Raw genomic sequence first — 273,367 nt, forward strand, 5'->3', positions numbered from 1 at the left:
GTTGCAGAGTGGAGATAAAGTGGCTGAAAATAATTAGTATGGCTTAATTTAGGGAAAAAAATAACCTCAAAAGAATTTTGCAGAAAATTTAAGGCGGCACATTTTACTTTGTTTTGGCAGGAAATATTATGGAGCTGGAAATGGGACTTTTATGTTTTCCCTGTGCTATATTTCACCAGGGCAGCAAACCTGCAGGGCGGAGGAGGAGAATTTCATGCCTGGTTATTAGCAGAGCTATCCCACACCTCCAGATTCATCACCTGGGCACCTGGAAATGAGTCTCCTGGGAGCCAGGGGAATGCTGCAGGGATGGGACCCGTCCCCAGGGACCCCTTCCCAAAGCTGCACCCATTTCATGGAACCCAAGACATGAGTGGCAGCTGTCTCAGGCTCTGCTCCCTCTGGAATGCCACTCCCCAGGGAGATGTTTGCATCATCCCCACATCTTTGAGGGCTGAATTATTTTGTTAATCCTTTCCCTTCTAAATGTGAGTCGTTTTTTTCCCCCCTCTGCTCTCACCCACACCCCACATCCTCAGTCCCCCCCACCCTGAGCTCCCTAAAGCCCCCGGGTTTGCTGAGTGCTGCGTGATCCGGTGGCATTTGTCACCTGGGGGATTGCAGGGCCCTGGCACCTCATTCCAGTGAGGATGCAAAGCTGGGCAGCTTCTCCTGGCTGGGGATTAACTCCCCGCTCAGCAGGGGCCAGCAGCACAGGGAGGCTCCTGTGAGACCCTGCACATCTGGGGGTCCCAGCCCTGCACCCCCCGGGACATGGGGCCAGTCTGCAGCCACATCCTCAGGGCAGGGACAGCTCCACCCCGGGGGTTACAGGGTGGCTCTGATGGGAGGTGCCTGCCATTGATGGAGCTCCTCGGGGGGGATTTCTCGGCTTCTTGCCACCACCCAAAATTTTCCTCAAGCTGCTTGCTCTTCAAGCCCGGCCTCAAATCCAGCCAGCCTTTCTTTTCTCAGCCCCACATCCAAGTTTCTGAGCCAGAGGTGCTTTAAGCCTCTCCATAAAGCCTGGGGGATAACGGGATCCACCATGGTTGTCACACTGCAAGCAGGGGCTGAAGATTTAGAAATTTCTTTTTCTTGCTTCTGAGTCAAATCTGGCCGTTCCTTGCACAGCAAGAATTTAAACCCAGCTCCCACCTTCCTCCTCAGGGTGTGTGACAGGGTCCACACGTAGCAGCGGGATCCTGCAGCCCTGGTGCTGAATCCATGCAGGAAAACCTGGAGCCCTGGGGGCTGTGAACAGGAGCACAGGAGCCATGCAGCCCCCAGGGATGCCATCCTGCCAGCAGCGATGCTTCTGAAGGCCAGGAATTGGTTGGATTGCTCCTTTTGGGAGTTAGAACATCACTCCTACAGAAGATCAATAAGAGAGAGGGGGAAATAAGCACTGAGACATGCCAGCCTTGGATTTGGGATGTGGGGGCTGCTCATCCACACATTCCCACCTGGTTTCAGGAGCGTCCAGCATCATTTGTGCCAGGGAAAATTGAGGTTGGATATTGGGAAGGTTGGTCCAGGCCTGGCTCAGCTGTTCAAGGCAGTGGTGGGGCCCCCATCCCTGGAGGGATTTAAAAGCCACATGGATGTGGCACTTGGGGACATGGTTCAGTGGTGGCCTTGGCAGTGCTGCGGCCCGGTGATCTTGGAGGTTTTTCAAACCTAAATAATTCCACAGGTGGGATTTGATTTAATCCCAAACCCTTCCACGCTGCCACAGCAGCTCCCGGGAGCCCAGAATTCCACAGCAGCATCTCTGCACAGGACGTGCCCAAGTCAGAGAGGAACATGCCCAAACCGTGCCCAAACCGTGCCCAGGCTTTGCTCCTGCCATGTCCAAGCCACATCCCACCCGTGTCACACCCGTGCCCAGCCTCGGAGGAGCCCGGGCTGTTGGCAGCCACCCGAGGTTGAGCCACAGGCTGGTGACAAGTGGCACCCAGGGCCAGGTTCTCCTGCCAGCAGGTGGCAGGGCCCTTCTGCAGGTGGGGCACCGTGATGCCAGTCCTCCCTCTTGGGACCAAAAAAACCCCTAAAATAGGATATTTTGAACTGGAGAAAAGCTTGTTTTGGAGCCTGGGCAAACCGTGCCAGCAGCCAGTGCCATCAGCTGGCACTGGGGGCTCGGCACAGCCCCCCAAAATGCCCTCGCAGCCATCCCTGAGCCCTGAAATCCGGCAGAGGCAGCGCCTCGGCTCTTCCCATTGACATTCCTGCGCCGCCGCCTCCTCTCGCCGCGTCTCTAATAATATCAGGCCAGATTAATTGGCACTAATACAAATGTACACAGCTCCATAAAAAGATGTCACCTCGCTCGCAATGGGGGGAACGGCTGCTCCCGCATTATCTCTGCTCTGCAGGCGTGTAATTCACTCCTCGGGAAAACACGCTATTTATTCGGCTCCCCTATAACAATCTCCCTGCAAACACCACGGCACCGGGAAGGGAGCAGGGGGACACCCAGCCCTGCCGCTGGCACCGCCACCGTGACACTTTTCCCCGTGCGGAGGCCACCCATGGGTCCCCCTCCAGGGAATGGGGCAGCGGGATGTGGGATTTGGGGACGTCCCGCGTGGGGATCCAACCTTGGGTGCTGGTTGAGACCGAGAATTGTCAGCCCTGGGGGGGTCTAAGTGGCTCAGGTTTGGTGCCAAAAAGGGAATTAAAGGGACATTGGCACGGAACGTGCCAGGGGAAGGGCAGCAAGATGCTTCCTTCGCTCCCCAGGCCAGGGCGGCAGCACCCACCGGCTCCAGCGAGGCTTTGGGGACAATTTTTTTTTGGGGTGGGCATGCAGCCCCCCGTGGGTGCGGCAATGTCCCCTCGGCCCCTGGAGATGCTCCCGCTGCTTCTTCCAGCACAAAGAGCCGGGGACGGCTTCTTGCAGACCACGCTGCCTGCCGAGGAGAGGAAATTTGGGCGCCTCGCTCACCGCCAGCCCCTCGAAGCCGCGCAATTAACGATGCTGTGTTTAATTAAACGCTTGTCTAATTATCTCGGCGCGAGCAAACACGCCAGGTGAAGAGCACGGGAGCTGCGGGGACATCCGTGGATGGAAGCGGCCCCAAAATCCCCGCAGGGGGAGGTGGGAGAGCCCCGAAATCCCCATCGGAGCCCCTGGAGGAGGCAGAGCCGCCAGGACCGGCACAGAGGGCCCGGCAAACCCGGCTGGGCAGGAGGGAAAGGCTCTGGGAAAGCGGAGCTGCTCCCCCGGCGATTCGAGGCCACTCGAGGTGAAAGGAGACGCCAGCATCATTTTGGGGGGTGGTCAGCCAAGGGGGGGCCGGCAGAGCCTTGTCCTCAGCAGCATCTCCTTCCTTCCATAGGGTTTTTTTATTATTTATTTATTTTTTTTCTCCCCTGGATTTCTTCTTAATTCCTAACTTAATTTCTTTTGACATCCTCATTGCCGGTTTGACCTCTTTACTGGAATCATGCGCTGCTTAAAACTCATTATCCCACTATTGAAACAGGAAGTTAATTAAAAAACCCTTTAAAAAAAAGAAAAGGAATAAGAAAAGGGGGAAAAAAAAAGCACATCCCGTGTCCGGGGAGAGATGGAGAAGGGATATGACCAAGCTGTGCCATGTCCCCGCAGCCCACCAGCCCCCTCCACTGACCCAAAAACTCCATTGATATTTGGGGACCACCAGCTGTCCCCACTAGCAAATCCCCCTGATCCAAGGTCAGCCACGGGCAAGGTCCAGTTTGGGAGAAATTATTATTTTTCACAGGACAATATTCCCATTATGGGTTCAAAGTCGAAGTGGCTCCTGTTTAACGCACATTTCACCCCAAAATTTCTTCAGGCTCACAGGTCACCTGGCTGGGATGATGCCAAGGGGGGACCCCAGGACGCCTACGCCACCCCAGGGTGTCCCGGGGTGTGCCCCACCCTGAGCCAGGGTCACGGTGGGCGTGGAAGTGCCAAGGGGGAGGTTTTGGAGATTCGTCTGGAAATGAGAGGGGTTCTAAGGGATCCCAAAGAGTCTCTGGGGAAGGTTTGGGGGGCCCCATAAGAAGCTTTGAGCATCTGAGACAGATGGAGTGGAACCCAGCGCGGGCACTGAGCTTCCAGCGGGGGCATCGCTGTGCGCGTGGGAGCTCCCAGAGACATCACAAGGAACCCCAAAGGTGAATTTGGGTACCCCCAAAGCAGAATTGCAGACCCCAAAGTGGAAATCCGGGATGCTGCAGCCGGGTTGTGAAACCCAAAAGGGGGGCTCCGACCTAGCGGGGTGGGGCCAGAGACCCAAAGGGGCGGGCGGAGCCTCCCGGGGCTCTCAGAGCGGGGCTGGGGACACCTTTGGGATCATTTTTGGGGAGCGTGGGGGGGTGCAGCGGAGCCCCGAGGCCACGCCCCCCGCGCCGTTAGCCCCGCCCCCGCCGCGCGCGCGCGCGCCATCCGGTGGGCGTGGCCCGGGGGGCGGGGGCCTATGGGCGGCCGCGGCGGCGGCGCTGGCCCCGCCCCCCGGAGCGCTCCGCGGGTTTGATCCGGCGCGGCGCCCATTGAGAAAATCCCGCGGCGGCGGCGGCGGCGGCTTCGCTCCGCCGAGCACGGCCCGGCCCGGCCCGGCCCGGCCCCGGCCACGCGGGCGGGCGGGCGGGCATGCGAGCAGCCGGCGGCCCGCCCGCCGCCACCCACCTGCCGCCCGCCCAGCCGCCAGCCGGGGCGCCGGGCTCGCCCCTCGCCGAGCGATGTCCAGGAGGAAACAGAGCAACCCCCGGCAGATCAAACGTGAGTCGCCGCTACCGCCGCTGCGCCACCCCCCCGCCCCTTACCACCACCCCCCCCCCCCGTGCCTCTTTTATTTTTTTGCACCCCTCCCCCGGTCCGCCCGCGACACACCCGGGACACACCCGGGACACACCGGGACGGCCGCCGTGGGTGCCGGTTCCCGCTACCGGCCCATCGCCGGTCCCCGCCGCTCCCCCCCTCCCGCGCCGCCTCCCCCCCGCCCCAGCGCGGTGGCTCCGGTACCGGCTCCCGATGGGGGCCCCGATAAGGCTTTAAAATATTCCGTTCTGCAAGTCCCGTCCTGATAACATCGCTCTGTCGGGACGGCCTGAAATTGTGATCTTATCTCCCCCGCCTGCCTCCCATCCTGCGCCGGCAGCCAGGGCCGGGGGCTCCCCAAACCCCCCCCCGGGGCTCCCGATCGCCGCCGGGCCACCCCCGCCCTGCCAAGGGCTCCTCCGGGCGGCTCACCCTGCCAGGGGCTCCCCACCCACCCCGGGGCACCCCAGCCCTGCCAGCGGCTGCTCCCAGCGCCCTGACCCCGCCAGGGCTCCCCTTCCCGCACGGGGACCCCCGTTAGCCTGGGCGCTGCTGGACCCGCCGTGCCATCGTCCCCGTGTGCCACCCTCCCCGCCGGCCACGCTGTCCTTGTCACCCCCACCGTGCCCGGTGTCCCCCCGGGTCGCGCTTTGCATCCCAGCCCAGGTGGGACGTGGCCGGGAGGAGCAGCCGCGGGGTCCCCCGGGATTTGGGGCGCATCCCCGGGCTCCCTGCGGAGCGGGCTTCGCAGAGGGTCGCGCTGCCCAGCACGCTCCAGCCCACCGAGCTCTTCTTTTGCTCCAGCGAGGATGTACCAGCAAGGCAGAGAAATCCTGCGAAGTGCTGGAAGTTTTTTGGTGCCGGGCTCAGCTTGGTTTTTCTCCTTCCTCTCCGGTGTGTGTGTGTGTGTTTTTTTTCTTTCCCCCTCGAGTCGATGGGAGCTGGTGATAAGAGGGAGATGGGAGGATAGGAAAGGCTGGCCACCATGTGATAATCTACCTTTATCTTTCTCCTGAAATAATTGCAAGGCTGAGTTGCACCTACCTGTTTCCCTGCCTGGGGTGATTGCTGTGGTGATAACGCTCAGCTAGACTTTTACCCGGGGAGAGTTAAAAATAGTCCCAGCTGCCTCCTTTTTTTTTTTTTTTTTTCGGGATACTTTTCTCTTTTGGCTTGGCTTTCTCCAACTTCCGCGGCTTTATTTCGCCAAAAAGCCCTGCGAGCCCTGCCTGGGTAACTGCGGCTCCTTCAGCCGGGAGCCTCGGGAGCGGAGCGGGCGGCAGCGCTGGGATGCCGCCGCTCCCTGCGGGATCCTGGCCGCTCTTTTGGGATTTGGGATGCCCGACCCCAGCACCCTTCACTGGGCAAACTGAGGCAGGACGGCGGCTCCTCGGTATCTCCTTCCTCTGCTGCTTTTCTGCAGAGATGTGAAGAAATGATAAAGTGGGAGGCTGATCTCAGGCCGCCGGCGATGGCCAAAACTGATTAAAAGCTGAGAGCTTGGAAGCCTTCCTGTATGTGTCAACATGAAAACAGTCATTAGAGGCGGCGAGCGCGGCGAGAGCGCCCTGCCGCTGCTCGGCCGGGGAAGGTATGCATGAATCAGGGCTCCGGTAACCAGACTCCTCTCATGTACAGACCGGACCTGTTTCCACAAAGTCTATCCTTCCTTATCATCTCGGCTGGAGCATTAAAAACCTCCTCCAGATTGCTATCTGCTGATTTTATTTTCCTGGGTGACGCGATGCTCTCGCTCTGGCTTCGCCTTCTCTCGTGGGGTTGGGGTTTTGGTGTGTTTTTTGGGGTTTTTTTTTTGGTGTTTTTTTTTTTTTTTAAGCCCGATGCGAGGCGCAGATTAAGGCTCGCGGGGAGATCGCCGGGAGAGCGGGCGATCGCCAGCAGAGATAAGACAAAGATCAGACACCGGACTATATTTAACCAGCTGCTTTAACCTTCCTCCTCTCGCTGCCTTTCCGGGCTGGAGCCGTGCGGGGATGGAGGGGCCGGGGGTGCCGCTCCCTCCCAGCCCCCCGGCAGCGGTGGGGAGCCTTTGAAAGCCGATTGCATCGCGATGGTGGCTTTTGATAGCAGAGAAAACACCCCGAGCATCTCTGCCTTTCATTTTTGGGGGTTCCTGCCCGCAGAGGACAGTTTCTTTCCATCCCCGCCTGTACCACCAACCTCCCTGCAGCTGCTTCTGCCTTATGGGGTGGTTTATTTATTTTTTTTTCTTTCTCTTTTTTTTTTTTTTTTTTTTTTTTTTGTGTGTGTGTCTGTCTTTTGTTCTGCTGGTAGATAGATGTGAGGGGCTGATAGGGAGCAGGAGCTGATCTCCAACCCAGATAGCCTGTTATATTTATTAACTTCAAACATGGGAGCGCGGGCGCCCAGCTGATGAGCGAGGCTCTGGCAGCTGCCGGTGCTTTCACAGCGCCGGGTCCTGCGATGGGGGAGCCTGATAAGCGAGAGATTGATCTCATCGCGCTGATGTGCCTCCCCCTCCCTTCTTCTTTTAATACAGATTTTTTTTTTTTTTGCTCCTAAGCGAGCTGGAAGCGAATGTTTTGTCAGAGTTGCAGGGGCCTGTTTGTGGTTATTATTTTTTTTCTTTGTGGCGGTTTTATTTTGTTTTTCCTTTTCCCTTTTTATTCCGCGCTCGGCTACAGTAGATCTGAGCTCCTGATAAGCGCCAAGCCCCGATCTCCATCCTGATAGAGATTGCCAGGGTTGATAAGCGCCACTTATCTCTCCCCACCAGACCGGAGCAGGATTCGCTACAACAACAAACCCAGCAAAGAGGGGCAAAAGGGCTCCAACAATTTGTTCCACTGCAAATGTGATTAACGCGAGGCACTTTAATTATCTGATGGGGGGCAGCTGCGTGTGTGTTTTTATTTCTCAAGGTGGTGGGGTGGTTTTCCCCCTCTCCACGTGCTCCGTGAAGCGAGCTGGGTTGAGAAGCCGAGCTCCCCCAGCTCCTGTTATCGGCTGCAGATGTTGCATTAGTTTGATGAGAGCTTTGACTTTTTTTTGATGATTATCTCCCATTCTGGGGCGGGAGGGGGGAGAGGTGAAAACACCGTCGTATTTTTGCGTGTGGATTTTCTCTAATTGCTATTAGATGGTGTCAGATAAGGAGCGCGATCTGCTGCGCTGTTAAAGCCGCCGTCTCTTGATGATGGGGTGTGTTGGCTCGGGCGGTTTTATTTTTTCCCTTTCCTCCCGCACGCTCGGCTGCTCCCCGGTCCCGCGTGGGAAGGGGACGGTGGAGCCGGGCAGGGGGTGGCCGTGGGAGAGCCGTCCTTCCCCCTTCCCGGGAGCCTGGAAAATTGCGTTTCTTGTGCAGATGACAGTGGCCAAGCCAGCGTCTATTTTTAGCGGCGGCGTGGTGAGCCGGTGGCGTGGGATGCTCCCGGCACGCCTCCTGCCCGCTGCTCCTTCCCTCTGCCTTCCCTCCCTGAGTCCTTCCCTTTCAGGTGACTCTGTTTCAACCTCCTCTGCTTGTTGTGTTTTTGGGGTTTTTTTTGCCTGTTTTTCCCTCTGCGCTCTTTTCCATCCTCGCCACCGCTGTGCCTCAGTTTCCCCATCCCCGCCTCCAGGGTGGGGGTGTTTGGGGAGGTGCTCCGTGGGGTGGGGAGGGTTTGCTCCCGGGATCAGCCGGGTCCCAGCAGAACCTCCCAGCTCCGCTCCCAAAACCGGAATTTTCTGCACATCCCGGGGCTCCCTCAGCCCTCCCAGCCCCACTCGTGGCATCCCCAGGGTGGCATCCCCGTGTCCCACGTGCGTGCTACACCCACGGGTGCTGCCTGCCTGCCAACCCCTCCCCTCTTGTGCAAACGCCCCGAGGCTTTTGCCAGCCCTGGCGCGGTGGCATCGGAGCTGCCAGGGGCGCGGGTGGCAAAGCCCCGTGGCACAGCTGCCCCCGCAGTGGCTCTGCCCGTCCCGGCTGCCACCGGCCTCTTGGGACATGCCGTGGGTGACATCAGGGACTCCCAGGGCTGGGGGAGCATTGTGGTCCCCATGGGTGGGGTGGGATGTGGGGTGACCCATGGGATGAGCCCAGCGTGGGGAGCTCTCCCAGCCCAGCCCCAGGTGGTTCCCACGGGTCACATTCCTGCCCCGTGGAGGGGCTGCCGCAGCCTCAGGGGATGCTGGAAGAAGTTTCCCTCCTCTCCCACAGCCGGTGCTGCAGGTGTGAGCATCCCTGCAGGCCCCAGCTCCAGGAGAACAGCTGGTGGCCAAGGGGACAGCTCAGAGCAGGAAACCCGTTCACCATGGATAAGGTGGATGGATTCACCATGTCCATTCACCATGGATAAGGTGGATGGATTCACCGTGGATTCACCATGTCCATTCACCATGGATAAGGTGGATGGATTCACCATATCCATTCACTATGGATAAGGTAGATGGATTCACCGTGGATTCACCATATCCATTCACCATGGATTCACCATATCCATTCACCATGGATAAGGTGGATGGATTCACCATATCCATTCACCATGGATAAGGTGGATGGATTCACCATATCCATTCACCATGGATTCACCATATCCATTCACCATGGATTCACCATGTCCATTCACCATGGATAAGGTGGATGGATTCACCATGGATTCACCGTATCCATTCACCATGGATAAGGTGGGTGGGTTCACCATGTCCATTCACCATGGAAAAGGTGGATGGGTTCACCATGGATAAGGTGGATGGATTCACCATGGATTCACCGTATCCATTCACCATGGATAAGGCAGAGATGGCACTGCTGCCCAGTGCCACCACCCGGGCCCTGCCAGCCGTGGGACGCTGCATCCCTCGATGCCAGGGAACCCTACGAGCCCTTTTGGGGCCATGCTGGGGGCATATCCCAGGATGGCTCTTCCTGGCCATCCCCATCTCTGCAGCGGGCAGGAGAGGGGAATGAGGAGGATGCTGGGGGAGCTGGGCTGGCCATGGCCAAACCAGCTCTGCCGTGGGGCAGGAGGGCAGCACTGCAGCTGCCAGCAGCTCCTTCCAGGGCTCGTGGGTGCTGGGGTTGGGTTGGTGTTGTGTCTGCAGCTGCTCTTCCTCCTCGTGAGCCCCCGGGGGATGCCCCCACACCGTCCCCAGCGTGGGCACGGAGCCACGTTGATGGACTGTCCCCAGCACCCCGGGGAAGGCACCTCCAGCCGGGATTCACACCTCGGCATCTGGAGTTGGGCAAGGTCTTATTTTCCACGGTGAATCACGAGGCCACCGAGCAAGCTGCAGCTTCCCCTTTGGCCAGGTTGTGATGGGGCCAGCTGGGCGAGCAGGCCTTGGGAGGAGAGCAATCCTTTCCCCACGGCTGCTGCGGGAATTGGGCGAGGAGGCAGTGCCACGGCACAGGTGATCCGAGGTTCCTGCGATGGCAGCGGGGTCGCCTGGCATCACCCCACATCCATCCCTGCGCAGGAATCGCCGTGCTGTGGGACATTCCCAGCCCTGGGAGAGGAAAGGACAGCGCTGCCCGAGGTGGGGGCAGCAGGGCTGGGGATGGAGCTGCTGGGCCCTGCGTGCTGCTGGTGGATTTGGGGCCAAATGCAGCTCTGCTGGCCGAAGGAAGAGGATGTTTTGAGGATGTTTTCCATGCGTCCTGCTGCAAAAAAAAAGCCATGATCTGCCTTGGGAAGCGTTGCCGTGGAGGGAAAAGCAGCTCAGAGTTTCCACAGAGGCACAGGCAGAGCTGAGAGCTGCCCAGAGCAACGGGGGCACGGCAGGAGCGAGGAACCCGGAGCTTCTCAGCATCCAACACTGGAGAAGCTGGAAAAGGCCTCTGTACCAGCCCTGCACAACATTCCACTTCTGCTCCATGCTGAGGACATGGATTTTCTTCCTGTGGAGCCAAGGAATCGGCTCCCCCACTTTGGAGAAGAGCAGGAATGGGAGCAGGAGGCCAATATCTCCCTTTTTTCTGCGCCACGTCCCATGACTGCCTTTGCTGCCTGACTCAGGGCTTTTGGCCGCTCCAGCTTGGCCGGGCTGTGTCCTGCTGCTCCTTTTATCAGGAAAGTTCAAGTGTTTCGGGGTAATACAGTTCCCTCTTCCGATGGCTGCCCGGTAAAGGCTCCGCATTGTTCCTGCAGCAACATGTTTTTTTGGAAGGGCTGAAATGCTGAAAGGAATGCAACTGCTGACCTTGGGCTGCAGTGGGGTTAAGGAGTGTGTGCCTATGAGTCACTCCAGATAAGAGCCTTCCACGGCTTTTTTCCTCCAAAATAATTCTTTATCTCCTCTTTCTCACATCAACATATTTTCTTGACATCTCCCATTCGATAGTGCGTGGAGGAAATGTGCTCCTCTGATTTGTTCATCTGATGAAATGTGGATCCATTGTTTTCCCCCGGCCTTGGCCGGCCGGGAGCTGACCCCGGGATTTGGGGATGCGCCTCCGGGTCAGTGCCAGGGCTTGGGGATGCTCGGGTCCTGGAGTTTTGGGAGTGCTCAGTAAGGTCATGGCTTGGAGATTTTGGGGTCAGTGCCTGGGGTTTTGGCCTGGAGATTTTGGGGGTCAGTGCCTGGGGTTTTGGGATCTTCGATGGGGTCAGGGCCTGCAGCCTTGGCAGTATTTAGGATTGGTGTCTGCGTTTTTGGGGATGCTTGGTGGGGTCAGTGCCTGGAGATTTTTGGGGTGTTTAGTGGAGTCAATGCCTGGAGCTTTGGGAATATTTAGGAATGGTGCCTGCAGTTTTGGGAATGCAAGCCCAGGGTTTGGGGATGCTTGATGGGGTTGGTACCCCTTGCTTTAAGGGTGGGCTTTGGGGTGGGTGCCCAGGATTTTGGGAATGTTTGGCACCCTGGACTTTAGGGATTCCCTACAGATTCCTGGGGCTTTAAGGATGTGCCTTGTGGTCAGTGCCCAGGAGGTCAGTCCCTGCAGCTTCGGGAATGTGCCTTGGCATGGTACCCAGGCTTTTGGGATGCTTGAGCAGGTTGGTACCCAGGCTTTTGGGATGCTTGATCAGGTTGGTACCCAGGGTTTTGGGATATTGATGAGATTGGTGCCTGGCGTTTTGGGATCCTTGATGGGATTGGTGCCTGGTGTTTTGGGATGCTTGATCAGGTTGGTACCCAGGCTTTTGGGATGCTTGATGGGATTGGTGCCTGGCGTTTTGGGGTGCTTGATGGGATTGGTGCCTGGCGTTTTGGGATCCTTGATGGGATTGGTGCCTGGCGTTTTGGGGTGCTTGATGGGATTGGTGCCTGGCGTTTTGGGATCCTTGATGGGATTGGTGCCTGGCGTTTTGGGATCCTTGATGAGACTGGTGCCTGGCGTTTTGGGGTGCTTGATGGGATTGGTGCCTGGCGTTTTGGGATATTGATGAGATTGGTGCCTGGTGTTTTGGGATATTGATGGGGTTGGTGCCTGGCATTTTGGGATATTGATGAGATTGGTGCCTGGCGTTTTGGGGTGCTTGATGGGATTGGTGCCTGGCATTTTGGGATATTGATGAGATTGGTGCCTGGCGTTTTGGGGTGCTTGATGGGATTGGTGCCTGGCGTTTTGGGATATTGATGAGATTGGTGCCTGGTGTTTTGGGATATTGATGAGATTGGTGCCTGGCGTTTTGGGGCTACTTCCCTGACTCTGGGAACGTGCCTTAGGGTTGACACCCGGAGCTTTTGCGATGCTCGATAGGATCAGTCCCAGGAGTGGTGGGGGTGCAGCTTTGAAGCTTCTCCCCCACAACATCACCCAGGAGCTTTTGCAACGTGACACTTGCGAGCAGCAAGCAGAGCATCCCCACTTCAGGGAGGCAAATCCTCTTTTCCCTCCACTCCGCCGGGAAGTTTGGCCGCTCTCTCTCTCTTCTCCGTCTCCCAGGCGAGGCCTCTCATGCTACTCGCAGCTCCTATGATAATGCGGAAAGTTGAACTGGCCCCATTACTGCGCTGCGATGGTTGCCGCGATAAGGCGGCGATAATGGCAGCGATAGCGGCAGCTCGGTAGCCAATGGCTCCGCCGCTCCTGCCATTAACATTCCCCACCACGGCCGGGCTCGGAGCTGCCTATCTGCTCTCCATTTCCACTCCTCCGCCAGATAAGAATGGAAATACTGACTTCATAGCTCACTGATTAAAGTGTCTGGATTTCTTGATAATACACAGATAAATTATGTTTTTCAAAAAGAAGGTAGGGAAGGGAGTGCGAGGGGAGGGGAAAAACCTCCAGTCCATTTTTTTTTTATATTTTTTTTTTTTTTCCTTCCCTGTTTCTGGCAGCGCGCTGGGAGTTGGGTTTTTGCTGCTCCAAAACGCCCTTCCCACCTCAGCCTCAGGAATGGGGGGGACAGAGGATTTTTGGGCGCAGGGCACGGCCCTGGGATGGAGATGCTGTCCCTGCAGCCAGGGCTTTGCCACCTGTGCCACCTGGTGATCCTGCTGGTGGCTGGGATCTGTCCCCAAGCTGGCAGCACCCAGGGATGCTCGGGAAGCATCTCCATTTCTGTAGCCACCTCCAGCCTGAGCTGCTCCTGCTGCAGGATGCTGCCCTGGATGCAGCCTCATCCCTCTGCCCTACCCATCCTCAACTCCTTGGCTTTCCTCACTCATCCCCACTGGAGCAAACAGAGCTTCCAGACTTCTCCGTTTGGAAAAGGTATCGACCACGAGCCTCTGAGTCTGTTTCATCTAAATATAAAACTAAAGAGCAAACAGTATAAAGTTCATTTTTTAATGTGCTGCCCCATTCCAGTTGGGCTGCTCTCTTTATTTTTTTTAGGGGAACTGTGATAAAAAGCAGAGATAAAGCCAGGACTGTTTTGTGTAGGAGTCGGTATCTGCGTTATCTATCTCCCTTTTTCACTCTCCGGGCAGCTCTGTTGTTTTTCGCTCTTATCTCGCTCCACCAAAATGCCAAGAACAGGAAAAAAAAAAAAAATTAGAGAAAAGAAAGAGAGAGAGGCAGCACAGGCACGTTTGCACGGAGGGAACTCTGTGTCCACGGAGCCGGGTGGGAGAAGGGCCTGGAGCTGGAGGAAGAGGAGGGTTGGGGTGCTGGGAAGGCCGGGAAGGATTTGGGGAGCAGCACTGTCCCAGGGATCTCCACGTGCCAGGCTCGGTGCCAGCTGCTCTCACGTGGGCTACCCAACTTGGTTGTGCCTTCCCTGCCCCTGGAGCCCCCAGAGTTCCTGCTCGTTGCCCTGGAGTGCTCCAGGATGGCTCTGGGAGATGGGATCGGGCATCCTGCGGGACTGGGAGCATCTTTGCTGATGCCCCCTTGTCCCCATCCCTCTGTGACAGGCTGAAAGGCTTGGGGTGGGCACTGAAACCCATCCCTGTTCCCCTTCCATCGCTTTTGGGTGGGCCTGGCAGGACCTGGAGCTGCTTCCCACAGGAAGGGGGATGGCTCCAGCTCGGCATCTCCCGGGTAATTTGTCGCTGGATTAGCCCAGAGCTTGACCTCTGTCCTCGCTGTCACCCAGTATTGATGTGCTGCCCGAGCATCCCCACCCCCAGCCCTTCCCGCCTGGAATGTCTTTATTCCAGGTGGGAGAAGAAGTGTCAGAACTGAGGGGTTTTCCCCCAGTTCCACCCTTTGCCAGGGAGCAGAGAGCCTGATCTTCCCAGGTGGAATTGCTTTCCCATCTTGTTGCGTACCCAGCTGCTCCCGACCTGCCCACATCCCGGATCACCACGGGCATGAACTCTTCAAGTTGCTCTTGGATGGGGTTTGGATGGAGACGCCTCGGAAGGACTGGTCCTTCTCTGCCAGTCTCGCCAGCTGCCTCAGTTTCCCTGCGGTGCTCCGAGCAGCCTCCGGTGGCTCTCCAGCCCACGTTCAGCGCATCCCTTCTCCCGGAGCATCCCCATCCATCTGCTGCGCCGGGCACGGCTGCGTTCTCCTCTCTCCGAATCTATCAGGCCCTTATCGAGCCCATCTGAAGCCTAAAGTCACTCCGTTGTCATTGTCCCCGCGTTTCTCCCCCGGCTCCTTGCCCTGCCTGGCCGTTCCCGTTGGGAATGGCGGCCCCCGGAGCGCCCCAATCTGCCGGGATCTCTCGGGGCTTTATCGGCCCATCGGAGCCGGGGCTGGCGGGGCCGTGGCTGGCGCCGCTCGCCGCTGATAAAGTTACAGAGTTCAGGCAGTGATGAATGTTCAGTAACTGCACCCGCCGCCATCCCGCCCGGGCTTGGCAGCCCCGGCTGAAACCAATCCCTCTCCTATCAGCAGCGCTGCTCTTTCTCAGGCTCGGCCTCTCCCCGCTTCTGCTCCTCCCCGAGGGGCACCCGGGGGTGCTCCGGGGGCTCCGTCCCAGGGCTGCGGTCTGGATTTCGCCCTGGAACCCTTTGGGTTGGGGAGGAACCTGGAGCTCATCTGGTTCTAGAGCAGGGACCTTCCACCAGGCCAGGCTGCGGTGGTTGGGACAGAGCAGCTCCCCAGCAGTGGCTGGAGCATCCCAACCCATCCCAATCCATCCCATCCCATCCCGAGAAATCCCAGCCTTCCCAACACCTCCATTCCTGCTCTGTCCTTCGTTCCCCTCCTGGAAAAATTAGACCTATATACGCTATAAATGCAATCATTATTATAAATGCAATCATTATTATAAATGCAATATATAAATATATCTGTAATTATAAATATAATAATTATTATACATGTAATAATTATTATACATGTAACCATTATTATAAATTTAACCATTATTATAAATTTAACAATTACTGTAAACACCATCCCATGAGAAACAGCAGCATCACCCACCCCCGCTCCATGCCCCCACCACCTCTATTCCCCCACCACCCTTTATTCCCCTTCCTGGTATAAATTAGGCCTAATAGATTATAATTGTAATAATATTCATCATTATAAAGCCCCTCGTGAGCAGTTGGAGCATCTCCACATCACGAATTGCAGCATCACCTCTGTCCCCTGTTCCCCTCATGGATTAATTAGGCCTAAATACAAAAATGCAGTAAGTCTATCACATTAATTTGTAAATTATTATAATGATTAAAATATCATATGATATATGATATAAATATGATATATGATATAAATATGATATAAATATCCCCCATCAACAATCCCTACCACCTCCTGGATAAACCAGCAATAATTTAATACCAAATCATGATCAATACCTTCTAAATCCCCCCCCTGCACTTTCCAATTCTCCAGCCATATTTTTTTTTCCTTTGCCCTTTTCCCCCAGGGCACCACGGGCAGGGTCAGGGTGAGTTTTATCTGGAGGTGATGGAGAAGGGCCCCAAATTGGAGATAAAGCCCCCTGGGGCCGGCCCCGGCCGCTATCGGCTCCGTGCACGGGGCTGATCCTTCACGGGGAGATATCCATGGGAAGAGCCCGGCCTGGGATGCTGCAGCCAGGCTGATAGGGGGGAGGCTGATTTGTGCTCCAAAAGCTCCTTTTCCTCCCAGACAGACCCCAGAATATGGGAATTTGGTGCAGCATCACCGAGGGGAGATGTCCCGTGGGATCGGTGTCCACCCAAAGCTCCTTTGTCCCGGCTTGGCATTCCCGGTCCCGGCTTGGCATCCCCGGTCCCATGGGCAGGGAAAGGCTGGGAGCAGCCGAGGTCGCTGGTAAAACAAACACGGGGAGGGCCCAGGGAGGAATTTGGGTGAGAAGAGCGGGCGGCTGGCCCATCAGATACCGGGATTTGTGGGATTTGCAGCCCGCTCTTCTCCGGGCGTTTCTGGCAGCGCGGCGGCACCGCCGCCGGACCCTGGGGAATCCCGGGATGCTCCAGATGCCACCAAACCACCAGGGCTGAAGGAGCAGCTGGGATGGCCTCCAGGAGCATCTTCCCCTGAGGAATACCAGCCTCTTCCTGCAGCTCTTGGCTCTGGAATTTGGGGCGGAAAAGGTGATTTAGGGCAGCGAGGAAGCGATGCCTGAGTGGAATTTTCACATTTCCAGTGTCAGGTGATGGATGAGTAGCCTGGTGATGCTTTGTGCATCCCAAAAGCTGGTTTTTGGAGCCTTGCCCATCTGCTTTTGGGTTGGTTTTCATTATTATTTTTTATTATTGTTGTTGTTATTATTATTGTGGTTTTTTAGAAGAGGATGAGGAGGAGCTGGAAGGATGGAGAAGGGATCCTCCATTATGCTGCCTGCCTGGTGGAGCTGGAATATCCCTCAGGATGCCCTGGCACAGCTGAGATGTCCCTTCTGTCCCCCTCCAGTGACACCCAGAGCCAAAGCTGAGCTTTGAGGTGCCTGGAGAGGAGGTTTGGGATGTGAGGTCACCAGACTCCAGGATCTGTCCCTCATTCCCTGACTCCCAGAGCCCTCCTTGGACTCATCCCCTGCCCAAAGGGACTTGGAGGAATTTTTATTTTTAGGAATGAGGCTCGTGGATTCCCAGAACGGTTTGGGTTGGAAGGACCTTAAAGCTCATCTCCTTCCTCCCCCTCCACGGGCGGGGACACATTCCATTTCACCCAGGTTGCTCCCAGCCCCATCCACCCTGGCCTTGAACGCTTCCAGAGATGGGAATTGGAAGGAGTCGGATGGAGAATTTGATTTAAATTCGTATTTGAAAATAAACACTTGGACCCGACAGCAGCCGGTGAAGGCAGGTTGCCACCAGCCTGCACGTGTTCCCGATCCAGGACCTGCTTCCCACCACGGGAACTCCTCCTCCTCTTCCTCCTCCTTCTCCTCCTCCTCCTCCTCCTCCTCCCTGCTCCAGAGCTGGTGGGAAAGTCTGTGGCTGTTGCTATTTTCTATCTGTTATCAAGGCCTCTTATCACTTTGCTCTTGTCTCCGTGCCGGCTCTCCGAGCGCCCAGGGTCTCGCTCTTGGCAGCCTGGAAAAAAATCCCCCCTCTCCTCCTCCTCCTCCTCCTCGATTCCCTATATTCTTTTGCCTTTTATTTAATTTACCAGCTAAGCACAAAGAATGGAGAAAAGCTTTGTTGTTCCCGCGCTGGGAGAGCCTTAATTGGAGTGCAGTGATCAAATCATTACCTGGATAACGCCGGGTTTCCCTGGGAATGCCGACCCTCGGCCCAGCCCTGCTGCCACGGGCACAGCTTTGAGTCACTGTCTTTTTATTATTATTATTATTGAGGGGAAAAAATGAAGAAAAATAAGGAAAAAAAAAAGAAATCCTTGCTCGTTATCAATAAAAAAAAAAGGAGGGAGAAGAGTTAATCGTCGAAGCGGAGTATCTTGGAAGGGAGCGTTTTTTGGCTCTTCCCCTCTCTGTAAAACCAGCCTCAGTAATTCAGTTTTAAAGCATGAAAAAAGGGAGTTGATGAAATTCCACTATCAGCACTGAACCAATATGCAAAATATCTCGCCGAGAATCAAATAGCTATTATGTTTTCATTTCCATTTCAGCGTATTTGCTTAATGAAGAATAGACAGATCAGGCCAGCCGAGGGAGGCTGTGTGCGGTGATAACTGTGCAGGGCTCCCAGCAATCCCGGGCAGTGACGCTCCCTCCACTCCTGCTCCACGCTCCCTCTCCCTCACTGCCTTTTTTTTTCCCCCCTTTTTTCCCCTTTTTTTGATTTTTTTTCCCCCAGTGGTTGGTTTAACCCGTGCAGCTGGGAGCGCTGGCGGTGCGTCCCCGTGTTGGGGGCGAGTGGGGTGCTGCAGTGGGGCTGGGATGCACCCAAGGACACGGTTTTGGGGTGCTGTTGGCCACCCAGCCTCCCCATGCCGCCGTGGTCCCCAAACCCTTGGTTTTACAGGGTTGGATTTATCTTATTTTTATTATATTTTTATTTATGTTTATCTATTGTATTCATCCCCACCTCCCTTTGTGCTCGGGAGCGCTTTGGGGTGGGATGTGGGGTGCACTCAGGGAGTTGTGAGATGATTCCAGGGTGCTGTTGGCCACCAGTCGTCCCCAGGTTTGGAAAGGTTGAATTTGTACAGAGCATCCTCATCTTCCTCGTGGCTGGGCCTGGGTGCTTTGGCGTGGAATGTGGGTGGTCCCAGGATGCACCCAGGGGTCACAGGGACAAGATTCTGGGATTGTTGATTCCCCTGTAGGCACTGGGTGACACCACAGTGCCCAAATCCCAGCTGGAGGAGGGATGTGGGGTCACCCCAGGAGGCATCCAGGGATCCAGTGACGTGGTACTGGGATGCTGTTGGCCACCCATCATCCCTGTAGGAACGTGGTGACACCACAGGACTCAAAGCTGGATTTGTATGGGGCATCCAGTTGGATTTATATGGAGCATCCAGTTGGATTTATATGGAGCATCCAGTTGGATTTGTATAGGGCATCCAGTTGGATTTATATGGAGCATCCAGTTGGATTTGTATGGGGCATCCAGTTGGATTTGTATGGGGCATCCAGTTGGATTTGTATGGGGCATCCAGTTGGATTTGTATGGAGCATCCAGTTGGATTTGTATGGAGCATCCATTTAGATTTATATGGGGCATCCATTTAGATTTATATGGGGCATCCCCATTTCCCTCCTGGCTGGGGATGGATATTTCGGGGTGGGATTTGGGATGCAGCCAGGGATCACGGATGGGATGCTGTTGCCCATCATCCTGTAGGATGCTGTGGTACCCAACGCCCTCCCCATCCTGCTCCTGCTTCCCACTGTTCCCTGCTGGGATGTGGGTGGTCTCGGCACCCTTGGGGGGTGCCAGGTGCCCTCCTGGTCCCACCCATCCCATCCCTGCCCCATCCACCCCTCCCTGGGCAGGCTGGAGGTGCCAAACCCCGGCGCAGGCGAGCGTCGGGTTAACTTTATCAGAAGCCCAAGAGCCGTGAAGGCGTGAAGGAAGAAATTAGCCTAACAATGTTTCATTTACAGCGGGAGAAACGATTTGTTAGCTGGCGATTGTTTCTGAATATTATCACAGCCTTTTTAATTGTGCTGGAACTGAAATTAGCAGAATTAGAATAAATTGCCTTCCCTTCTCCGGCAGCCTCTTTATTCACGCTCATTGTTGTGTGCTTTGTATAGATTATGGGCTCTTTGTTCTGCTGCTGTAAATATACATGCCTGGAGTCACGGCGAGCAGCTGAGGTCTGCAGACGGGCCGGCCCTGCTCGGATCCCCCCCGTGATCCCCCCGTGATCCCCCCGTGATCCCCCCGTGATCCCCCCGTGATCCCCGGATTGTGCCTGGCTGGGGCCCGGCACCGCGGCGTCGTGTGGCTCCATCCACGTGTGCCACCATGCTGGGCTGGTTGGGGACACAGCTGCCATGGAGACGGCCCAGAGGGATGGCAGGGCTGAGGGGTGTCCCCCCGTGTCCCCCCTGCAGTGGGTCTGTGTCACCGCTCAGATAAAGCCGGGTGGGGATCATTTCTGGGGTCACTTTCGGGGACAGGTGACGCCACATCTGTGTGCACCAGGCTGATTCCCCACCGTGCCCCAGGCAGGGGACACCTGGAGCAAGGACATGGCCACCTCTGCAGGGGACCCCAGGGAGATGCTGCACCGCAGGGGTGGCTGGGCAGGGCTTTCCCTTCCTTCCCTGTGGGGCATTTCCTCCCAGCATCCCGATTTCCCAAGGGGGAAAAATAAAAAAAAACCCCTGGCATCTTTTCCCTCTGGCTGTGCCCTCCTCAGTGCCCTGTCCGTGTTCCCACAGGTTCCCTGGCAGCGATGGAGGAAGGCGAGGACGCCCCGGTGGGGGACCAGAGCCCCTCGGAGAGGGACGGGGCCACCTCGGACTGCGAGGGCTCGGCCGAGCGCGACGCCTCCAGCCCCCCCGGCAGTGAAGGTGAGCCCTGGGCTGTCCCTGCTGTCCCCTCCCCACCGGGATGGGCGTTAGGAAGCAGCCTGGCCACCCCTCGGGGCTGGTGGGCCAGTGACAGCCCCGTGTCGCCGGGGGTTCCATCCGTCCGGGCACCCTGGGGACAGCCCAGGCTGCAAAGCCGTGTCACTTGGGGCGTAAGTCAGGGTTTAAAGTCACCTTTCACAGGGATGTAAAGTGACCTTTGGGATATACAGTGACCCTTAGGTGCAGAATGAGCCTTCCCCCGCCTTGGGGTGCAAAGTCACATCCCCGTAGGGTGCAAAGCGTCCCGTCCCAGGGATGCAGAGTGACCTCTCGGGTACAAAGTCACATCCTTTGCAGTACAAAGTTCCTCTCCCCGCCCGCGATGAAAGCCACGTCCCTTGGGGTGCAAAGTTCCCCCACCCGGGGGGACAAAGTCACGTCCCTTGGGGGGTGCCAAGTGATTCCCCCGGGGCACCAAGCAGCCCCAGAGGCCACGGGTGGTGGCCCTGGCCGTGCCACGGGTGGGCTGGGGGCACGGGGCCGTCGGTGGCACCGCGCTGCCCACGCAGCCGCCAGGCTGCCGCCGTGCCCGAGCCGTGCCACACCCCAGAGGTGGCTGCGAGCTCAGGGCCGGGCTGAAACAGTCCCAGATATCCTTTAAGTTCCTTCCTGTGGAGGTGGGGGCAAATCCCAATCAGTTAATGTTTGCAGTGCCCTTCGAGATAACCGCGCCGGGGCATGGCTGCGCCGGCTCAGCGAGCCCAGCCGCGGCTCCCGGCGAGCCCCACCGCCTCGGGGGCAGAGGTGTCCCCAAAACAGGGCACCAGGGAGCCACACCTGGGGCTTGCCACCCTTGGGGCAGGGCAGGACACCCCTAGCTGGGACAGGGAAGGATCCTGGTAGTCGAGTAGGGAAGGGACAGGAAGAGCTGGCACAGTCGTGGACCCCAACATTTTGGGGAGGGAAGGGACCCTGATAGCCCCAACGGGAGCAGGAAGGGAGAGGTCACAAGGCAGGGATGGGACCCCAATAATGAGGGGCAAAGAATGGACCTCAGTAGCTGGGACGTGGAGGGGACCCCACTATTTGGGGCAGGCCAGGGGCCCTAAAGCTGGGGCAGGGAGTGGACCCTAGTTGGAACAAGGAGGGACCCCAATTTCAGCAAAAAGACCCCAACAGCCAGGGCAGGGAAGAGATCCTCCAGCAAAGCAGGGCAGGGAGCCTGATAATTGGAACAGGGAGGGGACCTGATAAGTGGAGCAGGGAAGGGACCCCAGTATCTGAGTCAGGGAGGTCTCCCAGGCAAACTTTGCTCGGTGGTGGAGGGAATGGAGGCCTCTTATCTGATGGGGGAGCCGGGCTGGGGGCGAGGAGCCAGAGCCGGGGCGCGGAGCTGCACCTGGCACTGGCCTGCCTCGATAAAGAGGTGATAGCAGAGATAAGGCCGAGCAGCAATAACGGCCACTAAAGCTTTCAGCGCGATGGATAAAAATCGATATGCCAGGCACTTTGATTTATAGCCAAAAATAATAGGACTTTTATACCCGGCGATTGATTTATTTGATGTTAATCATTGCGCTTATCACCTGTATTAATAATCTCCAATGGCGGTGACGTCACCGCGGGGCGGCCGCGGCGGCGCCGATCGATTGGGCTCCGCGCTGCTCGATCCGCCCGGGCCGCCAAGGCAAACATGTACTTTGGGCACTAATCTGCCACACTGTCATATGCAGATTGGCTTTATCAGCCCATCTCCAGCAGCAGTTAATGGAGAAAATAATTGTTATCGAGTTGCTATGAATACGCCGCAAGTGGAGCCGTGAGGGGAGCGGGGCCGAGCTGGCGCGGCGTGCCAAGGGTGTGCCGGGGCTTTGGGGTGGAGGGGCATTCCCGGGGGGATGTGAATGCCCTCCTGGTGCCCATCCCAGCCCTGGGTGTCGCTGGTGGCTGTCCCTGTGGAATGCTGCCTCTGGAATTCCCTGCTCCTGACCTGCTGCCTTCCCCCTCCTGCTGCAGAGTCCAGAGACGCTCCGGAGAGTCCGAAGGAGCTGGAGAAGCCGGATCCTGGAGAGAACCCCCAGGAGCCAGACCCCTGGAATGGGCCAGGTGAGTCTCTGGTGTGGGATCGCTCATCCCACTCCAGCTGCTGGAGCAGCCCTCCGGCCTTCGCCTCCTCTTGCAAACACCAGTATGAGGAGGACTGGGAGCACTGGGAGCTGGGCAGGCTGCAAACCCCAGAACCTCCTGCAGGAGAAAGGTGTGAGGTGGTGGTTGTCATCCCTGACGTCTCCAGGGTGATTTTTGGGATGGTAAAACCATGGATTTGGGAGCAGCAGCTGGCATCACGCTCCCTGGCACTGGCAGGGGTTGGGCCCGTCCTGTGTCACACCAGGGCACTTCACCAACATCCTGGCAACCACAAGGGCGACGCTGGGGTGGTTTGGTGATGGTTATCAAAACCCCAAGGAGCGATTTCAGCCTCTATCTCCCCCTGGTATCTCCATGCCAGGGCTGCGGGCACCAGGGCAGCGGCGAGGCCGGGCTGGCCCTGTGGGCACCCCCAGTCCTATCACCCACTGTCTGCAAAGCCACGGGGCTACAGACGTGTGCCACACGGATTCACAGAATCACGGGATGGCTGGGCTTGGGAGGGAGCTCTGGAGATCACCCAGCCCAAGGCAGGGACACCTGGAGCAGGTGACACAGGGACACATCCAGGTGGGTTTGGGATGGCTCCAGAGAGGGAGGCTCCAAAACCTCCCTGGGCAGCTGTGCCAGCGCTCTGCCACCCTCCGAGGGGAGCTCCCTCATGTTGAGGTGGAACTTCCCGTGGTTTGGTTCGTGGCCGTCGCTCCTCGATCGGGGCTGTGGGTTGTTCCGCTGGGCACGGCTGCTGGCAGGGGGATGGGGATGGCACCGGGGGGACCTGACACCACCCAGGGTGATGCCCGTGCCACATCTCAGGCCCTGTTGGTGCTGCCCACACCCTGCTCCTCCCAGGGGAGCTCCCAGCTTTGCCTGGGCGTGACCCCGCCGCAGGACAGCGGTGGCCCCTTGGGGATGGACACCCCGGGCAGGTGCCACCGTGTCCCCAAGGCCACGGGGCTGGGGGTGCTGCGGGAGCCCTGGGAAGGAGCACACGCGCTCCTGCAGCTGCCCGAATCCCCACGGCCCCGCAGGAACCCCGCTCCCCTTCCCGCCGGGAAGCTCCCGCTGATATCCCGGCCCTTCCTGCGTGCCGGGCAGGAAGGAGCTGCGAGGCCACCCCCGGCTCCTCCTTATCTGCTCCCAGCCCTTTGCCCCCAGACGCTGCCAGGGCAGGGTGGGAGCACCGGGGGGGTGCAACTCCAACCCCACAGATCCCCCCCCTCATTCCCCGTGGGGTCACCACACCTCGCTCATCCCGAGCCGGGCATCCCGGCTGACTCCATACCTCCCCTTCCCCCTCCCGTTTTGGGGAGCGGGTTATTTGCATTCTTTAGGTAAAAGAGATTTTATTATCGGGCCCGGCAGCCCCATCTCTGGCGGCAATCGGAGCGCCGTGGATTTCGGCGCGCGGTGCCGCGCCAACCGCCGCCAGCGCCCGGCTATCAGGAGCTCTGCAGGCCCGGCGCTTATCAGGGATGGAGCTGGCCAAAAGGGAAGCTCGGGGCAGCCGGAATTTTCCGCTTTATCTGGCAGGATCCGCCGGGCGCCGGCCGCGAGGATGCGCCGCGCCCGCGGGGGCTTCGCTCGCGCCCCGCGCGGCCTCCCCGTCCCCTCCTGGGAGTTTTGGGGGGGGTCCCCGCGCTGGGTTGGTGGTCCCAAAGGTCATCCCGCTGTCCTGAGGGGATGTGGCCTGCCAGGACCTCGTCCTGGGCCTGCCTGGCAGCCCGTGGCAGGAAGATTTTGGTTTGTTCCCTGCAGGGGTGAGGTCTCGGGAGCTGGAGGATGAAATCCCAAATTTGGGAGTCTTTCTGGATGTGCCAGGCCTTCATCCAGGCTGCTGGGACACCCTGGCTGTGTTCTGCTTGCCAGTGGGATCAGGGGATGGAGCATGGCCGTGCTTTGTGCTCCCTCCATCCTGGAGACAGGATGCCCATCCTTCCCAAATTCCCCCAAACCTCTCCCCACAGCCCCTCCATCCGTGCCTTTCCCACTCCTTTTGCTTTGCCCTGGAGATGGGTGGGTAGCAGAGAATTTTGGGAGCACCCCACAGCCTCCAACTCCCATCCCTGCCCGGCCAACCTCAGCAATTCCAGCCAGTTTTCCCAGAAGGATAAGAGGAAAAACTCTGGGAAATTCCACCTGGGGCAGGAATGCAGCAGAGGAGAGCCCTGCTCAGGGACAGGCTGCTCAACCTCATGGTGAGCCACCAGAGAATTCCCACGGGGAGCTGCTGGGAGGCTGGAAAAATCCTGGATTCTTCCCTTTCCTCCAGGTGGGATGGAGCTTTTTGCTTTTGCCCTTGTGGGAACGCCACTGGCATTGGAGGAGCTGTGACCAAACCCAGGGTGGCTTTTGCATTATCCCACCCAGCCCTGTCCCACCTGGGAATTCCCAGGGAATTCTTCACCCCCTTCCCTACATCAGCATCACTGTTTGCTGAGCCCCAAGCCCTGCTGCTGTCTTGCCTGTTTGGGCCTTTTTCAATAATTAATTACTAATTATTAGATATTCATTTAATACTAATTTCCTCTGGGTTGATTACAGGGCTCAGGCTCCTCTCCTGATCCCCCAAACCCCTCACCCCCCATCCTCCATATCAGGATGGCACAGAGCAATTCCTCTTTTTTTTGGTGCATCTAATTAAAACTCCCAAGTTTTTTTGGGTTTCTTTTTCCCCCCTTTTTCCTCCCAGCTCCCCCTTCCCTTCGGTTGTGTTTATCTCCTGCTTCAATAATCTCTGGCTGCCCAGGGCTTGTCTGGAAACCTCAAGGTTCATTATCGGGGCGAGCAGGGCACAATGGGGGGGACGGCTCGTCCGGGGAGGGGACACGGCCCTCCCCCTCCACCCTGCCGTGTGTGGGTGGGAAGAATTATCCCAGCTCTTCCCTTTTATCGCTGGGAGCGGGGCAGCAGAGAGTTGTGTCTGTGGGAGATTGCTGGGGGATGGGGGGACGTGGCATTCGGGGAGTTGGCACCCCCAGAGTCCCAAATCAGGGGGTGCCCAGCACCCCGAAATCCTCCCCCTGCCCCAGGTGTGCCCAGCAGATCCTCCTGCCAGAGGGGTGGGGATGGTCCCAGCAGGGATGGTGGCACCTGTCCCGGATTTGTCCCTGCTGGGGGTGTCCTGCTGGGCCTGGGGGCACTGCGGGGTGGAGGGGACACTTCGGGGACACTGGTACAGTGAAGGGATGCTCCGACTGCTCTGGGGACGTTGCTGAGAGGAAGGATGGCCAGAGCGGTGTGGGGACAGTGGCAGGGTGGAGGGACGCTCAGGGATTTTGGGGACAGTGGCAGGGTGGAGGGATGCTCAGAATCTTGGGGACATTGGGGAGGGATGCTCAGGGATTTTGGGGACAGTGGCAGGGTGGAGGGTTGCTCAGAGATTTTGGAAACAGTGTGGAGGGATACTCAGGGATTTTGGAAACAGTGTGGAGGGATGCTCAGGGATTTTGGAAACAGTGTGGAGGGATGCTCAGGGATTTTGGAAACAGTGTGGAGGGATGCTCAGGGATTTTGGAAACAGTGTGGAAGGATGCTCAGGGATTTTGGGGACAGTGACAGGGTAGAGGGATGCTCAGAGATTTTGGGGACAATGGGGAGGGATGCTCAGGGTGTTTGGAAACAGTGTGAAGGGATACTCAGGGTGTTGGGGGCAGTGACAATGTGGAGAAATGCTCAGGATCTTTGGGGACAGTGTGGAGGGATGCTCAGGGTGTTTGGGGACATTTTGGAGGGATGCTCAGGGATTTTGGGAACTGACAGTGTGGAGGGGTGCTCAGAAATTTTGGGAACTGACAGTGTGAAGGGATACTCAGGATGCTGGGGACAGTGACAGTGTGAAGGGTTGCTCAGAGATTTTGGAAACAGTGTGAAGGGATACTCAGGGTGTTGGGGGCAGTGACAATGTGGAGAAATGCTCAGGATCTTTGGGGACACTGTGGAGGGATGCTCAGGGTGTTTGGGGACATTGGGGAGAGATGCTCAGAATCTTGGGGACAATGTGGAGGGATGCTCAGGGATTTTGGGGACAGTGACAGTGTGAAGGTATGCTCGGAATCTTGGGGACATTGTGGAGGAATGCTCAGGGATTTTGGGGACACTGGCAGTGTGGAGGTATGCTCAGGGATTTTGGAAACAGTGTGAAGGGATCCTCAGGGATTTTGGGGACAGTGACAGGGTGGAGGGATGCTCAGGGATTTTGGGGACATTGGGGAGGGATGCTCAGAATCTTGGGGACAATGTGGAGGGATGCTCAGGGATTTTGGGGACAGTGGCAGTGTGGAGGGAGGGTTGCCCAGGCATCTGTTCCCATTTTCCCTGGCATTTCCCACTGTGCACTCTCGTGCCAGCCCTGAGGGCGATGCCTCCAGGCTGCTGCTGATTGACAGCTGTCCATCACTCCCCTTGCTGCTCTGCCTGGCTGGATCTGAGGACCAGTGAGGATTTGGGGCTTGGATCCCCCCTCCTCCATCTGGGTACCTCCTCCCAGGGGTTCTCCCACCCCCCCACGGGCACTTGGGGCTGTGGCAGGGACCCCCCTCCCCTTTTCCGGGTGGGATATCTTCCCTCTGCATCGCCCCGGGGCCCCTGCATTCCCCTTCCTGCCCCCCTGTGCCCTCTTCCCGCTGCCCGGGCACAGCCAGGGGTCCCAGCAGCCCTGGCAGAGGGGGCAGGGTGTGCCTGGCACGGGGTCCCACCACCCTGGCAGGAAGTTTTCCTCCTTCCCGTCCTTCCCGAGCGCTTTCTGGTGTTTTTTTCCCCAGTGTTTGTTCCTGTCCCCTGCCCTGTGCTCACAGGTCCCCTGTGTTCCCTGGATGTCCCTCGTGGGGAGGAGCCCCGGGAGCAGGAGCTGCCTTGGGATGGGGATGGCAGCCCCCTGGGATGGGCTCCATGAGTGGGCACAGGGCAGGGACAGGGCACCCCTGGCACAGAGGGCCTGGCAGCCCCAGGGAAGCCAGGAAGTTTTCCTGCTTCCCATCCTCCCTGAGCCTTTCCTGGTCTTATTCCCAACGTTTCCATCCACATCCCTGCAGGATCCCAGCTCTTCCCTAGGCTGGGAACCCCTTGTCAGGCGGGATGGGCACCCCTTGGGATGGGCACCCTCAGGAGACAGGGACCCTTCCAGCCCCATCCCAGCAAGGCACAGCAACACCCCGAAGGTGGAAATCCCTTATCAGCCCATCCCGCAGGGGCAGGGCACCCCAGCTTCCCTGGGCTGATCCCGGGGAGCACAGGGCACGGCCGGTGCCACCCCGCCGCCGGCGCCTGCCAGCTGTGCCCCACAGCTGGCGAGCAGGAGCCTTTTGGGGTGCAGCCCCCCTTGTCCAGCCCCGCCAGGGGCCGGGTGGTGCCCACGGGGCAGGGCCTGGCTGCTCCATTATCCGGGGGCAGGGTTCAGCCCGATAAGGAGTCGCTTTTGGACTCGGGCAGCAAACAATCAATAAGTGGCAAGCGATGGGCAGCTGAGATAAAGGCAGAAATCCCCCCCTGGCTCCTGCCCCACCAGGGCGTCCCCAGAGCACCCCAAACCTGCCACGGCCATCCCCTCTGCACCCGCAGAGCAAGGCCAGGCTGAGCCCAAGCAAGGCTGGATTGAAACCCTCCTCCCTCCTTTGTCGCCCCCAAGGCTGCCCTGATTACTCGAGCACCCGGGACGGCAAAGCCGGGATAATCTCCTTAGCCCCTTTGGAGAGATTTCCCTTTGTGAGCCGAGGTGAAGAGTGGAGATGCTGCGTGTTCACAGCTTAAGACTCTTCCCAATCGGCTCCCTCCATCTTATCAGAGCGGTGCCATCACATCATTGCAGTAGTTGAGTTGTCAGGATTTCTTCCTTCCGCCGCGCTCTCGCCGCTGCTAAAAACAGCAGCTGGGGCTGGGACGGGGGGAACTGGGGGGAACTGGGGGGAACTGGGGCTTCTCCAGCTCGGATTTCCCCAGGCAGGAGCAGGGGAGCCGTGGGAGGTTGGGTACCCATTGATGGATCCATCCATCCCTCCATCCATCCCACTGCCAGGCCAGCTCCTGCAGCCCCCCCGCGTGTGCTGCTGGGTGTTCCAGGGGTGCAGCCACATCCAGGCACCCCCATTTGCTCTCCTTGCAGGAGGGAAGGGCAGAGGGGCACCCTGGACAAGCCCACCCATCCCATTCCAAGCTGCTCCCGCATCCCTTGGCCTCAAAACTGCATCCACAGGTTGGGAATGGCATCCAAACAAATTGCTCAGCTCCTTAGCAAGAATCTGGAGGTCCATGCACCCATCCATCCCCATTTCCCAGTGTCTCCATCAGCAGGGCTGGGTCTGGCGTGCCCCCCAGGCTGGCACGGGGCGCTGGATTTAATCGGAGCAGGGCGGCTGATCCCGGGATACGATCCCATGACACGCTGGTGGCAGTGTTTGTCCTGACTGTATCCAGGCAGCTGCAAACACTGCAGGGACCTCCCAGCCCGGCTGCCCCCTGAGGGGCAGAGCAGCTGGTTTGGATGTGGTTTGATCCGAGGGATGCAGGAACAGCTTGGAGTGGGAGTGGGAGTGGGATGAGGGATGAGTGGGTTTGTCTGGGGAGCCTCTGCCCTTCCCTCCTGCTCACTCCCACAGGGACAGCCAATGGAGGTGCCTGCATGTGGCTGCATCTCCAGAGCTTCCAGTGCTGCTCCTGGCAGTGCCATTCCTCTCCCTGGCCCTGGGAATGCTGTGGTCACCGTGCCCGTTCATCTCCATCACTGGAGGAAGGCTCGGGGATGCCTCCCTGGAATTGTGCATCCCTTCCTCCCTCCCCTGTGCCCGCCCTGGCCCCTCGGGATGGGCGGGAATGTGGTGCCAGCCCTGCCTGCTTGGCCATGGGGTGGTGACAGGATCAATCTTTGCTCCTGGCACAGCTCAGCCAATTCCCTTGGAATCTCTGGGTGGGAAGATAAGCTGGGAGCAGCCCCGTGTTCCTGTGTCACACCAGGCAGGTGCAGCTGCCTCTTGGGGGGGCTTTTCCTTCCTTCCTCCCTTCCTCCTTCCCTTCCTCCTTCCTTTCCTCCCTCCCTGCTGCTTTTCTCCGTGCCCCAGAGCAAACAGGCCGGTCCCTGCCCAATTTGGTTAACGAGCTGGGAGATAAGCCCTGCTCCCTGATAACGAGGGACCGATGGCCAGGTAAGATACCTGGGGGGTGTTCACCTGCCAGGGGATCCCACAGGGAGCTGCAGCTCAGGGACTTTGCTCCAGGACACCCCAGGGGCTGCCAGCAGCTGGTCCCAAGCTGGGATGTGCCTGGATCCGTGCTGGGATCGCTCCCCACGGGGGCACACAGCTTGCTGCCTCTGGGCTTTGTTCCCAGTGTGGAGCACGCAGCATCTCCCAGGCCTCCCCATCGTTTTTTTCCCTGCTCCCACTCAGCAGTGCTGTGTGTTTAGCTGGGAAAAAAATCTCCTTTTCCCTCCTGTTTTTCCCTCGCTGCGTTAGCGTGGCTGAGGCACAGGGGCTCTGGCCAGCCAGGGATGCTCATCCCGCTGGAGGAGCTCTCAGCACCACAGAGCAGGGGTTCAGCCCTGTCTGTGGGGCTCCAGCACCCCACTTTTGGGTGGTTGGAGGCCACGGGGCACTGGCAGGAACTCTGGCAGCACTATTTTTGTCCCCCTGTCTGGAACGGTTTTCTCTTTATCAGCGCCTGCGTGTTTTCTCTGCTGGGGATTGATACACACAAGATGAAGTGCTCTGACATGGGAAGTGTCAGGCGAGTGCTCTTATCTCAGAGACATGGTCTCCTGACCCAAACGCTGCTGATTACCAGTGAGACGGGCAGGGGGGGCTCCGCCGGGGGGGCACCCGCAGGGGGACGTGGCCGTTGGGCTCCGCTCCCCAAAACCAGCCGGGATGGTCGGCGTGGCAGAGCAGAGGGCAGCCAGCACTGCTGGGGCTCTGCTGGGGCTTTGGGGGTGATGCTGAGGCTGGTGGAGTGGGGGAAAGTCCAGCAGGCCAGCAGCACTTTGGGAATCAGATGGGAGGTGCTGGAAATGTGGGATAATGTGAGGGTCCGACTGCCCCGCTCAGCCCCGAGGTCACTCTGGTGGTCACTCTGCTCCCCGGCTGTCCCCCGTGCTTCACAGACCCTTCCTCAGGCTCCGTTTGTGCCAGGGGATAAATCCCAAATGCTCCTCACCCTCCTCCTCCTCCCCGTGCTGAGGTGGGGCTGGTGAGGGCATGGGCAGGGGGATGCGGGGCAGGAGCTGCCAGGAATGTGGGAGATGTGGGGTGGGAGGATGCCAGGGATGCAGGGCAGGCACAGCCCGTGCCGTGCTCATTCCCAAAATCCCTTTGCAGGGATGAGATCCCAGCTGGAAACGGAGCCGGGGTGGCTTTGGGAGCACTCCGGTAGGGAGGGCAGGACAGGGAAACTGAGGCAGAGCCCGTCACCAGCACTGCTGGGGGCTGTGGCACAGGGCTGGAGGGTGGCAGGGACCAGCCTGGTGACCCCAAACCCCTCGGGGAGCCTGGGCAGCTCCCGGTGGGCAGCGAGTTCTGGCGAGGTGGCACCGACAGCTCCTTGGGGATGTGCCCCGAGCATCACCCGGCGGGCTGGGGTGGGCACAGGGGACCCGCGGGTGCCAGTGGCACCTGGGCCACGGCAGTGGCACCTCCCAGTGGCTCACCTCAGCTCACCCCGGCGCCGGGAGGATCCAGATGTCAGCCCTGCTAATAAACACATCAGATTTCCATCTCCGCAGCCATGGGATCGCTGCATCCTCCCCGCGCTCCCGGCTCCGGAGGCAATTCTGCCTTCAGCCAGCGCAGCCTCCCCCTGCCCGCGGTCCCGGGGGGCTCCAGGGGGTTCCAGGGGGTTCCTTGGCCCGCAGAGCCGGGCTGGGGATCACCCCACACCCAGCCCGGCTCGGGCTCGCTGTCCCCGCGGAGCAGCTCGGTTTTTTGGGGGGCGGCAGCGAGGGGCAAGGCAGCGCATCCATCTGGGTATTGGTTACCTGCCACCTTATCTGCGCTCCCAAAGACAAAGGCACAGTTAAAACATTTTTTCGAGCAGCCTTCATAGCGTATTCACGTGTTATCTAACCCATTAAAGCAGAGCCTTATCAGATCATCGAAGCCATTAAGCCCTGAAGCTGCTGCGGGGATGGGAAGCGCTCCTTCCGCTCCGGGACCCCCGGGAAGGGGCTGGATCCCCCTCGGGACCCCCGGGAAGGGGCTGGATCCCCCCTCGGGACCCCCGGGAAGGGGCTGGATCCCCCCTCAGGACCCCCGGGAAGGGGCTGGATCCCCTCGGGAAAGGGCTGGATCCCTCTCAGGACCCCCAGGAAGGGGCTGGGTTCCCCTCAGGACCCCCGGGAAGGGGCTGGATCCCTCTCAGGACCTCCGGGAAGGGGCTGGATCCCCCTCGGGACCCCCAGGAAGGGGCTGGATCCCTCTCAGGACCCCCAAGAAGGGGCTGGATCCCTCTCAGGACCCCCAAGAAGGGTCTGGATCCCCTCGGGACAGGGCTGGATCCCCCTCGGGACCCCCGGGAAGGGGCTGGATCCCCTCGGGACCCCCAAGAAGGGGCTGGATCCCCTCAGGACCCCCGGGAAGGGGCTGGGTCCCCCTGGGAAGGGTCTGGATCCCCTCGGGAAAGGGCTGGATCCCTCTCAGGACCCCCGGGAAGGGGCTGGATCCCCCTCGGGACCCCCGGGAAGGGGCTGGGTCCCCCCGGGAAGGGTCTGGATCCCCTCGGGTCCCCCAGCAGCAGCTCCCGGCTCCAGCCAGGTGTTGGTGCCCCCCGGGATTTGGGGTGCGGCCGGCCGGGGGGGTTTGGGGGCACACCCCGCTGATGCTGTGCGTGTCTCCCCGCAGATGAGCTGGCTCTGGAGGTGCAGGATGGGCAGAGAAGGGTCCGGACCCGGCGGAGCCTCCCCGAGGGCTTCTCCTGGGGCCCCTTCCCAGGCAGCATCCACAGCGAGCCGGCATCGCCGGGGCACGGCCACACGGTAAGGAGGAAACAAATCCTTTGGGAAGAGGGAATCTCCTGGTGTCGGTGCCCAGGAGGATTCCCTGCCAGCCCAGAGCGTTCCCACAGGCAGGACAGGACAGGACAGGCCAGGAGGTTGCTGTCCCCTCTGCACTGGCTGCTTGGTGGCACCTGTCTCCTCCCGGAGGAGATGGGATCTGGCTTTCCCAGCCCACATTTGCTCCCTGGGGACTCTGGTGGTGCCTGGAAAGCACATCAGCCATGGGGAAGGGGCAGGAGAGGAGCCCTGAGGGGACAGCGGGGGCTGCTGGCTGTCGGTGGCCATTGGTGGCATCACGGGGGAGCAGCAGAGGGAGGTGTCCATCAGTGAGACTCGGGGTGATTTTAGGCTCTGGATCCTCCATCCCAGCCACGTCCTTCCCTCCACACCCCCCCAGAGCCACACACAGGCAGCTCCAGCCCAGGATCCTCAAGCCCTGGCTCCATCCCCACCTCTTCCTCCTCCTCCTCCTCCTCTCTCCTTTGCTCATTTTTTTTTCTTTTTTTTTTTTTTTTTAAGCTCAGGCCCGTTTATCTTTGCTGAATTAAATCCTTGATTAACCCTTATCTGCCCAGTTTGGCTCCCCTATCTCCCGCTTGGCGCCGTGTGTCCAGACACCCGGTACAGGATGATTGATTTCCCCAAGATACGCGCAGCTTTTTTTTTCCTGATACTTCATTTATTGTCTAAATATTTTTGCTCCCATTTCAGCAGCTCCCTTATCGAGCCTGGCTGATGATTCCCAGCCCTGCTCTCCTCTGCCACTCTCCTCCCTCCCTATCTCTGCTCGGGGAAGGGAGGAAGGAATTGCAGCCCCATCCCTGATAGGGGCTGTCACCCTCAGGTCCTTTCCTCTTTGCTGTTGGCAGTGCTGGGAGGGGTGCAGGGGATCTCCCCCAAATCCTGCCCGGCTCTGCTCTTCATCTCCACGTGGGAGATGATCCCAATTTGGGGTTTTGATGGGAGCTGGAGCGCTGGGTGGGTTTGATATTCCGTGGTGGGGAGCACCATGAAGTGCTGAGGGAGAAGGAGAAGGAACAGGAGGGAAAAGAGAAGGAGGAGGAGGAGGAGAAAAGAAGGAACAGGGGGGAAAAGAGGAGGAGGAGGAGGAGAAAAGAAGGAACAGGAGGGAAAAGAGGAGGAGGAGGAGGAGAAAAGAAGGAACAGGAGGGAAAAGAGAAGGAGGAGGAGGAAGAGAAAAGAAGGAACAGGGGGGAAAAGAGGAGGAGGAGGAGGAGAAAAGAAGGAACAGGAGGGAAAAGAGGAGGAGGAGGAAGATGCCTACACAATCCCACAGTGTTCCCCAAAAAGATCCTTGCTGGGGAGGGGGTGGAAAGGCTCTGGCAGGCAGCTGAGAGTGCCAGGGGAGGTGAAGCCCCCGTGGGAGCGTGCCCGAGCCCAGGGGTGCCCGTGTCCCCCGGTGGGTGCGGGGCAGGTCGGGTTTTGGTGGCTCCCGATGGTCATCGAGGCACAGCCGCCGCTTTGTTCCGCAGAACAAGGGAGGCTTCGTGCCAGGCTGGGCACCCCGGGGTGCTGCGGGCACCTTGGGGTCGTGGGGAGCCGGGCTGGGCACCCTGGGGTGCCGCAGGGTCCTGCAGCACAGGCAGCCCCCCCATTCCTCGGGATTCCCAAGGGATGCTCCTGTGCCCGGCTGGCAGCAGCAGGGCCCGGCCCTGGGGGTGCCAAAGCCCCCCGTGCCCAGGGAGGGGGTCCTGCCACCACCGTGAGAGGGGCACACGGCTGTGCCGGCGTGTCACTGACACACACGTGTGTCAGTGTGTCACGCTGTGCGTCACTGTCACACTGTGTGTCACACCCGTGTGCCAGTGTGTCACACTGTGTGTCACTGTCACACGTGTGCCAGTGTGTCACGCCCGTGTGCCAGTGTCACACCTGTGTGCCAGTGTCACACACGTGTACCAGGCTCACACCTGTGTGCCAGTGTCACACACATGTGCCAGTGTGTCACACCTGAGTGTCAGACCTGTGCCAGTGTGTGACACCCACGTGCCAGTGTCACACCTGTGTGTCAGACCTGTGCCAGTGTGTGACACCGATGTGCCAGTGTCACACACATGTGCTAGTATGTCAAACATAGATGCCAGTGTCACACACATGTGCCAGTGTGTCACACCTGTGCCGTGTCCCATCCCTGAGCCGTGTCACACCCCTGTGCCAGTGTCCCACCCCTGTGCCATGTACCACCCCTGTGCCGTGTCCCACCCTGTGCCGTGTCCCACCCTGTGCCATGTCCCACCCTGTGCCAGGGCATTTTCCCGCTGCCCGCTCTCTGCTCCTGGCCGTGCCGAGGCCCCGGCTGGCTGTGCCTGCCAGGCTGCCCTGCAGGGCTGGAACCTTGGGCTGGATAATTAGATTTCATTTCGTTACTGCAGCAGCCATCGCAGCAGCAGGGAGATTAATTTCCCCCCCCCCCCGTGCTCATTAATATTCATTAGAATGCGGGAGGCTGAGCTGGGCAGGAGCTGAGCAGGGAGGGCTGGGACCCCCCGGCAGCCCCTCGGTGTGACCCCAGCCCGTTTTGGGGAGCACTGACCCCTCTATCAGCCCTTCGGTGTGACCCCAGCCCCTTTTGGGGAGCACTGACCCCCCTGGCAGCCCCTCGGTGTGACCCCAGCCCATTTTGGGGAGCACTGACCCCCCTGGCAGCCCCTCGGTGTGACCCCAGCCCCTTTTGGGGAGCACTGACCCCCCTGGCAGCTCCTCAGTGTGACCCCAGCCCATTTTGGGGAGCACTGACCCCCCTGGCAGCCCCTCGGTGTGACCCCAGCCCATTTTGGGGAGCCTGTGATCCCCCTGGCAGCTCCTCAGTGTGACCCCGGTGCTGACCCCTGTCCCTGCCCCACAGACCCCCCCCCTGACGCTGGTGCTGGGGGACGAGAGCTGCTGGCTGTCCCTGGTGCCCCTGGTGCCCGCAGAGCCCGATGCCAACGCCGTCATCTACAGCAAGGGTTGGTGCTGGGGGCAGCGGGGCGGGGAGGGTCCCCAGCCGGGTCCCCTGTCCCACTGCTGCCCCTCCCTGGGCTTGTCCCTGTCCCCGCTTCCCTGGGGAGGAGCCCGGCAGGGATGGGAGCAGGGATGGTGTAAGGGTGGTGTAAGGATGGGCACAGGGATGGGAGCAGGGATGGTGTAAGGGTGGTGTAGGGGTGGTGTAAGGGTGGGCACAGGGATGGGAGCAGGGATGGTGTAAGGGTGGTGTAAGGATGGGAGCAGGGATGGTGTAAGGGTGGTGTAAGGATGGGCACAAAGGTTCAGGGATGGGCTCAAGGATTGGCAGAGGGGTGAGTGCAGAGATGGGTGTAAGGAGGGATGGATGCAGGGATGGGCACAGGAATGTCCCAGGATGGGTGCAGAGATCCAGCAGGGATGGGCACTGGGATATCGCAGGGATGGATGCAGGAATGGGCACAGGGATGGATGCAGGGATGGGCACAGTGATATTGCAGGGATGGGCAAAGGGATGTCCCGGGATGTCCCAGGGATCCCGCAGGGATGGGCACAGGGATGTCCCGGGATGTCCCAGGGATCCCGCAGGGATGGGCACTGGGATAAGTGCACAGACGGGCACGGGCCCAGCGCGGGCACACAGCGCCATCTCCAGGCCACGGCAGGAGGCGGCGGCCGGGACCGCGGGGCCGGGCCGGGCACGGCGGAACCCAGCGGGGCAGGACGGGACCCAGGACGGGACCCAGCGGGGCAGGATGGGATCCAGCAGGGGCAGGACAGGACCCAGGACAGCATCCAGAGGGGCAGGACGGGACCCAGGATGGGACCCAGAGGGGCAGGACGGGACCCAGGATGGGATCCAGAGGGGCAGGACGGGACCCAGGACGGGATCCAGCGGGGTAGGACGGGATCCAGTGGGGCAGAACGGGACCCAGGATGGGACCCAGAGGGGCAGGACGGGATCCAGTGGGGCAGAACGGGACCCAGGATGGGACCCAGAGGGGCAGGACAGGATCCAGAGGAGCAGGACAGGACCCAGGACGGGATCCAGAGGGGCAGGACGGGACCCAGGATGGGATCCAGCGGGGTAGGACAGGATCCAGCAGGGGCAGGACGGGATATAGCGGGGATAGGACAGGACCCAGCGGGGCAGGACGGGACCCAATACGGGATCTAGCAGGGGCAGGACAGGATCCAGAAGGGGCAGGACGGGATCCAGAGGGGCAGGACAGGATCCAGAGGGGCAGGACGGCACCCAGGACAGGATCCAGAGGGGCAGGACAGGACCCAGGACAGGATCCAGAGGGGCAGGACGGGACCCAGCAGTCCCTGCTCACCGCCGTCCCTTCCCAGAGGAAGGCCTGTGGTGCCGCACGGCGCGCGCGCTGCGGGAGGACGAGCCCCTGAGCGCCTTGGTGGTGGCAGAGCCAGCAGCTGTCCCCAAGCCCGGGGTGAAGGCAGAGCCCGGCGAGTCCCCGTACCCGGCAGCACTGCACTCGGACATCCAGCTGCTGCCACAGCAGGCTGGCATGGCCGCCATCCTGGCCACTGCCGTGGTCAACAGTGAGTCTGGGGACACGGGGAGGGACACACGGAGGGACACATAGGGAGGGACATGCAGGGAGGGACACGGGGAAGGACACGGGGAGGGACACAGGGAGGGACATGCATGGAGGGACACACGGGAAGGGACATGGAGGGAGGGACACGGATGAGGGACATGCATGGAGGGATGGACACACAGGGAGGAACATGTATGGAGGGACACAGATGAGGGACATGCATGGAGGGACACGTGGGAAGAGACACAGAAAGGGACACACAGGAAGGGACATGGAGGGAGGGACACATGGGGAGGGACACACGGATGAGGGACATGCAGGGAGGGACACATGGGAATGGACACAGAGAAAGGGACACACGGGAAGAGACATGTATGGAGGGACACACAGGGAGGGACACATGGGGAGGGACACACAGGAAGGGACATGGAGGGAGGAACACACTGAGAGGAACATGTATGGAGGGACACACAGATGAGGGACATGCAGGGAGGGACATGTGGGGAGGGACACATGGGGAAAGACACGCATGGAGGGACACAGGAGGGACACGCAGGGAAGAGACATGCATGGAAGGACATATAGATGAGGGACACGCAGGGAGGGACATGCATGGAAGGACATATAGATGAGGGACACACAGGGAGGGACATGTGGGGAGGGACATGTGGGGAAGGACATATAGATGAGGGACACGCAGGGAGGGACACACAGGGAGGGACACACAGCACCACAGCCCTGCCAGGCCCCCGCAGGCTGTCCCACAGCGGTGTCCCCGTGCCTGCCTCTCCACAGAGGACGTGTTCCCCTGCAAGGACTGCGGGATCTGGTACCGCAGCGAGCGCAACCTCCAGGCCCACCTGATGTACTACTGCGCCAGCCGGCAGAGCGCCGGCGCCGGCTCCCCGGCCCTGGACGAGAAGCCCAAGGAGACGTATCCCAACGAGAGGGTCTGCCCCTTCCCACAGTGCAAGAAGAGCTGTCCCAGTGCCAGCTCCCTGGAGATCCACATGCGGAGCCACAGCGGTATGGCACGGCACGGCACGGCATGGCAGCCCTAGTCTGGAGGCTTTGGGGAGGTGTCGGAATCTGTGGTGTGGATGATTCTGAGATTGTAGAAAGTCTCTGTCTGTCAGCCCCCTGCCAAAGCAGAAGCCAGAATTGGTCTGTGCTGGTTTCCAGGTTGTTTATTCTGTTTATCTCTCACATGTTCTGCTGCCCTGCCCAGCTCTGTCCTGCAGGGCAGCGTGTGGGGCTCTGCCCTCAGTGGGATGTGACAAACATTAAATACCAGAAACTCCCTGGGCTGGATTTACAAGAACGTGCCAATATCTGTCACCTACGTTGGACAGTGTGTCCCCAGCCTGAACCAACAGAAAAATGCCAACATCACAGTGAGACATGGAGGGCATGAAGAAGGAGAAAAAGGACAAGGCACACCCAATTTCCTCCATCTTGTCCCCTTTGGACCCCTCATCTAGAATCCTAAAATTTTACTTTTGCACCCATGCCACACTTAATTATTACTGATATCAAACCCTCAGAGCTGGTAATTGATCCTGTAAGATTGCTAACTCTTTTCCATGGCCAGAGATCACAGCCAGTGTCTCTGGGGCTCTGTCCAGGGGGGTTCTGACCCCCTGGCAGCTCTGGGGAGCCCTGCATTCCCCCAGGGGGGCAGCGTGGTGAGCGGCCAGAGGAGGCTGAGCCCGGCTGAGCTGCTGCAGGGGCAGGGAGGCTGCAGGGCTGGAGCGCTCCGAGCACTGGGATGAGCCTCTCCCCAGCTGGGTCACTGCTTTGGCACGGCTCACTTGTGGGTCTTCCCCTGCGGGAACTCAAAATGTCCCTCAGACATTTTTGGAAGTTCCAAGTCCAAAGCGTTTAAAACCCTAGCAGGCAGCTGAAAGCAGCTATAATTTTGAGTTTAAACCATAGAATGATTTATCAACCTTACAAGAAGAACGAAAAGTCACAAAAGTTTAAATATTATAATAGAAATAGTCACAAAATTAAAAAAAAAAAAAAATAGTGCTATACAGGGGGGTTTTAATGCTTATCCAGCAGGGTTTTAGTTTTATACATGGGGGTCAAAAGTTTCAAAATAGAAAGATTTTAGCCAGTCCTGTCCTTCCTCTTTCTTCTTCCTTACCTCCATGTTTTTAGTAATGTTAACATTCACAAATTAATTTAAAATTTAAAAAAACACCATTTAATATAAATAATAAATATTAAAGAAAAACTATAGACATATAACACGTAATATACCATATAAAAAAATAACAGCAACCAAAAGCAGAAACAAAAAAAAAGAAAAAAACAGCACACAAAAAAGATGTCAAAGGCGTGTGTACCTGAACCACAGCAGCCCAAAAAAAACAATCTTTTAGGTAACTTGCAATAAACAACCGTAAAACCAAGCAACAAGAAACTGCCAAGCCTTTCTTTAGAAGCATAAGCTAGAAGTTTTTCACAACCATAAAACCAAACAACAAGAAACTGCCAAGCCTTTCTTTAGAAGCATAAGCTAGAAGTTTTTCCTAAAGTAGTCTTCAACATTCCCCCATCTCAGAGCCGTAGAGACAGAGGGAGCTGGCGCTGTGGGCGTCCCCACAGTCCCTGTCCCCCTCCCCTGAGCGCTGAGTGTCCGTCTGTCCGGCAGGAGAGCGGCCGTTCGTCTGCCTGATCTGCCTGTCCGCCTTCACCACCAAGGCCAACTGCGAGCGGCACCTCAAGGTGCACACGGACACCCTGAACGGTGAGTGTGGCCCGGGGACAGCCCTGTCCCCTCCCAGGGATGGGCGCTGTCCTTCCTGCTCAGCCCGCTGCTCTGTCCCCCCCCAGGTGTCTGCCACAGCTGCGGCTTCATCTCCACCACGAGGGACATCCTGTACAGCCACCTGGTCACCAACCACATGATCTGCCAGCCGGGCTCCAAGGGTGAGGTGTTCTCGCCTGGATCGGCCCTTCCCGCTGCCAAACCCCTCGCTCCTGGTGAGTGCTGGCGCTGCGGCCGCGGGGGACACACGCGGGATGGCATTGTCACCGAGGGATTGTCCCCAGCTGGGTCTGGTGGTGGCAAGGGAGGTGGGGATGGGTCAGTGGCCCTGTGCCAGGGGTGTTGGGAAGAGGACACGGCAAGGATCTCTCTGCCAGGACGTGTGGGACAGGGAACGGGGTGAGGATCCTGCCCTGGGGGTGTCAGTAACGGGGGGGACAGGGCAGCATCCCTGTGCCAGTGTTCCCGGTGATGATCATCCCTGTGCCAGTGATGTCGGTGCTGGTCATCTCTGTGCCAATGTTCCCGGTGATGCCGGTGCTGATCATCCCTGTCCAGTGTTCCCGGTGATGCCGGTGCTGATCATCCCTGTCCAGTGTTCCCGGTGATGCCGGTGCTGATCAGCCCCGTGCCGGTGTTCCCGGTGATGCCGGTGCTGATCGCCCCCGTGCCGGTGTTCCTGGTGATGCCGGTGCTGATCATCCCTGTGCCGGTGATGCCGGTGTTGATCAGCCCCGTGCTGGTGTTCCCGGTGATGCCGGTGCTGATCGCCCCCGTGCCGGGGCTGCCGGTGACGCTGTCACCTCTGTCCCCCCGCAGGGCTGAGCCAGCCAAACAACGCGTCCCTGCGGAAGTGCAGCCTGAGCGCGTTCCTGCCCGAGGCGCTGCCAGCCCTGCCGCAGCACATGGTGCTGCCCGGCCCCGACACCGCACCGGCACCGGCACCGCCCGCCTCGCCCCCCGACCCCAGGGCTGGCAAACTCTCACCCCCAGCCCAGCCACAGAACGGGGAAGGGCCTTCATCAGCATCCTCCTCCTCCTCCACGTCCGGCGAGCCCGTGCGCGTCAAGGAGGAGCCGGCCGGCAGCCCGGCCAGCGAGGCGGAGGCGCCGAGGAGCGGGGAGGGGGCCGGCAGCCCCGAGGCCGGCTCCCGGACCTCGTCCCCCCGCAGCCTGTCCTCGGCCAAGGTCAAGTCGGAGCTCGCCAGCCCCACGCCGGGCTCCAGCCCCGTGCCCAGCGAGCCGGGCACGGGCACGGCCGGCGGCACCGTCTTCCTCCCGCAGTACGTGTTCGGCCACGAGGCCACGGTGGTGCCGCAGGCCTCGGAGATCCTGGCGAAGATGTCGGAGCTGGTGCACAGCCGGCTGAAGCAGGGCCACGGCGGCGCGGTGCCGCCCGCCATCTACGCGGGCACGCCAGTGCCCAAGGGGGCCACCTGCTTCGAGTGTGAGATCACCTTCAACAACATCAACAACTACTACGTGCACAAGCGCCTGTACTGCTCCAGCCGGCACCTGGCCGAGGACAGCCCCCCCGGGACACGCAAGCTCAAAGCCACCCCCGGGGCACCCAAGGGTCCCCTCGCCCCGGGCACGCTGCTCTCCCCTCCGGCGGGCAACGGGCAGGGCCCGGCGGCGGGGGACGGGGACGCCGGCCGCGATGCCACCCCGCCGGGCACCGCGCCGGAGGGCAAGGCGGAAGAGGGGGGCACCAAAGCGGGGTCCCCCGAGGCGGAGGGGGGCTCGGGGCGGTGCAGCGAGGACAGCCAGAGCCCGGTCAGCTCGGCGGGGGACGAGGGGGACGAGGACCCCAGCAAGACGCTGTGCGAGGCGTGCAACATCCGCTTCAGCCGCCACGAGACCTACGTGGTGCACAAGCGCTTCTACTGCGCCTCCCGGCACGACCCTCCGCTGCGCCGCCCCGCCGGCCCCAAGGCGCCCTTCGTGCCGCAGCCGCTGCGCACCCGCAAGCGCCGCAGGCTCTACGAGATCCACGGCGCCGCACGCCGCCCCGCCGAGCCCCCGCCGCCCACCGAGCCCCCGCCCGCCGAGCCGCCCGTCCCCGAGCCCCGCGCCAGCCCCGACGCCGAGGGTCCCATCGACCTGAGCAAGAAGCCGCGGTGGCAGAGCGAGCCGCCACCGGCACCGCCACCGGCACCGCTGCTGCCCCTGGCCGACTACCACGAGTGCACGGCGTGCCGCATCAGCTTCAACAGCCTGGACGCGTACCTGGCGCACAAGAAGTACCAGTGCCCGGCCACACCGCTGCAGCCCCGCACGCTGGAGCACCTGCAGAAGATGAAGGGCGCCGTGGCCACCCCGCTCAAGGGCCGGCGCAGCCCCGGCAGCCCCGGCGAGGGGGACCCCGAAAGCGGCGTGCGGCTCAGGGCGACCCCGGCGGGGAGCCCCGGCGTGCCCTACCCCGGGGCGGACTCGCTGCAGCGTCACCCCAAGGGTTCCCTGCCACCGCCGGGGGCCAAGGGTCCCCTCTCCGCCTGTCCCTACTGTCCCCTCAACGGGGCCATCAAGGGCGACCTCCTGGAGCACTTCCGAAACGCCCACGGGCTCTTCGTGGCCAAGCCGCCGGTGGTGCCGGGGCTGCCGGACGCGCCGGCCCCCGGTGCCAGCAGGACGCCCGAGCCCCCGCTGCCCGCGGCGTCCCCTCCGCGCCCGCCCGGCCCCCGCCTCCGCCGGGACAGCCTGACCGCCAAGGAGGGCCGGGACAGCCCCCGGCCCCCCGGCTCGCCCGGCTCGCCCGCAGCCCCCGAGGCGCTGCGGGAAGCCGCCCGCAAGCCCCCCACGCCCCCCGCCTACACGGACAGGGGGGTGCAGACCTCGCCGGGCAAGGCTGCGCCCGCCGCGGTGCCCAACGGCAACCACAGGTACTGTCGCCTCTGCAACATCAAGTTCAGCAGCCTGTCCACCTTCATCGCCCACAAGAAGTATTACTGCTCCTCCCACGCCGCCGAGCACGTCAAGTAACCCCCAATCCCCCCCCGCCCAGAGCCCCCCACCGCCGCTCGGGGGGCTGCAGGGGATGGGGATGGAACCGGTGCCTGGCACCCGCCCTGTGCAGGGGTCGGGGTGACGGAGGAGCCCCCCACACACACACGGGAGGCTCCACCGGGGCAGCTGTGGCACCTGGAGCCCCAAAGTTCACCCAGGTTGGGGGGGTGAGGACACTGGAGGTGGGGGTTGCCCCCCACCTGTGCCCTAGGGGGAAACTGAGGCAGGAGGACTGTGCATGACCCTGCCCTGGGGGCTGTTTCCCGTAGACACTACGGGGCTGGGGTGGGGGTGTGGGGGGCACGGGCTTGGCCCCGGCACCCCAGGGAATCTGGGGGTGTCCCCACCGCAGAGCGGACCCTGCAGGGAGGCAGGATGGAGCTGCCCCGAGAACTGTGTGTATAAGTGTGTACAGAAATAAATATGTCTGCTAAACACCTGTGTGGGGTGGGGGACACTGCGGGGGCTGGCACGGCCACCAACAGCACCCCGAGGGGCCGGGCCATGGGGACATGGCGGGGTGACAGCAGGGGCGGGGCATGACATCCCCACGCTGTCCCCCACACACCTCTGTGCTCAGATGGGGCTCAGCTGGTGCTGATGGCTCATTAATTACCCAGCTAATTAAATGCCGGGTGGGGCTCAGGTCTCTGCCCCAGGAGCAGCCCCTGGGGTGCAGCTCCAGACTCTGCTGTGATGCCCAGGTGAGTGTGGCTCGGGTCAGGTGTCCCCCACAGTGTGACACTTAAGGGAGGATGGCCCTAAGGACCCCCCGAGCATGGCTTGTCACCTCTCCACAGCCCATCCCAGTATTCCCAGTCCAGCACAGGCGGGCAGTTCCCCTCTCTGGCAGGGCTGGAGCTTCAGGATCTTTCTGGGGACACTCAGGGACAGTCCCCAAGGGCCAGGTCACTGGAGCCCAGTGTCCCCAGCTCTGTTTCCCAGCTGGTATCCCTGGAGCTGCCAGGCCCTTGGGATGCCCCTGGACCTGGCCAGGCCAGCAGCAGCACCGGGGGTTGTGCAAGGCTGGGGTGGGCACAGTGCCCCTGCCCAGGGCTGCCAACGGGGCTGGGAACCCCAGGGACCAGAACACCCCCCCATGTCCCTCTGTGCCAGCCCTGCACAAGGAACAGGGAGATCTTTCATCCCTCTAAAGGGAGCAAGGACAGGCGTGGTGCCCACTGCCACAGGCCAGGGGCTTTGGGGTTTGCCCCATCACTGTACTGTGGGTGTCTGCAGTGCCAGGGGAGTCTCAGCTCTGTGCCAGGGGGTGGGAGCCAGGCTCTGGTGCCAGGGAGGAGGAGGAGGATGAAGGCAGCAGCGCCCCTGGGGAAGCACTTGCAACAGGCTCCTTCCTTGTACATCTTGCACCACCAGCTCAGGGTGCCAAGCAGTGCAAGGGCTGAATGCCCTGCATGTCCCCCCCCGCACCAAAGATGACACAAAACACAGCTGAATTACAGAGAACTTTACTTAAATAAATATATTTACAGAGCAGCAGCTATTCCAGAGCAGCTTTGGCCACACTCAGCCAGCAGAGTGCAGGAGAGGCTGTGCCAGGCACCGCGGCAGCCTCTGCCCAGGCATTGACCTAGCGGGGTGCTGGGACCCCCCGAGGGTCGGGGGGGACAGCAGAGGGGACAGGCCAGGCCAGCCAGCCTCACTGCGACATCTTCTTGTAGGGCAGGGCGGGGAGGCTGCGGGGCAGGAGGCTCTGGAGGGGCAGCGGGCTCTTCTCCTCCTCCTTCTGCTCCTCCTCGGTGGCATCCAGCAGCTGCTGCATGTAGCACGAGGTGCCCAGCAGGACGTGGCCCGTGGCCTGCATGCTGAGCAGCGCCCAGCGCAGGGCTTCCCTGGGCAGGGAGAGAGGGGTCAGCGTGCCACGGGGGGGGTGGCAGCGTCCCCAGAGCGTCCCCAGAGCGTCCCCAGCTCCCCCGGCACTCACTTGACCAGGCGCCGGGCGCCGTGGCAGCGCAGGTCGTAGGACATGGTGTAGGTGCCATAGAGGGTGGCTTTGACGTTGAGGCAGCCCAGGTCCTTGGGGTGGGTCTTGTACAGGTCAAAAGTGACGCAGGCGACGTCGATCCTGCGCGGGGGCTTGCGGGACAGGCTGGCCTGGTAGCCACGCATCTGCAGGAGCGGCACCGGCGTCGCCCACCAGCCTCCCCGGCCCAGCGCGGGCCACGGGGGACAAAGCAGCCTCTCGGGGGGCAGCCGGGGGGTGGACTTGGGGTTTGTCACCCGTGGGGGCAGTCCTGAGGTGAGTTTGGGGTGTGTAACCCATGGGGTCAGTCCTGGGGTGAGTTTGGGGTGTGTAACCCATGGGGTCAGTCCTGGGGTGAGTTTGGGGTGTGTAACCCATGGGGTCAGTCCTGGGGTGGGTCTGGGGTGTGTAACCCATGAGGTCAGTCGTGGGGTAGGTTTGGGGTCCATCACCTACAGGGTCAGTCGTGGGGCAGGTTTGGGGTTTGTCACCCATGGGGTTAGTCCTGGGATGGGTTTGGGGTTTGTCACTTGTGAGTCAGTTGAGGTAGGTTGGGATTTGTCACCTACAGGGTCAGTCGTGGGGCAGGTTTGGGGTTTGTCACCCATGGGGTTAGTCCTGGGATGGGTTTGGGGTTTGTCACTTGTGAGTCAGTTGAGGTAGGTTGGGATTTGTCACCTACAGGGTCAGTCGTGGGGCAGGTTTGGGGTTTCTCACCCACGGGGTCAGTCATGGGGTGGGTTCATCACCAGCAGGGTCAGTCCTGGGGCAAATTTGGAGCCCATCACCTGAACCCCCCAGGGGTCCCCTCACCTTGGGCGCAGTCCAGCTCTGCCCCTTGCTCAGGGCCATCAGGGCCGTGCCCTCCTCCAGCGTGCGGAAGAAGGACTCGGTCTCCACCGCCGTGCCATCCTCATCCAGCACCAGCGCGATGGGCACGGGCAGCGCCAGGGCGCTCTGAGCCTGCAGCGAGGGGGGCTGGGGGTCAGCGGGGCTGGGGGTCAGCGGGGCTGGGGGTCAGCGGGGCTGGGGCAGGCCTCGGACAGACAGCCAGCCAGAGCCCGGACAGACAGCCGGGGGCAGGCAGACCTGGCGCAGCAGCTCGGCGAGGCTCGGGGCCGTGACGCCCTTGCGCAGGCTGCGGTCCCAGCTGCAGACTCGGAAGGGTCGGGGCCGTGGGGCCGGGCCGGCCAGCAGCTGCTGGGTCACGGAGGCACTGGCCGAGACACATCTGGGGAGGGGACACGGGGATTGCAGGGATCGGGGGGTTCTGCCAGCCAGCAGAACCCCCCGGCAGTGCCAGCAGCTCAGCGGGGATGTCCCCCGCGCTGGGGACACGGCACTTACTTGGACACGGGGGCAGCCAGGCGCTGGCTCAGGGATTTGGCGTATTCCATGGTCCAGGAGCAGCCTGCGGGAGGAAGGAAGGACAGTGGCTCTGTCAGCTCTGGAGATGTTGCCACCAGCACGTCCAAGTCCGCTCCTGGGGATTTCCAAGCTCCTGTGCGCTCCAGGAGATGTCCCCGCTGGCAATCCCGGTGACAAAACTGAGCCTGAGCTCTGTCCCACTGCCTTTACAGGGGCTGCTCCTGCCCTTTGGCCAGGGCCAGAGTCCCCTGCCAGCAGGGCTCTTGCGTAAAGAGCCTGAGTCAGCGCTGGGGCAAAGGCGAGACAGCAGCGCTGGGCTCCGGCCGGGCTTGGGGACACCCACGGGACACCCACAGGAGCACCCACAGGGCATCTCCAGCCAGGAGCTCGTGGGGATCCCGTGGAGCTTCCCCGTCCCTCACCTGCAGGGAGCGGCAGCTCTGCTGCGGAGGGTCCAGCCCGCCCGCCTCACCTGCCCTGATGTACCTGCGGCACAGGCTCCACCCCGGCCGCGCCCCCTGCCCGCCCACCCCGCCGGGAAACAGAGATGTTCCCGAGTGGCAGTTCCCACTGGTGTCCATCCGTGCACAGAGATATTCCCGAGTGGCAGTTCCCACTGGTGTCCATCCATCACAGAGATGTTCCCGAGTGGCAGTTCCCACTGGTGTCCATCCCTGCAGAGATGTTTCCCTGTGGCAGTTCCCACTGGTGTCCATCCATCACAGAGATGTTCCCGAGTGGCAGTTCCCACTGGTGTCCATCCGTGCACAGAGATATTCCCGAGTGGCAGTTCCCACTGGTGTCCATCCCTGCAGAGATGTTCCCTGTGTCAGTTCCCACTGGTGTCCATCCATCACAGAGATGTTCCCTGTGTCAGTTCCCACTGGTGTCCGTCCATCACAGAGATGTTCCCTGTGTCAGTTCCCACTGGTGTCCATCCCTGCAGAGATGTTCCCTGTGTCAGTTCCCACTGGTGTCCATCCATCACAGAGATGTTCCCGAGTGTCAGTTCCCACTGGTGTCCATCCATCACAGAGATGTTCCCTGTGTCAGTTCCCACTGGTGTCCATCCATCACAGAGATGTTCCCGTGTGTCAGTTCCCACTGGTGTCCATCCATCACAGAGATGTTCCCACTGGTGTCCAGCCATGCACAGAGATGTTCCCTGTGTCAGTTCCCACTGGTGTCCGTCCATCACAGAGATGTTCCCGAGTGTCAGTTCCCACTGGTGTCCATCCCTGTACAGAGATGTTCCCTGTGTCAGTTCCCACTGGTGTCCGTGGAGGGGGCACAGCTGGCACAGCTGCCCAGCGATGTGGGCTCTCCTCTCTGGAGACATCCCAAACCCACCTGGACACGTTCCCTTGCCAGAGCTGCCTTCCAACCCTGAGCATTCCCCGGTCCCGCGGCACGCGCGTGGCCGCCACCTGGGGCACACCTGGGGACACCTGGGGCACACCTGGGGCACACCTGGGCACGCGGGGGACCTCGCACCTGTGCGCGCGCTCACACACCTGCGCTCCGCCCTTGCCGTGCGCGGCCCCTTTAAGACGGGGGGGGGGGGGGGAGGAGAGGCGCGCGCGCGCCCCCCCCCTCGCCTCGCGCCGGCGGGGCGCGTCGCGCGCGGATGACGTCACGCCATGGCCGCCCTGCGCCGCCGCGAGTAGAGGCCGCTCCGCCGCCCCGTCCCGCGCTGCCGCCGCCGCCCCGCCGGCCCCGGCCCGCCCCCGCCGCTCCCGGCCCGCCCCCGCCGCGCCCCGCACCGCGCCGGGCCCCCGCAGCCACCCCCACACCGGTGAGGCGCCTCCCGCGCCGCCGCGGCCTAGCGCCGGGAAAGCGGGGGGGGGGCGGGCGCGGGCCCGGCGGGGAGAGCGGCGGCACCGGGGAGCGGGGAACGGCGGCGGCAGCGGGGAGAGGAGGGGAGGGCCCGCGGGGTTCTGAAGGGGTCGGCGGTGCGCGGGAAGCCGGAGAAGCTCCGGGCCGGGGCAGCGCGGAAATGAATGAATTGCCCCGGTTGGTCGCGGTGAGGAGCGGGAGGGGCCGGCCCCGGCGCCGCGGGAGGCCTGGGGGGGCCGGGGGCAGAGCTGGGACCGGCACTCCTCGGAGGGGAGTGGGGACGGGAGAGCGCCCGGGGGCACGGCACAGAGGGCCCGGCTGGCACCGAGCAGAGTGAGGGGCACAGAGAGCCCGGCTGGCACCGAGCAGAGTGAGGGGCACCGAGCAGAGTGAGGGGGCACAAACTATGGGGTACAGCAGCCTTGCCTGCACATGGGGACAGCCCGGGCTGGCCTTGGGCTTTGTCACCTGTGGGGACAGTTTTGAGGTGAGTTTGGGCTTTGTTACTTGTGGGGACAGTCCAGGCTGGCCTTGGGCTTTGTCACCGTCAGGGTCAGCTCTAGGTTGGGTTTGGGGTTTGTCACTCATGGGGTCAGTGCTGAGGTGAGTTTGGGGTCTGTCACCTACAGGGTCAGTTCTGAATGGGTTTGGGGTCTGTCACCTGTGGGGTCAGTTGTGGGGTGTGTTTGTCACCTTCAGGGTCAGCTCTGAGGTGAGTTTGGGGTCCATCACTTGCAGAGTCAGCTCTGAATGGGATTGAGCTTTGTCACTCATGGGGTCAGTCCTGAGGTGAGTCTGGGGTCTGTCACTTCCAGGGTCAGCTCTGGGGTGGGTTTGGGGTCCATCACTTGTGGGGTCAGTTGTGGGATGGGTTTGTCACCTGCAGGGTCAGTCCTGAGTTGGTTTTGGGGTCTGTCACCTGCAGGGTCAGCTCTGGGGTGGGTTTGGAGTTTGTCAGCTCTCAGGTGTGTTTGGGGTCTGTCAGCTCTCAGGTGGGTTTGGGGTCCATCACTTGCAGGGTCAGCTCTCAGGGGAGTCTCCTCAGAGCTGCAGCAAGGACAGCACCTCCAGGGTGTGAATTCTTTCCTCCTGAGCTTTGCCTGGATTCAGAAAAAGGCTCCCAGTTTATCAGGACAGCTCCTTGCCAAACTGCTGATCCAACATCAGTCTTTTGAGTGGGATTATCCCAAATCCTGCTGGATCCAGGTGTGACTCTGCTGCTTGTCTCTCCCTGAGGCCCTGAGAACTCACACCCAGCGTTTGCTGGGGGAGAGCTGCAGGGAGATCAGCTGTGCTGGGAAAACATTCTGCAGCTGCTTTTCCCTGCAGGACCCCACCACAAATCCATGGGGAACATTCCTGCTTCAACCCCAGCTCCTGGAAATGCCTCTCAGCACCAAACTGATCCACAGGGCACCTGAGTTTGGGGCATCAAAGGGTGCCCTGAGAGCTGCTGAGTTCCCTGGGCATCCTGCACCTCAGAGCTGCCCAAGGATGGTAGAGAAATGAGGATTTGGGTTAATTAACCCTGTTAGCAGCTGGAATTGCAGTCAGGGCAGGGCTGCACACAGGTTCATCCTCTCAGTGTTCTGTGTTTCCCCTCTCCTGGCTCCTGAGGAATTGATTTTCTGCTGCCACTGCTCTTCCATGTTCTTCCCTGTGTTGTTTCCTGCCCTTGGTTTCTGCTTTGCCTCTGCTCTTGCAGTTTTTTGTTCCCTGAATCTTTGTGTGCTCTCCTCACCTGTCCTGTCAGCACTCTTCCCTCTCCTCAGCTCCCTCAGAGTTCCTGCTCCAGAATTTGCTGCTCTGCTTTCACCCCTGGATCTCATGGAGCTGATTCACAGCAGCTCTTTGGCTTTTAGGAAGTGGATTTTATCCTTTTATCCCAAAGATTTCAGCCGGAAGGAAAAAGCCTCCTCTCTTTTTTTTCCTTCCCATGTGTGCTGTGACCTCCCCCAGGGCTGCCAGGGGACAGAAATGGGGAATGCACTTGGTTCATCATATCCATGAAAATTGGTAGGATTTTAAGCCTGCAGTTGATGGCTCTGCCCAGCTCCAGGTTTTTGTAGGAACTCAGTTCCTGCCTGGAATTTCTACCTTTTTAATTTTGCACCTTTTGGTGCTGTTCATTTAACAGCAGAGAAGAAATTGGGCCTGATTTTGCAAAAGGAGCTGCTGGGTTAAAATTCCTGCTCTGACTCCTCTGGCCTTGTGAAAATCAACTGACAAAGGTGTGAGATTCAGGATATTTTTTTAAATGTATCCTGGCGAGGTGGAAATGGACTTTTAAAAGCAACTTAAGTAGCAAAGAGCTTTTCTCTCCCTGCCCTTAGTGCTGTGCCAAGGCTACTTAATCCCAGTGCTTTAAGTTAAAAAATCTTGGATGTCATTAAGCTTTGATAAAAATATCTTACACAGGAAGTGAGGAAGGTGAATTTAAATTTCTGTAGAAATCTCTACAAATTTCTCCTCTCATTTTTAGGGGGGAAATACATAATTTTAAATGTTTCTAAGGAGGGTTTAGTAGGAACAAATTGGCTCCTTCCTGGTGCATCCAGGCACGGTGAGGGTGGCCAGGTAGGAGGAGCACCTCTGTCCCACCTTGTGCAAGCCGTGGGACTCTGATAAATTCAGGAGCAGTTCATCCTTCATTCCCTAATTTGAGATATTCCAGAGCCCAGGCTGTGAAACTTCCAGGTCACTGATGTGTTGTGGGACTAAAATCTCCTCATTCCTGGGAAGTTCTGCTGCCACATCCTCAATTTCTTCCCTCAGAAGCTGTGACCTGCTTTGAAGAGGCTTTTACCTCACTGAAGCTTGCCAAAAAATTCTAAAACCAGGGAAAGACCCTTATTTTTTTTTTTTTGGCCCCTGTGCTGCCCCAGGCTGTCTCAGACACTCAGGAAAGGAATATTTGACACACTTTGAGCAAAAGAAGCAGGTTTTGGAACAGAAATAGTTGTGCAGCTGGGACCAAAGGCAGCTTTGCCTGAATTTTTAAGATTTTTAAAGATAAAAGGCTGCTTGGTGAGAGGCATTAATACATCCCTGCCTCTTGCCTGAGCTGCAAGTCAAACAAGCTTATCTGGGGCTTAGGAGAGTTAATTTTTTGCTTTTATGACTGGTTTTGAACTAGGAAGGAACTGGCTTAGTTTTAAGGCACAAAAAAAAGCCAAGTTTATGGTGAGGGAGGGATGAAACCTGGGGGCTTCTGCTCTGCCAATTCTGTCACTGCTGCTTGATTTAAAGTACCTCCATGGAGTCCATTTCTCTCTGTTTTTTGTGATTTTTGTCTTTATATTTCCCTAAAGGACAGCAGAAAGCAATTTTAAAAACTCCAAATGTAAAAAAAAAACCCAAACAACCCCTAAAAAACCCCTCAAAAATCCTCAAAATCCTTTCAATATTTCAGAGATTTGGGATAAATCATGATTTTCAGATTTAAAAGACCTCTCCAGAAAAACCTCTCACAATTCCAGAGATTTGGCATAAATTGTGATTTGAAGTTTAAAAAAAAACAAAAAAAAAACAAAAAAACCCTCATAGAATTCCAAAGATTTGGAATTAATTGATTTGCAGATTATTTTAAGACAACACTTAAAACTGGAATTAAACTTGCTGTTCTGTTCCATCATCAGGCAGTTTTCCTTTTAATTTCCAGCTCCCAATTTTTTTTTCCTGCTGCTGATTTTACCTTTGGACATCTGGGCTTTGTTTTGGGACATTTCCATTCAGGGTAAGATTGCTGCCAAAATCTGCTTTGTTGGTTTTGGGAACTCTTGGAGCAACAGCCCAATCCCTCAATCCAAGGAAATACACCCCAAAAAACTCTCCCTGCCTGGATTTTGTGAGCCCTTCTCACTTGGGTCATCATTTATTGTGTTTCTTATCATTTCGGCTGATGGAAATTAATAGGAAATTATTACAACTGCTGGATGCTCTGGATTTTATAAAAGCTGCTGTGCAGGTCAGAGTTCTGTATTTCAATATTTTGTATTCCTCACCATCAGACCATACTTGTTTCCTCCCATCCCTCCAAAGGTCTCCATGTCAAACACAAAAAGCCATTTGCTTCACTTAAATACCTTTTTTTTCAATTATTTTTTGGTGCTGCTTATTTGCAAGAGAACAGAAAACAAATTTCCTGATCCATGTGCCCCTGGCAGATTTGATATTTCTGGTGGCCTCCCCAGGCTGACCTTTGTGTTCACACAAAGTCACTTCTCAGGCACTTGGGCAATTAAAATCCCCACTCTGAACTGGCTCTTGGAGCCAATAATAATTTGTGCAGGAATTTATGAGCTCAGCATCAGGCTTGATGTGCTCCATGAGGAGATAATTTCCTTCAGCTCCATCCTGGGGCACTGCTCAGAGCTGTTGTCACCAGGACACAACTTCTGCCTTTTTGTTTGGGTTTGACCTTGGCAGGGAAAATCAGAACCTTGCTGCTGAGCCAGAACCAACTTCAGTGTGCAGGGGAAGAAGAGGAGCTGGGAGGAAGCTCCAAATGTGGATTTTTCTGCTGCTCTGGGCCCTGCTGGTGTTGAGATCATCTCGTGTTAATCAATTAACTGATAGCAGCAGGGCTCTGAGGGCTTGGGGAGAGCACAGCAGTCCTAAAATACAGCTTAAGGTCCTTCTGGGAGTGGTTTGAGTTTATTTTCTGGTTTTAACTCCTCTGCAGACTCCCACAGTATAAGGAGCAGCATTTTCTGGAGAGGGACTTTGATCTTGGGAGTTTGCAGCAAATTCTCTTCATTACTAAAAGATTTTGGGGGTTCCATTTGCTTTACTTGGGGCAGTGTTTGGTGAGTCTGTGTGGCTTTTTGATGGGAAATCCCCTTTTCTGTGCAAAACCAGTTGGACAAACAGGGAAAAGTGTCAGGAAAAGGTGAAATAGCAGCTTAATAAAAGATTAGTAAACTCTGATTTTCATGATGGATTGCTGGGTGTGTTTCAAGGAGCAACCAGAGTCTGACATTTCTGCTCCAAGGGTTTTAAAAATGCCAGGTGAAACTCTGCTCACTTATGCCATGGTTTTGTGGCAGCACTAAATGAACTTGCAGAGAGCAGCTGGAATGAGACATGGGACAGATTAAAATGAAGATGATTTGTAATTCTATGGCTTTTTTTAAGGGTATTTAGAGCTTTTGTGTGGATGTCTCCCAGTCAGCTCAGCCAGTTCTGGTCAGGCATTTCTATAATTCATGGGATTTTTGTTTCTGGGGTAAAAGAAATGAATGTATGGCCCATTTTTTCCCCTGCTTTGCATCCTGCCTTTTTCTGTTGTATTTATTGGCTTTATTCTCAGCAGACATGGGATTTTGAACTTCCACCAAGCACATGTTTAGACATCTTCTAGGAAAGTCTCATGCAGACAGCTAGATCTGCTGGTTTGAAGGAATTTTGGGCTCTTTATTGAGAGCTCTGCCCTCTCAGGTGAGACCCCACCTGGCCCAGCCCAGGGAGGAGCTGGAGCTGCTGCAGAGAGCCCAGAGGAGGCTCCAGGAGGAGCAGAGGATGGAGCAGCTCTGCTGGGAGGAAAGGCTGGCACAGCTGGGAGTGTTCACCTGCACAGGAGAAGCTTTGGGGTGACCTCAGTGTGGCCTTCCAGGACCTGAAAGAGCTGCAGGAAAGATGGAGAAGGGCTTTGGACACGGGATGGAGGGACAGGACACAGGGAATGGCCTCAGGCTGAAGGAGTGCAGGGATAAGTGGGATATTGGGAAGGAATTGTTCTCTGGGAGGGTGGGCAGGCCCTGGCACAGGTGCCAGAGCAGCTGTGGCTGCCCCTGGATCCCTGGCAGTGCCCAAGGCCAGGCTGGACAGGGCTTGGAGCAGCCTGGGATGGTGGAAGGTGTCCCTGCCATGGCAGGGGTGGGATGGGATGGGATCTTTATGATCCCTTCCAGCCCAGACCAGTGTGGGGCTCTATGGAATTCCGACCTCAAGCTCTGTCATGGCAGCACACTCTAGTCTAGGACAATATTGGAATCAGTTCTTTGTGCAGTTTAAAGTCTGAATTTCCCCCTTGAAGGATCTGTGAGAAACCATATTCCTGAATTGATGGCATCCCAGAATGGTTTGGCTTGGAGGGGACCCTAAAGCTCCTCTCCCTCCAAACCCCAGCCACGGGCAGGGATGCCCCTCCCTGGACTGGGTTCCCCAGGGCCCCATCCAGCCTGGCTTTCCAGGAGCTCCCAGAACCTTTCCTTAGGAAGCAAAGCTCAGGAGAATGAGTTCCCTCAGGTGAGGTTTCCCTGCTTGCCCAGTTTGCTGCCCCTAACCAGAGCTGTTCTGTGCCCTGCAGACCCTCGGGGACTGATGGACGTTTCCGACAGCCCGGAGCCAAACCCCTGCTCTCCCGAGGAAGAGGACCAGCAGCTTTCTGATGAGGAGGTCCTGAAGGAGAGCGGCTCAGAGCGAGAACTCGATGGGGAGGGTGGCCAGGGGAGCCTCCTGGGCGAGGAGGAGGAGGCAGGCAGGGCCCTGAGCCGCGGGGAGGAGGAGAACCACTCGGACGAGGAGGATCGGCTGAGCGAGGCCAGGTCGCAGGAATCCGACACCAACGAGCAGAGCGGGGGGCTGAAGAGCCCCCGGCCCCGCAAGGGGGAGGAGGAAGACAGGACGAACGACCTGGAAGTGTCCTCTGTCACCAGGGAGCTGGATGAGCACGAGCTGGACTACGATGAGGAGGTTCCCGAGGAGCCCAGTGCTGCTGCTGCAGAGGAGGACGGTGAGAAAGCTGCTGGGGAGGATGATGAGGAAGAGGAGAAAGGAGATGATGCCCCTGAAGATGAGAAGAAATCCAGCAGCAAAAGCGATGATGAGAAGGACGGGCAGGATCCCCTCAAGGAGAAGAAGAAAGAAGAGGATGATGGGGAAATTGATGATGGAGAAATCGATGTAAGTAGGAGGTGGGCAGAGCCCTGGGGTGGTTCAGAGCTGGTTGCTTCTCCCACTGCAATTCCTTCCTCCTCCTGGTGGGAATATCCACATCCCTGGTGTGCAGGGAGCCCTTTCCCCTGGAGGTAAGGCCAGGGCATGGAGCAAGCCCTGATCTCAGGGGTTGCTCTGTGCTGAACCAAAACTTTGTGCCAGAGCCATCAAAATGAGCTTTGTTCCCTCTCAGTGTGGGGAGACTCCAGTGCTGTAGGAAACTGCCCTGCCTCAGCTCCAGGGACACTTGGGAATGATGCTGACAGCAAATCCCATGGACTGGGTGTCCAGGAGCTGTTCAGATAGAGGGGCTGGTGCTGGGGGGTGGTTGTGCTGCTCAAACCCTGATCCTGAGCTCTTCCTGGGGCTCCAGCAGCCTCTGGATGCATTGAAAGGGATTGGAAGGTGATGGGATTTCTGGAAAATACCCAAGGCATGGTTTGGGGATGGGATCAGGGATGTGCAGTGTTTCACAGCTCTGAACCAACCAAGATATTAAAAAAAAAAAGTGGGGTTTAGCTGCAAGTGGGGATTAGGGAAAATCTCACCTTTAGCCATGGTTGTGTTCAGCAGGGAGCTCTGCAGAGCAGCAGCTGCTTTGTGCAGCTTAACAGCAATTTCCTCCTTTTCCATGAAGAAAACAGGGCAGAGTAATTCCAGTAAAACCCCTCCCGTGGGCTCCTGGTCTGGAATTGCATCCCAGTGGTGGGAGTGTGAAGAGAAATTGCTGCTGCAGAGCACCTGGGCTGGCTCCCCGTTCCAGAATTGCAGCTGCACAGCTGGGCTGGGAGTGGGAGTGTCCCCAGGGAAGCACTGCAGCGGGGTGGGGTCACTGCTGGGGCTCCTCAGCTGAGCAGGGGAGCTGCTGTGTCCTTCCAGGCCCCATTCCTGTGGGTCTGACCTGGCCACAGGACCCTGGGAAGCTCCTGGAGCCTTGCTGTGCTCCTCCTTTTTCTCTATAAAGAATCATATTTTGTATGGTTTTTACTCTTCATAATTCATTGGCAAGTTTAATTGCTTTCAAAAATGACAGTTTTTCTCCTTCATGCCCATCCTGGCAGGTGAGCTTGTTCAACACGTGTTTTCCAAAGGTTTTGTACATTCCTGAATCAGTTAGAAGGAATTCCAGTACGTTATGGGCAGAAAAAAAAATTCCTGGAGTCCTCACTCCATGCCTTCACCTTGATTAAAATATGAATGCTCTCCTTTGGAGCCTGAGGCATTCTTGGGAGCTCTCCTCACAAAGCAGGAGATGAATCTCTAGCCTGGTTTTCATACATTAACTCATAACAGCATTCTCAGCTGCCTGATTCCAAGGAGACCTCCCAGAAATAAATACTTCCCCTTTTGTCCCAGACTTCACACAGCTCCTTTGAAAGCAGCAGAGTGGAGCTGGTTCTCCCATTCATGCAGCACTGAAAGCCAGCCCCAGCTTTGGGGAAAACTTCAAGCTCTGCATTTCCTTCTGCTTTCAGCCTCCTGGCGTGGAGGGAGGGGAATATTAATGCAAATTTTAATTGGAATATGAGTGCAGGCTTTTAGATCCCTTGCTGTTGAGGAGAGCTGTGTGTCCCTGGCTGCTCAGGAATGCAGCAGGAGAGGCTCTTCCCCCTCCTCCCTGTGCTCCTGTGCTTGTCTGCAGCCCAGGGATGGCTTTTTCCTTCTTCCCAGCTGCTCAGTGGATCAAAGGAAACTTTTCCTCAGTTTCCCACCCAGAGAGCAGCTGTTGCCAGGCAGAGGGAAGGCCCCTCCAGATGCTCCCTCTTCACCATATTTCACGTGCTGAAAACGGGGAAATGGAGGCAGAGAGGGAAAACCAGGATGTCCTTTAGGATAAAATCCTGATTTCCTGCCCAGATACCTGTGACACCTCTCTGGTCATTGCACCTTTGCCTCCTGCATCCCCAGCTCCTTTTGGCTTTCCAAGTGCAGCCTAACAAAGCTGATACTTGAAAGTTCCAAAAACTTTTCTTCTTTTGGAGGTGTTTCATGGCTGGTATTTCTTAATCTTGGAGCAACCTCCAGCTACCAGAATTTATTCCTAGGGATGAGGCAGAGTTTTGTCTGAGCTGGTTCCCAACTCCAGCGTGGAGCTGAGGAGTAGAAGGGAAGGTGGAGATGACTGGAAGAAATCTCTTGGATTTAACCTGAAAAGTTCATTTGTGAGATTGTCCCTGGAGAGGGACTTTGGACAAGGGTGTGGGGTGATAGAACGAGGTGGAACTGACAGGGTTTGGTTGGATATGGGGAAGAAACTCCTTCCTGTGAGGGTGCTGTTCCCTGGCACAGGTGCCCAGAGCAGCTGGGGCTGCCCCTGGATCCCTGGCAGTGCCCAGGGCCAGGCTGGATGGGGTTTGGAGCAGCCTGGGATGGTGGAAGATGCTTTTACACCTGGAATCTTCTGCCTTCACCTTGTGCAGGTGCTCTGGGGCATTCCTTTAACCCGACCTTGCTTTTCTGCCGTGGTTTTGCCCCGGGGTGGCTCTCAGTGCCTGATGTTTGAGCAGCCTGGGCACTGCCAGGCCCTACAGGGCACACCCCACGTGAAATGTCAGCTTTGTGTGTCTGTTCCAGGACGATGACTTGGAAGAAGGGGAAGTTAAAGACCCCAACGACAGGAAGGTGAGGCCACGGCCCACCTGCCGCTTCTTCATGAAAGGTAACCACGCTCTGGGGTGTGAGAGGAGCCAAAGCTGCTGCAGTTGGTCATGTCTGGGGGTTTTTGTTCTCCATTAAGCTGCTGTTACATGATAAATTGTGCCCCAGGTGTCCTCAGCACCACCTTGCTGTTTGTTGGTGGCCAAAGCTGAATTTTCATGGAGCCACTACACAAAAAGGGCTTTGCCCTCAGCGTGGTGGGCCTGGAGGAGGTAAATAAAGGGAGAGTTGCAGGAATTTTTGGGATAAAACACAGAGGTTGTGGCTGCCTCATCCCTGGGAGGCTCCAAGGCCTGGTAGGAGAGGAATTGGAGCAATCTGGGATAGTGGAAAGGTGTTGGGATTGGAACTGGATGAACTTTAAGGCCCTTCCAGCCCAAAGCATTCCATGATTCTGCTCCCTGCCTCACCTCTGTTTGTTTGGGATGCACTGTGGTGCTTGCTTTGCCCTCAGGTTTCCTGTGAAAGGCAAAGCTCCTAATTGGAAATGTTTGTCATTAACAGATGAGGATCTCATAGGCTTATTCCTACATTTAGTTAACAGTGTGTGTCCAGTTTTCCCTCCCTCCCTTCTCCTCACTGGAATATGCTTCTTGTACATTGATCCATCTGTGTCTGGATGTGTTTGTCCCCTCTGGCAGGTGGAGAGTGCCAAATCTCTCTCCACGTTTGTGAAAACAAGTAAATGCCACCAGAGCTGGAGAGGAGAACAGTCAAACACCTCCAACAGCGTTACTCCTTAAAGGGTTTTCAATTCCTGGTGGGGTTTTTGGTGGCTGGAGGCTGAAGTGCTGCTGGCAGCAGGGATCTAACAGCTGTGTGTTCCCACAGGACACTGCACCTGGGGCATGAACTGTCGCTTTATCCACCCCGGAGTGAACGACAAGGGAAATTACTCCTTGATCTCCAAACCTGAGCCCTTCTCCCCCAACGGTGCCCCTCCCATGGGGCCTCACCCGCTGATGCCAGCCAACCCCTGGGTATGGAACCTCTCCTGGCTGTTTATGGCTTCTGCAGCACCCTCCCCATCCCTGCAAGTGTTCCAAGTGGGGCTTTGGAGAGCCTGGCATGGTGGAAAGTGTCCCTTCCACTGGAACCAGATGAGCTTCAGGGTCCCTTCCAACCCAAACCATTCCACGAGCCTGGGATTTTCCTCCTCTTTATGTGACCTAATACCTCAGCAGCTGAAGATGTGATTTTTAAATTGAGTTCTTGGGGTTGCCAGTAGAGGGAAGTAATTTTCCATGGTTTCCCAGCTTAGTCCAGCTGAGGCACGTCTGGAGTAACTCTGAGGAAGCTTTACAAAGCACAGCTTTGCCGTTTAAAACTAACTCAAGTGTCTTCTCCTGCTCTCCTCACCTTTGCTACAGGGAGGCCCAGTGGTTGATGAAATCTTACCTCCACCTCCTCCAGACCCTCCAACAGAAAGTGCCTGGGAGAGGGGACTCCGGCATGCTAAAGAGGTAAATTCCTGCCTCCAAAATCCACTGGAAAAGCTCCTTTTGGAGCACGAGTTTCTTGCTCTTTCTCCATTCCTTTTGACTTTTAATCTATTAAGTATGTTTTTTTGTACATCACAATTGTTAGACAGCCAAGAGGAGCTCAAATCCAGGTTGAGGAGGGTTATATTAAGAAATAGTGAGAATTTCTGTTCAAGTCCAGCCCTCCACAAAGCAAAGCTTTAAGCCGATCTAGTTTCCCTCCCTTCAGTACCTGTTTCTCCAGTTTGTGATCACTGCAGGGGGGAAACTTCTGTTTCCTGCTGTTCTGAGCTGGTGGAGCAGGGAATTAATCAGGAAAAGTCCAGCATCCTGCACATTCTGATGGAAGAAGGTGCTCTGGCTGCAGGAAATCACCTGAGGGCAGGATTTTTAATATTCCAATTTCTTCCTGCCCAGGAACCTTGTCACGCTGTTTTTGTGATCTTTAAAAAGGTATTAAAAAAAAAAAAAGTGTATATATATTAAAAAAAGGTATTAAAACTTTTTGTTCTCTTTAAAAAGGTACTAAAAAAAGCAACCATGAGGAAAGAGCAGGAGCCTGACTTTGAGGAGAAGAGGTTCACAGTGACCATCGGGGAGGACGAGCGGGAGTTCGACAAGGAGAACGAGTTTTTCCGGGACTGGAATTACCGCATCACCAGAGACGTCCGGGACCCCGCGTAAGGAGCACCCTGGGGTGCTGCAGGGAGCACAGCTGGGTGGGAGTGCAGTGCAGGGGGGCTCGGTGTCCCTCCAGACTGGGGGAATGGCACCTCCAAACAGGGAGCAGCTCCCATGGATGGAGCGGGAGGTTAAACCCTTGAGCCGCCTCCGCTCGCTCCGCTTCAACCCCACCTCCCTTCCCAGTCTCCCTGAACCTCCTTGGAATTCTGCTCCCTCCTGGGCTCTCTCCAGCTCTGCATTGCCTCCCTCACACCAGTGTGCTCTTCCAGCTTTTTTTTCCCCCCCCTCTTTTTTTTGCTTATCCCAAACATGAGAATTGAAAAGCATTCCAGGTGAGGCTGCGAAGTTGGAGCGTGTTCAGTGGGCAGGAGCTGATGGCCCCAGCTGGGGCTTCTTTGCACTGGTGCAAACTGGTTTAAAAACACCTGGACTGGTCCCAGTTAAACTGGGCACTGGGAGAAACAAAGCTGGTACCTGGCCACAACAAGCACCTAAATTTAAGTGTTCAGGTAATTGGGGTTTTAAGGTAAAATTGAAAGAGTTGGAGACCTCAAACCCAGCTCTGGGAAATTGTTTGGTACTTCTCAAGCCAGGAAAAGGAATGGGAAGAGATTTTTTGGGAAAGAGGCTTGGATTCTGCAGGAATACAGGTGGATTTGTCTCTCCTTGTTCATGCATCCTCCGTTCTTCCTACATGGACAGATTATGGAAATATTTTCACTCCCAGAGGGTTTGCAAGGCTTAGTTCTGTTTATTTTAGAGTGGATGAATGACAAAAAAAACTCTGAAAAGGAGTAGATTAAGCTTTTGTTCAATATTCTTTGATTTGCTCTGGAGTGCAATTCCTTTCCCTAATTAAAAAAAAAAAAAGTAAAACAAAAAGACCTCTGTCCTCTGTTCTGAAGGAAAAGAAACTTCTAAAGTATTAATATTTTCCTGAGTTTAATTAGCTCTGGATCTCGGTCTTGTGTTCCTCTCAGAGGAACCAGTGCTCTGGGGGCTGTTCATCCATTATCTTCATTTTATGACTGCCCTATAAAGTGCACCAGCATTTTGGGCCTCTCTGATGTAGGAACTGTTAAGAGCAGGCCTGGTTTTCCCATAGTCCAGAAAAAAAATATATTGCACATAACCAGTGTTAAACAAAACTCATCCAACAGCTGGAATTCCTGAAAATGGAAGGCTGTGTGAGCAGGCTGTAGCATAAAAATATCTTTATTGTGTGTGAAGGGAAAAGTTATGAATCTGCTGCTGTAAGCTCTAGAAAATGCAGATTTTTCTCCTCCCCACACACAAGTTGTTGCCCAGTTGGGCACCTTGCAGCCAACGGAGCACTGGAAGTGCAGCTGGGGTGTAGAAAATGCTTTCAGCACTGTCTTGTGACATGTGGAGTTGTCTCAGTAGTTCATGAATCCCTTTTTCTTTTTTGAATAACTATAGGGAGGTGGACATCAAAGAAAACATTAACTATGGGTAAGCAGGTCTTTGATTCCAGTACTGTTACAACTGTAAGAAAATTTTCCTTTGCCTTTTTTTCCATTGCACTTCCTCCAACTTCCGAGGCCACAGACTGACCACTGTCCCCTCAGCAGTTGACTCAGTGGTTATATTGGAATATTTTTGGGGTGGTACCAGTTGTTTTCTAGTGATACAAGCACTGAATTACCCAAACACACAGCAGTGATCCTTTTTGAAATAAAAAAAAACCCTCCACCAATATTACAGAAAGGGGAAATTTGGGCTTGAGGCTGTGTGAAAAAGCAGAGTTTCCTTTCTGGCATGGCTTGAGATATTTTCCTGTCTCTGAACACCTGATGTCACTGAATCCAGGCTGGTTTGGGGTTGGCATCAGGAGTTTGTTGCATCTCAAATCCTAGTTCTCCTTCCCTTGGGTTATTGCTTCAGTCGAAAAGAGAAATCCTAAATTATATAAAAGCACTGAAAGAAATACAGGTACCACTCACAGGGCAGCACCTTCATCTTAACCTGGCTCTTTGGCACTTCTAAAATTCAAAAAGTGTCTCCTTTATTAGTTTTTTGATAAATCAGAGCCTCATTATGGATAATCTGGAATTTGGGAGCACTTGCTGTATAATCTTAGCTCTGCCACCAACTCCTCTGTGGCCCTGGAAGTTTCTTCTTCCCTGTACCCTCCTCATCCTCACAGTGGATCTGATATTTGCACTCCAGGTGGTTTGATGTTGTTGAGTTGGGGAATTAAAACCATCAAGCAATGTTAACAGAAATCAGGACATGGAGGAAGCAGCTTTAAGGAGGGTGGGGTTTCAATCCTTCCCCTCCCCAAAACTCCCTCGTTCTGCAGTTCTGTGTGTGCCACGTGCTCACCAGTCCCTGGCTGGGCCAGCAGCTGATTCCCACTGGGGAATGTCAGCTGGAGAACTGGTGCCTTCATCCCAGGGGGTAATTCCAGGTGCAGGGTGTTGCTGACCTGCCCCAAAAGCTCCACTGCTCCCTGTGGAAAGCTCAGCACCTGTCCTGTGCTGGTGGCACTGGTGGCAGCCATCACTCCAGGGGCAGGGAACTGGGGGATCTCCATCCCTTCCACTCCTGAAGGAGTTTGGGATGAGCTGTGGTGCATGGGCAGAAATCCCAGCTCTCAATCAATGAGGCAGAGCATGTCCTGCTCCCTTTGCAGGCACTGGAAGGGGCTCTCAAAAGCACTTTCTGTTGTTTGCACCACATTGATTTGAAGGCTGAATTTTTGGTAGCTCTTTTTTTGGTGTTTATCAAGAAAGGTTTGTGCTTTTCTCTGATAAGCCTCACTTTAAAAAAGACTGTCTGGTTGGGCTGTGTAAAAAATAAACATCTCTGCACAGCCCTGCTGCATTGAACGTGGTTTTCTTGTCACAGTGGCTGAGCTGACGTAGCACACACAGTTTTTGTGGTGCCAAGGTGCCTTTTCCCTCTCTAACATTCCCTGTTTTTCATTGTAGGCTTGATCCCTATGCAGATCCCTATTATGACTATGAAATAGAGCGCTTCTGGCGTGGTGGGCAGTATGAGAATTTCAGGGTTCAGTACACAGACCCCGACCCCTACCGTAACTACAGAGTAAGTAAGGAAATCCCCCCCTTCCCCCTTTTCCTTCCTGACTTTCTTCCAGGTTCTTCTGGGCCTTGGCACGGTTCCAGGGCAGTGCTTGGAACAGGAGCTTTCAAATAGTTCAATTTTGGCTTAATTCCAGCACAGAGTATGCTGGAGGTGAGGGGATGGAGGATCACCAGGAGGGCAAAAGCAGTGTTCAAGGTGGGGAGCTGCCTGGTGGAAAAGGCCTGGGAGTGCTGTTGGAGAAGGCCACTGGCACCTGGCTGGCCCCAGCCCTGGCATGGCCACAGCCCCGGGCAGGGACTGTCCCCTGTGCTGGGCACCGCTGAGACCACACCTGGGGCTCTGGTCAGGTTTGGAGAATCCTCCAAAACAGACCTGGAGGGGCTGGAGCGTGTCCAGGGAAGGGGATGGAGCTGGGAAGGGGCTGGAGGATCCTGAGGGATTTGGGAAGGCACTGGAGGATCCTGAGGGAGCTGGGGGGGCTCAGCCCGGAGCAAAGGAGGCTCAGGGACCCTCCTGGCCCTGCTCAGCTCCTGCCAGGAGGGGACAGCCGGGGGGTCGGGCTCTGCTCCAGGAACAGGGACAGGAGCAGAGGGAACGGCCTCATGCTGGCCCAGGGGAGGATTAGATTGGATTTTAGGAAAATTCTTCCATGGGAAGGGTGTAAAGCATTGGAAAAAACTGCCCAGGAAAGTGGCGGAGTCCTCACCCATGGAAGTGTTCAGAAAACCTGTGGATGTGGCACCTTGGTCAGTGGTGACCTTGGTGATGGTGCTGGCTGAGGGTTGCACTTGATGATCTGAAGGTCTTTTCCAACCTTAGCAATTCCATGTGTGAGATGGGAAGGTGGTTCCTGCTCATGCTCCTTGGCTGCTCCTCGGTGTAGCAGTTGAGCAGTGCTTGCCCATCCTTGGGCATCTTGGAGAGGGAGGGAGTTTCCAGGAAAGATCCTGGTGGAGGAAAGGGTTCCTTGCTAACTCCTGGGAAGGAGAGGATTAGAGTTGGGCAGGTGTGCTCTGTGTAGCAGCAGAGGCTCCAGCCTGACTGTGCAGATGGCAGGATTGAGGCCCAGGACAGCAGCAGGCAGGTGCTGAAATCCCAGGAGTTGTGGGTGGTACACCAGGAATGGATCTGGGTGAAAACAAAGTTCTGAACCCTTTCCCTGCTCTTCCTTTCCCCTCATGCAAACTTTGTGCCTCTGGAGCAGTGACCAAACCAGCCAGTCATGCTCAGGGGAGAGCTTTTCAGTGCTTTCCATCAAATCCTTTCAAGAGTACCTTTTCCTGTGCTCTAAATCCTTGTTTTCTGCAGGACAAGGAGCCTGGGCCTCACTGTGGCCACACATCACCAATTATTTTCCTGGTGCTCATTTGCAAAGTTAATTATGTGGTTATAGAAATGATCAGCAACAAGAGGAAAGACTTGTAAACATCAATACATTTATTTAATGAGCTTCACAAACCAAATTAATCCAACATTGACTTTTGAAAACAGCAGTTGTGTGGGGTGTGATGCTGTGTTTGTATCCAGGTTCTGCTCAGCAGGATGTTGGTCTCCAGATTGTTGATCTGTCATTGATCTCCAGATAATTGATCTCCAGATTGTTGATCTGTCATTGATCTCCAGATTGTTGATCTATCGTTGATCTCTAGATTGCTGATCTATCATTGATCTCTATATTATTGGTCTCCAGATTGTTGATCTGTCATTGATCTCCAGATAATTGATCTCCAGATTGTTAATCTGTCATTGATCTCCAGATAATTGATCTCCAGATTGTTGATCTATTAATGATCTTTATATTATTGATTTCTAGATTGTTGATCTCCAGATTTCTGATCTATCATTGATCTCTAGATTGTTGATCTCCAGATTGTTGATCTATCATTGATCTCCATATTGTTGATCTATCACTGATCTCCAGATTGCTGATCTATCATTTATCTCTATATTATTGATCTCCAGATTGTTGATTTATCATTGATCTGCAGATTATTGATCTCCAGATGGTTGATCTGTCATTGATCTCTAGATTATTGATCTCCAGATTTTTGATCTATCATTGATCTCCAGATTGTTGATCTGTCATTGATCTCCAGATGGTTAATCTGTCACTGATCTCCAGATTGTTGATCTATCATTGATCTTCAGATTGTTGCTCTATCATTGATCTCCAGATAATTGATCTCCAGATTGTTGATCTGTCATTGATCTCCAGATTATTGATCTCCATATTGTTGATCTATCATTGATCTCTAGATAATTGATCTCCAGATTGTTGATCTGTCATTGGTCTCCAGATTATTGATCTCCAGATTGCTGATCTATTGATCTCCAGATTGCTGATCTATTGATCTCCAGATCACTGGTCTCCATGTCACTGGCTTGCAGATTATTGATCTCAATCCTTTGCTGAGGGAGGGCGGATGGAATTCCTGGCGTTCCCAGGCCCGCCGGGCTTTGCTGGGAGCTGCTCCCCCAGCATCACCGTGGCTTCTGTGTTGTTTTTTTCCCAAGGAAAGAGAGCGAGAACGGGAACGGGAAAGAGAGACCAGACAGCGGGAGCGGGAACGGGAGCGGGAGCGCGAGCGGGAGCGGGAGCGGCGGCAGCGGGAGCGCGAACGGGAGCGGGAACGGGAGCGCGACAAGGAGCGGCAGCGGCGGAAGGAAGAGTGGGAACGGGAGCGGGAACGAGTGAAGAGGGACGAGAAGGACAGGCAGCACAGGGACCGCGACAGGGACCGCGACCGCGACAGGGAGCGCGACAAGGACAAGGACAAGGCCAAGCCGCGCTCCCCGCTGCTCCCCAGGTAAGCTGGGATCGGGTGCTGGCTGATCCGCGGGCGTGTAACTGCCGAGGACAGAAGTAGTTCGTGAGCCTTGTGGCCACTAAGTGGAGCTAAAACATCGGTGACAATGACCCTGAAAACAGGAATGTCCTTTGGTATGGAGATGGTCGGCTCCTCCCTCTTCCCTTCAGGCTGGAGAGGTTTTGGGAGGATGAGGGATTCCTGCAGGTTGGATCCTTGGGAGGCCTGTGGTGACTCCCTTTGAGGCCTTGAGAAATGCCTGTCACAAGATTTAGGGCTGCTTTGGGAGTTTGTGGATAGCAGAAGTATCTGGAGATTTAAGTACAAGTCGACAAAGTAAAGGAATTGTCCTTGGAACAAGTCTGTGCTCAGTAGAATTGCAGCCTGAAGTCAGATTTGTTTCCTCTGACCACCCATTGTTTGTGGAAATTGTGGTTGTGACCTGTATGAAAGAGAAAATGGAAGCAGACTGAAAGTGCAGGAACATGGTTCCTGTTTTGTTCCTCTGTCAGTGAGGCATATTTGTAAAGATCTGGATAAATATCCCAGTGAAATGGAAGCTCTGATGTCACAACCTCGTTTGGTTCAGAATCACGGAAAAGTATCACATCTTTTGCAGAGGGACACCTTGGAGCAACCTGGTCTAGTGGATGGTCCCTGCCCATGGCAGGGGGTGAAGTGAGAGGGACTTCACTGTCCTTCTCAACCCAACCCATTCTGTGATTTTGGGATCTCCAGGAAATCTGCTGAACAGTTTCTTGGGAAGAGTGGCAGATGGAGACTCCCCCAGCATGTGGAGCACCCTGGGGTGCCCACACAGGGATGTGTGGGGCACAGAGAAGTGCAGGGAAACTGTTTCCCAAGGTTTATTGGAGCTTTTCCTGCTGCCTGCTGTCCGTGCTGTTCCTCTGCACTGGAGGAAGGCGTGAAACACGATGGGCATGAGGAAGAGTTGGATCGATGAAGAGCAGGGCTAAGAATGCCAGGAATGAGGCTCCACGTGGAATCAGGTGGATTTAGGTGGGAGCAAGGCTTAGTCCTGAATCCAACGCAGAATTTTGATCTGCATTACTGAAAGGTTAGCTGATTTCTGACCCTCTTTCCCAAGAGGAAGTGACAGTTTCAGAACGGTCTGGAGGAGCAGCAGCAGCTCCAGAGCAGTTATAGGAATACCATAATTACATGTTCCGTTTAATTATAATCTTCACAACCGCGATTTGTGCACCTTAATTACCAGGTTGCCCGATGGTTTGTGCACTCCTTGGCTCGGTGATGGGACAGATCTTGCCCAGACCCATGAGATGGAGATGATGTCAATGAAAGTGATGTCAGCTGCTTGGCAGCTCGAGGTCATGAGTCAGTGACAGTCACCGTGACCCAGGGACGAGCCTGCTGGCTGCTCCTTCCCCTGGCACTGCTGGAGTCCTGGGGCAGGGCTCTGCTGGGAGAGGTTGGGCTGCCAGTGCTGCCCAGAGGGTGCTGTGCAGAAGCAGTGGCCGTGCTCACCAATCTTGGATCCATCTCATTCCATGAAAACCACGTGAGAGCCCAGAGATGGGATAGACAGCATTCAGGGGATACACATTCCCTGCTTCCCTGTGGCACAAGGGAGCTGGGGATGCCTCTTGTGTCTCCAAAACAGGCTCCTTGAGATGAGTCTTGGTCATTCAGGAATAGTTTCTGATGCACCTCTTTGCTTTTTTTGTTTGAAGTCTGCTACAGAGAGGGACTTTTCAAAGGGCATGAAGTGACAGGGCAAGAGGAAATGGTCTTAAGTTCAAGGGAGTGCAGGGTTAGATGGGATGTTGGGAAGGAATTCTTCCCTGTGAGAGTGGCAAGGCCCTGGCACAGGTTGCCCACGTTGGAAGGGTGGGATTTCAGTTCCCATGGTGGACATCCACGTCAACATGACCCCGTCCCACAGCTCTGCAGGTGTCTGGTGGAGAAAACAAACCTGCAGAAAGAAGTTTTGAAAAAGCTTTTTAACAAGTGAAAGCCTAATTCCAGCTTCTCCCTCGGAGGCCGCATCCCTCATCTGTCACTTGGCATTTCCCCAGGAGTCCCCGTCACGCTCGTGCTGTGACCTGGCTCTGGCCTGTGTCCCACTTTGTGACCAGCTCCAGCTTCCTCATGGCAGAGCAGTGGCTCGAGCCGTCTCACCTTTTCTCCAGATTCCTCCGTGCCAGGCTCCAGAGGGGCAGCTTTGGCATTCTGGGATTGAGCAGCTCCTGAGCTCGTTTAACGTGTCAAACCCGGGATTGCTCCGTGCTTCCCAGGAAGCAGGATGCACAGAATGCCACAGCACACACCTGGGGCTCTATTTATAGACTCTGGGCTTTCCCTAATTGCTGGATCCCAGCTTTTGGCAGGTCCACCCTCTCCAGCTGCCCGTTAACATTCCTGCCACTTCCAGGGCTCACGAGGCCCTGGCGCTGATGGGCTGGGAGAGCTCCTCCACGGGGATGGGAGAGATCCTCCACAGAACTTGGAGAGATCCTCCACAGAACTTGGAGAGATCCTCCAAGGGGCTGGGAGAACTCCTCCAGAGAACCTGGAGAACTCCTCCACAGAACCTGGAGAAGTTCTCCACAGAACCTGGAGAACTCCTCCACGGGGGTTGTGCAAGCAGCGCTGAGCTGTGCCCAAGGCAGAGCTGAGGGTTTCAGTAATTCCAGGTTCATGCTGCTCACTCCCACAGGAGCTGGAGGAAGGAACAAACCAGGACCTACAGAATCAAGGGCTGAGAGAACCCAAGCAGCAAACAGGCAGGAGTACAGAACAAATTGCTTTTCCATTCTGCTGAAAGCAGGAAGGTTTAACCTGATCTCTGAACAGCACAGGAGTTCAAGGCGAAAAATGTGGAGAAGCCAGAGTTGTTCCCAGTATTGCTGGGTGATGGAGCTGAGGAGGAATAGAACTTAAAGTTTTAAACCCTGATGCATTCAGGGACAAGTGTTTTTCCTTGAGCCTTTGGAAAGAAGAGGCTGTGGTGTTTGGGCTCCAGTGGGATTGTTACATGTGGATTGGGCTTTTTTGAAGAAATTCACAAATTTGTCTTCCAGTACATGTAGGGAGCCACCAAGAAACAGAGAGAGGGGCTTTGAACAGGAGCATGGAGTGACAGGACAAGGGGGAGATGGATTCAAACTGGCAGAGAGCAGGTTTAGATTGGATTGTGGGAAGAAATTCTTCCCTGTGAGGGTGGGGAGGTCATGGCACAGGGTGCCCAGAGGAGCTGTGGCTGCCCCTGGATCCCTGGAACTGTTCAAGGCCAGGCTGGAGCATCCTGGGTTAGTGGAAGGTGTCCCTGCCCATGGCAGGGGGTAGAATGAGATGAGCTTTAAGATACATTCCAGCCCAAATCACTCCATGGATCTGTGAACATGCAATTGCTGTTTTAAGCTTTGGGTTGTTTTATTCCCCCCCCCCAAGGTTAAGGTGAGCACTCCAAGAAGTTTAAAATCTTTAGAGATTATAGTGGTGGTAAAACTGTTCCTCCCCCTCCTCCTCCTCCTCCCTCCTCAGGCATCGAAGACTCAGACAAGCCAGGACACTTTATGATCAATTAGAGGGATAACTTGGCTGTCTGTCCTCCTGCTCCCATCTCCAGAACAAGTTCTGATGCCCCAGGCTGGGCCTGATTTTTGCTGAGTGCAAAATTCCTTCTTTTTCTTTCCCTGTTGTGCAAATCCTTTCAGGGATAAAGAAGTGACATGAAATATGTCCTCTGAAGAAACTTAGAGCAGTGCAAGATGTTCTGACCCTTTAGCTGGGGGCAAAAGCTCCACACACTGGAATAATTTCCTTTAATCCTTTCTGTTGTTGCCACCAGCATCTGTTTGTTCCAGGAGCTCGTGAAGCAAGCCAGTGCTGTGGGGCCTGTTGGTGGTTGTATTCCCAAAGCACTGAGGGAGATTCAGGAGATCATTCCCAATGGGCAGCGCTGGCACTGATGTCCCTGTGCCAAGGAGTGGCTGGAGCTGTGCCAGGGCAGGTTTAGGGAGCACCAGTGCCATGTAGGATGAGGAGAAGGAGGGAGTTCTTGTCCTCAGAGATGTTCCCAGGAGGTGACAGCAGCTGGGAAGGTGCCAGGAAGGAGCAGTGTCTGACAGACCATCCTGGCATTATCCACACCACACTTTTTTTGGAAGGAAGTTTCCTCCATCAGGACTAAAACCTATTAATGGAGAGCACTTAGGCAGCCATTAAAAACCAAAATAACCCTGTGAGCAGGGACAACTGACAGCAAAGTCGGAAAGGACAAATCCTAAATCCTCCTAAAACCTTTCCAGGTGTCAGCTGGAGTGTGAGGTGCTGCAGGTTCCAGGACAAAAGGTTACGTGCCGTGCTCACCCTTGTGTTGTTTTCTCAGGCTGGTTCAAGTTGACTTTGTTAATCTCTGAGCACGTTAATGAGCAGGATAACCCAGGCTCTGGAATCAATGCAGGTTATCCAGGGCCTGCAAGTCAGAAAGTGTTGGAAGGAGCTTGATTAGATAAAGGAGTGGCAAAAAGAGGGAATGCAAATGGAGTGATTCATGGTGGTGTGTGCACCACAGAGCAACTGAACTCGTTTTTTTGGAAGAATCTTTAATTCTGAGTGTTCCTGGGTCGTTGTTTTTACTGAGAGCATCTGGTGGTCTCCCAATGCTGCCAGCTGGATTTGTTCCCTATTTTTTGGGTGTAGAAGCTCTGAATGAAAGTAGCTGTCAGTCAGTTTTGGGAGGTCTTAGTGATGGCATCTCATCCTGCTGCCTAAAGGTGGGAGAATGGTGGAATTGGGATCCTCTTTGTTTTCCCTGTGGAAATCTGTTAATTCCTAAAAGAAATCCTTCATTTGTTCCCGTTTGTCCTGCCACAGGAGGAAGAGCAGGCAGGACAGACAGCTGTGTGCTCTTCCTGGCATTGGAGTTGGGCATTGGTAAAAGCTTGGAATGCCCTGATTTTGTTTTGTATCCATGAAAATTGAGTGAAGGGGGAAAAACCTTCATCCAGGGGCATGGATTTGCTCTGCAGGTGTCTGGGCAGCTTCCAGGAGTGCAGGGGATTAAGCGAAGCAAATGACCCCAGGCTGTTGAGTTTCCCAGGCTGAGATGGATTTTATCTGCTGGACCTCTGCTCCTGCACACTCCAGATGTTCCAGGACTGCTCAGAGAAGGAATTCCCTCTTTTCACATACAGAGCACATCCCGTGCCACCCCAAGGTTCTTTGGGATCTCAATCCAGTGCCCTGCATGGAGGCTGTGCTGTGATAAACACGATAACAACTTGTTTACATCCCCGTTTTTCGTGGTGCAGCTGCCACCCCGAGCCATGGAACCTGCTTAGACAGCTCTGCTCTCATTTCTGCTCCCAGGACTTTGGGGAAGCTGGTGATAAGAACAGCTCTGCTCTGGAGCCAGGCTGGGAGAGCTGGAGGTGTTCAGCTTGGGGAAGGAAAGGCTTCAGGAAGAGCTCAGAGCCCTTCCAGGACCTCAAGGGGCTCCAGGAGAGCTGGAGGGACACTGGGGACAAGGCATGGAGGGACAGGACACAGGGAATGGCTCCCACTGCCAGGTTAGATGGAATATTGGACAGGAATTTTTCCCTTTGAGGATAGATGTTGCCCAGAGAAGCTGTGGCTGCCTCATCCCTGGAAGTGCCCCAGGCCAGGTTGGATGGCATTGGAGCACCCTGGGATGGTGGAAGGTGTCCCTGCCCAGGGACTGGATGAGTTTTAATGTCCCTTCCCACCCAAACCATTTCGTGATTCCATGATGATGAAGTCTGTGGATGAAACCAAGCTTTCCAAGTTCTCCACAAAAAATTCCTGCTGCTTGGAATTTCTGTTGGTTCTTATGGTTCCTGAGCTGCTGCCTCCACTTCCCCAGCAGCAGCAGCAGAATTTCATAACCCTAAACTGAGATGGAGGGCAGTGAGTGACTCAGATGTGGATCTCAAGGAATGTGAATTTCTTCAGCATTTCAGAGCTGGCGTTAAGGGGAGATCCCCCAGCCTGGATTTTAGTGCAACAAGGTAATTCCAGGGCAGGATCCTGGCACATTCCGGGCAGGATGGCTGCCTCCTGCTCACCGAGAGGAGGCTCTCCAGGCGTCAAATGCTCAGCCCTTAGGGGAGATGCCATCTCTGATAGCTTTATCTCCCTGCTGGGATGATTTCATCCTGGAGGTTCAGATTGTATCTCCACTCTTTAATTTCCAAGCCTCTCCCCAACAGGCTTTGAAGAAATCCTTCTTTTTTTTTTTTTTTTTTTTTTTTTTTTTGAAGTGACTGATAACTCAGTTTCAGATGGAAACAACTTGAGAAAAGCATTTTTCCTGCTAATATTTCACCAAGATCAACGGGCAGCAGCTCCAAGGCCCAGCATTCCCTGTCCTGGGCACATGTAGGTGGCTCTCCAGAGCTGTTGTCCCTCTCCATTAGTCCAAGACAGGAAGAGTTCCTGCGTGCTTGCACTCTGCTGGAATTTATTTTGCAGCAATTACAAATCCTTTCACAGCTGCCTTGGCACATGGCTCCAGTCATTCCTCGAGTCCACTTCCTCTGGAAAATTCCACTTGCCACTGAAGGAAAAGCGGCGCCGGCGCTGCTGACGCAATCGCAGCTTTCCTGCAGGAACACCAGGGCTGTTAAATCATCCCTGGACTTTCCTCCTGGAGAAAGGGGAGCTGGAAGAGCAGCCCCGAGCCAGGCTGACGTCACTGCTGCCCAGGGGTGATAAGGTTTGCTTCCCTGTCCCACGGCATGGGGAAGGACAGGAAGCGCTTTCCCCTGCACGCTCATTTTCCCCTCCAAGATTAGAAATGCTTCGGCAGCATTTGCATAATACATGAGCAGAGCTTGAGCTGGGCAGCTTCTTTTTCCTCCTCTCCAAAGTTTTGTTGGGCTCACTGACGTGCAGCCTGGTTTTTTTTGGGAGGCAGGTTTATTTGGGAGCTGGCTGGGTGCTGCCAGCTGGAGCTGCCTCTGCTCCTTCTCTCCCTGCCAAAGCCACTTCAGCTTCACTTCTCCTGATTGCTGTCATTACATTCCAGCCAAATGGGCATCAGCGTGTTCCTTCTGGAAAAGAAAACTTTCTGTTGTTTTAAGGGTAAAATTGCTTTTGGAAGCTGCTGCCTGAGTGATTCTTGAGGATCTGGCTGGAAATTCAAGTGCTTTTGGTCACTCTTGTCTTTTCTTCCCTCTAATTATTTTTTTTAAAACCTTGTGGAAGGGACTTAGGAGTTACTTCTGAAATATTTCAATTATTTCCTAAAAATTGGAATTTGGTGAAAAAGGTTGGGATGAGCACCAGAGTTCTTTGCCACTCTCCGTGCTGAAGTGGGTGAGGTTTGCCAGCAGCCTGGGCAGCTGTGCTGAGGGTGAGGATGAACTCCTGAGCCGATCCTGTAGCTCACCAGCCCTGGAATTCTTCCCTCCTTTTCACCATGGCAGGCTGATCTCACTGAGCCAGCAGCAAACCATTCTTGTTTTTTTTAATTTACTGAATTCAGGAGCTGAGAGCTCCACCAAGCACCAGATCCAGCACAAAATCACCTAGGCTGTAAGAGTGAAAGGAGCAGAAATCCTCCCCTCCTCCTCTCCCAGCTGTGGCACCTGGCCAGGCTGTGATTGGGATGGTCTCTAGGGAGCTGCTCCAGCTCACTTTCCATTCTGCCTCCTGAATTCCACTGGAGAAGGTGAATCCAGCAGCATCAGATCCCAGTTTTGGGTTGAACGAGTTTCTTTGGTGATGCCACGCATTGGAAGCTCTGATGGAAGGCTTTGAAATTGTCCTGTCAGGAGCAGCATCTTCCTTGTCTGTAGAGTTTAGTGCTGAGTCAAAAAGCCAAGCACACCCCAAAATGAGGCTTTCTGTTGTGGTTTTCCTTTCCTCCAGAAGGTGACTTCATCCAGAGGGAATTGCATCAAACCAGGTAAAAGGTGCAAGTAAATGAGATTTTGCTTTCAGAGTCATCCCTGCTCCCGGCTGGCGCCCAAGCTCTGGACTTCAGCTGGAGCTGTTCCAGCTCCCAGGATGTGCTGTTGGATGTGAGTTTGAGGTGCTTTTAAGGGAGAATAAATCCTGTAGGATGCTTTTCTTTCTGAAAACTGGTTCAGGAGGGAGTTGAACCCGGAGAGGTGCGAGGGCGTTCCAGGTTCACGGACTTGTGGGATGTCCTGAACTGGAAGGGACACACAGGGATCTTCAGCCCAAGGACTGGTGTCCTGCCCAGGACACCAAAATCCAATCCTGAGCCTTGTCCAAAGTCTCCTCCTGGAGCTCTGGCAGCCTCAGGGCCGTGCCCATTCCCTGGGGAGCCTGGGCAGTGCCCAGCACCCTCTGGGGGAAGAACATTTCCCTGATCTCCAACCTAAACCTCCCAGATTTGTCATTCTCTTGAGGTTTTATCCTAGATAAAGCTGCCTGTGCCAGCAGAATGTCCCCCCTGCATCTCCCAGAGCTCACTGCAATCCCCTGGGAAGGCACATTGGATCAGGATATATTGGGCATTTTCCATGGGGACACTCACATGGTTTTCTCTCCTCCTTTCCTTGCTCTTTATCCTGCTGCTTCATGCAAGGTGTGGAGGCTTTTCCCAATCTTCCTGTCCTTCTTGTTCTGCACTTGGTTGATTTGAGGATATTCCAGAGGTGAAATTGGCAATTCCAAATGGATTTGAAAACATCTGCTGGAAGGAGCCCTTGAGCCCAGCTTGGACTATGGAATGTTACCAGGTTATAACACATTCCAAGTCGTGGTGTTCCTCCAAGATGAAATTCTCATGGAATTGTGGCTGTAACTTGGAAAACTTGACCAGGGCACTGCAGATAGCCTGTTCTGAGTTAAACAGTGTGTGCTGGAGCAGGGCTGGGAAAGGGGGAGGATGGAATGGGGCTGCTGGGGAGTGCAGCTGAGCCATGACCCTGCCTGGGACTCCCTTCCTGGGTACTTCTGTGTGGGATGGAGGCATCCAATTCTCCTCTGCTGGAGCTGGAGTGAGATTGGTGGGAGGGTGAACATGAAAGGAGGGGTTTTCCTCTGAATATTCCGAGGGAGTTGTGGGACAAAGAGTAGAATTGCTTTTACATCAGCAGAGATTAGGAAATAGTCAGAGCCTGGATTTTTAGGTCAGCACATCCCAGTCCTGGGGATGAGGAAACTCTGCCAGAAATGAAGGGATGAGGCTTCTGTGAGGTGTGAAGTCTTCAAAGAACAGGCTCCTGACCAAGAGCTTTCATTATCCTGGGGTTTGTTGAAGTGTGCCTGGAATTATTAGAAAACTTGAAGGTGGCTTTTTTATCTCAAAAAGGTAGAGGAAGTCCTGTGGGGAGTGGTTGCTTCAGTGGTGTGAGTAATGGGGTGGTACTGGCTGAACCCATGGGGAAAGGGGCCTTTCCTTCCCCAAATTCTCTGGGAACTCACTGGTTTGAGGAAAGGAATAAATGCATCATTGTCCTGCTAATTTGGTGAGTCCAAGAGGCTTCAGAAAGCTTTAATCCCTCACAAACTCTGCCTGAAACCCCAGGGAGAAGATTAGAAGCAGGTAATTGAGGAGTTGAGTGCAGGTTAGAGCGAGGGCAAGGAAAAATTCCAGGTTAAATCACCCAGAGATAAGAGAGGTAATAAAGTCTCAGCCTCAAGAAACTCATCCTGGAGTACTTAAGGAAGTGTCTGGTGCAGGTGCTGAAAAGTTGGGCCTGAATTGTTTTCAGAGGGTTGGAGAGGAGAAGGGAAACCCAGAGGACCAAAAAAGGGGAAATGAAAAAAGGGAAGGGAGGAGGGAGAGAGTGAAGCCTGGCTGGGCACCTCCTTTGGTGGTGTTTGAGCACCCAGAGGACAAAATCAGGGTAAAGCAGCATGGTTTGTGGCCAGGTGGGGAGGGAGCTGCTCCTTCTTCTGGGGAGGACAATTTATTGCTCTGGGGAGGAGCAGCTTTGCCATTCCCTTCCCTCTTGCTTGTGTCAGTCCTTGGAGGCCAGGAGCTGAGCCTGGAACCAGGCAGGAGCTGAGTTTGGAATCACCAGGAGCTGAGTTTGGAACCAGGCAGGAGCTGAGTTTGGAACCAGGCAGGAGCTGAGTTTGGAATCACCAGGAGCTGAGCCTGGAACCAGGCAGGAGCTGAGTTTGGAACCAGGCAGGAGCTGATTCCAATCCACTGCCACTTTTGGAATTCTGTATATTGCGAGGTCGAAAACAAAGTTCACTCCTTTTACTTCCTTTTACTCCTTCAATCTTAGTGCAGATACGCGAGTTATTTCATGTTGTAGTGCATCTATATTAGAATATATATTATATTGCAACAATATAATCATATATTATATTAATCATTACATAGCATATAAAAAGTAATATATATTATATTATTATATATTGTAATATATATTGCTATATATTATTATGTAAAATATATTACATATTATACTTATTACATATATTATGTATCATATATTATATGTGATATATTATGTATTATATGTGATATATTATGTATTATATATTATATTATATTATATATTATATTATGTATAGTATATAGAATATGTAAAAATATATAGTATATAGAATATAAATAGTATACTATATTATATTCTATAGATTGTATATAGAATATGTAAAATATATAATATATAGTATATTATATATACTATATATAATATGTATAATATATATGATATACATATTATATATACTATATACTATGCATATTATATATACTATATACTATATATATTATATATATACTTAATATAATATAATGTAATATAATATAATATTATATATAATGTAATATAATATATATTATATATACTATATTTATAATATAGTACATATAATATTATATATTATATATATTATATTATATATACTATATATATATAGTACTGTCACAGGACTCAACATATTACATACAATATTATATACTATTCTTGTATATTCTAATACCTGTTCCATTCTAACGTTATATATTATTACGGTTCCAGCATTCCTGGGCCCTTTCCCCCCCCGTGCCCCTTCCCCAGCCCAGCCCTGCTGACCCGTGCCTGTGTTGCAGCCGGCAGCCCGAGGCGCTGAAGAAGGAGAAGGAGGCGCCGGCGCTGGGCGCTGCCCCGTCCAAGCGTGCGGACGAGTGGAAGGACCCGTGGCGCCGGTCCAAGTCCCCCAAGAAGAAGCTGGGCCTGTCCGTGTCCCCCAGCCGGGCGCGCCGGCGCCGCAAAACCTCGGCCTCCTCGGCCTCCGCCTCCGGCTCCTCCAGGTGAGGCCAGCCCGCCACCTCGGGTTTGGATTTTCCATTTCTATTTCCATTTCCATTTCTCACCCTCTGTGCCGCTTTGCAGTGCGCCTCTGAGCTCCACAGCAGCGTGCTGAGCTCTCTGCACACAGCAGGGAGACAAAACAATCCCTGCTCCAAGGACAAATGATCCAAATCTCTGCCCCAAGAGCACAAACAGCGTGGGCCGGAGAGAGAAAACCAAGCAGGATAGGACCCCATAATTGGCTCCAATATGCAAATGGAGCAGAACTTATAAAAGTATCCACAGTGCAGCAGAAGTTAAGTAAAGGTGATAGGTCAGAAAAGCAAAATAAACCTTGTGGCAACTGTCTGTTGGTTACTTACTTCTACTGCACAGTGGATACTTTTATCTAATGGACTTTTAACTCACATCCACACATATTCTATTCTAAGTATATATTCTATTATATATTCTATTATAGCTATACATTATAACTATATAACTTCTATTATAACTTCTAAACTCTTAATTTATTCCATACAGCAACACCCTCACATTCTAACCCTTCACCATCTTACCAACAGTTTCTCACTTAGTTAAAGCATATTCTTACTTACAACTATAGAAATACAAGTTTATGATTTTTCTGCTTAATGTCTGTGTGCTGTATTTTTACATCAATCCAAGCTTCTTCTAAGGCTGCAGATCAAACCCTTCAGTGTCTGTAGAAGTTTCTGTTTTTCCAATTCCCACACGTGGCCAGGGAAGGTGTTGAGGTGATGGGAACAGGTTGTCCAGAGAGGTTGTGGGTCCTCCACAGGGACAGTGGGAGGTGTCCCTGCCCAGTGGAGCTGGATGATCCTTAAGGTGCCTTCCAAACCCAACCATTCCATGGTTTTATGTCTGGGAAAGCAGTTCAGCACTTGCTGCTCTGGAGCACCCATGGACACATGGTGAGATGGGAGCCAAAGCAGACAGGGAGCTGTGGGAACTGTGCTGGAGATCGGGAAAAGGCAAATCCTTGGAAAAGCCATTTTTCCAGTGAATTGGAGCTGGATGCAGTCTGCATGGTAGCAGCTTATCTAGATGAAAACCTCAATAGGAGCAGCAAGAACTGTAAAAATTAGGTCCTGGTCATTCTGGGATGGATGGAGGGAGGAGTTGAGCTCACTCCAGTAAGAGCTGGTTGATGCTACTGGGAGAATTGGGATTGTGGAGGTTTGATAGAGCCTTGGAGGGCTGGAATGGGGCTTGGAAACCAACGGTGTAAATTTAGATAAAAACCACCTTTCAGAAGGAAACTCCCTGAATCTGAGAGGCTCAAGGCACAAACTGGATTAATTTCCTTTAAGTGCTTGAAGCTCCTGAAAGAGGGGAAAAGTATCCAGGAGGAATGAGGAACATGGTAAATTGGAGATAGACATCTAAAAGGCAGAGCCCTCCTGAAGCAGATTTTCCTGCTGGGATCACTGCACCCAGTCAAGTGATCTGTCAGGGGATTGTCCAGTGAAAAGGCACAAAATACGTGGAAGCAGTTCCCAGAAAGGATGGAATATCAGTAATTAAAAGAAGGGAGGCTTATTTAAGGGAGCAAAGAGAGTGGCAACAACAGGAACCTCCCTAAAAAAAAAGGGGATTTGAGGAGAGGATGTAAATCCTGACAGTTCCCTGAGGAGAAGGCTGGTGGGGTTTGGAGCACAACATGTTTGGAAAGAAAACCTTGGGGGTTTTTCAGGAAGTTCTGAATTTTAACATTTCTCTTCCAGGTCCTCTTCTCGTTCATCCACCTACTCTGGGTCCGGCTCCTCGCGCTCGCGCTCCAGGTCCTCCTCCTACAGCTCCTACTCCAGTCGCTCCTCCAGGCACAGCTCTTTCTCAGGCAGCAGGTCCAGGTAGTGGCTCCTGGGACTGGGGAGCAGTGCTGGGATGGTTTCCAAATGCTTCCTGACAGTTCCTTTTTGCTCTGTTAAAATGAACCTAAAATGGCCAGCCCTTCGCTGAGCAAGGGAGGCTGTGGTTGATCTGTCAGCCACCCCCTCCTCTCCCCAGTGCTCCCACCCACGGGTGCAGTGCTGTGGTGGCTGGGCTCTTTCCCATGCCTGTGGTGGATTAACATTCCCATCATTTGCATTTTCTGATTGGAAGAAGTTCAGCAGCATCTCTTTTCTGTGGCGCTGGGATTTCTGTTTCAAGAGGCAAATCCCGTTTCTTTATTAAAGCAGTTGTGTCTTGTGATAGTCCTGACACTTCAAAGTAGCAATCCTGTGTCCCATGCTGATTAAGATTTATTCCTCTGCAACTTCCTTGCCCCTGCAGACAGTTTCCCAAGTCTGGAATATCCAGAGTAGGAGAACTGGCTCCTTGGATAGGAGCTGAAGCCACACAGGTACCCAGAGCAGATCCCACAGGTGATGGCAGAACACACTCTGTCACTTCTGGAGGCTGATTTCTCCTAGGAAAAGCTCAGCTGGGAGCTGATTCCATCTGGGAAGCAGAATGAGCTCCCCCATCCATCCATGCTCCAGGCAGGAGAGTGCCAGTGTGGGTGACACCCTTGGGTGCCTCTCCCTGAGGTGGCAGAGTGAGGAACACCCTGTGCCCAGCTGTCCCCAGAGGAGCTGGCACACAAGAGTCAGCTGCTGAGGCACTGGGGTGTAACAAAGGCACTTCCAGCCTTGGCACTGGGCTGAGTCACCCCAACAGTGCTCAGGGGCTCAGGAAACAGCTCCTGCCCTTGCTTGTCACCTTTGGGATGCTCCACTTAATGCTGCAGAAATTACAGATCCATATTGGCTTGAGCTGTATTTTTTGTCTTTCTCCCAAGTTTCTTTTGGTTTTGTTTCTGTTTAAAGGGTAAACTGCTCTAGGAGTTACAGAGCATAAAATGATGAACCTAAAACTCAAAATCCTACTTATTTTCTTGTTTATTCTCCCTAAGGAGACAATAGAGAGGATGGAGACAGCCTCAGGTATTGCTGTGGAATACCTGGAGTGCCTCTCTTCTAGCTGATCCTATTTTTCCTTCTGTTTCCTGCTTTTCCCACTGGCTGGTGGCAGAAGTTAAGTTTTGTTGCACAGAGTTCAAATATAAAACCAGGAGAAGCTCAGGACAGGTTCCTGGGGAGGGGGGAGTGGTGGCTGAATGTCCTGAGAGCCAGGAAAAGCTCCTGCAATCCCAGAGCTGAGTGATGTCTCCTTCCTTTCCAGGTCAAGGTCCTTCTCATCTTCTCCCTCTCCTTCTCCAACACCATCTCCTCACAAGCCACTGGCCAAGGCTAAAGGGGAATTATTGCCACCTCCTGGGAAAGGGTAAGGATCCAAATTCCTCTGGATGGGGGTCCAGATGAGCCCTTCTGACCTTCAGGGGCCTGAAGCTGAAGGAATGCAGGATTAGATGGAATATTGGGAAGGAATTGTTCCTGTCAGGGAAGTGTCCAAGGTTGGACAAGGCTTGAAGCAACCTGGGATAGTGGGAGGTGTCCCATGGCAGGGAGTGGAACAGGATCTTTGTTCCCATCCAAACCATTCTGGGATTCTAAACCTGACTAAGTTTAAGAAAGAAATGAAAGATGACAAATACAAGCTTTATTGAAGAGTTTTTAGCTTGGTAGATTTCATTAAATAATTACACTTTTATTTATTAAATCCAAGTTAAACTGTACAAGTATCCCTAAATATTACCTGTATACAAGTGTTTAAACACATGGTTTACTGCTGGAGCATTCTGTGCGTGCAGATATATTTGTATAATCTAAATATACATAATAGGAATTGTGGGAAAGTTTAGGTTCTTTCCTCTGCTGTGGCTTTGGTTAATCCTCAGAATAAAGAATGGTTCAGCCTCGTCAACTTTTCACACTGGAGACAGATGAAAACAGGACTGGAGCTCTCTGCAGCTGGGTTTGGCACATTCTGACAGCCCTGCTGCTCTTTTAAATTCCTGAAATTGCTATTTCACAAACCCTGCAGTGGCAAATTATGGGGAGGCTGGAGGGTGACACAACACCTCAGTGATGTCACCTCTTCTAAGCTGACCTGCAAATAAATGACACCATGGGAATCCCCCTGAATTCTCCAGAATTTAGGACAATCCCCTTTGCCACAATTCTTGTCCCTCATTATCCTGTCTTTTGGGGTTTTTCCCCCTCCACTTGGGGCTCAGCCCTCCGAGGCTCTCTGCTCCCTCCCAGTGCTGCTGGCAGGGCTGGTTTGGTGCCACCAGGGCAGCCTGGCCCAGCACAGGGGTGATTGTCCCTGGGCAAGGTGCCACGGGCTTAATCCTGTGTCCTGCAGGGGTAACTGCAGGTGCTGAGCACAGCAGGAGGAATTGGCAGTGTGTGTGTGCAGACAGCACCTCCTCCCAGCTGCTGGCTGGGAATTCCTGGCTGGGATGCTCCAGGGCCTGAGGGGGCTGGGGACAAGGGATGGAGGGACAGGACACAGGGAATGGCTTCTCGCTGCCAGAGGAAAGGGTTAGATGGGGTATCAGGGAGAAATCTTTCCCTGGGAGGGCGGGCAGGCCCTGGCACAGGTGCCCAGAGCAGTTGTGGCTGCCCCTGGATCCCTGGCAGTGTCCAAGGCCAGGTTGGACAGGGCTTGGAGCAACCTGGGCTAGGGGAAGGTGTCCCTGCCCATGGCAGGGGGTGGAATATGATCTTCAAGGTGTTTCCAACCAAAGCATTCCAGGATTCATTCTTGGAGCAGTGTCCAGCTATCAGAGCAGAGCTCTGAGCCCCGAATGGGGCAGCCCTGAGGAGCCAGAGCATTCCCATCTCCTGCAGTGGGTGTTGGATAACACAGTGGTGCTCCCATTCAGTTTTCCACAGGGAACACAAGCCAAGGGACAGATCCAGGCACACACACAAGCTATTCTGCACCCTCCTGGTCTGTGTGCTGGAGTTAAAAAGAGAATTTTTGCATTAACTGTGCATATTTCATCCTGAAGCTTGTCTGGCAGATTTTAAGCAGGTGTAAGTGTCTGGGTTAAAAATGATGGAATTAAATGGATGAGAAACAACATTTCAACCCAGTCTGCTTCAGGAGTTAATTTACAAGTCAAATATCTCCAAAATTGGCTGTTGTACAGTAATTTGTCTCTGAAAAGATGAATTGATTGAGCATGTGAGGAACGAATCCCTTTAGGGAAATCCATGGTGTTTGTGTTTTGGTGAATCAGCCAAGTGTTTGTAGCTTCGGGAATCACATCAGAGCCAGGTTGGATGGGGTTTGGAGTTAACCTGGGATAGTGGAAGGTGTCCCATGGAATGGAGAAGAATGGGATGATTTTTAAGGTCCCTTCCAGCCCAAACCATCCCAGGATTCCATAATCTCTAGAATATTAAACAGCAACGAACCAGAGCACATTGTTTCTGAGGATGTCTGTGCTCTGTGCCCACCCCCTGGGATCACACACCTGAAAACTGTCGTTTTTCCAGGGAGAAATCTGTGAAGAAACTCACTGCCCTGCCAGTCCCTCAGCCACTCACAAAGATTGCAGCAGCGGCCCCGGAGCCAGCCAAGGCAGGGGATAATCGGGAGGCAAGGAGGAAGGAACGTCAGACAAGGACTCCACCCAGGAGGTGAGAGATGTGGGGGCTGGAGTGATGCTTGATCTCCTGGGAGATCCAGAAAATCCCAGGTTTCTGTCTCCTGGAAGATCCAGCAAATCCCCAGAGTCCCAGTGTCTGGGGAGAAATCCATCTGCTGGGGCAGGGAGAGAAGGGGAAGAGAGCTGGGCAGGGATGGTCCTGGATTGCCATGAGTGGCTCCTGCCTGTGGAGGCTGGGGGAGGATGGAGGGGTGGAATACAGGAAACGTGGCAAAATCGGGGTGGGAGTGGGGGAAAAGGCGTTTTTGAGAGCTGCTGCTTGTGGAGGTGAGGAAAAAGGAAAATGAGGGACCTGTTTAGTGCCAGATCTGTTTGATCTGATGTGGTGGAGGGTCAGCAGCTGACCCACACTGACCACAAGGATATTCCCACCAGAGAACATCATTCCTAGGGATCTTCCCCACCACAGAGCATCATTCTCAGGGATACTTCCCAACACAGACCATCATTCCCAGGGATATTCCCCAACACAGACCATCATTCCCAGGGATACTTCCCAACACAGACCATCATTCCCAGGGATATTCCCCAACACAGAACATCATTCCCAGCACATAAACTGGGAGAAGTGGTGGAGGGGGCTGGTCACCCCTCAGCTGGGCGTCAGTCAGAGGGTGCTGAGCAAGTCTCTGGTTTTCTCTTGGGGTCCCCCCACTCTTTTTGCCATTTCAATTCTCATTTTGGGGGCGTGCTTGCTGCCTTGCAGGAGGACCATCAGTGGCAGCATCAGTGGCAGTGCCAGCAGCTACAGCGGGTCCAGCTCCCGATCGAGGTCCTTGTCCCGGTCCCTCTCCAGATCTCATTCCAGATCATCCTCTGCCTCGGCCTCCCACTCTCCCTCTGGCTCAAGGAAATCCAGGTACAGCCCTGAGCCTTCGTGACCTTTATTTAACAGCAGAGATTGTGGCTGTTGTTCACAGGTTTGGTTTCCTGCAGTGGAAACTCTCTGTAGCTCCGGCAGCACCAGCTGCCTGTGCCTGGGGGTGGGACAAGGTTGGGTTTGTGGTACAGATCCCAAGTCCTGAACTGTGATGAGAATACAGTAATGGAGAAGGCATGAAGTGATAGAACAAGATATAATGGCCTTAAACTGATAGAGGGGATATTTCTGTGGGATATTTGGGAAAAATGCTTCCCTGTGAGGGTGGACAGGCCCTGGCACAAGTTGCCCAGAGAAGCTGTGGCTGCCCCATCCCTGGAAGTGTCCAAGGCCAATTTGGACAGGACTTGGATCAACCTGCTCTTTTGAGAGGTGTTAGGCTTGGAACTGGATGATCTTTAAGGTCCCTTCCAGCCCAAACCATTCCATGATTCCCTGATATTTCCCTTGTGGTTTATTCAAGGAAATAATCCTGTCCCGTGTGTCCAAGTACCCATTTAACCTAAATGGTGACCAGAACAATTCCTCCTGGCCAGGGTGATCCCACGTCCTAATTAAACTACAAATGAACAGTTCCAGGCTATGGAGCTTGGCTCTCCTGAGCCTCTCCTACCTCAGGTTCCTGTGTGTCCTTAGGGAAGATGCTTGGCCTGTCAAGAAAGGTAGGTCAGAAAATCCCTAAAAGGCACAGCTAATGATATTTTCCCTTTGCTGGCAAAGTTGCAGGTCCAGTTCCTTTGTGTTTAGCCCCAAGTGAACAGTTCCAAGACTGTTGGTCTCTGGGATGTGTAAACAACAAACTCCTTCCAGCAAAGAAAAACAAACCACTCTCGAGTCATTCCTTCAGGTTTTTTTAATCTCTTCACACAGAGGATTCCCTGAATCCTCACAGGCAGAGCCTTGAAACCCAACACTTCCCTGGCACATGGGTGTAAGAGTAGTCCTGTGGTGCAGAACCAGTGGCTGGAGCAGGATTTGGCTCTGAGCAGCTGCAAATTCCCATCTGTGAACTCTGGAACTCCGAGGCTCAACATCCGCGTTACTTTACTGAAATCCCGGCTTGTTTACTCCGTGCTTGTCACATTCATCAGCTCAGCCTGGGGTGATGCAAGAGCTTCAGAGAGCACCAGGGCATGGATGGGAAACGTGAGCACACTGGGGCTGCCTGTGCTGCTCCTGTGGGAAGGGGGAGGCACAGGAAATGCACTGTGTGCCCACAGCAGCTTTGCTGGGCCAGCCTGGTGGCCTGGAGGAGATCCTGGCTCATCCTGGCACCATTGGAGCAATCCATGAGACCTCTCAGAACTCAGCTCCTGGTGCCAGGGGTAGAGGCTGCAGAGGGTTGGTCTGTGCTGAAGCTGCCACAGCCCCTTCAGTCATCCCAGTGCAGCTTCCAGCCAGGGAGCCTGGGCCTTGCTGGCAGAGCAGGTTGGTGTGGTCAGAGCAGGCGGGAGAGGCTGCCTGAATATTCATGGAGTGGGATGGTTTGGCTTGGAGAGGTGCTTAAAGCTCATCCAGCCCAACTCTCTGCCACCTTCCACTAGACCAGGTTGTTCCAACCCTGTCCAGCCTGGCTTTAACACTTCCTGGGATAGGCCCTGCTGGGAGATTTCCATCTTGGAGGCATCTCCCTGTCGTTATCAGTCGTGACAGTGAGTGTGTGCCAGCAGCAGCAACCCTGCCAGAGAACCCTTGCCCTGAGCTGTAACACTGACCTGGATGTGCCAGTGTGCACTCCCTGCTTTCACTCCCTGTTTTCCTGGGCAAACAGTGACCTGTTTACACATTGCCTTAATCCTGGCTATAAATATCATTACTTTCTAGGCCTGCACCCCACAGCTTTGGGATTTTTCACGCCACCAGCACCTCAGGACGCACAGCCTTTGTGTGCCATTCCCTGCCACCCAGCACCCAGCCGTGCAGGGAAATGCAAAAAGGCCTCGTTGCCTTCCTGGGTGTGACGAGCTGTTGGTTCTTGGCAGGTCCCTGAGCGTGAGCAGCGTCTCCTCTGTGTCCAGTGCCTCGTCCAGCAGCAGCTCCGTGCGCAGCGCCGACTCCGAGGACATGTACGCAGACCTGGCCAGCCCCGTGTCCTCGGCCAGCTCCCGCTCCCCCACCCCGGCCCAGCAGAAGAAAGGTACAGGCACCTGCTTTGCTGGGCTTGTATTCCTCCAGGGAGTCTCTGGAGAAGAAGGGAGGAGCAGAGATCCTTCCCCGGGGTTACTGTGGGATCCAGGAAAATCCTTGAGCAGAGGTCCTGTGGAGCAAATTTGCATCCACATCCTTCCATCCCTGTGCCTCTTGTTGTCTCATCCCTTTTCCTGCCTCTCCTTCACCCTTGAAGGTGATGTAAATCTGGACAACTCCAGTATCACTTTGCTCTTCCTCTGCTTATTCCAGACCATGACAGAGTCTGTGGCAAAAGCCTTTTGTTCTTTGTCTTCTCCGTTGTTCTCTGTGGAAATACTGGTTTCCTGAGTCCCTTAACCTCGTGTCCACGAGCTGAGTGAACTGCTCTGGGCTTTTCCCATCCCTGGAGCAGCATCCTCTTGCCCAAAGGGAGAGCAGGCAACAGGAATCATTCCCAAGTGACCACTTGTGCTCTCCGCTTTCAACAGGAAAGTCAAAAAAAGAAGACAGTGCTAAAGAGGAGAAGAGGAAACGGGATGTGCCTGCTCAGCTCCTGAAATCAGCCAAGCCCACCCCGGGAAGCAAATCCCAGCAGGTGCCCCAGGGCCAGCAGCCCTCGGCCCCCCAGGCGCAGCAGGGCGGCTTCAGCGGGCACAAGGAGATCAAACTGACGCTCCTGAACAAGGTGGGGATCCCTGGTGGCTGGGATTGCCTCTCCTGGGGGCCTGAGGGGGGTGGATCCTGTCAGGAGGGGGATGGATCCTGTCAGGAGAGGTTTGGATCCCGGCAGGAGGGGTTTGGATCGGTCGGGAGGGTGATGGATCCTGGCAGGAGGGGTTTGGATCGGTCGGGAGGGTGATGGATCCTGGCAGGAGGGGGATGTATCCGCTCAGGAGGGGTTTAGATCCCAGCAGAAAAGGGATGGATCCCAGCAGGAGGGGTTTGGATCCGGTCAGGAGGGGTTTGGATCTGCTCAGGAGGGGGATGAATCCTGGCAGGAGGGGTTTGGATCCCAGCAGAAAAGGGATGGATCTGGTCAGGAGAGGTTTGGATCCGCTCAGGAGGGGGATAGATCCCAGCAGGAGGGGTTTGGATGCAGTCAGGAGGGGTTTGGATGCAGTCAGGAGGGGGATGGATCCCAGCAGGACGGGGATGGATCCGCTCAGGACAGGAGCTCCAGGCTCCGCTGTTGGGATGAGCTCAGCCAGGAAAGGTCTGGGGCTGGCTCGGAGGGCAGCACACAGAACCAGTCTGGCAGCACACACCCTGTGGTGGCTTCACTTTGGGACTGTGTTGGCGACTTCCCTGGGGCACATTCCTGCTGCAGCTTCCAGGCTCTTCCCTGCTTGCTCGAAGGTGCTGCGTGCGCCGGGGCCTTTCCCTGCGAGCTGCTCTGGGAGCGCTGCCTGTGCCACACCGGAGCGGGCTGGGAGCAGCCTGGCACAGAGTCCAGGGGCAGAAGGAAGGGGCAGGGAGCCCCTGGGGTGCCCAGCTGGCTCTTCCCTCCCCGCCGATCCCGCTGCCCCGGTTCGGAGCCCTCGGCGCAGATCCCAACCCGCAGCGCGTGGGGGGGAGTTGAGCCTCGTGGGGTTTGCTGCTGGGGCAGGGTGTTGGCCCCATCACGTGGGCAGGTTCCTGTTTTTGATATTTTGCTCTGCCAGCCCAAATTCCCCGGCGCAGTCTGAGGCTGCAGATTTCTCTACTTCCCTGTGCTCTGACGTGAGGCTTTATCAGAGGCAGGAAGCTGCTCGGGAGGGAGGAGTGTGCAGTGACACATGACAGCCTGGAAAAGGCACGGCTCCACATGCCTCCTTCACTTCTGCTATCCTTGGTGCTGCTGGCAAAGAAAAACATCCCAAAAAGCTGCTTGTTTGCCTGTTCCTATTCTGAAATCAGTCCAGTGCAGGGGGGTGTTGCTGTGGCTCCTGGTGGTTGGGAATTAGGTGGATTCGGGGATGGCTGGGACTGGTGAGTGCAGAATTTATTGAGAAACGTGCTGGCAGGCAGCAGCACATCCCAGGGAATGGCTGTGCCTGTTTCCCTCTCCAAAGGGAAGTGGCTGCTCAGCTCCATTGTTTTAATTCCATTGCAGGCAGCTGACAAAGGAAGCAGGAAGAGATACGAGCCAGCAGACAAAGAGAGGCCAACCTCTCCTCCAGCCAAACGGGCCAACCTGTCACCTGACAGAGGTGAGGCATCCTCCAGCCCGGGCTCCTGCTTTCCAACAGCTGGAAAGAGCCTTTGCAGCCATCCCAAAACCTCAGAGTGGGATTGCCACCATGCTGCTGCAAAAACACAGCAGAGCTGAGGCCCTGGGCAGGCCAGTGCCAGCCTTGCCACGCTGTCCCCGGGGCACATCGTGCCCAGCGTGACTCCCCTGTGTCCCTGTAAGTCCTGTCCACAAAAATAACCCCTTGGCTTTGAAAACATGGATTTCTCACCTCCACATCCACCCCAGGGCCTCCTGCTCACTGCTGCTGGCCGTGGATGTGGCTGTGGAAAGCAGGTTTAGGTTGGAAATTAGGAAATTTTTTTTTCCCAGAAAGGATTGGAACAGACTGTCAGGGAGGGAGTCCCCATCCCTGGAAGCGTTCCAAAAACGTGTGGATGTGACACTTGGGGACAGGGGTAGTGGTGGCCGTGGTGGTGCTGGGCTAAAGGTCGGATTGGATGATCCTGAAGATCATTTCCAAACCTCAGCCACTCCAGGATTCTGAGTCACAGGAGTTTCCTTTCGTGCATCCCGGAGTTTTCCCGGGGGAGCTGTCCCTGCCAGCCAGGCTGGTGCTTCGAAAGGCTGGGCTGGAGGGAGGGATGCAATCAATCCCTGCCAGCCTGGGCCACCAGCTGATTGCCCCACCTCTGGGTGACACAACTGCCCTGGATGTTTAGAAAGACCTGGGCTTTCCAAGTGTTCTCCTGGGCCTCGGTAGCAGGACCAGCTCGGGAAACCCAGCTGGCAGCCCCAGGCAGGGACCTCAGTGCCACCCTCCAGCCTTTGCTGTGGCTGCCAGGAGGCAGAGGGGGTGTGGGGGGGTGTTGGCAGCCAGAGGTGGCAGCTGGTGACGTCGGAGCCGCCACGTGATGTTGTTTTCCCTGGTGGCTCAGCCGTAGGTGGATCTTGTTGACTCTGGGTGCCAGCCAGCAGAAGATCTGTGCTAATAACCTGCAAGGTTCACGTCCCGCAAGGGCAGCCTGCAAGGGCCTGCCCGAGGTTGAAGTTCACCAGGATCTGCCTCACACACCAGTGACAGGGCCAGGCCAGCTCGCTTCCTCGAGAGACCTTGGTGTCATCCTCTGCTGTTTGTTAAAAAGCAAGTTTTGAGCAAACCATAGAAGCACAGATTGGTTTGGGCTGGAAAGACCAGGGACACCTTCCAGTAGCCCAGGTTGCTCCAAGCCCCATCCAGCCTGGCCTTGAGCACTTGCAGGGATCCAGGGGAGTACCCCAAATCCAGTGGCAAAGGTGCCCTTGGCTGAGCTGGGACTGAGCCCCTGGGCATCCCAGCACCAAACTGGTCGGTGGTGGTGGCTGAGTGTGTCACCTGCTCCGTGACCTGCTCCTGTGGGCCGGGGCTGTCCCAGTGTCCATCCTCAGGAGCAGAGGGAGGCCCTGGCACACACAGGGCACCTTTGCAGGGCAGCAGCAGCTCCGCAGGCTGCCTTCAGGTGGAATCCCCTCTCTGTTCCTGGGATAACCCAGCCGCTCCCCAGCAGCCCTGAGTGCCCAGGGCAGCTCTGTGGGGCAGGGCCTGGCAGCTGAGCCGTGCTGAGCAAACACGGGGGTGCTGCTGCCCCGAAAGCAGCAGAGCTGCCCTCGCCTGTCACTGCTGCAGCCACTACACCCCGAGACCCACCAGGGCAGAGCCAGCAGCTCTGCAGGATCAAAATGCCATGGAAGAGCCTCATTCCAGCAGCTGGAGGGTGAAGGAGGGCTGGTGGAAGGTGCTGTGTGCAGGTGACTGCGGGGCACAGCCCTGCCTGGCCTCTCTGCTCCCCCAGGGATGTGGGGGGCACTCAGTGAGGCTTTTCCAGCTGCTGCTGGGCTTGGCTTTTTGTTGGCACGATGTGGTCGGTGAGGGCAGGCAGGGGGTGCTCCCCTGTGCCCCGGTGCCAGGCAGGAAAATGAAGGAATGTCCTTGTGCTCTCCCGCCAGGCTCTCGCGATAGGAAGGCGACCGGGAGACTCTCGTCCCCCAAACAGGAACGGCAGCGGGGCCAGAACCCAAAACCTTCCCCTGCACAGGCAGACAGGTGAGTGCTGCTGCTTCTGCTGGGCCTCAGAGCCCTGCAGCTCCTGCTCCAGCCCCGCTCCAGGCTCTGCCAGGCTCTGCCAGGCTGGCAGTGCCAGCTGCCGTGGAGCGCAGCGCGAGGAAGGACGCGGAGCTGCCCGGGAGGTGCCAGGGGTGCCAGGGCTTCGTGCAGAGCCTCCAGCTGGGCCATTCCAGCTGGGAGAAGAGCAGGAGCACCAGGAGCCAAGTGGGTCAGGAGTGAGCTCAGCCAGTGCCTCTGCAGCTCATTAGCACGGCGTTAATGAGCAGCAGAGTGCAACTCCTTCCCCTCCTTGCCCAGCTCCTCCTGGCACCCGGCTCCAGTGCCTGATTGCCCTTTTCCCAGCCTGGCACCCCCTCAGCTGCTCCCCTTGCTGCTGTGGCATATTCAGATGTGTCCCCTGCCTGGGACAGAGCAGTGACAGCCCTGGCTCTGCACCCTCCCGTGCAGGTGCCAGGTGACCACTCAGCCAAGCTCCTGGCAGGCTGTGCCTGCTGCAGTGCTGGGAATGTGCCAGGGCAGGACTGGATGTGTGGCTCTGGGGGCTCGAGGGTTGTGGATTCTCTGCGAGGATCTCTGGGGGCAAACATCACAGGGAAGGGGCTGAAGGATTTGGGATTGAGGGGATGCTCCAGGGCTGCCCTCCCCTCTGGGTCTCACAGAGCTGCTCACTGCAGCCACGAGCTGGCACTGAGTTTAATCCTGGGAATCCCCATGGAATGGCTATGTTTTACCATTTAAGCCAGTTTTCAACTCAAGGCCTCCTCCTGTCTCCCAACCTCTTTTCTCCCACCTGCTCCTTGAGCTATGTGGCATTTCCTGGTACTTAAGTTCAGCTCAGAAGTTAGGGAGAAATCCTTCCCTGGGAGGGTGGGGAGGCCCTAGTACAGGATGCTCAGAGAAGCTGTGGATCCCTGGCAGTGCCCATGGAGCAACCCATGGTAGTGAAAAGACGAAAAAGATGGAATTTATGTGAGAAAGGACCTTAAAAACCATGATTTAATGTTGCTCAGTGCACTTTTAGCTTCCCTCAGATCCTTTGGGACATTCCCAGCCCCTCTCACTGCTCCTCCCTCTCTCCCTGCAGGAAACGCCAGCTCTCCCCTCAGTCCAAGAGCTCCAGCAAAGTCACCAGCGTGCCGGGCAAGGGCTCGGAGCCGGGCCCTGCGGCTGCCAAGGGCAGCAAGTCCAGCACCCTGTCCCGGCGGGAGGAGCTCCTGAAGCAGCTGAAGGCAGTGGAGGATGCCATCGCCCGCAAACGGGCCAAAATCCCGGGAAAAGTATAGTGGGCCGTGCCCCGGAGTGACTGGTGATGTTTTTATAAATAGTGGCAAAAGCGGCCGCTTCGGGATTTTGCAGTTCCTCGTCTTCGTTTTGGCCGCGGTTCTTTTTAAGAAAAAAAACAAACAAAAAAAAAAAACCAAACCCACCCACCCACCCACACACACACACACACACACACACAACCAAACACAAAGAAAATTAAGGAAGTTTTTGTCCAGTCAGGAAAAGCCCGCGACCAGCGGCTCCGGGAGGGCTCCGGGGCCGTGTCCGTTCTGCACAGAGACTCCAGCCCCGTGGGATGCTCCCAGCCTCCTGTGCTCCCTCTCCTCTTTGCTAGCCTCGAGTTGTATTCTCCTAGTTAGCCCTGCTGTGTGTCGAGTGTCTTCAGCGATGCAGTTCTAGTCCCGTGTGCCGAGAGAGCCGAAAACTGCTGTGAACTGCTGGCAGCACCCTCCTCCCCCAGGAAAAATATATATATATATATTCCTGCCTCAGTCCCCTCGGGAGTGCCCTGGCGTTTCTTTGGAGCAGGGGATCGGTTCGGTTGATTGCCCAGGAGCCCTGCAGGTGTTGTGGGCGTGTCTGTCTGCCAGGAGGGTCCTTCTTCCTTTGGTTTTCCTTTTTTTGTTTTGTTTTGTTTAGGTTGCTTTTTTTTTTTTCTTCTTTTTTTTTTCTTTTTTTTTTCTTTTTTCTTTTTTTTTTTTTTTTTTTTTGGAGGGATCTCCCTGAAATAAAATATTTTGATAACCAATTTTCCTGCTCTTGTCTGCACCTCCCTTGCCTTGGTGGGGGGGTGAGGGGATACGTACCCCTCATTTTGGGGGTTTTTGGGGCAGGAGCAGCTCTGCGGAGCTGGAAAAGCTGCTCTGTGTCCTGGGGGAGCACCCGGTGTGACACCAGTGTCCCACTGGTGTGTGTTTTTGGGGGGCTCTGCCCTGCCTGGCATCAGGGACAAATCCCCCTAATTTAGGGGAGCAGTGCTGGAAATCCCAATGGATTTCCCAGGCTGCTTGTTCCCAGTATGGAACCAGTATCCTACCGGTGTGAAGTGTTAGTGGGGGGCATCATCTGGGGTACCTCAGAGAACAATTTTTGGGGTCCCTGGCATTTCCCATCCTCCGGGATTTCCCCATCCTCCAGCCCCGCTCCTCACCCCCAGCACAAAACCAGTATCCCACAGGTGCTGCTGGGAGGAGGCCACTGGTCCATCCTGGAGGGCTGATGGCAACCCTCGAGCCCTTCCCAGCGTTGCCCAATTCGGGATTTCTGCCCGGGAATGCCATGGTGATCTCACGGCGCCGGTGGCGCAACGGGGCACAGCCTGGGGGATGCCCGTGTCACCGGGCCACCCCTGCCCACCTCCCTGCCCAAATCCCGGGGCTCCGAGGCGCCGTGCTCCCGGCTGGCACACGTGGAGCGGCGCAGAAGGAAGTGGCGGCCGCGGGGAGGAGGAAGGAACCTGGAGCTGGAGTTTCCAGGTGTGTGCACATCACCTGCCCGGCCCTATAAAAGGCGGCGGCGGCGGCGGCGCTGCCACTCGGCCGCTCATCCCCGGGGCTGCGCTTCCCGGGGTCCCCCTCCAGTTTGGGAGCGTTCTGCCCCGAATTCCGCCGCCCTCCCCTCCCCGAATTCCGCCGCCTTCCCCTCCCCAAATTCCGCCGCCTTCCCTGCCCCCTCCACCAAAATTTTGGCGTGGTGCCTCAACACCTGGCTGATGGTAACGTGGGGTTTGGGGCTGGGGGGTGTTGGGGGGAGGTTCTCTGGGTGTTTAATGAGTGTGTTACACACTGTGTGTGTGTTTTATGTGTGTGTTACACACCCTGTGCACAGTTCTGTGTGTGTGTGTGTGTGTGTGTGTGTTACCTGTCATGTGTGGGGTTCTCTGGGTGTTTAATGAGTGTGTTACACACTGTGTGTGTTTAATGAGTGTGTTACACATTGTGTGTGTGTTTTATGTGTGTGTTACACACCCTGCGCACAGTTCTGTGTGTGTGTGTGTGTTACCTGTCATGTGTGGGGTTCTCTGAGTGTTTAATGTGTGTGTTACACATTGTGTGTGTTTTATGTGTGTGTTACACACCCTGTGCACAGCTCTGAGTGTGTGTATGTGTGTGTGTGTGTGTGTTACCTGTCATGTGTGGGGTTCTCTGGGTGTTTAATGAGTGTGTTACACACTGTGTGTGTTTAATGAGTGTGTTACACACTGTGTGTGTGTTTTATGTGTGTGTTACACACCCTGCGCACAGTTCTGTGTGTGTGTGTGTGTTACCTGTCATGTGTGGGGTTCTCTGAGTGTTTAATGTGTGTGTTACACATTGTGTGTGTTTAATGTGTGTGTTTTACACTGTGCACAGCTCTGAGTGTGTGTGTGATGTCTGGGGTTCTCTGGGTGTTTAATGAGTGTGTTACACACTGTGTGTGTTTTATGTGTGTTACACACTGTGTATTTTATGTGTGTGTTACACACCCTGTGCATAGTTCTGTGTGTGTGCGATGTGTGTGTGTGTGTGTGTGTGTGTGTGTGTGTGTGTGTGTGTTTTACCTGTCATGTGTGGGGTTCTCTGAGTGTTTAATGTGTGTGTTACACACTCTGTGTGTATTTTATGTGTGTTACACACCGTGTGCATAGGTCTGAGTGTGTGTTACCTGTCATGTGTGGGGTTCTCTGGATGTTTAATGAGTGTGTTACACACCCTGTGTGCATTTTGTGTGTGTGTTACACACCCTGTGCATAGTTCTGTGTGTGTGTGTGATGTGTGGGTTCCCTGGGTGTTTAATGAGTGTGTTACACACCCTCTGCACATCTCTGTGTATTTTATGTGTGTTACACACCATGCGTGTATTTTCTGTGTGTATTTTCTATGTATTTTCCGTGTGTGTATTCTACATGTGTTACACCCCGTGCAGGGCTCTGTGTGTGTATTTTATGTGTATTTTCTGTGTGTATATTTTGTGTGCATTGTGTGTGTGTGTATTTTCTGTGTATTTTCTGTGTGTGTATTTTCTGTGTATTTTATGTGTATTTTCTGTGTGTGTATTTTCTGTGTGTGTATTTTCTGTGTATTTTCTGTGTATTTTCTGTGTGTGTATTTTCTGCGTGTGTATTTTATGTGTATTTTATGTGTATTTTCTGTGTGTATTTTCCATGTGTGTATCCTATGTGTCTCACACCCCGTGCAGGGCTCTGTGTGTTCCCCGTGTCCGTACCGTGTTTCCATGTGTGTTCCCCCGTGTCCATGCCGTGTTTCCATGTGTGCATTTATATATTATTATATATTTATTTCCATGTCAATGCTGTGTCTGTGTGTGTTTATCTGTATTTATATGTATTTATATATTTTTATATAAAATATATATATATTATATTTATATATTTATTTCTATGTCAGTGTTTTGTGTGTGTTTATCTGTATTTATATGTATTTATATATTTATATAAATATATATAACATAAATATATATATATATATATATATATATATATATATATATATATAAAATATTTCTCTATTTATTTCTATGTCAGTGTTGTATGTGTGTGTGTACTGCTGCTCTGTGTTCTGTGTGTGTTTTTCTGTATTTATATGTATTTATATATATTTATTTCCATGTCAGTGCTATGTCTGTCTGTGTTTATCTCTATTTATATTTTTTAATATTTATTTGCATGTCAGTGATGTGTGTGTGTGCGTTTCTCTATTTATATGTATATTTATATATCTTTATTTCCACGTCAGTGCTGTGTGAGTGTGCACTGCTGCTCTGTGCTCTGTGTTTACGTGTATTTATATGTATTTTTCATACATTTCCATATCATTTTATCTCTATGTCTCAGTGTGGTTCTGGTCCCGTGTGTGCACTCCCAACACACACAGAATTTTATTTATTGCTGCATTTAATACCCAGCTAGATTCCATTTCATCCTATATATGTTCCATTTTCTCTTATATATATTCCATTTCATCTTATTTCTATTCCATTTTATATTATTTTTATTTGTAATTTTAATTTCCTATTTTATTCTATTTTCTATGTGTATTTATACTCTCTATTTCTTTATCCTTTTCTTTATCTAGCTTGTCTTTAAATTATCTATTCCTTTATATATTTATTTACTTATTTATAGTTATTTTTATTTTATATACTTACATTTAAAAATATTTAAGTATAAATATATATTATATAAAAATATTTTTATATAAAGTATAAATATATATAAGTATATATATTTAAGTATAAATATATATAATTTTTATATATTATATATATTTTAATATATAGAAATACATAAAAATAATTATATATTTATATTTGTTTCTAATTTATTTTGTTTATTAAATTTACCTTTACTTTTATTTATTTATATTATACATATTTATGTTTTCTTTTTTTTCCCTTTCCATTATTTTTTAAATCCCAGAGGTTGTTTATGCTAAATTTAATGTTTCATTCACACACAGGCAGGAGTTTTCTCCTGCACAGATATTTCTTTCTCCTCTATAGATATGGATATAAATATATACATATGTTTTAAATAAATATAAACTATATAAATAGCTATTAAACTATATATAAACATATGTACCTGTATAAATAAATATATAATATATATTTATATGCATATATGTGTACTAAGCTATACATACATATAAAAATATATCATTTTAAAATATATAAAAAACACGTATATCAGGTAAATGTGTATATGTGTACTGGGCTTTATATTCACATGCATATACATTCCTTGGCGCTTTATATTCATACAACATATCGTATTTTTACACAAAATAATATATATTCTCATATATGTGTATATATATCAACATATAATATACACATAAACGTATCTAATATATAATATATAACTTTTATATATAAACATATAGAAATATAGAAATATATATTAAAATATATGTTATTTATATAGAAATATAGAAATATAGAAATAAATATAGAAATACAGAAATATAGACATATAAAAATATAAAAATATAAAATTATATCTTATATAGATTATATATATAATTAAAATATTTTATACATATAAAATATATAATGTATAATTTAACATACATTATATTATAATGTATATTAAATTATACCTATTATAGATTGTGTGTATTATGTGTATACTATGTAGATTTTATTATATATTATATTTAATATACCATTCTATATTCCACATGTTATATATATGATATATATCATACATTATATATATTATATATATTACACATTGTATGATATACATTAGGCTGGGGGTCCATAGGTGTGTTCAGGCCCTCTCTGCCTGTATATCCCGAATGTATCAATATATAAATTAAATTCTGTGTTCTATGTGGGTACAGGCTGTCCCTGCACGCACAGCTCCTCTGTGTGTGCATCAATGTTTTTCTGTGTTTCTGCATACACATAAAAATATATATTAAAAATATATATCTCTCTCTATCTCTATCTCTATCTCTATCTCTATCTCTATCTCTATCTCTATCTCTATCTCTATCTCTATCATCTCTATCTATCTCTATCTCTATATATCTATATCTATATCTATATCTATATCTATATCTATATCTATATCTATATCTATATCTATATCTATATCTATATCTATATCATGTCTCTATATCTATATGACTATGTATCTATATATCTATATATATATATATAGATATAGATATAGATATATAGATATAGATAGATATATATATATATCTTTTTTTTTTTTTTCTGTGTGCATATGGGTGTATATTTGTGTGTGTGTCTCACAGTGTGTGTGCATCTCTCCTGCACACCTTTTTTGGGGTGAAGGGTGTGAAACCCTTGTGAGTGCCAGTACATTTGTGTGGGGTTTTCTCTCTATATTTTTTTTTTTCTGAGTGCATTTATATTCTTATATTATATTTATATTTATATTTATATTTATATTTATATTTATATTTATATTTATATTTATAGTCATAGTCATAGTCATAGTCATAGTCATAGTCATAGTCATAGTCATATACAAACATATTTATATTTACAAATAAATATATATTTTATAAATATAAATGTAAATATATTTTTATATAACTATATATTTTTTTATATTTTGTGTGTGTGTGTTTGTGTTTATTCATTTTTATATATTCCTGTGTGTTTATGCCTGCAGATGTTGCGTGTGTATACAGTGTGTGTGTGTGTGCATATTGAGTTTGCATGTGGGTGTGCTAATTTTTTAGGGATGGAATATATATATATAAATCAAAATATAGATAGGTGCAGATAGAAATAGATATAGATATAGATATAGATATAGATATAGATATAGATATAGATATAGATATAGATATAGATATAGATATAGATATATAGATAAATTATTTGTATATATAGATAGAAATAGAAATAGATATAGATAAATACAGATACAAATAAAAATAGATAGATACAGATAAAAATGTAAATATATAGATATATGTAGATGGAAATAGATATAGATAGATATAGATACAGATAGATATAGATATATAGAGAGATGATAGATGTAGATAAAAATAGAAATAGATATGGATAGATGTAGATAAAAATAGAAATAGATATAGATAAATATAGATAAAAATAAAAATTTATATAGATACATACATATAAAAATATGACTAGATAGAAATAGAAATAGAAATAGGTATAGATGGATCTGGGTACAGATATAGATAGAAATATAGATATAGAAATATAGATTGATAGATATAGATAAAAACGGAAATAGATATATGTAGAAATAACTATAGATATAGACAGAGATAAATAGAAATAGATATATAGATGTCTTTGATATATATAGATAGATATAAATATATAGCTATATAATTATAGATATATAGCCATAGCCACAGATATAGATACAGATATATAAATATCCAGATAGAGACACAGAGATGATCTAGAGATATCGACGTCCAGATAAAAATGTATAGATACTCTGTAGGCATGGAGATATAGAGACATTTATAGATACAGAGATTAAACCCACAGAGAAATCGAATAATAGGAATTTATAGATGATAGATATAGACGGATGGATGATGGATGGATGGATGGATGGATGATGGATGGATGGATGGACAGATGGATGGATGATGGATGGATGGATGGATGATGGATGATGGATGATGGATGATGGATGGATGATGGATGGATGGATGGATGGATGATGGATGGATGGATGGATGGATGGATGGATGGATGGATGGATGGTGGATGGATGGATGGTGGATGGATGGAAGAATGATGGATGGATGGATGGATGGATGATGGATGGATGGATGGATGGATGGATGGATGGATGGATGGATGATGGATGGATGGATGGATGATGGATGGATGGATGGATGGATGGATGGATGGATGATGGATGGATGGATGGATGATGGATGGATGGATGGATGGAGGGATGGATGGATGGATGGATGGAGGGCTGTGTGTGCCTGTCCCCTTGGGTGACCCTGGCTGTGTGTCCCTGTCCCCCGATGTCCCTGTCCGTGTGTCCCTGTCCCCCGATGTCCCTGTCCCTGTCCGTGTGTCCCTGTCCCCCCGATGTCCCTGTCCCCCCGATGTCCCTGTCCCTGGCTGTGTGTCCCTGTCCCCCCGGTGTCCCTGTCCCTGTCCCCCGATGTCCCTGTCCCCCCGATGTCCCTGTCCCTGGCTGTGTGTCCCTGTCCCTGTCCGTGTGTCCCTGTCCCCCGATGTCCCTAACGCCCGCTGTCCCCGCAGGGCTGGCTGGCCGCCCTGGCCGTGCTGGCGGCGCTGGGGCAGTGCCGGGCGCTGCGGCGCTCCGGGCCGGGCTCGGGGCTCTCGGCCGTGCGCTGCTTCAGCGGGGCCGAGCTGGGGCCCGAGGCTCCGGCGCAGCTGCTGGGGCGCAGCCTGCGCTGGGACCGGCACGTCTCGGTGCAGCTGGTGCCGCAGCTGGAGCGCGGGGAGGCGGCCGGGGCCCGGCGGCGGCGGCGGCAGCGCCCGCCGGGCTGCCCCGCGCTGTCCGTGCGCGCCGGGCTCCGCGGCGAGCATCACGAGCGCTCCATCTCGCCGTGGCGCTACCGGTGAGTGCCGCCCCTCCCCGCCGGGCCGTGCCAGCCGCTCAGAGCCGGCGGCACGCCTGGAACTGTCGCCGCGTCCCCGCAGCATCGACGAGGACGAGGACCGCTACCCGCGCAAGCTGGCCTTCGCCGAGTGCCTGTGCAGCGGCTGCGTGGATGTGAAAACCGGCCGGGAGACCACGTCGCTCAACTCGGTGGCCATCCACCAGACCATGCTGGTGCTGCGGCGCAAGCCGTGCCCGCGGCCCGCGGCGCCGGGGCTGGTGGCGCTGGAGGTGGATTACATCCGAGTGCCCGTGGGCTGCACCTGCGTCCTGCCCCGCACGGTGCGCTGAGCCCGGCCCGGCCACCGCCGCACCCCGCCCGTGCTTGTTTTAGAGCACCCGACCCGCCAGGGTGGCCCCTGCCCTGGTTATTTATCAGTTATTTATCAGCCTCGCTGCCCCGGGGCTTTTTGTACCCTTTATTTATTGCTGACCCCCCCACCCTCCAAGCCATGGGCCAGCAGCGCCCCACGGCCAGACCCTGTGAGTGCTGCACTCACTGGTTATTTATTCCCCCCTAAAAAAGGTATTTATTGTCTCCTTCCTAGCACTATTTAATGCTGCCAATAAAAGCGAACAACTCCTGGCACGGTCCTTGCTCTGTGCCCAGGGCATCGGGATGTTGGGAATTGGGGCACATCCCCGGGCAATGCCCGGCTGTGGGACACCCCTCAGCCCCTCTGGGTGGGCAGGGCAGGATGAGCTGGGAGGCGATGGGGAGGGCAGCAGGGCACGGGGGTGCCCCACAACACCCCCAGCCCCGGGGGGGACCCAGCCCTGGCACCCCGACACCCACACCTTTCCCACGGCTCTGCCCCCGGGCACCACAGCCCACGGAGCTGGTGCCACCTGCCAGGGTGCTGGCAGCACCCAGGGGTGCCCTGGGCCACCTGCAGCCCCTGAGGGGACAGAGCAGGGCCTGGAGCAGCTGCTGATCCCAGCGGGATCAAGGATTTGGGATCTGGCACCCACATCACACCGGGAAACGTGCAGCACCCACGAGTGGGACTGGGCAGGGAAATGCTCCCCACGTTCCCTGCTGGGGGTTACCCCGGGTTTTGGGGGCTCCTTTGGGACTCCCTGTGCACCCCCAGTGCAGGGCCCTCCCAGTTCCACCCCACTGTGGCTCCATAAGGATTTTGGGAGGGGACCCTGCCGTGGCCATACTCTGCACACCCACATGCTGGATTTGCCCAGAACTGCACTGTTTGTCCCCAAAACACCTCCCCAGTCCTGTCCCAGCCCCCCAGGAGCAGGGCAGGACTGGGGGGATCCCCCTGGAGCAGGAGGCAGGGGCAGCCACTACCTTTCCCACTTTTTATTGCAACAGCAACTGCAGAAATGACAAAAACCAGGGAGAGCTGCCTGATCCCCCCGGGAGCTGGGGATTCCCTGTGAGCTGGAGTTCCACGGGGATTTGGGGATCCCCCAGGGAACTGGGGGGTGCTTGGGGAGTTGGGACCCTCAGGGAGCTAAGCATGCCCAGGGATCCGGGGTTTCCCAGGAACTGCAGACTCACAGGGATTTGGGGGATCCTTAGGAACTGGGAAGGCCTTGGGGGCTGCAGACCCCACAGGAAGCTGAAGATTCTTGGGGATTTGGGGAGGTGCAGGAGCTGGGGAGTTCCTGGGAGCTGGAGACCCCACAGGGAGTTGGGCAGGCCCAGGGATTTGGGAATCTCCAGAAACTGGGAAGCTCCTGAGGGCTGGAAACCCCACAAGGAGCATCACATCGCTGGGAATTTGGGAGCTGAGCTTCTTAAGGGATTTGGGGATCTGCAGGAGATGGAGATCCTACAGGGAGACAGATCCTACAAGGAGCTGAGCATTGCTGGGGATCTGGAGATAACCAGGAGCTGGGCACCCCAGATTTGGGGATTTGGGGTGCTCAGGGGGAACTGATGATCCCAGGGATCTGAGCATCACCAGGAGCAGGGGACCCCCAGCAGGAGCTCAGCAGCCCCGGGGCTTTGGGGATCCCCAGGAGCAGGGGGGCAGGAGGATCCCCCATTATTCCACCTCCACAGGGATGGGGTTCACCTGCCCCCCCACCTCCGGCTGCTTCTTGCGGGCGTCGGGGGGCGGCCGGGGCGGGGGGTTGCTGGGGGGCTGCTTGATGGTGCCCCCCACTTGGGGCCGCTCCCGGGGCTTCTGCTCGATGGGTCTCCACTCCTCCCCTCGCACTGCAGCCTGTGGGATGGGGAATAGCCCCATGGAACAACCCCCACCCCAAAAAAGGGGCTGTTTGGGGCAGGGAAAGCGCAGCTGGGAGCAGAGGGGGGGAAGGAAGATGTGACCCCCCCCCCCCGTCCACCCCGATGGGGACGGGGTGTTCCTGCAGCCCAGCCTGGGAATGCCTCTGGAATCCACAGGGAAGCTCCGGGCCGTGGGTTTAGGGGTGCCCTGCCCCTCCCAGCCCCCCAGAGCCCCTCTGCACTCACCAGCAGGTAGATGCCGCTGGCGATGCCCAGGCAGACGGTGCCCAGGATGGTGGAGAGGAGGAATCCGGCAGGGACAGCCAGGCTGGGACAGAGATTTGGGGTTCAGAGGGAGCTGGGGGGCTTGGGGGGGCCCAGCCCCACTCCCAGCCCCACTCCCAGTCCTGCACCCCACTCACGCGGCGTGGAGGATGGCTCGGATGTAATAATTCCTGGTGAGGGGCCCCAGCAGCTTCACCACGGCTGTCAGGTACTTCTGGCCGCTGCGGGGTGACAGCGGGGGGTCACTGGGGGTGTCCCCACCCTCAGGGGACACCCGGCCTCCAGGGACCCCCACCTCTGCAAGGATCACCCCGAGGAACCCACAGGCGTGGGATCCAGCTCTGCTGCCACATCCCGGAGTTTGGGGGTGCCGGGGCTGCAGGGGGGGCTCGGCACTCACCACCTCTCCATGGTGGAGCCCTTTTGGCGCTTGCTCCGGGGGTACTCGAGCAGGCACACCAGGAGCCCTGCCGCGCTGCCAGCCGGCCGTCAAGGAAAGGCGGCGTGGCACCGGGAACAACCCGCATCCCCAAAAACCGGGATGTGCGGGGCGGGGAACGCAGGGCCGGGAGCAGCGGGGCGAGGTGGGAGGCGGGATGCGGGATGCGAGCCCTCCCCGGTCCTGCTCCCAGCCAGATCGGGCCAGGGTTTCCCGCAGCCCAGCCCCGGGAATGAAGGATACATGGAATAGGCCGCGAAGTACCAGCCCTGGAACTGCCCCGCCACGGCCACGACCCCGCCCGTCAGCAGAACTGCGGGAACAGGCGGCATGGAGGGGTCGCTCCGGGACCCCCCCGGGCCAGGACAGCGACCCCAGCGCGGGCACAACCCCCGAACCGGGACACAACCCCCGAACCGGGACACAACCCCCAAAACCGAGATACAATCCCCAAAACCGGGACACAACCCCCGAACCGGGACACAACCCCAGAAACGGGATACATCCCCCCAAACCCGGGACACAACCCCCGAACCGGGACACAACCCCCGAACCGGGATACAACCCCCAAACCCGAGACACAACCCCCAAACCCGGGACACAACCCCAGAAACGGGATACAACCCCCAAAACCGGGATACAGCCCCCGAACCGGGACACAACCCCCAAACCCGGGACACAACCCCCGAACCGGGACACAACCCCCGAACCGGGATACAACCCCCAAAACCGGGATACAACCCCCGAACCCCGGACACAACCCCCGAACAGGGACAGAACCCCAAAACAGGGATACAACCCCCCAAAACCGTGATACATCCTCCAAAACCGGGACACAACTCCCAAAAACGGGATACATCCTCCCAAAACAGGGACACAACCCCCCAAAACCGGGATACAACCCCAAACCCGGGACACAACCCCCCAAAACCGGGATAGAACCCCCCAAAACTGGATACAACCCCCCAACCGGGGACACAACCCCCCAAAACCGGGATACAGCCCCGAGCTGAGCGTGTGCCCCCCCAAATCCGGGCACAGCCCCCGCAGTCCCCCGGCCGGGATCGCGGCCCCGGGACCCCTCGGGACCCCTCGGGACCCCCGGATCCAGGGAAGGGCACCGGGGCTGCCAAGCGCGGGGACCGGGAGATGCTGCGGGGGCACCCCCGGGCTCAGGGAGCCCCAGAAAAATCTGGGGGGGATTTTTGGCCCCGCGGCCGGAGGAAGAGGAGAGCGGAGGAGGAGAGGACGGAACCGAGGAGGAGAGGGCAGAGGAGGAAGAGAAAAGAGGAAGCGGAGGCTCCGGGACTTCCCGGCTGTCCCCGGCGCCTCCAGCCCGGTGGGACCGGGACCCCCACCCACCCATCCCATCCCTCCTCCCGGAGCCCCGGGGACTTTCTGGAGTCCCCGGGTCCCCCAAAACCCCTGAGCCCCCCGCACTCACTGAGCCCGGCGGCGAGCGCCTGCTCGTTCGCCCACATGGCCCACTCGATCTGCCCCATGGCCCGCGGCCGAACCGGCCGGTCCCCAAGGGTTCGGTGCTCCCGGTTCCGCTCGGCTCGATCCGAGAGGTTCGGTGCTCCCGGTTCCGCTCGGTTCGGTCCGAGAGGTTCGGTGCTCCCGGTTCCGCTCGGTTCGGTCCGAGCGGGTTCGGTGCTCCCGATTCCGCTCGGTTCGGTGCGAGAGGTTCGGTGCTCCCGGTTCCGCTCGGTTCGGTCCGAGCGGGTTCGGTGCTCCCGGTTCCTCTCGGCTCGGTCCGAGCGGGTTCGGTGCTCCCGGTTCCGCTCGGCTCGGTCCGAGGGGTTCGGTGCTCCCGGTTCCGCTCGGCTCGGTCCGAGAGGTTCGGTGCTCCCGGTTCCGCTCGGTTCGGTCCCAGCGGGTTCGGTACTCCCGGTTCCGCTCGGTTCGGTCCCAGCGGGTTCGGTACTCCCGGTTCCTCTCGGCTCGGTCCGAGGGGTTCGGTGCTCCCGGTTCCGCTCGGTTCGGTCCCAGCGGGTTCGGTACTCCCGGTTCCGCTCGGTTCGGTCCGAGCGGGTTCGGTACTCCCGGTTCCGCTCGCTTTCGGCTGCTCACGGCCCGGCCCGGTTCGGCTCAGCCCGGCTCGTATCGGGCCCGCTCCGCTCTGCTTTTCCCGCTGGGCCCGGCTGTCCCGGCTCGGTTCGGCTCCGCTCGCCCGGTCCCGACCCGGAAGGCGGGCGCGGCGCGACTCCCGCAGGCCACGCCCCCGAACTGACCACGCCCCTTTCCACACACCACGCCCACTCGTGTTGACCACGCCCACTCATGTTGACCACGCCCCTTTCCCACTGGCCACGCCCCCGCGGGACCGGACACCGAGCCGGGGTCACCGCGGGGTCACGGGGGGACAGGAGTGGCCTGGAGGGACAGGGACAGCCCCGGGACACCGGGACATGGGGGGACAGGAGTGGCCTGGAGGGACAGGGACACTCCCGGGGACACCGGGACATGGGGGGACAGGGATGGCTTGGAGGGACAGGGCCACCCCTGGGGACATGGGGGGACAGGGATGGCCTGGAGGGACAGGGACAGCCCCGGGACACCGGGACAGGGATGGTCTGGAGGGACAGGGACACCCCCACGGACACAGGAGGGGACAGGGACGGCCTGGAGGGACAGGGCCACCCCCAGGGACATGGGGACACACAGGGGGACAGGAGTGGTCTGGAGGGACAGGTACACCCCCAGGGACATGCGGACACAGGAGGGGACAGGGATGGCCCGGAGGGACAGGGACACCCCCAGGGACACAGGGGGACAGGGATGGCCTGGAGGGACAGGGACACCCCCAGGACACCGGGATGGCCTGGAGGGATAGGGACACCCCCGGGGACACTGGGACAGGGGGACAGGGATGGCCTGGAGGGACAGGGACACCCCCGGGACACCGGGATGGCCTGGAGGGACAGGGACACCCCCGGGGACACCGGGACAAGGGGACAGGGATGGCCTGGAGGGACAGGGCCACCCCGGGGACACGGGGGCCGTGCAGGGGGACAGGGTCGGTCCCAGCAGCAGGGACATTGGAGCGATGGGGACAGGGCCAGTCCTGTGAGGGACAGGGAGGGGACAGGGGATGTGGCACGTGCAGGGACAGGATCAGTGACAACTCGGGCGCATGTGGGACGGGAGATGCCCCACACGGGACACAGGGGTCACACAGGGTGACAGGGTCAGCCCCAGGGACTGTCCCCATCTCCTGTCCCCCATTTTGGCAGGCACTGTTCCCCCCCAGCCCCACACACAGAGCCCGAGAGCCCAGAGCAGCACTGGAACAGGACCTCTCTATTTCCTTAGAAAAGATTAAAAAGCAGCCCCGGGGTCACATCCTGCCCCAGGGCTGGGGACAGCTCTGCAGCAGGCCCGGGGCAGGTCCTGAGGCCCGCTGGTGGCACCGGGACCCCCGCGTGTCCCAGAGTGTCACCGGGGTCAGGCCCGGCTGCGGGGCAGCCCATCCGCGCCCAGGAGGTGCTGGCTGGGGTCATCCACCAGCTGGGGACCAGGGCCAGGCTGTGGGGCAGGACACGGGTCAGGGACACTGGGGAGCCTGCAGGACCCTCCCCGCTGCGGGTGAGGGCAGCTCTGTGCCCCACAGACCCCAAAAGGTCACCCCATGGATTGTGACAGGGGGAATATGTCCAGAAATGGGATCCTGCACACCCACCTGGGGATGGGGACAGGGCCCTACACACCCACCTGGGAATTGAGACAGGGTTGGGGACAGGGTTGGGGTCCCACACACCACCCTGGGGATGGGGACAGGGTTGGGGTCCCACACACCACCCTGGGGATGGGGACAGGGATGGGGTCCCACACACCCACCTGGGGGTGGGGACAGGGTTGGGGTCCCACACACCACCCTGGGGATGGGGACATGGCCCTACACACCCAGCTGGGGATGTGGACAGGGATGGGAATTGAGACAGGGATGGGGTCCTGGACCCCCCCTGGGCACAGCAGTGGGGTCCCACCACCCCCCTTGGGGACAGGGATGGGCTCAGATCCCTCCCCCAGAGGCCGTGTCCCCCCAGACCCCATCCCCAGCCGCCCACCCTCACCTTGGTGTGCAGGATGTACCGCACAGCCCCGGGCAGGGGCTCGGTGACCACGGCGGCCAGCAGCTCCTGCGGCAGCGCGGCCGAGCCCACGGGCAGCCCCCGCACAAACCTGGGGCACGGGGGGCAGCGCTCAGCCCCCGCCGTGCCCCCAGCACCCCCAACCCCAGCGAGGAGCGGGGCTCCCTTACTCGTCCCCGTTGGCGGCCGGGGGGAAGCTGCGCCTCAGCACCTCCACGAACTCGGCCACGGCGTCGGCCAGCGCGAAGACGACGGCGTTGGGGCCGGCGTCGAAGGTGTAGGCGACCTGCGGTGGCATCGGGGGGCCGTGGGGACCCGGGGCAGGGCCACGGCGCCGGGGCAGCGCCCCCGGGGCCCCGCGGGTACCTTGGTGTGGCCGTGGTGGGCGTTGTAGCGGTGCGCCAGCGCGATGATGTGGCGAGACACGTCCGTCAGGTAGAAGATGGGCGGGAAGGTGTCCAGGCAGGTGGCGTGGAACTGGTTGCTGTCCCTCATGGCCAGCTGGCCAAAGCCCTCGAAGTCCCGCTCCTGGATGTGCCGCATCATCTGCGCCAGGCGCTCGGGGACCACCACCTCTGCCCGGTGCTGCCACGGCACGGGGGGTCACCATCGGCCCACATCGGTGACACCCCAAACCAGTGACAGCCCCAGCAGGAAGGTTGTGGCCACCCCAGTTTAGTGACACCCATGGCAGGAGGGTCACGGTCACCCCAGTTTAGTGACATAGCAGGAAGGTCACAGTCACCCCAAATCAGTGATAACCCCAGCAGGCAGCTTGTGGCCACCCCAGTTTAGTGATACACATGGAAGGAGGGTATGGTCACCCCGGTTCAGTGACATCCACCACAGATGGGTGGTGGTCACCCCAAATCTGGGGATACCCACTGCAGGAAGGTCACTGTACCCCCAATTTGGTGACACCCACAGCACTGTGACCCTCTGGGGGTCCCTGCACCCCATCCAGCCCCGTTCCAAGGGAAAGGGGACGAGTCCCGTGTCCCCCTCCTACCTTCAGCAGGGGACTGGTCTCCACGCTGGTCTGCATGCCCGCCGTGCTACCCACCGGCTTCTTCTCCCCACTGACCTGTGGGGACACAGCCACTGGGACACGGCCCCTGCCGAGCCCCCCGAGTCCCAAATGCCACCCAAATCCCCTGCCAGCCCCTCACCACCAGGACGAGGACGCGGAGCTCCGGCCAGTGCGTCTCAGGGGCCACCTGCAGGGCCAGGCTGTCGCTGCCATCGGGGCGCTCCCCGCGCTGCCACTGCACGAAGCCGCCGAACATGCTGCGACAGGCACTGCCCGAGCCCCGCCGGGCCACCTCGGACAGCTCCTCCTCCAGCCCGTAGAGCCGGGCCAGCGCCGACACTGCGGGGACAGGGACAGCCCTGTCACCCTCCCAGTGCCACCACAGAGCCAGGCCAGTGCCGACACTGCGGGGACAGGGACAGCCCTGTCACCTCTCCCACTGCCACCACAGAGCTGGGCCAGTGCCGACACTGCAGGGACAGGGACAGCCCTGTCACCCTCCTGCTGCTGCCAGAGCTGGGCCAGCGCCGGCACTGAGGGGACAGGGACAGCCCTGCCACCCTCCTGCTGCTGCCACAGAGCCGGGCCAGCGCCGGCACTGAGGGGACAGGGACAGCCCTGCCACCCTCCTGCTGCTGCCACAGAGCCAGGCCAGCGCCGGCACTGAGGGGACAGGGACAGCCCTGCCACGCTGCTGCTGCTGCCACAGAGCCAGGCCAGCGCCGGCACTGAGGGGACAGGGACAGCCCTGCCACGCTGCTGCTGCTGCCACAGAGCTGGGCCAGCACTGACATTGTGGGGACAGGGACAACCCTGTCACCCTGCTGCTGCTGCCACAGAGCCAGGCCAGTGCTGGCACTGAGGGGACAAGCAGAGGGGACAGCCCTGTCACCCCTCCCAGTGCCACCACAAAGCTGGCACTGAAGGGGACAGTCAGAGGGGACAGCCCAGCCACCCCTCCCAGCCAGACTGCCACAGGCAGGGCACAGGTGGCAGCAAGGGGACAGCCCTGTCACCCTGCCAGGGCAGGAGGGGACAGAGGCCCGGCCCCACACGCACCCAGGCAGGCGTAGCCGGCGGCGGACGAGGCGAGCCCGGCGGCCGTGGGGAAGTTGTTCTCGGAGGCGATGTGGACTTTGCAGGAAAGGCTGAGCGCAGCCGCGTCCTCGCCGGCCCCGCGGCGCTTCCGCGCCAGGCGCCGCACTGCGGGGACAGGGACAGGGACAGCGGAGTCAGAGGGGACAGGGACAGTGGGGACAGAGGGGTCAGAGGGGTTGGGGACAGAGGGGATAGGGACAGAGGGGTCAGAGGGGACAGAGGACAGGGACAGTGGGGACAGAGGGGACAGGGACAGCAGGGTCAGAGGGGACAGGGACAGCAGGGTCAGGGACAGCAGGGACAGCAAGGTCAGGGAGAGAGGGGTCAGGGACAGCGAGGTTGGCAGGGACAGGAACAGTGGGGACAGGGGACAGAGGACAGTGGGGACAACGGGGACAAGGGGACAACAGGGACAGTGGGGACAGCGGAGTCAGGGACAGCAGTGATATAGGGGACAGCAGGGACAACAGGGATGGGGGGACAGAGGTCAGCAGGGTACAACAGGGACACCAGGATCAGGGGACACTAGGACAGGGGACAGCAGGGACACCCCCGGGCAGGGGACGCTCACCCTCGCGCAGACAGGCCTGGACCCGCGGGTGCCCCACGTCCGCCTCCTTCCCGTTGAGCCACAGCCGGTCCTCCGTGAAATCCCGGCTGGCGGCCGCCGTCGTGGTGGTCCTGAGCTGTGTGGAGAGAGGGAAGGGGCTCAGCACCCCCGGGGGCTGACCCTAAACCTGTCCTGTCCTAAACCTGGTCCTGGTCCTGGTCCTAAACCTGGTCTTGGGTCCTGGTCCTAAACATGGTCCTGGTCCTAAACCTGGTCCTGGTCCTAAACCTGATCATGGTCCGGATCCTAAACCTGGTCCTAAAGCTGGTGCTGACCCACCTGGTCCTGGTGCAGTGTCACGCTCAGGGAGGAGTTGATGGGCAGGATGAGGTTGGTGTCACGCTTGCCCCCTGCAAGAGAGCACGGCATGGCACGGCTTGGAATGGCATGGAAGTTTGATGGCACTGATGGACACAATAAGGCATGGCATGGCACAGCCAGGAATGGTACGAATAGCCAGGAATGGCACAGAACAGACAGAAATGGCACAGAGCAAATAGGCAGGAATGGCACATAGCAGACAGGAATGGCACGACACAGCCAGGAATGGCACGGCACAGCCAGGAATGGCGCGGAACAGACAGGAATGGCACGGAGCAGAAAGGAATGGCACAGCACAGACAGGAATGGCACAGCACAGACAGGAATGACACAGCACAGCCAGGAATTATATGGCACAGCACGGCACGGAGCGGCACAGAACAGCTCCGAATGGCACTGACGGACACAAAGCAAAGCTCGGCATAGCAGAGCTTGGCACGGCACGGCATGGCCCGGCAAGCGAGGACATAGCGCGGCACGCCCAGCCCGGCCCGCAGCCGGTGTCCCCCGGCCCGCAGTGCCGCCCGGCCCGGCCGAGCCCGGCACTCACAGTATTTGATCACGGCGATGTTCACCGGGGCCGTGCAGGTCGCCATGGCCAGCCCGCGCTCCGCCGCCATCGCCGCCGCCCGCCCTCAGGCCCCGCCCCCGCGCCACGCACGTCACCGTGGCCTGCGGCGGGCCCCACCTCGCCATTGGTCGAGAGCGCGGCACTGGTTCCCGACAGCCAATGGCAGCGATCGGACCACGGGAGGCCCCGCCCTCCAAGCGCGCTGGGCTGGGCCTGGGGGGGCGCCATTTTTGAATTGGGCAATAGCTGCGCATGCGCAGATGCTCCTGGTACAGTCTCAGCGCTCCCAATATCCCAGTGCCCCAGCACCCCCAGGTTTCCAGTGCTCCCAGTACCACCAGGTTTCCAGTGCTCCCAGTATCCCAGTGCCCCAGCACCCCCAGGTTTCCAGTGCCCCCAGTATCGTCCCAGAGCCCCAGTGCTCCCAATACCCCAATGATCCCAGTACCCCAGTGCTCCCAGTGCTCCCAGTACCGCCCCAGTGCTCCCAGTACTGCCCCAGTGCTCCCAAACTCCATGTCACCCTCACACCCCAGCACTCCAACTGTCCCCAGTACTCTGAGTGTTCCCAGACCCTCCAGTGCCCCAGTATCCCAGTGCTCCCAGTACCCCCAGTATGCCAGTCCTCCAGTGCCCCCAGTATCCCAGTGCTCCCAGTACTGCCCCAGTGCTCCCCCCACCCCAGGGGCCACGCGTGGATGAAACTGCCTTTATTGAGAAAAAATGGTTTGCTACAAATACGTCATCGAGTTCATTCCTCTCCAAAAAACAGGACGGCTCGTTAAAAGTTCTAATTATGCAAAAAAGTGGTGGGTGGCGACGCACTGGTGGTCACGGCCAGTGGGATCCGTGGATCCACGGCACAGGGAGAGGATCCCTGACACAGATCCCTGGCACAGGGAGAGGATCCCTGGCACAGATCCCTGGCACAGAGAGGGATCCCTGGAACAGGGAGGGATCCCTGGCACAGATCCCTGGCACAAGGAGGGATCCCTGGCACAGGGAGGGATCCCTGGCACAGGGAGAGGATCCCTAGCACAGATCGGATCCCTAGCACAGAGAAGATCCCTGGTATACAGAGGGATCCCTGGCACAGCCTGGTATGGCCCCTCACAGCCAGGGCCTTAAAGTGCTTTACAAAAGCAGCTCTTGCTGCCCCTGCTCTGCCCCTGTGGGGCAAAAAGGAGGAGCAGGAGAAGAGAGGGAAGCAGCCCGAGGTTAACAGTGCTGGCCTGACAGCACCAAGCTCTCACAGGCTGCTCCAGCAGCTGAGGCTCCCAGCTGAGCACAGGGCAGGGAAACACTCCTAGGTCCCTCCTGGAAGATGCCAGTGGCTCTCCATCCCACCAGGAACATCCTCCAGGGCAGGTAAAAGCTCCCACCCCTCCTCACTGGCCTGGCTCCAGAATTGGCAGCGGGGCAGCTCCAGCCCTTCCCCTGCCCTGCCAGGGGAGCTGAGGGCTCCCTGCACCATCCCAAAATCAGCCAGGACTATGAAAACCAGAATAAACCCTAAGCCAGTATTGCTAGAGCAGAGCTGGAGCCAGGTTTGGGATAAAGCTCAGGAATTCTTGGAGCAGGGAGATGCAGAGGGGGCCTCTCCCACCCTTTCCCTGCAAATCCTGCAGGAAGGCTCTCGGGAATCACCCCCTCCCTCAGGTTCACCCGGTGCCATCTCCCTGCCAGCCTCTCCCAACCCTCCAGAGCCAACCCCAGCAGCAGCAGGCAGGGCTGAGAGGAAGGGGCAGGGCTCACCAGGATGTTCCCAGGGAGGGATTACCACAGGGAGATGCAATCCCTGATTTCTGGGGGGAACTTGGGGCTGGGATCCTGCATGGACAGCAATTCCATTGGCAACCAGCACCTGGATCCAACCCAACCATCCTGCCTGCTCCCTCACAGGCAGGGGAGGGAAGGGAAAGGCCCAGAGAGATCCAGGAAAGGCCCAGAGAGATCCAGGGGAGGCCCAGAGAGATCCAGGAAAGGCCCAGAGAGGTCCAGGAAAGGCTCAGAGAGATCCAGGGAAGGCTCAGAGAGATCCAGGAAAGGCCCAGAGAGATCCAGGAAAGGCCCAGAGAGATCCAGGGGAGGCCCAGAGAGATCCAGGGAAGGCCCAGAGAGATCCAGGGAAGGCCCAGAAATATCCAGGGAAGGCCCAGGAAGATCTCTGCACTTCCCCCACCTCAGAGTCCGACCCGCTGCTCCGGGATCCAGCTCCTGCCCCGTTCCAAATCCACGTGTTGGTTTGCTTGGGTTATCTGTGTAAAAAATAAAAACTTTCTTCATCATGTTCCATAAAAATATTCTTGTCCAGGGTGGCAGATATTGCAGAGTGAAGGGGAACAGCTTCTGACCCCGCTCTAGAAAACGTGGAAAAGGCTTCGCTTCGTGTAGAAAAAGGCGAGGATTTGGTGTCCCAGGAGCCGGTACAAAACGAGGAAGGGGAGGTTTCCCTGGGTGCTGGATGCCATCCTCCAGGGCTCCTCTGAAGCACTGCTCAGTCTCATCCTGGGATCCAGCTGAAGGAGGCAGCTCCAGCCTCCAGCACGGGGGTCAGGACAGCCTGACATCTCTAGAAAAAAAATCCTTGGAGAGTTTAAAAAAAGATGCTCCGTGCTGCCTTCCTCCTTTTTAAAAGGATGTGGCTGATTCCAGTTCCAAGTGAGGGGGTTTGGCATCCATTCCCTCAGTTCCAGGTACCTGCTCTGCTGCAGCAGACAGCAGGGACAAGTGTGCCAAAAAGCATCTGACAATAAATAGATCTGGACACAGGGCTATGCTCCCAACACAGATATTAAATTCCAATCCAAGGATAGATCCCAGCCCTGCTGCAGAGCTCTCTGCTCACTCACTGTGACAACTGAAGAGGCTCCTCCACCTTCTCAAACAAGGTGGGAATTGCAGTGGGAACAGAGTGGGGCTCCGGAGGGTTCCTGCAGTGTCCAGAAGGAGCCAGGACAGGGAGAGGGATCAGCCTCAGTTCTCAGAGAGGGACAGAGCCAGGGCTGCCTGCAACGCCGCCTCCTCGTCGATGTTGTAATCCTGAAAATGCAACAGGGCAGCTCAGGAGAGCTGGCACAGCTCTGTGCCCACGGAGCCTCCGTTCCTGTGGCACACGGATCCCAGGAGTGGCACCCGTGCTCTTCGGGGTGCCCCCTGTGCCCACATCCCTCTCCTGCCTGGGATCCCACCCCTGCCAGGAGGGATGGAACATGCCCACGCAAGCTGAGGCCAAAGGGTGAAGCTTTCCAGAGAGGCCAGGGGTTTTTGCAGAGCTCCAGGTCGGGTTTATCCAACTCCTGAAAAGTCAGGATATTCCTCGGAAAATGCCTGGAGGTTCTTTTCCCTGACATCTCTCCAATGAAAGCAGGATGGGAATAGAGCCTCCCCTGAGGCCAAGGCTGAGCCATCACAACTGCCCCCCACACAGGAGGGGTCAGGGACCCCCCACATGCAGCAACCACACCCCCCAAAACCCTGGGGCAGGGTTGGTCCCACCCCCTGCTCCCAAAACCTCCAAGAAAAGGAGCTTTTCATTACAATTCCTCAGGGGAAGAATTCCATGGAAAAACCCATTCTGTGGAGCACAGGAACAATCCCCTCTCCTCCTGGTGGGTGTGGGGGTCTCACGGGTGGGACACTTGTGCCCCGTGAAGGGCTGGTTTCACCTCCTGGCACAGAACACAGGGAGGAGGGTCCCCATTTTTAACTCAGGCTCACACTCACCACGAAGGTGTCGTAGGAGAACTTGTGCCTGTGGAGCAGGTGCTGCAGGAAGTTGGCACTCTTGTAGCTGGGATCCCCCCAGGGCATGGCCGAGCACACCGGGCACACCTGTGGGGACACACGGACACGGAATGGTGGCACCTGCACAGGGACCTGCCAGAGAGAGGAGTGCTGCCCCTCTTCTGACAGGCTCCAATCCCCACCCAGACTGGCCTTGGGCACTGCCAGGGATCCAGGGGCAGCCACAGCTGCTCTGGGCACCTGTGCCAGGGCCTGCCCAGCCTCACAGGGAAAGATTTCTCCCTAATATCCAACCCAAACCAAGTTTCTGGCAGTTTGGATCCATTCCCCATTGTCCTGTCACTCTAGGCCCTTGTCAACAGTCTCTCTCCACCTTTCCTGAAGGTCCTGGAATGCCATGATTAAGTCACCCTGAAGCCTCTCTTTTCCAGGCTGAACAATCCCAATTTTTTCAGCCTCTCCCTCATGGCAGAGCTGCTCCAGCCCTCTGATCAACTTGATGATCTCCTTTGGAGCTGCTCCAGCCCTCTGATCAACTTGATGATTTCCTTTGGAGCTGCTCCAGCCCTCTGATCAACTTGGTGATCTCCTCTGCAGCTGCTCCAGCCCTCTGATCAACTTGATGATCTCCTTTGGAGCTGCTCCAGCCCTCTGATCAACTTGGTGATCTCCTCTGGAGCTGCTCCATCAGCTCCAGGTCCTTCCTGTGCTGAAGATCCCAAGTCCCCTACCTTGGTCAACCCAGAGGGAACAGGGAGAGGAGATCCAGCACCACCTGGTTTGCAGGAACAGGGGGATGGAGACAGCTCATTCCAGGGAGCCTCTACCAAAGCAGGGACAGATCCCCACCTCGCAGAGGGGTTGAAAGCAGCTGGAACACAGCTGTGCCTGCACACACAGGGGCACAGAGCACTCACCACTCTGTTGGGGTCGTTGCGGTGGTTCTCCATGCAGTGTTTCAGCAGCTCCTGCTGGTCCAGGTTCCGCGCGCCGCAGTACGGACACACGAACGTGGAGCGGTTGGGAATGTTGCTGGGGAGAGCCAGGAGGAGCTCAGATCTCAGGGGAGGCTGCACTGGCTCCTTCCAAACTAACACAGCCCCAGCCAGCCCCAGCCCCTGCCCAGCCCACCTCCCTGCTCTGGTGGAGCCTTCATCCCACCCCACGCACCGGAACCCCAGGAGGGAAAAAGGTGCTGCTCTTCCTCCCAAGGGAAGGCACAACACACACCTGGATTTTGGGGCATGCAGGGAGGGCCACGTTTCCCTACCTGGGAATAGGCTGGGATGTGGGGACAACTGGAACAAACTTGGGGCAGTTGGCCATCTGCTCCTGCACCTTGGCGCAGGACGAGACGTGAGAGCGCATTTTGGCCAGGGTCACCTGGAGGAGGAGGACAAGAAACATTCCTGGAGGTGCAGGAACACCTGCCAGGAGCCAGGACAGGAGCTCAGCTGAGCTGGGAGTCACCTCTGCTCCACGTGGGATGACCCACAGCAGTGGGAATGCTGCAGCCACCCGTCCTTCCTTGCAGGATGGAAATTTGGGGCTGCAAGGATCCCCAGAGGATCTGTTCCTGTCCCCTGGGAGCAGAGCCCGACCCTCCCTGACTGTCCCATTCTGTGCAGAGCCAGAAGGTCCCTCCTGAGCCAACTTTTCTCCAGGCTGAGCCTCCCTCCACCCTTCCCCAGCGTTCCCCAGCTCCGTTCCCTTCTCTGGACACATTCCAGAGGAGGATGGGGAGGACGGGGACAACGGGGACAGGCAGCTTTACCTTCTTGCTGCAGCCTCTGCAGGGAGCCTTGTAGGACGAGAGCTGCTTCTCCAGGCTGGAAGCCTTCTCCACCTTTTTGGGATCGAAGGGCACGCGGCAGAGCGGGCACAGCGGGGAGGGCACCTGCAGGCAGGGCTGCAGGCATTCCCCACAAAACCTGGGGGCACAGGGCAGCCCTGAGCACAGCAGGATCCCCGCAGGGCACCCCCTCCCCCAGAACCCAGGTGATGGGGTTCAGCTTTTTAGCAGTTTTAGCAATTTTCAGATTGGGAAATAAATCTGAACTCCACACAAAGTGCCAGCAGCTCTCCTCACAGCTCAGGCACACTGAACAATCCTTTCCCAGCCCCAGAACCAGCTCAGGCACACTGAACAATCCTTTTCCAACCCAAAAACCAAGGACACCGCTGCAGCTTCAGCCTCAAAAAGTGCAAACAAAAAGGCCCAAAAAATCCACACACCAGGGAATTGATGAGAGTAATCTGGGAGGATGGGACTGCATCACCCGGAGCTGGAATTGGATAATTAACCCCAATATGGAAATGGACCAAAACTTATAAAAGTGTGAAAATTTGTGGCTCGGAGTCCATCTTGGGCTCTTGTACTGCCCAAGGTGTATCCTTTGAAGGCCTTTCTAATAAATCCATATTTTAATCCTTTTCCTTTGTTTAGCCTCTGTTCTGGGTAGCCTCTCGGGGCATCACAGGGATCAGCATCCTTACTGGGAGAACTGGGAGCAGGTGAGTCCCCAGGGAGCTCCTGCAGGCTCAGACAATTCCCTGCTCCAAGGCTGGATTGGAAAGGGGCCCAAGTCAGTGCTGGGTCCCCAGGCCAGGCAGGATCAGCTCATCCCAAGGTCCTTCCATCCCCAGGAGCAAGGGAATCCCAGCAGCCCAGAGGAGGCAAAGGTCCCCAGAATCGATTATCCTGGAATTCAGCAGGGAATGAAACGCCCCAAAGGCTCTGACAGTATCAGGGGACCGGAGAGGGGTCAGGAATCACCCCCAGCCCCAGAGAAGCAGAGAGGCGGTGCTGGAGCCCCAGAGAGCCGCAGCCCCTCGGGAACGGCCCCAAAATCCCACGGGAAAGGGACCAGGGTGACCCCGAAATGCTGGGGGGACACGGGGGAAGGGTCGGGGGTCCTGGGCAGGGCTGGGATGGGGATCCTGCCGTGGGATGGGATCAGGGCCCGGTACCGACCGAGGGTGAAAGGGGAGTCCCGGTACCGATCCACCCGGTACCAAACCATCCCGGGTGTGAGCCGGGGGTCCCGGTACCGAACCATCCGGTACCGAACCATCCCGGGTGTGAGCCGGGGGTTCCGGTACCGAACCATCCGGTACCGAACCATCCCGGGTGTGAGCCGGGGGTCCCATTACAGAACCACCCGGTACCGAACCATCCCGGGTGTGAGCCGGGGGTCCCGTTACAGAACCACCCGGTACCGAACCATCCCGGATGTGAGCCGGGGGTTCCGGTACCGAACCATCCGGTACCGAACCATCCCGGGTGTGAGCCGGGGGTTCCGGTACCAAACCATCCGGTACCGAACCATCCCGGGTGTGAGCCGGGGGTCCCGTTACAGAACCACCCGGTACCGAACCATCCCGGGTATGAGCTGGGGGTGCCGGTACCGAACCATCCCCGGTGCGGGCCGGGCATGCCGGTACCGAACCATCCACGGTGTGAGCCGGGGGTCCCGGTACCGAACCATCCCCGGTGCGGGCCGGGGGTCCCGGTACCGAACCATCCCGGGTGTGAGCCGGGAGTCCCGGTACCGAACCACCCCCGGTGGGAGCCGGGGTGCCGGTACCGAACCATCCCCGGTGCGGGCCGGGCGTGCCGGTACCGGCTGGGCTCAGCGCAGAGCGCCCCAAGGATCCCACGGCCGGCACAGCGCCCGGCCCCGCGCCCCGCCCGTCGCCGGGGCCGGCTCATGCCGGGGGTCCCCGCCGCCCCCGCCCGGGCCCCGTCTCACGTGTGGCCGCAGCCCGCGATGCCGACGGCGCGGTGGAAAACCTCGAGGCAGATGGGGCAGCTGAACTGCGCCTCCAGCGCCTCGGCCGCGGCGCCGGGGGCGGCGCGGGGGGGCCCGGCCGGGCCCTGCGGCCGCTGCGCCGCCGCCACCAGCAGGCTCCGGAACATGGCGGCCGCGTCACCGAGCGGCGCCGCCGCGTCACCACCGCGCGACGGGAGCGCGCCGGGACACGGCGGGACGGGAGGAGCCGAGCGGAGCCGAGCGGAGCCGAGTGTGGGACGAGCGGAGCCGAGTGAGGGACGAGCGGAGCCGAGTGGAGCCGAGTGGAGCCGAGTGAGGACGACCGGAGCCGAGCGGAGGTGAACGGAGCCGAGTGAGGGACGAGCGGAGCCGAGCGGAGCCGAGTGCGGGGCCGAGTGAGGACGACCGGAGCCGAGCGGAGGTGAACGGAGCCGAGCGGAGGTGAACGGAGCCGAGCGGAGCCGAGCGGAGCCGAGCGGAGCCGAGCGCGGGGCCGAGTGAGGACGACCGGAGCCGAGTGGACCCGAGTGTGGGACGAGCGGAGCCGAGCGGAGCCGAGTGGAGCCGAGTGAGGGACGAGCGGAGCCGAGCGGAGCCGAGTGGAGCCGAGTGAGGGACGAGCGGGGCCGAGCCAAGCGAGACCCCCCGAGAGTCACCGGGACCAACCAGGACCCACCGGAACCCACCGGGACCCACCGACATCAACCAGGACCCACCGGCACCAACCGGGACCCAACGGGACCCATCGGAACCCACCGGCACCAGCCAGGACCCACCGGGATCCACCGGGACCCACCGGGACCCAACGGGACCCACCGGGATCAACCAGGACCCACCGGGACCCAGCGGGACCCAGCGGGACCCACCGGGACCAAGTGTCGCCGCCATGTGCGACGCGGCGGGTGGCGGCGGTGGCTGCGGGGCGGACTCGGATCCGCCACGCCGCCGCCGCGCCCCGGCAGACAGGTGTGAGCCCGGTCCGGCCTCGGCATGGACCCCCGGGGCCGCTCCCGGTACCCCCCGGGCATCCCCCACGCCGTGCTGCCGCCGGTGCATCCCCGGTGCGCCCGCCGGCACCCCCCGGTGTCCCCCCGGTCCTGTCCCCGGTGTCTCACCGGAATCCCCCGGGGTTGTCTCTGGTGTTATCCCCGGTATCCCTGCAATAGTCCCCAGTGCCATCTCCGACCCCCTGCTATCTCCCGGTATCCCCCGGTAGCATCCTGGGTAGCCATGGTGCTGCCCGGGGACCGGGGCCGCCCGCTTTAGCGGGTCCCGGTGTCCCCGGTGACCGGCCGTGTCCCCGCAGCCAGCCCCGAACGTGCATGAAGTGCGGGCAGGGCACGGCCGCGCTCGTCATCCGCGTCGGGGACCCCTTCTGCCGGTGAGGGACCGCGGGGACGGCGGGGCTGGGGACATCAGAAACTGGGGATGTCAGAAATTGGGGACATCAGAGATTGGGGACACAAAAACTGGGGACCTTGGGGCTTTGGGACATCAGAAACTGGGGACAGCGGGGCTGGGGACATTAGAAATTGGGGGTGTCAGAAATTGGGGATGTCAGAAATTGGGGACATCAGAAATTGGGGACACAAAAACTGGGGACCTTGGGGCTTTGGGACATCAGAAACTGGGGACAGCGGGGCTGGGGACATTAGAAATTGGGGATATCAGAAATTGGAGACATCAGAAACTGGGGACAGCGGGGCTGGGGACATCAGAAATTGGGGATATCAGAAATTGGAGACATCAAAAACTGGGGACATCAGAAACTGGGGACAGCGGGGCTGGGGACATCAGAAATTGGGGATATCAGAAATTGGGGACATCAAAAACTGGGGACATCAAAAACTGGGGACATTGGGGCTTTGGGACATCAGAAACTGGGGACAGCGGGGCTGGGGACATTAAAAATTGGGGATATCAGAAATTGGGGACACAAAAACTGGGGACATTGGGGCTTTGGGACATCAGAAACTGGGGACACTGGGGCTTTGGGACATGAAAAACTGGGGATATCAGAAACTAGAGACATCAAAAACTGGGGACATCAAAAACTGGGGACATTGGGGCTTTGGGACATGAGAAATTGGGGACATCAGATACTGGGGTCTTGGAGTCTCCAGAGGATGGAGACTGGGAAACTTTGGGTCTTGGGGACATCAGGGATTGGGGACATTTGTTCTTAGGGATGTTGTGTCTGGAGCATTGGGTTGTTGGGGATCTCTGGGATTTTAAGGTTTGGGGACATTGGGTGTTGGGGACATCAGGCTAACATCAAGGCTTGGGGACAGTGAGTGTTGAGGACACAGAGGAAGGGGGACAGTAACGTTTGGGGACGTGGCTCATGGAATCTCTGGGATGTCGCCGTTTTCGGGGACGTTGGTCTGGGGGACATAAGGGGACTTTGGGGCGTGGGGACGTGGGGTCAGGGGGTGTCAGCACAGGGTGTGGCTCAGGAGTCACCGTGTCCCCCAGCGGCTGCTTCCGCGAGTACTTCGTGCACAAGTTCCGTGCCATGCTGGGCAAGAACCGCGTCATCTTCCCGGGAGAGAAGGTACGGGCAGGGGACCCGGCCAGGGAACCAGGGGTGGCCCCAGGGCCGGTGACCGTCCCCGCTGTCCCTGCAGGTGCTGCTGGCCGTGTCGGGGGGCCCGGCCTCCAGTGCCATGGTCCGGCAGGTGCAGGAGGTGAGCGTGGGGACGTGGAGGGGCTCGGGGGGCACATGGCTCGTTCCCCCCTCGCCCCACAGCTCACCCCACTCCTCACCCCACACCTCGCCCCGCTCCTCTGCAGGGGCTCAGCCGGGAGGCGGCCAAGAGGCTCCGCTTCGTCCCCAGCCTCGTCTACGTTGAGGGTGAGGGAGCCCCGCTGCTGCTGCTGTCCAGCTGTGCATTCCCTGCTCCTGTCCAGCTGTGCATTCCTTGCCCATTCCCTGCTCCTGTCCAGCTGCACCTTCCTTGCTCCTGTCCACCTGACCATTCCAACGCCATTCCCTGCTCCTGTCCAGCTGCACATTCCCTGCTCCTGTCCAGCTGCCCATTCCAGCCCCATTCCCTGTTCCTGTCCAACTGCCCATTCCCATCCCATTCCCTGTACTGCTGCCTGTTCCCTACCTCATTCCCTACATCCTTCCCTACTTCCTTCCCTACTTCCCATTCCAGCCTTGTTGCCTGTTTCCTGCCCCATTTACAGCCCCACTGTCCATTCTGTACCCCATTCCCAGCCTTGCTGCCCATTCCTTGCACATTCCCAGCCCCACTCCCTACCCCAGCAGTGTCCCCTGCACTGTGCCAGGGCCGGGGTGATGCCCGCTTGGCCCCAGGAGCAGGGCTGGGAATGTGGCAGCAGCCCTGGCACTGCCCCCCTAGCCCCAGGAATGGGACTGGGAATGTGGCAGCAGCCCTGGCACTGCCCCCCTGGCCCCGGGAGTGGGACTGGGAATGTGGCAGCAGCCCTGGCACTGCCCCCCTGACCCCGGGAGCGGGGCTGGGAATGTGGCAGCAGCCCTGGCACTGCCCCCCTGCCTTCCAGAGGGAGCTGTGCGCAGGCAGAGCCCGGAGCAGCGGGAGCAGACCCTGGCCCAGATGGAGACCCTGCTGCAGGCCACCGGCTTCCCCTACCACCTGATCCACCTGGAGGAGGTATTGGGGTGACACAGGGACAGGTGCTGAGGTGAGGGGACACACTGGGACAACTTCCCCCATATCCCTCTCTGCCCCACAGGCGCTGGAGCTGCCCCCATCCATCTTACAGCCGGGGCCGGAGCGCGCCGGCACGTCTGGCCCTTCCTACAAGGAGGCTGTGGACAGCTTCATCCAGCAGCAGCGGCAGGACGGGGACAGTGGCACCTCTCAGCCCGCTCCCAGCACCCCGGCCAGGCCAGCAGGACCCCCGGCCGCCCCCCGCCTGCCGGCCGCTGCCCAGACGCAGGAGCTGCTCCGCGCCTTCGAGGCCGCGGCCACGGCCACGGCGCGGGAGGAGCTGCTGGAGATGCTGCGGTGAGGGGCTGACCCCGCTGAGGGCCAGCACCAATGCCAGCTGGGCAGGGTGGCTCTGATCCGCTGTCACCTCGTCCCCCAGGACCCACCTGATCGTGCAGACGGCCCGGGACAGGGGCTACGCCAAGGTGATGATGGGCGAGAGCCTCACGCGCGTGGCCGTCAAGCTCCTCACCAACCTCTCCCTGGGGCGCGGTGCTTTCCTCGCCGTGGACACGGTGAGCTGGGGACGGGCACCCGCACCCGAGGGGTGACACGATGCCACGGGGGCACGGCTTGCTGGTGGCACAGTCCCCTGGCAGTCCTGCACCCACAGGGCTTCACGGACCGGCGCCACGGTGACGTGATGGTGGTGAGACCCATGCGGGACTACACGGCTAAGGAGATTGCCTTCTACAACTTCTACTTCAGCGTCCCCACCGTCATCGTGCCACCCCTCTTCACCAAGGTAGGGGGTTCCCCGTGGTGGGGAGCCCACGCTGGGTGTCCCCACGGCAGGGACGGGACCCCCAGCACTGCCCTGCCCTCCCTGTTGGCTCCCACAGCGCCGCGAGAAGCTCAGCATCCACCAGCTGGTCGAGCGCTTCCTGCTGGGGCTGCAGGAGGAGTTCCCCTCCACCATCAGCACCGTGTACCGGTATGGGGGGTCCGTGTGGGGGTACTGGGGGTGTGGGGGGATTGGGGTGCACCCACAACCCCCATTTTGGCTGCAGGACAGGGGAGAAGCTGAGCCCGGAGCCGGCCAAGGCCCACAGCGAGTTCCACCGCTGCCTCCTCTGCCTCTGTGGCCTGGACACCTATGGGGGTGAGTGGGGAGGGCACTGGGGGGCTCGGGGGAGTTGGGGAGCAGCCGTGCACCCCTCAGTGACCCCCTGGCTCTTACAGAGGAGGAGCTGGCTCTGGAGCCCACGCTGATATTCGAGGAGCCAGCAGCAGGGTGAGCATGCGGACTGAGGGCATTCCAGAATTCCACAGCTGCTCCCAGGCCACTGTGGTGGCACCACTGAGTGTCCCTGTCCTCATCCCTGTCCCTGTCCTCATCCCTGTCCCTGTCCTCGTCCCCCAGGGTTGAGAGCAAAGCTGCCTACATCCCCCTGCTGTGCTACAGCTGCCGCCTCACCTTCAAGGAGCTGGTGAGCTTTTTGGGGTGCAGGGGGGTGGCTCTCGGGGCTGCTGGGGGTCCCCAGGCTCACGACCCCTCTCGTGCAGGGTCCCCTTGCCACACTGCCACCCTACGTGCGCGCCGAGGGCCAGCGCAGGATCCGCAGGTAGCGGGGCTGGGGGGCCCCTCCCCGCCTGCTCAGCCCCCCGAGGCCGTGTCCATCCAGTGTCTGTCCCTTGCAGAGCTCAGATGGAGCAGAGACCAGGAGTCCAGTGAGAGCTGAAGGGGTTGGGGACAGCTGGGGAGACACCCCCATCCCACACTGTGGCACAGCAGGGGCAGGTGCCGCTCCTCAGGGATAGCCCAGAGGTTGGTGAGGACTCCTGAGGCCCAGGCAGCTGCTTTTATACCCCATTTCTGTGCCAGCCAGGGGCAGGGAGAGTCCCCATCCCCATTTACTGGGGGCTGGGGTGCAGGTCCCTGGTTCCCCCCACCTCCCCTGCCCCAGCTGCCTGTCAGCCAGGGAGGCCTCAAGTTTGTTTTATTCGGTATCTGTATAAATAAAACATTTGAATTCTTTAAAAAAATCAAACCCAAAGTCACAAGTGTCTAAAGTCCAACTGGGGCTGCCAGACCCCCTCTCAAACATGGGGGGGCCACAACCCAGGACCCCCATCCTGGAGCTGTGGGGGGATATTGCTTGAATTCAACCTGGTTCTGGAGCGGGGCTGGGGCAGGGAGGGGGCACGGGCTGGCTCTTGATCCCCCAATCCCCACCTGGCAGCCAGCAGTGCCCAGTGGGTGGGGGGGGCCACCTCCAGTCCCTGCTCCCCGGGAAGGCACAATGTGGTCCGTGCAGGTCGGACAGCTTCAAAGCAATGTAAGAAAAACCTCCAGAAGAACATCCTCCCTCCACGGGAGTGCCCAGAACCCCACATCCCACTGCCTGCCGGGCCGGGATGCGGCCCCAGCTCGGGGGGCTGCTTAAGGCATTGGCGGTGATGTCCCTGTCAGGGGGAGGCTGGAGCCCCTTCCCCTTAATTCTTCTCCCGTGTCCACTTGATCATGGTCTCGGGCGAGCGGTAGAGGAAGATGAGCTTGGCGTAGAGCTCCTCCTCCAGCTCCAGCTCGCCCGTCTCCCGCACCAGGAAGATGTCGTGGCACAGCTTCAGGATGCGATCCACATAGGGCAGCTCCTCGAACATGATGGAGTGGGAGATCTCGCTGAAGAAGCCCCGCACGAACTTGCCGATCACCAGCACGATGGACACGTAGAGCCCCATGATCCTGCAAAGAGTGGGGCACATCCTGGATCCCACCAGCAGTTCCCTGCGGATCCCCACCACGCCCTGGCACCCTCCACGTACCCGTAGCCAGCCAGGAAGCCCAGGCTGGGCGGGCTGACTTTGTCGTTGAAGATGATCATGGGGAGGATGTTGCCTTCTTGGGGTGGCGCGTCCTTCTGCCTCAGCACCCACCACTCCACAAAGTGCTCCCCGCGGCCGGAGCCCCTGCGCTCCCGTTTCAGCTGCACCTCCACGTCCAGGTAGCTGTCCAAGTCATCTGGAGAGGGTGACACCGTCAGGGCACAGCACAGTGGCTGCTGTGCCCTTAAGGATGAATTTTTTGGGGGGAGTGACACAGTGGGACTTGTGTCCTCGCTGCCCGCAGGGGCTGGCACCATCAGGGCTACTGCTGTGCTCCCAGCACTGATGTTTTAGGGAGAGACACACTGGGACTCACGTCCTCCCTGTCTTCAGAGAGGTGGCACCAGTGCTGGTTTTCTCGGGGGGGGACACGTTGGGACCTACCTGGCAGCAGCTGCTTGATAGGTTCGGCTTCGCTGCCCGTGGGCGCCCGGATGTATTTGGGGAAGAGGTTTGGCAATACCCTGTAAGAAAGTGGAGTGATGGGGGGGGTTACACCATCCCACTGAGCACAGGGGTCCAGCCACCCCCTCAGGGGACACTCACACGGGCTTATCCCTGGTGCCATCCAGCAGCTGGGCCAGCTCCAGGCGCTGGGGCGCGCCGGGCTGCAGGTCTGTGTCGTGTTTGCCGTAGGCGTTCTCCACCGTGCCCCCCTTGTTCAGGTCCCTGCGGGCACGAGAGGCTGGGTGTGGGCAGGGGGGCGCAGGCAGGGCTGGCTCCTCCCTGGCCGTGCCCGAGGTACCTCTGGAAGATCCAGGTGAGGTGCAGGGTGATGTCGGAGGAGCCGTTCTGCAGCTCCAGCCGCATCTGCTCGCGGCTGGGCGGGCTGATGCTCCACAGCGAGCCCGAGCTGCCCTCGACGCGGGCGGTCACGATGTCCTCCATGCCGTAGAGGCTGATGAACTGCATGGCCAGCTGCCACCGGGGGTGGGGGAACACAGCTCAGCCCTGCCCTGGGGGCTCTGCCAGACCCCTCCCTGGGCAGCCAGCAGGGATTGTTTTGGGGTGGCGGGGTGGGGATTTACCGGCTCGCTCTCAAACTCTTTGGTGAGCTCATCGTATTCCTCGGAGGTGAAGGGCTGGATGTATTGCTGCTGGGAGCTCGTGCTGAACAGAGGCTGTGGGGACAGGGGGACATCAGCCAGGGCACCCTGGTGTCCCATCTGGGCACCCCAACAGCCACCCCACATCCTCACCTCGTACCCCCCTAGCTTGAGGTTGACGGTGACATCGATGGGGTGGTTGATGATGCCCACCACGGAGCGCACCAGGGACATGAAGAGCAGCGGGAACCAGATGATGCCCACGAGGAAGAGGATGATGAGGCCGCCCATGCCGTACTTCACCACCTTCTTCTTCTTCTGCCCCTTGGGCTGGGGGTATTTCTGGGGCGGGGGGGAGACAGCACACAGTGTAGGGTGGGCTCAGAGGGACCCCAACAAACCCCCAAGAGGGATTTAGTGAGGGACCCCTTCCTGGCACAGGGGATGTACCTTCTCAGTCTCCCGGCTGCACTTGATGATGAAGATGTTGGCGTAGATGTCCTCCACGCACATCCAGTTGGAGAGGGACAGCGTGGTGTCTGTCCACACCCAGTCCATGACGGCCCGCAGCTCCACCAGGAAGGGCACGAGGCGGAACCTGGGGGCACACGGGGAGAGGGCGGTGGTACGGCACCCTCGGGGTGCCCGGAGCTCCCTGTGGGCCCCGTGCCGTACCCCTGGAAGAGGAAGAGGTTGAGGTGGTTGTATTTCTTGGTGAGGAAGTTGCCCAGGATGCGGGTGGGGTAGCCACAGCGGATCTGGTAGGCCGACAGCCCGAAGTAGATGCACTTCACAAAGTACCACAGCTGGGCCACCGTGTTGTGGCGGAACAACCTGTGGGAGGGACGTGCCACCCTTCAGCCACCAGCCGGGGCCACCACGGGGGCCCGGGGATGCCAAGGTGCCACGCGAGGGCCGCGCTGTGCCGTGGACTCTGTGGGACGTACCTTTCAGTGACGTAGGGCAGGATGAAGAACATCCAGACGTGGATGCCGAAGACCAGGGTGACCTGGAAGATGAGCTTGCCCAGCACCGTTTTGCGGAGGTAGAGCGCGCGGTCGATGACCATGGTGCTGAACTGGAAGAGCATCATGAAAAGGAAAGCCTCCGGCACTTGGTTTTCCGACAGCGAGGAGGTGATGTCGGCGGCCGCCGTGTGTTTCTGGGGTGCAGGAGAGGTCAGGATGTGGCCCAGCCTCACCCCGTGGTGGAAGCAGGACAGTCAGGGCCCGGCGGGACACCCTGCTCACCCCAAAGGCCCAGAAGCCGAAGACGATGATGATGAAGTCGACCACATCAGCCAGGAACATGTAGGCGTAGACGTCGGTGGCTGCACGGCTCTGCGTGTCCAGGATGTCCCGGAAGAACTTGCACACGGGCTGGTACATGTACTGTGCCCTGCAGGGACAGGGGACACGGGGGGACACGGGGGACAGTGACTGGCACCGCGCCCCACAGCCCCCACCCCCAGCAGCACCGCCACCACTCACTTGGTGAGGATGAAGCCCTTGACCCGCAAGCCAAACGCCTTCAGCTTCCTTTGAGCGTGGCTCTCTTCTGACACTTCCTCCTCCTCTTCCTCACCCCCTTGAAGTGAGGCACAGCGTGGGTGACAGCCAGAGTCCTGCAGGGCCACATCCTGCCCGACCCCAGCACCCTGGGGCTGCCAGCTTTGCTCCTCAGCAGGGCATGAGGGCTGGGAACTGGTGCTCACCTTCCGCTGGAACCATCTCCAGCATCTTCCTCCCCTGCTTCCTCCTGAAGCGGAGCTGTGTGGCTTCGGTCCCCTCCTCCTGCTCCACGGACTCGCCCTCTGGCTCCAGCTCCAGCCCCGTGGCTGCTCCCAGTGCTCCTGGCTGGGCTGGAGCCTCCAGCCCTTCCTCAGCCACTGCTGATGGTGAGGACACGGCTTCCTCCGGCTTCTCCTCCCCTTCCTTGCTCTCCTGCTTCTCATCCGTCGTCTTCTCCTGGTCCCACAGCCCATAGGACTGTGGAGGGACACATCAGGGGTCCTGCTGACCCGAACCCCACACACCTCACTCCCCATCCTGCAGCATCCACTCCCACCAGCACTGGTGGGAAACCACGGCCGAGCTCCCGGCACCCCCTGGGTTCTGCCCGGAGCCCCCAGGAGCAGCTCCAGCTCCCCCCAAATGCCCACCCACGGCCCAGGGCTCACCAGCAGCAGGGAGCGATGGAAGAAGAGGGCCAGGAGCTGCAGGAGGTCATACTTGATGTAGTGGATGGACTTCTCCAAGCCCAGGATGCGTGGTGGGAAGAAGGGCTTGCCCTCGTAGCGCAGCAGGGTGATGTAGCCATTCCAGGGGAAGAAGCCAAACTGGAAGAGGTATTTCACCACCACCGTCATCTGCGGGAACGCTGGGGTCAGTGGGTGGCAGCGGGGGCCAGGTGGCATCGTCCCTTCGCTGGCCACCCCCTGCCCACCTCGGTGAAGAGGATGGCGGTCATCCAGAAGCGCTTGGTGGGCCGGGGGATGGAAAGCATGGCCCAGAGGAAGATGAGGATGGGCAGGAAGAGGGAGATGACGGAGCCGGTGACCATGTTGTTGAGGATGATGGTGAAGTAACAGAGCAGGTCGGAGTGGCCGGTGACGCAGCGGTACCCGGCCAGCAGCAGCTTCAGGAACCGGTTGTGGGATTGGTAGAACTGCTCCGACTCCTCCAGCTCGGAGACATACAACCTCCTGCAGGATACAGGGCTGGGGTGAGCCCCCTGCCACCCCCTGTCCCCATCCTGCTGTCCCCGTGTCCCCTTGCCCACCTGCTCCTGAGGAGCTCACTGGCAGTCCGCCGGCGCTGCTGGGGAACGGCCAGGAACTGCTGGGCATCAGCCACGTCCTCCAGGCTCGTCGCCTGCTCCTGGCTGCTGGAAGAAGGGGCAGCTCTTCAGCACCCGCGGGGGATGCCACAGGGGCGGGGGTGAGCCCCCAGCCCCACCTGTGGCACTGCCAGGGGGGTCTCTATGCACCTGCCTGGAAGTGCCGCTTTGGGAATCCGCAGCCAAGGAGCCGGGCGGGCTCGGCTCCTGCAGGAACTCCTCTGGGGGAAGCTCGTAGAGCTCATCCGGGAACTCCTCGTTTATCTCCTCTTCCTGGGGCAGGCAGAACGTCAGTGCCACCGTGGGCTGCCACCCCCCCGCGGGCCGGTGTCCTCCCCTGGGCCCACCTTGGCCAGGCGCTGTGCCATGACGAATCTCTCGAGGCACAGGACGTGGGACATGTCCGTGTGCTCCCGGTTTTGGGTGTCCAGCCACTTGGTCAGCCCGTCCACCAGGGCCTGGCACAGCAGCCACAGGAACCTCAGCGTGTTCAGTGCCCGCTGCAAGACGTTGCTGCGCTCTGCCAGGGCAAGAAGAGGGGTGGAGGGTCACTCGTGCCCTCTCAGACCTCCCCAGCACCCCCCTGCGCTGCAGCCCTGCTGCCCACCTACCAGAACTTTCCACGTTCTCTTCCTCCCGGCCTTCAGCCCCCTCGGCAGCCTCCACCTCTCTCCTTGCGTCATCCCCTCAAAGGTCAGACCCCAGGGAAGGATGAACATCATTTCTGGGGCTCTGCCATGCACCACCCCATCCCCTGTCCGCCCACATCCACCTTACAAACCAGGGTGGGCACCAAAGGAGCTGCACAGCTTGTGCCAAACCCCACTGTAGCCACCAGAGAGTCTCCCCCCACACCTGGAGCGCCCTGCCAGGGCACACAGTGGGCACCAGGCAGGGCTGTGTCCCCTCCTGCTCCTCAGCCCTATTTTGGGGTGTCACACCCACCTGCAGCGCCGTCGGTGCTGGGTGGCCCTGGCTGCTCGGGCTCCTCCTGCTGCCGCAGCACCGTCCTGGTGTTGGTCACCCAGGCCTGGTAGGCGAGCTGGGAGGGGGACAGGGGCCATCAGCACCCTGGGGACACTGCCAGCCCTCCGGCTGCTCTGCAGCCCCCCAGCCCTGCTCACCTGGAAGGCGCTCAGCCTCCCCGGCCGCAGCTCCTCCTGCACCTCCTCCTCCTCCTCGCTGTCCGACTCGAAGAGGAAGTATTCCCCGGAATGCAGCACTGCCGGGGGGCACAGGGGGTCACGGCACAGCCAGGGCCGTGGCAGGGGTGTCACACCCCAGGCTGTCCCCGCTGCCATCTGCCAGGGCGCTGCCTGGCACCGAAGACACCCATGGGGACACCAAAACCAACGACTCGACCACCACGTCCCCGCAGCGGCGTCCCTCCGGACGTGAGCGACGCCGGTGACCCCAACCCCAGCCTGGCACCCCCAGTCCAACACCCCGTTAGCGCTGGGGACCAGAGAAGCCGTGGTTAGTGCCTGGGGACGTGCAGTGCCAGCGGTGTTAGCGGTGCCCTCTGCGAGGGGCTGAGCCCGTCGCGGCGCCGGGCCGGGGCTGTACCTGTGGCGTGGTCTAACCACGGCCGCCACCAGCGCTGCCTCTGCCGGGACGGGTCTGCCGGACCACCGGGCGCTGCGGGACGGCAACGGGGCTGAGCGGGGCCCCGCTCGGGGCACCCGCCCCGCCCGGGGGGCACCCGGGTCACCACAGCGCTGCGCGGGGCTCCAGCAGGATGGGCGCTGGGCAAGGCTCACGGTGCCAGCCGCGTGTCCGGAGAGGGGTTGGGGACACGGGAGGGACCCCCCAGCTCTCACCTGCTGTGGCCCCTTCCTGCTCCGGGCTGCTGGCCTGCTCCTGGTGGTACTTCTGCTGCTTGGCTCGGATCCGCTCCATCCTGGGGGCGGAGGATGCTGCAGAGCCCGCTTCCCCCGCGCCCACAGGGGCACCCCATACGCGGGGCTGTCCCAAGGTGCAGGGAGAGGGGTCCCAGTGCCCCCCAAAACCCACTCACTGCCGCTTCAGCTGGTCCAGCGACTTCTTCTCGGCTAGCTGGTGCGAGCGCAGGCTCTTCATGATGCTGGCCTTGAACAGCGCCACACCCCTGGGGGACAGGGACAGTGGAGGGTCGGGGGGGGCCTCCAGCACGCATGGCGACCCTCCAGGACCTCAATCCCACCTGGAAGCCTGCAGGGCAGAGGCTCGGAGGTTCCACATGACGTGCAGGTAGTAGGAGCTGAGGAAGATGCGGCGCTGGAGCAGGAGGAAGAAGAAGCAGATGCTGTCCCACATGATGCCGGCCTCCTCCACGGGCAGCGTGCAGTCGTGGTCCTTGTGCATCGCCTTGGCTGGCAGGCAGAGGTGCAGGCAGGTCAGGCAGCAGCCCAAACCTGCAGCCCCCGAGCCCCCCGGAGCAGCAACTCACGGTTGTAGTAGCCCTTGACGGTGCAGACGAGGCTGAAGAGCTGGATCACCCAGCAGAACCTGCTCTGCATTTGCTGCACGAAGACGCAGGACAGGAGCTGCGGGCAGAGAGGGCACGCAGGGCTCTGTCACCGCGCCCGGGGACGCGCAGGGGGACCCGAGGAGAGGCACACGGGTCACAACGCACCGACAGCATGTTTTTGGAGATGATGACGGTGATGTTGTAGAGGATGAGGCAGTCCCAGAGCGCGAGGCGGGCGCGGGCCGGCTTGCGCAGCATGGCGCTGCCCGAGAGCAGCAGGTAGAAGCAGGCCAGCACGTAGCCCAGGCCGAAGAGGCTGATGCGGTTGCTGCCGGTGATGAAAACCACCACCAGGACCACCCAGAAGAAGTAGTGGAACACCACCACCTTCACCATGTCCAGGTAGGACCTGCGGATGGGGTGGTCAGAGCAAGGGCCTTGTCCCTTCCCAGCACGGTCCCAGTCCTCCCACCAGCCCTCTCGTGGGGGACGAAGGGCTTTGTCCCAGTTTATGGGTCCAGCACCATCACCAGGGGTGTCCTGGACCACCTTATCTCCTTCCAGAAGAGCCTCAGGGTGTCCCTGCTCCAGCCATCAGGGGGGTCATGTCCATAGGGACCCTGGCCCAAAGGGGTTCAGTCCCATTCTGGGGGATCCCAGCCTGGCAGGTCCCACTGCCTGAAGGTCCCATCCCACCCACACCTCAAGGGATCCCATTCCAGAGGATTTGCCATCCGAAGGTGGGATCTCATCCCTACCCCGAATGGTTCCATCCCAGAGGGGAAACCCATCCTGTCCATACCCTAAAGTTTGGCATCCCAAGGCTGGAATTCTAAGGGTGTGATTCCATTGTGCCCACATCCCAAAGAGTCTCACCCAGCTGGGTCCCATCCCATCCACTCCCCAGGGATGCCATCCCAAGGGGTCTCACCCCATCCATACCCCAGGGATACCATCCCAGGGGGTCTCACCCCGTCCATACCCCAGGGATGCCATCCCAAGGGGTCTCACCCCGTCCATACCCCAGGGATCCAGGGATACCATCCCAGAGGAGCGCCCCATTCACTGCCCGCAGGGGATCCCATTCCCGTGGCCCCAGCCCTGGTTGGGGGGTGCTGTGCCGGGGGTGCCCACCTGCAGTAGATGAAGTTTGGGGTGGGGTTGTGGCGGTCCGGCTCCCGGTCCAGCCGGTCCGAGTTGTCCCCGGCCGCCTGCAGCCACGGCTCGGAGCGCTCGGCCTCGAAGACGCGCCACTGCTGGGCCGCGCACAGCAGCAGCATGAAGTCATCTGGGAAAACACGGCTCAGCCCGGGCCTCAGGCACCCCAAAACGCTGCCACCCCCCAAACCCTTCCCCCAGGCACGGGGCACCCCCATCCTGAGCTGGTTAATTCTCTGCAGGCAGGTGTGGCTCTCCCCGGCCCCATCTCCTCTTTAACTAAGCGTGGATCTCTCCACGCTCCTCCTTTCCCCAAAAAGGGGGTGGCGAAACAATTAAGGTCCCCCAAAAAGGGGTGGGGTTTGCCATTACTCCTTCTCCAAAGGGGTTTGTGTGATTTAAGCTCTGTCTCCAAAGGAGTGGGGCTCTCAAAGCTCCTCCACCCCTCCTGCCTATCCTTCCCCCCTCCTGGATGGAGCCAAACGATGGCTGGGGAGGCCCCAGAGGTTGGGGGGCTGGAGTAGGGCAGCAGGGCACCCCATGGGCACAGAGGTGCCAGGGGCTGGATTTGGGGAGCCAGGGCACCACATGGGCAGGGGGCTACTCACTGATGAGGTTGGTGGATTTGGGAGGCTGGAAGAAGTCGGGCAGGTAGAGCCACTTGATGAGCGCCGAGTTGAGGGGAATGGTGTGGCTCCAGCGCCACGGGTAGTCTGGGGGGAGAGGGGGCACCATCAGTGCCAGGCCTCCCCTCCAGCCCCTTCCCAGGGGGTGCCCCCCGTGCCCCTTACCCATGCAGAGGGCGGGCGGCATCCCCAGGCACAGCAGGTACTGGTGGAGGAAGAAGACGACGAGGAAGAGGCAGTACTTGGGCCAGAGGCGGGCGATGGCGGCGCGCCGCCGCCGCGTCAGCATCACCACGAGCCAGCAGCCGTGCAGGATCACCAGGAAGTTCATCCGCTGCCCGATCACGTTCACCATCATCAGGAAGCAGATCTGGGGGCGCAGGGCTCAGCACCGGCACGCTGCGAGCACCGGGACCCCCGCCCTGCACAAGGCCCACGCTCCCACCTCCAAGCCAAACTTGTAGTAGAAGTAGTTGATGAAGTATTTGGCGCAGCTGACGAGGCCGAGGTCGAGGTGCTGGCGGGAGACGTCCTCGAAGACGGTCTCGGTGACGGGGGCCACCAGCTGGTGCTTCTTGCGGTGGTACTGCTGGCGCCGGTACACCACGGCCTCAAGCACCAGCAGCAGCAGCACCTGCAGGTGGTTCTGGGGGAACAGGGGATGCTCAGGACCACGCTGTGAAGCCAAGAATCCCTCCCCGTGGTGGTCTTCACAAACAGCATCTCTCCAGGTTCTCAGAAGAGATCTCTCAGAAGAGCATCTCTCAGAAGAGCTGCTCAGGACCACACTGTGAAGCCAAGAATCCCTCCCCCATGGTGGTCCTCACAAACAGCATCTCTCCAGGTTCTCAGAAGAGCTGCTCAGGACCACGCTGTGAAGCCAAGAATCCCCTCCAGGCGCTCCCCACGGCGTCCCCGTGCCCACCTTGACGTATCCCCAGTTGGGGAAGCCCTTCCGGATGCCGAACCAGTTGGCAGGGTCCACGGGGCCACGGTACAGCGTGGAGTTGCCCAGCTCCTCTGGGGTCAGGTTGGTGCTGTTGGGTAGGGGCTGCAAAAGGGGAGCACCAGGGGGTGGGTCAGCACCCCAGGACCCCCCTCCAGCCAGGGAGCCCCCGAAGAACCGGCCCCACTGGGCACACCTGGGTGCAGTTGCTTAAGTACTGGTGGGGGTCCACGACCTCGAGCTGGTAGAGCATCTTGCAGACGATGATGATGCAGGTCCAGACGGTGGAGAGGCACGAGGCCATGGGGCGGAAGCGGCAGTAGGGCATGGCCAAGGCCCACAGCAGCACCAGCAAGAAGTTCATCACCGAGACCTGGGGCAGAGGCCACATCAGCACCTCGGGGGGCCCGGCTGAGCCCCCCAACCCCGCACCCCCAGGGGTACCTCCTCCAGGGCCACCCAGACAGTGTAGAGAGCCACCAGCTTGAGGACGTGGAGCTCCAGCAGGCGCCTCATGAAGACCTCCCCGCGCGTCATCATCTCCGAGAAGGTCCGGCCCAGCACCACCAGGCGCTCCAGCACCAGCCCCCATTTGTTGGACACTGTGGGACATGGACCCTCGTGGACCCCCCCATGGCCTCGCTGGCTCTGAGGACACCCCAACCCTTCCCCCATGTCCTCCCCAGCCCGTTCCCACAACCCCCAACAACCTCCAGCCTCTTCCTGGCTCAGAGGGCATCCCGATCCATCCCTGCCTCCTCCCAGACTTGGAGGAGACCCCAAGAAATCCCTGCACTACGCTGGTCCCAGCCTGGCTTTCAGGACAGCCCAACCACCCCCATGCCCTCCCAGCCCCTTCCTGGCTCAGAGGACACCCCAGTCCATCCCCATACCCTGCCAGGCTTGAAAACACCCCAGTCCATACCCCCAAAGTCTGCTGCAGCCTTGGAGGATGCTCCAATCCATCTCCCTGCCCTCCCACACTCAGATACAACCCAAATCCATCCCCATACCCTCCCACACTCAGATATCAACCCAAATCCATCCCCATGGCCTCCCACACTCGGATACAACCCAAATCATTTCCCTGCCCTCCCAAACTTGGATATCAACCCAAATCAGTCTCCCTGCCGTCCCAGGTCCCTCCTGGCTCGGAGGACACCCCCTCCCCATCCCTGCCCTGTACCCAGGGAGGCGGTGTCCGGGTCCTGGGCGGTCTCGGCCGCGGCCGCGTCCCGCAGCAGGCGGCTCCCGTGCAGCTCCTCCGACCTGTGGGAAGGGGGCTCAGAGCAGGGACGGGGGGCTCGGGGTGCAGGGGGGTCACCCAGCACCTGGGCTCCTACCTGGGGATGTGGCAGGGGGCTGGAGAGACGGGGCGGACGTGCTGCAGGTCAGTGAGGAGCATGAAGGGCTCGTGGAAGTAGTGGAGCTGGAGGATGCAGGCCAGGAGGAAGAAACCCAACAGGAGGATGCTGGAGAAGAGCTTGGAGACGCTGAACTGCTCCAGGCCCATGTCGCTCAGCCTGGATGGGGACAGCAGGGTCAGCCCGGGGTCTCATCCATCCCACCCCAACCAGGCACCGAGCCCCCGTGCCAGGGATCAACCCCAACCTGCTCCGTGCCTCGGTTTCCCCACGTGCAACCCAGCCCTTGGCCACGCCCTGGTGCCAGCAGGGACCCCGCAGTGAGCAGGGGACACTCACTGGCCATCAGTGAGGCCTGTCAGGTTCCTCCAGTACATGGGGAAGTCCTCGAACTGGTAGGTGTAGGTGGCGATGAGCACCAGCATGGTGTAGGCCACCACCAGCCACCAAAAACCCTTGAGCACCTTGCGCCACAGGCTGTAGTACACCTGCGGGGACAGGGACATCAGCAGGGCCACCCCGGGGACGGCCCAGCGCCCCAGGGCTGCCCGGCCTCTCTACCTGGAACAGGATGAGGCACAGGAGGAAGAGGAGCATGTAGACGATCTTGTAGACGACGAGGCGGCCGGCAAAGGTCACCACGATGAACTTGGCGGCGCAGATGAAGAACCAGAACTTGGCGAAGAAGTTCCTCACCACCTCCCCCAGCTTGCGCAGCACGTCCCGCGTCTGGCTGGCGTCTGCGGGGGCACAGAGGGGCTGCAGGAGCCGGGCGGGGGCACCCCGCTCTCCTTCTGTGCCGTGGGGTGCTCAGCGTGGCACGGCGCGGGCGAGCCCTCACCCGTGTCGGTGGTGGACACCTCCAGCAGCGGCGTGGCCGGGGCCCTCCTCGCGAGCACCTTCTCGGTGACGAAGCGCCGCAGCAGCATCCAGAAGGTGAGGGTGAACAGGAGCTGCGGGCACGGGCGGTGAGGGCCACGGGCGGGCGCCGGCAGCACGGGGCCGGGCCGGCGCCACACTCACCTTGGCCCCCAGAGCTATGCAGGGGTAGCTGTGGTGCACCAGCCCCAGCGGCTGCAGCCGCAGGAAGCTGATGTGGGTGGGCAGCTCGGGGACCACGTCCATGGCCCACACGTACTGCAGGCTGCACAGGGCGATGCCGTAGAGCACCAGGAAGGGCGAGCACAGCATGGCGAAGTGCCGGCGGCTCCGCACCGTCCAGATCAGGCACGCCCAGAGCAGCAGCACGAAGGTCAGCCAGCTGTGGTAGAAGATGCTCCACACCTGCGGGCAGGAGGGGTGAGGGTGAGGGTCACCACTCATGCTCCACGCCATGGCTGTGGCCCCTCCTCGGGGACGTGTCCCCTCCCCGGGGACGTGTCCCCTGCCAGCTCTTTACCATCATGGCGATGAGGGCGGACACGTAGCTCTGCTTCATGAGGACGTGGCCCAGGGCGTGCAGGGGCAGCCACAGCGCCGGATGCCTCCTGCCTGGCATGGGGACAGGGAGCGTGAAGCACCCCGGGACCCGGGCAGGGTGTGGGGACAGGGAGCATGAGACACCCCAGGGACCCAGGCAGGGTGTGGGGAGAGGGAGCTCAGAGCACCCCCAGGACCCAGGCAGGGTGTGGGGAGAGGTAGCACTGACCACCCCCAGGACCCAGGGAGGATGGGGGGAGAGGAAGTTCAGAGCACCCCAGGGACCCAGGGTGTGAGGAGAGGGAGCTCAGAGCACCCCAGGGACCCAGAGTGTGAGGAGAGGGAGCTCAGAGCACCCCAGGGACCCAGGATGTGGGGAGAGGGAGCTCAGAGCACCCCAAGACCCAGGATGTGGGGAGAGGGAGCTCAGAGCACCCCAGGGACCCAGGGTGTGAGGAGAGGGAGCTCAGAGCACCCCAGGGACCCAGGGTGTGGGGAGGCTCTGGGGTCAGCCTTACGTGTGCTCAAGCTGTGGATGGTGCAGTTCTCGTTGCCGGCGCTCGGCTTCCCGGTGTTGGGGCACAGCATGGGCTGAGGGCAGAGAGGGTCAGAGCCCACCCTGGCACCCCCATCCCTGCAGAGCCCCCCCAGACCCACCTTGGTGTCCTCGGCCACGCGGTCGGCGTCCTGGGGCCAGCTCTCCAGCTCCACCAGGTCCCTCGGCCGTGCCGGTGCCACGCCTCTCTGCCAGGGGCAGGAGCCAGATCAGGGCACCCACTGCCACCACTGGGGACAGGCACCATGGCCCAGCCCCCTGCCAAGGCACCCCACACTGTGGGCACCCCACTGCCCCCTGCCTCCCTTGCGCCAGGGCCAGCTGCAGCCAGCACATGGTCACTGCTGTCACCACTGTCACCACTGTCACCGCTGTCACCACTGTCACCGCTGTCACCACTGTCACCGCTGTCACCACCGGGGTCTGGCTCAGCCCTGCAGCCCCTCACCTTGGCCTCGCGCCAGCGCAGCTTCACCAGGGTGGCCACGGTGTAGTAGAGCAGGAGCAGGATGCCAGGGCTGGTGTAGACGAACCAGGGGTAGCTGCTGTTGAGCTCCAGGGTGTTGGGCTGGGAGCAGTTGTAGTACAGGATGATGTCCTTGAAGCCAAACACCCTGTGGGGACACAGGAGGTGGCATCAGCCCCCATCAGCCAGGACCAGGAGCCAGGGTGCCATCGCTGTGCTGGCACCAGAGGGGTGCTCTGGCTGCTCTCCCCAGGGTGGGACCCCGGGCACAGCTCCCTGCCCAGGGACTCACCGTGCCCAGATGGTGGGGGGTGGGAAGATCCCCTGGACGAAGGGGGTCTGGTAGGCATAGAGGCACAGCAGGTGGCAGGCGCTGTAGATGCCCACGAGGATGCAGAAGACGTTGAAGACCTGGTGGCTGGTGGGGAGGTGACAGGCCCACCACGTGCACAGCCCCATGAAGAGCAGGAAGTAGACGCTGGAGGAGGCGGAGGGCAGGGTGATCCCTGGGGGGGAGCAGCGCCCCACGGGCGGTCAGTGCACAGCCCGGCTGCCCCCCGCACCGAGGGGCATCATCCCCCTGGGCTGAGAGCACCCCACTGGGCCCAGCATTCCTCCTCAGGTCACGCATCCTTCCCCTTGCACCGAGTTTTCCACCTCGGATCAAACGTCTCCTTCCTCTTGGTCCAAGCTTTTCCCCTTTGGGCTCTAAACCCATCCTCGGACCACGCATGGCTCCTGCCTGGAATCAGCATCCTCCCTCCTTGGACAGAGCATCCCCTCCCACCCCAGCCCAGGCACTTTTTCCTGCACAGAGCAAGCCTCCGACGCTCAGAGCGAGCAGCTCTCCCCGGGCTGAGATTCCTCCCTTGGACTGAACATTCTCCCCCTCCTCCTCGGACTGTTTCCCCCTGCACCGAGCATCCCTCCCGCCACGCCCCAAGCACGCTTTCCCTCCAACCGAGCATCACAACCACCCTGCAGTGAGCCCCCCCGCCAGCAGCACGCCCCCCACGTGCCCCCCAGGCCGTGCCCACCTGCCAGGGCCAGCAGCAGGATGGCCAGGCCCTTGCCAGCCTCCCAGAGCAGGGAGTGAGCCTTGTCCCGCAGGCGGCTCCGCAGCCGCGCGTCCCCGTGCGCCGCGCGCCGCGCCCGCCCCGCGGCCCTCTCCTCCCTCTGCCAGGGGAAAAAACCAAAAAACCGGGGTGCCGTGAGCTCCGTGACCCCATTCCGGGCGGCTCCTGGCCGTGCCTCAGTTTCCCCGCTCTGCGGAGGTGCCAGGCGGGCTCAGTGCCCGGCACCCGGCGGCGTTTATCTCCTCAGCCGCCTGGCGAGCGCCCGGGCAGGGTGGCTGCTGCTCCTGGCTCGGGCAGGATGGGTTCCCAGCACTCAGCTCTTTGCCAGGCTGCCTCCCATCCCTGCTGCCCCTGCTCTGGGTACAGCCGGGCACCACAGCCGGGCACCACAGCCTGGGGGTGCCACAAGCACGGTGTCCCCGGGAGCTGCTGGCACTGCCAGGTGGGGCTGGCACGGCACAGCACCCAGCCCTGCACCAGTGAGCTCCAGCTGCGGGCCAGCACCCCACAAGTGCCCACCCCACAAGTGCCCACCCCACAAGTGCCCACCCCACAAGTGCCCACCCCACTGTCCCGGCTGTTTGCCACGATCCCTGTGGCAATGCCAGAGCAAACATGGGCACTCCTCCATGGCTGAGTCACCCTCAGCAGTGGGACAATGACCAAGCCCTCCAACCTGGCCAGAACTGCCCCAAACTGGCTCCCCAACCACTGGGCACGTCCCCATGCCAAGCCCCAGGCTGTGCCCAGGCAGACAGGCTGGAAGGTCCCAGGGGGGTGTGGATGGTGGGATGCCCCCATGGCAGTGGGGGTGGCTCTCACCCACTCAGAGGACTCCAGGGACTCGGGATTCCCTCTGCAGCTGGCACGGCTGAGGCGGCTGCACAGGCACAGGGACAGGGACGACACCAGCAGGATGCCAACGTCGGGTGCCACCAGCCTCACCGAGTTGGGGATGTCCCTCAAATCCAGCCTGGGGGGGACAGCGGGGCAGGGGAGGGCTCAGGGGTGACCCCCCACCCCCTGCCACTGCCACCCCCCAGCCCCACAGGTCAGGGTGGCCTTACCTGGTGATCCCGATGTGCCGAGCAAGGACCTCCCAGGAGCTGCCTGCGGGGAGGACGGGGGCACTGAGCGGGGCACAGCCCGTGGGGCAGGCACCGAGCACCCCCAGCACGGGCAGAGCACTCCCCTCCATGCCAGGGCAGGATGGGCTCCGCACCCTGCAGACACCCGGGTGGCACGGGATGTCCCCCGAGGTGGCACAGGATGGGTCCCACACGTCACCAGCTTGAGGCTGCAGCCCCAGGGCAGCACAGGGAGCGGGGCTGTGGGTGGGTGGGGGGTGGGTGAGGGTGGGCAGGGGCACCCCCTACTCACAGTTGGGCTCCAGCAGCTGGTCCAGGAAGGGCAGCGTGTAGAGGCATATCTGGAAAACCAGCTGGGCGAGGAGGAAGAGGATGCTGGTGCCCAGCAGAGCTTTGATGATGCGGCTGGTGTGACCTGCAGGACACGGGCAAAGCTGCCACCCACCAGCCAGGGACACCAGAAACCCCAGCAGGGACACCCGGGAAGGGCTGGGAAGGGAGCACTGTGCCCACAGATTCCAGGGCTCTGCCCCAGGGTCGGGATCCCACCAGGCCTTCAGCAAAGCCTGAGGACACCCCAAGAGCCAAAGCCCAGGACCACCCTGTGTGTCCCTGCAGCCCCAGCTGGCACCTCCCTGGCCCTGCTGGCCTGGGACCACCCCGGGGTGCAGTCAGCATCCCCATCCCTGCTGGAACACCCATGGGAGGGCTCCAGGGGGTGCCAGGGGTCCATCCCTGCTGGAACACCCATGGGAGGGCTCCAGGGGTCCATCCCTGCTGGAACACCCATGGGAGGGCTCCAGGGGTCCCATCCCTGCTGGAACACCCATGGGAGGGCTCCAGGGGTCCCATCCCTGCTGGAACACCCATGGGAGAGCTCCAGGGGTCCCATCCCTGCTGGAACACCCATGGGAGAGCTCCAGGGGTCCCATCCCTGCTGGAACACCCGTGGGAGGGCTCCAGGGGTCCCATCCCTGCTGGAACACCCATGGGAGAGCTCCAGGGGTCCCATCCCTGCTGGAACACCCGTGGGAGGGCTCCAGGGGTCCCCCCCCACTCCGCACCCCGTCAGCCCTTCCAGCAGCTGCAGCCGTGCCCCCATCCCACCCGGCTCCCCGGGCCCCGTGCCCATTTTCCTGGCCGGGGGGTGGAGTGGGCAGCGAGCCCACCACAGCTGCGAGCTGGCCTGGGGGCGGCCCCGGGCCAGCAGCTTTCCCTCCCCTTGTTTTTTCCTGTAAATCCAGGCAGAGGCTCGGCAGTGCCGGGATCCGGGGCCGTGCCGGGCTCCGGGGCCGTGCGAGCCCATGAAATATTCAGAGGGGAAAGCTTTTAGCCGTGGCCGTGCCAGGCGCTGGGGTGGGCTCCGAGCCGGGCACAGGGGGGCTCCGGGCACCGTGGGTGACCCCGAGGCCACCGTGATGCCCGGGCAGGGCGGAGGGGCTGCTGTGGTGTGCCCACACGCCCCAGCCCCGAGGTTTTTGGTTAACAGGGCTCCAACCCGGCCGCTGTGGACCACGAGGGCTATTAATAGCCCCGCTGGGCTATAATTAACAGAGAGAGGCTCCACACGGAGCCATGCTGCCCAGGCGGGTGAAACCGCAGCCAAGGTGCCCCCTGGGAGGGGGGTGGCAGCTGCCCTGCTGCCCACCCACCCCCCGTCCCAGCCCTGCTCCCCCAGGTGAGCCCCTTACCCCCTTACCTGTGCGGAAGCGTGGGGAGGGCCCCGGGAACCAGGGCAGCAGCAGCAGGAAGAGCAGGTACACCAGGGACAGGGCGTTGTAGCGGAAAAGGCAGGCTGGGGACAGAGGGACAGCGTCAGTGACAGGCACGTGGCACGGGGGGGGGGTCACAGCTGCACCCCACCCCGCCACGGGGGTCCCCAAAAGAGAGGCGGCCCGAAATGCCCGGCGGCGGCGCTGGGTGATGCCAGGGGAGGCAAGGGGGGCAAAGCACAAAAAAGCGACACGGGCAGGACGCCAGGCTGTGCCACTCCTGGGGACCCACACGGGTGGCAAGGAGAAGAGGGGACACCGGAGGTCCCAGACACACGGGGGGACGGGGGGAGAAGAGCCATGAGAAAATCCTGCTGCGTTTCCACACCACTGCCACCGAACCATTGCAGGCACCCCACGGCCGGGCTGGCACCCCTGGCACAGCTGGCACAGCTGGCACAGCCCCTGCCCCCAGCCCTGCTCTGGCTGTGCCACCAGCTCCGCACCTTCCCCCTCACTTATTTTTAGACCTAAATTACAGCTTGTTTGGAGGCACAGAACCACGGAACTGCCGGAGGAGCCGGGCCGAGGCAGCGCCCTGTGGGGACAGACGTGGGGACAGGCGTGGGGACAGGGACGTGGAGACTGATGGGACAGGGACATGGGGACAGGCGTGGGGACAGACGTGGGGACAGGGACGTGGAGACTGATGGGACAGGGACATGGGGACAGGCGTGGGGACAGACGTGGGGACAGATGGGACAGGGACGTGGGGACAGACATGGGGACAGGCATGGGGACAGGGATGTGGGGACAAGGGTGTGGGGACAGATGTGGGGACAGGGACGTGGCGGGGCACCTGTCACCCTGGCCGGGGACTCGGCGTTCCTGTCACCACGCTGACAGTGACAGACACCGGCACATGCACCGGCAGGGGCTGGGAGCACCCACGGGGCAGCAGCACCGGGGCAGTGCCCGGCTGGGGACGGGGCACCGAGCTTGTCACCGTGCCCTGCTCCAGGCAGTGCCAGAGGGACACGTGCCACCAGCACGGTCCCAGGGGACAGCCCAGGGAGGGGACAGCCACCGTCGGTGACCCTGGCTGTCCCTGTGCCAGGCAGCTGCTCCCCTTGGCACCCCACGGGGCAATGGGTGACACGGGTGGGGGCTCAGCCCTGACCCCGTGGGACCGGGGGGGACCCGGCGGGGCGCCAGGGACACGCTGGGCTCTGCAGCCCGGCACGGCCCTTCCTGTGTTTACCGGGCTCCAATGCGACAGCGCATCCTGGGGACAGGGACAGCGCCGGGGACAGCGGGACACCCCCGGGGGGAGCGCCCAGCAACACGGCACACGGCCCCCGGCTAAAAGCAGCGCCGGCCCGCAGAGGGGTCCCCGGGTGTCCCCAAGCTGCGGGGCGCAGCCCGGCCCCGAGCAGGGCTGGGGGGCACCGGGAGCGTCCCCAGCCGCCGCCTCCCCGGGACGCGTCGCCTCCCGCCGCTGCCGAGGGCTCGCGGCTCTTTCGGCACGGCATGATCTCATGGAGCAAATATTCCAGGCGAGAGGAGCCTTCCCGGCACGGGGGCGAGACGCTGCTCGGCTTCCGTGGGAGCCGGGCACGGCCCCTTGGCCGCTGGCACCCACCCGTGCCAGGGCTGCCAGTGCCCACCCGCCCCAGGGTGACCCAGTCCCAGCCCCGGCCGCGTCCTGGGCGCTGCTGGCACGGCTGGGAATCCCGAGGGGAACACAGATTATTGCTGGGCATTGGGGTACCCGCACGCTGACCCCATTATTTGGTGCCACCGGCACCCCCAGGCCCCTCTGGCTGGCAGCCCACCCTGCACCCCTCACCAGGAAACCTCCCAAAAATGCTCCATGGCTCCAACCAGGATGGGAAATGGGGGGAAGGAGGTGGTGGCAGGTGACGGGCTGGTTTGGGGGCACCCTCGCCGCCCAGCCTGGCACCCCCAGCGCAGCGGGGCGCGCCGTGCCCGCGGTGCCCGCGGTGCCCGCGGTGCGTGGGTGCTCCGCGGAGGGAGGGAACCGGTTCCCCGCAGTGCTGACAGCGGGGAAAGCGCCGGCACGGGGAGAAAAACCAGTTTGGCCTGTGGGGAGAGCAAACCCGCCCTCCACAGCGGCTGCGGGGGGGTGCAGCCACCGCCCCCTCCCCACCACCCCCCGGCTGAGCGCTCACCTTGGCCCCTAAGGTGGCACCCCAAATTCCTGCCTGCCCGTGACCCCGGAGCAGCTCCCACGCTGCGGGGAGCTCCCCAGCACCGGCAGCACGTGAAATATTAACGACGTTAATGAGCCGCGAGGAGGATAATTACAGCACCGGGGAGCTGGGCGGGATGTGCCAGTCCACGCCAGCCCGAATTGAATTTCCCCGTGGGAGGGGATTGGGGTCACTGGGCACCCCTGGCAAAGTGGGGGCAGCCAGGAGGAGTGGGCACCGGACGTCTGGGAGGAGGGTTGGGGTCTGGCACAGCCCCCTCCCTGCACACCAGGCACCATTCCATGCCCAGCCAGCTTCCAGCACAGATCCGTCCCAGCTGGTCGGGAAGAGGGGGGTCCCCAGAGCCCCGCATTGGGGGAGCCCCACACACCAGCCCCGCGCCCACAGCGGGACCTGCAGCACTCAGGGTTAATTAGCAGAGCTCCTTAATTCCCTGCCCTGCTCCCTCACACGGGCCCGTTACCTGCTGCCGGGGCCAGGCAGCTCTGCCAAGTCGGTGCCAAGGTCACCAGCCCCTGACAGGGTCCCCAAGGTGTCACTTTGCTCCCAGGACTCGACTCTGCACCCGCTGGCTGCGATCCAGAGGCAGGGTGAGGAACCCAGAGGCCTCGTCCCAAAATCCCACCAGTGTGGCTCTTCTATCCCAAAATCCCACCAGTGTGGCTCTTCCTATCCCAAAATCCCACCAGCCCCAAAGCAACAAGCCCTCGGGCAAGCAGGGCTGGCCACGGGCACGTTCCCAGTGCCAGCCCCAGCCCCTCTCTCCAGGAAAGAGCAGCCCCACGGGTTCACCCACCGTATCCTGTTTTTGTGGAAAGTCGATCCCAGCTCTGACCCTGCTCCTGGGAATGCCGCAGGAGATGCCCCAGGAGGGCTCTGGGTGCCAGCGTGTGCCACGGCTGCCAGCCCAGCAAAGCCCAGCCTCAGCCAGGAGCTCGTGCCACGGGACAGGGGACAAGTGTCAGGGACACCCCCCTTCCCTGGCACACGCCAGGAGGGCCCAGTCCGTGCCAAGGAGCTGCAGGCTCAGCACTGGGACACACCTGGACTGGCATTCCCAGAGCCACCAACCCTCCCAGCGGGGCCGTGGCAGTGCCAGGCGGTGCCCAAACCCCGCTGTCCTCACCCAAAGGGCACCCGCTGCACCCCTGGGGACCCCCCCACGGTGTCCCCCACCTCACCGGGGCTGTGGGGGCTCAGTCCTGGCAGCCGGGGCTGCGTCTCCATCCCATCCTGGCACCCCATGCCCTCCCCTCCCGCTGCGCCCGGGAGGAAGCAGCAGTTATTGCTCTTGGAGACAGCGGTGGCTTTGCTGCTTTTATATTTTTTTTAATAGTTTTTTTTATATATAGGGTTGTTGTTTTTTTTTTTCCTCCTCTATTTTATTTCCCTGGGTTTTATAAAAAGCACCTGACCACAGCAGGCAGCTGCAGCAGCCCACGCTGCACCCAGCTGGGCTCCGGCCCTGCGGCACCTGGCACCCCCAGGGACCCCCGCAGCACCCTGGCCGGGCAGGGGGGCTGTGTCCCCGCACCAGGGGGTTCGGGGGGCCCCGCAGCCCCAGAGAGGGGGTGCCACCCTTCCCCATCACCCCTGCCCACGGAGCCACGGATCCGCGTGGCCACGACCGGCGCTGGGGGTGCCCGGTCCCCCCTCGTGGGGGCTGTGCTGTGCCCCCCACAGCACCCCGCAATCCCAGCAGGAAGGACGGAGCCGAGGTGGGCACACAGCCCCGGGACCCCCCCCGGGGCTGTGCCAGCCGTGGGGCTGCCCCGGGCCACGGGGCCCGAGCCCGGCGCCGCCACTCGCCCCGAGCTGGCCGGGAGCCGCGAGCAAACATCCTCCGGACGTTCGGGGAGAGCCGAACCGGCGGGGAAGGAAGGGCCGCAGGCGGGTCAAACCCTGCCCCGTGCCGCGGGGCAAACCCTCCCGCCCAGCTGCAGGGGGACGAGCCACACCCTCCGTGCCTCAGTTTCCCCCGGCTGCTCCTGCGAGACCCCTGGGCGCTGCTGAGTCACCCCCCCACCTCCCGCCAATCAACCGGAGCAGGACGGACTCCCCGCCCAAGCCGGGCCCCAAATTTAAACGAGCCACCGACAAGCCCAGCGTGGGGAGGGGGGGACAGCGAGGCCACCGGTGTCCCCAGCCGCGGGGGACCGGCGCCCCCGCATATCCCGTGGCGGAGCAAGGGGGCAGAGCCAAGCAGGGCGGCAGGATTTGGGGCCGAAGCAGGAGGATTCGGGGCAGGAGGGCCCCGCGGGAGGCTGGCCCGGAGGCCACGTGTCGCCGCGGGCACCCATGGGCGCTGCCGGCAGCTCCGCGCCCCGGGCCCGCCGCTGCCCCGGGCCGGGCAGCGCAGCCGCCGCTCCCCGCTCGGGGCCGGGTCGTGATCAACCTCCTGACATCCTGCGCGATGCTCTGACTCACCGCCCCGGCGAAGAGAAGGAAAAGCAGCTTTTTCTAGAGGCACCGACTTCCTCCGCCAGCGAGGCTCTGCCCGCTGCCAGCACCCCGAAACCCAACCCCGCTCCCCAAAACACAGCCGGGAACGGGGCTGCTCGGCTGGACCAGCCTCCCTCGGCCGGGAGCGTGTCCCTCTCTCTCTCTCTCTCTCCAGGTGACAGTCTCCCAAAAGTCCTTCTAGGGGCACCCCAAAAGCCATGCCAGAGCGTCCTGGGGCTCAAACCCCCAGCACGGCTGCTGCGAGCCCGGGGGCAAACAGCCCCGGCACAAGGAGCCCCTTGAAGGATCCTCGCCATAAAGAGCTTTTTCCTTCGCGTTTACGCAAACGCAGCGTCCCCGAAGAGGCTCCGGAGCAGGCGGGCTTCAAAGAGCCGATTCTTGTCCTGCGCGTCCCGGGACACGGGGATTTTCCAGGCCGGTGGCCAGCCGGTTGCCTCGGTGGGTGGCACATCTGCCATCGAAGACCGACAGCGCTGGGAACGGGCTGGTGGCAGCCTGGGGACCGCAGAGCCACAGGGGCCGGGGTGGGCACTCTGCATCCCCGGGCACGGCGACAGGACGGGTGCCAGCTGCCGCCCGGGCATCGCCCACCCCGGCCCGGGCAACCGTGGCGACAGGGCTGTGACCCAGCTGGGTCACCTGCAGCCCGCACAGCGGGGACACGCACACGCCCCGTCCCGCCCGGAGAAAGTGGCGGCGCTCCCCGCGAGTAGGCTCGGCCACGGGCGGAGCCGGCGGCATCTCGGGACCGCAGCACCGACCCCCCCCCGGGATGCCAGCCCCGCTTCCTGGCGCAGGGACCCGCTCGCCCCGCGGCTTCCCGGCGCTTCCCGGGCCCCACGTGCCGGGGGAACCCCGCGCCCCGCAGCCACCGGGACACCCCCGGGGCGACTCCGCGGGCGGGCACCGCACCGGGGTCACCTTTAGGGGGGATCCCCGCACTCACCGGCGAGCAGGGCGAGCGGCAGCAGCAGCCAGTAGAGCCCCGCGCAGAGCCCCCGCCGGTTCATCCCGCCCGGGGGGGCCCGGCCCGAGCCGCTCCGAGCCGTTCCGCCCCGCCGGGGCTGGGCTGGGCTGGGCTGGGCAGGCCCCGGTGCCGACGCCGCTGCCCGGTGCCGCGGCGCTCCCGAGGCGCTGCCCCCGCCCCGCGCCCGCCGCTTTATAAAGCGGCACCGCCCGCCCCCCGCCCGCGGGGCCGGCGCGGCCCCAGCGCCGCCCGCCGGCACCGGCACCGGCACCGCCGCGAGCTGGCCGGGCTCACACGGGCCCCCGCAGCCCCGCGGTCAGGGGAAAAAATATATCGACTCAAAAGGAAAAGAAAAAAGGGGGAAAAAATGAAAGAAATATCAGCAGATGTGTCTCGTGTTTATTTCGTCCGAAAATGAAGTGAAAGGCAGAGTTAGTTTTTGTTGGGTGTTTGTTGTTGATAGCAGGGTTGAGAGGCGCTGCGAAGAATGGGGAGCTGGGAGGGCTCCCCCAGGAGATGATGGGCAGCCCTGGGGCTGGGTGCTGTGTCCCTGGCACCCAGGAATCATTCTGTGTACCTGGGGCTGGGTGCTGTGTCCCTGGCACCCAGGAATCATTCTGTGTACCTGGAGCTGGGTGCTGTGTCCCTGGCACCATGGAACCATCCCGTGGTCCTGGAGCTGGCTGGGAACCATCCCGTGTTCCTGGAGCTGGGTGCTGTGTCCCTGGCACTCAGGAACCATCCCGTGGTCCTGGAGCTGGGTGCTGTGTCCCTGGCACCATGGAACCATCCCGTGGTCCTGGAGCTGGGTGCTGTGTCCCTGGCAGAGCTGGGAACCATCCCGTGTTCCTGGAGCTGGGTGCTGTGTCCCTGGCACCATGGAACCATCCCATGTTCCTGGAGCTGGGTGCTGTGTCCCTGGCACCCAGGAATCATTCTGTGTACCTGGAGCTGGGTGCTGTGCCCCTGGCACCAGGGAACCATCCCGTGTTCCTGGAGCTGGGTGCTGTGCCCCTGGCAGAGCTGGGAACCATCCCGTGGTCCTGGAGCTGGGTGCTGTGTCCCTGGCACTCAGGAACCATCCCGTGTTCCTGGAGCTGGGTGCTGTGTCCCTGGCACCAGGGAACCATCCCGTGGTCCTGGAGCTGGGTGCTGTGCCCCTGGCAGAGCTGGGAACCATCCCGTGTTCCTGGAGCTGGGTGCTGTGTCCCTGGCAGAGCTGGGAACCATCCCGTGGTCCTGGAGCTGGGTGCTGTGTCCCTGGCACCATGGAACCATCCCGTGGTCCTGGAGCTGGGTGCTGTGTCCCTGGCACTCAGGAACCATCCCGTGTTCCTGGAGCTGGGTGCTGTGTCCCTGGCACTCAGGAACCATCCCGTGTTCCTGGAGCTGGGTGCTGTGTCCCTGGCACCATGGAACCATCCCGTGTTCCTGGAGCTGGGTCCCTGATCCCTGGAGCCGGCCCCACAGTCCCACATTGCCCAAGCTCGGTGCCCACTGCAGAGCCAGATGCAGACCCACACCCCCTGGAACTGGGAGCCCTGGAGTGGGGTCACATCTGGGGCTGGGCTGTCTCAGTCCCAATCCCAACCCAAATCCCAGTGGATCCCACCAGGCACAGCTGGTGGCACGGGCAGTGTGGCAGTGACACCTGGCAGAGCTGGGCACCACCGGCCCATGAAATCTCCACATTCCTTGGCTGCCCTGCACTTCTTGTTTTCCCATCACGGTGAATAAGCTGGCATCCAGCTGGCACACTGCCACACTGCTCCCCACTCTCCTCTGGGCTCCCTCCAGAATTCCAGGGCCTCTTCTCTGCACCCCAATTGTGCCCAAGTGCAGCCATGCAGGCAGCCGTGCCCACAGCATAACCCCCAAGGCAGGATGGGCCCGATGGCTCCCAAATGTGTGTCCATGGGTTCAGTGGGCACAGCCCCTCGTGGGAGCAGTGGGAGCATCCTTATCACAGGCACTCAGCTGCATCCGCCCTCATCCTGGGATCCGGAGGGAGCCGCTGGTGGAAATGAAACACAATTCTGGTGGAAATGAGACACTCACAATTCTGGTGTAAATGAAACACAAATCTCGTGTAAATTAAACACAATTCTGATGTAAATGAGACACAATTCTCGTGTAAATGAGATACTCACAATTCTGTAAATGAGACGCAATTCTCGTGTAAATGGAACACTCACAATTCTTGTGTATAACTTCTCATTACACAGACGTGAAGCTCAGCATTAACACCACCTCCACAAGGCCCAGGTATGACCCCTGGCACCACCCCAGGGACCAGCCCCGGGTATGGGGATGACCCCTGGCACCACCCCAGGGACCAGCCCCGGGTATGGGGATGACCCCTGGCACCACCCCAGGGACCAGCCCCGGGTATGGGGATGACCCCTGGCAGCACCCCTTGGCACCCTGGCAGGCAGGGATGCAGGACAGGGTGCTGCAGGTGCCCGCAGCAGCTCTCGCTCCCGCCCAGGCCTGAAAAGCCGCAGGCAGGCAGGCAGCGAGGCTGTGGAAGCAAATGGGCACCGGGAATGGCACCCCAGAGCCCTGCCCTGCCCAGAGCCCTGCGCTTTGCCAGCCTCGCTCAGCTTTTACAAGGGATGGGGGAGACTCGCCAGGCTCTGTAAAGTGCTGCGGGCACGGCCTGAGTGCCCGGCCTGCCAGTGATGGGCCGGAGGCTTCTCCCAGCCCCGGGCACTGCCAATGGAGCAGGGAGGGGCGTGGGGCAGGAAAGGCGAGCGGGGGACGCTGCAGGAGCTCCCGCAGCCCCTCGTTCCAAGGCTGCACCCCGGAGGGAATCCATGGGGCTGGAAGCCAGCCCGGGCTCGGCCCCACGTGTGGGGGACACCCAGCACCATTCCGGATAGAAACTCCCGGCTTTTGCCCCACTAGTCCAGGCGGAGCGGGCAACCTCCATCCCAGCAAGGCCGGAGGCCCCCGGAGCCCCCCGGAACCCCCCCGGGTCCCCCACGTGCAGCCCCGTTCCGGGGGCGCGGCCCCTTTAAGAGCCGAGTGGCGCCAAACCCGTCTCACGTGACCGCTGCCCGCCCCCCGGTGGGCGGGGCCTCGGCGCGCGGGCTCCCGCCAAGAGAGAAGCGCGCGGGACCGGCCTCACGTGGTCTGGGCCGGGACCGCGATCGGGACCGGAACCGGGATCCAAACCGGGACCCAAACCGGGATCGAGATCGGGACCGGGACCGGGACCGGGACCGGGATCCGGACCGGGATCAGATCGGGACCGGGACCGTGACCAGGACCGGGATCCGGACCGGGATCAGATCGGGACCGGGATCAGATCGGGACCGGGACCGTGACCAGGACCGGGATCCGGACCGGGATCAGGATCGGGACCGCAGCCATGGCCCAGCTCCGCCTCACCGACTTCTTCAGCCAGACAAAAGCGACCACCGGAGCCCCGGCCAAGCGCAGCGGCGGCCGCCTGCTCAAGGCCGCCCTCGCCGGTGCCCCGGTGCACCGGGAGGAGGAGGAGGATGGTGTCCCGGCGGGGCTCAGCGCCCGCTCGCTGCCGCTGCCCGGTTCGCCGCGCACCCCGGCCCGCGGGGGCCGCCCGGCCCTGCGGGGCATGGCGGGCAGGAAGCGGAGCCGCCGGGACATGGAAGCGGAGTCGCCGGTCGGGGCCCGGCTCGGGGAACCGAGCGGGAAGTCGGCGCGGAAGAGGCTGGAGCTGCCCCGGGACGCGGAGCCGGGGTCTCCGGGAGCGGTAGGGAGGTGGTGGGGTCGGGGATGCTCCGCTCGCTTCCTCTGGGATGCGGCCCTGAAATGGGATGGGGGAGGGTGAGGGCGTGTGGAACCATAAAACAACCGTCCCGCCAGTGTTGGGCCCCTTTTCCCCGTGCGGGACCCCCGAACTTGCCTCCCCTTCTCATTCACAGTCCTCCCCTCACCGGGACGTAACCCTGTCCCAAGTGCACGGGCCCCAAAACTCACCCCCTTCATCCCCCCTGCCCCTATTGCAGACCCCCCTGTGGCTCCCCCCTCCCAGCGCAAGATTTTGGGGGGCACAGGGGAAGGGGTTGGGGCGGGTGGGTTCGCCGGACAATCCCTGACTCTCCTCTCTCTTGCAGGCCACCAGCTCCTCGCCTCTGGCCGCTCCTGGACCCCCGGCACCCCTGGCCCAGGAGCTGTCCCAGGAGCTGGCCGTGTCCCCCGCGGGCCGTGGGCAGGACACGGGGCCAGAGCCCAGCCCGGCGCGGCGCCTGCAGCGGGTACGGGCTGACCCCTGCGCGGGTGGCTTCGGTGCCGCGTGTCCCGCTCTGACCCCGTGTCCCCTCCCTGCCCAGGAGGACGTGGCCGAGCTGCAGGGCCGCCTGCAGAGGATGAGGACGCTGGGCCACGTCCCCTCTGTCCCCAGCGGGACCGGCGGGGACCTGCGGAGCCGCCTGGAGCGCGTGCGGCAGCTGGAGCTGCGCGCCCGGCAGAGGAGAGCGGCCGCCGGGGACACCGGGGCGGCAGCTCCCGAGGGCCACACCGGGTGAGGAGCAGCTGCAGGAGGGATTTGAGGGGGCTGCCACGGCCCTGAAGTGGTTTTGTGAGGGTGTGGGGGCTCTGAGCGCTGTGACACCCATGTCCCAAGGTGACGTGACCTCCATACCTCCTCAGAGAAGGGGTTGGGGGTGGCAGCTGGGCACTGTGTCATCACCCTGAGCCTGTCCTGTCCTTCCCTGCAGCCAGCAGCCCCCGGCCTACCAGCGCTTCCACACCCTGGCCCAGGACCTGCCCCCGGGGCTGACGCTGCCCTACAAGTTCAGGGTGCTGGCGGAGATGTTCCGCAGCGTGGACACCATCGCCGGGATGCTCTTCAACCGCGCCGAGACCGTCACCTTCGCCAAGGTCAAGCAGGGCGTGCAGGACATGATGCGCAGGTGAGTTGGCCAGGTTTGGGGTCCCAGCAGCCCGGTTTGGGGTCCCAGCTGAAGCTCTGGGGGTCCCCAACCTCTGTGGTGCTGTCGCAGGCAGTTTGAGGAGCAGCACTTGGGGCAGATCAAGGCTGTGTACCCCAGCTCGTACCGGCTGCGCCAGGAGAAGAACGTCCCCACCCTCAGCAGCGGCGGAAAGAAGTCTGAGTATCAGCTCACACTGGAGCCAGTCCTGGGGGAAGGTATGGATGGTTTTGGGGTGCCTGGGAGCTGGGGTACGCTTAGTGCTGGCTGATCCCTGGATCTATAGGGATGCTCTTTGCTTGCTCCATTAAATGGAGCTTCTGAACGTGTTGGAAGTGGGAAACAATTCGGGACAGGAGGGACAGTGTCCAGGCAGTGACTCGGCTCCGTGGCAGGGCTCTGATCCCGTCCTTCCCGAGGCTGCCATGGTTTGTGTGGGTGACACCCGTGTCCCTCCTGGCAGAGGAGAAGGTGGATGGGCGCCCGCACCTGTCGGCGTCGCGGCTGCTGGAGCGCCGGAGGGAATTCCACCGCAACCTGGTGAACATCGTCAGGGAGCACCACAAGGTGAGGGGCACCTGGCACCCCCTACGCTGGGGTTGTCACTGGTGCCACCCAGGCTGAGGGACACGGAGGTTCCTCCTGGAGGTGGCCTCTGAATTCGCTCCCTGTGTCACCAAGCCGTGCTGGGAGCGCGGGGCAGCGGCTGCTCCGGTGTCCTGGTGCCGTGACACAGCTCTCGCTCCTCTCCAGGCGTTCCTGGCTGCCCTCAGCCCTCCCATGGTGGTGCCAGAGGAGAAGCTGACCCGGTGGCATCCCCGCTTCAACGTGGACGAGGTGCCGGACATCAGCCCCGCGGAGCTGCCGCGGCCGCCGCGCGAGGACAGGCTGAGCACGGCGCAGGAGGTGCTGAGCGCGGCCCGGGGCATGCTGAGCCCCAAGGTGAGGCAGGGCCAGGGGCTGGCTCCGTCTGTGCCACCTCTGGAAAGGTGTGGGTGGCTTCCCACTGCCCGAGGGCAGGGGTAGGTGGGATAGTGGGAAGGAATTCCTGCCACAGGTGCCCAGAGAAGCTGTGGCTGTGCCATCCTTGGAAGGGTCCAAGGGCTGGTTGGATGGGACTTGGAGCAATCCGGCATAGTGGAAGGTGTCCCTGCCCAGGGCGGGGGGCTGCAAATGAGAAGAGCTTCCAGGTCCCTTCCCGCTCAGAGCATTCCACAATTCCACCAAGCACCCCAAACTCCCCTGTGCAGGCAGGATGGATCAGGATCACTTGGGCTGCCGGGTGACGGCGGGGGCGGCAGAAGAGGGGAAACTTCTCTTTCCTCCAGCTTGAACTGCAACCCAACTCCTCCTCCCTCTTCCACATGAGCAGATGGAAAAAGCTCTTGCCAACCTGGCGCTCAGAACGGCCGAAGCCAGCGCGGGGGAGCCGGCGCTTCCCAAATCCCCGGCCCCCGCCAGCACCTCGGGCGCGCTCAGAGGGGTGTCCCAGGGGCTGCTGGAGCGGGTGAGTCTCCCCGTCCTGTGCCAGGGGCCGGGGGCAGTGCCCGTGCCCGGCCCGGCCCCTCAGGGACGCGCGGCGGTGTTCGCAGGTGCGGGCCAAGGAGGCGGCGCGGCTGGCGGCGCTGCTGACGCGGGACGCGCGGCAGGAGCGGCGGGCGGCGCGGCTGGCGCGGCTGCCGGCCATGGCGCGCGTCCTGCGCAGCGTCTTCGTGGCCGAGAAGAAGCCGGCGCTCGCCATGGAGCTGCTCTGCGCCCGCCTGGCCGACAGCTGCCCCGAGCTGGTGGCGCCCGGTAGGGGTTGTGGGGTTGGGAGGGGGGTCTCTGCGGGAGGAGGGGGCTGAGAGCTGATCCCGGTATTCCTGAGCTCCGATCCCGGTATTCCCGAGCTCCGATCCCGGTATTCCCGAGCTCCTATCCCGGTGTGTTCCTGAGCTCTGATCCCAGTGTGTTTCTGAGCTCCTATCCTGGTGTGTTCCTGAGCTCTGATCCCGCTATTCCTGAGCTCCGATCCCAGTGTGCTCCTGAGCTCCATCCCCGGTATTCCTGAGCTCTGATCCTGGGGTGCTCCCGAGCTCTGATCCTGGTGCTCCTGAGCTCTGATCCCAGGGTGTTCCCAAGCTCTGATCCCAGGGGTTCTTCCAAGCTCTGACCCGCAGTGCTCCTGAACTCTGATCCTGGTGTGTTCCGAGCTCCAGACCCCAGTGTTCCTGAGCTCCGATCCTTGGTGTTCCCAAGCTCTGCTCCTGGTGCTCCCGAGCTCCAATCCTTGGTGTTCCTGAGTTCTGATCCTGGTGTTCCCGAGCTCTGCTCCTGGTGCTCCCGAGCTCCAATCCTTGGTGTTCCTGAGCTCCAGACCCTGCTGTCTCTGAGCTCTGATCCCAGGGGTTCTCTCGAGCTCCAGTCCTTGGTGTCCCTGAGCTCTGACCCCGGTGCTCCCACCCACAGGTGAGATGGAGAAACACGTGCGGCTCTTTGCGGAGCTGCTGCCCGACTGGGTGGGCATCCACGCCCTCAGGACGGACACCTACGTCAAGCTGGACAAGGAGAAGGACCTGGGCCTCGTCACCGAGAGGCTCCACAAGGCGGCCAAGGAGGCTGGAGCCCTCTGAGCCCCTCCGGGGTTGGGTTTTTTTCTGTGCAATCTCCTCAAAATGTAGCAAATCCCGACAGCGCTCTGGGTTCGGGGTGGGCTGGAGGGAGGCTCGTCCTCGGATGGCTGAGAAAGGGCAAAGTGCCTTCATTTAACTAATTTAACTAATTCCTGTGGTGGGAGCTGTGAGGGTTGTAGGTCCCCGTGTCCTTGAGCAATCCTGTGTCCTGGGGGTGATGATGAAAGCGACCCTGACCTGAGGAACCTTTTCCTCTCCCTCTCCTGGTTCTACCCTAACCTGAGGAACCTTTTCCTCTCCCTCTCCTGGTTCTCCTGAAGGTTCAATGCATGAGGGGTCTCCTGAAGGTCCAATTTCAGAGGTTTCTTCCATTAACTGGGTCCTGGTGGGGTGAAGGCAGAGAGGGTGACGGGCAGGAAAGAGTGAGAGAAAAAGTCACAAATGGATGTTTCTGGAGCTTCGGGCCTCGTTCTGTTTTTAAGGGAGGGAAAAAGCATCTAAAAGCATCTTGCAGTCCTCGCTGGAAACAACTACAGGACTTGTCAAAACACATTTGTATTAAATGTTTTAAATATAGTTGACTTGTGTTAACCCAGCGCTCGTCCTCGCTGCTGTCTCGTGGTTCTCCATGGCAATTGGCGCCGGGAAGGGCTGGGTCCTCATCCAGCTCCTGGAGAAAGACTCACTGGAAAAAGTGAGCGTGGGCTTGCAGGAGCTGAATGCAGCTTTTGTAGATGGGGCTGGGGCAGGCAGGGCTGACAGGGTTTTTTCTCCCAGGGGAAATCCCAAAGCCACTCGAGCTGAAGTGGCTTGGGAAGAGGGACAAAGAGGGTGAGGATGGCTGCAGAGGTGCTGGGCAGGGCAGGGGTGGGAGCTGCCTGTGTCACACACACCTCACACTGCTCCTGAGCCTGGCTGGAGCTCCTCAGGGACCTGCTGGGAACAGGGCCTCCATCCTTTCATCCCCTGCTGCTCCTGGGCAGACTCCCCACCTTAAAAGTGCTGGGCTGGAGTCTTGGCAGCATCTGAGATCCCACAGCATTTCCTGTGGGAGCAAGAGGCCTTCCTCCTCCTCCTCCTCCTCCAGGCCCGTGCTTGCCCGGCCCTGCTGGCAGGAGCGTGCCCTGTTTCCAGGGAGAAGGGATTAAACCCAACCCAGGGCTGGGTGTGAGGCTGGGGGGCTGCTGGGTGAGGCTGGGGGGCTCCTGGGTGAGGCTGGGGGCTGCTGGAGCAGGCTGGGCTCTCAGCCATGCTCGGGGAAGGAGCAGGACTGGAGAGGAGCTGGAAGCAGCAGCCTGGCAGCCACGCTCACATCCCATGGAGCTCCCGTTCTGCTCCTCAGGACAAAACCCTTCTCCCACCTGGAAGCTGCTCCTGCCCAGCCTGGTTTCTCCAAGGCAATGACATCAGGGGCTGCTGGCAGCCCAGGCACCGTCCCCACGTTCCCTGATGTCACCTGCTGGCACTGATGTCACCTGCTGGCACGGGCAGGGCTGGCGCCACTTCCCAGCTCGCAGCTGCTTTCCACGGCTCCTTGGGGTGGAATTGATGTTTCCCCTCTCCCCCGCAGCAGGGACCCTCTCCTGGTGCCAGGGCTGGGAGGTGCTGCTGCCCTGGCTCCCCAGGGGCCCTGGGGGTCATTCCCCAGGGAATTGTGCTCCTCGGTGTGAACTGAGCAGCACTGAAGGGGTTTTTCAGGAAATGGGGGTGGGAATCAGCTGGAATGCTCTTCCCAAGTGGAAGGGCTGGGTGGGGAAGGGGAGCTGAGCTGAGCGAGCCTCTCCAGCCAGAGGTTGGTGCAAAGTAAAGAAAAGGTACCCGAATGCTCTCTGGAAAACAACTCCAAGCATTTGGGGGATGAGGGAGAGCTCACACCACAGCCTTGCCCCACCGACCACCTGGGGCTGCAGGGAGACACTCCCAAGGGTCATTCACAGCTTCAGCCACAGCAAGAACAGCTCTGAGACAGCTTAGGAAATATAAAAATACATCAATATTTATTTTACCTGTGAGTCCAGTCCCTGCTGGGCCAGGGACACAGTCCCTGATGTTTTTAGGCTTGTGGAAGTTTGGCACGTGGGGATTTAGCTGTGACCAAACTGAACCGTGCTGGAGGAAGCATCTCCAAACCCCCCTCACACACCTGAGACCACTGCAACACCTCTCCCGTGGCCTCAGCTGGCACCAGCTCTGAGCTGGCAGCAGCCTGATGGCCCCAAACAGCCCAGCAGAGGGGAGGCAGCAGCACAGAGTGGGATGTGGGAAAGGAGATGGGGAATTCCTGTGCTCTCCAGGGAAGGAGAACACTGCCTGGGCTCACCCCACAGCAGCACCACCCTGATCTAAGGACACAGCAGACATTTCATTCACCTGAACGAGCACAGCCCTGGTGTAAGAGCAACTTATTCTGGTGTGAGTGACAGTCCGGGGCAGCCAGCCCATCCTGAGGTCAAATTCAGCAGGATTTGTCCCTTACAGAAAGAATTGCTTTTTGCCCATCTCCTGTGCTTCTTTGGGAATTTTTTAGCAGGTTCCTTGCAGGCTGACAGGCCCAGCCCAGGGAATGCTGGTGCCCTGTCAGAGCTCTCCTGCCTCAGCAGCAATGTCATCACTTTGGTCTCCTAAAAACCACAGATTCAGTGAACTGCATCTTGGTCTCCATCCCCCACCCAGTCAATCAGCTTGCTAAAAGGATGAACTCCAAAAAGGGATCATTACACTCAACACAGTGCCTGGGAAATTTAGGATTGAAGAGCATCTGGCCATGCTGTGTTTAACCCCCTTCCCCACCCCCCTGTGACACCCAGAATCACTACAGAAAGCCCCAGATTTGTTCCCAGTGCTCCCTCTCCCTGCTCCTCCTCACTCATACTGCAGCAGGGAGTAGAAAGGGATGGAATTGAGCTTTTCCGACCCTTTCAGGGCTGTCAGCTCTATGATCACCAGGCACTCCAGGACTTCAGCCTTCAGCCTCTTCAGCAGCTCGCAGGCAGCACGCATGGTACCTGAGGGGGGAGAAACATCCTCACTCCTGGGGCAGCTCCAGCCCACAGCCACCCCTGCTGCTGCCAGCCTGGGGACACCAGAGCTGTGGCTACCCTGGGAGTGTCCAAAGCCAGGCTGGACAGGGCTTGGGGCAACCTGGGCTGGCAGGAGGTGTCCCTGCCCATGGCAGGGGTGGGGCTGGGTGGGATTTAGCCAAGGCAGCCATTCCATGCACACAAGGTGTCACACGTGCTTCCCTCACCTCCGGTTGCCAGCAGGTCATCCACGATCACCACTTTCTGTCCTGCTTCCACAGCATTGCTCTGGATTTCCAGCTCAGCCTGCAGGGAGCAAAGAGCAGCTTTGTTTTGGTCTGGCCTTGGAGAGAAACCCCTCGTGGAGCTGCTGGTTCGTGCTGGAACACAGACAAATCCTCGGCGACATCAGCCTAAACTCAGCACCTAAAATCCCCAAACCCCACGAATTCCAGCTACAGGGGAACGCCACAGAAGCACGGAGCAGGGAGGGGACTGCTGGGCCAAGCCTGCGGCACGCCAAAAATCCTGAACTCTCATCGTGTGAGTTATGGTGGAATCTTATCCCAGAGCACTTCTCCAGCGAGGAAAATCTCGCTGCGATCCTCAGAGCAAGGAAAATCTCCCGTCACCCGCCGGAGAGCTCTGCCCAGAGCCAGATCCAAACTGGCACCTGTCTGCATGTGTCACCCCAGCTCGGCCGGCCCAAACAATCCTCGTGGCTCCGGCGTGGCTCTGGGGGCTCTGCTGCTGTTCGTCCCAGCGGGAGCAGCTGCGGGGTCACGGGGCAGGATGGGGGGAGCCACGCGGGGCAGCTCTGACTTCCAGCACTGCCTGCCACGCTGGGGGACACTCTCCGTGGCCATGGCCCTGAATTCAAGGCAAAGAAAGCCACCGAGCAGCGAGTCTGAGCGCCAGCCCCCGAGGAGAGCGGCGGCGCAGCAGCAAGCGTCAGCCGCGGGCACGAACGGCGCGAGCGTGGGCGGCCCTGCCGGGCTTGTGCCAGATTACCCACGGCAGCAGAACCAGCCGGGACCCCTCCCCAGGGTTTCAGCCCCCCTGGCCCCCCAGGGCTCACCCTGCCGTACTCCAGGCTGTAGGAGATGGACTCGGTGGCACCGGGCAGTTTCCCCTTTTTCCGCACGGGCACGAAGCCGATCCCCAACCTCTGCGCCAGCGGGGTCCCGATCAGGAACCCGCGGGAGTCCAGGCCTGGGGGCACAGCAGGAACAGAGAATCACTCACCCTGGAAAAGGCCTCCAACACCACCAAGTCCAACCATCTGCAGCACTGAGCCACGTCCCCAAGTGCCACATCCACGTATTTTTTGGATAAGTGACTCCCTGGGCAGCCCATTCTGATACCTGATCACCCTCTCACTGAATTAATTTTCCCTCATATCCAACCTAAAGCCCCCCAGGTGCAACTTGAGGCCTTTTCCTCTTGTCCCATCACTCAGAATAATTTCACTGGGGGAAGGTCTTGGCACAGCCCCTCGGTTTTATCCTCCCATTCTAAAAGCAATTTGCTCCTCAAGTCACACCTGAAGGTAGAAAACCCAGCCCACACTCCTGTTCTGGCCCCAGGAGCCCGTTTCCCTCTGCTCTGACCCTTCTCCTTGGAGATAAAGGCAGCAGGGCCCTGCTATCAGCCCTGCCACACCAGCAGGAGCTCTGCACCTGGGGCAGACTCCACTCAGCACACCTGGGCCAGGTTTGCTCTGTGCCCCCTGGCTGTGGGCCAGCCCAAGCAGTGCCCTCCTCAGCGCTCTGCCGGGCGAGCTGAGCTGGTCTGGCCACCAAGGTGGCTTGTGCTGGCCTGGGAAGGCTCCCTGGGGAAAAGCAGCTGGGCCAGGGCCTGCCTGCCCTGGGCACAGCGGGGGCACACTGCGAGCTTTGGGTGCCCCCTCCTTTCTGGCAGTGAATTGTGGAAGTGCCACATCCCACGGCAGCATTTCAGAACTCACGGGTGGAGGTGAAGGGCAGAAACTGTCCTGGTGTCACCACATGCCAGAGGCCAATATTCAGGTGATTTTTGTGTCCAAGGGCCACCCCAAACTTCCCACCCCGGACACGCTGCTCTGCCCTGGCCTCAGGGATGTCCAAGCAACACTCACCCACGATGAAGTCGATTTTAGGGAAAGACGCCCTCACATGATCCTCCAGAAGATCAATCAAGGTCCTGAAGGCCACAGGATCCTTCAGCAAGGGGCTGATATCGCTGCAACGAGGGAGGGCAGCGGGTGAGGGAAACCTGTGGGGCTGCCCTGGAAACGGGGAGAGCCCGAAGCCAGGGGAGGTTCCACAGCCCGGGGGAGGCTCCAGAACCTGGGGAAGGCTCCCGAACTGGGGGAAGCTCCTGAATCCAGGGAAGGTTCCCAAACCCGGGGAAGGTTCCCAAACCCGGGGAAGGTTCCCAAACCCGGGGAAGGTTCCCAAACCCGGGGAAGGTTCCCAAACCCGGGGAAGGCTCCCAAACCTGGGGAAGGCTCCCGAAGCTGGGGGAGGGCCCCAAGCCCAGGGAAGGCTTCTGAACCCGGGGAAAGCTCCCGAACCTGGGGAAGGTTCCCAAACCCGGGGAAGGCTCCCAAACCCGTGAGAGGTTCCCAAACCCGGGGGAGCTCCCGAAGCCGGGGGAGGCTTCAGAACCCGGGGGAGGCTCCTGAGCCCAGGGGAGGCTCCTGACCCCAGGGGAGGTTCCGGAGCCCAGGGGAGGTTTCTGAGCCCAGGGGAAGCTCCTGACCCCAGGGGAGGTTCCGGAGCCCAGGGGAGGCTCCTGAGCCCAGGGGCGGTTCCGGAGCCCAGGGGAGGCTCCTGCCTGCTGCTGCCGGGGCCAGGGACGGGCAGCGGGGCCCGGAGCCGGCAGCGCTTCCCCGGCCCGGCTCCAGCCCTGCTCCCATCCCCATCCCCGCTTCCACCCCAGCGCTGGCTCCACTCGGCGCCGGTTCCCTCCCCGCTCCCGCACCGGAACAGCACGCCGGGCTGCGGGAAGTCCGGGAAGGAGCGGACGCGGTCCCGCAGCGCCCGCAGCCGCCGGTCGCTCATGGCCGCCCCGCCGTGCGCAGCCGCCGCAGCTCCGGCACCGGCACCGGGCGGGGCGCCGCGGCTCCGCCCGCCGGGGCGGCACCGGGCGGCACCGGGCGGCACCGGGCGGCACCGGGCGGCACCGGGCGGCACCGGGCGGCACCGGGCGGGCACCGGCTCCGGGCGGGCACCGGGCGGGCACCGGGCGGGCACCGCAGCGGGCACCGCAGCGGGCACCGGGCGGCACCGGGCGGGCACCGGCTCCGGGCGGGCACCGGGCGGGCACCGGGCGGGCACCGCAGCGGGCACCGGGCGGGCACCGGGCGGGCACCGGGCGGCACCGGGCGGGCACCGGGCGGGCACCGCAGCGGGCACCGGGCGGCGGTGCCCGAGGGACGCGCGGGTGAGGCGCCTCGGGGCGTGGGGCGTCCGTCCCCTCGGTGTTTGGAGCTCCGGTACCCCGGGATGTGGAGCTCCATTATCCCAGAGCATTGAGCCCCAGTCTCCCCGGCACGTGGAGCTCCGGTACCCCGGAGCATTGAGCATCCGTCCCCCCGGTATTTGGAGCTCCGGTACCCCGGGATGTGGAGCTCCATTATCCCGGAGCATTGAGCATCTGTCCCCCCGGTATTTGGAACTCCTGTACCCCGGAGCATTGAGCATCCGTCCCCGCGGTATTTGGAACTCCTGTACCTCGGAGCATTGAGCATCCGTCCCCCCGGTATTTGGAACTCCTGTACCCTGGAGCATTGAGCATCCGTCCCCGCGGTATTTGGAACTCCTGTACCCCGGGATGTGGAGCTCCATTATCCCAGAGCATTGACCCCCAGTCTCCCCGGTGTTTGGAGCTCCGGTACCCCAGGGCATTGGAGCCCCAGTTCCCCCGGTATTTGGAGCTCCGGTACCCTGGAGCATTGAGCCTCAGTCTCCCGGTATCTGGGGCTCTGGTACCCCAGTTCCAGCCCCTCTGGTATTTGGAGCTCCGGTACCCCAGGGCATTGAAGCCCCAGCCCCCCATATTCGGAGCTCTGGTATGCTGGAGCATGGAGCTCTGGTGTCCCCGTGCACAGAGTCCCAAATTCCCGGTGTACGGAGCTCTGATACTCCAGACCTGGAGCTATCCCAGTGCCCCCAGCCCCCCATGGAGGTGTGGTACCCCAGGACATGAGGCACTGATACCCTCGGTGTGTGGAGCCCTGGCACTTCACGCACAGAGCCCAAATCCCTGAGTGCATGGAACTCTGATAACCCTGGCACATGGAGCTGCAGTTCCCAGGGACATGGAGCCCTGGCACCTTGGCACATGGAGCTGCAGTTCCCAGGGACATGGAGCCCTGGCATCCTGGCACATGGAGCTGCAGTTCCCAGGGACATGGAGCTGCAATTCCCAGGGACATGGAGCCCTGGCACCTTGGCACATGGAGCTGCAGTTCCCAGGGACATGGAGCCCTGGCACCTTGGCACATGGAGCTGCAGTTCCCAGGGACATGGAGCCCTGGCACCTTGGCACATGGAGCTGCAGTTCCCAGGGACATGGAGCCCTGGCACCTTGGCACATGGAGCTGCAGTTCCCAGGGACGTGGAGCCCTGGCACAGCCCCTGGCTCCCCTCTGAAGAGCTCCCAGGTACCTGCTCCGTGTGGAGCTGGGTGTCCCTGCCTGACCCCAGCCTCAGAAAGGAGCTCCCTGCCTGGGGGTTTCATTTCCATCACCCTGCCCAGCCTTCCACACACAGCAAACTCCTCAGGACTTCACTCTTTCCTGCTTTTCCATCCCTCATCACCTCGTGTGAACTCCTGGAGTCATTCTGTGTTTGTTAAACCCGTTGGTTGGGATGAGGGACAATAACACAGCCCCAGGTCCTGGACCAACAGCTCCTGGTGTCACCGAGCCCTGGGCAGGGCAGGGAGCTCCCCCAGCTCCCATCTCCTGCTGGTGAATGTTGTTTGGCCATGCAAAATCCACCAAATGAGTTCAGTTCTCCTGTTCCATTAGCAAATACACCTTGGATCTGCTCCAAACCCGTCCGGGCACGGCTCGCTGTGGAAAGCAGGAGCAGTTTGAGCTGTAACACCCCTGGCTGAGCTCAGTGTTTGCTGCTGAGAGCTGTGACCGGGAAAACTTCCCCCACACCCTCTGGAGAGCCCCTGCCATGGCAGGGACACCTTCCACCAGCCCAAGGTGCTCCAAGCTCCTTCCAGCCTGGCCTTGGACACTTCCACGGGCAGCCACAGCTGCTCTGGGCAGCTCACAGGAGGAATTTCTCCCTAATATCACATCTAACCCTGCCCTCTGGGGAAATCATTCCCCCTTACCCTGTTCCTTGTCCCCAGTCCTCTCCAGCTCTCTCAGAACCCCTTCAGGCACTGGAAAGAGCCCTCAGGTCCCCCTGGAGCCTCCTCTTCCCCAGGCTGCACAATCCCAGCTCCTGTTAAGGTTAACTCCCTCTGCTGCCAGAGACAGCCCGTGCTGCCTTCACAACCATTCCCCCACAAAGTAAGATTTTCCCTGCACTCAGATCATCTCTTTGGCACCAGAAGGATCCTCTGGGGCAGCTGATCCAGGGAAGCAAGGAGGGAGGAAGGACAGGGCCTGCCAGTGGAGCCATGCTCGCAGCGCTCGCTCTCTCTGCCTGGCCTGGACGCCTTCCTCTGGTGACCTTACAAGCCCAGCACTGGACAATGAGCTGCTCCAGCAACTCCTCTTCTTCCTGGCAGATGGAATTGCTGATGGAATTTATCTGCCTACTCGTGGAAATAAATGAGCAGGAGCTTATTTCCTGGGAAAAAGGATCTTTTCAGCCTGCCAGGCAGCTCTGCTTCTGCCTCTCACTAACGGAGGGGCTGGAACGGGGGGTCTGTGTCACCCCTGTCCTGTTTGTGACCCCCCCACGATCCCACCCTCACACCACATGTTCCTGTGGTTGAGTGAGGCTCCCAAGCCCCTCATCAAACCTTCAGCAGGATGAGCTGCTGAGTGCCCCCACTGCTCCACCCCATAGCCAGGGCTCTCTCTTCCTCCTCCTCCTCCTCCTCCTCCTCCTCCTCTGGGATGTGGGGTCAGCCTGTCCCCATCAGTTCTGCCGGGAAGGGCACAAAGGTTACACCGAATTGGACCTGCGGTGAGCCAGCTGCCAGAAATCGTGGTTAAAAGACAACATTCCTGAGATTCCTGTCTGAACTCCTCATTTACCCCCCATCTCCAAGGATTCCAACTGCACCCACCGGCACAGACTGGACTGGAACACCCCAAGGAAATCAGTTTTCCCCGTGATTGTTCCACCTTTCAAACAACCCTGCTGACTCCTACTGCAATTTCCATCTGCAAAGAACTTTCCTAGGACCCCTTTCCAAATGTGATGTCAAAGGGCTCTGGAATATCACCGGGAGGTGACTCCACATCCGCTCCTCGTGGCTTCGAGCTGCTCTGTGCCTGGCAAAGGAAAAACCACCTGGAATTGCCCCAGGGAACGCTGGCTTTGCCTCTTTTCTGGACACCGAGGCCATCAGTGATTGAAAAGTGCTTTTAGATCCTGCTAGGAGAGGTGTTATTAGCCAGGGAGCAGAGAAACTGGGAATACAAAAGCTTGGGAACTAACTTTAATCGGCTTAACCAGGCAATTAAAGAGTTGTGCTGAGCCTGGAAGTTTCTGTTTGTTCAGGATTTTAACACTTCAGTGTGAAGTGGAACAAAATGCCCCAAATTTCAACATCCCCCTTGCACCAGGGAAAACAAGCACAAAAATTTCCCTGCAAATCCACTGGAATGTTTCGTTTCAATCTCAGCTGAGGAAACTCATGCACTTTAAACCCTTTAAAAAAAAAAAAAAAAAAAAAAAGCCACAACAAATTTGAAATATCTTCTTTCAACACCAGAAGAATGCAGCTCCCCAGCCAGATCCCTGGGCTCGGGATGGAAGCCTCGGACCTGGTTTTGTCCCCCTAAAAGAGGGAAAAGCGTCGTGATCCAGCTCTGCCTCCCTGGGAGCAGCAGGTTGGATCAGGTCCTTGGAGGAGACACAAAACTCCTCTCCCTGCCCTGGCCAGCCTGGCTTTTGTGTCTGATGCAGCACGAATGGATTTGGCTGGCATTCCAGGCTGCTGCCTTTTATCTGCTCTCCCTTTCAGCTGGGAGTTGTGCTACCAAGCTCCTGTCACCCAGGGGGTGTTAAGTGACTCCAAGAGGGACAAAGGCCCGCAGAGCTGCCAGGCTGCCTCTCTGCAGAAGCTGGAAGGCAGAGGTTTTTATTCCCTCCTCAAAGACCACAAGCTTCTGGCTACGGATCCACCTTTATTTAGGATTTATATAATCCCAACTCGACTGCAAGCAACAACGGTGGAAGGGGATATAAAGAAAAACAGGCAAATGGAGCCTTGGTGTTTCAAATAGCCATTTTCCAAAGGAAAAAAGAACCCAAAATGGGATTTCAGTTCTTCCCTTACAGCTGTTCTTAAAACTTGACAGTTTAATTCAAGGGGCACCACAGTGTCGCCTCCTGATAACATAGAAAAACATCCAGTGCTACCAGAAAACAAAAGGAAAAGTCGATTTCCAAGTATTCTAACAGCTAGGAGAGATGGAAAACAGGCCATTCGAACTGCAGAACAGCTACTTGGAAGCTGAACAAGCAAAGGAACTCTTAAGAGAATAAAAGTGTGTTTAGTTTGTAAAGTTTCCCAGTGCTGAGGACAAGGGCAGGATCCCTGGGGAGGGATTTCTCTGCTGGCTGTGCTCCAGAGGCTGCTGGGGACTCTGCAGCCAAAATTCACCTCCCAGCACCCCAAACCTTCCTCCCCCACAAACTCCATTCAGTTCTCACCTTCCACGGGTCCTTCCTCAGCTGCTGGAATTCTTTCGTGGGGTTATTTCACTGGGGAAAATAATGAGTCCCCAACCTTGAGGAGATCTTTATGTGAAACCAGGAATTTTGGGATGCTGTCCACGATGTCTGGGAAGGGCTGGAGGTGACAGCTATGGAAATGCCACTGCCACTACTGTCCCAAGTGCCACAGCCTCCTTCTTGGAGACATCAGTTCCACTTCTTTTAGTCAAATCCCACTGCCCCAGAACAGCCCCAGGTTTCAGCAGCAAATCCATGGGACTCTCACTCCCTTCCCTAGGTGCAGAACTCCCCATTTTCCTTTGACACATTCCTTGGGCTCCCCTCGGCCAGGCAGGGCCGTGCTCTCCTCGCTGCTGCACTCAGGGCACTTTGCAGGGCATTAACCTTGGCTCCAAGTGTTGGGAATTGATCTGCTGCTTCCCAGTTCCAGCATTCAGCTCCCCAAATTGTTCATCCCCAGGGACCAATTTGCCACTGAAATAATCCATTTGTCGCTGCAGGATTTGGAATCAAGGCTCCACTGCTGCAGCCAGAGCCCGGAACAGCAGCCGGAGTTCTTCCAGGATTATTAGTTCCATCCATTTCAGAAGCAACTCTGCACGCAGGGTGGGATGATAACAGAGCCTCAGGGGCAGAGCTGGGAGGCTTGAGAGGCTCAGCTAATTGGAAATTAAAGACAAGAAAGAAATTCTTCGGACTCCTAAGCCAGGAAGATATTGAGCTTTTAGCATTCAGCATAATAAACACAGAGAAAGGAGCATCACAGCCCTAAACTCCAGCATTCCTTTGGCATTTCTGAATCCTAGCTGGAGAACAGAAGCCACCAGCAGACCAGTTTGGCTGCTGCAGGACCCTGAGTGGATAGGAAATCCTCCAGCCCCACTCCTGCCCCAGTTCCCAAGCTGGGCAGCTTCAGGCCAGAACTCAGGATGGTTTTTAAGGATGGTTTTTGAGGGCAGATGTGGCCCCTTTGTGGCCCAAGTGGGCAGTGGGGGCTGCAGGCACCATCCCCACCCCGTGCTGGCCCTGCTTCCCCCCAGCCTCTGAACTGCACCGTGTGGGCTGGGAGATTGATCCGTGGTAAAAATAATTCCAGGAAAACAAACCAAGTTATTTTTAAGCCCAGTCAGTCCCATGATCCAGGAGGTGGATCTGGGAAAGTGCCCCAAAGCAAGGCGTTACTCCCTTGGCTTACAGGTGAAATCACAGACTGCATTACTGATAAATTAGTTTATTTTTCCTCGTTAGTTCTTCACCTCACAACTTTTAAATCTGTACAATTTTAGGAAAGGCATTCATTTAAAATTCCTCCTATTAGCCAGCTGTAAAACAACTATTCCTATTTAAATTTAAAGCAGAAGCTTTGTCACGTTAAACCCTGATTATTTATTATCTGCTACGTGTCCTTTTATTCGAAACAGACACGTCATGGCTTCACTTACTTGCTTTCAAGTGCAAAATTTCCCTCCAGGATCCGTGTCCTGAGAGTACTCCAGGAATGAGGAATGAGGGTTTGCTGTGCTGGGAGGGGGGACAAAGCCCGTGGCTGCTCAGAGCAGGTTCCAGGGGCAAAGCAGGATGTGCCAAGGTGCAGCTGTGAAAGAGAAGAGGAGGCAGCAGAGGCAGGGACGGGGAGGAGGTGTCAGAGCAAATCCTGGGGGCAGAGCAGCGTGGCCAGCCCAGGGCCCAGCTCTGATCCTGGGGGAGCTCTTCCTGAGCAGCACAAACTCACCAGTGCTGTTAGCTGCCCAGGATCTGAGGGCTGACAGGATTGCCAGGGAGCTGCAGCCACGGACTCCCTCCTCTGGTGGAATTTTACAAGTTGTACAGCGAGTGCAGGGCTCTGACAGTCCCAGGGACAGAGCTGTGGGATCAAAGTCACTGAGCTTGGAAAACACCTCGGAGACCATCGAGTGCAGCCCCCAGCAGCACCACCACGGCCACCCCAGTGCCACATCCTCGTGGTTTTTAGCATTTCCAGGGATGGGCGTATCACCACTGCCCTGTGCCAATGCTTTTCACCTTTTCCATGAAGAAAATTCCCTGATATTCAACCTGACCCTCCCCTGGCACAACTTTCCTCCTGTCCCTGTTCCCTGGGAGCTGTGCAGAGCCCCCAGGTCCCCCCTGAGCCTCCTTTTCTCCAGGCTGAGCCCCTTCCAGCTCCCTCAGCCCCTCCTGGTGCTCCAGCCCCTTCCCAGCCCCATTCCTTCCTCTGGGCATGGAGAAGCCCTAAAGCACAGGTGGAGCAGCCCCGCGAATGGGGAATTCCTGGTTTTATCTGGTCTCCTGTGCTGACAGACCCACAACTGCTCCCAGCCCTGACCTCACCCCTGAGGGAGCTGCTGGCTACATCTCCCAAGCCTTGAGCTGTGTCCAAACAAGGAGAAATGTTATGGATGAGCTGGAAATGCAGTGATACACTTGAAGGACGATTAGGAACATCCTAAGAAATGTGGGCTATAAACAAATGTCACTTGCAGATGTGCAGGGATCCCTGAAACGCTGGCTGGGATTTCTGAGAGGTGCAACAGCAAGAGCTGACCCAAGGGCTGTTCTCATTCCAGTTTAATGGGATTATCCAGCTTCAGCAGACACACACCAGAATTCCCGTGGAGGGGATTACAGGTACATAAACCATGGGATGGGGGAATGGGAGCGTTTGGGATTACAGGAGGGTGGGACAAGCAGCTGAGAGCACAAGAGCAGAGCTCTCAAGCAGCTCCAGGCTTAGCTGGGGAGGAATTTGAGCTGTTCCCAGGTACAGAGCACCTGGATTTTCCTAAGGCAGCACAACATCACACAGACAGGGCAGGTGGACTGTGGGAAACACTGCAGGGGTGGAAGAAGAGCTGTTGGTGGGACAAATGGAGAATCATGGAATGGTTTGGGTGGGAAGGGATCTAAACCCTCATCCTGCTCCAGCCCCTGCCATGGGCAGGGACACTTTCCACTATCCCAGGCTGCTCCAAGCTCCTCTGGGCACCCTGTGCCAGGGCCTCCCCACCCTCAGAGGGAACAACTCCTTCCTTACATCCAATCTCAGCTGCCCCTCTTTCAGTGTGAACCCAAACAGGCTCAGGCTCCCTGCAGCTGCTGCCCTGAAGGCCCAGAGGAGGCTGGTTTTGCTCCAGACAGGTTTATTGGAGACAGGGAAGGGTGTGGAACAGGCTCCAAGGCAGAGCAGGGATCTGCCCTGTGGGATTGAGCAAAGGCTCTGTGCTCCTCTGGCTAAAGGAGAGCTACAGGCAGGCTGGGGAGGGTTTGCACAAGGAGAATTCCTCAGAGAGCTTGTGCTGGAAATGGGGTCAGGAGTTAAGGGCTGATGCCAAGGGGCATTTCTGAGCCTGCACTTGGCTGGGCCCAGAGCACGAGATGGGAAGTGTGGCTTGGCCCAGCTTTAGACCCAGATTTTTGGATATTAAGGAAAGCCCCAAAATGAACACCTGACCCCCAGCTCCCCACAAATGTCCTGCACCAACAATTGGCAACAGAATCCTGGAATGGTCTGGGCTGGAAAAGACCTGGAAGCTCATCCAGTGCAATCCCACTTCCACTGTCCCAGGCTGCCCCAAGCCCTGCCCAGCCTGGCCTTGGGCACTGCCAGGGATCCAGGGGCAGCCACAGCTGCTCTGGGCACCTGTGCCAGGGCTTCAGCACTCCTACAAGGAAGAATTCCTTTCCAATATCCCATCTCTCCCTGCCCTCTGGCAGTGGAAGCCATTCCCTGTGTCCTGGCACTCCAGGCCCTTTCCCAAAGTCCCTCTCCAGCTGTCCTGGAGCTCCTTCAGGCACTGGCAGGGGCTGTAACCCCAAATCCAACACCCACCTGAGGAGAATCCCCCCCTTTCCTTAAACCATGACCTAGGGAACGTTTGCAGCTGCACATGGAAGGAATTCAGGGCATTCTCCTCAGTTCCAAACCCCTCAGCTGTGAGCAGGAGGGACCCCTGGTTTGCACCCAGAACTCACAGATTTGGGGAGAAAGGAAAAACAAGCTGATGTGCAGAGCTCACAATGGAAATCAAATGTTAAAACAACAAGCTACAGGCAAACAAAACATGGGTGGTTTGGGCAGGGCTCTCTGGCAGCTCCGAGTTTCCTGACCTGTCCCGTGGCTCCTGTTGGGGCACCCCAGGGAGCAAGGCTGGGTGGAAGGAGCAGCAGTGATCCACGGCATTTTGGAGCTGATGGCAGAGTCCTGGCTGTCCAGAGAGCTCTCACAGCTGACCCAATCCTCCCTGGAGTTACCATTTAGGGAAAGAACTGGGGGAAGAGAGGAGTAGAGGCTAAACCCTGAGCACGAGGATTATAAACACTGGCCCATTTGGAAGAGCAAGTGATGATATCATGCACACATCACACCCTTCCCGTGTAAACAGAGTGCCAACAGGAGCAGGCACTGGAAAGGGGATGTCCAGCTGCCTCTGGGGAGCTCTGCAGGGCTGCAGCCATCAGTGAGGCCAGGAGCATTTCTTAGGATCAGATTCTGGTGCTTTCAGGCACTTCCCAAGCTTCTCGCAGCCCGGAGGGGACCAATTCTGTTAAAAACAAACAGAAACAGACACAACCATGATTCACACCAAGTATCTGCTGAGCTCTCACCCCAACCAGCTCTTTATGATCCTCACAAAGACACTTTTATGTGCTGCTTGAAAAATGAAACTCCTCTTGCAGCCGAAGCCTCTGGGCTCATAAACTTCCCCACTCCAAACAGTGGTGAAATAAAAGCTGGGAAAGGCCACAAATGCTGTGCAGCAGATGATTCCCTCTCCTGGGACACGCCAGTCCTTCCTGGCCTCTCCCACCCAGCTTGCTGGATGCTGGTGACCTTCCTCTTCTCCTGTTACCACAGCAGGTAGCACAGAGCAACCAGACCAGGAGGTTTTGGTGACACCCCCACTTCTCCTGGCATTCCAGGGGAGTTCCCATTCTCAGCACTGCAATAGCCAGGCACTGTCCTGAGGAAGCAACAGCCAGCAGAAGGCCAAGGGTGTGAGAGAGATAAGAATTAAAGGTATTTTAATGAGCATTTTGCTGGATGGATCCATGGGCACGTGGAGCAGGAAACATTCCTGAGACACCTCTTCCAGTGCCTGCACACCAAAACTGTTTGTTTTCCCCGTTTCCACGTTTCTTGAGCTACCTGTGTGTGTAGAACTGAAAAAGGAGATCCACTGCCAATCTCGGCTTCCAGAGGGATTAATGGAGGAAGGAATTTGGGTAAATGAACGTTTTTAATTTCGCTGAGGTTTTGCCATTTAAAATGTGGGACTGTGGTCATGGGAAGGGCAGATAACAATTCCCATTCTGCTTTCATTGGTGCTTCCCTCTCTCAGGTCTGTCCATCGTGGGACATTCCTGCTGTCCCCTATTAAAGGCCAGTTCAACACTGACCTCCTGCCTTTCATTTTGCCGATTTTCACCCTGCAAGTATTTATGTTTTCTTGGAATTGAATTCCTATGGAAGAGAAACGTTTAACCCCTGTTAAAAAAACAGCACTGGAGCAGTTTTTTGTTCCATGGAGCTGACAACAGATGGCAGTGAGACACCAGCAAATCCTGCAGAGCAGCAGACACAGAGGGAGCTGTGCTGAAGGCACCTCTGCACCGGGGGCTCCGCAGGCTTTCAGAACAATTAATGTCCTTTCCTAAATCTGTTCCTCTGCTTTCAAATGTGCAGCCACGGCTGGAAAACGCAGAGCGCTCCGCAGAAGGAACCGAGAGCCAAAGGAACAGATGAAATGAAATGAAATGTTTGTTCTTTTGAAAAAGCAGGACAATCAGGGGTCTGTGCTGCACTCCTGCAGTGCCAGTCCTGCTGCTGGGCTGTGCTGCAGCCCTGGGGACAGCACGGAGCCAGGCCAGCCCCGAGCTGCAGGAACAGCTTCTCCCACACTTGCACAGCAGGAAAAGCCAGCAGAGCTGCCTCTGGGGAACTCCCCGGACACTGCTCTGGGATCCAGCACAGATGGGCTGCAAACACCTCCCTGCTCCTGCTTCCATCACTGCTCTGCAGGAGCTGCACAAGGATCCATCTGCTGCCCTGGGATCCTGCCATGGCTGCGTGGGAAGGGGCCTTAAACTCACCCAGTGCCTCACTCCTTGTGCTCAGATCGAGGAGCTCTTGTATTCCAGGAATAAAACTCTTGAATAAAAACAAAACCCCTCAACCTTATGGGTCAATACAATTATTAACAAACTGCCAGGTGGAACCATGAAATGGTTTGGGTTGGAAGAGACCTCAAAGCCCATGCAGTGTCCCAGGCCTGCCATGGCAGGGACACCTCCCACTGTCCCAGGCTGCTCCAAGCCCTGTCCAGCCTGGCCCTGGATACTGCCCACCCCCCAGGGAACAAATCCTGCCCAAAATCTCATCCAGCCCTGCCCTCTAGCAGTGGGAACCATTCCCTGTGTCCTGTCCCTCCGTGGCCTTGGACACTTCCTTGAACACTTCCACACACTTTGTTTGTGTGAAAGCAAAGACAATTCTCCTCCTCTCTCCCAAATACATCAAACAAAAACCCTTATCAAATAAACAGGTGGCAGGAGATAGTGTCAGTAAATTATCTGTATCTCCCAGCATCCCCCAAAAACAGATTTAGCCCCCAGTCCACCCCAGCAACATAATCATTCCCTGAAGGTTTGCTTATCTTCATTTCTGGTCTCCAAAGGCAGCAAGCTGCTGCCTGGTACTTCGGTGTAGTGAGCATGGAGTTATCCATCCTGGGAGGAGTGCACACAAACTGAGAACTCACCGTGGCTCCTGCTGGGATTGAAACATTTCTCCTGGGACTAGGATCCCCCAGCCCACTGCTGGCCTGCAATTTGGGAAGCCCTTTTGGAAGAAATGCCTTTGCACAGCAGGGCTCTGGCAGCAGCCAGGCCCTGGGGACAGTGCCTGGATCTAAAAGGCCCCAGAGGAGCAGAGAACAGTGTTTATTAAGGGAAAAGTTGAATAAGGAAAGAAAACAACACAGAAACAATGGGCCCTCAAATCTTTTTCCTATTTAACATCCAAAAATAAAGAGATAGGACAAAGCTAAGGGAGATCTTTGCCTTATTACTGAGGGGACACAGCTCCACATTTTGTTCTGTGCTGGTGACAGACCAGAGGCAGCAGGTTCTGACTGATTCGGGAGATTATTTCTGCATCAGGAAGATTTTGCCTGTTACTATTTTGTAACAGCCTGTTACAAGACTTTGTCTGTAAGAAGATTTTGCCTGTTACTATTCTGTCTGTCAGCCCACAGACACATTCCCTCACACTACACAACCTCCTGTCAAGTGACAACCTCCCCCAGATTATCCAGTTTCTCTCCCAGGTTCTCAACAAACCAAGCAGTGTTTGACAGGGAAGCCAAACTGTAACTTTCCAACAGGAGACTTGAAAGAATAAACAGAACTGAAAAAGTTCAATTTCAATGAAGACTTTGGAAAATTTAGGCACGGGGGGGAATTGGAGGAGACAAAGCAAGACCAAAGATACATCACTGAAGATGAACTGGCCCACAGAAGACTCAAAACAAAGAGGGCAGGGATGGATGGGATATTGGGAAAAAAATCCTCCCTGTGAGGGTGGAGAGGTTCCCAGAGGAGCTGTGGCTGCCCCTGGATCTCTGGGAGTGCCCAAGGCCAGGCTGGACAGGGCTTGGAGCACCTGGGACTGTGGAAGGTGTCCCTGCCATGGTGGGACTGCCTGAGCTCTGAGATCCCTTCCCACCCAAACCACTGCAGGATTCCATGATTCCAGGACTTTGAGAACTGCAGAAGAGGATTAGAAAGGGGAAGAAGGATCTGCCCTGTTTCTAAGCAAGGAAGTTTCTATGCATCTCTTCTGCATGCCTTCCCAACACTGACATTTGATGAAACCTGTACAACATGTATTTTAACCCAAGGATTGCCCAGTGCATCTGTGCTTCAGGAACTCACCATGACAGCCTGGTCACACACGTTCAGCTGGGGCTGGCCTGGCACCAGGGTGGCCTTGTGCTGCTGGACCAGCCCCGAGATGTGCTCCACAGCCCGCTGGTACTCCTCACTGGCAAAGCTGCAAGGGAAAAGCACAGGGGTTACTGCTGGGCCTTCCTGTGCTGCCCACGTCACCAGGCTGGCCACAAGGAGGTGTGGAAGCATCCTGCCAGCTGCCCACGGCTCTGTAGGGAATGCAATCCAGGCTGGCAGGGTGCAGGTGCTCTGCTCAGGGCACTGAGGATGGCAGGGGCTTGTCCTGCCCAGAAATCACCTGGCTTCAGAGCAGCTCAGCTTCCCAGACTGCTGCTCCAGGGGCCCCAAATGTTTCCTCCTCGTGCAGATCTGCTAGGAGCTCACGTGCATTCCCAAGGGGATTGTCTCAGCAAATGAAAGGGCATTTCTGGGCTGTCCTCAAACTGTCCCTCCAATGATTATCAAGGGACACTTCCCAGACACAGGACAAACACTTTCCCAGACAGCTCGGGACAGAAATTTCCCGAGGCAGCCCTTCCAGCGTGTCCCACCTGAGCTCAGCAGCTCTCCACACTCTCCCCCCACTCTTCCCAGAGCTCTCCTGAACACCCGGCCCGGGCGGAGGCGTTTGCTGTAGGGAAGCGAGGGGAATGTCAATATTTTGTTTTACAAGAGTGTACTCAGGAAGGGTTTCAAACACAACCCCGGGCCAGTTAAACTCCACAACCACCAAGGAAATGAACTAAAATTATGCAAACAGAGAGGAGAAGAATAGAAGGGCCTCGTCCAAGACTAGAATACCTCCCCCATTCCACAAAATGCCGAGGTTCTGCCCCATCCACATTCTTCCATTACAGCTTGATTATTCCAAGCTGGGAGCCATCTGCCATTCCCCAAAATGTGGTTAGAAATGACCAGAGCCTGACCCACTCGATTCCTCCAGCAGCTATTTGCTGGAGTGGCTCAGGGTGCACTTCACTAATATCTCAAGTATTTCTAAAAAGCAGGATTCCTATCAACGATCTCTCTTTGTCCATCACCTTAAGAGTCACTTAAAAAACCACCAGAAACCCCACAGAGAGCAGGCAAATTCCTTCTGAAGATAAAAGAAACAATGCAGCTGGGTGCTGACCTCGGGCTCCCTGTGCTCCCAGGCCAAGCTGGCCACCAGCCCCACACTCCAGCTAATTTCCTTCTTTGCAAAACAATCACATTTGGAAGGCCAGCGATGTGCCAAGCGCTTCCAGTAAAGCCTATAAATATCCCAGCTGGGCAGGCAGCCAGGGAGAGGCTGATTGTGGGGCTGGGCTGGGCTGATACAGAGGCGGAAGGGAAGGTGGGACAGGAGCTGGAGCTGCTGCTCTCACACCCAGCTGCCTGCATCCTGAGCTGAAGGACCACCCTGAAACCCAGAGCATCCTGAGAAGCTCCAGAATTTCACAGAATCCGACAATCCTGGAATGGTTTGGGTGGGAAGAGATTTGAAATCTGTCTCATCACATCCCTGCCATGGCAGGGACACCTTGAACCACCCCAGGCTGCTCCAAGCCCTGTCCAGCCTGGCCTTGGGCACTGCCAGGGATCCAGGGGCAGCCACAGCTGCTCTGGGCACCTGTGCCAGGGCCTGCCCACCCTCCCAGCCAGGAATTCCTTCCCAAAATCCCATCTAACCCTGCTCCATGGAGGTTGGTTTTCTTTTCCTGACCCCATGGAACCCCCATTCCACAGGGGTTGGTTTTCCTGCCTTGGCTCTGTGGCTGTTTTCCGTCAGATATTCCTGTTCAGCTCCACAACATGCCCCAAAATCCCACATCCATGGATTTGTGAAGTATTTACTGATTGCACAGGAGTTAAAACTGCCTCCAGTCCTTAGCAAGTGCATTTTGAGACAAAATCTGCAAGAGTGCCTGGAATTTGCATGTAAAATGGGGATAATTACCTCATGGTAATCAGTGGGAGCTGTTAGGGGAGCTGGGAACCTCTCCTGCCTGGAGTCCCATCCTTTCCTGCTATGCATACACAGGCCTGGGCTGCAAGGCCAGGTTTGCTGCATTCCATGCTCCAAAAAAAGGTGGAATTATCAGTGCAGGTGTCTGGGCACCATTGTCTGGGAGGGCTGCCTCCGGGGCGAGCTGCATTTCCTATTCCAGCTCAGCAATCCCGGGAAGGAGAGCTGGGAATAGCAGCGCAAGAATGAGAGGGTGAGCAGGTGGTGTTGTGAGGAGTCTGCTAAAAGAGATCCCCCAGCGTCCATGAAATTATTCCACGCTCAGAAGGAGGGAGCAGAGTGGACAAAGTCCAGGGTCATTACACTAATTGACACTTTACCTCCGGGAAGTCCCTGGAGATGCAATCAGGGCTGGATTGGAGCGCGGGGTCCCAGGCACAGGTGTGGGCTGTGCTTCCTTCATTTACTGTAATTGTGCCTTGGCAATCTGCTCCATCCTCCCCCCACAGCTCCTGGAACCTGCTCTGCTGCTTAACCCCAGCGTGGCCTCCCAGCAAACTGCAGGGAGCAGGGTTTGTCTCACCCACACTCAAACTCTGCTTTAGTCCTCTGCTCCTTGGGCTTTCACCTTCGGGGACGGTGCTCTGCCATCCTTAATGCACCCTCAAACACATCAGCACCCAAACAAATGCAGGAGCATTTCCAGCAGGGTTTCAGGATGTTTGTTTTACACCTCACCCTGCTGATACACAGCGCAGTGTCTGTCCTGGGAGCGATGGGGCTGTGCTGATACTGAGAGGGCTGGAACAGAGTGGGAATGATATATGATAAAAATTCCCATAATGGGATTCACAGGAACTGGTAAAAGGCTCTAGAGCAGGCTGGGCAGGGCTTGGAGCAGGCAAAGGTGATGAGCTTTAAACAGGACAGGCTTTAAAGGCCCCTTCCAATCCAAAGCATTGCAGGATTCCATGGTTCTAGGAACAGCAGCTCTCAGATTGATATGAAGTTATGGGAAGAGCATAAAACGTGGCTAATGATACTTCACTTCCTTCTCCCCTGGAATTATTTTAATTAAAACCATTCTTTTTAATTCTGAAATACACCCAGATTCTGATAATTTGATTTTATCTGTTATCAGTGCTTTGAGGCTTCACAGCACCGTGGTATCCAAGTCTTGATCTTCTCTTATTACTCAGTCTTCCTCAGCTCCTCTCTCCTATTATCAAGTTTATTTGCAATTTAAGGTCTGCACAGTGCAGGAGGCAGAGACAGGTTTGGGGCTCTGCTGTTGGAATTACTGGAGAGACTCAGAGGAGCCAAAGGAAAGCAAAAGAGGAATCCAAGGGTGAAGGTGGCCCTTACCTCAGGTCACCTCTGGCCCAGCAGCATTTTGGGGCCAGATGCATCCCTGGAGGCATGAAGGGCATGTGGCCACTGGGCCACGGGAAACCTTGGAATTCCAGAATCATCCAGGTTGGAAAAGGCCTCCAAGATGGGAGAGCCAAGCTGTGATGATCAGCACACTCCTTGCAGCAAGGAGATGGGGTGGTGCTGATCCTCCACCTGCTCACCTATTTTCATGGAAGTTTTCCCTCCCCAGCTCCCAGAATCCTGGATTTCACTGCCAGCAAGCCCAGCACTGAAATGGCAAAGGGGACAAAGGTGGAGTAAAGCCTTCAGCTGGGGGTGAACAGGTGACAGGAAAGAACAGCTATCCACTGATCCTCCTGCTGGCTGCTCCTGTGCTATTCCTCAAGTGTCATTTGTTGAGGTTTCATTTGTTGAAGTTTCATTTGCTGAAGTTTCCTGAGTCACAGCTGATGTACTGTGTTCTTCAGGCCACTTTCAGTGGCTGCAGCACTGCCCGGACCTGTCTGTGGAGACGATGATGAAGGTGATGGCGTCCATGTCAAACTGCATTTTGCTTTTTTTCCAGCTGGTTCGTGCAGCTTTTTTCTCCCAATATTCCTGCTCATGCAGCACCACCCCACCCAGACCACCTGAGGGCTGTGGGCTGAGTAAACACCAGCTCCAGGTGGGTCCCAGACCTGGGAAACCTTTAGACCACAGAGCCAGCTGTGTTTGTGTCCAGTCTCCAGGCTGCTGATTCTCCCCCACAGGTGGATTTTATTTCCCTCCAGCTGGCTCTGTACCAGTCCCACCTGGCTCTCCTGCTTCTTCCCACCTCGCTGCAGCCATTCCCAGCGTGGTTGGTGCTCCGTGGGTTTTACTGCCACCTCTGAGGCTCCTCAGCCACGGTTTGCACACTTTTAGTGTCACCTCTCCTGTGGCAGCTGCTAATTCACCCTGCAATGCAGCTGGCACCATTTCCCTCTTTGCCAAGATGAGGAGTCAGCATCTCCCCTGAGCACAATCCTTGCTCTTTGGCATTATTCACATTTTCCCCGTTTTGCACCTTCTCTCTCTTCCCCACAGCCAGGTTTGTGCCCTGAGCACTAAGGTGAGACTGGCAACTTTTCTGTCAGATCCTCTCCCTTTTAGCTTCCCTTCAGGAGCTCCTTCCCTTTTTTTTTCTGGCTCCATAACCACTGCAATTACCTCTCTGATGATTTCCTGAATTTTCCATCTGCTCGAAATAGGCACTTGTGAGCTCTCTTCTTAATTAATGTGTTCTAAAATCATTATGTTCATCAACCAAGCCTTATCACTTCCATTTTCTTCCATAATAGTAAAATCCATTGCCCTAAGTAAAACACAGGAATTTTGATGCTCATAATTCAATAAACTCAATTCTCAGAGCAGAAGCTGCTACAAACCTGGAGTAACAACAAGGTGTGAGCAGGCTGTACTTACCCTGCCCTCACTTGTTGTTAAGCTTTGCACCCCTGGCTCAAACTGGCAGCATTTCAGAGATTGCTGTTATAAATTCTTTGGCTTCAAAACACTTTTTCTACTTCAGGCTGCATTAGGTATTTTACTAACTGTATTTTTAGCTGTGCCAGCTTTGCTTTTTAGATATATATATATTTATATATCTCTCTCTATATATAAATATAAATATATATAATAATTATGCAGTATTTTAGTAAATGTCTGTATAAACAATAATCTGACTCAGATAATAAAACTGACAACTGCTTGTGAAGACGGTACCAACAGATAATTTTGCTGAATTTGTCACATTGGAGAAACAAGTTCCCTCTGTGGTACTTAGCACACACACCACAGCCCAAAGATAACAGAATCTGGCCAAGGAAAAAACCCATCAGATCTTCTAGTTCTGCATTTGGATAAAATTGGCAACAAGGGCAGTTATTGCACCCAGGGAGGAAACAAAGCCCTGCTCAGACTCAGGGAAATGCTTCTGCTTTCTGTGCTGCCCAACACACATTCTTAGTTACAGTTTAAAATTGAGAGCTATAAAAAAAGAGAGATTTTTCTGTCCCCTGCACTGATGCAGGTGACAAAAAGGCACCAAGGGTTCCCCTCTCACCACCAGGGATGAGGTGACTCCTACACAAGGGTCTAAAGGTTTTCTACACAAGGAATGTAAAGGAAGGAATTTTTCCCTGTGAGGGAGGTGAGGCCCTGGCACAGGTGCCAGAGCAGCTGTGGCTGCCCCTGGATCCCTGGCAGTGCCCAGGGCCAGGCTGGACAGGGCTTGGAGCAGCCTGGGATGGTGGGAGGTGTCCCTGCCATGGCAGCGGTGGCACTGGATGAGCTTTCAGGTTCCTCCAGCCCAAGCCATTCCAGGATTGCAGGAGATTTCAAGGCAAAGGAGCACACAGAGCTGTGTCCTTTGGCAGAAGATGTGGGGCAGGAGCCAAATCCAGAGGGGCAGCAGCAGGAAGAGAATCCCAGCCATGGTGGGGGGCTGTTCCCAGAGCAGCTGAGGCAGGGGTGCAGCACAGGAAGGTGTGCTCAGCACTGCCAAGGTGTCCCCACGCTGACAGGACCTGCCTGGAACTGCCTGAGCCATTTTTCTCTGCATGTGGAGCTCCCCTTGCTGGGACTGTTTGCAGGCAGCTCCAGGAAATGCAGTGAACAGTGGGAGGAAGAGGAAGGACTTGTCCTGCCTCAACAAGAACCCCAGGGAGCTGAACATGTTACTGCTGCCTCTGGGTCTTGCAGGTCTTGCATCTTCAGGGATCCCTTCAGCAGCCACTTCAACAAAGACTGAAAAGCTTTGTTTGATTTTTGGAAAAATAGGTTGTTTCTATCCACTCACCTTCCTAATACAGAACAACAATCATGGAATGGGTTGTGTGGGAAGAGATCTCAAAACTCATCAAGTTCCAGCCCCCATGAGATAACCCAGACAGTGGTGGGCTTGGCAGGGCCAGGTTAATGGCACTTGCTGAAATACTCCCTGAATCTATAAAGCTGCAGCCTGGAAGAACTGTCCCTGTGTGTGCTGCACGTGCAGTGTCAAGGCCCTGCAAGTCAGGGGTGCTGCTGCAGGTGACTGAGCTGCTGATTCCTGGCATTCCCTGGCTCTGAGATCCCAAATATAGAAGCAGTGAATCCCTCTGGAGGGGCACGTGATGCCAGGCCCTCCTGAGCAGCAGTGACACCCAGTGCTGGTGGCTTTGCATGTGCCCCCACTCCAAACTCATGTAAATCAGGAGAGATGACAGATTATTGAAACCGTTTCAAGGGAGAAGAAAAGGCTGCACTGAATAAGGAATAAATGTAATAAAAAGTGAGCAAAAGCAGGCAGGGAGAACAGAGCCAGCACGTAGGGACAGCCAGACGCAGGCTGGGAGCAGGATGCTGGATTCCCTTTGGAGAAACATTAGTGTCGGGACTCCCAGCAGGCTCCCCGCCAAGGGGGATAATTAAGCTAAATAAAAATACACACCAAGAACAGCTCCACAAATGAGGATAATTTAATTACCACTTTCGATAGAGCAGACCCACTTCCCAGGAGTTTTCCATTGTGACCAGAGAGGAGACAATAGCAGCAGAATGTGCTGGAGAAAGGAAGAGTGGTGTGCTAAAACCAGGGTTTCTATTAGGGGCTGCATAATAAACACCAGCCCAGCTCTCCATAAGCGGGTCATAATCTTGCCATAAAATTCAATCAAGGCAACAGCTTGTGAATATCCAAAAAATCAATGCAACCATATGAGAAATGATTGCAGCTGGAACCCTGGAATTTATTTCAATGCTCACTCCACGGTGGTGGGAAGGAACAGTGGAATCACAGGGAAGCAGCTGCTGCAACACCCCTGAGAAGAGTTCTACCTCAAATCCAGAGGAAATACAAACAGTACTAGAGAATCCCAAAATCACAGAGTATTTAGGGCTGAGAGTTCTAGAGCAGTGCAACCCCCTGGTCACCTGGAGCAGGTGACAAAGGTGACACACACAGCAGGCAAGTTCAGTTACTGCTACCCATTTTTTGATTTTTGGAAAAAAGAGGTTATCTCTATACACTCATTTCCTAAAACAGAATCACAGAATCCTGGAATGGTTTGGGTTGGAAGGGACCTAAAGCCCATCCAGTGCCACCCCTGCCATGGCAGGGACATCTCTCATTGTTCCAGGCTGCTCCAAGCCCTGTCCAGCCTGGCCTTGGGCACTGCCAGGGATCCAGGGGCAGCCCCAGCTGCTCTGGGCACCTGTGCCAGGGCCTGCCCACCCTCACAGGGAGGAATTCCTTCCCAATATCCCATCCAGCCCTGCCCTCTGGCAGTGGGAGCCATTCCCTGTGTGCTGTCCCTCCATCCCCTGGGCACTGAAGCAGTTGTTGAAGTGCCCAGGTCTCACCTGGAATCCCAGCCCAGTCCAGTTTCACTGAGCTCTGTTTACAGCCCTGAGGCTGCAGCTGGGCTTTGCTCACCAGTGCTGGAATTCAGTGGGAGCAGAGCCCCCAAAGAGCTTTACCCACTGCTGATGCACCTCTAAAGTGCTCTGTTAAGTGAGAGAGAATGGAAATATTTTCCCTCCCCTCCTCTCTGCAGTGAAAACACTCATTGGACAGCACAGGCTCATCTCCTCTGGAAGGAATGGGCTGAGTGTGTCCACTCAATTATTCAAACCAGCTGAGTAATTGCAGCCCTGTCAGCTCAGAAAACATCTTTGCCTCTCCAGGCTGCTGCACAAACCCAGTTCTGGGCAGGCAGTCCCAGCAGCTCTTGTTCCTTCTTGATTTATTTCCACACTCTCCCTGTCAGAGCCCCTGGTGAGGGATGAGGCTGTGTGTCCATGGATTTGCTGCAGGAGGCAGGGAAGGAGGGAGGTGGGGACACCTTGGGAGCGTTTTTGGAGGTGGCAGGGCTCTTTGTGGGCTCTGCTGGCTGCTGACTGCATAAATCCTTGTGGGAATCTCTCAGGGCACGGTGTGTGCCAGAGATAAATATTACAATAGCAGGCTTAGAAGAAAATGGATTCAGACAGCCAGGAGAGCCCGAGGAAGGAGCAGGGCTGGGCACAAAGTCCTCCTGCAAAACACCCTCAGGAGGAGCTCTCTTAGCTGGAGTAGGAGACTGGAAGGTGACCAGTCTGCCCTCCAGAGATTCCAGCAGCACACAGCACTGGCTGTTTCTTCCCTGGCCCCAAAACTCCCAGCTCCAAGGCACAGCTGTCCAGCAACCCTGCTTGAACGTGCCACACTCAGCCCTGTCCAAAAATTGGTGTTTTCCTCCTCCCCGAGGGGCTGCAGGACACAGAACAGGAGCAACCGGGCTGACAAGCCCATGTGCATATCCATCTCACCTGACCACCTGGAAACAAGGGTTTTGGTCCTTCTCCAGGGAAAAAACCAGGAGGAAAGCCATCATTTCCCAGCGTGGGACAGCTTTTAAACAGATCTCAAGAACCAGCAAACAACTTTTGGACACTGACACTGCTGAGATTTTGTGACAGCCCATGAAGTGGCTCACCTTAAGGGGTACTTCTCACCAGGGTCCCTGCCCAGGTGGAAGAGCAGGGGCAGGTAGGTGTGCTCCTCCTGGGTGTGGGTGGTCACTCCAGCCACGCTCTGGCCAGGACAGAAATCGATGCCCTGCAGCAAAAAGGAGAGAGGTCACCAAAGGTGATGTAGGGCAGGCAGCAAAACTTGACTTGATGCCACTTTCTCCAGCAAAACAAACCTCAGGATTATTTTAAACCAAGAGTCCAATCTCCAAAACACATTCTGAGCTGGTGGGGTAAATTAGGGTGAGCAAGTGGTGTTGCACTGACACAGGAGCTGAAGCAAGGCCGTGCTTTCTTGTCTTATAAAAATATAATCCCAATAAAATATTCATTAAAATGAAATGGCAGAACAAAAGACAAAGAGGTGGAAGCATTTAATCATAAAAATTCTGCACGTGGAAAGGATTTTCTGGCTGGTTTTTCTGGCTTTGGAAGGCCCCAGGAAGGGGGGATTGCTTGACACTTCTGATCAAAACCAAAACACCGGGAGAGACATCCAGACACCTTGAGAGACAGCAGGTACCTGAAAACTCCCCTGGCAGCACCTGAGGGATCAGTTTCTCTGAGAAATGAAGCAAAACTGGTTAATTATATAAAATTTGGTTGTGTTTTCAATTTGATTCGTGGCAAGCTGGTATTGAGGGACTCACCTGGGCATGCCAGTGGGGATGGGAGTACTGCAGGAAGGGGAGGCACTCCCAAATTCCTGTCTCTGACCATCTGTGGGGGCACGAGGTGCCATTCTCCCTGCAGCAGCAGTGGCTTTGAAGGGCACAGCTACTGGCAATGTCCTGGGGAAGCAGCTGGGAGCAGCAAGGGGTTAATGCCAGCTCCATCTGCCCCCCTCCCTCCCTCCCTCCCTCCCTCCCCAGCCCTGATTTGCCAGTTGGGAGCTCCCTAATCCCCGGCCTTGGCCTCCAGGGCCACCGGAGCCCATTTAAACCCCTGCAAGAGCCAAAAATGCAAAAGCACTCATTTCCCTGGGCAGAAAATAAAGCAGGGCCCCCCAGCCCAGGCCAGGCCAAGCCAGGCAGGCCTGGCCCCAAATGGACTTGTTAAAGCTGGGTTTTACAATTCCAGCTCCCACGCTGCTCCTCACAATCCCAAAGTGCCCCCAGACACGGATAGAGACATGGAGAGCAGGTAAATGGGAATGGTTCCATGGGAGTGGGAAAGCAGCTGTAGCATTTGCTTATAAAACAAACTGAAAAGGCTCTCTACAGATGTTGGTAGGATTTGATTGGCAAACAATTTTCTAAAAATATCCCGTGCTCTTAATGGACAGCTGGTCAGTGGAGCAGTTAATATTCTGCTTTTCAATAAAGCAAGAAGTTTAGAAGCCCATGAAATCCCATTTATCTGCACAGGGCTATAGATTCCTGAATCACTGACTGGAAAAATAAGGGACTTGCTCGATAGGTTGGAGTGGCCCTACCAATAATGGACTTTAAATGGATACAAAACTGATTGACCTTCCCACCCTGTGATGCCACAGGCCTCTGAAACACACAGGGAAAAGAGATTTTTGTGGGCTTTTTTCCCCACAAAAGGACCAGTTAATGAAAAGGTATCAAAGCCTCCATAACATCCAAATTATAATTTGGATGCAAATCAAACAAGCAATTTAATTAAGAGCCTGCTAATTGGTACAATGCTCCTCGGCTGCAAATGCTTCAGTGTGAAAGATTTTCCTCTCTTGGGTGTTTGTTTAGACATTGCTCTGTTTCTATTTTATCTTGTGTTTCCCAGGAAATCCTTGTAGCCCAGACTCCAAAACACAATTCCAAAGATTCCCAGGAAAGAAAATGCTGGGACAATTTTCCTGATGCCACCAGCCCAAAGCCACCTGTCATTCTAATTTAAGCACTCAATGCCCTCTTGAAAAGCAGTCTACTGGAGAAAAGTCAAATAAATAAATGGAAAGTAAATAAAACTCCGAGAATACAATTTTAGGACATTTCTAAGGCATTCCAACTTTATCCCTGCAAATAAAATGGAATATTGCTATTTTTATCTACTCTGTGAGTCAATATTCAACCTGCAGAGAGAGCTTCAAAGATTTTCTACCTACTCATCAACCAATTAGTAAAAACATATATATAAATATATAAAATTCAATATTATTTCTTTTGTATGGGTAGGTTTGGTGATGTTTGGAGCTGAGAAGAGCCAAGAGCTGCCTAAGCCTGTCCCACCCAGCAGGGTAACACCACCCAGTGCCACTCTCCTGTTATCCCTAAAAGCTGTTTATTGTCAGACTGTCCATAGCAACGTGCAGGGATCAATCATTTAAGCACATTCCTGATTTCTGTCCCTGCTCCCTGTCCAAGGGAGTGGGTGGAGTCCCCATCCCTGCAGGTGCTCAGGGCAGGACTGGATGTGGCTCAGTGCTCACACCTGGGGATTGTCCCAGGATGGACTCGGTGACCCTGGAGAGCTTTTCCAGCCTCCGGGGCTCTGGGATTTGCAGGGCTCACTGATCAAACCCTGCACAAAGGCCACTCCCCGTGTTTCAGCAAACTCTTAGGGCTTTTCTGCTGCATCACAAAAGGCTGAAAGCCAAACCAGAAGCTCCTGTCTGGAGCATCTCCTGCCTTCTAAAGGGAGCCCACACAGAGCATCAAGAGCAGCTCAGCTCGCTGCTCTTACAGTGTTTTGCACAGCACAAAAACCTGTTTGCTGCAGGAGAGATTCCAACAATCCTTTCCTTCCATTATTCTGATCAAAACACGACATTCCCTGCCCACCAGGTGAGCCTCCCAGTGACCACCACGCCTGTCCTGCTCAGCAATCACACAGCCCGGGCTGTTTTTCCATCCCTGGCATGCAGCAGCCTTTGGTTGCACAGCTTTAATTTCCAGAGCAAATGGCCCACAGATGCTGTGTCAATATAGACATGAGACAAACACAGCCAGTTGCCAGTTTGGGCTCCCTGCCAAGAGATGGAATCACCACTTGTGTTAACGGGAGCCCTCTGGCAATTCCTCAGCCTGGCACCAGCCCAGCTCAGGCTGGCAGGAGTAGGAGCCACCTCAGCCCAGCTCTGCCTCCTGCTCCCCCAGCACCACCCAGGGCACCAAAAGCAGCTGAACACTGCAAGGAGAAAAGCCCAGCTGTCAGTTCAAGGCTGGAATGTCACCTCTTGCTGTTTGCCACAGCCTCCTGGCCATTCCTGGTGAAATCCTCCTTGGGATGAGCAAGGGGGGTGCCGGGCTTCAACCCCCTGCACCCAAAAATGCTTCTGATGTGTTAAAGAGGCTGGAAGAGCACTCAAATATGGGCAGCCCAAGGAGATGGGCAGCCCTCAGACATGATGGGCAGCCCCAGAGATGATGGCATCCCCCAAGATGATGGGCAGCCCCAAAGATGATGGGCAGCCCCCAGAGAGGATGGACAGCCCCCAAAGATGATGGGCAGCCCCAGAGATGATGACATCTCTCCAGAGATGATGGGCAGCCCCAGGGATGATGACATCCCCCCAGAGATGATGGGCAGCCCCAGAGATGATGGGCAGCCCCAAAGATGATGGGCAGCCCCAGAGATGATGGACAGCCCCCAGGGATGATGGGCAGCCCCAGAGATGATGACATCTCCCCAGAGATGATGGACAGCCCCCAGGGATGATGACATCCCCCCAGAGATGATGGGCAGCCCCCTGGATGGGCAGCACAGCAAGCTCCGATCGATGCCTGGCTCACATGCTTAGAGAACCAAAATCAAATGTCATTATTTGTGAGGTTCTACTTGACTTCACATCCCCGGCTCAGAAAAGGCTTTATCGATCCCTCCACGTGCGGGAGAAGGGCAATCGCAGAGCCTGACTGGAATAACCCCTCTGGCACTTCGCATTAAAACAATAGCGGCGCCTCCACGCAGCCTTTAAAGCCGCAGGAGCGCTCGAGGAATCCCACTGAAGGCTCCGAACAAGCTGACAGCACAAAGGTTGATGTTATCAGCCCCTCTCCCACAACCAAAAGGCGTTTTCCACGTTTTCCCCTTCATTATTTTTTCCCCTTCTTGCATCAGTGCTCTTGGGAGGTACAAGGGCTGTTTTGTGCTGGATGCTTTTGGTGGGAGGCAGAGAAAAGGAAATTTCCTTTCTCTTGCCGCCTCCCATTCCTGCCTCCTCTATGCAGCACTAAATTAGGAAATTCCTGAGGACTTGCTGCCTACTGTGGTAAATTTATAGAAAACACCCATTTTTTACCCATTCAGACCCCTTACTTTCAAAAAACCCCAGCATTTGACAGGTGACTGCCAGTAAAAGTCATTTCACTGTCCAAAAGGGATCTCCCCAGGTTTATTCCTCAGTTCTCCCTTTGCTCCTGCACACGTGGCAATTTTCATCACTGCTGATTTTTGCTACAAGAAAAAAGGTGAACAACAATGGAAAAGCTTGAGATCCACCAGTCCTGGAGCAGCAGGGACTCAGCCCGTGTGCAGGAGGAGATTTTCCTGCCTTTATCAAACTGTTTAAAAATACAAACACATTTTTCAAGTCAGGCTTCCTTTCATCTCCCTCTGTCCCATTTATCACTTCTTGAATGTCAGAGATGTCAAATTATGTAAACATGAGCCACCTATATAGATGGAAGGCAGGTAAACAGCTCCAAATAAGCATCCTGTGCAATCCTCAGAGAAAATGTCCCACAAAATGCTTACTCCCACTCAATTCTGTGGAGTGAGCCTTCCCTTTATGCCTTCAAGAGACCACCCCCTCAAGAATCAAGAAATCCAGTTCATCCAGCAGCAAAGGCAGCATCAAGGTATCCTCCAGCACCGAGAGAGACTACAAGACTTCCTGACAGGAGTCAGACTAGGAAAAAAAAAATTGCTTGGGGGTTAAAAAATAAACAAACAAAACCTGGGAAGAACAGAAGAGCACAATTCATCTGTGTGTCAGATGACAAGCCCTAATCCCAGGCCATAAGGCAGAGGATGCAGACCAGTAAGGGCACGTTGCTGTCATGGGACTGGAGGATGACAGCAAAGCTGCGTGCTGCCTGCACGGGATGTTTCCAGAGTCAATATTCTGAGTGCCAGATGGAGAGGAGCCTTCAGAGCCCTGTTCTGCTTTGCTAGGCTCTGCTTTCTGCAGGCTGTGTCTCCCTGGTACATTTTTATTTGTGTGTACATCCTTTATTGCTGAACCAACTCCCACCCCAGTCAAACACAGCTTTGCAGGTGAGGGGCCACGTCCTCCCTCACCCTCCTGGCCATCCCAAACAGGCCCAGGACAGGCACCAGCTCCCCATTTGCCAGGATCAGCATGAAAATGGGGTTCTGGCTGCTTTCATGAGATAATCCCGTCTGAAAGTGGAACAAAAATGTGGATTAAACCCAGGGCAATTTTACTGTATCGGTGCTTTTCCAAACAGTCAATTACCGAGGGAATTCTGAAAGTGAAAGGAGGGCTGGCTGAACCCTGTCTGTAAAAACCATGAAATATTCCCCTACCCATAAAACAAACCTCTCCAAAATGTGCAGGCAGATGTTTTGCCACATCTGGCCAACTTCAGCTCTCTTTCCAATGGATGACAGGAAAACCACATATTCCAGGTCTGAGTGGGGACCTTCACACAGGGAGTTTCATATCTGGAAGTCTCACTGGATTCACAATGAGGAAAGACCTCTAAAGATCATACAATTAACAAATCCTCATTAGCTGGAGTTCTACTGGGATGGCAAGTCAACCTTATTGAACAAACAGCCAACAGTCAGAATTCCAAATGCCACAGATGTGCATGGATTTATAGTTGTTTTTCAAATGGAATTAGCAAACAAAGTGGCCTTTTTGATTCCAGAGTCCAATATCAACACAGCTGGGAAGCCCAGTTACTGAAAGAGGGAACTGTGTTGTAAGGTGAGCTTAGAAACTCCTCCAGCAGGGCTGGGAGCTGTGGAGCTGCTCTGCATTCTGATTTATTTCTATTTTTAAACTTGCGAGGTTTGTAATTAATGGCTCGAAGACATGAGGAGAATTGGAACAAATCTCAGCCTCAGCTTCCTCTGCTGTGTTGTTAATGGCTGCTCTGGCCACTAATGTGCTCCAATTTTCCCCACATCAAGCTCATGTGATCCAAGCTGCAGGAAGGAGAGTGGATTTGTAATCGTCTCTCTGATGTACAGGATAATTGCTGACTTTTATCAGACAGCAGTTAAACAAAGACTTGGAAAGAAATAAATATTCCTTAATTGCAGCACTGCCACTGCTCACAGTGGGAGAGCCTCTGGAAGGAGTAGCTGGTCCCCATTATCACCGTTCCACACTCAGACATGTAGGAATGAGTTGAGTTCCATGCAGGGGTTTATTTATTTGCCAACTGGAAGTGTGGGTATGTGCTTTTATCACCACGGAGAGCAAGAATTCCTCTGGGAATTTGCCACCCCTGCACCCAAACACACAGACAGAGAGGAGCTCCCAGTTCCTCCCACCCAGGGAAAAGCCTCCACGGGTGATAAACAGGTTTTACTCACACACAAGACAAATAAATGATCTCATTTTATCTGCGTGGAATTAGCACTGAGACAGAGCATAAAAAACATTTCTAGAGCCAACTTTCCTTTCCTGCTTGCTCCCTGTAAAACAAGCTTTGACTCCTGAAGCATTGCAGTCTGAAAAAAGACAAACACACATTTACAGCCCTGAATGGAAATGACTCCCTTGGAGCTGACACTTCCTTCTACCCCCAGGACATCCCAGTGAAAGAATCCCTGCACTTTTATATCCACAAATGTCACCAGCACTTAGTTCTGCACCTGTGATGCCTTGAGGACCTTCCATAAGTTAAAAAAAAAAAAAAAAAAAAAAAAGAGAAACAAAATAAATCATACAAACAATCCCTCCCCAAGCCCAGGCTGCTGTCAGGATTGTTGAGAGCTGGGTCTCAGTGCTCTGGGTTCCTGTCTAAAGGGATCTGCAGCATGGCACACGTGTGAAGCTGCCACTCAGCAAATGCCCCAGAGTTTAGAGCCAAGAAAAGACACAAAAAGTAAAGGAAATAATAGTGCTTAACATCTAACTGTGAGGAGATCAGCCAGGAGATAAATAAAATGTTGTACATAGTGTGATGTGGGCTCAAAGAAGTGCTGATAACAGATTAAACACATTTATTTCACTGCTTTCAACCACTGCTGTATTTTCCACTGTGCCTTTCCTACAGCTTTCCTTTTAAACCATCACAAACCCAACAAACTCATCCCAGTTCCATTTCAATAGTTCAAAGGAGGTGTTTTGTGCCAGCAATTGTGACATTCGTGGTCAGTGTGGCATCAGGCTCCAGCCTTTCCCAGGATATCCTGAGCTGGGACGGACCCACAAGGATCAGGGAGTCCAACCATGGGTGAGCATCTAAAAGCTCCAAATTCAGTTCAATATTAAGGGGGATTAAGAGTTGATTAAAGGGAGCATCCCTCAGAACAACCTGGAATTTGCTCATTTTCCTCTCTCTGTCCCCGATTTCAGGGTGGGGGGTCCAGTTCCCTCAGGTTTTTTAGGAGCACAGAATAATTTAGGTTGGAATATCCTCTAAAGTCATTGAGTCCAGCTGTTCCCCCAGCACTGCCAAGGCCACCACTGATCCATGTCCCAAGTGCCACATCCACATGGCTGTTAAACAGGGGGACTGGGACTCACCACCTCCCTGGGAGGCTGTGCCAGGGCAGGACAGCCCTTTTGGGGCAGAAATATTCCTGGTACCCAACAGAAACCTGCACAGCAGCTCTGAGGAGCCCAAAGCATGGTGACATCCCCCAGTTCCCAGGGTGTCTGTCCCCAGGATCCCAGTGACTCCAGGCCAGGTCCCTGTGCCATTACCTTGCTGTGCTCCTCCCAGGAGTTGCTCCAGGTCCAGTAGTGAGCTTTGTAAAGCCCAACTCTCACTGCCATCAGCTCGTTGCCACGATAATAGAAAATGGGCCTGGAAGGAGAGTAGAGCCGCATGAGAAACACCAACAGCCTGGGCCCAGCCTCCTGATAAGGGCCACAAACCCCTTAATGGCATCCCACTTCCCATGTGGATATCAGGCAGGAACAGGCTGCCTCCTAATAGTCTCCTCTGCAAGGTTTTCAATTAACATTTCTTAAAGTGTTCATCAAGTTGAGAGCTCACACGGTGCAAGAATGAAACATTATCCAGCTTGGCTGCCAGTGATTGTTAATCCTTGAACTCTCAGCCCCTGGGATTTCCTCTGGAGCGTGGCGGTTCCAGCGTCTGACAGCTCTCAAGTGCCTGCCTGGGAGGGAAAAGGGGGATTCACAGGCTCTGGGATGCTCAGGCTCCTCTGCCCAGCTCCACAGCTCTGCCACGGAGCTGGCAGTGCCACACGGGCAGCGTGGAGCTGGCAGTGCCACACGGGCAGGGTGGCCAGGAGGACACCAGATGCCGGTGTGTTCTGGATGACATCTCTGAGAAACTCCACATGGAAAAACCTGGCAGCCAGACATGCTGTGGTTTTAATTCCTCTCCATCTTTTCCCCCCCAAACTTCACTTTGCAGCATGTAAACATGCTGCTAAAGCTGCACTTGTTCCCAGAGGTTTCCCTAATTAATAATTCATCCAGGAAATGCATCTCACTCGCTGCATCTGTGCTGTTCCCTGGGCATGCCAGCAACATTCCTGCTGGTTTTCCCAACAAAACACTCCTGGTTTTTTTGAGGGAACAGCACAGTATTTTACTGGAAGGGACTATCTGCAGGAGAAGGGTTGATTTGTTGGTGCAGCTCCTCTCTCCAGCTCTTTTGGGCTGCTGACAGGACAGGAGGGTGAAGCTGTTTGTCAGGGGGAACCTTTGTCTTTCCTTCTCAGATGCCACTCCAAAACCAAGTCACTCTGGCGATGCCACCTGGAAAAACCTGTCCCTAAATGCAAGGTGAAATTTAAATATCCCCGCATGAATGACAGGAGTGGCCCCAGAGCTCTTGTAGCCTCACAGTAACAATGAGCCTCCCTCCTTTGTCACCAAGAGCTGCCACCAGGAACAAAGGGAAAACAACTTTGTCACCAGGAACAAAGGGAAAACAACTTGGTTCCCAGGAAGAAGGGGAAGCTGCTCCCAGAAAGCCATTCCTGCATCCTTAATGCACCTGGGAGTGAAATAAAGGCAGCAAGAGAGAGCTGCCAAACTGCAGCACCTGATACAAACCAGTGCCATCAACAAAACCTCCCAAAAATATTCCAGACAACACTCCAGTCTCCTTTGCCTTGCCATCAATGGCCAATATCTGATCAGTTATTATGTGCCCTCCTGACTGAAGGTTTTAAGTTTTTCATTAAAAAAAACCACTTTTTCTGTTTCAAATGAGGATTCCAGCTTGTACTCAGTATTTTGACAGAAATTATTTATTTCCTCCCCCATTCACTTTCCTTTCACTTGAAAGAACACAAAAACTGTATCTCCTGGAAAGTTTTTGGGGAACTGTGAAAACTTTGTCCTGGTCATGTCTAGGAAAAAAAAAAAAGAAAGATAGATAAAATGAAGAAAAAAAGCCACAACGTGCTTTGAGTGACTGTTATTGTAACACAAGCAAGGGGTTGGTGACTGCACTGAAATTCCCTTTTAAAACAACAAAGAAACTTCCCAAACTTCCAGGAGATGGGCCAGGCTGTGTGTGAGGAACTTGCAAGGCTCCTGTCAGGTAACACTCAGGTGTGCTCCTTGCTTAAGAGGCACAAAAGGAAATTCACAGCACAAAGGCTCTCATCCAACAAAGAAAAGAGCTCCAAAAATGTTTTCCATGCATAAGTTTCCTTGTTATCTCCCAAAGAATATGACTGTAGTCAGAATTTCCAGGCTGCCAAATTGCCAAATTCCTCACCAAAATCCCAACTCCAAGACTTCTCTTGACCTCTGACACTTCCAATAAAATAGTTTTTTGGCCGGATTTGCTGTCAGATCTTGGTGCCTGTGCCCAAGACCTGACAGCACATAACGACTCCAGGTCTTTCACCCAAATCTATCCCTGCAGAAGCTCTCCAGGACCTTGGGAAGAGGATTTTCCTGCTGTTTCCAGGTCCTCTGCAGCAGCACAGCCTTCACCTCCCAGCTCTGCAGCAGGACAAGGACCCAGCACGCTCTGGGCAGCTTTTGCAGGGATAAATAATGGATTCTCCCCCAGCCAGGCTCCAGTTCTCAGGCTTTTATCTCCCCTCCTGCCATATGTTGTTCCAGGGATCCCTGCTAACCCTGTGACATTTTCATCTGTCCCCAGACTCCACTGTATGGCAACATGCCACATGTCAGGAATTCCCAGCTCAGCTTGTTCCAGCGGAGCAGGAGCGCAGTGGGAAGCTGCTGCTGCTGCTGCTGTGCATTCAGCTTCCATTCAACACTTGGGAGCTGGTGTTAAAAAAAACCAGCCCCAAATCTGGCATCCCTTCAGGCAGGAGCAGGGCTGGCAGCTCTGGGATAATCACTGACCTGTCAATTAGCTTGCCCTGCAGGATGACAGGTAAAAGGTCGATGCCATCAATCTGTCTGTCACTGGGAGGCTGCAGACCCGCCAGGGAGAGGCTGGTGCTGAACAGATCCATCACACTGCCCAGCTGATGGCTGACCTGCAACCAAAAAAATCAACAGAAACACATCTGCAAAGAGCCCTTCAGGAAAATCCGTATGGAAACAGGTTTTCCCTCAAAGCTCCCTGAAAACCTCTCCCTTCACACTGCTGCAGTCACCAGTAAACTCCTCTGAAAACAATAAAGCAAAGGAAACAATCCCAATTTCTCCATTTCCAGGGAGACTTTGCATTTTGATTTTTTTTTTCCATTTTCCTCTCCCTCTCCTCACTCCTGTGTATCCCTTTTCCAGGAGTGTGTTGTCACAGGGCTCAACTTAATTTAGCAAATTCCAGCTCATTTGCGGATTGAAAAATCAGCACTTACACCAAGGGAAAAAAAAGTCCTTGATTTGTTCCCTTCTCCAGGTCATCTCTGGAGTCCAGAATACCCTGAGAGAGTTCCCAGAAAGCACAGGGATAGATGGATAATAACAAAAAGAGCCTGATGACTTCATCTGCAAACCATTTCCAACAATTCAAGAACTGTAAAGTTGTGGTATTTTTAGTCCATATTTTAATAAGGGAGAAAAACATCTGGGTTTGGCTTCAATGGAGATGTACAAGGGTTTTTTCCCCTCCTTCCTTACTTGGAAGCCATACTCATCTCTATGCTCTTAATTATTTATATTTTAAAACCCTGCAAAGTCTGTTCTGCCTGATTCTTTGTGAGTCTTTGCTCCCTCCCCGTTGTTGCAGGGTGTTTAATTAGTCAGTGACACACTCAGTTAAAGCAGATGCTGGCAGATCAGGAGCACCAGGAGGCACCAGCACAAGATGTGACAAGAAAAGAGCATTTTCAGCAACAGCACTTGTTGGGAAACAAGAAACCATTGGATACAACCCCACAGCTGTGAGCAGCAAAGCACTTTCTGACTAAAATCCAAGTCCAATCCCAACAGAACAATATTGGGACTATCAAAGACCTTTTACCTCTGATTCCTTCTACTCACAAACAGACCCCCAGCCTCTAAGCTGACACAAATTATTTAAATGCAACAAATGATGACACGATAAATTAATTTTTATGAGATGCTGGCTCAAAAATATAGGGGAAAAAAAGGATCCTAAACCTTGTATTAAGAGGCTGGGCTGAACAAAGTGAACACAAAGAAAGAATTAAGAAAATTAAAAAAAAAAAAGAACTGGAGAAAGCAACATGCAGGGGCCTAATTACAAGTTTAACATTACAATATCACATTACTTGATTACAGTAATTTCAATTTTTAATGGCTTTCATTCATCAGGAGGTGTTGGCAGGAACACATCTTATTAAAGCTGCATGCAAGAATTCTGCCACAATTCCTTGGGAGGAAACAAAGTGCAAAGCTTGAAGCACCAGAGGAAAGCTGGCTGTGGAGATCCTTGGGAAAGCAGCTGGATCAGCTGAGGTCCTGGGCCCTCAGTTTGGGATTTATCCATGGCCAGAGCCTGGGAAAGGTCCTGCTCAGCCTAGCCTTGGGGGCAGGCACAAAGGGAGATGTTTCCCAGAGAAGCTGTGGTTGCCCCAGCTCTGGAAGTGCTCAAGGCCAGCTTGGATGGGGTTTGGAGAACATTTATTCTTTATTTTAGCGCAGCCTTTTCCTCTCCTTAAAATTATTTTAATCATGCAGTCCCACCTCCTGGCTCCAGCAGGGCAATCCCAGAGCACAGGACAGTGTCCAGGCAGGTCTGGGATGTTCCTCTGGGCACATGGGGAAGCTCTGCCTCATGTCCAGGTGGAACTCCATGAGATCAGTTCCTGCCCATCCCTCCTGTGCCATGGCTGGGCCCTGGGAGCAGAGCCTGGGCCCTGGGCTGTCCCCTCCCTGCCCAGGGACATGCCTGAGGTCCCTCTGAGCCCTGTCCTGTCCTGTCCCTGCACAAGGACATGGCTGAGGTCCCTCTGAGCCCTGTCCTGTCCCTGCACAGGGACATGGCTGAGGTCCCTCTGAGCCCTGTCCTGTCCCCTCCCTGCACAAGGACATGGCTGAGGTCTCTGTGATCCCTGTCCCTGCACAGGGACATGGCTGAGGTCCCTCTGGCCCTGTCCCCAGGGCTGAAGCTGAGGCCATGAACATCTCCCAGCCCTGGGGGCTCCTCCCAGGCTCATTCCCACCTGCAGAGCCGCAGAAGGAGCAGCTCCAACCCCTCCTGCTCCTCCCACCCAGCCCAGGAGCCAGCCCCTGCCTGAGCCCTTTTGTAATCAGAGCTCTCACAATTTCTCCATCTAATCCAAAAATCACTTTTCCTGTTGTGGCTCCGTCCCAGCGCCTCAATCTTTTGATAAGAGGCAATTGCTGACCCCGGGCTCGTGCCTTTAATGTCACCTCATTTATCCAGAGCGTGGGGACAATCCTGGGGGGCCACCAGGCTCCCCTTGTCCTGGCCCTTATTATCCAGCACCAGATGTAGATGACTCTCTTTAATCATCCAATTACGTTTCTGGTCTCAGACAACATTTTTGCCGTGAAGCAGAGAAAACTTCTTAAGGAAATTAAATGCCCATGCCACAGCCACTTGGATTTATCTGTGCTCTGCAGCACCACATTGAAGAAGGAAAAAGGAAAAAAAAAAAAAAAGGTTAATGTTCATATAAATCTTTGAAGTGTTTTCAGAGAAAAAATAAAAAAAATACCATTTTTCTCCTGTCAACAGGGCTCTTTCATTCTAGTTGCATTTCCCTTTTATTTATTTCTTTTTTTTTTTTTTCAAGAAAAGAAAAAGAAAAATCCAGAGAGGGCAACAGCCCAGAGAAAATAAATAATATATAAATGGAGGGAGATCAGATATTGCTGTATCAGTGAGGAACAGCCGGTATTACGCACGTAAGGACGGATTTTTTTCCCCCCTCCTTCCCCCCCCTTCTTTTTAATAAACTCTCAGTATCCACACAACGTCTTTAAGAAAATGAAATCCTTTTGCTGTGGGCCACGGCGCTGGAAGAAATAGTCCCCAGTGCTGTTATCAGTGCTTTCAAGCTTTAACTCTGAATCAAAGGCGACAATTAATAAAGTCGCCCCCGCCAGGAATGGAAAGGAGGAAAGCTAAATATTTGAAACTGGGTGAACAAATGTCAGGGTGTTTTTAAATAAAATCCTTTTACAGTTATCACAGCGAGCAGACCTGATATCCCTGTCTAATTCAATTTCAATTTGCGCCCCATGGGAGATAGGGAAGAAAAGGTTGCAATGCTGTCTTTGGGTTGATATGTTCTTTTCTCCTTCAGGAAGCAGGCACGAGAGAGGAAGGGGAGGAGGGCGAGGGGAGAGAGGAGGAGGATTCAAATACCAATAGAATATGATTTTTTTTTTTCCAGCTGGATCCTTCCAGAAGGCAGATGTGATGTGGGGAATGTTGAAACGCTGATTTGTTGTGAATTCACCTGGAAAACGGAGCTGAGGAGGGAAGTGCAGCCAGGCTGTTTGTGTGGGAATAAATATTCCTGGTGGGGAGCAGAACTCACTGAGTGTTGATGCCAAGAGCAACACACACTCCTGAGGCATCTTTCCCCTCCAAAAACCTGCAAACCAGCCAACTGCACCAATTATCCCCAGCTCCATGGAGAGCCTGGCAGGTGCTCCCACCCTGTGCCTCACTCCTTGTGCTCAGATCGAGGAGCTCCTGTATTCCAGGAATAAAAACTCTTGAATAAAAACAACCCCCCCCAGCCTTATGGGTCAATAAAATTATTAACAAACTGCCAGGTGGAATCATGGAATGGTTTGGGTTGGAAGGGACCTCAAAGCCCATCCAGTGCCACCCCTGCCATGGCAGGGACACCTTCCACTGTCCCAGGCTGCTCCCAACCCTGTCCAGCCTGGCCTTGGGCACTGCCAGGGATCCAGGGGCAGCCACAGCTGCTCTGGGCACCTGTGCCAGGGTCTCCCCACCCTCACAGGGGAGGAATCCTTCCCAATCCCCCATCTAACCCTGCCCTCTGGCAGTGGGAGCCATTCCCTGTGTCCTGGCACTATCTGCCCATATAAAAAGTCCCTTTCCCTCCTTTTCCCGACACACTGCAAGGCTGCAGTGAGGTCTCCCAGGAGCATTCCCATCAGCAGACAGAGCTTTCCACACAATAACTGGATTTCACTGGCCAGAGACGCAAACTCTCCTTTCCTGGCTGCAGTTGTTCCACCTGAGACAGCTCCTGACCCTTCCCTTGCTCCTCAAATGGAAAGGAACAACCACAGCCCTGGGAGCAAGCCCAGCACAGGAAGGACTTGACCCTTCAGCTTTGTGCTGAAGTTCACATCTCCCAAGCCTTTGCTTCCTTCAGCTCCTGACAAGTAGGAGCAATGAGAGACTTTGAAGCAGCTTTCCCACATTTCACAGCTACTTGGAGTGCACAGGACTGGGGCTGAGCAGTTAAAACTCCTCCAGAGGATGGTGAAGCTACAGCAAGGTACAGAAAAAAAGCCAGAAGTGTAGTGGTGGACACAAGTCTCTCACCTGTGGTCAGGGCTGCTGAGGGAGCAGTGCTGGAGCCTCGAAGGCAAGAACACAAGCAGAAAACACAGGTGAGTTTCTATCACAGTTCCTGAGCAGCAGATAAGGAGGGTTTGAAGCTGAGCACGTGCTTAAGGCTGACACTGGCATGGTGGAAGAGGGATTTTGGGTGCATCCCAAAATCTGGGAGCTCTGGGCACAGCTCAGTTGCCCAGCCCACCCTGCACACACAGCTCTGCACAGCAATGCCTCTTCCCAGGAATTCAAGCAGCATCTCCCAAAAACTACCTGGGAGAGGGGTCCCAGCCAGGCAGAAAAGAAGCAGGCACAAGGATTCCTCTCTCCTCCTGTTCTTAATTATCCTCAGAGTTACTACAATGGAAAGAATTTTTAAATTTGGGCATTTTCTCGTCCCCATTTATAATGCGTGTTTACTTTTATCACATTATTTAGTTTGGACCCAGCAAACAAAACACTCAGCTGCAGTTTCATGTTCTCCTTTGCTAGCCCAGGGCTGTTGTACTTGGCTTGCAAAGGCTTTATGGAAATGTTTAAATTTAAACAAAATGACTGTTTTCATTTCAAATTAGAAAAATAATAAACCATCCTTGGTAGGTTTGGTGAACTCTCGAAAAATAATGAAACCAAACCACCCTCCTGCCCTCAGCTGCAGATCTGAGCTGCCTCATGGTCCCTTCTAAATGTAAATGATAAATTATCATTAGCCTGCCTCAATTAAACCACCCCCATGGAATGCAAGTTCCACAAATGTTTTATTTATGACCAGTTTGCAGGCTCGAGCACGGTGCCCAGTTAATGAAGGATCACTTTCTGCAGGGCTCAGGGATGCTCACCAGGGGGAGGGGGCTGTGCTGTCCCTGTGATCCTGCAGCAGGATTGATTGCATCCTTCTGTAATGAGAGCTGGGACAAGGGGGGCTGGCAGTGCTACCGAGGGGATATTTTGAAGTGATCATATCTGCATTTGTGTACAGGCAGCACAGAGCAATAATGTGGTGTCTAAACCTCCCTGAGTGGAACTTTCATCAAGCACCAAAATGAGGGTCAAACCTCTCGGTACTTCAGGGCATGGAGAGTGGGGGGAACAAATTCCTGCTCTTTATACTCCAGTTTGTTCAAACACATGAGAAATAGCGAGGTCCAAAAGAGTAGAGGGTTTAAAAAGAGCAGGAAGACAAGAGCAGAGCCTGGATGCTCACAGCAAAGTTGAGCACAGACCCTCTAAATGGAAATTTGCATTGGAAGTTGCCTGGGGCAGCAGCAGCTCCTTACCCACACAAACACTGGGACTTGGGGCACGGTAAAAGTGGGAAGCAAAGCCCCCCCAGGCCAGCGAGGAGCTCCCCACTCCCTGCAGCCCCCCAGGCTGCTGAGAAATGCCCGAGGCAGACACTCACCCCTCCTGCAGGGATGTGGCCGGGCCACCAGGCGATGGCTGGCTCCCTCATGCCACCCTCGAAGGTGGTTTGTTTGCCACACAGGAAAGGCCCATTGCTTCCTCCTAGGCACAGAAAAAAAGCCTTCAACCCCACAAAACACCAGCATTTCAAAAGGACACTGTCACCCAGGCTGGTTTGAAATGAATTCTCAATTCTGCAAGGATGCTTCTTCAAACGACATGGCCAGAGTTGGGGTGTTTTGTCATTGTCGTCTTGTTTGTTGTGTTGCGGTTTTGTTTTTGGGGTTTGTTTTTTTTTTTTTTTAATATCCATTTGTGATGAAATTTTAGGAGTGTCTTTTCAGCACAGGGAGAAAGTGACAGTTAAACACACCTTGCTATCAACAACCAAATTAAAAACAAACCCCAGACAAACAGGAAATACCTCACTGGTGTTTTCCTTCCCTCAAAGGGTGTTAACTGCTGTCTGTAACCAAAGGAAATCTGACCATTTCAAGCAGAAATAGCATTTTTTTCATAATGATTTTAAATTTTATAGTACCAGAACAATATTAGATGAAGGTATAACAGTGAGAAAAATAATCCTGCATTCCCTGAATGGTCACTCAGAGATGGCTTTGCAGGAATATCTGGAGTTTTAACCCAACCCTGGAGCTCAGCTGGCCAAGGAACAATAAGGGAGGTCTCATAACTGATTCCTGGTCACACAAAGTCAAAGCCAGTGGCTGAGCTGAAATCAGAACTCAGGTAACTCCCTGCTCTGTGGTTCAATAACCACAAGCCAAGCCTGGCTCCAAAGAGAAGAGAGCAGGTTCTAAAATCAATTTGCAGTGATTTGTTTCAGAGAAACCATCACTTAAACAAAAGGAAATTTGTTAGGCAACAAAAATCATTTCTCTTCTTGATATTTTTTATGAGAGCTAAAGAATGAGGGACTCTTGAACTTTCTCTAATTGCTCAGAAGGCTGAAATATGATTTGGCAGATGGAGAGTAAACACCCTGCTAAGTTACTGAGCCTGGTTCTCAATAAATTACAGAATATTCCCTCCCTGACAGTGCAAATACACACAGGTAACAGAAACACTGGGGCAGGAAAAATTCCATTTGGCCAAGGACATCTCCTCCAACAGTGGCCAGAAGCACTGAACATAAATTATTCCCAACATAAATACTCTGTCTTTTGAGGCTTCTCCTACCTCATAACACAGACCCCACACACAGGATTCCTTTCTCCACAGAGGGAGAGATTTAAGCCTTGATTTCCCAAGGCCAGGTGTGTTCAGCTGAGCCTCACCTTGTTTGGGAGCTGAAATGAGAGCAGCCCCGTTATCAGAGGTGAAAAACACAAAGGTGCTCTCACTGATGCCCAGCTGCTGGAGGTGCTTCAGGATTTTCCCAACGCTGTCATCGATCTCCCGCACAGCATCCCCATACCTGGGCCAAAAGGAGATGCAAAATACTCAAAAAAAAAAAGGGTCAGTGGATTTAATTTGTACCTGTGCTGCAGAAATCCTTCTCGTGCATCAGGTTTTCTGCTGCCACTGCAAACCTTTGTGTCTCTGGCCTGCAGAGAGTAGCCCCTCTTGGGTACTGAGGGTCAGGGTTTGCTCAGGTGTGAGCCACCCTTGGACAGAGGAATTCAGCCATAAAATTCACAAACAGAGGCAAACCCACCTTGCCACTGACTGGGAGGCCGTAACATGGCTTTCTTTATGGTTAGAAACTCTTTGAAGCAACACTCCCAGTGTCTACAGAGCTCTTTGCCTCCTCCAAACTGCATTTTTAGGAGTGCTTTTCTATTTGGTGGTTCGATTTATAGGCTTTTAAAACAGGCACTAATCATACAAAAGCCTTCTAAAAAATCATCTGTGCCACAGACAGCATTTCATTCCTCACACAACTGGCAAAGGAGCTTAGAGCACCCCCCCTCCCCCTGGAGATTCAGATTAAAGCCAAATTATGAAAGAACAATCCAAGCAAATAATGCATTTCAGCACAAACACACACTTGAGGAGTGATCCATGCCTTGGATCTAGCAACCACTGCTCAGGTTGGCTGTTCCAGCTGCAGGAGGTATTAATTAAAACAACCCCAAAAAGCAGAACTTACAGCCCTCTCTGACTCGTGCCCAGGAACTGTTTGGAGGCATAAACAGGAGCGTGGGTAGCATCAATTGCCCAGTATAAAAAGAATGGCTGCTGGCTGGCCTGCTGCTTGCTAATAAAATCCAGAGCTTCCTGTAAACAACAATAAAAATGAATTTATCCTCTGCCGTCAAAATTTCTCCAAAACAAAAGGCATAAAGTCACCTTGGCTTAGAAGGCAGTACTAAAATAGTACCTGCAGGTAGAGCTGAGTCAAGTTGGCTTCACCTGTCTTCAGATCAATTTTGAAGTCTTCATAGTATCTTAAGATAAAAGGAATCAGAAAGGGAAAAAATCAATCCTAAGGAATAAACTGTCAGGAAAAGGATTTTTTTTTTCCCCCTTTTATGGATTCTTTCCCCTGTGTAAGGAGGTGACAAACAAGTCACAGTTAACACTCAGCAAACTCTCTTCAGATATTAAAAATATGTCACCATAATTGTTCTTATGGGAGAAAGCAGTGACACAGCTTAATGCAAATTAATGACTTCAAGTTTTGGACAAATCTGAGGGACTGGCCTTTTGCTGTAGGGGGCAAAATGCTTAAAAATCTCATGGTGATTCACAAAGAGCTGATTGAAATGTGAATAAAATTTCCAAAGTACACAACAACTTTCAGTGAGACAGAGAAATGCTGGAAGCAGAACTTGGGCTGCTTTGGAAACATTAGTTTAGAGGGATCTTCAGCCACCAGTAAAGCAGGAGGGCCTGGGGAAGTGCTCAGGGAAATAACAGCAGTGAAATGAGACAACAGCAGAGTGAAAAATAAATGGACAAGAAGGGCCCAGACTGCAGACTGGGAGCAGGGAATGGAGCTGTGCAAACACACAAGATGTTATTCCAAACAGGAAGAGAAGGAACAAAGAGGTCTTTCAGTAGAGAATGGGAGCAGTTTCCAAGAGTGGAAGCCTTTAGGGTGCCAGGGATGAGCAAACAGCTGTGGGAGGGCAGCTCCACATCCCTACACCATCCACATGACACTTCCAGGTCAGTCATGGTGTTGCACCTTTATTAACCACAGAATCCCAGAATGGTCTGCCTTGGAAGGACCCCTGAAGCCCATCCAGGTGTGTGATGGCAGCAGGGAGGGCCCAGATAACCCCAGTGGCAGGCAAGGAGCTGCTGTAAATGCAGGTGAACCCAGTGAGAAGAGATGATGATGTCTACTCCAGCTCAGAAGGCTGAATGACTTATTATAACTATACTATAATACATTAATATACTATTGAAAGGAGATACTAAAGTCACATACTTACTTTTTCTAATATATATTATATCTAATTAACTCACAACTCGTGACCTTCTCTCCAGAGTCCACAGGTGGGTTGGATTGGCCATCAGCTCAAACAATCCTCACCAGAATCCAACCAAGCAATCACCCCAGGGAAACAATTCTCCAAACACATTCCACATGGGAAAAACAAGGAGCAGAAATAGAAATGTTCTTTCTTCTCTCTGTGCTCCTCTATGGAAAAACCCAGAGAGAGAGAGAGAGAATGTGCTGCCACAAGGAGCTGGCTTACCTGCCAACCATCTCCCAGTCCCTGTAGACGGGGATGTTGGGGCGCTCTGTGCTGTTGTAGGGCCCAAAGTGGCAGTTTGGGGACCCAAACCACTCATCAAAGCCGTGCTTCAGGGGGTGGAACTGGGCCCGGTGCCCCAAGTGCCTGGCAGCAAAAGCAACAGGGCAGAGTTCAACTTCTGCTGCAGGGAAGGCAAACCTCAGCTCATCAGAACAGCATGCAAGAACAGTCTCTGCCTAAGAAATCAAAACCCAAAGCATTTCAATCACATAAATGACTCCAGAGCAATGTCTTGAGCTCTCTCACACTTGTTGCAAGCACAGCCATGCAGACTCACCCCAGTGCTCACTTATATTCCATTTTATTTACTCTCCAATCACTGTTTTCCATTTTTTCCTTCCACTGGTGTCTTCTCCCATGCTGTCTGATGATCAGCACTGATGGACTACACTGCCCCAAACCACTGCAGAGATGCACATAATGTTTTACTTAAGGATTCTGATCTATGACAAGTCCCTTTTATCCCACTGAGCTGTAAAAACACAAGGCAGAGCTCATGAAATGCACCATTCCATCCTCATCCCCTTTATGGAGCATTCAAGCTGCCAAAATGGTACAAAGAGACCTGAATGGAAATGAAATGAGGTTTTTGTGTGCACATGTGGACATAAAACACATTTAGCTGCTCCTGATGACAGCTCCTCTCTACGGTACAGCTTGAAAATCTTCCATCCTTAACTTCCAGATGAAGCTCCTCTCTAATCTCCAGGTTTTGTATTGCAAATTCTACATTTCCTGCATTTATAGAGCCTTGAAGACAGAGAATTCCCATGCTCTCTGTCTCTAAAGGGGATCTTGGTAGCTCAGCGTTTATTTAACCATTCCATCTTCCCCTCACAAGCCTGGATCTGCCCCTGTCCACTTTGTGCCATCCCCCTCTGCACCTTCAGAGCACAAAGGGCATAAAAAGCATTCCCTGGAGTGAAATGATCCTTGGAGTTACTCTGAGCTGTTCCAAACTGAGTTATTACAGAAAGAATCCTCATTTCAGCTATGATCACAGCTTGGTGATGTAACTGCCACTGCAGGTCTGAGCTGCAGGATTCCACACTTTCCCCTTCTGTAGACGTGGGAATACAAAGTCATTCCTGGCTGGTTCTACAACAGGGGAGATGGAAAAACATCTTATTCTATAAAACCCCCAAAAGAACTTACAGACATTGAACAATGACTGAGATCCAGATCAGTCTCTGCATCTTACAGCACAAAAAATTGAGATTTAATAAAACACAACAAATTCCATGCTGGTTGTGGAAAATACCTGACTTGCAAACTTATAATTAAACCATGGAATTTACTGTCACAGGACACCCTGAAGAGTTTTTAGAAGGGAGGAAGGAAAAAAAAATCAGCTGGAAAACCTCTGTGAGGCAGGATGAGGCTCTAGGTTTACCCTGCATCTCTTTACACCTTTCCAAGGAACAGGTATCACTCCCAGTCCTGTCCAGGAGAAGTTTTTGGGTGCACAATAATGCCCTGCACATTCCTACTTAGTCCTATTCCTGCTAACAGCTGCAGGTCCTTCCAGATTTGCCTTTTTTTCCAAGGAACTGGCACCAATCTGCTTTTTGCCTTGTTTATTCCTTTTCCCTGGGTGTATGAATTTCCATTTATTAGCACTGAACTGCATCTGATTGCACCCAGCCCACTGAGCTGATCCCTCAGGGCCATTTTCCTGCTTGGATTTGTGCTGATAAATAATTCACTGTCTTAGGGTGCTTTGCTTTCTTTCCAATTCCAGCAGGTGAATCCAACCACAATTTAAACTCACCCTTCTCTAACTTATTAATGAAACTGATAAAGAAATTCCTGTTACTTTCCACAGGAATTCAGTTCATTAATAAAAACTCAACATATAGCAAGAGTCAAAGATAAAAACCATGTGGGTGCTCAAGGCAAATTCCAACAGCATATCCTGGTGTTTTCTGATTAAATAAGTGGGGAGAGGTGTGGATAAAAACCCAGAGTTGAGGAGTTTATAACTACAAATACACACATAAAACCTCAACAACTCTTTGTATGAAGATATATGTCAGTACTTGTAATGGGAACTCAGGAATTGATCCCAGCAAGGGGAAGATCCATCCACTTTCCAAAGTTGGACATTTGGACTTCAAAACAGATGTTTATTCCTTGTAATCCTGGGTTTTTCTGTTGCTCCTTCCCAACACACAGAGAATGAAATCTCAAAGTGAGAGATCTCCAATTAAATTTACCATTTGCCAATGATCTTATTGGTGTAACCAGCCTTCTTCAGGAGCTCTGGAAGCAGTAATTCAGAATCTGGGATCCCTCCTACTATATCCTGTGGTGTGTATGCTGTGGAAAACAAATCAAAAACACCTTTCTGACTCTTCAAAATATTACAGCAAACAGCTCATGTACTGGATCAGAAATAGAGTCATTTGGAGTCCCAGAAATGCCATTCCTTCAACGTCCTCCCATGGGATGGAGAGAATAAACTGATCCAGAGAGACCAAAGGGACATTTCCACCCACTTGTGCATGAGGGCAAGAAATAAAGGGAGCTGCAACTCCAGAGTGGAGACGAGATCCTTGAAAAGGAGATCTCAGAAAAAATCAGGTGCTTTAGGGGTGGTCTTTACACTGTAAATTTGCTTTGTGCCTTCTGAAATGAAGGCAGCCTTTCCCTAACTCAAATCACCAATAAAGGTGCTCAGACTGCAAGGGCTGATGTATTATAGGGTGATATCCCAAAGGTTTTTTCCAACTTCATTCATTCTGTGATTCTGAAAGAAATCAAGAGTGTCTCTCAGCCCCTGAGGCTCCCAGGTGTGACTTTGCTCAGGGAATCAACCCCAGGCTGCTGATTGCTGCCCAGCCACGTCCCAGCACATGGCACTGGTCACTCTGGGACCCAAACCACCCCTGAGATCTTCCCTGGAAGCACAAGAGGCAGGAGGGATGGAAAACTGCTCTAAAACTGGGTAGAAATCTGTCTGCTGGATAAACCTGTGAGCAGCCAGTTCTCCTCTGTGGGGATTAACCACACCTGATTTTCCCTCACCAGACCCCAATTCCCCTGGCCAGGGGAAACGTTTCTCTGTCAGCAGAACAAATGATCAAGCAGCCTGGTTTGTTCTCTTAATTTGAGGAGGTTTTCTGCTTGATGAGTAGGAAGCAATAAATTTCACACTTATTGCCAGCACTTAAGAGAATTTGGTGGCACTCTGGGATATCCATGGGGAAGATCCCCTTTGCCCAAGGAGAAACTTCCTACAAGGCACAGAGGGAAAGCAGCAGAAGAAGGGAGGTGAGGAATGAGGCTCCTACCGTTCCTGGCGTGTCCATTTGTGGTGTAAAAGCCATTCCTGACCGGGAGCCGGCCCGTCAGCAGCGCTGCCCTCGCTGCAAACAGCACAAACATTCATTTATAGCATTCTCTGCTTCATATTCACATTATTGGAGGAGGATGAGTGCACACACTGACTGTGTGTCAGTGTCCTCTTGTCACAGCCAGCCACTCAATCACTCACACCCTCCCGTGAGCCATGGAGAGAATCAGTTCTGATGCATCATTGGAGTTATCCCAGCTGAAATTTGGCCCCTTGATTAAATTAGCCACACTGAAGGGTCATTTCTTTGAATAGCCAATGGAGCAACCCTTACATCTCAGTTATATATATGTATTTATTATGTATTTAAGAGGAAATCCTACCACAAACTGATTAGATGCTCAAGGCTAAGCTTTTGAGCTTGACTGAACAAAAATCAGGAAATACAAAGAAAGAGCTGTCCAGCTTTGACAATAAAAGTCAAGTCCTGACTGCAGGGAATATTTAAACAGATAACTTCAAGCATATGCAGTGCCACCACTGGCTTAGCAGGATTTCAGCTTATTTTAAATGCCTTTTCTGTGCAAGGACATCATCAACACACTGGCAAGTGCTATCCTAAATGAGAGCCCAAATAAAAAGCCCCCATTCTTCATTTTTGCTCCAGTTCTTGGCAGCTAATCAGGTTTGAGGGGGAAAAAAAGAAAGTTTAAAAAAAGAAACCTCACAGAAAAAACAACAAGGAGAAAAATATCTGCCTCTCCCAGACCCAAACGTTTCTTTTATCTTTTGTCCCTGTCCCAGGAGTCTTGTAAGACACCAGGGTCAAAAGCAGGACACAAACTGCTGCCTTTCCTTGCATGAAAGTCTCACCAGAGCCAAAAGAATCAGACCAAATACATCCAGCAAGAGTTCAGATCCTGCTTTGCTCAACCCAAAATGAGAAAGATGAAAAAAATGCAATAACTGGGGCTGGAGTACTGAACTGAAACGGTATAAAAATCCTTTAGCTGGACTGATCACTGAAGCAGTGCTTTGTACAAACTGAGAACTGTCGGGTTTCCAATCCAAACATAAATAAAAAGGGAGCAAAATGCAAGATCAAAGCAACAAATGCAATCTCTGGCCCCAGGGCAGGCACTGGTTTGGTTGTTAGCCCATGTCAGAGGCTGGCAAACACCCCAAACTCCTCAGAGGGAGATGTTTCTTGTGCTTACATGGTTCCAACTGCAGTTTACTTACAGGGAGAGCAGAGGGGGCTGGCAGTATAAAAATCCAGGAAAAGCATCCCATCTGCAGCCATCTGGTCTAGGTTAGGGGTTTCCTTGGAAGGCTCTCCAAAAGCTCCCAAATCCCCCCAGCCCATCTGTAAAAGGAACACACCAAAAGATGTCGCAGTCCCTCTCCAAGACCACATTTTTGGGCCCACATAACACATTCACTGTACCCCTTAATTAATAAATTTTTACAGTGCTCATCTCCCGACTCAGCACTTCACAAATGTGACAAAAATGATCTCTGCCAGCCCTGTGGAGCAGGGAACTCTTACACTTTCCCCTGGTGGGTGGGAAATTGAGGCACACACAGGATTAAATTACTTATGAACAGGTATTAAAGCACTTGCAAGAAGCCCAGTGCCTTCACTGTTACTCAGAGCCCTGAGGCACACCCAGAGCAGGGAGGAAGAGGAAGTTACACGTGGTTTACTCGGGGTTGTGCAGCTGCCACGTCTGAGCCTTCAGTCCCTGCCCTGCTGTCTGTGCTGGAATCCAGGATTCCACCTCAGCCTCTGCAGGACTGCAAACACAAGGGAAAGGCCTGAACTCCAAAGCAGCACTGCAGGAAAAGCCATAAAAGTGTTTTAAAAGGCAGAGGAATCTGCAGAGGCATCACCAGTGGCTGTGCTTATCTGCAGGACTGTGCCTTCACCCTGCTCTTCCTCCTGAATGCGAGGGGTCACAGGCCAGGAGAACCACACCCTTCCCACCAGGGTGTCTGTGCTCACTGCTGGAAAGCATTCCTGGGAAAATCACAGCTCCTGCCAGAAGGTTCTGGAAGGGAGCAGCTGAATGAGCCATCAGGCACCACAGGTGCTGGGGATTCTGCTGTGCTTTAGAAAAGGCAAGAGGTTCCTTTGATGCAGGTGTGTGTCAGGATGCACCCAGATCCTCAGGGAACCACCTGGTGCCATCAGTTTGGCCAAGAAAATCCTTGCAGAGATGGTTTCTGAGTTAAGGAGCAATTAAATGGTTCCCCTGGCACTGGGATGAGGCATTATAATGGATTCACCCCCAAATTCCTGATTTTTCTTTATCATCAAGGAAGAAAGACAAAAAGAATCTCACATTGTTCCAATCCCAGAGACCCAGAGGACAAAGGGAAAAAACCCAGGGAGAGGTGTTTTTAGTGCACATATTAAATAAATAGGTGGTTCACAGAAGCTCCAGACAGGAGCCTCGTGCTGTACCAACACTTCCAGAGTGGGAGAATCCCTGTCCCAGAGAGCTTTCCCCTGGAAAATTACAAATGCCAGCTTGGGAAGGGGAGATATTCCTGAATGGCAAACTGAGGTAACAGAACCACTGAGCTTGGGAAATCTCTGAGTCCCAGCTGTGCCCAGTCCCATCCTGTCCCCAGCCCAGAGCACCAAGTGCCACCTCCAGTCTCTCCTTGGACACCTCCAGGGTTGGGGACTCCAAACCAAACTCCCTGGGCAGCCCTGCTAGAGGCTCAGCTGGCTGGAAAAGTGGGGGATTCTCCTGCTCAGGAATGTGGCAACACCATGGAAACAACGGGCAGGATAAACTGGCAAAAAGGCAGGGTTTGCCCACCCTCATGAGCTCCCCGAGTAGCTTCAAACAGCAACAAACACATTTCCACCACATATACACCTGTCCACCACAAATACACCTGGAAGGTAACAGGAGATTATTAGGAGAGAAGCAAAATGGGTACATGGCAGCGACCTGAGTGTGCTGGAAATTAATATAATTCCTTATCCATGAGGCCAAGGGTGCAAATTTGAAAAGACTTTGAGTCAGAGATAAATTAGTGCTAATTTCTGATCTTTAATCATCTATTGCCACTTTTTTCTTCTCAGTTCAGAGAGCCACAATGAGCAGTTACTTTTTTTCTTGTTTAGTTTTTCAGGAGGCCACCAAGCCCCTCCTTGTGACCGACAACCATTAGGCTTGGGAGGGAGCTCTGGAGGGACACCTGGGGCAGGAACGTGTCCAGGTGGGTTTGGGATGTCTCCAGAGAGGAGAGCCCACATCGCTGGGCAGCTGTGCCAGCTGTGCCCCCTCCACGGACACCAGTGGGAACTGACACAGGGAACATCTCTGTGCATGGCTGGACACCAGTGGGAACTGCCACAGGGAACATCTCTGTGATGGACGGACACCAGTGGGAACTGACACAGGGAACATCTCTGTGCAGGGATGGACACCAGTGGGAACTGACACAGGGAACATCTCTGTGATGGACGGACACCAGTGGGAACTGACACAGGGAACATCTCTGTGCAGGGATGGACACCAGTGGGAACTGACACAGGGAACATCTCTGTGATGGACGGACACCAGTGGGAACTGACACAGGGAACATCTCTGTACAGGGATGGACACCAGTGGGAACTGACACAGGGAACATCTCTGTGCAGGGATGGACACCAGTGGGAACTGACACAGGGAACATCTCTGTGATGGCTGGACACCAGTGGGAACTGACACAGGGAACATCTCTGTGATGGATGGACACCAGTGGGAACTGACACACGGGAACATCTCTGTGCACGGATGGACACCAGTGGGAACTGACACAGGGAACATCTCTGTGATGGATGGACACCAGTGGGAACTGCCACAGGGAAACATCTCTGTGCATGGCTGGGCTCCCCTCTCAGCCTGCCCTGCCCAGCCCCGCTCCCTCCTCAGCAGGACAGCGCTCCGGTCCCCTCACCGCCATCCCTCCCTCCATGTCCCAGCCCCGCGCCCCCGCACTCACGTCGTCCATGAGGAGCAGGACGATGTTGGTGGTGGTGGCGGCGGGGCCCAGGAGGGCGGAACAGAGCCCGAGCGGGCCCAGGAGGGCGGAACAGAGCCCGAGCGGGCCCAGCACGGCCCCGCAGAGCCCGAGCGGGCCCAGCACGGCCCCGCAGAGCCCGAGCGGGCCCAGCACGGCCCCGCACAGCCCGAGCGGGCCCAGCACGGCCCCGCACAGCCCGAGCGGGCCCCGCGGCCGCCGCGCCGCGCTCGCCATGGCAACCGGGCCGCGCGTGACCCGGGCCGCGCGTGACCCGCCGGGAGGGGCGGGGCCAAGATGGCGGTGTGCATCGCCGTGATCGCCAAGGAGGTGCCGGGGCACACCGGGACGGGCCGGGGGATACCGGGACGGGGAGTGCGACACCGTGACGGGCCGCGGGGACACCGGGACGGGCCGGGAGACACTGGGAACGGGCCCGGGGATACCGGGACGGGCCGAGCAGGGACACCGGGACGAGGGGACACCGGGACGTGGAGTGCGACACCGGGACGGGCCGCGGGGACACCGGGACAAGGAGTGCGACACCGGGAACGGGCCAAGCAGGGACACCGGGACGAGGGGATACCGGGGACGGGCAGAGCGGGGACACCGGGACGAGCAGAGCAGGAATACCGGGACGTGGAGTGCGACACCGGGACGGGCCGGGAGACACCGGGAACGGGCCGCGGGAATACCGGGACGGAGCGAGCAGGGACACCGGGCCGGGGGACACCGGGACGGAGCGAGCGGGGAGCGGAGGCCTCAGGCTGTGGGGCTGAGGGGAGCAGTGGGTGTGGGGAATGCTGAGGGGGGAAAGGGGCCGGGGCTGTGGGGGACGGGAGAGGGGAATGGGCAGGAATTCGGGTTGTGGGGCTGAGGGAAAAGGGGATTAGTGGTGAGGGGAGAGGGGCTGGGGCTCTGGCTGTGGGGTTGAGGAAAAGGGGGATTAGGGGGGTTTGGGGAAGGGTGAGGGGAGAGAGGCTCTGTTTTAGGGTCTGAGCAGGACTGGGGCTGTGGGGTATGAGAGAGGGGAATAGGCAGGATTTTGGGTCATGGGGTTGAGGAAAACGGGATTAATGGGGTCTGAGGAAGGGTGAGGAGAGAGGGGCTGGGTCTCGGGTTGTGGGGCTGAGAACGGGGGCTTAGTGGGAATGGTTAGGGGCTCTGCTTTTAGGGTCCGAGCAGGACTGGGGTATGGGAGAGGGGAATAGGCAGGATTTCAGGTCATGGGGTTGAGGAAAACGGGGGATTAGTGGGGTCTGTGGAAGGGTGAGGAGACAGGGGCTCTGGTTTTAGGATCTGAGCAGGACCGGGGTAGGGGAGAGGGGAATGGGCAGGATCTCAGGTTGTGGGGTCTGCATAGGGGTGAGGGGAGCAGAACAGCAGAGCCGGGGCAGCCAGTGGGGTGAAAAGGGCTGGGCAGGAGCAGGATGGGGCAGCCAGCACAGGCACAGTGCCAGGAGCTCTGGGCTGTCCTGCTGCTGGGACAGAAGGGTTTTCCTTGGGACAGACGGGCACAGAGACCTGAGCCTTGTGCGCTGCCTGTGCAAATGGTTCTCCTGCCACGGGAACAGCTGTGCTCCAGAGGTGCTGCAGCCTGGGGAGGGGCTCTGCTGGGAACATAAATGGTTAACCAGCTCTGGCAGCAGCAGTGTGACTCTTTCTGCTCCCAGAATTACCCCCTGTACATCCGGAGTGTCCCCACGGAGAACGAGCTGAAGTTCCACTACACTGTGCACACCTCCCTGGATGTGGTGGATGAGAAGATCTCAGCCATGGGCAAAGCCCTGGTGGACCAGAGGGAGCTGTACCTGGGGCTCCTCTACCCCACTGAAGACTACAAGGTGTATCTTTGTCGAGCCTTGGGCCAGGCCATTGTGGGTTTAGTTTAATCATAGAATATCCCGAGCTGGAAGGGATCATCAGGTCCAACCCCAGCCCTGCACAAACACCCCAATAACCCCACCCTGACCACCCCTGGGAGCAATATCCAAATTCTCCTGGAGCTCTGGCAGCCTTGGGACTGTGCCCATTCCCTGGGGAGCCTGGGAAGTGCCAGCACCTCTGGGGGAAGAACCTTTCCTAATATCCAACCTAAACCTGCCCTGGCACAGCTCCAGCCATTCCCTGGGTGCTGTCCCTGTCACAGAGAGAACAGTGCTGTGTCTGCCCAAAATTCCCTCTCAGTTTGTCCCTCTGGGCACATTCCAGCCTGGTTGATGGCTTTGCCAGGCCCTGCTGTGTGAGAGGCAGGTCCTTGACCCCTGCCCAGCTATGGCTACGTGACCAACTCCAAGGTGAAGTTTGTCATGGTGGTGGATTCCTCCAACACAGCCCTGAGGGACAACGAGATCCGCAGTGTGAGTGCACCAAAGCAGAGCCACCTCAGTGGGGCTGCTCCTTCCAGCTCCTCAGGACGTGCTGAGAGACAAACAATTGATTCACTCACCTCCTCTCCTCTTCCAGATGTTCCGAAAGCTGCACAATTCCTACACAGACATCATGTGTAACCCCTTCTATAACCCCGGGGACAGGATCCATTCCAGGTGAGTGGCTTGTCCACATGGTTCTTTGACACTTGTCTGGAATTTTCAGGGCACCTCTGATGCAGCAGGACCAGTCCTGTGGTCGGCCAGTTCAGGTGTGTGTGCTCTAAGTGCCTTAATGAGAGCAGTGATGTTGGTTTTGGACCATTCCTACCCATGAAAAACTGATGGTGTCATAAAAATCCAACTCCTACCTCAGAACTGGGGTTACAAACATTAAGCCAAGAAAATTACTTGGGAGAAAAAATTACCTGAAAAGAGAGGTAACAGTAGTTGGACTTGATGGTCCTAGATGTCTTCTGCAAATTTAGTAATTGTGAATATTAAAATGTACATAGAACAGGTTAAAGAGTGAACAAGTGCCCTTGTCCAGGGTTTATCCTTAGTTAGGGACAAACATTCAGCACATGGAATTCCTCACCTGTGAGGGTCAGTGTCCCCCATTCCCATTGTAACCTCACAGAGAATTTTAATAAATTAGGAGTTTCTATGGTCTAGGCAAGAACAACTTTGCAGACCCAGGGCAGTGGCCAGGATAAGACCTGTCCTTACTTCAGCTTAATTAAAAGTCATTAATCCCTTAACAGCCTGTACTGTAAAGAGGAAAACCCCATATCCATCTTTGGGAAAGCCAGGCAGAGGCAGGGTGATAAAGCTGTTTTGTTACAAAAGCTGCGCAGAATGAGCTGCTTCTTTAATAATCTGGTTTTATTTCCTTCTCCAGGGCTTTTGATACTATGGTGAACTCCATGATGATGCAGGTGTGCTGAACCCCTGGGAGACATTCCCTGTGTGCAGGAGCATGCCTGCAGTGCTGTAAATATTCCATTCTGTGTAATAATTTAAATTTGTTCTGTGTAAAATAAACCTGATGCCTGCAGGGTTCACCTGGATTTGTACTCGAGCAAACACAAACCACTGCTCAAGGAATCATGGCATGGTTTGGGTGGGAGGGGACATTAAAGCCACCTCATTCCATGGGCAGGGACATCTTCCACTGTCCCAGGCTGCTCTAAGGGCCCTTCCAACCAAACCTTTCTAGGAGCTCCCCTGCCTGGGCTGATTGCTGGGTGACTCAGCTTGCTGTTACCACTTTGCACCTCATCCAGACACACTGCACAGTGATCCCCAGCCCAGGTAGAGCAGGTGGAATAATCCCACCCAATCCAGGCAGGGATTAAACCATCAGGATTGCACAGCTGCCTGGCTCATCCCAAATTCATCCCCATTAGCATCTCCTCCCCTGCAGCTCTAATTACAGAATTCCGAATCAGCAGCAGGTATTTGTCTGGAATAAAGTACAAATTGCACTGGAAAAACATCCCAGCTCCATCACTCCTGCTTCAGCAGAGGAGATGCAAGCAGGAGTAGGCACAAACACCTCTACTGCAAGCACCTCATCAGTTAAAAACCACAGAAACCAGCTAAAAATAACAGATCTGCCCAGCCCCAGGGGATCCCAGGAGCCTGGAGAAAGCCAGAACTGCACATGAAGTTCACACAGCAGGATCATTTATTTTAAAAATAAGTAACAATTACAAATACTTTCTCATACAGAACTCAAGTTCATTTTATCAGCAACCACCTGGAATATCCTGGGAGGTTCAAGCCTCTCCCACCATCTCCACAAGGCACAGCTGTGCACTGTTATCCACAAACATTTTCATCTAAAATATTTGGCTGTTTTCACTCACAGAGATGGCAGCTCAGTGTTGCTTCTTCCACAACAGAGTCCAAACACCCCAAAGTAGTTTTTTATTAAAAAATAAGCCTCAGAAATTTATAATTCTATCAAACAGAAGCCCTAGAAAAAGCTGGTTTATAGTCTAAGCCTAAAGGTAGCTCAAATCAAGGTCAATCTCAGCAGCTCTGAGGACAATAGCAACACAACATGAAGAGTTAAGGCCCCAAGCTTTTTAAAAAAAAATCTAGAGATCTTAAAAGGAAAAAAAAATCAGTGGGATTTTTAGCCTGGCAATGCCCCTGAGCTGTGAAAAGCTGCTTTAGGAGTCAGTTGCATCTGCTGCATCTGGGTTAGAGGAATCCTAACCAAGGATCCCGAAAAGATTAGTGGGAGAATTACATAATAAAAGCCATTTCCATGCAGAACTTCTGCCAGGAATGCTGTCTGCCGGGGGGTCCAGCCCACCTCTCCTAACACAAAGCTTTTCCTTTAAAAAACACAAATTCAGCAGGAAAGGGAAGAGCCAGGAACCTTCTTCCCTGGCACCCAGCTCCTGAGCCTCCAGCAGGGCTCCCAGCAGAGCAGGAATGGTGATGGGAATGAAGAGGGAGACCAGACCAAATCTGCACCAGTGAAGGTGATTTTGTAATGCTGCTACTGCAAGAAAAAGGAGCTGCCAGCACCCTTTGACCCCTGGAGACTGGAGTAAAAACAGGAGGGAGGGAAGAGGCTTTGCCGACAGCCAAACTAAAAAAGAGGAAGGGTTTTGTGACACCCAGGTCCTGTTTAACTACCACAGAGACAGAGAGGCTCCCAGAGAAACAAGAGATTGCTTTTTCCTGGCCTGGATGTACAAATGCAGCACGCCAAAAGCCAGACCCAAACCACACCAGCCTTCCCAAGAGGAAGGTCACATCCATAGGGCCGATGAAGGAAAAGGTTCCCAGCAATCAGATCTGGACCTGCAACCCAAAGTTTCCCTCCAATGATTTGGGAAAGGAAAGAGTCTTTAGTTCTTAGAAGAAAAGAAGATCCAGCTGCTGTAGGAAGAGCTGAGGAGGTTCATGGCCAAGCAGTGGCATGGTGGGCATGCAGCCAGCCAGGAACCCTCCAGGACAGCCTGGATTTTCCACGGGATGAGACTTGATGGTCTGGAAGAGCTCTTCCCTTCCCAGGACAGTGCTCTCTGGAATGAGCTGTCCTCCATGCAAACACAACCCCCCAGGCAGAGCTGAGGTGGGATGAGCTCTCCTGGGATGCTGGCAGGATGGAGCAGATCCCATCTTCCCTCCTGCAGCCCAGCACAGGGCTCACCAGTAATCCTCACGGCCAGGCAGATGGCATTTTTAAAATTAATCTGTTTTTTGGCTTGGGTAGGCATATTTTTAAATCTCTCCAATCCCATCTCCTCCTTTCAGTCCCATTGGCATCGCCAGGCAGTCCAGCCTCTTCTAGTATGGAAAATACCAAGGCAGCAGCCTTGCCCGACCCCTAGGCAGAACAAAACCAACCTGCTGAAGCACAGGGGCAGTGCTCCCTGCTCCCACCACCCTCCCAAGGCCTGGGATCCCCCTCCTGCACAGCCACCCCCAAAGCCAGGGGAGCCCCACAACCAAGCACAGCTCTGGAACTGCTCAGGCTGGGAGTGCAACGCCCAATTCCTGCAGGGACGGGGTGACAATCCAAATTTCCACTTGTTCCTTCCTGCCGGAGCCCTCCTCCATCCCCAGGGTGGGAGGGGCAAAGCCGAGACAGGGGAGCAGGGACCCCATGCTGCTGCACACCTGAGGACCCTCCACGCCCAGACTCACCTGTAGGTCCTCCCTCGCACCCTGAGGTGCTGCCCGTAGTAGCCCCCCCAGCGGCCCAGCCCTCCCCGGGCATGGAAGTAGCCCCGGTAGCCCCCGCGGTCGGTGCTGCTGATGCCGGGCATGTTGGTCCTCTTGGGCAGCACCTGCAGGGTGGGGAGGGGCTGCTGGAGCTGGGATTTGGCCCAGCCCCAAGCAGCCAGGGCTGGGAACGGGGGGAGCAGCCCCCCAGGGCACCCCCAGTTCTCACCTTGATGACACGGCCCCTGAAGATGCTCTCGTCCAGCTCCACCGCAGCCTTGGCAGAGCTCTGCTCCTCGAACTCGATGTAGGCATAGCTGTGGAGCAATGGTGTGAGCAGAGCCCCAGGGACACCCTGCAGGCCCCCAGCCCTCCCTGCAAGCAGCACTGACCCTTTGGGGTGGCCCGAGAACTTGTCACAGAGGATGGTGACACGGTTGATCTGCCCACAGCTGTTGAAGTGAGACTCCAGCTCCTCTGCTGTGCCCCCGTAATCCACCTGCAACGACAACTCATGGGTGTGCCATCTGATGCCCTGGGTTTCAGCTTTTCTATTTTCCAGGTTCTCTGCTGCCTGGTGTGTAACTCTGGAACTTTCTATGAGGTGTTAGTAGGTTCTCCTCACAGAGTAGTTGGACACAACGATCCCTTCCCAGCTGGAGAATCGAGGACAACCTTACCAAAAAGGCACAAACGACAACAACGGGAAGGGGCAAGCCAGGGGGTTGGGACTTCATGACCTGGAGCTGTAACTGGACAATTGAACCCAATATGGAGATGAACCAAAACTCACACAAGTGTAAAAACTCGTGACTGGGATCCATCCTGGATTCAGCCTGGGTGTAGCCTCTTCTACTGCCTGAGGTGTGTCCTTTGTCCTTTTAAGGCCTTGCAATAAATACCTGTTTTGTTCATTTAGCTCTGTTTAGTCCTGTTCCAGGCCAGCCTCTCAAAGCAGCAGATCCACACCCCAGCAGGGAGGCAAAGGGCCCAGCTGGCCCCACTCACACCCCACCACACCTCAGCCTCTGCTGAGGTCTCCCACCTGGAACACAAATCCTGTCCTCGTTTTGAAGGAACAAGCAACACCACACAACCCACAGCTTCCAGGGGGCTTTTTGGGGAGCTGACACTTGCAACAGATGAGCTGCAAATAGTGGATAACCAGCTACACTGCCAGGCTGGGCACAGGAGAAACACTTGGGATGGGAACAGCCAGGCTTTGGTGGGGGACAGATCTACACCAGGGATTTGGGACACACACCCAGCTCCCGCTTACGTTGCCCACGTAGATGGAACGCTGGTCAGCCTCCATCTTCTCCTTGGTTGTCAGCGGGAAGAGAGCTGTGGAGAGGAGGGAATTGTCATGGACAGAGGGACATCTGTCTGCTCCCAGCACAGCCACCCCTGAGCTGACACACTGCAAAGCTCCTCAGATGCCTCTCACATCCAGGTGTACCCAAACCCTCGCACTGCTGCCTCCTCCTCCACCCCTCTTGGCCCTTTTCTTTTCACAGTGACTCCTCTACTGCAGCTGTTGGTAATAAACTCAATTACTTGACTGAACTAAGTGCAATTAAATTAATTTACTACATCTGGGGCCACACAGGTAGGAGGTTAGAGCTGATAGAACGTGCATTAGCACTACACCAGGCCTGGAACCCCCTTCACCCACCTTATGTGTCCAGTCCCAGGTGCCCGGAGAGGTAGAGCCAAATACTCTGGCTCTGATTGTCACCCTGTGCCCCAGAGGTGTCCTTGGGGAGGGACAGCAGCACCCTGTGACAACTCCTACCTGCTTCTGAGCTCACGAACAGGTGGTTCTCAGCTTCCAGCTGCAACTCCTTCAACCTCTCATCTTCCTTCTCTATTTCCCGCAGTTTGGCTTTGATGGCCTCCAGCTCCTGAATCCCAAACCAAGAATTGCACGAGCAGCACTCGGAGCAGGGACACCCCAGGAGTAAAAAGTTCCCCTCTTCCTTTGGGCACCAGGGAAAAGCGGTTCCCCAGGCAGGCAGGCACTCACCGGGTCCTGAACATCCTGCTCCTCTGTGCTGTTCACATCCTGGACGCTCGCATCCGAGCTCTCGTCTGTCACCTTGCACACGGCTGCCACCTCTGTCACATCCCAGGGCGCCGCCTCTGCTCGCAGGGACGGTGGGTCCTGCCACCAGATCTCCGAAGTGTCCAGGAAGAGAGGACTGGGCGGGACAAGGGGCAAAAGGGCATTGAACCAACAGCCATTTAACGGATCGGCTAAAGCACAGCCTCCGCCAGGCGAGGGCTTGCGGGGCGTTTCCAGCAGGAGGATTAAGAGGCGACATTAATGCAGCTGGTTCTCTGTGCAGCAAAGCCACAGAACCGCAAAGTGCAGCCAAAAGGTCTCCAGGTCACACTGAGTCGATTCCCAGCTCATGGGGGCTGCAGAGAGGACCTGGAAGCAGCCGCCCTAAAGTGGAAAAAAACCCCAGGGGCACAGAGGAAACGGGTAGGGAACGGAGAGAGAAGGCAGGACACGGCCAGCAGCAGAGCCGCACAGAGGGAGCAGCCGGGAGCTCTGTGTCCCGCCGGGAAGGAAGAGCCGCACCCTCACGGGGGGCTCACGGAGGGGCACGCCCTCCCACCCGGGAAAGCGAGCACTCCCACCCCAGAGTGGAGAGCCGGCACGGCTGCAGCCCGCGGAGCAGCGGCACCGTGTCCGTCCGGTGCACGGGCGGTGGCCGGCCGTGCCCGGGCGGTGTCCGGGCCGTGTCCGAGCAATGGCCGGCCGTGTCTGGGCCGTGCCCGGGCGGTGTCCGAGCAGTGGCCGGCCGTGTCCGGGCCGTGCCCGGGCGGTGTCCGAGCACTGGCCGGCCGTGTCCGGGCCGTGTCCGGGCCGTGTCCGAGCACTGGCCGGCCGGTCCGGCCGGTGGCCCCCGCCCCGCGCCCCGCACGCACCTGGCCCGGCCCCCGAACATGCTGCGCGCGGCCCGCGCGAGCGGCGACCACGTGCGGCTCTCCCGCCACCACGAGCGCGCCTCGCGCGCGCGCGCCGCTTTCACACATCAGCGGCCAATCGGGGCGGGGCGCGCGCCACGGCCCCGCCCCCGCCGCCCGCGGGCGGCCCCGCCCCCGAGCGGACACCGGGGCCGCGGGTTCGAGACCCGGCGGCGCTGCTCGGCCGCGGCTGATGGGCGGGGGTCCCTCCGGCCCTCCCAGCGCGACGACCCCGCTGCTGCGGCCGGGGCCGCGGCCGGCTGGCAGCGTCGGGGCAGCAGGGGCCACCCCGAGGGTGGAGCTGCAGCTGCAGGGGGGGCAGATCCCCTTGATTGCCTCGAGGACACAGCTGAGTTACCCCGCGGTGGGCGCCCCTCCTGTGCAGTGAGCGGCTCCAGGGCTGTAATTAAGCCCCCGAGGTTCATTACTGGGGGCACAGAGTGCAAAGCACTGCCAGGAGTGGGGGGGTGAGGGCGCCCAGCACAAGCCCAGGCTCCGGAGCCTCTGGTTGATATTAAATTGTCTTTATTACACAGATACAGAGTTAAGAACAGACATAACCTGAATCATAAAGTTTACATCTTTCACAGGTCAAACATACAGTACACTCAGAGAAAGCGGGGAACAGCAAGGGGGGGACAGCATGCCGAAGGAAAGTCCTACCACGTTATCTCTCTGGGCTGCGCCCCACGCCTGGCCCTGGCGGGGGGCTCCGGTTCGCAGCCCCGCAGGGCCCCCCGTGCTCGGTGTCCCCGTCCCGGGGCGGCACGGGCAGGGCTCAGCCCCGCGCGGGGCCGGGGAAGCGGTGCCGCCGCCGCCGGGAGGGAGGGAGCGGGACACGGGCGCGACCTCCCTCCCGGGGCCGTGGCGTTCCGTGACATCGGAGGAGCCCCCAGGGCTGCCACCGCAGGGGGACACCCCATCACAGTGCCTGCGACCTGGGGACGCACAGTGGCATTTGTCCCCAGCCTCAGACCCACTGGGACCCCAGCAGCCCCCGGGGGAGGAGGAGGAGGAGGAGGAGGAGGAGGAGGAGGAGGAGGAGATGCTGCAGGGGGACTTCGGGGGGCTCTGGCAGTGATGGAGCAAAAGCCAGGCAGGCGTGGGACCCCCGCTCCAGCCTCGCCGGGACGTGGCACTTTGGTTTCAGCTGGGATTTTGGGATGGGAACGTGAGGAAGGGGCCGGAGAGGGGCACCGGGGATCCACGTCCCTCCTGCCACCTCCCCGGCTCGGTGGCACCCCAGCAGCCAGCGCCCTGGGGACCTGGGACACGCTGTCGCCGTGTCCCCAGCACCGTCCCCCGGCCCCGGCCGTGACGGGAGCAGGAAACCCGGGAGCTGCGAGCAGCCTCGGGGACCTGATGTGGCACCCCGTGTCCCCTGGCTGTGCCAGCACCGCGCTGCTCATCCGCTGCCATCCCCACCGTGCCACCAAAGGGGCACAGCACGGGGCACACGTCCCTTGTCCCCCAGCGCCACCGTTTCGGAGCAAACCCCCAAGGTTTGTCCCGCAGGGCACCACCAGCACAGCATCACTTCAGCCCCGCGGCCGCTCCGTCCTCCCCGCAGCAAAGTTTTTTTTTTTTTTTTTAATTTTTTTTTTTAATTTTTTTTTTTGGGAAATCTCACATTTAAAGCTGTCGTTCTGGTTTGGCCGCCCGTCACCGCCGTCCCCTCCCTCCCCTCCCTCGGCTTTTGGTTTCAATGCAAGGTTCTGTAGGGTAGTTTTATTCTTAATTAAAATTAAAATTTAAAAAAAATCATAATAATTCCAAAAAAAAAAAAAAAAAAGCAAACCAGCAGGGAGCGGAGTGGAAAGGAGAGCAGTCCCTGTGGAAGCGCTCTCGCCCGCGGTTTCCCGGCGAGGTGGAGGTAGAGAGGCAGAGCCCCGGCAGGAGCGGGGCCGGGGACACGCGGGGACGGGCGGGGACACGCGGGGACGGGCCGGACACCCGGGCGAGCAGGGGCATCTGCAATACTCTTATATATTACCTCTTCTCAGGAAACGTAAGAAAAATATACAATATTACATATGTCACACCATAAATAAAGTGAATGGTCACGGGAGGGGCGAAGCTCCCAGGGTTGGGGAGGGGGGAACAGAAACCACCCAAGGGGTGCACCGAGGTCTTGGGGGGCACAGAAACGTCCCCGGGGTTGGGCCAAGACCTTGGGGTGCACAGGAAACCCCTGGGGGGAGGCACCGAGACCTTGGGGTGCACAGAACCCTTCCAGGAGGATGCCCCAAGGTCTTGGGGTGCACAGAACCTTCCTAAGAGGATGCTCCAAGGTCTTGGGGTGCACAGGAAACCCCTGGGGGGAGGCACCAAGACCTTGGGGTGCACAGAACCTTCCCAGGGGATGCACCAAGATTTTGGGTGCGCAGAATCCTTCCAGGGGATGCACCAAGGTTTTGAGGTGTGCAGAACCCTCCCAGGGGATGCACCAAAGTTTTGGGGTGCACAGAATCCTCCCAGGGGATGCACCAAGATTTTGGGTGTGCAGAATCATCCCAGGGGATGCACCAAGATTTTGAGGTGTGCAGAATCCTCCCAGGGGATGCACCAAAGTTTTGGGGTGCACAGAATCCTCCCAGGGGATGCACCAAGATTTTGGGGTGCACGGAACCCCCAGCAGGGCCGGGTGCCGGTGGCACGGGGCCGGGGATGTCACCCTTGGCGTGTCCCCAGCTCTGCTGTGGCTCAGCCCGGCCCCGAGCCCTTCCCTCCTCTTCCTCCCCTCGGGAAAACACACAGGATGGGATTTGCGAATGCGGGAAAACTGCAGCTCCTCTCGATGCCAGGCCTCGCTCCGGGCAGCACCACGGCTCCACGCTTCCTCCTCGTCCTTTATTTGGCAAACGTCTCTTCTTCTTATCACGAGCATTATTATTATTATTATTATTATTCATTTTTGGACCTCTGCAGACACTATTTACATTCACATTAGCGCACAGCACTGCTGCCTCCGCTCGGAGCTCGGACTTTCCCTATTGCACTTCTGTCCTCCGTGCCGCTCCGGCGAGGCAAGAATCCCAAATAATCCACATTGTCCTTGGCCAGGAAGGCGGCAGCGTTCCTTTTCCTTTCCTTTTCCTCTTAAAAATCCTTGTGAAACAAATCCAGCGCGGGGGTGTGGGAGCAGCCTGGCAGTGAAGGGATGGGGGTCCCCCGACGGCTTCGGGGAGGGAGAAACCCAAAATCCGTCTTTTAGTTTCCTTTTTTTTAAATTATTTTTTTAATTATTCTTTTTTTTTTTTTTAAATCTCCTTTCTGTTCTCCTTTCCCAGGGCGGTGGCGGGCAGAGGTAGAGATGTGCCGGCTCCAGCTGCGGTTCTCAGCCCCATCTCCCCCTCCCACACCTTGGGGGTTGGGGTTTTAGTAAAAAAACACTTTTTCTTTTTTTTTTTTTTTTTTTTTTTTTTGCTTTATTTTAATAGAAATTCTTTAAAGCCCCAGGGGCATGTCCATCCATCCTTGTGGGGAGGGGAAGGAAGCGACAACAGAATGAAACGAACTTTGGCAGTGGAGAGACGTTTGGATCTTCCTTGGTTTTGGATTTCCTTTGGAGCAGAGGTGAGTCTGGTCTGTTCTTGGCTAGCTAGCAAGGTAGTTACAGGTGAGCGTCCGTCACGCGTCGTCTGGTTTTTGGATTTTTCCTTTTTTTTTTTTTTGCTTTTTTTTTTGCTTTTTTACAATTTCTTACTTAAAGCCAAAGAGTCCGACGTTTTCTTTTTTATTTTCTTTATTTTTTTACAAAAAAAAAAAAGGTAAAAATTAAAAAAAAAAATAGGAAGAGAGAGATGAAGAAAAGAAGGTTTCTTTCCTCCTCCAAGTGAGCCCCTGGGCAGCACTGATGGGATGGGATCGGGCTGGTCTCTCCCCACAGCACTGCGTGGTGATGCTGGAGCCAAATCCCTCATCCAAAGAGCAAAAAAAAAAAAAAAAAAAAAAAAAACCAGCCAAAAAAACCCCAAAAAATCCCAAACCACAATCCCCCAGCCGATAGAAAAACCAACCGAAAAAAAGCCAAAACAAAGACCGAAGAAAGAACAGAGCCCGGTATTTGCCTTAACTCCACTTAAAGCCCAGTTTGAGGATCCGTGAGGGTTACTTGTGAGAGCTAGAGAGGTCGTTTCGGAGGTCACTCGAGTCAGGTCGCTGAGGAAATGGCGCGCGGCGCAGGCCGAGGCCGCTCAGCGGGACGCGCTGTCCAGCGGCGCCGGCGTGGCCGGGGTGCCGGCGCGGGACACGGCCACCGAGCCCGGCTCGCCGGGGCTGCCGGCCACGGCGGGGACCCCGTCGGGCTGGCCCGGCCCGGGGGCGCCGGGGCCCGGCAGCCCCTGCAGGGTCTGCCCGCAGACGTGGTGGTGCTTCTCCCAATCCTTGTGCTGGCAGAAGGAGCCGCAGTAGCGCGCGGTGTTGCAGCCGCTGCACGTCTCGCTCGCCTTGCGCCCGCAGTTCCAGCAGCTCTGCGGGAACGGGAACACGGCCTCAGCTCCGGAACGTGCGGCCCAGCTGGGCTGGGCGCCCTCACCCGGGACTGGCACTCCATCATGCCAGAGGGTGTACCTCCATCCCAGGGGGTGTACATCCATCCCAGAGGGTGTACATCCATCCCAGGGGGTGTACATCCATCCCAGGGAGTGTACATCCATCCCAGAGGGTGTACATGCATCCCAGAGAGTGTACATGCATCCCAGAGAGTGTACATGCATCCCAGAGAGTGTACATCCATCCCAGAGAGTGTACATGCATCCCAGAGGGTGTACATCCATCCCAGAGGGTGTACATGCATCCCAGAGGGTGTACATCCATCCCAGGGGGTGTACATCCATTCCAGGGAGTGTACATGCATCCCAGAGGGTGTACCTCCATCCCAGAGGGTGTACATCCATCCCACAGGGTGTACATCCATCCCAGAATGTGCACATCCATCCCAGTCTGTGCACAGCCATCCCAGAGAGTGTACATCCATCCCAGAGTGTGCACAGCCATCCCACAGGGTGTACATCCATCCCAGTCTGTGCACATCCATCCCAGTCCACGTACATTCATTCCAGACCATGTACATCCATCCCACAGGGTGTACATCCATCCCAATCTCTGCACATCCATCCCAGTCCGGGTACATCCATCCCAAACCATGTACATCCATCCCAGAGAGTGTACATCCATCCCAGAGGGTGCACAGCCATCTCAGAGTGTGCGCATCCATGCCAGACTGTGCACATCCATCCCAATCTCTGCACATTCATCCTAGACCAGGTACATCCATGCAGACCATGAACATCCATCCCAGACCATGAACATCCATCCCAAAGTGTGCACATCCATCCCAGAGAGTGTACATCCATCCCAGTCTCTGCACATCCATCCCAGTCTCTGCACATCCATCCCACACCATGCACGTCCATCCCAGACTGTCCATTTCCATATCAGACAGGCACACCCATTCTGGACCGTGCTCCCTTATCCTGAACCAGGTCCCCCTAATCCCAGCCCATCCAACCCTACCCTGGACCACGCACAACATCCCAGACCATGCACACCATCCTAGCCTGCATCCACATCCAGGCCCACGCACCCCATCATCGCCCACACGCTGCATCCCCGTCTCGGTGCAGGAATTCCCGTCCCCTCCCATCCCGCGGCGCTGCTGCACGCTCCCATTCCCACCCTCGATGGCATCACCAGCAGGTTCCACACACCAGCACCGCCACCAGCCCGTCCCCAGGGTCCCCACCTCGCTGGAGTCCTCCTGCTGATTGATGACGGTGAGGGCATCCTCGGACGCCTGGCGCTTGGCCTCGGCCAGGGCCCGTTCCATCTTGGCGCGCTCCGTGGTGATCAGCTCGTGGGCTTTCCGCTCGGCGTCCGACACGGCCTTCTGCAGCTCGGACATGGCCTGGCGCTTCACCTCGTTCACGGCTTCTTCTGGAAGGCAGCAGCCGAGCGTGGCCGCGGCGTGCCGCTGCCCAGCGTCCCCCCCTTCCCGCAGAACCAGCCCGAATTCCTCTTGCGCCGCAGGCACCCCAAGGAGGGGAGCTGTGGCAGAGGGGGCTGGCGCCCACCCCGCACTCACCAGCCTTCCTCCAGATCTCCTCGGGCATGTACCCGGAGAGCGGCCGCGGCGCGAAGTCCCGGTGAGCGTCTGCCAAGGACAGAGGGGACGCGATGAGGAGATGCTGTCCCCTTGGACCGGCCCCGCCGGCGGCGCCGGACCCCCGGGAGAACGGCCCCGCCCGCAGCCCGCGGCCCCGGCGGTCAGTACCTAACTGGGGAGCCTCGGTGGCGGCCGAGGAGGAGTTGTGGGGGCGTGCGGAGGGGGGGCTGCCTTTCTTCATGTCCTCGGCGTCGCTGTAGCGCCGGATCCAGTGGTTGAGCTCCTCGCGATCGGCCTCCTGGCACCGCCGCAGCACCGTCAGCGACCGCCGCGTCTTCTCCACCATGTCCATGATGCAGTTCAGCAGCTGCGGGGGCAACAGCGGGCGTGGGGAGGGGGCTGTGCTGCAGGCAGCCGGGGGGCTGCGGTGCCCGGTGCTGGGATTCGGGCTGTGCCAGGCTGGGCCAGCTCCGGGGTGCTGAGCTGGCTGTGGAAGCAGAGGATGCTCGGGAGGAAAGCCCCGGGAGGGGCTGCGGGCAGAGCAGGACACACACACACGGATGGGGCAGGGGCTCTACGTACGTTGTTGAGGTGCTTCCACTCCTCCGCCCACTCGCGGTCCGTGAGCCGGTGGTCGATCACCTCCTCCTGCCGCGTCCCGTGCACGGCTGCGAGGCAAGAGCGGAGCGGGGTCAGCCCCCCTGCGGGACCCCCCGTCCCTTCAGGGGGGTCCCAGCCCCGTTCAGCCCCGTTCAGCCCCGTTCAGCCCCGTTCAGCCCCGTTCAGCCCCGCTCCCCCCGTGCGCGGGGCTCACCGGCGGGCCGCGGGCGCTCGCGGAGCTCCCGGGGGTCGGGGTGCCGGTACGAGTCCCGGTAGTGGTGTGCCATGGCCATGTCCTCCAGGCGGTAGTGCTGGGGTAGCGGGGGGCCGGCGGCGGGGTGCCCCAGCCCGTTCGGGGGGTGGCTCAGCCCGTTGCTGGGGCTGTAGCGCTGCGCGGGGCTCATGGTGCACGGCCGCTTGCTGAGGTGCTCGGGGTGCAGGGGGTCTCGGTCCAAACCGTTCTCTTTGGTCCTGGCCGGAGGAGAGGATGTCGGTCCCCGCTGGGACCCCCTGGAACAACCCCCCCCCACCCTTTTCAGGGGCGCCCCCCTGAAAAATCCCACGCGGCCCATCCCGGCTGGCACCTGTCTGGCGTCCTCCTCTTGCCGCTCTCGCCCACCTCCAGGAGCAGCTCGGAGGAGTCGATGGGAGAGGAGGCGTTGGCGTCCAGCAGCAGCTGCTCGTGCTGCGCCAGGTACTGGGCCGGGCTCTGCTTGGCCATGCGGGCGCAGTGCAGCAGCTCCCGCTGCAGCAGCGGCAGGTTGGCCTGTGCAGGGGAGGCGACAGTGCAGTCCACAGCCCCGCAGCCCCCCCCGAGCAGCCTGGCTGTGCCCCCAGCTCACCACGGGCAGGGGGTGCACGGGGGTGCCTTCCCTTTGGGCTCCTGCTCCTTTTCCCCAGGGGACGGCCTTGGGATGTCAGTAGAGCGCCCAGGTGGGATTTTGGGGGACGTGTGTGGCACCCCACAGGGCTCAGACACAGCTTCAACAGAGCTCTCCTGCATCCTGGGCTGCAGAGCATCATCCCTGGGCCACCTCAGCCACTCTGTCCCTACAACTGCTCCCTGGGGACTTCACCTGTGGGACCTCCAGCCCCTGTGGCACCCACAGCTGTAAGGATCAACTCCCCTCCCACCCACCGTGTCCCCCCACAGCGCTGCAGCCCCAGGAGCAGCAGGAACGAAGCAGCAGAACCCCTTTTGCCCGGTGCTCTGGCTGCCAGCCCTGGATTTTGCCTCCGGCAGCTGAGCCGCAGCCAAATCCCATCTGTGGGACACGTTAGCGCCCGAGCCCGAGCTGCAGTCGCGGTGAGCAGGGCCAGACCCTCCCTCCCCTTCCCTTCCCTGGCCGGGGGGGAGCAATCCCACAAAAACAGCAAGTCCCCAGTCTGGGAAGCACGCCGAGCCCGGCTGGTTGCAGTTAGGATAATGAGAAACATCTGGGCCGGGCGGTGGGAACAGCTGGGAGCGGGGTGCCAGGGCGGCCGCTGCGCTCTTGGCACCGGGACAGCGGCGATGGATCCCAGCCTGCCTGGAGCCACAGGGCCACCAGTGCCCGCCGGGGCCTGGCCCTTCACCTTGCCCTGCTCCCACGGAGCCCAAAAACCCTGCTGGATGGGAGGGGAGGGGAGGGGGCTCTGCCCTCCCCCTCCAGCTCAGCCTGGAGCAAACTACCCCAGCAGATTCCTGTGATGAGCATGGACCTCCACTCACGGAGTGCTCTGGGGGGCTGGTATGCTGAGGTGGAAAAGGGGTTATTTTTGCACTTTTTAATTATTCCTTTGCTAACAAAGGACAGGGGACACTGGGCTTAAACATCTGCTGGCAGTGCCGGTGCTGCCAGGCGTGCCAGCGCCGGGCAAATCCCTCTGGAGCGGGGTGACACTGCAGAGTCAGCGCGAAATTAAAAGTCAAATTTAAAAAAAAAACGGGGGAATTTTTAATGAATTGCAAATGGCAACCAGCTGGGCCGACCACTCGCTTTATTGCAGCCAGCCGGGGGCCTGGGTGACTCCACACGTGTGGGGGAAAACGGGCAGAGCCACAGGCAGCTGCCAGCCCCAGAGCCATCCCCAAACCCCCCAAATCCCCTGTGCTGAAATGCTGCCATGAATCCCGCCCTGCCCGGGCCGGAGACCCACCTTGAGGAAGGGGATGACGAAGGGTCGCAGCGGGAAGTTGGTGGCTTCTTGGAGCTTGGCGTGAAACTCCTCGATGGTGAGGGTGGAGTTCTGCGGGGACAGCCTGGGCTCAGCACCCCTGGTACAGCCCCCATGCCCCTGGGGACGCTTGGCTGTTCCTTCCCCATTCCTGCTGCTCTGCCAGGCTCGCAGGGAAACCACACTCAAGGGAAAACCACACTCAAGGGACAACCACACTCGAGGGACAACCACACTCGAGGGACAACCACGCTCAAGGTTTCCCTGGCCATGCCAGCAGCCAGGACCAGCCCTGCGCTGGCTGTGCGGATCCCAGGAGACGCTGGGAAAACAACCCCCCTTTCCTCCAGGATTTAGATCAATCTAGGCCACTCTTTCCCTCTCAGCAGCATCTCCATCCCCAGAGGAAAACCCGGGCTGCTCGGCCGCGGGGTCCCCGTGGCTGAGCCCACGGACGTACCACGAGCCCCAGGACGAGGGTGCGCACCCGCTCCCCGATCTCGGGGGAGATGTCGTTCCCGAACTGCTGCAGGGTGGTGAGGAAGCGCTTGAGCTTGGAGAGCTGGCGGGCACCGCAGGCCGGAGGGAGCTGGTGGGTGGACAGGGAGGCGCTGGAGGAGGTGGCCGGCCCGTTGCTGAACCCGTTGGGGGTGGACGGAGCCCCGTTGATGGCGGTTGGCGAGTGGCTGCTCCCGTTCATCACTGGGGAGACAGGGAACGGGACGTCAGAGAGGGTGGCTGTGCCCTGGCACCGTGGGATGGTAGGACCAGAGTGTCCTGCTGAGTAATGTGAGGCTGGCACCCTGCTGGATGCTCCGGGATGCTGGTGAATCCCTGGGGCTGCATCCCGGACTGGTCCCAGTGCTGTGGGGGCTGCGGGGCATCCCCCAGTTCAGCAGCTCCTCAAGAGCCAAAGCAGCCAAGGGAAGGGGCTCCATCCTGCCCCTCAGGGAGCTGCTCAGCACTCCCAGAGAGAGCCCAGGAGCCACTTCCCATGGAGCCCAGCCTGGCACCTGTCCCCAGTGCCCGGTCAGGAGGGACAGGAGCTGCCTGAGCACCGCACGCCGGCAGACCTCGCGGGGATATTTTGGGGTGCCGACCATCCGAGTGGCAGACCACTCTCTCCTGCACCAGCACCACAGGGGCCTTCCCCTGGCCAGCACGGGTGACAACACGTGTCACCATGTCCCAGCCAGCGTGAGTGACAACATGCGTCACCCATGTCCCAATGGCGCAGGTGACAACACGCATCACCCATGTCCCAGTGGCGTAGGTGACAATATGTGTCACCCATGTCCCAATGGCGCAGGTGACAACACACATCACCCATGTCCCAGTGATGTAGGTGACAATATGTGTCACCCATGTCCCAATGGCGCAGGTGACAACACATGACACCCATGTCCTGATGGAGCAGGTGACAACCCCCATCACCCATGTCCCAGTAGTGTAGGCGACAACATGCGTCACCCATGTCCTGATGGCACAGGTGACATTATGTGTCACCCGTGTCCCAATGGCTAGGGTGACAACACGCATCACCCATGTCCTGGCCAGCACAGGTGACAAGATGTGTCACCCATGTCCTGGCCCATATGGGTGACAAGATGTGTCACCCATGTCCCGGCCAGCACGGGTGACAAGATGTGTCACCCACGTTCCGGCCAGCACAGGTGACAAGATGTGTCACCCATGTCCTGGCCCATATGGGTGACAAGATGTGTCACCCATGTCCCGGCCAGCACGGGTGACAAGATGTGTCACCCACATCCCGGCCAGCACAGGTGACAAGATGTGTCACCCATGTCCCAGCCAGCACGGGTGACAAGATGTGTCACCCCTGTCCCCACGGTGTGTGGCCCCGCGGCCCCTGGCGCGCCCGTGCCCGTCCCGTCCCCGCTGGGCTCGCGCTGACCTGGGGGTGCCATGCTGCCCTGCCAGCCCTGCCTGCTCGGGGGTCCCGCTGGCTCCCCGGCCGGGCAGCGCCCAAAATAACCCGGCGGCCACGGGTGCTTTCATTCCGCGACTGGTGCGCTCCGAAGCTGGACACACACGTGTCCCCGGGCCGGGCTGGGCCGGGTTCCGTCCCCGTCACCCGGGCAGGGCGAGGGGCTGGCACCGGGGAGCCCCCGGGGCGGCGGCTGCGCTCGGGTCTCTCATGAGAGCGGGCGTTTCATTTTACTTACAAAGACAGACCATCGACCATTTCAAGCAACCATGAAAACGGCCGCGAGGCAGAAACGTCGGAGGGCCAGCGTCTCGATCTGCAAGCAAAATAAAACACGCTATGATGAGAGAGCAGAGGGGGCAGCTCTCCAGCCCGGCGCGGGATGCTCCTCACCACGGGCACGTGTGCCATGGGCACCAGATCAACCAGGGTCCCTGCGTCCCGCTGCAGCCGCAGGGAGGGGTCAGGGCATGGATGTGGGCTGCCTGATAAAGCTCTGACAGTTTAGGGACCAAATGAGGTCCCTCAAAGCCAAAAACAACCGAAATGCCATTGTGGTCACGCCAAGCTGCTCCATGGCCCCAGCCTTGTGTCTCAAACCCTGCTCCATGCTGAGCTGGGAAGGAGAGGCCGCTTGCACCCCTGGCCCTGCACCCTGAATCCTGCTCGTGCTGAGCCGTGGCAGAGGGGCTGCACCCCCAGCCCCGTGTCCTGAACCCCTCTCTGTGCTGCAGAGGCCGCTTGCACCCCTGGTCCTTCATCCCAGACCCAGCCACACCTGGGCAGCCACATCCCCACAGGGCTGGGATTGACAGCCAAACCCCCTCCAAGCACAGCACGAGCTGATTTCCAGAGTCCAGAAGCGCTGCTGGGGGGCTGCAGGTGTCAGGGGATGGATCTCGGGGGGTGTTTTGGGCTGTTTTCTTCCCCACTGGGGTTTTTCTGAGCAAGAAACAGCTACGAGCAAAACCCTTGCGCAGGCGTGTGCCCAGGAAAAGTCTCAGCAGAGCTGGAGCAGCTGCTGGCAGTGCCCATTGGCACCGTTGCCAGCCTTGTCCCCTGCCTGTCTGGATCCTGCATTTCATGTCCCTTGTCCATCCCCATGCCAGGACAGTGACACCAGCACAGTGCCAGACCCCTGCGGCTGTGCCACAAGCCCTCGTGCCTCTGGTGCCACCACCACGTCGGGCGGCTGTCCCCAGTCCAACCACAGAGACTGAAACTCCCACCTGGAGCCCCCCCGATGCCACCACGCCATGGCCTGGGCAGGGCAAGGAGGTCCCATCCACTGTGGCTTTGCCATGTCACCGCCCTGCCACCCTTGGGTGCCACGTGCAAGCGGCAGACGCGTCCCCACTGATCCACAGGAACCCCCCGAACCCCCGCCACCCTCCAACCACACACGGCCCCGTGCCAGCACTCGGTGACCAGCTGGCAGAAGAGCAGGACCGAGCAGGATGTCCCCGTCCCCAGGGACCTCACGGGGCACCGCTGGCCACGGGCGGTGCCACGGCGCTGCCCGCAGGAACCACGGCACGCCAGGAGAGCCTGGGGACAGGCAGTGGCACGCCGGGGTGGAGCCGGGCTGGCAGCCCGTGCCCGCGGAACTCACCGGTGCCAGGCGTGAGGGAGGGCTGGCGCGTGGCTCCCTGCGCGGCGGCGGGCGGCGGCATGGCGGGCGGCGAGGAGCGGGCCTGCGTCTTCACGTCGGCCGGCGAGTCGGGCATGGCAGCGGCTCCGCGTTATCTGTGGGGAGAGAGGGCACGGCGTGGTGAGCGGGGCAAACAGGGGGCACCTGGGCACCTTGGGCTGGCGTAGCCATGGCCAGGGCCGCTGTAGCACTGAGGTGGCAGTGCCCAGGGTTGTGGGGTGGGTGATGGACTTGCTGTTCATCTGCGCAGAGGTGGGGACAGTGGCAGTGCCAGCCCCAGAGCCATCCCAAATGCCCTGTGAGGAAATGCTGCCACGAATCCCGCCCTGCCCGGGCTGGAGACCCACCTTGAGGAAGGGGATGATGATGAAGGGTGGCAGCGGGAAGTTGGTGGCCTCTTGGAGCTCGGCGTGGTTGGCACCGCTGTGCCCCTGCCATGCCAGCCCTGCCCCAGCCTGTGTCACATCATCGCTGCTGTCACAGCGCAGCAGCCTCCTGACACAGCCCGGGAATTCCTGCTGACCCCTCACCACCCCTGGCAGCATCACGCAGGGCTGGCACAGCCCCTGGCAGAGACTGTGGCATCATTACAGCCGGTGTTTGGTGTTTAGTGGCGGTGACAATAGCAGGACCCACACATCACCAGGGACTGTGCCCCCCAGACCCTGCAATCCAGGGATCTGGAGCTCCAGCCATCCCCACCATCACCCAGCGGGCACCACCCGGCCCCAAATAACTCACAGCAGTGCATTCCTGGGTGGGAGCCATCCCCTGCAGCACCATCCCCTGCAGCACCATCCCCTGCAGCCACGGCCCGGGGCAGGCTCTGGGCCCCGGTGGCCACACGTGCTGGCAGCTGTGGGCATCTGTCACCCCGTGGGCTGCCTGTGGCTCTGGCCAAAGATGGAATCGGCCACCGGGGCCACCCCCGGCCATGGGGTCCCCCCTGTGCCCTGGCACGCTCCCACCTGGCCTGGCTGATAATCACCAATCCAATATTCAGCCTTAACCCAGGGTGGCTGTGGGTGACATTGAGGTGAGTAAAAGCAGGGCCTGGTCCCCACGGAGATGCTCTCAGGGTTGTGCCACAGCTGGTGCCACACAGAGCGCCAGGAGATGGTGGCAGGAGCCCAAATCTCAGCTGGTCACCTACAGGATCCTTCTGGAAGGCTCCAGCACCATGGGTGTCCCTCTCTGTGCACGGCACACTGGAATGCTGCAGACACCAGGATGGGAATGCTGCAGTTCCCACTCCTCGCTCCCTTCTCCCTCCCCAGCCACAGGAGACACCCCAAGACCAGGCAGCTTCCCTCACCCCAAAACCTCAGCTTCCTTACAGGGCCTGCCAGAAGAAATGGTCTGTTTTGAAAACTTTTATTTCCCTTTTCATGGAAATGTCCATCTCTGGGCAAAACTTCTCCAGCTTCCCGGGATTCCCCTGTCACTCTGAGGAGCAGGATCCAGCTCCGAGGGCGGAGGACGAGCCCCGAGTGTGCACAGGGTGTGACCCTGTGAGGTCACAGCTGCAGCACCCGATCCCACACCATCCTTGCCAGCATGCCTGGCACCATCCCTGTCCCTGTCACAGCCCTGGCACCATCCCTGTCCCCTGTCACAGCCCTGGCACCATCCTTGTCCCTGTCACACCCCTGGCACTATCCCTATCACTGTCACACCCCTGGAATGGTCCCTGCACCCCTGAATGCTCCCTGCCCTGCCTGCACCTCCATCCCAGCTCTGGTCCCCTCGCTGCCCTGGCTCCGTGCACATTCCCACACCAAGAGAAAACACGGATACATTCATCCTGGCACTGACATGGCTTTTCCACAGCTTCCCATCAGCAGGAAAGTTTCCATCAAGCTCAGCAAGCACTCAGGGAAATGCGGCCTGGGGCTGGTTTTTCTTCTCTTTTCTTTTTTGCCTGTAAGTTTTACATTTTCCCCGAGGTGTTTGCAACCCAAACACAGCCAGGCAGGCACGGGGTTGGGATAAAGAGCTTGGAATGCCCAGAGCACCCAACCACGACTGTGCCACCAACCCAGGTCCTTTGGAGGATGGGGCGAGCTCCAGCAGAGCAAAGGAGGTTTTGGGGAGCAAAGTGCAGCCTCCCCTCAGCACCTTCACACAGCGATTCCCCAGCACAACTCCAACTCCACTGGAATTATTTTTCCCTCTATTTTTTCCTCTCTTTGGGGTAATTTGTCCCAGCCGCTCGGGGCCGTGTCTGTTTTCCTCCATCTGGTTTCCATTAGGTCTGTGCAGCCCAGATGAATAAGTAATAATATAAAAATAAAAGGATTAGTATTTTCTCCTGGGCTGGCGGGAGCGGCTGCTCCCCACCCTGCCCCCCGGGGCCAGGGCATGCCAGAGCCCCCCACACCCCTGTGGGACCCCCGAGCCCCCCGTTTGTCACAGGGCAGGGTTTAACCCTGGGGCAGGTCCCTGTGCCACCCTGAGCCCCCCGTTTGTCACAGGGCAGGGTTTAACCCCCGGGCATGGCCCTGTGCCACCCCGAGCCCCCCGTTTGTCACAGGGCAGGGTTTAACCCTGGGGCAGGTCCCTGTGCCACCCCGAGCCCCCCGTTTGTCACAGGGCAGGGTTTAACCCCCAGGGCAGTTCCTGTGCCACCCCGAGCCCCCCGTTTGTCACAGGGCAGGGTTTAACCCCCAGGACAGATCCTTGTGCCACCTTGAGATCCCTGTTTGTCACAGGGCAGGGTTTAACCCCCGGGCATGGCCCTGTGCCACCCTGAGCCCCCCGTTTGTCACAGGGCAGGGTTTAACCCCCGGGCAGGGTGACACTGTCACATGCCAGCCATTCCAGCGGGCACAGGGCATCCCGCTGGAGCCCGGGGCAGGAGCGGTGCCCGGTGCCGGAGGGATGCGACCGTCCCAGCCCGGCTTTGCTGCTTCCCGCAGCCCCAGGAGCCCATCCGGCCGCCGCCCGGGGCTCTGCGTGTCCCCGGGACACGAGTGGGCTGTGCCAGCCCCGGGTGGGCGCCCGGGCCGCCGCTGTGCTCTCCTTCCCGCAGGGATGCGGAGGAAGCAGGCACGGAGCTGCCCGGGCTGCGGCACTGGGGAGCCCCGGCTCCCTGCAGGCAAAGCTGCCCGGGTGAACAAGGGGTTAAAGGGAATTCAGCGCCCAGCATCCTTCATGCTCTCCAAATGGCCACAAATGAAATCCAGATGCTGGAGGCGACGTCTCCCCAAGCTCCCCAAGCCGGGCTGCCTCGGAAACAAAGGCAGGGAAGCGTTCCTGCTCCTGGCTGCCAGCAGCAGCTCCCGGTAAGGTGGCAGGGCTGGAGCTGCCCCTGGAGCAGATTTGGGATCCTGCAGGTCTGGCAGCAGCTCCCGGTAAGGTGGCAGGGCTGGAGCTGCCCCTGGAGCAGATTTGGGATCCTGCAGGGCCATCAGCAGCTCCCGGTAAGGTGGCAGGGCTGGAGCTGCCCCAACCCGAGCAGATTTGGGAACCTCTGGGGCCCGGGGCCGGGCAGCAGCACCAGCCTCGTGCACCAGCCCGGCTGAGCTGCTGGGACATCAGGGCACCACCAGCTGCCTCCTCCCCTGCACCATCCTGACCCCTCCCTGCTGACAAAGGTGACAAAGGTGACAACAGGTTCACCCCAGCTGCGCTGGGAGCATGAGAAAGCAGGAGTGCAGCTGGGGGTGCTGACAGAAGGTGGCTTTAGGTGGGATTTTGGGAAGGAATCCTTCCCTGGGAGGGAGGTGAGGCCCTGGCACAGGTGCCCAGAGCAGCTGTGGCTGCCCCTGCATCCCTGGCAGTGCCAAGGCCAGGCTGGACAGGGCTTGGAGCAGCCTGGCACGGTGGGAGGTGTCCCTGCCGTGGCAGGGCAATGAGGTGAGCTTTAAGGCCCCTCTCCATTCAAACCAGTCCACAGTTCCATGGTGATGCTGGAGGGATGCTGCCCATCCATCACTGCGGTGTCCCAGGTGCTCATTTTGGGGAGCCAGCCCAGCAGGGAGCAATCCACACCCAGCACTCATCAGCAGAAATTAAACTCTTCATGAGTAAATCCAATTAATCAAAACTCTCTGCGCAATTTGTAAAGAAGCCCAGATTCAGCCAGCTCCGGGCCTGGGGAGGCCCTGCAGGTCATCCCCACCTCCCAGCAGCACAATCCCAGATTTCCCAGCTCAGGTGCACCCGGCTGGCTCTGCTTCCTGAGCACCCACACCCTGCAGTGCCAGCGCTGCTGGCAGATGCCCCACGGGCAGGTCCCGAGCCCCGGTGCCCTCCCACGGCGTGGCAGGGACAGCACAGCTCCACACGGCACAGCAGCGCCCGCAGCCAGGCTCTCCACGCGCCCCAAAGCCCCAAAATCCCAGTTTTCAAACCAAAACCGTGCACCCAGGGAGCCACAGCAGCTGGCTCGGTGCCACCGAGGCAGTGCCAGCAGCTCCGAGCTGGCGTGGCCGGGGGGTGGGGGATGGGGATGGGTTGGATTTTTCCTCGAAACAACGACCAAAAAAAGCCAAAAAAAAAAAAAAAAAAAAAGGTGCCCTCTCTGTTTTACAAGCCTTCATTTGCTATTGTTTATGTAAACAGGTAAATTGTTTCGTATCTCAATTAAAAACATCTGCCACATAAATGAATACCAATTAACTCATCCTGTTTTTAATTACTCTGTTAATTACACACAGGCAGCAAAAAGGATGGCAGGGGAATAGGGAAAGCACGCTTACACCCCCCCTTCCCACCTTGCTCTTGGCAAGGATCCGAAACGTGCCCGGATAATGATGGATTAAGGTGAAAACCGTGGCTCGTGGCCAGCTCCGGCGTGGCGGCTCCCCCCGGGGCTGCCGGGCCGCCTCGCGCGGGGATTTCCCGGGACCCTCTGGAGAGATTTTGGACACCTCAAGCCCCACGGGATGCCCCAAGGCCGCTTACATCCCCCAGCCCCGCGGGCGCTCCCGGTGCCAGCCCCGCGGGCGCTCCCGGTGCCAGCCCCGCGCTCCTCCTCCGAACGAGAGCCAAACTTTGGGATGGCGAGAGGAGCCAGGAGGCAGCGTCCTCACGGCCCCAGCGCATCCTCGTGCTGCCCCCGGGAGCCCTCCTGGCACCCAGGGGTGCCCCCACGGCTGCGCGGGGTGGGTGCCGTCCCCGGCGAGGGACCCCGGGCGCCGCCGGCCCCCCCCGGCTGCGGGAAGCTTTCCAAGCGAGCAGATGGGGCAGGGAGCGGCGGCAGGAGGAGGAGGAGGAGAGCAGAAAAGGCTATTTTCTCACGCTACATATTTTACAAGTCGAACATTTTGTGCATTTCAGCCCTGCCTGTAAAAGCATCCCGGCCTCAGCGCCGGGACTCGGCGGCGGAGCCCGTGAGTCAACAGCGGCTGGCGACGACGTGGCTGCTGGCGGGGGGACAGGCTGGGAGGAGGGGTCCCCCACACCCAGGGGAGGTTTGGGGGGTCCCCCCGACCTATGGGCCAGCGGTACCCAGCCGGGGCACAAATCTGCTGCAGCGTCGCGCCCGCTGCCACCGTCGGATTCATCCCCCCGGGGTGGCACAGGGAGGTGGGCACGCACACCCCCAGCCACCCTGCTGCTCCCCGGCTGCCTTCCACTCCTGGAAACGAAACAGCGGGATAAACAGTGCCGCGGGCAGCCCGGAACGCCTGGAGAGGAGCAGGGCTGGGGCTGACCCTGCCGGAGCTGCCCCCACGCAGGAAACACCCACGGCCTGGGCTGCGCCATCCCCCAGGGCACTGCCAGAGGGGCACCCCAAAAGCGGCCCCGCGCCCCGGCCGGGCATTTCTGCAGCCGTGGGCACGGGGATGCTCGTGCCCACAGGTGGCCCTGATGGCTGGGGGGCACCCGCAGCGGCTTCGGGGCATCCCGGAGGCAGGAGCGGCCGGAGAAGGGAAAGTTCCCCCGAAGCACCGCCGGAATCCCGGCGAGCTCCCTGCAGCGTGGGAACGCCGAGGCGCCGCCGGTTCCCCAGGGACCCCGCGGCGGACCCTGCCCCGCCAGGCCGGTACCGGCTCCGGGGAGTGCCGGTACCGGCTCCGGGGGGTGCCGGTACCGCCTCCGGGGGGTGCCGGATCCAGCCGTGCTCCCCCACAGCCTCCCCGGCTCCTGCCTCACCGACCCTTTTGTCTATTTTTGAACGGCCGGCTCCATGTCAAGGCGATTTTGCCCATGTGAAATCGAATCAAAGAAGACAGGAAAAAAAAATTTATATTAATGAGAATTTTGCAAAATAAACAGGAAATCCCTTGGATGTTTTCTGGAACCGTCGGTCGGCATCTTCCGAAGGAAAGCTGGGGGTTTGTCAAGGTGGGGTTCCCCCTGGGGAGCCTGAGCACAGTGGGACGGTGGCAGAAAGCAGCTTCAGGAAATCGAAAAATAACCCCAAACTGGGCCATGGCACTAAGGGCAGGGCAGCCGGGCAGGGGGTGCCCTCTGTGCCACCAGACTGTTCTTGCCCCTGGCTGGCAAGGATTGATCCCAGCTTGGGGACTCCACTCCTGTACTTCCCATCCTGCTGGGCAGCTAAATCCATCTCCCACGTGAGATCCAGCGTGGAAAGCAGAGGCCGGGCTGCAGCTCCGACCGACCTGCAGCTCCTGCAGCTCCGAATTGCAGCTCCTGCAGCTCCGAATTGCAGCTCCTGCAGCCCCGACCTGCAGCTCCTGCAGCCCCGAGCGCATCTCCCGGCCGCAGCAGCAGCGATTAAACCCAGCTTAACCCCATGTCCCTGGTCCCTCCCAGCCCCGTTCACAGTCCCCGGCCCCGGGCTGCCCAAACTTGCGCTCGCTGGGACCGTGCAGCTCCGGCTGGGGGCTGGGGAGGGTCGGTGCTGCCGGGGGGATTTGTGTCCCCCCGGGAGTGACCCAGCTCCTGCGGCACTGCCAGCGCTCCCTGGCAGCCCCGCACTCCCTGCTTGATTCGCTGCCAGCCCACTGACTCCCACCAAGAGGTGAAATATTTAAGGGGTGCCTCTCCTCCCCGGGGGTCCCACACCACCTTCCCGAGGTGGCTGCAGGACAGGGGACCGTGCACAGCCACGGGCAGAGCCGAAAGTGCCCCCAGACACATTTAGGGCAGCGAGAAGAGCCAGACCCCATTTCCACAGCGCCGGGGACGCCGCAGGAGCCTCAGCGCCCGGACCCTGCCCGGGGTTTTCCAGCATGCAAACATCCATGGCTCCGAAGCAGAATATGCAAACATCCATGGCTCCGAAGCAGAATTCCAGGAAGGTCGGCAGAGACCTGCCAGCCCCAGGTACCCCACGGGACCTGCCAGAGCCCCCTCCTGCCTGCAGCAGCCCAGCCCCGACGTGGGGCTGAGCACCAGAATATTTGTCCATGCTGCAGCCTGGAAGTTCCCGATGCAAGAGGCAAATCCTGCAGCCACGGGAGGCCTCCCCACCGGCCAAACCCAGCACCCAGCCCACGGCAGCACCCAGAGGCTCAGAACAGCCTCTCCCCCACCGCGTCCTGGCTTTTCCCCCTACAAACCAACATCTGCACGCACGTTTTCCAAACAAAACGCACCCAACATCTGTCTGCTCCCGGGTGAAACCTTACCTGCCGGCATGGGAGGCAGCCGGCAGGGAAAACCCCCTTGGCACAGCCAAGTTCACCTCCGCTCACCTCCCCAGCCAGGAAATCTCTCCCCGTGTGGAAACTCTCAGCACGGGGACCCGCCTCACAAACCTCCGAGGATCCAAGAGCCCACCCCAGGCGGCAGCTCAGCTCCATGGGGCTCCTCACCCGAGGACCGCGGCTGTCAGCATCCTCCCCGGCTGCTGCTCCGTGTTTGCCGTGGGATTTCGGGCTGCTTCCCCCATTTCTCCATTCACCCCACCGCGGCGGAGCTCACCCCACCGCGGCGCCGAGCTGGCGGATGTTTGCAGAGTGTCTTCAAGTCGCTCGACAAAGGAGCAGGGAATTAATATTCCTTTTAATTAAAGGCAGAAAAATCTCTTTGTTCCTGAGCAGAGAGAAAACAACAGAGGGAAGAGCTCAAAAGCTCTTCCTAAGCTGGAGACGAGACCATCGCTTGGAATCAAAGGCACTGTCAAGGCGCACGTGACCTCGAATTAAAAAAACAAAATGAAACGCAGCAGCGGCAGCGGCTCCTCTCCGACAGCGAAGGAAAGTTGCAAAGTTTTTCTTGGCTAATAGAGGGAAAAAAAATAATAATTCCAAGAAAAGGTGTGTTTAACTAGAGAAACGCTCTGCGGGATCCGAAGGCACCATCCAGCGGCGAGGGAAGGACGGAAGCGCTGCCCCGTGCTCCGGCTCGGTGCCGCGGAGGAGCGCGGGGCCAGCCTCGCTCCGTTGGCGTTCCCTTGGCAAAGCGGGGCCGCCCGGCTCGGGCAATCCCAAAGGAACGCAGGAGCAGGCGGTGATGAACGGCGGCGCCGGAGCCTCCCGAGCCAGCCTTCCTTCCCAAATCCGCATCCCGGCAAACATCGCCGGGCGCACGCCGGGACTCCGCCAGCGCTCCCGGCACGGCCCCGTGGCCCCGGCACGGCCCCGCGTCCTCGCACAAAACCACGGAGCCAAGGGAGCTGGAACGTCCCGCAGCAGCCCCGGGATTCCTCCCGCAAGCTCCCCCGAGTGGCTCAGCCCCTCCCGGCCGCCCGCCACGGCTCCAGCTCCAAGCCCGCAGGGGAGGGATGCGGAGCTGGCGGCACACACGAGCGGCGCAGGGATGACAAAGAGCCGGACTGCTGGGCACGGGTCGGGAGCCGCAACCGGGGGGGGTCTGCCGGGGGGTGGGCACAAGCTCGCGTGGGTTCCCGGGGACGCTGTGCCGCCCCACGCCGCCCCGGCGCTGGGGAACCGGCGGCGGGGGACACGGAGGGGAGCGCAGGGAAGAGGGGTCTGCGCTCCGCCGCCCCCGCGGCAGCGCCGTGCGTGGGAGCGGGGCCCACGGGCGCGGCCATCCCGCTCCGGGGCTGCCTCCGCCGCGGAGCCGCTCCGAGCGCTCCGCCCGCTCGCCCCGGTTGTGCCCCCGCTCGCCCTGCCCCGCTCCGCCGCCGTGGCGGGGACCGCCGGCTCGGGCACACGGAGCATCACCGGCCCCTGCGCACCGGCAGCTGCCCCGACACCGCGGGCATCCCCCGGACACCGGGAGGCTCCCGCTGCCCTGCGCACCGGGAGTGTCCCCCGGGCACTGGGAGCCTCTTACTGCCCTGCGCATCCGCAGCCTCCCCGACACCGGCAGCCTCCCCGGGCACCGGGAGCATCTCGGACTCCCGCACAAGGAGCGTCCCCCGGGCACCGGGAGCCTCCCCGGCTCCGTCGCGCCGGGAGCACCCCCCGAGCATCAGGAGCATTCCCAGCCCCTTTTCCACGGGAGCCTCCCCGGGCACCGGGAGCATCCTCCGAACACCGGTAGTACCCACAGCTCCTCTGCCCTACGAGCCTCCCCGGGCACCGGGAGCCTCCGGTTCCCCCGCGCACCGAGAGCATCCCCCGAACACATCCCCCATGGAGAATTCCAAGCCCCGCTTTCACGGGAGCCTCCGCGGGCACCGGCAGAGCCTCCCCGTCCCCGTCCCGGTAGGCGGACGGCACTTACCGTCCTGAGGTGTGGCGGAGGCGTGAGGTAAGTCCCAAGGCAGGGGCCGGCGGCGCCGGCAGGAGCGGGCGGAACCGGCAGCGGCCCCCGGCGGCGGCGGCCCCGGTCCGCTCAAGGCCGGCGCTGGCGGAGCGCGGCCCCGCGGCGGCGGCCGCCCCCGGCACCTGCCCGCCGCCGCTCGCCGCGCCCGGGGCCGCCGCTCGCCGCCAGCTCCGGGGGTCGGGGCGCTTCCCCTCCCCCCGGAGGGGGGCACCGGAGAAGCGGGGGAGGGCGGAGAAGCCGCGGTAAATCCGCGGGGCCGCTTCACCCCCTGCGCGCTGCCCGGCGGCGCATCCTCCCGGCGCCGCGCCGCGGCCGTGGGGCGCCCGCGGCCGCGCTCCGTGCCCGGCCGGGCCCCCGCCGCGCCGCCGCTGCCGCCGCGCCGCCCGCCCGGCCCGGAGTGAGCGGGGCCCGCCCGCGCCGCTGCCTTAGAGCGGGCCCGCCGCGCCCGCCAGGGGGCGCCCCCCGCCGCCGCCGCCGCAGCGGGACCCCGGGACGGGAACGGGAACGGGAACGGGATGGGATGGGACGGACGGGGATAGGGAACGGGAACGGGATGGACAGGGACAGGGACAGGGACAGGGAACGGGAACGGGAACGGGAACGGGAACGGGAACGGGAACGGGAACGGGATGGACAGGGACAGGGACAGGGACAGGGAACGGGATGGACGGGGACAGGGAACGGGATGGGACGGACGGGGACAGGGAACGGGAACGGGATGGACAGGGACAGGGACAGGGACAGGGACAGGGACAGGGACAGGGACAGGGACAGGGAACGGGAACGGGATGGACGGGGACAGGGAACGGGATGGGACGGATGGGGACAGGGAACGGGAACGGGATGGACAGGGACAGGGACAGGGAACGGGACAGGGACAGGGACAGGGACAGGGAACGGGAACGGGAACGGGAACGGGAACGGGAACGGGATGGACGGGGACAGGGAACGGGATGGACGGGGACAGGGACAGGGAACGGGACAGGGACAGGGAACGGGAACGGGAACGGGAACGGGAACGGGAACGGGAACGGGAACGGGAACGGGAGGGAATGGACGGGGACAGGGACAGGGACAGGGACAGGGAACGGGAACGGGAACGGGAACGGGAACGGGAACGGGAACGGGAACGGGATGGACGGGTACAGGGACAGGGACAGGGAACGGGAACGGGAACGGGAACGGGAGGGAATGGACGGGGACAGGGAACGGGATGGATGGGGATACAGAGCTGGGCGGCACCAGGACGGGAACAGTAACGGGACGGGATGGACTGGCACAGGGAACGGGCGGCACCGGGACGGGAACGGGACGGGATGGACGGGGACAGGGAACGGGATGGATGGGGATACAGAGCTGGGCGGCACCGGGACAGGAACGGGAACGGGATGGACGGGGACAAGAAACGGGTAGCACCGGGACGAGAATGGGACGGGATGGACGGGGATACGGGGCTCGGTGGCACCGGGGGTCCTGCACGGAACCGAGGGGCTGCTCGGCACCAGGGCACTGAGTGGGGCACGGGGCTGCGGGACACGGGCACCCTGCACGGGCACACGGGGCTGCCCCGGGCTTTGGGGTGAACGGGACCCGGTGCCACCGTGGGGACTGGAAGGGCACGCACGGCGGTGTGCAGGGCTTGGAGGCCGCAGGATTTGGGTTTGCAAAATCATCAGCCGGGGATGCCAAAGATCGGGGCTGCAAAGCCGAGAGTGGGGGGCTGCATGGGGGTGACACGTTTTGGGGAGCTGCGAGGAGCTGGGAGATGTTTTGGGGACGTGGAAGGACTGCAAGAGAACGGGCCAGGACTTCTCTGGGGCCATGGGAAGAGTCAAGGGGGTGGAGCGGGGTGGGGGTGTCTGCGAGGGGCCGGGGGGCTGCAGGGGGATGGAGCTGTGCTTGCTCAGCTTCCCTCTCCGGGCTTGCACTGAAGCAGCCACAAGAGCACAGGCAGAGCCCCCCGTGCCCCCCGTGCCCGTCCCGGCCTGGCCTTGGAGTGCGCCCACCCTGCTGGGCCTGGGTGGGGCCCCAAGGGCAGCTGCGTGCTGGGAATGCCGGTGGGACCCTCCCCGAGAGCGCTCAGCGGCGCACATCTGGCTGCCTGGCACACATCTGGCTGCCTGGCACACATCTGGCTGCCTGGCACAGCCTTCCCGCCTGCCCCGTGCCAGCTGGGGCGCAGCATTGCAATTTTCCCTCCCCAAGTCGCACCACAGCGCTGGGAACACAATCCCTGTGAGCTTCCCTGCGGGTTTCCCTGGCAGTGTGTAATTCCTGAGCTGGCAGCTCCCTCCCCCTGCGACTGCCCCGTGCCCGGGCATCACTCATCCTCACCCGCTTCCAGGGACTGGGAGAGCAGCAGCTCTGCCAGGCGGAGTCACGGCATGGCACGGCTGGGGTGGGGTGCCACGGAGCAGTTGCGTGGGCACTGGACAGCCAGAGAGTGGCCCTGAGGTGTGGGCACTGCGTGGGCATTATGTGGGCACTGCACGGCCCTGGCACGGCTCCCAGAGGCTTCCAGAGGCTCCCAGAGGCTCCCAGGGGCTCCCAGAACCAGCTGTGCCCGGGGACATGGGCACTGGGTGCCAGCCCCACCATGCCCGGGGACACGGGCACTTGCACACGCGGTCCCCAGCACGGGTCGAGGTGCTGTGGACCCCCAGCTCAGGGAAGCAGCCCGAAGTGCTCCCAGGGTTCTGGGCTTCCAAATCTCCTTCGGGATCAGGCCACCCGCCGGGACAGCAGGGACCTGCCCCTGGGGGTGCCACGCTCCCAGCCCGGCCACCCGTGTCACACTGCCACCCTGGCAGTGCCCGGCTGGCGCCGTGCCACCAGCCTGGCAACGACCAAACCCCTCGGACCTGCCAGCCCCCGGCACCTCACAGGGACCTGCAGGGAGCCTCTCCTTAACTTGGGGTGCAGCTGAAGGGCAGCATCGAACCCCCCCAGCCCTGGCACCTCGTGCCCCGGGTGGCACCGTCACCCCGCGGGACAGCAGGGGGACAGAGCCACCGCGTGTGTCCCTCCCCCGGCGGCGTTTGGGTGCCGGGGGCTGCTGCGTTCCCATTCCACGCACGCAGCCGCTAATTTGGGTGGATTGAAGTCGTAATTCGCGACTGTGAAAATAAACATTTGTGTTTGCTCGCTTTATCCGGCGGGGCTCGGCTGAATGGTGACAATTCCCCGCCGGCGGCGGCGCACGGGACCCGGGACACAGCCGGGACAAAACCGGGACAAAGGCGGGACAAAACCGGGACAAAGGCGGGACAAAACCGGGACAAAGGCGGGACACAGCCGGGACACAGCCGGGACACCCGTGGCCACCTCCTCGCAGCTCTGGGCGAGTTCCCCCCTCCTTTGTGCCCTGTCCCTGGCATCCCCCGGATCCCGAAGGAACCGGGAAAGGAAATAATCAGTGCATGATCACTTTGTACTAATGCAGTGATCATGAGGAAGATAAAGGTAATTTTTGGATATTTGGAGTCCAGCACCTACTCAACCCCTTCCCTAGCCAGCTCTGCTTGGTTTGTAGCCTTGGGCTGGTTTGTGGTGCTCCCACCCCACCAGAGACGTCCCATGGCCCACCCAGCGCCGTGGGCCTGCAGGAGGCCACCTGGACCCCCAACTGTCCCCAGGCTGTCCCAGGGCTGAGCTGTCCCAGGGCTGTCCCAGGGCTGAGCTGTCCCAGGGCTGTCCCAGGACTGTTCCGGGACTGTCCCAGGGCTGTCCCCAGGCTGTCCCAGGACTGTCCCAGAGGTGTCCCAGGGCTGAGCTGTCCCAGGGCTGTCCCAGGACTGTCCCAGGGCTGTCCCAGGCCTGTCCCAGGACTGTCCCCAGGCTGTCCCAGGGCTGTCCCAGAGCTGTCCCAGGGCTGTCCCAGTACTGTCCCCAGGCTGTCCCAGGCCTGTCCCAGGGCTGTCCCCAGGCTGTCCCAGGGCTATCCCCAGGCTGTCCCAGGACTGTCCCAGAGGTGTCCCAGAGGTGTCCCAGAGCTGTCCCAGGACTGTCCCAGTGCTGAGCTGTCCCAGGGCTGTCCCAGGACTGTCCCAGGACTGTCCCAGAGGTGTCCCAGAGCTGTCCCAGGACTGTCCCAGTGCTGAGCTGTCCCAGGACTGTCCCCAGGCTGTCCCCAGGCTGTCCCAGGCCTGTCCCCCCGGCTGTCCCCGGGTCTCTCCCTGCTGGCTGCTGCTCCCCTCGGCATTTGCATCTTCCCAGCCTTTATCTTCCTCGCGGTCTCTGGATTGCCGCAATTACAGACACTTTAAAACACAATGATCTGGCTGTTAGCGTGATGGATGACAGAACCTTTCTGTCTGGTTTAAATCATTGCTGAGAGTGAGCAAACTTCCCCGCCTTAACCCTTTCCTGCCCCAAGCCCGCTGCCAGCCGGGGGCTGCTGCGAGCTCCGTGGCCACCCACCCACCGCACGCCCGGCTCCCAGGGGTGGGATGAAGGGGGGTCTGGCATTCCTAGAAAGCATCCCCCCCTCCCTCAGCTGTGGGGGCTCCCTGGGTGCCTGGGGAGGGGCACTGGGAGCAGCCCCGGCCCAGCAGAGCCGCTGGGCTGCGGTGGGACAGGAAGGGCTGGAGCGGAGATCAGCTGCCTGCTAGGGTTTTAAACGCTTTGGACTTGGAACTTCCAAAAATGTCTGAGGGACATTTTGAGTTCCCGCAGGGGAAGACCCACAAGTGAGCCGTGCCAAAGCAGTGACCCAGCTGGGGAGAGGCTCATCCCAGTGCTCGGAGCGCTCCAGCCCTGCAGCCTCCCTGCCCCTGCAGCAGCTCAGCCGGGCTCAGCCTCCTCTGGCCGCTCACCACGCTGCCCCCCTGGGGGAATGCAGGGCTCCCCAGAGCTGCCAGGGGGTCAGAACCCCCCTGGACAGAGCCCCAGAGACACTGGCTGTGATCTCTGTCCATGAAAAGAGTTTTCAATCTTACAGGATCAATTACCAGCTCTGAGGGTTTGATATAAGTGATAATTAAATGTGGCACGGGTGCAAAAGTAAAATTTTAGGATTCTAGATGAGGGGTCCAAAGGGCACAAGATGCAGGAAATTGGGTGTGCCTTGTCCTTTTTCTCCTTCTTCATGCCCTCCATGTCTCACTGTGGTGTTGGCATTTTCCTGTTGGTTCAGGCTGGGGACACACTGTCCAACGTAGGTGACAGATATTGGCACGTTCTTGTAAATGCAGCCCAGGGAGTTTCTGGTATTTAATGTTTGTCACATCCCACTGAGGGCAGAGCCCCACACGCTGCCCTGCAGGACAGAGCTGGGCAGGGCAGCAGAACATGTGAGAGATAAACAGAATAAACAACCTTGGAACCAGCACAGACCAATTCTGGCTTCTGCTTTGGCAGCGGGGCTGACACACAGAGACTTTCTACAATCTCAGAATCATCAATACCACAGATTCTGACAGGGCCCCAGCACGTTCCCACCCATGGGAGATGCTGGAAACTCCTGTCGTGGCGAGCCCAGGGCAGGGACCAGCCACACACCTTGTGGTGACCCGTGCTCCCTTTGCTGTGGGGAGTTGGCATCTCCCAGTGCCGGGCATCCTGCCCAGTGCCCACCCGTGCCTGCCCACCCCACAGTGTCCCGGTCCCACGGGAGGGTGTCACCGTCACCATCACCCGTGCCCTGCGGGGTGGCACGGGGAGAGGCTGCGTGCTGTGGTCTGGAGGGTGCCAAGGACTCGTCCCAGGGGAAGGGGCACCCCAGGGCACAGCCTGGGGGAGAAGGGGAGCGCCGAGGCCTTGGCAAGGCGTGTGCCAGGAGATGAAGTGCTGGCTCAGGGCACATGGAGGCAACTGGTACCAAAACCTGACGGGAAATGGCACCGTGTGCCATCCATATCTGCCCTGCACGTGAGCCCTGCCAGCTCTGGGGGCCGTGCACAGGCAGGGGCGGCGCGCTGGGTGCCACCAAGGCACCCTCGATGTCCCCTCTTGCCTCCGCAGCCACCGCGGTGATGGGGACGCTTCTCACTCCTTGCGGGTGCCCAGCCATGGGGGGTGACCCAGCGCTGCCCCCGTGCTGGTGCCTCCCCTTCTCCCGCTCTCCCGGAGCTGATTGCCATTCCGGAGCTAATTGCCATTCCGGAGCTGATTGCCATTCCGCCCGCGTCCCCTCTCCACCAGCCTCAGGCTTTCTAAAAGCGCCCCCGGTGCTGCTTTATCGCACCTTGCCCCGGCAGGCTGGTGCTCAGCCCTGGCACCCCCGGGCACTCCCGGCTCCTGCCCCTGCCCGCTCCCCCGGGACGGCGTCGGCAGCCGAGGGCACCGAGCCGTGCCGCGGGTTTCCTGTGTCAGCCCAGCGGCTCTGTCTGTCCGTCCGTCTGGCTGCTCGGTGTCTATCCGTTCCCTCCCGGGGAGCAGAGCATCCCCTGGTACCTCTCTGAGTCCCCGCGGGATGTGGCAGTGCCAGCGGTGCCCTTCAAGCGGAGCTCGGTGACACGGCGTGGCCGAGTGCCCGCAGGCTGCAGTGACGCAAAGCCCTGCACGGCTCTGGGGTCTGCAACAGATTTGGGTTTGTTTGGAGCATCCCTGCTTGGAGCATCCTGCTTGGAACATCCCAACTTGGAGCATCCTGCTTGGAGCATCCTGCTTGGAGCATCCCTGCTTGGAACATCCTGCCTGGAGCATCCTGCTTGGAGCATCCTCCTTGGAGCATCCTGCTTGGAGCACCTAAATCTCACTACCCAAATCTCAGTGCCCAAATCTCAATGCCCAAATCTCAGTGCTCAAATCACAGTGGCCATATCTCAGTGTCCAAATCTCAGTGCCCAGGTCTCAGTGCCCAAGTCCAGTGCCCAAATCTCAGTGCCCAAATCTCAGTGCCCAAGTCTCAGTGCCCACACCTCAGTGCCCAAATCTCAGTGCCCCAGTCTCAATGCCCAAATCTCAGTGCCCAAATCTCAGTGTCCAAATCTCAGTGCCCAAATCTCAGTGCCCAAATCTCAGTGTCCAAATCTCAGTGCCCAAGTCTCAGTGCCCAAACCCATCCCTGCGCCAGCACCGAGCACCGGGGCCGGGCTGCATCCCCCGGCGCTCTTCCCTTGGCACTGGCCTTGCCGCGGGAGCCCTGGCGCTGGATTTTCCTGCTCGGTAATCCACCGGGGAATGCAGCGGGGAGATAAGGGGCTGCTGCCCGGGGAAGACGCTCGCCTGCCCGCGCCTATCGCCCGCCGCAGCTGCATCCGCCCGGGCACATCTGCTCGGCAGGAAGCGCCGTGCGCCAGCCCGTCCCAGGGAAGGGGCTTCGCCTGTGCCTGGCTTCCCCCGTCACCCCTCCCGGGGGTCCCCAGACTCGGGCTCACACCCCCCTGCAGCCATCGGGCTGGAAGGTGCAGCCCCAGCAGCTGCTGAAGCAGATCCGGTGGCTTTGTGGCTTTCCCACAGCTTCCACATGGAACAGAAAAAAAGTGCACCTCCCATTGAAAGAAAAAACAAAATTAAAATCCTGTTTTTCCTTGCTGACAGATTCGTTCCTGCTTCGTGGCGTTCAAAGGGAAATCAATCCCACACTGGTTATCATCCCGCCCGCCCTATGCTGCCACACCAGAAAATCACTGGCTTGCCTTAAAAAATGGGAGACTTCAGGATACAGCACCGTTCCCTGGGTGCTTCCAGGTTTTAGGGCTGCCAGGGGCAAAGTTTCCAGCTTTTCTTTTCCATGGAGAGCCTGGGAAGTGTTTGAACTGCAAAGCAAGGATGGCCACGTGATGCCCTGACTCCTGGAGCTGTTTTGGGGTGCACGGAGATGCTGCCGGCACCTCCATGGGAGCAGCACCCACCCAGTGCTAAGTCCTGCCAGCCTCATCCTCGGCCGGCAGGAATTCACTGGGAAATGCTGAATAAAATCCCCTGAGCTGCCCTTGGGTTCACAACAGGTTCACATTCCCCTTCTCCCACCCTAACCTTGGGGAGCAGCTCCTTCCTGGCCCTCCCCATCCCACAGGCTGCACTGCCTGCATCGTTCCCAATAGGATGGGAATTTCATCAGCGGGAATTGCACTTCCAGCACCTCGCATCCCTGCAAAAATCAGTGGGAGCGAGCAGGAGGTGCTGTGAGCCTGCCTTCGCCCCGGCAGGAATCCAAGCCCTGGGGCTGCTTCCAGAACCTTCCCAGGGCCAAAACCCTCCAGCCCTGGGTTCTGGCTGTGAGGAGGCCAGTGCTGCTCCGTGTCGTGCCAGGCCGTGCCACGGGGAGCCACGGGCTGGCGCCGGGCGGGGTCTGGGGTTTGTTAGGAGGTCCAGGTGCCCCACGGCAGCAGAGGACGTTGCGGCTGTCTCTGGCCACCTGCATCGTTTCCAAGTTCCCAGGCTAAAAGCAGGGCTTGTTATCGAGAGCAAAAACTGGGCCACCTCTGTTGTATTTCATTTCCCTTTCTCCACCTCTTCCCTGCCCGCTGCTCAGCACAGATAAGAGCTCTCGCTGCCGGGGCTGGAGCGCGGCGCCGGCAACGGCCTCGCCAGCCCTATCGCTGCCCGGCCGGCCGCAAGGAAATCAGGAAGTTTGCAGAGATATTTGGCCAACAAAATAAACATTTCTCCTGCCAAAAGCCTAACGGGCAGCCCGGCGAGCCCGCAGCAATCTGCACGGCTCCCTGGCTGCAGCCTTCCGGAGCGCCGTGCCCGCCGTGCCCGCCGTGCCCGCGGCCTTATCGCAGCGTGTCCCTGCCCGGCATGTGCCAGTCTGGGGACGGGGACCCCAGCACGGCTCCCCACCCTCGGTGGGGCGGCACAAGAGGCGCAGCGGCCGGGCTGCGCCCAAAGCCTGCCCTGGTGCTGTGCCAGCCGCGTCCCCGAGCCACGGGCAGGTGCCAGGGCGGGCAGGGGGCTGCGGGCGGAGCGCGGTGCCCCCCGGGGCGGGGGGTGAGGGGAAGCGAGGCACGGGGCCAGCATTGTTCCCAGCGGTGACTCAGCCGGCTCCGCTTTCCTGCCCGCCCCGGGCACGGCCCCAGCAGAGCCCCCGAGCCCCCAGGGCTGCCCCAGCACGGGGCTGGGGGATGCTCCAGCCCCACGGAGCCTCCGCCCTGCAAAGCAGCAGCAGCAGCACCTGCAGAGCCCGTGGGGTCGGGTGTGAGCTGCTGAGCCCAGAATGAGCGCAGACACCCAGCACACACGGGGCCGAGATGCTGGAAATGAAACATCCCCGGGGCTGATTACTCCTTATGGAAAGGTTTAATGGCAGAGCAGGCTCCGAGCGGGTCCCCATGACAGCGACAGCCCATGGAGCCCAACGACGCCTTGGCCACGTCCCAGAGTCCCATTCCAGTGGCTGGTTCCCAAGGACATGCACCGACCGGTGCCAGCCACGTGCCACCCTCGGGGAGCACCTGCCTGCCCAGGGCTGCATATGGCACCGGGGTGGCCACCCGTGCCACGGCACACGGCGCTGCCACCGCCGCCTTCCTCCCGCCGCCGCCTCTCACCTCGGCTGGTCCTGCGTGGTGCCCTGGCCCACGAGGGGTCCCCGTCCTCCCTGGGGTGTCCTGAGGGGATGGTGGCAGCGCCCCACGTCTGCGAGCCCGGCCGAGCCCGGCGCCGCCAGCCTCGCCCCACGCGTGGGCAGGAGCTGTGGCGGGGCTGGCGATGATGCCCGGAGGGGCGCGGGGTGTCCTGCCCCCCCGGTGCCCCCCGGTGCCCGCCCGGCCGCTCTGTGCCGGCCGGGGCGCGGTGGCAGCGCAGCCGCGGCCGTGGCGAGGGGAAGGTGAGCAGCTGCCGGGCAGCGATAATGCGGCGGGGGGGCGGCCGGGCAGCTGCGCCCGTGTCCTTCCCCGACAGGAACCATCTGTGACCAAGCCCAGCTCTGCCTTCCCTATCAGCCATTCCGGTCTGACTTTCCAACAACTTCCCCTTCGCGCCGGCCTCGCTTCCTCACTGCGAGGGGCTGGCACGGCGCAGCGTGGCACGGCAGGATGGGCATGGCACAGCACGGCACAGCGTGGCATGGCAGTATGGGAATATCAAGATGGCAACATCAGGATGGGCACAGCAGGACAGGCATGGCAGGACGGGCATGGCAGGATGGGCACATCAGGATGGGAACATCAGGATGAGCACAGCAGGATGGGCACAGCAGGACAGGCATGGCAGGACGGGCACAGCAGGATGGGCATGGCGGGACTGGCAGGGCACAGCATGGCACAGCACGGCTGTCCTGGTGCGCCTCGGCACAGGCAGTCCCGTGCACAGGGCCACAGCACAACCAGCGTGCCGAGGCACGGCCTGGTTGTCCGTTTGCAGCCTGGCACAAACACGGGGCTCACCCTTTGCCTGGGATCATCCATGGGATGAGGTTTTCCCACGGCTCCTGCCCTGGTCTGCAGCTGCAGCATCACCCCGACCTTCCCAGCACTTGGGGTGACCCCGCTGGGCAGCCCGGCCCTGCACCCCCGGCCAGGCCCCTCGGCGCCGCTCTTTGGGCTCCCCAGGAGCTGTCGGGGAGAGAGAAACAACTTGTTAGAAACCCCAGAGGCGGCTCTGGGCTGCAGGTGGGAGGGAGGAAACGCGTCCTAAAAATACAGCAGCGCCTGCACGGTCCCCGAAGGTGGCTGAGCAGATGGCGTGTCTCGGCGGCCACCTGGGCTCCTGCAGATGGCACCCGGGGCTCCCCGCTTTGTGCCCCCCGCCCGGGGCTCGGGGGGGGCAGGAAGGGATGGGGGGAAGGTACCGGGGTGTGGGGGTGCTGTGCTGGGCTGGGCTGGGCTGAGGGGCCAAAGCGGGTGACACCAGCAGGGTCTCTGCCCTCTGGGTGCAGCCCCGAGCCCCCGGGGACATCGAGCACGGTCTGGTGCTGCCGGGAGATGAGGGGAATCCCCAGCACGGGGCTGATGTGCTGGGGAAAGGGCCACAAGCTCCAAAGCACAGCCTGACCCTTCTGTGTCTTTGGGGAGAGATGTCACAGCTGTCCCCAGAACAGCCCCAGTCCCACGTCCTGCAAGCCCAGCTCCATTCTGCCCACCCTGGAGATGCCCGTGCCCCAGCAGCACGGGCACAGCAGCCTGAGTGTGGACTGAAGGCTGGCAGAAGTTCTGGCAGGGTTTCCAGCTGCGTTTCGAGCTCTGGTTTCTTGCCCTTTTCTTTCTGGCCGGCCCAGGTGGGCGCTGTGCCATCGCTCGGGGTTTTGCCCCTCGGCCAGGGCCGGGCTCACCGTGGCACACGGAGCGGCAACTTCTGGGGAGCGCCCCAGGGCAGCGAGTCAAAACAAGAGGGGTTCGGGGCCGGCCAGGAAAATCCCAGGCGGCTGCGGCCCCGTGTCCCCGCCTCACCCGGGCGGGAGGGTTTTCTCCGCCAGGAAACGCGGAGCACCTGCCCGGGCAGCTGCGGGCACCGGGGAATGCCCAGCGCGGGGAGAGCCCCGAGCTCTGCCCAGGCTGCAGGGAACCCCCGGGGTGCGGGCTCTGCCTCGGCCAGGGGAAACTTCGGAGCTCTCCAACCACGGAGAGGAACCGCCGGGGGCGGAGGGCCCGCCCTGGCACGGGGGAACCCCCGGGCCCGGGGTCAGCCCCGGCACGGGTGACCCGTCCCGCCCGCGCCCCCGGAGCCCGCGGCGCTCCCGGCCGGTTTCTCTCGGATCAGAGCGGCTCTCGCTGCCGGGCAGGAGCTTCCCCTGCCCAGGGAGAAGCAGGACGGGCTCCCGCCGCCCCCACGCTCGCAGCGAGCTGGGGGAAGGAGGGCGGAAAGCCCCGGGGGGCGGCCGAGGTGTTGGCACCTCCACACGTACCGGGGCTGTGCCAGCCCTGCGCTCGGCGGGACACGCGCCATGGCATGGCACGGCATGGCACGGCATGGCACGGCATGGCACGGCATGGCACGGCACGCTTCCCCAGTGCTGGAAATGCCCCTTGCCCATGTGCCCCACTGCCTGCAGTGCCCCGCTGCCTTCCCCTCTCCACTCGAAAGCCACGGGTGGGGGAAGGAGGGGGAAAAGGAAGCGGCAGCAACAAGCGGTGAGCAAAACATCACCGGCAGCTGCCGGAGCCAAAGCGGGACCGTCCCCTCCCAAAAAGGGGCTGGGACGGGGGCACGGCCCAACCCGGCCTTGGGATGGGGTTTAAATCCGCCTCCTCCAGCCCGGGGAAATGGGGATGCAGGAGCAAAAGCAGGAGCTGGGAGAGGGAAGGAGAGCGACGGCCGAGCCAGGGAGATGGGAGCTGCCGGGAGTTCACGGGGAACACAAAGACAAATTCTTTAAGGGAAAAAAAAAAAAAAAAAAAGGAAATCAAAGGGATGTGGAGAGGGAGATAAGAGGGAAGACAGAGCAGGGAGACGAGGGAGCGGAGGGGACGGGCGGAGGGGGCAGGCGGCGCGGGGAGGCGAGGCGGGCGCCGGGGGAGCTGCCTGGGCGGCCCTATCGCCTCTCCCCATCGCGGCAGCCCGAGCTCAAGTAGTTTTTCACCGAGATTGGAGTGATCAGGTAGGGCTGCCCTCGGCGGCAGCTGCGGGGCTGTGAATAAGCACCTGCTTATCTCTGCCCGGCGGCTGTGCGCGGCTGCAGATTGCGGGGGACGGGAGCTGGCTGCCGCCTGCGATTTCCATATCAGCGCCCCGCAGCCGCCTGCGCCAAATAAACACAACGGCCCCGCGGACAAAAGGTTAATTATCAATTTTCAGAAAGGGAGAGAGAGGGGAGGGGGGGAGAGAGGACAGCGGCGGCCGTCGGCAGGCGCGGGGACGAGCGGCCCGGCCCTGACCGGGTGCTGGGCTCGGTGCCCCGGGCACGGCGGCCCCGAGCGGCCCCGAGCATCCCCGGGGCTCTGCGGAGGGGCGGGGTGGGATAACGGGATAACGGGATGGGATGGGGTAACGGGATGATGGGATGGGGTTGGGATTGGGGACGGGACAGACATGAGAATGAGGACAGATATCGGGATGGGGGCAGTGACAGGGATAGAGATGGGGATGAGGACAGGGATAGGGTTGGGGACACATACCAAGATAAGGAAGGGGACAGGGATGGAGCAGTGGGACTGGGGGGAAGACATAGGGGAAAAAACCCTCCCAATACTCTGTTTCAGCCCTGGCTGGGCAGAGGCCAGACTGGAAGAAGGCACATCCTCCTCCTCCTCCTCCTCCTCTCCCCTGGGCCTGCAAGGCCCTGCTGGCTCCACTTCCCACAGCCACATTTCTGTATTCAACAGCTTTCCCCTCTTATCAGAGCAACCAGGAGCTGCCAGCCCGGCTGGGCACGGCCCAGGGAGAGCCAGGGAGGGAAGAGGTGCCCTGGTGGCCCCAGGAGGAAGGGCTGGGTGGGGGCATCACCTGCTTGGAGCTCAGACCACGTGAAGCACCAGGGATCCTCACCGGGCTTGGGGTCAGGGCTTGTGCCTCTCTCCTGACACTCAGCAGTTGTTAAACACGGCAGGGGGTGCTGGGCTTTCCCTGGTGTCACCCACCCTGTCCCCCACGTTCCCTCGGGGTTCCCTCGGGGCTGCACAACCGCCCTGCTGCTGCTGCCAGCCCTGCTCCAGGATGGTTTTTCCATCCTGCACGTCCCACATCAGCACATCCTGGCCGGGGATCACTGCCCCGAGCGTGCCCTGATGCTCCCAGCTCCAACGAGGGACCCAAAAGAGCCTCCCGGGCCAGCAGCCACGTGGCCGGGAAGCCTGGAGCCCACACGGCACCAGATTTAGCCACAGACATGCTCCTAAAAATAGGCAGGAGCTGGGAGGCTGCAGAGCTGCATCTGCTGCCACAGGGAGCAGCCCAGAGCTGCAGCCCTCATCCCCCGGGGCTGGGGGGCACGGAGCTGGGATAGGGATGGAGCTGGGAAGGAAGGAGCTGGGAGAGGGAAGGAGCTGGGAGAGGGAAGGAGCTGAGAGGGAAGGAGCTGGGAGGGAAGGAGCTGGGAGGGATGGAGCTGGGAGAGGGAAGGAGCTGGGAGAGGGAAGGAACTGGGAGAGGGAAGGAGCTGGGAGGGATGGAGCTGGGAGAGGGAAGGAGCTGGGAGGGATGGAGCTGGGAGAGGGAAGGAGCTGGGAGGGGGATGGAGCTGGGAGGGATGGAGCTGGGAGAGGGAAGGAGCTGGGAGAGGGAAGGAGCTGGGAGAGGGAAGGAGCTGGGAGGGATGGAGCTGGGAGGGATGGAGCTGGGAGAGGGAAGGAGCTGGGAGAGGGATGGAGCTGGGAGGGGGAAGGAGCTGGGAGGGATGGAGCTGGGAGAGGGAAGGAGCTGGGAGAGGGATGGAGCTGGGAGAGGGAAGGAGCTGGGAGAGGGAAGGAGCTGGGAGGGAAGGAGCTGGGAGGGATGGAGCTGGGAGGGATGGAGCTGGGAGAGGGAAGGAGCTGGGAGAGGGAAGGAACTGGGAGAGGGAAGGAGCTGGGAGGGATGGAGCTGGGAGGGAAGGAGCTGGGAGGGAAGGAGCTGGGAGAGGGATGGAGCTGGGAGAGGGATGGAGCTGGGAGGGATGGAGCTGGGTGCTCAGAGCTGGGGTGAGCAGAGCTGGCCTGCACAGGACTGACCCCAGCACAGTTTTTGGCTTGAGGAGAGATCAGAGCCACCAGCCTGGAAGGATCCAGCCTGGTGCCAGGGACAGGAGGACACCAGCATGGACACGAGATGCTCTTGGTGCTGGGATGGTCCTAATCCACAGGGGAATTAGATGTGCAGCTGTGGATAAGAATAATGAGAGTTGAGAATATTTAATATGACCTTTAAGGCAGGCAGCTCCCACCCCTGGGTGCCAGGAGCTGGGTGCCCCTGGCGGGTTTGGGGGAGAAGCTGGGGGCAGAGGCAGGACTCACAAAGCCGTGCTGCCCGGCTCTGAGCTCTGCTGTGGCCCCAGCCCCACCTCGATCCCAAGAGGGGCCTGACCTGCAGCTGATAAAACTCGCTAAAAATACCGGGATAAATACGAGGGAATGCAGGCGGGCTGGGAGCATCCCGGCCTGGAGCAGCCGGCCCCTCCTCGAGCCTTGCCCAACCCCCCCCCCCCAGATGACCCCAGCCCAAAATACAAACGCAGGGCCCATCTGGTGTCCAACTGATGAGCACAGATGTGTTTGGGATTTCCGAGCCGCCTGGCAGCCGTTCAGACCTGTCGCAAGCTGCACCTGCTGCAGGATATTTTCCCTGCTGGATTTAATCCCCATCCCCCCGGCAGCCCCCGGCGCCCCTCAGGGCTGGGCGGGCAGAAGGAGCCCCCCGCCCAAGGGATGCCCTCCCTGACCCGTGCCCGTCCCTGCCATGAATACGGACGTGGGGATGGGAGAAGGGGGCAATGAAATGGCCGAGAGGAGCAGCGCGCTGCCCAAATCTCAGCCCCCCCTCCGCCGAGGAGATGCCTGGGGGAGGGTTTGGTGTCACGGCCACCCTCCCCCGGGGTGGATTCCCGCAGCTCTGGGTGTTTGGGGAAGCTCAGAGGATTCCTGGGAGCACCCCCAGCCACAGAGGGGGATGCTGCAGGGGCGGTTGGAAACCATCCAGGGCTGTTTCCCAGCCCATTGCCATCGCCCCCCAATTAACACTCCACTCTCCCGTTTTAACAAGGCTCTCCCGGCTCACATGTTGACCCCTGTGATGATCGTGGAGCCTGCGGAGGGAATAAACAGCAAATCCCCTTTTAAATGAAGGGCTCGCCGAGGGATTAGGAGCGAAGGGGTGGCCTGTCCCCCCCCAGCCCCCCGGGCTGCCTGTGCAGATATTCCGGGCAGGAGAGGCCTCGTCTGCCCGTCTGGCCCGTCTGAAGTGGTCCCGGGCGGTAGGGAGCGATTAGGATTAGACACATCCAGGACGAGAGTTGTTTTTCACCAGCTAGGGATGATAATGGGACCCGCGGGGAGGATTAGGGTCCGTCTCCATCTGTGTGTCCGTCTCCTGCCGCCTCCGCCGCCCCAGCGCGTCCGGCCGGGCTCTGGGATGGCAGCAGCGAGCCGCTGCGCCTTCCAGGCTGTGCTCCGACCCCCTCCCCACCAGCACCGGGGCAACGAGGGCTGGGGCAGCCAAAGGGCGGTCCTGCAATGGGCACAGCACCCAGCATCCCTGGCACCAGCATCCCTGCACCCTGGCACCAGCATCCCTGCATCCCTGGTACCAGCATCCCTGCACCCTGGCACCAGCATCCCTGCACCCTGGCACCAGCATCCCTGCATCCCTGGCACCAGCATCCCTGGCACCAGCATCCCTGCATCCCTGGCACCAGCATCCCTGCATCCCTGGCACCAGCATCCCTGGTACCAGCATCCCTGCACCCTGGCACCAGCATCCCTGCACCCTGGCACCAGCATCCCTGGAACCAGCATCCCTGCATCCCTGGCACCAGCATCCCTGCACCCTGGCACCAGCATCCCTGGTACCAGCATCCCTGCATCCCTGGAACCAGCATCCCTGCATCCCTGGAACCAGCATCCCTGCATCCCTGGCACCAGCATCCCTGCATCCCTGCACCCCTGGAACCAGCATCCCTGCATCCCTGGAACCAGCATCCCTGCATCCCTGGCACCAGCATCCCTGCATCCCTGCATCCCTGGAACCAGCATCCCTGCATCCCTGGAACCAGCATCCCTGCATCCCTGGCACCAGCATCCCTGGCACCAGCATCCCTGCACCCCTGGAACCAGCATCCCTGCATCCCTGCACCCTGGCACCAGCATCCCTGGAACCAGCATCCCTGGCACCAGCATCCCTGCATCCCTGGCACCAGCATCCCTGCATCCCTGGTACCAGCATCCCTGCATCCCTGGTACCAGCATCCCTGGCACCAGCATCCCTGCATCCCTGGAACCAGCATCCCTGCATCCCTGGTACCAGCATCCCTGGCACCAGCATCCCTGCATCCCTGGAACCAGCATCCCTGCATCCCTGGTACCAGCATCCCTGGCACCAGCATCCCTGCACCCTGGCACCAGCATCCCTGCATCCCTGGTACCAGCATCCCTGGCACCAGCATCCCTGCACCCTGGCACCAGCATCCTTGGTACCAGCATCCCTGGCACCAGCATCCCTGCACCCTGGCACCAGCATCCTTGGTACCAGCATCCCTGGCACCAGCATCCCTGCACCCTGGTACCAGCATCCCTGCATCCCTGCATCCCTGGCACCAGCATCCTTGGTACCAGCATCCCTGCATCCCTGTATCCCTGGTACCAGCATCCCAACATCCCAGGGAACACTGGAGGATGCCAGGGGGCACTGGAGGATGCCAGGGGGCACTGGAGGATCCCAGGGAGCACTGGAGGATGCCAGGGAAGGCTGAAGTTTCTGTGCCCACTGTAATTATGGAGAAAGAGAGAGAGAGTGGCATTTTGAAGTTTGGATAAAGCCTTAATTGAAGTCTTGGCTGGTGTTAATTATATTAAAGGCAGAGTGAGCGATGGGCTTTTTATTAGTTAATGAGGATTTTCATTTTCTGGCAGAGAAGCCCTTTGATGTTTCCAGGACTAATGGCTGTTAAATTCAACTTCTTCCCTTTGCCAGTGCTGGGGGGTGGTGGGGAGCAGGGGCCGCTCCGGGCACGGTGCCCAAAGCCCTGGGAGCCACCAGGCACCGTGGGCAGAGGACAGGGATTCTCCCACCAGGGGTTTGTGGCCGTGCTGGGAGGGAAATATCCTGCCCTGCACACCAGCACCCAGTGTCCCCGTGGTGTTCAGGCACCCCAGGGATCCTCAGCACCCCCGGACATCCCTGGGGCACCCAGCACCCCCGGGCTGTGCCGCGTCCCTCCAGCCTGTCCTGCTCTCCCCACGGATTTTTCCAGACGATCTCCAAAGCCGTGCCAGGCCGCCTCCCTCCTGCCACAATTAGCATTTCTTACGATTATTTTGCATTCATTAGCCGCGGAGCCAGCGCTCTAGCCTGTCTGCAATCAGGTGCAAATTCCCCGTGCGTGGCTTTTCCCAGCCTTGCAGGGAAGGCTGAACACTTGGAATATTCCAGGCCATCCCCAGCTGGATGATTCGGAGCATTCATCAAGACCCAGAGCACTTTGCATTTCAAATGCTGCCAGGGAAGAGCCAGGCTGGGATCTGGGATCTGGGGAATACTCAGCAAGAAAAGGGCTTTGGCTTTGCCCACGGGAAGCTCTGGGCTGGGAACTCGTGGTGCCCCACAGGGCAGAGAACCCAGCAGTACTGAAGGAGGTTTTGGGGTGCCCAGGGGCACAGGATGGGGTGGGATGAGGGGCTGGTGGCAGTGGGCACCCAGCAGCTACTGAAGGAGGTTTTGGGGTGCCCAGGGGCACAGAATGGGGTGGGATGAGGGGCTGGTGGCAGTGGGCACAGAGCCCCAGGGAACCCAGCAGTACTGAAGGAGGTTTTGGGGTGCCCAGGGGCACAGGATGGGGTGGGATGAGGGGCTGGTGGCAGTGGGCACCCAGCAGCTACTGAAGGAGGTTTTGGGGTGCCCAGGGGCACAGGATGGGGTGGGATGAGGGGCTGGTGGCAGTGGGCACCCAGCAGCTACTGAAGGAGGTTTTGGGGTGCCCAGGGGCACAGGATGGGATGGGATGAGGGGCTGGTGGCAGTGGGCACCCAGCAGCTACTGAAGGAGGTTTTGGGGTGCCCAGGGGCACAGGATGGGGTGGGATGAGGGGCTGGTGGCAGTGGGCACCCAGCAGCTACTGAAGGAGGTTTTGGGGTGCCCAGGGGGTGGGATGGGGTGGGATGAGGGGCTGCTGGCAGTGGGCACAGAGCCCCACGGAACCCAGCAGTACTGAAGGAGGTTTTGGGGTGCCCAGGGGGGTGAGATGAGGGCTTGGTGGCAGTGGGCACAGCAGTAAGGGGGGCTGGGGGGCAGAGGGGTGCCCCAGGCTGGGTCAGCAGGGGTTGCCCCCCCAAATGGCAGCTCGGCCCCTCCTGGGGGTCTCTGTGTGCGGCTGCCGTGGGGCAGGAGGGGAGGCCGGGGGTCTTTTCCTGGGCATTTCCCCTCGTCCTTCCCAGCCGGGCTCACGGAGGGAGCCGGGGGGGGGGACGCAGCTTAAGCTATCAATGGTCCTGCCTTGATGGGAATAAAATATGCACTGAAAGACATGAAAATGGAGTAAATAAAAGAGATAAAAATGGAACGATCAAGCCAGCAACTTCTCCTCCTCTGATTAAAAAGAGGGAGTGGGGGGGGGAGAGGGGATGCGCGGAGCCCTTGAAGAGGCAGCTGCTGCCGCAGCCGCAGCCCTGATAAAGGGGCTGAGCAGCCTGCTCGGGAGAGATAAAGTGAAGTCCCGGCGTTTCCTGTCCTCAATCCAAGCCTCACCATCAATATTAATACAGCCTGACAAACTGGCGTTTAAGATAGAATAAATATAGACTGGTGCCGCTATTACCTAGACCTTATTAATCTGCTCGGAGGCATTTAAATGCCGTTAAAAATATGGAGTTTACTCGCTGGCACTTCAATAGCTTCACAATCCATCAGCGTTTTGTTTTCCACCCTCCTCCTCCCCTCGCCGAGGTGTTGGCTCTGGGTGCCCGCTGACCTGCGCTGCTCGGGGCTGGGAGAGAGGAGCCAAGGGGGGAGCTTGGCTGGAGGAGGAGGAGGATGAGGATGATGATGGTGGTGGGTGGGAGCTCAGCTCAGGAATGCAGGAGCAAACCCCTTCGAGATGGTGAGTGGAGCACCCCAGGGCTGGAGGGCCAGACCCCTCCTGTCCAGGTGATGGAAAATTCACCCGGGTGCTCCTCAAAATTCACCCGTGAGCTTCTCAAAATTCACCCGGATGCTCCTTAAAATTCACCTGGGTGCTCCTTAAAATTCACCCGTGAGCTTCTCAAAATTCACCTGGGTGCTCCTTAAAATTCACCCGTGAGCTTCTCAAAATTCACCTGGGTGCTCCTTAAAATTCACCTGGGTGCTCCTCAAAATTCACCCGGGTGCTCCTCAAAATTCACCCGGGTGCTCCTCAAAATTCACCCGGGTGCTTCTCAAAATTCACCTGGGTGCTCCTCAAAATTCACCCGTGAGCTTCTCAAAATTCACCCGGGTGCTCCTCAAAATTCACCCGGGTGCTCCTCAAAATTCACCTGGGTGCTCCTCAAAATTCACCTGGGTGCTCCTCACTGGGAGGGACTCGGGGCTCCCAGGGGCAGCAGCCGGAGAGCCCCTGGCACAGGAGCAGCCCCTGGAGGAGGAGCAGCCCCGGGCACAGGAGCAGCCCCGGGATTGGCATGGGGAGCAGCCCCTGGCACAGGAGCAGCCCCGGGCACAGGAGCAGCCCCTGGAGGAGGAGCAGCCCCGGGCACAGGAGCAGCCCCGGGCACAGGAGCAGCCCCGGGATGGGCAGGATCCAGCAGGGTTTGGGGAGCTGCTCCCCTGGGCTGCCCTGTGCTGTGGCACCCAGTGCTCCTTCCCTGCCAGCCCCGGGCCAGGGGCACTGCCCGGTGCCCAGCGTCTCCCCTGGCACGTCTCCTGCCTCAGCATCCACAGGGCGCGGGAGGATTCACGAGTGCCAGGGTGCAGGGCAGGGCCTCCACGGTATGGGGGTGAATCCACGATGCCAGGGGTGCCAGGCACATGGCAGGGACATCGCTGTACCTGGCAGGACCTGTGGGTACCAGCTGCATGGCAGGGAAACTGCAGGATGGGAATTGATCCATGCGTGCCAGGGGCACAGCAGAGTGTGGGGCAGGACCCCAGGGTGCCAGGGATACATCAGGGTGTGGGGCAGGGTTAATGGGTGCCAGGGGCACGGCAGGGTGCGGGGCAGGGTTAATGGGTGCCAGGCACGCGGCAGGGTGCGGGGCAGGGTTAATGGGTGCCAGGCACGCGGCAGGGTGCGGGCAGCACCCCGGGGTGCCAGGGGCACGGCAGGGTGCGGGGCAGGGTTAATGGGTGCCAGGCACGCGGCAGGGTGCGGGCAGCACCCCGGGGTGCCAGGCTCGCGGCAGGGCAGCAGCCCGGGGCCGGCGCGGATTATTCCTGCATTATTCATTCACCGGCAGCTCCTGCCGCCGCCATCTGCTCCGGCTGCCGCCGCGCGGCCCCGCTCCTGCTGGCACACCTGGGCACCCCGGGCACCCCGGGCAGCGTGCGGGATGCCCCCGCCGCCTCCCGCGGGGACGCTGCACGGGCTGCGTGCCCCCAGGGAAAAGGGAAAGGAGATGGCGCGGCCTGGGTGGTGCCAGGGTGCCCTGGGGTGTGGCACAGCCCCGGGCAGGTCGGGCACTGCCCAGTCCGGAGGCAGCTCTGGGCTGATGCCAGGGCTGGGCAGGGCCGAATCCGTGCCCAGGGCAGGACGTTCCTCCTGGATCACTCAGCCGAGCTCATCCCGTATCCAGGCAACACCTTCATCCCCTCACCTTTTAATTAAAGCACTTGATGAACTTCCTAATGAGAGCGTGGCAGCCCCCGGGGCTCTGCGGAGGTGCTGCCCGTGCCAGAGGTGCCAGAGGTGAGGTCCCAGCTCGGGGCACGGGCATTGCCCCTCTGCCCCATTCCTGCCCCTCCCCTGCATCCCCGAGCACCAGCCGAGCCAGGAGCTGCTGCTCTGCGCTGATAATTGCCAGGTTTAATTACTCGGCAACGAAAATGACCTTTTGCATCTTCCAGCGAGGCCAAGAAAGCTGTCCCTGGGTGGGAGCAGCGGGAACGTGGCAGGGCTGGCACCACCCCGGCGTCCCCAGGGTGATGGGGACAAGCCAAGGTGACAGCAGCACCGAGGTGTCCCTTCAGCGTCCCTGGCGTGGGCTGGGAAGTGCCCCCAGGGCCTGGGAGGTGGCATCCCTGGGGCAGAGCCATGCTGGCAGCCCCGTCCTGCCCGGGCTGCAGCCCCCTGGGCACGGGGGGCTCTGCTGCCCCTTTGCTGTGCCAGGCTGCCTCTGGAGCAGCTCAGCTCTTCTCTGTGGGGAACGCTGCTCCAGGATGGTTTGGGTGGATGGAGAGCAGAGATCTCAGAGGCTGCTCTGGGGATATCAGGTTTATTAGGGATGGAGAAAGGTCCTGCTCCAGCTGCCAGACCCAGCACGGGGCGAGGCCTGAGGGGATGGGGAGGGGAGAGACAGGAGGATGCTCCAGGAGAGGGTGGAGGTCCTAAGAGGGGGAAGCTCCAAGAGAGGGGAAGTTCTAGGAGAGGAGAAGTTCCAAGAGAGGGAAGGAGGTTCCAAGAGAACGTGTGGCCCCTCGAAGCCCCCTTTTCAAGGAGCTTCAAGGTGGGCTGGAACAAGGCTCAGGCCAATGGGGTCACAGACTCCTGATGTTTTGGGGGAGGGTTACAGGTGTGGGATGACCCATACATTTTGGGGATGAGATGGAACACTCATCTTGACCCCTGGACCCATCCGTAGGCAGCGGCGTTGTCGGGCTAGCAGAGAGGACTGTTCTCATCCTGGCTGTATTATTTATGAATAATTCTATTTATCCATCTTTCCCAACACTTCTCCTTCCCTTTTCTCCTGGAAATAAGGCAGAGGTGGATGCCAGCCCACAGGCCGGGCACAGCCCCTGCCCACCCTTGCTCCGTGTGCTGTGCCAGCCTGGGCCTCACCCTGGCACGGAAAGGAGCCTCCTCCCGGTGATAATTACCGAAAAGTTCAGCCTTGGAGGGGAGGGGAGGGAGGCATTAAAATGCAGGCGCACAGCTTGGGCCTCGCAGCAGATGTTGGCATAATTAGAGAGGAAAAAATGATGAAATTAATTTGTGGTTCAATGTAAATTTGGGCGTTGGGGGGGAAAGCTGGCGCCTGCTCCCTGGCTGCCAGCGGGACCTGCTGGGGCTCTGGGGGAGCAGCAGGGCTGGGAAATGCCAGCCCACGGTGGGCAGGAGCTTGGGCACTGCTGCATGCCAGCCCTGGCCCCACGCAGAGGTGCCAACAGCCTGGGGAGGTGGTGACCAGCCCAGGGAGATGGGTCATGCCCAAGGAGATGCCCAGGGAGATGGGTCGTGCCCAGGGAGATGGATCGTGCCCGGGGAGAGGGGCCACCAGGCCAGGAAGCTGGGCACCACCCTGGGCAGATGAAGTGCCAGTCCTTCCAGGTGAGTGTTCAAACACAGGAGGGTTGGGGAGGAAAAATAACAAGTGAGGTCCAGCAGTGGCCGTGGTTTGGAGTTTCTGTTGACCCCCACAAATACAAACAAAAACAGATAACAACACAACACCAGAAATAACGAACAAATATCAATAACAAATAACAGGTAACAAATAACAGATAACAAATAACAAAAAAATATGTTTGTCAATACACCCAGTGTCACAAGCAGCCTGGGGACCCTTCCCTTTCGGGGGGACACGGTTGGGATTGTCCTTTAGGGGACACCCTGAGGTGTGTGAGGACCATGCTGGGACACAGTGGGGACAATCCTAGAGTTCCCATCCCCTTTTCCTTGGGGCAATAAAAGGAATGAATATTTGTCACCTCCCGCTGGCCGCCCAGCCCGGGGAGGAGGTGCAGGCTCCGCATCCTCCAGCCGCGGCTCACGCTGGGCCAGGGCTGCTTTGGCCACTCCTGGCGGGCGATGGATGTCCCGTGCCAGGTGGGCACAGCCTGGCACCGCCACCTGTGGGAGCTCAAAATGTCCCTCAGACATTTTTAGAAGTTCCAAGCCTTAGTCAAAAGCATTTTAGACCCTGGTGGAAGGAAGAACAGGATCAGCCCACTTTTTTCTCTTTTAGAACTTCTGACCCTCATGTACAAAGTAAAAACCTCCCTGTACAGGTGCTAAAATCCCCCTGTACAACACTAAAAAATTCTCCCCTCTGTTTTGTAACTATTTTACTATCCTATCTAACCCTTTGTGACTGTTTCACTTCCAAAGTTGGTAACTCATTCCATGGCTCAAACTCAAAATCACAGCTGTTTGCAGCTGCCTGCCAGGGTCTAAAATGCTTCTGACCAAGGCTTGGAACCTCTAAAAATGTCTGAGGGACATTTTGAGTTCCAACAGGCAGAGACCCCTGCAGCCCTCCCCCTGCTCCCGCGGCGCTGGGCACAGCGGCATGCGCCCGCCGGGCACGGGCACGGCGGGCACGGCTCGTCCCGGTGCCCGTGTGCCCCCGGTGCGATTCCATCCGGCTCCATCTGCTCCTGCCCAGAGCCGGTGCGGGTCGCGGCGAGCGGGGACGCGGGGCCGGCCGGGATTACCGGGCTGCGGCCGGGCTGGCACCGGCACCGGCCGCTCCGCAGGCTCCGGCACGGGGATTACGGATAACGCATCTGGAGCGGCGCTCGCTCGGCCGGGTTTGGGGTTGAGTGAAAATCAAACGCCGGGAATCTCGCCTGCCATCTGGCCCCGCGGCCGGCGGGGCAGCGGGAGGGTCGGGCCGGGGGCTCCGGTGCCCCCCGAGCATCCCCCGAGCGCGGCCGCGCTCCCTGCGCTGCCCTCGGGCCCCGCCGAGGAGCTGCCCCAGGAGGGATTTTTGGGAGGGTGCGCAGTGCCAGGATGAGGGCAGGGCCCGGAGAGATCCGCTCCTCGCAGGGATGTCCGTGTCCCCACACGTCCCTGGATGTCACCATAGGGCAGGAGGGCTCAGAGCCGTGCAGGGATGTTCCCGTGTCCCCACACGTCCCTGGATGTCACTTTAGGGCAGTGCCCGGAGCTCTCAGACCCACGCAGGGATATTCCCGTGTCCCACACATCCCTGGATGTCACCATAGGGCAGTGCCCGGAGCTCTCAGACCCACGCAGGGATATTCCCGTGTCCCCACACATCCCTGGATGTCACTTTAAGGCAGGACCCGGAGCTCTCAGACCCACGCAGGGATATTCCCGTGTCCCCACACATCCCTGGATGTCACCATAGGGCAGTGCCCGGAGCTCTCAGACCCACGCAGGGATATTCCCGTGTCCCCACACGTCCCTGGGCTGCGGGCAGTGCCAGGGGGGCTCAGCTCCTTGCGGGAACAGGGGCAGGAGGAGGTGATGGGGAGGAGGTGCCGGCCCCGGCCGTGCCCGGGGGCCACCCTGGCAGCAGGGCCGTCCCGTGGCCCGCAGGGAAGGCAGCAGAGAGCAGATCCGTCCTTCCCCCCGGCAGCGGCGGCCCCGGGGGGAGCCGGAGCCCCCAGCACTCCCCTCCCTGCCCCGCATTCCCAGCTCATTAAGGCTCTCCCATTATTCTGACATTTTGTGCGCGTCACGTAGCGGGAAGAAGTAATTTACTTAGAAGAAATTAAAAGTTCATTTTAATTGAGCGCACACTGCAGTATGCAAATGCGGGCGCATTATGTACACTGGTGCGGAGACAAAGGCTGTAATCAGCCGTTAACCCTTTCCGAGCCAGCCCCGCGCTCCTCCGCAGCGCCGGCCCCGCTCCGGCCACTCCGGAGACCCCTGGGGCGGGTTTGGGGTGTGCCCCCCGCCCTCGGTTCCGCGCTCCCGGAGCGGGGGCCGGGATGAAGGCCGGGCACGGCTGCGGTGCGGGAGTCACACGGGGATGCCGAGGATGGATGGAGGTGTCCCCAAATCTGTGACGCGCTGCGATGGCTCCGAGCCAGCGAGGCGGGCTGGATGATGGGGCAGGGGGTCTCCAGGGCTGAGGATGGCATTTCGGGGAGCTGGCATGGAGATGCCAAGGGGATATCCCCGGGGATACATGTCCAAAGGCCAAAACAGGGCTGAGCGCAGCTGCGACCGCCCTCAAATCCAAATAGCTGGACAGTGATAGCTGGATGTGAGGGTGGTCCAGCTGCGACGAGCCCGTGATATTCTCAGCATCCTGTTGCTATTTTTTAATGGGTTTTTTTTGTTTTTTTCCTACCTGTCAGACCTGAGATTTTTTTAATGGCAGTGCAAATAGAACTGGCTCGCAGATGCGAGATGACAGCCCGCTGCAGGAGACAGACGAATTACCCCCAACCTCGGCTCAAGACGCCCACAGACTCCCAAACAAAGGGACGTGGCGTTCGGGGGGTGTCGGGCGTTGTCAGTGCCCAGCCAGGCTGCCCACGCCGCTCCTCGGGCGCTCTTTGTGTGCAGCAGCTGCGGGACCCCGTGGGCAGGGATTCCACGGGACACCCCCGCTGCAGAGGGGCTCTGGGGGAGGCACACCCACGCCACGGGTGGGGCATGCCAAAAATCCGAGAGCCGGGAGGGCAAAGGTGTCCCTTTGAAGGGGGCACACCGAGGGTGACAGAGCTGGAATTCGCAGGAGGGATGGTGGCACTGCTGGGAATCCCTTCTCCTGGCTTTGCCAAGGATGGCGGCAGGGGTGGCACCCTGCCACCCTGAGGGGGTGACAACGGGTGGCTTTCCAGCCTGGAACCACGCAGGGAGGAGGGTAGGGGACACGGGGGAGCTGCCACCTCCACCTCAGCCGCTTTTCATCCGCCCTGAACCGCAAGCCCGGCGCTGGCAGCGAGCTCCCGAGGGCAGCCCGGGCGCTCGGCAGGATTTAGGATTTCATCGCTGTGTGCAACCTTTGCAGCCCGTCCCACGTGCCGCCTGGGCGCCGGCTCCGCAGCTCCAGATGGCACCCGGGAAAGAGTTAAGTCCGCTGTGATCAACAGCAAGAAGCAAGTGGTAAACAGTTTTTCTCTCCCTCTGCTAAATTAATATGCAAATTCCCCCCCTTCTCTCCCCCCCCCCCCTTGCTTCGAAATTAGCGAGGTAGAATGCTTGGGCTAATTATGCATTCAAACGAGCAGGCTTCGTTAATGTGGCACTAAGAGGAGCCTGAAAATGATTGTGAGACGATGAAATTGAAATTGGAGCACGGCACTTCTAATGCATCTGGAGTCACTCTTGCGTGCCCCGGCAGATGTAACCTGGCAGTGACCGGCAGCTCCCGCCTGCGCCGGGCACCCGCAGCACCCAGCACCCCCGGAGCCTCCTCCGGCTCCCCCGTCCCACTCCAAAACCAGCCCCTTCCCTCATTTCCCTGCCCAGTTCCTTGGGGATAGAAGGGCGGGATGGCCCCGTAGAGCTGCTGGTGTGGGGTGGGGATGGGGCAGAGAGCCCCGAGCACCCCCGGGACAAGGAGAGGGGCTGGGATGGGGCAGAGCCCGGATGGAGCATCCCCAGGACATGGAGAGGGGTTGGGATGGGGCAGGGCCTGGATGGAGCAGCCCCAGGACATGGAGAGGGGCTGGGATGGGGCAGAGAGCCCAGAGCAGCCCCAGGACATGGAGAGGGGCTGGGATGGGGCAGAGAGCCCAGAGCAGCCCCAGGACATGGAGAGGGGCTGGGATGGGGCAGAGAGCCCAGAGCAGCCCCAGGACATGGAGAGGGGCTGGGATGGGGCACACAGCCCGGATAGAGCAGCCCCAGGACATGGAGAGGGGCTGGGATGGGGCACACAGCCCGGATGGAGCAGCCCCGGGACATGGAGAGGGGCTGGGATGGGGCAGAGCCCGGATGGAGCAGCCCCAGGACATGGAGAGGGGCTGGGATGGGGCAGAGAGCCCAGAGCAGCCCCAGGACATGGAGAGGGGCTGGGATGGGGCACACAGCCTGGATGGAGCAGCCCCAGGACATGGAGAGGGGTTGGGATGGGGCACACAGCCCGGAGGGAGCAGCCCCAGGACATGGAGAGGGGCTGGGATGGGGCACACAGCCCGGATGGAGCAGCCCCAGGACATGGAGAGGAGCTGGGATGGGGCACACAGCCCGGATGGAGCAGCCCCGGGACATGGAGAGGGGCTGGGATCAGCACTGGTGGTGCTCCAGGTGAGCTCCAGGTCCTGGCACAGCCCTTGGAGTGTCCATGCAGGTCCCCTGGGTGATGCCCCCATGGTCTGGAGCAGGGTGGGGAGCACTTTCCTCCTTCCCAGGCAGAATCTTGGCCCCCAGGGCAGCCAGCAGGGCCTGGGCGTGTTTGGCAAAGCTCCACTGGTGCTTGCATGGAGAAACCTCTGGATGGATGAACCTTCTGCACTGCTGGCATGCTGAATCCTGGTGGCTGCAGGAGGGTCACGGGGGAAATCCCATTCCCATTGCCACATCCCAGCGGATTTGGTGCTCAGCAGCTGTCAGTGCAGCCCAGCAAGGACCAGGCTGGTGGCACCTCCACATCCATCACATCACATGAGCCACGGCCCCAGGATTGTCCCACAACAGGGAGGGGTGGCACAGTGACATCCAGGGCCAGGCCGGGGTGGTGCTGTGGGCCCGAGACCTGCAGAGGAGAAGCAGGAGAAAAAGTTGAGGGAGATGTTTTATTTTGGGGGCTGTGTTGGGCCGAGGATGAGCAGCCACCAGCTGCAATGGGCACAGGGGATGATGAGGCATTCACGGGAATACTGGCTCAGGGTGTCAGCAGTGCCAGTCTCCGCTGGGATAACTGCTCCCTGCCACCTGCACAGCCCTGGATGCAGCCACCCAAGGGCTAGCCCCAACTTCCCATGAGACACAGCAGCGCTGCGGGACCAGCAGAGACGGATGTGGGTGTTAAATATTCATTAGAGGTGTGGAATTTCCTGGAAGCGTCCATTAGGAGGTAATGCCCCATCCACAGCCGGGGCCGGGCCGAGGTGGGCGGAAGGCGGCGGGGGAGGGGAGGGAGGAGGATGCTCGGAGGAGGCTGCAGATGCACCGTGAGGAATCGATGAGGAGCTCCAGGCTTCAGGCACTCAACCACCGGGAATGAAGAGAAGGAGTAAACAGACAAGGAGATGAATAACAGCCCGGAAAGGAGGGGAAGGAATGGGGGAGCAGCAGGGATGCACATCCTGGAGGAGATAATCCCCGGGAGCGGGGTGGGATGGAATAACGTGGTTTGGTCAGCAGGGATGTGTATCCTGGAGGAGACAATCCCTGGGAGCGGGGTGGGATGGAATAACGTGGTTTGGTCAGCAGGGATGTGTATCCTGGAGGAGACAATCCCTGGGAGCGGGGTGGGATGGAATAATGTGGTTTGGTCAGGAGGGATACAGATCCTGGAGGAGATGATCCCCGGGAGTGGGATGGTTGGAGCACGGTGGGATGGATGGAGCAGGGTGGGATGGAGCAGGGTGGGATGGATGGAGCAGGGTGGGATGGATGGAGCAGGGTGGGATGGAGCAGGGTGGGATGGATGGAGCAGGGTGGGATGGAGCAGGGTGGGATGGATGGAGCAGGGCGGGATGGTTGGAGCAGGGTGGGATGGAGCAGGGTGGGATGGAGCAGAGTGGGATGGATGGAGCAGGGTGGGATGGATGGAGCAGGGTGGGATGGTTGGAGCAGGGTGGGATGGAGCAGGGTGGGATGGATGGAGCAGGGTGGGATGGATGGAGCAGGGTGGGATGGTTGGAGCAGGGTGGGATGGAGCAGGGCGGGATGGATGGAGCAGGGTGGGATGGAGCAGGGCGGGATGGATGGAGCAGGGTGGGATGGATGGAGCAGGGTGGGATGGTTGGAGCAGGGTGGGATGGATGGAGCAGGGTGGGATGGATGGAGCAGGGTGGGATGGATGGAGCAGGGTGGGATGGAGCAGAGTGGGATGCAGTGGCACAGTTCAGCCCAGGGGGATGCAGAGCTCCAGGAGCGATGTGGAGCAGCCCAGAGGGATGCTGAGCAGTGCTGAGGACACACACCTCGGCAGGGGAGCTGTGAGTTGAGTGAGCTGCGGTGTGCCCGGGCAGGGTCAGGGCCAGGGCATCCCCTGGCATCCCCCGGCACTCCCCGGGCACCCCCGGGCACCGGGACTCACAGCGTGCCCCGGGCGTGGGGCTGGCACACGGAGGGGGTTGTTTTTTCCTCGTCTCCCCGGTAATTTTTCCCTCTGACTGTGATGCATAGCAGTGCTAATTCGGCACGTTGCCATTAATTCCAGCACAGCTGCCGCTCTCTCCCTCAAGGCATTTCGCTAATACTCGGCTTCAGAGCCTCTCAGCAAATTAACATCATTTGTTCTGCAGAACATGTTTTATTTCTACACTGCATGCATAGCTTATTGCTCCACCAGAAACCCGGGCTGTGCGGGAGGCAGCGCCATGGGCACGGCCCTCCAGAGCCAGCCCCGCTCCCCAGCTCGCCGTGCCCAGCCCTGGATGGGCACAGGGACACAGCCCAGCCCTGGACGGGCACAGGGACACAGCCCAGCCCCTTGTGCCACCTACAGGGACACAGCCCAGCCCTGGATGGGCACAGGGACACAGCCCAGCCCTGGACGGGCACAGGGACACAGCCCAGCCCCTTGTGCCACCTACAGGGACACAGCCCAGCCCTGGATGGGCACAGGGACACAGCCCAGCCCTGGACGGGCACAGGGACACAGCCCAGCCCCTGGTGCCACCTCACACTGACCCAAGCTGGAGCTGCAGGGATCTTCTCCCAGTGCCAGCATGCTGTGGTGCTCTTGGAGCACCCAGGGCCGGTGATGTGAGAGGGGGGATGGTGGCAGTGTGCTGGATCGGTCAGGCTGGCATCTCCTGGCACGATGCCACCTCTCAGTGCTCCTACATTTAGGAACAGAGGTGACAAGATGTCCCAGGATGTCTGGGCAGCTCCTCTGGGATGGAGGAGAGCACCTCCCACGGGGTGCTGGGTGCTGAGCCCCCGAGGTCCCGGGGCTGTCGGTGGGGCAGTGAGCTGGGCAGAGTGTCACCAGCCACCCAGAGTGTCACCAGGCACCCAGGGTGTCGCCAGAGAGTGTCACCAGCCACCCAGAGTGTCACCAGGCACCCAGGGTGTCACCAGAGAGTGTCACCAGCCATCCAGGGTGTCACCAGCCCGGCACGGGGTCCCTCCAGCACCCCCCAACCCGCAGCTCCCCCAGCGATGCTTTCAGGTCTTGGCTTTGATTAAAGTTATTGAAGCTTTTTACCAAAACATAAAACCTGATTGTTTGCATAAACAACCTAATTGGATTATAGTGCACAGCATCGCTAATGCCGCGGGCTGCCTGGGAGCTCCGGCAGCACCGGGAGCACCGGGAGCACCGGGAGCCGGGATGGGCAGGGGGTTGGTGCGACCCCTCCGTGCCCCCCGCCGGGGTCCGCACCCACCTGCCCCCCTCTCCCAGCCCCGCAGGGACCTCCTCGGGGTGGTTGCCAGCCCGGTGGGTGCCAGCCCGGTGGGTGCCAGCCGGGTGGGCGCCAGCCCGGTGGGTGCCAGCCGGGTGGGTGCCAGCCGGGTGGGTGCCACCCTGTGCCCTCGCTGCTGCCCCCGCCGCGGGGCGGGAGGGGCCGAAGCCCCGCGCGTGGGGGAGGAAGAGGAAGGCGGAGGAGCCGAGCGCGAAGCAGGCGCCGGGAGCTCCGCAGGAGCGCTGCCCGCGCAGCGTTTGCCCGGCTGGGAGCTGCAGAAGCCTTTCCCGGCGAGAGGAGGAGAGGCTCCATGAATATTTCATTAGGGAAGCAATGTGGTGTGCTGCAGAGAACATCTGGCTGCGCTCCCCGGAGAGCCCTGCCTGCTGCAGGAAGCAGGAACTGTGAAATAGGGAGGAAAAGGAGGAGAGGGGGAGATGGGGGGATCACCCCGCGGCACGGGGGGAGCCCTGCCCTCCCGGCCCCGCGCTCAGCAGCGTGCGGCTCCGTCCGCTGGGGAATGACGGCGGCTGGAAAGGCCGTGCCGGTGCCATCCAGGTGGAGGATCCTTCCCTGGATGGACATTTTGGGGACCAGGCCACTGCTTCATCCCGATAGCCGGTGCAGGAATGGGCAGAGCTGCTCCTGCAGCTCAGAGCTGAGCGGCCGGGGGATCAGCCCAGCGATGGGATGGGATGGGATGGGATGGGATGGGATGGGATGGGATGGGATGGGATGGGATGGGATGGGATGGGATGGGATGGGACATCTCTTGCCACATCATTCCCAGGGAGAAGCTGATGCCCTCCAAGCTGGATGCTGGCATCCCTGCCCAGCTCCTGCAGGTGTTGGGCACTGAGGGAGGTTTGTCCTGCTGGGACTGGTGCAGAGTGGACATCCCTGGGCACAGGGGAGCTGGTGGGCACAGCCAGGGTGCAGAGCAGCAGGAGCCGGGGTGCTGTGAGATTTGGGATTTTCAGCATCCCTGTTTCCCTTCATTGCCAGCTCCTTCCCCGGGCACAGGCCAGGTTTGGTGCCTGGGGACCCTTCTGCAGCCACTTTGCACAGAGCCAGTGGAGCAGTGATATCACAGTGTTCCTGCCTTGGGAATGGCCCCAGCACTGCTCCTGCACTCCGGGCAGGCAGGAGGGCACCCAGCAGCACCAGCTCTCTGCCCCGCACCCTCAAACCCTCCCCAGGGCTCCCCCCACACCCCCAGCCCCACACAAACACCCGCTCACACCCCATCTCCTTCACCCAGCTCGCCATGGCCACGACCCCGGCATCGTGCGAGTCATGGCCGTGGGACCGAGAGCTTCCTGGTGTCCTTCATCCTGCCCTTCCCTGCTCCTCCTCCCCGGCCCGGTGTCCTTCATCCTGCCCTTCCCTGCTCCTCCTCCCCGGCCCGGTGTCCCACATCCTGCCCTTCCCTGCTCCTCCTCCCCGGCCCGGTGTCCTTCATCCTGCCCTTCCCTGCTCCTCCTCCCCGGCCCGGTGTCCCTCATCCTGCCCTTCCCTGCTCCTCCTCCCCATCATGGTGTCCTTCATCCTGCCCTTCCCTGCTCCTCCTCCCCGGCCCGGTGCTGGGTGTGGGGGCTCTGTGCCCACCCTCCCTCTGTCCCTCTCACCCAGCCCACAGGCTGTGCTCCGGGGCAGCCCGGGCCGGGAGCAGGGCGCGTTTCCCACGTGCCAGCGCTGCTGGCTGGCACGCTTTGCCTGGCACGCTTTGGCTGGCACCTTTGTCTTGCACACTTTGGCTGGCACGCTTTGCCTGGCACGCTTTGGCTCGCACCTCCCTTCCCGCAGCCCCGCTGGCAGACAAAGCCCAGCCACACAAAGCCACAGCCTGGCTCACCCACTGGCCCCGCATGGGCAGAGCCTCTGCCTGCCCCAGGGTGGGCACCTGGAGCCTGTGACTGCCCTGGCAGGGCAGGGCAGGGCAGGGCAGGGCAGGGCTGTGGGACAGGCCGGGTGGGACATGGTGGGACAGGCCAGGCGGGAGGGACAGCAACGGGCAGCGAGGCCGCCAGGACACGGAGCCTGGCACAGACACACGCCTGGCACAGACACACGCCTGGTACAGACACACACCCGGCACAGACACACACCCGGCACAGACACACGCCTGGCACAGACACACGCCTGGTACAGACACACACCCGGCACAGACACACGCCTGGCACAGACACACGCTTGGCACAGACACACGCCCGGCACAGACACACACCCGGCACAGACACACGCCTGGTACAGACACACACCTGGCACAGACACACGCCCGGCACAGACACACACCCGGCACAGACACACGCCTGGCACAGACACACACCCGGCACAGACACACGCACACCCTGCACAAGGAAGGCAAATACCTCTGTCCTCTGTGGCTCCTGCCCGTCCTGCCTCGTCCTGCCGTGCCTCCTCCATGCCGCCCGTCCTCCATGTGCCCACGCAGGGCCGTGC

At 57.9% G+C, this 273,367-nt stretch overlaps 15 protein-coding genes across 19 annotated transcripts; 6 read left to right on the forward strand and 9 right to left on the reverse strand.

Moving 5' to 3' along the window:
- The first annotated feature begins 4,678 nt into the window (after window positions 1–4,678).
- ZFPM1 (zinc finger protein, FOG family member 1) lies at window positions 4,679–42,900 on the forward strand. Its single transcript, XM_077786392.1, has 10 exons — window positions 4,679–4,756; window positions 20,362–20,493; window positions 22,510–22,599; window positions 32,463–32,596; window positions 35,484–35,586; window positions 36,935–37,144; window positions 37,939–38,169; window positions 39,803–39,898; window positions 39,985–40,134; window positions 40,739–42,900. The coding sequence occupies exons 1-10, from the start codon at window positions 4,717–4,719 to the stop codon at window positions 42,898–42,900; spliced, it is 3,348 nt and encodes a 1,115-aa protein (XP_077642518.1). The 5' UTR covers window positions 4,679–4,716.
- A 1,477-nt stretch (window positions 42,901–44,377) lies between these two features.
- Window positions 44,378–46,709, reverse strand: CIDEC (cell death inducing DFFA like effector c). The gene is made up of 6 exons (XM_021526998.2): window positions 46,699–46,709; window positions 46,256–46,319; window positions 45,998–46,139; window positions 45,722–45,871; window positions 44,870–45,054; window positions 44,378–44,777 (listed from the first exon to the last, which is right to left on the reverse strand). Exons 2-6 carry the CDS (start codon window positions 46,303–46,305, stop codon window positions 44,585–44,587), a joined length of 720 nt encoding a protein of 239 aa, XP_021382673.2. The 5' UTR covers window positions 46,306–46,319; window positions 46,699–46,709; the 3' UTR covers window positions 44,378–44,584.
- A 1,319-nt stretch (window positions 46,710–48,028) lies between these two features.
- On the forward strand, window positions 48,029–91,636 carry ZC3H18 (zinc finger CCCH-type containing 18). The gene is made up of 19 exons (XM_021526935.3): window positions 48,029–48,071; window positions 54,423–55,018; window positions 57,626–57,710; window positions 58,541–58,689; window positions 59,080–59,172; window positions 59,713–59,870; window positions 61,315–61,347; window positions 62,829–62,946; window positions 65,461–65,753; window positions 76,789–76,989; window positions 78,736–78,861; window positions 80,177–80,278; window positions 82,405–82,548; window positions 83,284–83,436; window positions 85,440–85,594; window positions 86,076–86,272; window positions 87,680–87,776; window positions 89,744–89,840; window positions 90,946–91,636. Exons 2-19 carry the CDS (start codon window positions 54,437–54,439, stop codon window positions 91,142–91,144), a joined length of 2,982 nt encoding a protein of 993 aa, XP_021382610.1. The 5' UTR covers window positions 48,029–48,071; window positions 54,423–54,436; the 3' UTR covers window positions 91,145–91,636.
- A 527-nt stretch (window positions 91,637–92,163) lies between these two features.
- IL17C (interleukin 17C) lies at window positions 92,164–99,719 on the forward strand. Its single transcript, XM_077786245.1, has 4 exons — window positions 92,164–92,215; window positions 92,726–92,859; window positions 98,898–99,220; window positions 99,303–99,719. Exons 1-4 carry the CDS (start codon window positions 92,164–92,166, stop codon window positions 99,550–99,552), a joined length of 759 nt encoding a protein of 252 aa, XP_077642371.1. The 3' UTR covers window positions 99,553–99,719.
- An 847-nt stretch (window positions 99,720–100,566) lies between these two features.
- CYBA (cytochrome b-245 alpha chain) lies at window positions 100,567–103,695 on the reverse strand. Its single transcript, XM_021526997.3, has 6 exons — window positions 103,624–103,695; window positions 102,423–102,492; window positions 102,141–102,215; window positions 101,878–101,961; window positions 101,702–101,783; window positions 100,567–101,450 (listed from the first exon to the last, which is right to left on the reverse strand). Exons 1-6 carry the CDS (start codon window positions 103,679–103,681, stop codon window positions 101,271–101,273), a joined length of 549 nt encoding a protein of 182 aa, XP_021382672.1. The 5' UTR covers window positions 103,682–103,695; the 3' UTR covers window positions 100,567–101,270.
- Window positions 103,696–105,462: 1,767 nt separating this feature from the next.
- MVD (mevalonate diphosphate decarboxylase) lies at window positions 105,463–109,967 on the reverse strand. Its single transcript, XM_021526996.2, has 10 exons — window positions 109,883–109,967; window positions 109,291–109,361; window positions 108,973–109,087; window positions 108,363–108,506; window positions 107,443–107,642; window positions 107,283–107,357; window positions 106,640–106,858; window positions 106,444–106,559; window positions 106,256–106,364; window positions 105,463–105,707 (listed from the first exon to the last, which is right to left on the reverse strand). The coding sequence occupies exons 1-10, from the start codon at window positions 109,950–109,952 to the stop codon at window positions 105,627–105,629; spliced, it is 1,200 nt and encodes a 399-aa protein (XP_021382671.2). The 5' UTR covers window positions 109,953–109,967; the 3' UTR covers window positions 105,463–105,626.
- Window positions 109,968–110,598: 631 nt separating this feature from the next.
- On the reverse strand, window positions 110,599–117,569 carry RNF166 (ring finger protein 166). Of its 2 annotated transcripts, XR_002465154.2 has the most exons (7): window positions 117,403–117,569; window positions 115,425–115,581; window positions 114,921–115,033; window positions 114,568–114,682; window positions 113,630–113,737; window positions 112,756–112,945; window positions 110,599–112,475 (listed from the first exon to the last, which is right to left on the reverse strand). XR_002465154.2 is itself a non-coding variant. In XM_021526995.2 (6 exons), the coding sequence occupies exons 1-6, from the start codon at window positions 117,567–117,569 to the stop codon at window positions 112,880–112,882; spliced, it is 726 nt and encodes a 241-aa protein (XP_021382670.1). In that variant the 3' UTR covers window positions 110,599–112,879. The 2 variants fall into 2 exon arrangements, 1 of the variants encoding a protein (XP_021382670.1); XM_021526995.2 differs by having other exon boundaries at window positions 110,599–112,945.
- Window positions 117,570–118,371: 802 nt separating this feature from the next.
- On the forward strand, window positions 118,372–123,121 carry CTU2 (cytosolic thiouridylase subunit 2). Its single transcript, XM_021526932.3, has 15 exons — window positions 118,372–118,389; window positions 118,730–118,804; window positions 119,899–119,977; window positions 120,051–120,110; window positions 120,217–120,277; window positions 120,955–121,064; window positions 121,147–121,421; window positions 121,504–121,639; window positions 121,738–121,869; window positions 121,967–122,058; window positions 122,135–122,226; window positions 122,307–122,358; window positions 122,488–122,554; window positions 122,631–122,689; window positions 122,766–123,121. Exons 2-15 carry the CDS (start codon window positions 118,746–118,748, stop codon window positions 122,797–122,799), a joined length of 1,308 nt encoding a protein of 435 aa, XP_021382607.2. The 5' UTR covers window positions 118,372–118,389; window positions 118,730–118,745; the 3' UTR covers window positions 122,800–123,121.
- Window positions 123,122–123,560: 439 nt separating this feature from the next.
- Window positions 123,561–142,226, reverse strand: PIEZO1 (piezo type mechanosensitive ion channel component 1 (Er blood group)). The gene is made up of 50 exons (XM_077786246.1): window positions 141,956–142,226; window positions 140,682–140,777; window positions 139,275–139,397; window positions 138,962–139,004; window positions 138,717–138,867; window positions 137,856–137,994; window positions 137,111–137,324; window positions 136,801–136,966; window positions 136,315–136,540; window positions 135,777–135,868; window positions 135,401–135,661; window positions 135,219–135,330; window positions 134,939–135,117; window positions 134,717–134,865; window positions 134,357–134,536; window positions 134,200–134,282; window positions 133,458–133,615; window positions 133,210–133,386; window positions 132,993–133,118; window positions 132,513–132,713; window positions 132,233–132,437; window positions 132,050–132,154; window positions 131,418–131,571; window positions 130,449–130,692; window positions 130,263–130,359; window positions 130,017–130,185; window positions 129,852–129,941; window positions 129,655–129,734; window positions 129,401–129,472; window positions 128,959–129,056; window positions 128,780–128,876; window positions 128,446–128,520; window positions 128,182–128,354; window positions 127,989–128,107; window positions 127,778–127,879; window positions 127,442–127,700; window positions 127,176–127,364; window positions 126,711–126,984; window positions 126,487–126,583; window positions 126,247–126,394; window positions 125,944–126,158; window positions 125,672–125,830; window positions 125,447–125,594; window positions 125,150–125,338; window positions 124,979–125,071; window positions 124,696–124,868; window positions 124,497–124,619; window positions 124,335–124,414; window positions 123,891–124,086; window positions 123,561–123,810 (listed from the first exon to the last, which is right to left on the reverse strand). The coding sequence occupies exons 1-50, from the start codon at window positions 142,224–142,226 to the stop codon at window positions 123,561–123,563; spliced, it is 7,620 nt and encodes a 2,539-aa protein (XP_077642372.1).
- Window positions 142,227–149,731: 7,505 nt separating this feature from the next.
- Window positions 149,732–154,482, forward strand: CDT1 (chromatin licensing and DNA replication factor 1). Its single transcript, XM_031505899.2, has 10 exons — window positions 149,732–150,094; window positions 150,459–150,599; window positions 150,675–150,865; window positions 151,062–151,256; window positions 151,347–151,492; window positions 151,738–151,841; window positions 152,028–152,216; window positions 152,647–152,781; window positions 152,867–153,068; window positions 153,723–154,482. The coding sequence occupies exons 1-10, from the start codon at window positions 149,732–149,734 to the stop codon at window positions 153,884–153,886; spliced, it is 1,830 nt and encodes a 609-aa protein (XP_031361759.2). The 3' UTR covers window positions 153,887–154,482.
- Window positions 154,483–155,856: 1,374 nt separating this feature from the next.
- APRT (adenine phosphoribosyltransferase) lies at window positions 155,857–159,964 on the reverse strand. Its single transcript, XM_021526994.2, has 5 exons — window positions 159,871–159,964; window positions 159,023–159,126; window positions 157,985–158,118; window positions 157,134–157,212; window positions 155,857–156,891 (listed from the first exon to the last, which is right to left on the reverse strand). Exons 1-5 carry the CDS (start codon window positions 159,948–159,950, stop codon window positions 156,749–156,751), a joined length of 540 nt encoding a protein of 179 aa, XP_021382669.2. The 5' UTR covers window positions 159,951–159,964; the 3' UTR covers window positions 155,857–156,748.
- Window positions 159,965–165,986: 6,022 nt separating this feature from the next.
- On the reverse strand, window positions 165,987–209,131 carry GALNS (galactosamine (N-acetyl)-6-sulfatase). 2 transcript variants are annotated; one of them, XR_013340768.1, is made up of 15 exons: window positions 208,986–209,096; window positions 206,223–206,346; window positions 204,979–205,053; window positions 203,902–204,004; window positions 201,626–201,769; window positions 200,299–200,365; window positions 200,068–200,195; window positions 199,253–199,392; window positions 197,956–198,059; window positions 191,972–192,108; window positions 189,368–189,470; window positions 181,518–181,639; window positions 172,704–172,821; window positions 166,504–169,312; window positions 165,987–166,365 (listed from the first exon to the last, which is right to left on the reverse strand). XR_013340768.1 is itself a non-coding variant. In XM_077786393.1 (15 exons), the coding sequence occupies exons 2-15, from the start codon at window positions 208,992–208,994 to the stop codon at window positions 169,226–169,228; spliced, it is 1,461 nt and encodes a 486-aa protein (XP_077642519.1). In that variant the 5' UTR covers window positions 208,995–209,046; window positions 209,107–209,131; the 3' UTR covers window positions 165,987–169,225. The 2 variants fall into 2 exon arrangements, 1 of the variants encoding a protein (XP_077642519.1); XM_077786393.1 differs by adding an exon at window positions 209,107–209,131 and having other exon boundaries at window positions 165,987–169,312; window positions 208,986–209,046.
- Window positions 209,132–209,236: 105 nt separating this feature from the next.
- On the forward strand, window positions 209,237–212,429 carry TRAPPC2L (trafficking protein particle complex subunit 2L). The gene is made up of 5 exons (XM_021526991.3): window positions 209,237–209,333; window positions 210,677–210,849; window positions 211,276–211,363; window positions 211,470–211,549; window positions 212,274–212,429. The coding sequence occupies exons 1-5, from the start codon at window positions 209,301–209,303 to the stop codon at window positions 212,317–212,319; spliced, it is 420 nt and encodes a 139-aa protein (XP_021382666.1). The 5' UTR covers window positions 209,237–209,300; the 3' UTR covers window positions 212,320–212,429.
- A 2,255-nt stretch (window positions 212,430–214,684) lies between these two features.
- On the reverse strand, window positions 214,685–218,019 carry PABPN1L (PABPN1 like, cytoplasmic). The gene is made up of 8 exons (XM_031505900.2): window positions 218,000–218,019; window positions 217,089–217,263; window positions 216,858–216,966; window positions 216,342–216,406; window positions 215,455–215,561; window positions 215,292–215,379; window positions 215,045–215,187; window positions 214,685–214,724 (listed from the first exon to the last, which is right to left on the reverse strand). Exons 1-8 carry the CDS (start codon window positions 218,017–218,019, stop codon window positions 214,685–214,687), a joined length of 747 nt encoding a protein of 248 aa, XP_031361760.2.
- Window positions 218,020–220,959: 2,940 nt separating this feature from the next.
- Window positions 220,960–240,167, reverse strand: CBFA2T3 (CBFA2/RUNX1 partner transcriptional co-repressor 3). 3 transcript variants are annotated; one of them, XM_021526926.2, is made up of 12 exons: window positions 240,053–240,167; window positions 230,462–230,595; window positions 229,088–229,165; window positions 227,362–227,603; window positions 226,884–226,973; window positions 225,329–225,510; window positions 224,959–225,215; window positions 224,727–224,812; window positions 224,313–224,511; window positions 224,124–224,192; window positions 223,785–223,975; window positions 220,960–222,510 (listed from the first exon to the last, which is right to left on the reverse strand). In XM_021526926.2, exons 2-12 carry the CDS (start codon window positions 230,574–230,576, stop codon window positions 222,235–222,237), a joined length of 1,785 nt encoding a protein of 594 aa, XP_021382601.2. In that variant the 5' UTR covers window positions 230,577–230,595; window positions 240,053–240,167; the 3' UTR covers window positions 220,960–222,234. The 3 variants fall into 3 exon arrangements, with proteins under 3 accessions (XP_021382601.2, XP_077642520.1, XP_021382603.2); XM_077786394.1 differs by lacking the exon at window positions 240,053–240,167 and adding an exon at window positions 238,234–238,569; XM_021526928.2 differs by lacking the exon at window positions 229,088–229,165.
- Between the last annotated feature and the right edge of the window lie 33,200 nt (window positions 240,168–273,367).

This window comes from Lonchura striata, chromosome 13, assembly GCF_046129695.1.
Source record: "Lonchura striata isolate bLonStr1 chromosome 13, bLonStr1.mat, whole genome shotgun sequence".
NCBI lineage: Eukaryota > Metazoa > Chordata > Aves > Passeriformes > Estrildidae > Lonchura > Lonchura striata.

Coding starts and splice junctions, on each gene's coding strand:
- ZFPM1 (XM_077786392.1), top strand. CDS start 4,717: ATGTCCAGGAGGAAACAGAGCAACCCCCGGCAGATCAAAC. Junction 4,757..20,361: donor CAACCCCCGGCAGATCAAAC/GTGAGTCGCCGC, acceptor GTGTTCCCACAG/GTTCCCTGGCAGCGATGGAG. Junction 20,494..22,509: donor CAGCCCCCCCGGCAGTGAAG/GTGAGCCCTGGG, acceptor CTCCTGCTGCAG/AGTCCAGAGACGCTCCGGAG.
- CIDEC (XM_021526998.2), bottom strand. CDS start 46,305: ATGGAATACGCCAAATCCCTGAGCCAGCGCCTGGCTGCCCCCGTGTCC. Junction 45,055..45,721: donor AGAGCTGGACTGCGCCCAAG/GTGAGGGGACCC, acceptor CCGCTCCTGCAG/ATGCGTGGCTACCAGGCCAG. Junction 44,778..44,869: donor GGCGCCCGGCGCCTGGTCAA/GTGAGTGCCGGG, acceptor CTCCCTGCCCAG/GGAAGCCCTGCGCTGGGCGC.
- ZC3H18 (XM_021526935.3), top strand. CDS start 54,437: ATGGACGTTTCCGACAGCCCGGAGCCAAACCCCTGCTCTCCCGAGGAA. Junction 55,019..57,625: donor TTGATGATGGAGAAATCGAT/GTAAGTAGGAGG, acceptor TGTCTGTTCCAG/GACGATGACTTGGAAGAAGG. Junction 89,841..90,945: donor TCCCCTGCACAGGCAGACAG/GTGAGTGCTGCT, acceptor CTCTCCCTGCAG/GAAACGCCAGCTCTCCCCTC.
- IL17C (XM_077786245.1), top strand. CDS start 92,164: ATGGAACCAGTATCCTACCGGTGTGAAGTGTTAGTGGGGGGCATCATC. Junction 92,216..92,725: donor AGTGGGGGGCATCATCTGGG/GTACCTCAGAGA, acceptor GTCCCCCTCCAG/TTTGGGAGCGTTCTGCCCCG. Junction 92,860..98,897: donor GCCTCAACACCTGGCTGATG/GTAACGTGGGGT, acceptor CTGTCCCCGCAG/GGCTGGCTGGCCGCCCTGGC.
- CYBA (XM_021526997.3), bottom strand. CDS start 103,681: ATGGGGCAGATCGAGTGGGCCATGTGGGCGAACGAGCAGGCGCTCGCC. Junction 102,493..103,623: donor GGCGCTCGCCGCCGGGCTCA/GTGAGTGCGGGG, acceptor CTGTTCCCGCAG/TTCTGCTGACGGGCGGGGTC. Junction 101,962..102,140: donor GGCTCCACCATGGAGAGGTG/GTGAGTGCCGAG, acceptor GTCACCCCGCAG/CGGCCAGAAGTACCTGACAG.
- MVD (XM_021526996.2), bottom strand. CDS start 109,952: ATGGCGGCGGAGCGCGGGCTGGCCATGGCGACCTGCACGGCCCCGGTG. Junction 107,358..107,442: donor TCCGCGTCCTCGTCCTGGTG/GTGAGGGGCTGG, acceptor GTGTCCCCACAG/GTCAGTGGGGAGAAGAAGCC. Junction 105,708..106,255: donor GGTACATCCTGCACACCAAG/GTGAGGGTGGGC, acceptor CCTGCCCCACAG/CCTGGCCCTGGTCCCCAGCT.
- RNF166 (XM_021526995.2), bottom strand. CDS start 117,569: ATGTTCCGGAGCCTGCTGGTGGCGGCGGCGCAGCGGCCGCAGGGCCCG. Junction 115,582..117,402: donor ATCGCGGGCTGCGGCCACAC/GTGAGACGGGGC, acceptor CTGTGCCCCCAG/GTTTTGTGGGGAATGCCTGC. Junction 113,738..114,567: donor GCAACGACCCCAACAGAGTG/GTGAGTGCTCTG, acceptor GTGTCCCCACAG/GTGTGCCCGGTGTGCTCGGC.
- CTU2 (XM_021526932.3), top strand. CDS start 118,746: ATGAAGTGCGGGCAGGGCACGGCCGCGCTCGTCATCCGCGTCGGGGAC. Junction 119,978..120,050: donor TCATCTTCCCGGGAGAGAAG/GTACGGGCAGGG, acceptor CTGTCCCTGCAG/GTGCTGCTGGCCGTGTCGGG. Junction 121,422..121,503: donor GAGCTGCTGGAGATGCTGCG/GTGAGGGGCTGA, acceptor CTCGTCCCCCAG/GACCCACCTGATCGTGCAGA.
- PIEZO1 (XM_077786246.1), bottom strand. CDS start 142,226: ATGCCGTGCCGAAAGAGCCGCGAGCCCTCGGCAGCGGCGGGAGGCGAC. Junction 130,693..131,417: donor CCAAACTTCATCTACTGCAG/GTGGGCACCCCC, acceptor CCCCATCCGCAG/GTCCTACCTGGACATGGTGA. Junction 126,395..126,486: donor AAGGGCTTCATCCTCACCAA/GTGAGTGGTGGC, acceptor CTGTCCCTGCAG/GGCACAGTACATGTACCAGC.
- CDT1 (XM_031505899.2), top strand. CDS start 149,732: ATGGCCCAGCTCCGCCTCACCGACTTCTTCAGCCAGACAAAAGCGACC. Junction 150,095..150,458: donor AGCCGGGGTCTCCGGGAGCG/GTAGGGAGGTGG, acceptor TCTCTCTTGCAG/GCCACCAGCTCCTCGCCTCT. Junction 151,257..151,346: donor GTGCAGGACATGATGCGCAG/GTGAGTTGGCCA, acceptor GTGCTGTCGCAG/GCAGTTTGAGGAGCAGCACT.
- APRT (XM_021526994.2), bottom strand. CDS start 159,950: ATGAGCGACCGGCGGCTGCGGGCGCTGCGGGACCGCGTCCGCTCCTTC. Junction 159,127..159,870: donor CAGCCCGGCGTGCTGTTCCG/GTGCGGGAGCGG, acceptor CCCTCGTTGCAG/CGATATCAGCCCCTTGCTGA. Junction 158,119..159,022: donor TAAAATCGACTTCATCGTGG/GTGAGTGTTGCT, acceptor CTGTGCCCCCAG/GCCTGGACTCCCGCGGGTTC.
- GALNS (XM_077786393.1), bottom strand. Junction 204,005..204,978: donor AAATGGACACGCCAGGAACG/GTAGGAGCCTCA, acceptor TGTTTTCCACAG/CATACACACCACAGGATATA. Junction 201,770..203,901: donor AATAAGATCATTGGCAAATG/GTAAATTTAATT, acceptor TTTTGCTGCCAG/GCACTTGGGGCACCGGGCCC.
- TRAPPC2L (XM_021526991.3), top strand. CDS start 209,301: ATGGCGGTGTGCATCGCCGTGATCGCCAAGGAG. Junction 209,334..210,676: donor TCGCCGTGATCGCCAAGGAG/GTGCCGGGGCAC, acceptor TTCTGCTCCCAG/AATTACCCCCTGTACATCCG. Junction 211,364..211,469: donor GGGACAACGAGATCCGCAGT/GTGAGTGCACCA, acceptor CTCCTCTTCCAG/ATGTTCCGAAAGCTGCACAA.
- PABPN1L (XM_031505900.2), bottom strand. CDS start 218,019: ATGTTCGGGGGCCGGGCCAG. Junction 217,264..217,999: donor ATGTTCGGGGGCCGGGCCAG/GTGCGTGCGGGG, acceptor TGTCCCGCCCAG/TCCTCTCTTCCTGGACACTT. Junction 215,188..215,291: donor TCAGGGGCCGTGTCATCAAG/GTGAGAACTGGG, acceptor CCCACCCTGCAG/GTGCTGCCCAAGAGGACCAA.
- CBFA2T3 (XM_021526926.2), bottom strand. CDS start 230,576: ATGCCCGACTCGCCGGCCGACGTGAAGACGCAGGCCCGCTCCTCGCCG. Junction 226,974..227,361: donor CCCTCGTCCTGGGGCTCGTG/GTACGTCCGTGG, acceptor CTGTCCCCGCAG/AACTCCACCCTCACCATCGA. Junction 224,813..224,958: donor CGAGCGCCCGCGGCCCGCCG/GTGAGCCCCGCG, acceptor CTTGCCTCGCAG/CCGTGCACGGGACGCGGCAG.